This window comes from Camelus dromedarius, chromosome 5 (assembly GCF_036321535.1).
Source record: "Camelus dromedarius isolate mCamDro1 chromosome 5, mCamDro1.pat, whole genome shotgun sequence".
NCBI classification, from domain to species: domain Eukaryota; kingdom Metazoa; phylum Chordata; class Mammalia; order Artiodactyla; family Camelidae; genus Camelus; species Camelus dromedarius.
The window spans coordinates 90,383,605-90,667,410 of record NC_087440.1 but is presented as its reverse complement, the minus strand read 5'-3'; the positions used below and the strand labels follow the sequence as shown (position 1 = coordinate 90,667,410).

General features: G+C 46.7%; 2 protein-coding genes, 5 long non-coding RNA genes, 51 other non-coding genes and 11 pseudogenes across 67 annotated transcripts; 1 reads left to right on the top strand and 68 right to left on the bottom strand.

Annotated features, from left to right (window-relative positions):
* Positions 1-26,441: 26,441 nt before the first annotated feature.
* On the bottom strand, positions 26,442-32,425 carry LOC116153620 (uncharacterized). 2 transcript variants are annotated; one of them, XR_004137511.2, is made up of 4 exons: positions 30,767-32,425; positions 28,550-28,872; positions 27,977-28,161; positions 26,442-26,908 (listed from the first exon to the last, which is right to left on the bottom strand). It is a non-coding gene; the product is annotated as an uncharacterized LOC116153620 (long non-coding RNA). The 2 variants fall into 2 exon arrangements; XR_004137510.2 differs by lacking the exon at positions 30,767-32,425 and having other exon boundaries at positions 28,550-30,573.
* Positions 32,426-45,061: 12,636 nt separating this feature from the next.
* Positions 45,062-52,757, bottom strand: LOC135321349 (uncharacterized). Of its 2 annotated transcripts, none has more exons than XR_010381090.1 (3): positions 49,156-52,757; positions 48,668-49,070; positions 45,062-48,578 (listed from the first exon to the last, which is right to left on the bottom strand). It is a non-coding gene; the product is annotated as an uncharacterized LOC135321349 (long non-coding RNA). The 2 variants fall into 2 exon arrangements; XR_010381091.1 differs by having other exon boundaries at positions 45,062-49,070; positions 49,156-49,873; positions 50,133-52,757.
* Positions 52,758-52,892: 135 nt separating this feature from the next.
* Positions 52,893-57,330, bottom strand: LOC135321348 (uncharacterized). Its single transcript, XR_010381089.1, has 3 exons — positions 54,880-57,330; positions 54,283-54,703; positions 52,893-54,190 (listed from the first exon to the last, which is right to left on the bottom strand). It is a non-coding gene; the product is annotated as an uncharacterized LOC135321348 (long non-coding RNA).
* Positions 57,331-66,813: 9,483 nt separating this feature from the next.
* LOC116153619 (uncharacterized) lies at positions 66,814-203,059 on the bottom strand. 2 transcript variants are annotated; one of them, XM_064486257.1, is made up of 64 exons: positions 200,807-203,059; positions 192,885-192,973; positions 189,142-189,225; positions 187,334-187,438; positions 177,745-177,833; positions 175,747-175,838; positions 173,943-174,019; positions 171,919-172,005; positions 169,536-169,588; positions 164,603-164,687; positions 163,729-163,813; positions 162,753-162,828; positions 160,102-160,175; positions 159,517-159,587; positions 158,813-158,868; positions 158,008-158,091; positions 157,029-157,107; positions 155,077-155,162; positions 151,684-151,758; positions 146,532-149,898; positions 145,891-145,968; positions 143,917-144,003; positions 142,981-143,066; positions 140,111-140,196; positions 139,215-139,301; positions 138,608-138,671; positions 137,639-137,708; positions 132,407-135,087; positions 131,780-131,872; positions 131,149-131,220; positions 128,638-130,304; positions 125,736-125,809; positions 123,829-123,914; positions 122,930-123,016; positions 121,329-122,374; positions 120,428-120,484; positions 119,802-119,878; positions 117,841-118,938; positions 116,876-116,973; positions 115,947-116,032; positions 113,096-115,126; positions 112,023-112,116; positions 110,314-111,442; positions 108,944-109,028; positions 108,110-108,203; positions 107,505-107,582; positions 106,458-106,529; positions 105,824-105,913; positions 105,246-105,327; positions 102,457-104,402; positions 101,506-101,586; positions 100,670-100,756; positions 98,750-98,834; positions 96,469-96,562; positions 95,886-95,937; positions 95,149-95,252; positions 91,032-91,153; positions 89,262-89,402; positions 87,465-87,525; positions 86,771-86,967; positions 85,133-85,222; positions 68,619-68,692; positions 67,870-68,190; positions 66,814-67,027 (listed from the first exon to the last, which is right to left on the bottom strand). In XM_064486257.1, exons 56-60 carry the CDS (start codon positions 95,153-95,155, stop codon positions 86,960-86,962), a joined length of 339 nt encoding a protein of 112 aa, XP_064342327.1. In that variant the 5' UTR covers positions 95,156-95,252; positions 95,886-95,937; positions 96,469-96,562; positions 98,750-98,834; positions 100,670-100,756; positions 101,506-101,586; positions 102,457-104,402; positions 105,246-105,327; positions 105,824-105,913; positions 106,458-106,529; positions 107,505-107,582; positions 108,110-108,203; positions 108,944-109,028; positions 110,314-111,442; positions 112,023-112,116; positions 113,096-115,126; positions 115,947-116,032; positions 116,876-116,973; positions 117,841-118,938; positions 119,802-119,878; positions 120,428-120,484; positions 121,329-122,374; positions 122,930-123,016; positions 123,829-123,914; positions 125,736-125,809; positions 128,638-130,304; positions 131,149-131,220; positions 131,780-131,872; positions 132,407-135,087; positions 137,639-137,708; positions 138,608-138,671; positions 139,215-139,301; positions 140,111-140,196; positions 142,981-143,066; positions 143,917-144,003; positions 145,891-145,968; positions 146,532-149,898; positions 151,684-151,758; positions 155,077-155,162; positions 157,029-157,107; positions 158,008-158,091; positions 158,813-158,868; positions 159,517-159,587; positions 160,102-160,175; positions 162,753-162,828; positions 163,729-163,813; positions 164,603-164,687; positions 169,536-169,588; positions 171,919-172,005; positions 173,943-174,019; positions 175,747-175,838; positions 177,745-177,833; positions 187,334-187,438; positions 189,142-189,225; positions 192,885-192,973; positions 200,807-203,059; the 3' UTR covers positions 66,814-67,027; positions 67,870-68,190; positions 68,619-68,692; positions 85,133-85,222; positions 86,771-86,959. The 2 variants fall into 2 exon arrangements, 1 of the variants encoding a protein (XP_064342327.1); XR_010381088.1 differs by lacking the exons at positions 66,814-67,027; positions 67,870-68,190; positions 68,619-68,692; ... (16 more) ...; positions 108,110-108,203; positions 108,944-109,028 and adding an exon at positions 109,828-110,154.
* Positions 94,688-94,761, bottom strand: LOC116153730 (small nucleolar RNA SNORD113/SNORD114 family). Its single transcript, XR_004137613.1, has one exon. It is a non-coding gene; the product is annotated as a small nucleolar RNA SNORD113/SNORD114 family (small nucleolar RNA).
* LOC116153751 (small nucleolar RNA SNORA79) lies at positions 95,660-95,805 on the bottom strand. Its single transcript, XR_004137633.1, has one exon. It is a non-coding gene; the product is annotated as a small nucleolar RNA SNORA79 (small nucleolar RNA).
* LOC116153700 (small nucleolar RNA SNORD113/SNORD114 family) lies at positions 98,351-98,422 on the bottom strand. Its single transcript, XR_004137590.1, has one exon. It is a non-coding gene; the product is annotated as a small nucleolar RNA SNORD113/SNORD114 family (small nucleolar RNA).
* Positions 99,316-99,390, bottom strand: LOC116153714 (small nucleolar RNA SNORD113/SNORD114 family). Its single transcript, XR_004137598.1, has one exon. It is a non-coding gene; the product is annotated as a small nucleolar RNA SNORD113/SNORD114 family (small nucleolar RNA).
* On the bottom strand, positions 100,268-100,338 carry LOC116153731 (small nucleolar RNA SNORD113/SNORD114 family). Its single transcript, XR_004137614.1, has one exon. It is a non-coding gene; the product is annotated as a small nucleolar RNA SNORD113/SNORD114 family (small nucleolar RNA).
* Positions 101,110-101,181, bottom strand: LOC116153690 (small nucleolar RNA SNORD113/SNORD114 family). Its single transcript, XR_004137584.1, has one exon. It is a non-coding gene; the product is annotated as a small nucleolar RNA SNORD113/SNORD114 family (small nucleolar RNA).
* LOC116153708 (small nucleolar RNA SNORD113/SNORD114 family) lies at positions 102,058-102,133 on the bottom strand (annotated as a pseudogene).
* LOC116153723 (small nucleolar RNA SNORD113/SNORD114 family) lies at positions 102,987-103,059 on the bottom strand. The gene has a single exon (XR_004137606.1). It is a non-coding gene; the product is annotated as a small nucleolar RNA SNORD113/SNORD114 family (small nucleolar RNA).
* On the bottom strand, positions 103,927-103,999 carry LOC116153688 (small nucleolar RNA SNORD113/SNORD114 family). The gene has a single exon (XR_004137582.1). It is a non-coding gene; the product is annotated as a small nucleolar RNA SNORD113/SNORD114 family (small nucleolar RNA).
* On the bottom strand, positions 104,870-104,942 carry LOC116153729 (small nucleolar RNA SNORD113/SNORD114 family). Its single transcript, XR_004137612.1, has one exon. It is a non-coding gene; the product is annotated as a small nucleolar RNA SNORD113/SNORD114 family (small nucleolar RNA).
* LOC116153712 (small nucleolar RNA SNORD113/SNORD114 family) lies at positions 105,406-105,486 on the bottom strand (annotated as a pseudogene).
* On the bottom strand, positions 106,036-106,107 carry LOC116153671 (small nucleolar RNA SNORD113/SNORD114 family). The gene has a single exon (XR_004137564.1). It is a non-coding gene; the product is annotated as a small nucleolar RNA SNORD113/SNORD114 family (small nucleolar RNA).
* On the bottom strand, positions 107,730-107,810 carry LOC116153703 (small nucleolar RNA SNORD113/SNORD114 family; annotated as a pseudogene).
* On the bottom strand, positions 108,654-108,725 carry LOC116153709 (small nucleolar RNA SNORD113/SNORD114 family). Its single transcript, XR_004137595.1, has one exon. It is a non-coding gene; the product is annotated as a small nucleolar RNA SNORD113/SNORD114 family (small nucleolar RNA).
* LOC116153676 (small nucleolar RNA SNORD113/SNORD114 family) lies at positions 109,899-109,970 on the bottom strand. Its single transcript, XR_004137569.1, has one exon. It is a non-coding gene; the product is annotated as a small nucleolar RNA SNORD113/SNORD114 family (small nucleolar RNA).
* On the bottom strand, positions 111,590-111,670 carry LOC116153698 (small nucleolar RNA SNORD113/SNORD114 family; annotated as a pseudogene).
* LOC116153684 (small nucleolar RNA SNORD113/SNORD114 family) lies at positions 112,678-112,749 on the bottom strand. The gene has a single exon (XR_004137578.1). It is a non-coding gene; the product is annotated as a small nucleolar RNA SNORD113/SNORD114 family (small nucleolar RNA).
* Positions 113,672-113,746, bottom strand: LOC116153678 (small nucleolar RNA SNORD113/SNORD114 family). The gene has a single exon (XR_004137571.1). It is a non-coding gene; the product is annotated as a small nucleolar RNA SNORD113/SNORD114 family (small nucleolar RNA).
* Positions 114,649-114,722, bottom strand: LOC116153726 (small nucleolar RNA SNORD113/SNORD114 family). Its single transcript, XR_004137609.1, has one exon. It is a non-coding gene; the product is annotated as a small nucleolar RNA SNORD113/SNORD114 family (small nucleolar RNA).
* Positions 115,536-115,610, bottom strand: LOC116153682 (small nucleolar RNA SNORD113/SNORD114 family). The gene has a single exon (XR_004137575.1). It is a non-coding gene; the product is annotated as a small nucleolar RNA SNORD113/SNORD114 family (small nucleolar RNA).
* LOC116153687 (small nucleolar RNA SNORD113/SNORD114 family) lies at positions 116,463-116,532 on the bottom strand. Its single transcript, XR_004137581.1, has one exon. It is a non-coding gene; the product is annotated as a small nucleolar RNA SNORD113/SNORD114 family (small nucleolar RNA).
* Positions 118,421-118,492, bottom strand: LOC116153669 (small nucleolar RNA SNORD113/SNORD114 family). Its single transcript, XR_004137562.1, has one exon. It is a non-coding gene; the product is annotated as a small nucleolar RNA SNORD113/SNORD114 family (small nucleolar RNA).
* LOC116153681 (small nucleolar RNA SNORD113/SNORD114 family) lies at positions 120,024-120,098 on the bottom strand. The gene has a single exon (XR_004137574.1). It is a non-coding gene; the product is annotated as a small nucleolar RNA SNORD113/SNORD114 family (small nucleolar RNA).
* LOC116153677 (small nucleolar RNA SNORD113/SNORD114 family) lies at positions 120,911-120,982 on the bottom strand. Its single transcript, XR_004137570.1, has one exon. It is a non-coding gene; the product is annotated as a small nucleolar RNA SNORD113/SNORD114 family (small nucleolar RNA).
* Positions 122,522-122,602, bottom strand: LOC116153693 (small nucleolar RNA SNORD113/SNORD114 family; annotated as a pseudogene).
* LOC116153689 (small nucleolar RNA SNORD113/SNORD114 family) lies at positions 123,428-123,499 on the bottom strand. The gene has a single exon (XR_004137583.1). It is a non-coding gene; the product is annotated as a small nucleolar RNA SNORD113/SNORD114 family (small nucleolar RNA).
* LOC116153719 (small nucleolar RNA SNORD113/SNORD114 family) lies at positions 127,264-127,334 on the bottom strand. The gene has a single exon (XR_004137603.1). It is a non-coding gene; the product is annotated as a small nucleolar RNA SNORD113/SNORD114 family (small nucleolar RNA).
* On the bottom strand, positions 128,860-128,934 carry LOC116153692 (small nucleolar RNA SNORD113/SNORD114 family). Its single transcript, XR_004137586.1, has one exon. It is a non-coding gene; the product is annotated as a small nucleolar RNA SNORD113/SNORD114 family (small nucleolar RNA).
* Positions 129,785-129,856, bottom strand: LOC116153718 (small nucleolar RNA SNORD113/SNORD114 family). Its single transcript, XR_004137602.2, has one exon. It is a non-coding gene; the product is annotated as a small nucleolar RNA SNORD113/SNORD114 family (small nucleolar RNA).
* Positions 131,368-131,448, bottom strand: LOC116153705 (small nucleolar RNA SNORD113/SNORD114 family; annotated as a pseudogene).
* Positions 131,993-132,064, bottom strand: LOC116153670 (small nucleolar RNA SNORD113/SNORD114 family). Its single transcript, XR_004137563.1, has one exon. It is a non-coding gene; the product is annotated as a small nucleolar RNA SNORD113/SNORD114 family (small nucleolar RNA).
* On the bottom strand, positions 133,657-133,737 carry LOC116153697 (small nucleolar RNA SNORD113/SNORD114 family; annotated as a pseudogene).
* LOC116153727 (small nucleolar RNA SNORD113/SNORD114 family) lies at positions 134,617-134,687 on the bottom strand. Its single transcript, XR_004137610.2, has one exon. It is a non-coding gene; the product is annotated as a small nucleolar RNA SNORD113/SNORD114 family (small nucleolar RNA).
* LOC116153720 (small nucleolar RNA SNORD113/SNORD114 family) lies at positions 137,224-137,294 on the bottom strand. The gene has a single exon (XR_004137604.1). It is a non-coding gene; the product is annotated as a small nucleolar RNA SNORD113/SNORD114 family (small nucleolar RNA).
* Positions 138,201-138,275, bottom strand: LOC116153704 (small nucleolar RNA SNORD113/SNORD114 family). Its single transcript, XR_004137593.1, has one exon. It is a non-coding gene; the product is annotated as a small nucleolar RNA SNORD113/SNORD114 family (small nucleolar RNA).
* On the bottom strand, positions 138,816-138,890 carry LOC116153685 (small nucleolar RNA SNORD113/SNORD114 family). Its single transcript, XR_004137579.1, has one exon. It is a non-coding gene; the product is annotated as a small nucleolar RNA SNORD113/SNORD114 family (small nucleolar RNA).
* LOC116153679 (small nucleolar RNA SNORD113/SNORD114 family) lies at positions 139,712-139,783 on the bottom strand. Its single transcript, XR_004137572.1, has one exon. It is a non-coding gene; the product is annotated as a small nucleolar RNA SNORD113/SNORD114 family (small nucleolar RNA).
* LOC116153717 (small nucleolar RNA SNORD113/SNORD114 family) lies at positions 140,689-140,761 on the bottom strand. The gene has a single exon (XR_004137601.1). It is a non-coding gene; the product is annotated as a small nucleolar RNA SNORD113/SNORD114 family (small nucleolar RNA).
* On the bottom strand, positions 143,534-143,605 carry LOC116153683 (small nucleolar RNA SNORD113/SNORD114 family). Its single transcript, XR_004137577.1, has one exon. It is a non-coding gene; the product is annotated as a small nucleolar RNA SNORD113/SNORD114 family (small nucleolar RNA).
* On the bottom strand, positions 146,116-146,196 carry LOC116153696 (small nucleolar RNA SNORD113/SNORD114 family; annotated as a pseudogene).
* Positions 146,747-146,813, bottom strand: LOC116153722 (small nucleolar RNA SNORD113/SNORD114 family; annotated as a pseudogene).
* LOC116153694 (small nucleolar RNA SNORD113/SNORD114 family) lies at positions 148,284-148,354 on the bottom strand. Its single transcript, XR_004137587.1, has one exon. It is a non-coding gene; the product is annotated as a small nucleolar RNA SNORD113/SNORD114 family (small nucleolar RNA).
* LOC116153701 (small nucleolar RNA SNORD113/SNORD114 family) lies at positions 149,257-149,328 on the bottom strand. Its single transcript, XR_004137591.1, has one exon. It is a non-coding gene; the product is annotated as a small nucleolar RNA SNORD113/SNORD114 family (small nucleolar RNA).
* LOC116153721 (small nucleolar RNA SNORD113/SNORD114 family) lies at positions 150,191-150,264 on the bottom strand. Its single transcript, XR_004137605.1, has one exon. It is a non-coding gene; the product is annotated as a small nucleolar RNA SNORD113/SNORD114 family (small nucleolar RNA).
* LOC116153716 (small nucleolar RNA SNORD113/SNORD114 family) lies at positions 155,660-155,730 on the bottom strand. The gene has a single exon (XR_004137600.1). It is a non-coding gene; the product is annotated as a small nucleolar RNA SNORD113/SNORD114 family (small nucleolar RNA).
* On the bottom strand, positions 156,629-156,702 carry LOC116153695 (small nucleolar RNA SNORD113/SNORD114 family). Its single transcript, XR_004137588.1, has one exon. It is a non-coding gene; the product is annotated as a small nucleolar RNA SNORD113/SNORD114 family (small nucleolar RNA).
* On the bottom strand, positions 157,581-157,656 carry LOC116153710 (small nucleolar RNA SNORD113/SNORD114 family; annotated as a pseudogene).
* Positions 158,581-158,655, bottom strand: LOC116153699 (small nucleolar RNA SNORD113/SNORD114 family). Its single transcript, XR_004137589.1, has one exon. It is a non-coding gene; the product is annotated as a small nucleolar RNA SNORD113/SNORD114 family (small nucleolar RNA).
* LOC116153673 (small nucleolar RNA SNORD113/SNORD114 family) lies at positions 159,109-159,183 on the bottom strand. Its single transcript, XR_004137566.1, has one exon. It is a non-coding gene; the product is annotated as a small nucleolar RNA SNORD113/SNORD114 family (small nucleolar RNA).
* On the bottom strand, positions 160,643-160,717 carry LOC116153672 (small nucleolar RNA SNORD113/SNORD114 family). The gene has a single exon (XR_004137565.1). It is a non-coding gene; the product is annotated as a small nucleolar RNA SNORD113/SNORD114 family (small nucleolar RNA).
* Positions 161,614-161,688, bottom strand: LOC116153674 (small nucleolar RNA SNORD113/SNORD114 family). Its single transcript, XR_004137567.1, has one exon. It is a non-coding gene; the product is annotated as a small nucleolar RNA SNORD113/SNORD114 family (small nucleolar RNA).
* Positions 162,341-162,406, bottom strand: LOC116153706 (small nucleolar RNA SNORD113/SNORD114 family; annotated as a pseudogene).
* Positions 163,323-163,397, bottom strand: LOC116153686 (small nucleolar RNA SNORD113/SNORD114 family). The gene has a single exon (XR_004137580.1). It is a non-coding gene; the product is annotated as a small nucleolar RNA SNORD113/SNORD114 family (small nucleolar RNA).
* Positions 164,607-164,678, bottom strand: LOC116153675 (small nucleolar RNA SNORD113/SNORD114 family). The gene has a single exon (XR_004137568.1). It is a non-coding gene; the product is annotated as a small nucleolar RNA SNORD113/SNORD114 family (small nucleolar RNA).
* Positions 166,335-166,407, bottom strand: LOC116153711 (small nucleolar RNA SNORD113/SNORD114 family). The gene has a single exon (XR_004137596.1). It is a non-coding gene; the product is annotated as a small nucleolar RNA SNORD113/SNORD114 family (small nucleolar RNA).
* On the bottom strand, positions 171,171-171,245 carry LOC116153707 (small nucleolar RNA SNORD113/SNORD114 family). Its single transcript, XR_004137594.1, has one exon. It is a non-coding gene; the product is annotated as a small nucleolar RNA SNORD113/SNORD114 family (small nucleolar RNA).
* On the bottom strand, positions 173,255-173,329 carry LOC116153725 (small nucleolar RNA SNORD113/SNORD114 family). The gene has a single exon (XR_004137608.2). It is a non-coding gene; the product is annotated as a small nucleolar RNA SNORD113/SNORD114 family (small nucleolar RNA).
* LOC116153715 (small nucleolar RNA SNORD113/SNORD114 family) lies at positions 177,080-177,151 on the bottom strand. Its single transcript, XR_004137599.1, has one exon. It is a non-coding gene; the product is annotated as a small nucleolar RNA SNORD113/SNORD114 family (small nucleolar RNA).
* LOC116153728 (small nucleolar RNA SNORD113/SNORD114 family) lies at positions 181,542-181,613 on the bottom strand. The gene has a single exon (XR_004137611.1). It is a non-coding gene; the product is annotated as a small nucleolar RNA SNORD113/SNORD114 family (small nucleolar RNA).
* On the bottom strand, positions 190,587-190,658 carry LOC116153733 (small nucleolar RNA SNORD113/SNORD114 family). Its single transcript, XR_004137616.1, has one exon. It is a non-coding gene; the product is annotated as a small nucleolar RNA SNORD113/SNORD114 family (small nucleolar RNA).
* LOC116153732 (small nucleolar RNA SNORD113/SNORD114 family) lies at positions 194,230-194,301 on the bottom strand. The gene has a single exon (XR_004137615.1). It is a non-coding gene; the product is annotated as a small nucleolar RNA SNORD113/SNORD114 family (small nucleolar RNA).
* A 70-nt stretch (positions 203,060-203,129) lies between the features above and the next one.
* On the bottom strand, positions 203,130-227,283 carry LOC105095304 (uncharacterized). Its single transcript, XR_004137508.2, has 9 exons — positions 227,202-227,283; positions 222,972-223,088; positions 218,538-218,608; positions 218,249-218,436; positions 217,605-217,671; positions 214,594-214,706; positions 207,596-207,661; positions 206,760-206,831; positions 203,130-203,875 (listed from the first exon to the last, which is right to left on the bottom strand). It is a non-coding gene; the product is annotated as an uncharacterized LOC105095304 (long non-coding RNA).
* LOC116153755 (small nucleolar RNA SNORD112) lies at positions 215,685-215,761 on the bottom strand. The gene has a single exon (XR_004137637.1). It is a non-coding gene; the product is annotated as a small nucleolar RNA SNORD112 (small nucleolar RNA).
* On the top strand, positions 227,247-233,218 carry RTL1 (retrotransposon Gag like 1). Its single transcript, XM_010988278.3, has 2 exons — positions 227,247-227,322; positions 227,995-233,218. Exon 2 carries the CDS (start codon positions 228,080-228,082, stop codon positions 232,268-232,270), a length of 4,191 nt encoding a protein of 1,396 aa, XP_010986580.2. The 5' UTR covers positions 227,247-227,322; positions 227,995-228,079; the 3' UTR covers positions 232,271-233,218.
* Positions 233,219-247,179: 13,961 nt separating this feature from the next.
* LOC105096044 (uncharacterized) lies at positions 247,180-281,765 on the bottom strand. Of its 7 annotated transcripts, XR_004137503.2 has the most exons (8): positions 281,678-281,765; positions 279,138-279,216; positions 278,167-278,893; positions 277,464-277,532; positions 276,425-276,538; positions 271,873-272,013; positions 262,818-262,893; positions 251,087-262,494 (listed from the first exon to the last, which is right to left on the bottom strand). It is a non-coding gene; the product is annotated as an uncharacterized LOC105096044 (long non-coding RNA). The 7 variants fall into 7 exon arrangements; XR_010381085.1 differs by lacking the exon at positions 251,087-262,494 and adding an exon at positions 247,180-247,550 and having other exon boundaries at positions 276,425-277,532; XR_010381087.1 differs by having other exon boundaries at positions 248,897-254,895; positions 276,425-277,532.
* Between the last annotated feature and the right edge of the window lie 2,041 nt (positions 281,766-283,806).

The following is a 283,806-nucleotide window of genomic DNA, read 5'->3' as shown; positions in this document are numbered from 1 at the left end:
TTGTGCGCAACCTCAGAGGCCCCGAGCCCCCAGCCCCCGAGCCCCCCGCCCCCCCAGCCTCTTGACTGTTGCTATTTGAAAGCATCTTGGTCCCGGCCAGAGAGAGGGGAGCCTGGGGGCCTGGGAGATGAAAGGGGCCAGCCCCCCACAGGCCTGCCCTCGCCGGGGGCAACAAAACCCTCCTTGTGGCCCTGCCAGTTCCAGGCACCGAGGGGGCACCGGGCCAGGCTGGGGACGTGATGGCCCCCCTCCCTGGGGTGAGATGGGGTCACTGCCACCCGCTCGCAAGGCCCTGGGCCTCCACGGTCAGCCTGGGATATTGGATCCAGGCTGAAGCCCCCAAAGTTCCCACTGCCCGGGAAAGGGGCAAACTTGCCCTGCTTCTCTTGGGGACGCATCCGCCAGGAACCAGCCGGCCTGGCCATCGAGGGAGGAGCTTGGAGGAGATGGCCTCTTCCAGCAGGCCACCGCGGCTGGTGATTCTAATGACAGCAGAGTGAGCCAGCCGCCTCAAAGGGCCCTTTCTGGGCCCGCCAAGAGCGCGTCCATAGCCATCCAGCAGCTGGCCTGGGCAATGCAGGTGGCACAAAGCATCGCTGCCTGTCCCTTGACAGCCTGTGTCCCGCAGGCCTGGGTGCCAGCACCTGCACCCCACTGTCCCAGATCCTGCCAGGGCTGCCCCCTGGCGTCCCAGCCTCTCAGCCACTCCCGTCACTTTCTCTGAGATCCACACCAAGGTACCAGCCAGGTCAATGCTAACTGAGGGCCCCAAAGTCTCTTTGTCTTTGCCTTTCTCTGTGTGTCTCTGACTTTCTATGTGTCTCTGTCTGTCTCCGTGCCTCTGCCTGTCTTCTCTAAATCATCAGTTCCCAAAATGGTCCCTGGCACCAGAACCACCAGCATCATCTGAGAACCTCTTAGAAATGCTGATTCTCAGGCTGCGCCCCAGACCTGCTGCAGCGGGAAGCAAAGGGGGAGCCACCCCACAACTCCCAAGAAAGGGCTGACGCCTGGGGGCTCAGCGCCCTAGCTCCAGCCCTGGGCCTCAGCAAGCCTCTCAGCTTCTCCTCGTCCTCATCCGAGAAACAGGTGCTGGGCCTGGAGCCTCCCTCACAGCCCTGAGCACTCAGCCCCTGGCCCGAGTCCTCCTGCCCACCCCAAGGGGGGCCTGTGCCTCCAGCGCCCCCACCATCACCAGGCCTCGTCATCCCGGTCCGGTACCCACAGCGCTGTTGTGAGGCCCATCCAGGTCCTCCCAGGCCACGTCCTACTGGACGCCGCACCCCAGGGGACAGCTGACTGTCTTCTCCTGCCGGAGAAGCACCTTCCTCGCTCCGCTGTTCTGTCCCCCCAGCGTTGTCCACCCCGTCAGTTCCCCTTTTGCCATGATCCCCAGGGAGATGGCCATGTGGCTTTCTGAAAATACCTTGACCTCTCCCAGCTCTACAGTGCTCCCCGACCCTCAGGGCCCTCCCAGCCTTTGCTCAGGTGTGGGGTGGGCACAGCAGGGGCATCAGACCTTGGAGCGATTGGCGGTCCCTTGAGGCTTCCCGGGATCAGCTGCCACCATGTGGACCCTAGCCCACTCCCAAAGTTCATACTGGGTGAAGCCTGGCTCCATCTTTGAGCCTCAGTTACTTTATCTGTTAAACGGGCTCCAGTGTCAGCCTGTCTCCTGGTTTACAAGGACGAAGTGAGACGGGGCACATGAGCTGCTCAGGTCGAGCAGCTGCCTGGCACGCGGTCTTCCCCTCGCCCCTCTTCCCTGGGCCTTCGAATACCAAGAGGGAGGGCGGCGCCAGCAGGGACAGCTCTCCTGGGAGCCTGCACCGCATCCCCAGGAGTGCCCGGCCTGCGTTAGCTTCAGGTGTGCAGCAAAGTGCTTCAGTCATACAGGTATCTACACATAGCTGTTCTTTTTCAGTTCTTTCCATTAAGATAGTTACAAAATATTGAATCTAGTTCCCTGTGCTCTACAGTAGGACCTTGTTGTTTATCTATTTTATGTATAGTAGTGTGTCTCTGTTAATCCCAAACCCTTAATTTATTCCCCTCCCCCACCGCCCAGTATTCTTTTCTTCCTGGATAATTGATGCCTCTGGGGTCACTGCCCCCTGGGCAAGCGTGACGCTGATGCTGGCAGGTCAGCCCTGCAGCCCCTGAGCCTGCTGCTGCCCCAGGCAGACCCATCTCGGCTCTGGAGAAGCCCTGGGCCACAGCGGCCTGGGGCCTGGGGGAAGGGGCAGCAAACGGAGGAGTGAGAGGCCGTGTCTACCTGTGTAGCAGATTTTGGGGTGAAACTGCCCTCTCCTCTTTCTCAGCAAAGGGGGCGCCTGGACAGACGTGCGGCCGTGAGCCAGAAATCAGCCGCTCCCCAAATCAGCTCAGGGAGAAGAACATCCTGAAATCTGCGAGGATCGCCGCAGGTTCTGCTGGGCGCGGGGGGTGGGGGGGGTGGGGGCTGGAGCCAGGCTTCTCCCGAGCTGCGGTGCGGTGGTGAGGGGGCAGTGGCGTCATCCCCAGAGCTGTGGGACGATGATCTCCGCGTGCCCGCACGCAGCCTGAGTGGGGACAAGGGACAGGGGACAGGGGACGGGAGATGGGCGCCGTGCTGCTGAGCCGGGCAGGCCCCGCCGTGCGGGTAGAAGCTGGGCGGGGGGAGGGCTGCAGAGGTGGGGGCACACCGGGCGGTGGGGGAAGCAGGGGTGAAGACGCACAGGTGTGGCTGAGCCTGGGGCTTCAGGGAGCCGCAGGGCGTGGGCCAGAGACAGGCCTGTGGTCCGAAGTCCCGCAGGGAGGGCCCCATTGGCCTTGGCATCCGCCCCAGCTCAGCTGGCCCGGGGGCACTCAGAGCTCGCAACCTCTCCTCCCCTCCTCCACTTTCCATATCACTCTGTCCAGAGGAAGCAGCCCTGAATAACCCATGGCAGGCCCCCCTGGCAGCTGGGACTCCAGGGAGAGTCACTGGGCCGTAGGACAGAGCTGTCCGGGGGCGTTGGGCCAGAAGCCCAGGACACTGTGGGTGGGGGCAGTGATTGGGATTCCAGAGCTGGAGCAAGTCATCCCACCTGAGGTCATTGACCCCACCTGGCCATGGCCCAAGTCCCCACAAGCCACCTCCTAGTGTGTCCGGACCACAGGGGAGACACTGTGCCTGCTCACAGCCCAGGGCCCATCTGGGTGCCTGAACCCTCCAGAACACATTACTTAGGCGGGTCTCAGTAGTCCTTATGCCACGGCTGAGGCTGCCCCTCCAGCCCCAGCCCCTGCTCCAGAACTGCTCCCCTCTGGGGCCCCCTGATCTCCCCAGGGGTTCTTGAAACCCTCACCGTGTAGGAGAGGGCTCAGGGCTGAGTCAGGGAAAGCAGGGTCCGGAGCTTAGTTGTGCCTCTTTCCAGGCTAGCGTCTTGAGCAGTCTCTGTTTTCCCATCTGTACAATGGGTTGAGCCAATTACAGGACTGTTGGTGGGCAGCATCCTTAGTGAAGGGCCACCAGCCTCATGGGAGGCAGGCATCTGTGCTCAGCTTTTCTTCGAAGCCAGTCTCATCTCTCCCTGTCTCCAGGTCCTCGACAGCCAGCATGGGCCAGTGCCCAAATGCCCTTAAAAAAATAATCCAAACTCACTCCCTAACATCTATAAACCCATGTATATTTCATGGGAAGTTGAATCCGGGTGTTTCTGATTCATTTACAGCGCATTTGGGAGTGAATGGCTGTTCATCAAGGGGGAACTTGGATCCAAACACTCTGAGGTCCCAAATGCCCCAAGGCTGAGTCTCACCTTCCTGCAAGGACAGCTCCAGGCTGGCAGGAAGCCCCCCTGTGGAGGGAGGGGGCAGCAAGAGGCTGCGTGGAAACCACAGACCCCAAGGGGTCAGATTCCTGGCTCACTCAGAGCCTCCAGTCCCCAGTCTGGGCCACCGTGCCTCACAGGCACGGTTCTCCATGCCTGGGCAGGGCTGGCAGGTGTGGCCCCTCACAGGTGGGGAGGACCGCATCCCAGGGGGAGGCCTCTGCCTGGGCAAAAGCCGGGAGGGGGTAGTGCTCCTGGGTGTGCCGGCCTGTGGGGGTCTGCCGGGGCTGCCACAGCAGAGCACCGCACGCCAGGGGGCTCACACAACAGGAAGTGATGGCTTCACAGTTCCCGGGGCTAGGAGCAGGACCAAGGTGGCAGCAGTGTTCCCTTCTGAGGGCTGGGAGCACGGCTCTCTCCCAGACCTCTCCCCTACTTCTGGCAGTTTGCTGGCCGTCTTGGGTGTCCTTTGGTGCGTAGACGCATCCCCTTGGACTTGCCTTCATCTTTGCATGGTGTTCTCCTGTGTACATCCTTGGTGTCCAAATTTCCTCTTCTTTAAGGAGGTCAGTCCCACAGGGCCAGGGCTTGCCCTCAGTTGGATCACCACGGTGAAAGCTTGTCCCCAAATAAAGCCACATCCTGAGGAATCAGGGGGTAGGATTCCCAAGTATTTTTTGGGGGGAGGGGGCACGATTCAGCCCATAATGCTCCCCACAGATGGGATGACCCAGAGTCTGGGTCTGAGTCTGGGATGCCATAGCCCAGGGGGGCGCCCAGCGCAGGCCAGTGCCCACAGGTGTGCCATGGGCCACAATGAATTCACAGCAGCAGGGGCGGGGCAGCAGCAGAAGGCCGAGTGGGGCTGGGAGCCAGGGATGGCCCTGAAATAAGGGTCCCTCAGAGAAGCCAGGCCGGGGCCAGTGAGGAGCTCAGTTCCATGTACGTGGGGGCTGCATGCTGCGTGGTCAGCCCAGGGTGGAGTTCTGGCTCCCCACTCACTGCCCCCTGAGACCTCAGGCTTCTTAACAGCTTGAGCCTCAGTTTGCCAATCAGAGAAGTGGTGTGGTAACCGCTGCTTATTTGGTATACAGGGGCCCCAGGACTGAACTTGGGCAGGAGGGCCCGTCTGGGGCCTTCAGTGCAGTCTTGGGCCCTGGACAGCCCTTTAAGTCACCCAGTCAGACACAGGACTGGAAGAAGGAAAACACAGCCCGCGTGCACCGAGGAAGATGGACGAGGGGAGATTTCAAGACGATAAAATTGTTGAGTTTCCCTGATTCCCCTCATGTGTGCTCCCTAACTTCTCTGCCATGACCTCCTCGCTCTCAGTACTGTTTCAGTGGTGGAGAGTGACTTTCAGGTCCTGCTTCCCAGAACCACCCCCCATCACACCCACTAAGTGTCTGCGGTGAGGTGGGGGCCAGAGAGGCAAGAACACAGGACAGCAGCACCCGCTCTCCCGGGGGCTCCAGCCCAGGGCCCTCCCTGGGAATGGAGGAAGCGTCCTCCCAGGCTCGGAGGAAGGAGAAGCGGCTCGTGTGAGGCATGGGCGAGCGCTCTCCCACAAAGGCCCAGGGGGCCCGGGAGGACCGCGCCCTGCGCCCCGCCAGCCTGCCCGGCCCGGGCCGCCCGCCGAGCCTGGCACTGCTGACCCAGCAGACTCTGGGCAGGGCTTCCAGCCCAAAGGCCACGGCCTGCTGGCCACAGAGGCCGGGGGGTGGCCAGGCTGGGCCACCCCTGGCTGTAAACACTTCCTACCAGCAGGAGTGGAAGGAGGCTCCTGTTCCCTGAGTCCCCATCTCTGTTTCCAAGTGGCCGTTGAGGAATCTGGCCGCAGGGGTGGGGAGCCCCCCGCCGGGCGGGACACGCCGTTCAAGCCCTGGCGCCCGGCTCCCCCGACCTCACTGCTGGGTGACGCCGCCTTGGTTATTTCCAGTATTTTGCAAGAGTCGATGTTTATGTGATGTGTTACCGCTGGCAATTTGCTCGTGGTTTCCGATGGATGCCAAACAAGTCTCGGAAGGCCGTCGTTCTGAAAACATGTGCGGGGTGCCAGGGCCAGGCCTCCCACCTTCAGGGCTGGGCCTGAGATCGGGTCTTGGTGTCCACACTGCCTCTGGGGAACCACTCGAGCCTGAGAGCCATGTGCTACAGGAATGGTCCCCTCTGTCCCCCAGCCCAGGACCCGCTAGGGGCCTTCATCCCAGGAGCTGGGCTAGCTTTGCAGAGGCCAACCCGGGGAGGGGGCTCTGCCCTCAGGGCTCCCCACCACCTCCCTGCTGGGTGACGAGGAACCTGTGGGCTCTGGCCAAGTTGTCACTTTCCTGCCTGTCCCTCCCCGCAGTCCCTCTTCCTACCTGTAGCTTCAGAGTGCACTTAGGGCTTGAGCCAAGGGCCCCAAATTTCTTCCTTTCATGCCCCTAGCCCCCATGGTCTTAACCATCTCGATGGGCCCAACAGCTCCTCTCCGTTCCCTGGACCAAGTCACCTCTATCTCCACCTGACGAGGCAGGAGCCTCTGCCTGGTCTCTCTGCTGCCCTTCACCCCCAACACCCTCAATGCCATCCAGGGCGGACTCCAGGTGGGAAAGCCAGACCATGTCACGGCCCGCGGCTCCCAGTTCCTCTCTCAGCCTTGCCTGCCTCTCCAGCCACAGCTGATGAGCAATATTCCTCCGTCCTGAAATGCCCCAGGGCCCTGGACCAAGGATGCTTGCTTGTCCAGCCAGCTCAGCCTTTTGGCATGGTCCCTGGAGGGGGCAGGTGAGTGCCAGGTCCCCTGAAAATCCCTCTCAGTTCCTGCTGTGAGTCCACCAGGCCAGGGACCAACCATGCCCCTCCCATGCTGACCACTGGCCCTAATGGCCTTCCGGAGCCCAGGACATCCCCATGCTGTACAGGGGGCAGGGCTGCCTGACTCCCACTGCCACATCGGGGGTCTGTCCGCTGTTCCTTGGCAGGTGAGACCCTGGGAAAAGGAGCCCTCCCCCCCACCCCCTGCCCTGTGCCCCAGCCTGGGACAGAGAGGCTCCGGGGAGGGGCTGGTCTGGGAGAGTGTCCTGGGCAGAGTAAGGCGCTGCACCCCCACCGTCCTTCTGGGCCTCAGTCTCTGCATGCTGTGCTTTCCAGATGAGTCAGATGGTCACCAGTTTCCACACGTCATCCTGACAAGTCTTGGGCCCAGCGTTGGCCTGCAAATGTCTACGATAAATGGCCTTGACTTCATGTTGAGCCTCAAGCACCTGCCTCCCTGAAGCCCGAGCGCCTGTCCTTGCAGGTGCATCCCAGCTCCTCACCTGGACCATGAGGCGTCACGGCTCCGCGCCTTCACACCCGATCCCCCTCCTGCTGGGATGCCGGGGCTCCACTCTGGGGTCTGTGAAGCCTCTGGGACTCGGGCTGCCCCTCCCCCGGCATCTTTCCCCTAGGCCCTCTCCCTCTCTCCCCACTTCCCCCCGCACCTGCCAAGATTACCTGTTCCCTCCCGCCCCCAGCCTTCTTATGCCGAGAGCCAGGCCCAGAGGGGCGGCAGCAGGCCGAAGAGGGGCGGTGGACAGTGGCCCTTCACCGAGAGGGAGAGTAAAGAGGCGTCGGGCAGATACTGACGTGCCGGTGGGTCCCTCCCCCCAATCTCGAGCAAAAGCCCAGCTCAAGGGCATCATGTGGAGCCATGGTTACCAGCACAGACTCAGGCCCATCAGAGGATCTGGGGCTGGTCCAGCCTCCGCCAGTGGCCAGCTGGGCCACCTGGGAAATGCCAGCGAAGCCCTCTGCCCAGCTAGGGTGAGGATCAGTGAAGACATCCCCTGGCTCGAGGCGTCCTGTACATCAGCATCGCTGTCGCTGCTGTGTCTTCACTGCGGGTATGGGACCAAGGAGTGTATGTGCAGCCCCTAGTCCTATCATCCTGGTGGCCCAGCACGGCAGTGGGGCGGGAGGGCCTTCCAATCCTGCCTTTCGCTCCGGAAGAAGGAGCCCTGGGTGAATCCCAACCCCACGGATTCAAACCCTTGTGTACTCACTCCCTGCTGCTGCCACAACCAATGACCATGGATTCAGCATCTTCAACAACACGCAGATTTTATCTGACACTTCTGGAGGTCAGAGGCTCAAAATGGTACTCACTGGCTGACAATCAAGGCATTCCTTCTGGGGGCTCTGGGGTAGAATTTGGTTTTTTGCCTTTTCCAGCTCTAGAGGCTGCCTACACTCCTTGGATCAGGGCCCCTTCCTCCATCTTCAGAGCCAGAAGCATGGCGTTTTCCAGTCTCTCCACATTTGGCTCTTCTTCCATTGTCTTTTCTCCTTCCCCCTTTTCCATCTCTGACCCTCGTGCTTCATTCTTATGGAGATACTTACATCCATGCTGGGCCCATGCAGGTAATCTGGGATCATCTCCTCATCATCACGGCAAAACCCTTTTGCCGTGTAAAGAAACGTGCTTTTAGATGCTAGGGATTAGGCCGTGGACACCTTGAGGGTAACTGTTTGGCCACACCCATGGGTTCTCAGGTCCCAGCTGTGCTGATCACAGCCTCTCACACTGCACCCTCAGATACCCCAGGTTAGACTGGGTCAGGACCCTTGGGACCCCTGTTACTCACTCAGGTCTCTCTCACCCTCTCTGGGCTGGAAAGCTGTATCCCCATAGGTGAGCTCTGGAGCCCAAAGTTAGCTGGAAGTTAGTTAGTTAGGAAGGAAATGATAAATATCAGAGCAGAAATCAATGAAATAGAAGGAAAAAAACAAAGAAAAGATCAACAAATGAAGAGCTGATTTTTAAAATACAAATAAAAATAACGAATGTTTAGCTAAACTAAGAAGAAAAAGAGAGGAGACTCAAATAAATAAAATCGGAAATGAAGGAGAAGTCATCACAACTGACACCAGAGGAATACAAAGGATCGCAGAGATTATGTGCATTCTATACATGTCGTCTCTTTGCAGATGGCAGGATATTATACGTGCAAAACTCTGAAGGCTCCATAAAAAAACTTTGTACTAATAAATGAATTCAATAAAGTTGCAGGATATAAAATCAATACACAAAAATCTGTTGCATATCTATACACTAATAACAAATGATCAGAAAGACAAATTAAGAAAACAATCCCATTTCCAGTTGCACCAAAAAGAATACAATACCTGGGAATAAATTTAACCCTGGAAGTGAAAGATCTGTGTACTGAAAAGTATGAGACATCTATGAAAGAAGTCGAAGAAGACAAAAATAAATGGAAACCTATCCTGTGGTGCTGGATTGGAAGAATCAATATTGTTAAATATCCACATTGTCCAAAGCCATCTATAGATTCAGTGCAATTTCCATCAAAATTCCACTGAAATTTTTACAAAATCCTAAAATTTACACAGAACCACCAAAAAACACCCCAAATAGCCAAACGCAACCTGGAGAAAGAAGGACAAAGCTCGCGGCCTCACACTTGCTGGTTTCACACTACAGCACAAAACGACAGTAACTGAAACAGTAGAGGATTGGCATGAAAACAAACACAGAGCATAGCACCCATTTATGATGCAAACTCTCACCACAGTGGGCACAGACGGAACACATTCCAACATCATAAAAGCCATATATGACCAACCTACAGCCAGCGAGCGCTCAACGGTGAAAACCTCAAAAGCTTCCCACTAAAATCTGGGACAAGACAAGGCTGCCCACTCTCACCACTCCTATTCAACATAGTCTTGGAAGTCCTAGCCACAGCAATCAGGCAAGAGAGAGAAGTGAAAGGGATCCAAATTGGAAAAGAAGAGGAAAAGTGTCACTCTATGCAGATGACACGATACTATATATTGAAAACCCTAAAAGGTCCACACAAAAACTACTAGAAATAATCAAAGCATTCAGCAAGGTAGCAGGTTACAAGATTAATGTTCAAAAATCAGTTGCATTTCTTTACACTAATGATGAATCAACAGAAAAAGAAAGCAAAGAAACAATCCCCTTTAAAATAGCACCCAAAGTAATAAAATACCCAGGAAAAAATCTAACCAAGGAGGTGAAAGGCTTATACACGGATAACTATAAAACACTGATTAAAGAAATTAAAGAAGACTTTAAAAAATGGAAAGATATCCCATGCTCCTGGATTGGAAGAATCAATATTGTTAAAATGGTCACACTGCCCAAGGCAATCTACAGATTGAATGCAATCCCTATCAAATTACCCAGGACATATTACACAGAACTAGAACAAATCACAATAAAATTTATATGGAACCACAAAAGACCTAGAATTGCCAAAGCATTACTGAAGAAAAAGAAAGAGGCTGGAGGAATAACTCTCCCAGACTTCAGACAATACTACAGAGCTATGGTAATCAAAACAGCATGGTATTGGTACAAAAACAGACATATGGACCAATGGAACAGAATAGAGAGGCCAGAAATGAAGCCACAAACTTTTGGTCAACTCATCTTCGACAAAGGAGGCAAGAATATACAATGGAATAAAGACAGTCTCTTCAGCAAATGGTGTTGGGAAAACTGGACAGCAGCATGTAAATCAATGAAGCTAGAACACTCCCTTACACCATACACAAAAGTAAACTCAAATGGATCAAAGAAAAAAAATGGGTCAAAGACTTAAACATAAGACAGGATAAAATAAACCTCCTAGAAGAAAATATAGGCAAAACATTATCTGACATACATCTCAAAAATGTTCTCCTAGAACAGTCTACTCAAGCAATAGAAATAAAAGCAAGAATAAACAAATGGGAACTAATGAAACTTACAAACTTCTGCACAGCAAAGGAAACCATAAGTAAAGTAAAATGACGACCTATGAAATGGGAGAAAATTTTTACAAATGAAACTGACAAAGGCTAGATCTCCAGAATATATAAGCAGCTCATATGACTTAATAAGAAAGAAACAAACAACCCCATCCAAAAATGGGCAGAAGACCTAAACAAGCAATTCTCCAAGGAAGAAATACAAATGATCAATAGGCACATGCAAAAATGCTCAATATCACTAATTATCAGAGAAATGCAAATCAAAACTACAAGGAGGTATCACCTCACACCAGTCAGAATGGCCATCATTCAAAAGTCCACAAATGACAAATGCTGGAGAGGCTGTGGAGAAAAGGGAACCCTCCTACACTGCTGGTAGGAATGCAGATTGGTGCAGCCACTGTGGAAAACAGTATAGAGATTCCTCAAAAGACTAGGAATGGACTTACCATATGACCCAGGAATCCCGCTCCTGGGCATATATCCAGAAGGAACTCTACTTCAAAATGACACCTGCACCCCAATGTTCACAGCAGCACTATTTACAATAGCCAAGACATGGAAACAGCCTAAATGTCCAACAACAGATGAATGGATAAAGAAGATGTGGTATATTTATACAATGGAATACTACTCAGCCATAAAAACCGACAACATAACACCATTTGCAGCAACATGGATGCTCCTGGAGAATATCATTCTAAGTGAAGTAAGCCAGAAAGAGAAAGAAAAATGCCATATGAGATCACTCATATGTGGAATTAAAAAAAAATTGAACATAAATACAAAACAGAAACAGACTCATAGACATAGAATACAAACTTGGGGTTGCCAAGGGGGAGGAGGTGGGAAGGGACAGACTGGGAGTTCAAAATTTGTAGATACTGACAGGCATATGTAGAATAGATAAACATGATTATACTGTGTAGCACAGGGAAATATATACAAGATCTTGTGGTAGCTCACAGAGAAAAAAAAGGTGACGATGAATATATGTATGTTCATGTATAACTGAAAAATTGTGCTCTACACTGGAATTTGACACGACATTGTAAAATGATTATAACTCAATAAAAAAAGGTTAAAATTTTTTTAAAAAATGTAAAACAACAACAACAAAAAACCAACAAGAAAGAACCAGACCAAAAAAAAAAAAAAAAAAAAAACCAAACACATAGATAAATGGAATAGAATAGAGAATCCAGAAATAGGCCCAAATATATGTGATCAATTAATTTATGACAAAGGAGCCAAGACTACACAACGGGGAAAGGAGAGTCTCTTCAATAAACGGTGCTGGGAAAAGCTGGACAGCCACATGCAAAAGAGTACAACTCAACCAGTATCTTACAACAGACACTAAAATTAACTCAAATTGGACTAAAGATCTGAATGTTAAGACCTGCAATCATCAAATTTCTGGAAGAAAATAGAACCAGTGACTCCTTGACATGGACTTGGTGATGATTTTTAAAAATCATGCCAAAAGCAAAAGCAAGAAAAGCAAAAATAAACAGGTGGGACTACATCAAACTAAAAAGCTCCTTCACAGTAAAGGCAACCATGCACAGAATGAGAAAGCAACCTACTGAACGGAGGAAATATTTGGAAACCATATATCTGATAAAGGGTTAATATCCAAAATATATGAAGAATTCATATAACCCAATAGCCAAAATACAAATAACCTGATCCAAAAATAGGCAGAGGACCTGAATACACGTTTTTCCCGAAGAAGACTCAGAGATGACCGACAGGCACGTGAAAAAAGTGCTCGACGTCACTCTTCATCTAGGACTTGTAAATCAAAACCACTGTGAGGTATCGCCTCATACCTGTTAGGATGGTTAGTATCAAAAGACAAGAGACAAGTCTTGGCAAGGATGTGAAGGGAATCCTTGTGCACTGTTGGTGAGAATTTATTTTTTTATTTTTTATCATAGTATAGTTGATTTACAATGTTGTGTTAGTTTCCAATGTACAGCAAAGTGATTTGATTATACATATACACATATGTGTATTTTTCAGACTATTTTCCATTATAGGTTATTATAAGATAGTAAGTGTAGTTCCTTGTGCTATACACTAGGTCCTTGTTTATCTATTTTATATATAGTGATGTATCTATTTCAATCCACACTCCTAATTTATCCTTCCCCAACTCTTTCCCCTTTGGTAACAGTAAGTTTCTTTTCTATGTCTGTGAATCTATCTCTGGTTTGTAAATAAGTTCATTTGTACCATGTCTTTTAGATTCCACGTATAAGAGAAGTCATAGGATGTTTTTTCTGTCTGACTTACTTCACTTAATATGATAATTTCTCCATCCATCCATGTTGCTGCAAATGGCATTATTTCATTCTTATTTGTGGCTAAGTAATATTTCATTGTATATGTATACCACACTTTCTTTATCTATTCGTCTGTCGATGGACATTTGGGCTGCTTCCACGTCTCGGCTGTTGTGAATAGTGCTGCTGTGAATACCGGGGTGCAGGTGTCTTTTTGAATTGGAGTTTCCTCCAGATATACGCCTAGGAATGGTATTGTTGGATCTATTGTAACTCTGTTTTTTTGTTTTTTAAGGACCCTCCATACTGTTCTCCATAGTGGCTGCACCAATTTCCATTCCCACCAACAGTGTAGGAGGAGTCTCTTTTTCTCCACAACCTCTCCAGCATTTATTATTTGTAGACTTTTTAATGATGGTCACTCTCATCGGTGTGAGGTGATACCTCACTGTAGTTATGATTTGCATTTCTCTAATAGCTAGCAATGCTGAACATAGATTAAAGACCTAAACGTAACACAAGACACCCTAAAACATAGGCAAGATGCTCTTTGACATAAATCACAGCAATATTTTTTTGATCCTTCTCCTAGAGTAATGGAAATAAAAGCAAAAATGAGCAAATAGGACCTGATTAACTTACAAGCTTTTGCACAGCAAAGGAAGCCATAAACAAAATGAAAACACAACCTATGGAATGGAAGAAAATATTTGCAAATGATGAGACTGAAAAAGAATTAATTTCCAAAATAGGCAAACAGCTCATAAAGCTTAATATCAAAAAACAAACAACACAATCAAACAATGGACAGAAGACTTAAACAGTCATTTCTCCAAAGAAGACAGACAGATGGCCAAGAGGTATATGAAAAGGTGAACAGCCACTATAGAAAACAGTACGGAGGTGCCTCAAAATTAAAAATAGAACTGTCATATGAGCCAGCAGTCCCACTTACTAACATTTATCCAAAGAAAATAAAAACATTAGCTAGAAAGGTTACCTATACCCCTATGTTCATCCCATCTTATTCACAAATAGCCAAGATACGGAAACAGCCCTAGTGTCCATCTGTGGATGAAGCATTAAATAAACTCCCGTGGTCAGCCCGGAAGATTTTATTAAGGCTAGAATTAGGGTTAGGTTAGGGTTCATATATATACGGAATATCATTTCACCATAGAAAAGAATGAAACCTTGCCATTTGCCGCAACATGCATAAACCAGGACAGTGTTCTGCTAAGTGAAATAAGTCTGACAGAGAAAGACAAATACCTTATGATATCTTTCATAGGTGAAATCTAAAAACAAAACCAAAATAGAGACAGAGAAAAGGTTGGTGGGTAAAAGAAATGGGTGAATGGGGTCCAAAGTTTAAATTTTTTTTTTCATTTTAAAGAGAAAACCATTTTAATCCCCATTTTGTTGATAAAGAAAATGAGAATGCAAACCCAACAGAATCTCTCACCAGAGCTCAAGCCATTAGCAGTAATGCTGGACCGCTTCTCCAGTCCTAGAGGAACTCGGCAGAAGCTGTGGAAGGCAGCAAGGTGGGCTTCACAAAGGAGGAGCATCTGGAGGGTATGGGAAGGTCAAGACAGACAAAGATCAAAGGAAGGGTATTCCATACACAGAGAAGGAGTGACACGAGCAAGCCATGAAGTGAAAACATAGACCCTGAGCAGGTATTTAAGAGCTGGCAAGCATTTGAGAGTTGGAGCCATAAGGTTGCCAGGAGACTACAGAATGAGACGAGAATAAAGGTCAACGTCAACACAGCCCCTACTTGTAAGGAGTAGGAAGAGGAGACGGAAAAATAGTCAGAGAAGAAAAACAGGAAAATAAGCGACCCCCTTGTCCATTTTTCATTATAAATCTTACCTTTTTGAAGAGTGATTGTACCTCCATCTCTTTGTTAGACTCAGAGCTTCCCAACAGCAAAGGATACATTTTCTCCGCCTTTATCCCTAACATACAGCATGACCCCTCACAAAGGCGCCCACCGCGGACTTGCTGACTGACTAAATGAATGAATTAATGAAAAATAACACATGTTCTTCCTAGTAGTACCTAAGGAATTAAAATTTACCAGAAGCTTGTAGAAGTATAACGTCTGCGTTAAAAACAAAAACAGAAACCGCCTGTGCATAACTGTGCACCAGCTCGCTGCGTAACCGAGCAGCAGTGGGCGAGCTCCCGGAAGTACAAACCCGACGAGGTCTAAGCCGTGAAGAAACAGGAAACCCGAATAGACCTACAGCTGACAGGGTGGCTGAATCCGCAACCAGACCTTCCCGACAAAGAAAAGCCCAGAACCAGGTGACTTCCCTGGCGACGTCCATCAGGCGTTTAAACAATCAGGGCCAGTCCTTCTCAAGTCTCTCCAAAAACTGAAGAGGAGGGAGTTTTCCCAAAATAATTTTATGAGGCCAAAATTATCCTGATATCAGAGCCAGATAAGGACACTGCAAGGAAAGAAAATTGCAGGCCAATATCTCTGATGAACATATATGCAAAAGTCTTCCACAAAATACTAGCAAACTGGATTCAACAGCACATCAGAAAGACCACACACCATGATCAAGCGGGATGCGTCCCTAGGATGCAATGATGGTTCAACATATTCAGATTAATAAACGCGATGTACTACGTCAAGAGAATAAAGGCTAAAACCATATGATCACCTCAATAGATGCAGAAAAAGCACCTGACAAAATTCAACATTCTTTTATGACAAAAACTCTCAACAAACTCGGTATAGAAGGATTGTATCTGAGCATAATAGAGGCCACACATGACAAGCCATGGCGAACATCCTACTCAGTGGTGAAAGCTACAAGTTCTCCCTCCAAGATCAGAAACAGCACAACAATGCCCACTCTCATTACTTCTATCCAGTATAGTACTAGAAACCCTCCCCAGAATAATCAGACGAGAAAAGGAAGTAAAAGAGATCTGAATCACAAAGGAAGAAGTGAACTCACCTGTTTACAGATGATGTGACCTTACGTATAGAACACCCTAAGGGCTCCACCAAAAACTGCTAGAATGAATTCAATAAATTGATAGAATACAAAATCAACATTGAAAATCAATCGTGTTTTTATACACTAACAACAAACTATCTGAAAGAAAAATTAAGAAACCAGTCTTATTACAATACCATCAAAACCATCTAAAAAGTTAGGAATAAATTTAACCGAGGAGGTGAAACACCTGTACACTGACATCTATAAAATGTCAGTGAAAGAGACTGAAGCAGATACAAATGAATGGAAAGCTGTCCCACAGCGTTGGATTGGAAGAATTAACATTGTTAAACGTCCCTGCTACCCAGAACCATCTATAGAATCAATGGAACCCCTGTCCGAATTCCAATGGCGTTTTTCACAGAAAAAGAAAAAAATCCTAATACTCACATGGGACCACGAAAGACCCCAAAATAGCGACCTTGAGAAAGAAAGACAAAGCTGGAGCCATCATGCAAATTTATTTCAAACTATATGACAAAGGTATAGTAATCAAAACAGTGGCACCAGCATAAAACCAGGCACACTGACCAATGGAGCAGAATGGAGAGTCCAGAAATAAACCCATGCATATTCAGTCAACTCATCTTTGACAAAGACACCAAAAACACACAGTGGGGAAAGGACAGACTCTTCAGTAAGTGGGGTTGGGAAAACTGAGTAACCACACGCAGAAGAATGAAACTGTACGAAACTGGAAAAATGAAATAACAAAAATTAATTCAAGATAGATCAAAGACTTAAATGTAAGGCCTGTAACCAGAAGTCCTAGAAGAAAACTCAGGAGGAAAGCTCCTTGACATTGGTCTTGCCAGTGATTTCCTGGACGTGACCCCAAAATCACAGGCAATAAAAGCAAAAATAAATAAGTGGGCCTATTTCAAACCAAAAAGCTTCTGAACAGCAAAGGAAACAATTGACAAATTGAAAAAGCCACCTATGGAATGGGGGAAAATATCTGCAAACTGTGGATCTGATAAGGGGGTAATACCCAAAATATACAAGGAACTCACACAACTCAATAGCCAAAAAACAAACAGTCTGATCAAAAAATGGGCAGAGGACCTGAATAGACATTCTTCCAAAGAAGACATACAGATGGCCAATGGGTACATGAAAAGATGCTCAACATCACTAAGCATCAGGGAAATGGAAATCAAAACCACCAGGAGATAACACATTTCACCTGTCAGGATGGCCACTGTCAAACCCACGAGAATTAGCAAGTGCTGGGGAGGAGGTGGAGAAGGGGGAACTCGTGTGCCCTGCTGGTGGGGATGTAAATTGGTGCCACCACTGTGGAAGACAGTCTGGGGTTCCTCAGACAGTAAAAATAGAACTACTGCATGATCCAGCAACTCCACTTGTAGGTGTTTATCCAAACAAAATAAAACACTAACTGAAAAAGGTATCTGCAGCCCACGTTCATTGCAACATTACACACCGTGGTCAAGATATGGAAACAACCTAGGTGCCCATCGATGGAGGAATGGGTAAAAGAAGATGTGGTTTGTATGTATAATGGAATATTATGCAGCCGTAAAAGAGAATGAAATTCTGCCATATGGGACAACATGAATGAGCTTGGAGGATATTATGCTAAGTGAAATGAGTTGGACAAAGAAAGAAAGACAATTACTCTCATCTGGTATCACTTATATGTGGAATCCGAAAAAAAAAAGAAAGAAAAAGAAAAAAGCAAAGATCAAGTCCATAGGAACTGAGAGTAGAATGGTAGTTACCAGGGTTCAGGAAGGGAAGAGGTTGGTTAAAAGGTGCAAACTTCCAGTTATAAGGTGAATAAAGCGAGAAAGTTCTGAGCTCTAATGCACAGCCTGATGACTGTAGTTAAATATAACGTGCGTGCTTGAAAGTTACTGGGAGAGTAGATCTTAAGCGTTCTCATGACACATGAAAAAGTAACTGTCAGGTGATGGATGTATTAAATAGCTTGATTATGGTAATCGTTTCATAATGTAAAGGTATATCAAATCATTGCATTGTGCAGTTGAAATGTGTACAGTTTTGCCAATTACACCTCAGTAAAGCTCGGGAGAGAAAAGAAAGAAATTCTAACCTAGGAGCCGGAGCTTGGAATCGTGCCCTGCAGGGACGCGCGTTCTTACCCTTCCCTGCCTGGCTGAGCCCGGCCTCGCTCCTTCCCAGAGAAGAAGAGACCAGAGCGGGCCCTGCCTGCCGGAAGCGGGCCCCACGCTCCCAGCTGGGCGGTGTTAGTCTCCTGCTGGACGTAAACCATCTCCCAGACACCAGCCTCACCCTAGGCTCCTCTGGGACCATGGATGAGACAAAGCAAGGCCGCTTCCTAACTTCAGCTCAGCACAGACAGAAACAAGGTCTCTGCATCACCCCCCGAACACCACACAGCCCCCAGCTTGACTAGAATGAGTGACAGCTGAGCCTGTACCGAGCGCCGCCTCCTCGTTCCAGCCTGCAGAGGAGGTTTATTGAGAAGCCTGATCATGGAAAATCCCGCTTTCTGATAGAATCCAATCAATCTAGAGTGAATCCCTGCTTCCTTAGACCCTCCCCAAGCCCCTCAACCAAGCCACGTCAGAAAGTACACATTCCAGCACCTTCTCAGAGAGACGCCCCCGGGCTCCCCACGGTGTGTGCTCTTCTCCAGTGCAACGTGGAATACGCCTACCTGTTCACCTGCGGGTGGGATCCCGCTGGCCTTGGGCTGAGGGCACAGACACAGCTGTGTGTCACCTGCTGGGCTCACCTGGAAGTTAGAGGAATAAAGGTGAGCATTCAGGGACGCGAGGCCAGTGGAGCACCAGGCTCTCCACCGCCAGCAGGGACGCCCTTGGCTGACCCTGGCCGTCCATCCCTCCCGCAGGAAGAGCCTTAGGCAGGCAGCTCGTGGTGCCCTCACCTGCTGTCAGGAATACAAGGGGGTGAGCGTCCAGGACAGAGGACCCGCCCACCAAGGAGCCCAGTGCGCAGCCACCTTGCCCACCTTTCCTCCCGAGTTTCAGAAGCACCTTCCCCAGGGGCCCCCAGAGCTTGACGGTGCTAGGTAGGGGAGGAGGAGTCCTCCAGAGATATTTGGGACCTAAGGGTAAGAGGGTAGGCTTGGTGGCTCTTGGGGACAGCCAGCCATCCCAGGGTGCTCGGTGCCAAGTTGCCACTCTTACTCCCTGGACCCAGAGGTCTGAATTTTGCAGCCTCTCTTTGACAGTCTGTTGGTCCAGGCTCACAGCTCACCATGTTGTCCCGCAGGCTTCCTGGAAGGGGCTGGAAGGAGGGGGCTCTACTGGGTGACATAGGAGAGGAGGACGGGGTAGCAGGAGAGAGGAGGAGGCCCCCATGTGAAAGCCTCACTGGGGCTAGGAGGTGGGTCTCTGTGGGAGCATCTGCCCCTTCATGGCCTGGCTGGGTGTTCTAGAAAGTGTGAGAAGAATCCAGCGGCTCAGCTGGGGTCCACAACGGGCCCTGTGGGCTTTGACCATCATGGCGGCCGACGGAGCAGAGAGCATGTTTGCGTGGGCCCCGATGTGTGGACTCGGTAGGAATGCCCACTGTCTGCCTGTTTCATTCTACCACCTGGAAATTAAAGGCTCAGAGAGGCCTGGGCCCACCCAGGGTCACACAGCAGATTTTCAGAGGAACCAGAGGCAGCTCAGGTCTTCCCCCTCCACCCAGGGGCTTTCTACAGGTATGGGGGCTCTGGACGCCCCAACCCAGGCCTGGAGCTGACCTCCTGTGGGGGCTATTTGGAGTCTTCCCCACTTTTCCCACACCACAACCCCCGAGGCTGGGTTTTATCTTTTCCACGGCTGAGCAGGGGTCAGCCAGCTGCAGCCCCGCCCCCAGGGCAGCCCCCTCCCCCACAGGCTGGTGTCTGGCAGCTCCTGAAGTAACCCCAGCACCAGCCCCAGGCAGCCCTCCTCCCCACCTCCGGGGTGGGGGTCTGGGCTCAGACAGATTGATCACCCCTCCCCCAAGCAGTTCTTATCTGCTTGCTGCCACGTTTTCACAAGTCCCCAAGCCCAGGGAGGCCCCTAATTGTGAGTGACAATGGCGCACAGTCCCCCAGTGGCAGCACCCCCCACCCACCGCAAGGTCGAGCTCTCTCACAAGCCCCTCATTGTCTACCACCCTCTACCCTACCAGACCCCCGCCTCTTGCCTTCATCCTGCCCCGCTGTCCCCTGTGCTAGGCGAGGTCTGCCCTGCGTCCCTCGCCCACCCCCCCAGCTCAGGCCACCACTTGCCACCCCCCACCCTCACTAGGCAAGTGGAGCTCTGCGGCCCCCCACCCCAGCCCCTCCCCACCCCAGCCCTGCTCGGCGCTGGCCAGGGTTGTGCTCTGCAGCCCCCACCCCCACAGACCCTCGCTATCCCCCCTCGGGTCCCCCAGTTCCGCAGCAGCCCCCTGCCCCCGCCCCCGCGGGCCAGGACGCCGGGAGCCGGGTGATGCGTCAGTTGGTGACTCAGACCTAGCGCACTTCATTTATTCAATAGCTCTGGGCCTGAAAAACACCGGCTAAATTGCATCCCATTTTCCCCAAGCCCATTAGCAACCAGCAGCCTCATTCTCAGTAATTCCGCTGAACCACCCTGGCTGGCCGGGAGGGGGCTTTGTTCCAAAGCCGCCCCCACCTCCCCCTAGAAGAGCATCAACTTTTCTTTGTCGAGTCGGTAAAACGGGCTTAGTCACGGCTCAAAGGGCAGGTCCCCCTGGGCTCCAGACCCCTCCCCCTGCCCATGAGCCCTGTTCTGGTCTTTTCTCTGCCTTTCCTGGCTTTACCTCTCTGTGCACTTCTGGCACCCCTCAAACTCTGCCTCCCTGGGTCCCCCAGTTGGCTTTCTCCCAGGGGTCTCCCCAGCCTAGCAGACCTGGCCACCAGCTACCCCAGTACAAGGATGTCAGTTGGGACAGTGACAGCCAGCACCTGCCTTTCCCGAGGGTTTGCCATCAGGGGCTGTGCCTGCCCCCCACCTCCGGCCCCGCACTAACGTCCCCACTTCTGCCTTCCCATGGGGACCCCAGCTAGGAGTAGCAGCCGCCCTTCACCTGCTGGCACTGGACCTCAGCAGACGGCTTCCTGGGCCTGAGCTGGCTTTTCTCCCAGCTGACAAGGGGAAAGGCAGTGTTAAAAGCAGCCGGAAGGGAGGCAGGGGCGCTCCTGGAGTTGAGAGCTAGAGAGGTGCTTTGTAGCCGGGCATCCTCCGGGGCCTGGGACGGTCCCCTGGGGTCACGGGTTCATGCCTCCGTGCTGAGGGGATGAGCCAGGGGTCTTTCTCCCTGACCCTGAGGCGGGCACCCAGTCCAGTTAGCTGCCCCAGGCCTCCTGGAGTCCCACACTTTTGTCTCTTTGCCTTGCACTTGGTTGAAAGAGACTGGGTACCACTGAGTCTCCGTCCAGGGCATGAGTGTTCAGAAACTATAGTTAAGTGGAACCTATATGCATGAAATATTAATCCACACTAATGGTTATTGTCTTGTTATAGGTCATAAAGTGCCAGGGAGCTTGGAAAGGCCAGTGAGCCCCCAGCTGAGACTCCTTTTGCTGCAAACAAGGTACTCAGAACTGCGGGGAAGGGTGATGTGGGAGGCACCGGGCAGCTGCCGAATTTCAGGCTAGGAGAGCTACCAGAGAGCCACTCCGCTGTGCACAGTGAGGCGGGGCAGCTGGAAACCCAGGGCTGTTGGGGTCTGGGGGACTGATGCAGTGACCCGACCCCCCCCCCCCTCCCGGAGAGGGGTCTGCACCATCTCTTTACCACAAGTTTAGGGAAGAGGAGGCCTTAGTAAAGGCCAGGACCACCCACCCATGCCCCTTCATGTGTACCAAGCAGCCAGCAGCCCCCGTCCTCCTGGACCTGCCGCAGGAAAAGGTCGGCACTTGGAGGGAGATGCCAGAGGGAAGATGGCAGCAGGCAGGGCACAAATGGCAGCACTGCCGGCCCAGCAACGACTCCGCAGGCAGGGGCCTCGGCCCCACTTCCTGGGGACAGAGAGACCCCTGCGCCCTGCAATGGCCCGGGGCCCCTCTGCGGGCTCTGCCCGCATCTCTTCCCTGTATGGGAGAGGCCGGGGCACAGCGGCCATGCCACAAGCTCACGTGGTCTGTTCCACGCTCCCAGCAGGAGTGGGGAGGGGGTGGGAGAAGCAGCGAAGGCTGGCAGAGAGACCTCAGGGTGACAGAGCACCAGCTCTCCACACGGCGCCAGGCGTGGTCGCAGGGCTCTCTCCAAAATACCCAGGTCCTGCAATAAGGAAATGGAAGCTCAGAGGGTTTGAGTGACTCCCTCAAGGCCACACAGCAAGTCCGTAGCAGAGCCGGGCTGGTTTCTCAGGTGTGCGAGCCTGTGGTGCTTGCATAGCCGATGACACATTTCCCCCATCCCTAGCTTCAGGGTTAAGGCCTCCTAGGTGCCGAGTGAGGCATCTTCAGTGCATCAGCCTCTTGCTCGCCCCACGCGCCAGCCCCCCATCCCTGTCCGGAGGGCCGGACATGTACTTATATTCTGGGAAACAAACTCTCCTTCTGTGAGAAAATGTGATGGTGTTCTTGGGCAGCGCGTGACCTCAGCCCTGCTCTGTCAGAGGTGCCACCCGTCAGAGGGGGGTGCGTGGCTGCGGAACAGTCCTCAGAGCAGACACAGTGCCCCCCTGCCCCAGGAAGCAAATGAGCAGGCCATTAGGGGCACTGGGTGTTAGTGGGAGCAACTGCCCACCGTGAGAAGAGGGGGCTGATCACCAGGAGGTCAGAGTAGGGTCAGCTTCATTAGTGACCGGGAGAGGATGCCAGAGTCCTTTGAGCTCCACAGCATCAGACAGAGTGACCCAGGGACAGCGCACAGGCTGTCAGTTACTGTAGTCTCAGAAAGAACCAGTGAGAAACCATACTTCAGAGAAGGCCAGGTCCACTCTGACCCCAGACTTTTCTTCTAGACCAGATTCTGATCCAGTACTCACCTACCACCAATGCCCACCGCTCCTCGCCATCTCTTCAGCTTCCTGACTCCCTTGACCCCTTGGCACCCCATCCAGTGTCCCTGACCTTGGCAAACACCCAGAAAGCTCCTTCATCCTCAGGTTCATATCTGCATGTTTGAACGTGCACATGGGGTGTACATGCACAGTGTACGCGGTCATTTTTACACGTGCACACACACATTCCTCAACTCTCTGACAGTCCATGCAGAGGTCATGTGAATCAAGGGACAGTGGGGAAACAGAAGACAGCTGCCTGGGGAAGGGGGGCGTGTGTCACAAGGCCCTTTGCTGAGGTTTGGGGCTGCCAGCTCAGATGTCCCCACTGTACCCAGAACAGGCCTAAGTCACACCACTGGCCAGCATTGCCTGGCCCTGTCTGCCCTGACCCTGACCCCAAGCTCATTTGCATGAGATGTATCCGAGGGTCCCTGAGCTCAGGACTCCTCCCAGGTGCCAGGCCCTAGGCTTTCTGGCTTTGTCCTCCAGCACCTAACTCCATGCCCCTGACTTGAATTTCTATCTCTGGACCCTCCCATCCAAACATCTGGCCTACCTCTCCCCACCTCCAGCCCCCACAGCCCAGAAGCCAGGGCAGGAGGGTCCCCAGGAGGACAGGGTCAGGTCTGGAGGCTGCTGAGAAGCTAACCTCTGCAAGAATTGTATTGTGACCCTGTGCTCCAGGGACCAAAGTTGTCAGTGACTGTGGCAAAGGAACAAATAAACAGTGTGGAACCACAAAAACGGGGACACCTTAGAGACCTCGCAGGGTCTCAGAGACGATGGGCAGTGAGTCGTCTCACAGCTAATGTTCACCTCCTTGCACGGATTAACTCCTGTAATTCTCACTGCAGCCCCATTCGACAGATTGGAAGCCTGAGACCCACAAAGATGAAGTAGCACCCGCAATGTTGTACTGGGATGAGAACTCGAGTCAGGGTGCAGAGCCTGTGCCCTAGGGTACTTGCCACACTGCCCTTGAATGGCTATGCTCTGCATTCTAGGGGACCGGCAGACCCCTCTGAGGCCCCAGCATCCCCGACAGGACAAGAGTCCCATGGAGGGGCAGCATGCTCAGAGACAAGGGCTGCAGGAAGGGATGGTGAAGGTTGTGTGCAGTGGGGATGAGGGGAGGCCTGTGGCCGGATGGAAGCTGCGAGAGCAATGAGGCCTGATGCTCAGATTCCCATTGTTCCTTCTAGGGAGCTGCAACTCCCCCGGGTAACTCCTAGAAACTTCCATGTATAGTTCTGGCTTGACGATGCATGGGTAGGGAAGAGCCAGGGGACACAGAGCAGAGGGAGGTGAGGAAGGGGGCTCTGGGAGGGGGTGAGGAGCCCTGGGAAGGGAGCGGATGTGAGTCCCGCCCTGCTCCACCCCCCTGGGAGGAGAACTGCGGAGGGGCTGGGCTCCCTTGGATGATGGCAGGGAGCAAAGATAGCGGTGGGGTGTTTTGATGGTTGAGGGTTCAGTGGCCCAGGAGCCTGGAGGGCTCGACACACAAGGTGATTGCACAGGAAGGGACTTCAGGGTCACATATGCTGATTCAATTACACCCATTTTACAGATGAGGAGACTGAGTCCCGGTGAAGGCAAGTGGTTTCCCAGGAGCTGGGATCTGACAAGATCTGCATCCGGATTTGTGCTGTTCACCAGGACCTTCTCCCATGGTCTTGGATGCAGCAGTCTACTCCTGCCTGGCACACAGTAGGTGCACAGTTGGAGAGAGTGGCTGTTGTAGCATTACTGGAACAAAGGGCCAGCTCCAGAGGGATCATGATAAGGAAGGAAGGATGGGCTTGGGTCATGGTAGGAAAAGTACCTGCCCTGAGATTTTCCCCATGAAGCCAGCCCCTTGGCACATCTGTCTGGAGTCTGTACACAAAGTGCGGAAATGAGAATGAGAGGTGGGCTTACAGGGTGAGCCAGGCTGGCTTGTGGGACTGGGAAGGTGGCTGGCTTTGGGGACCACCCTGTCCATACCTCTACAACCACCACCTCCTCTAGGAGGTGACCTGAGCAGGCCACAGACCCCCCACACAACAGAGCTGCTCACACGTGCAGCCTTCTCCCCGGACGTGGAGCCGAGGAGGGGAGTGGGGGGCATGGGGCTCTTGAAAGTCTTGCCCTGGGTCTGGGACCCTCTGCACCCTCATGACCTGCTACAACACTGCTTGGGACCTGAATGGGGCTCTGAACGTAATGGGCTCTGTTGCTCATGGTTTTGTTTGGGGGTGCCTTCAGAAGCTGGGGGGCAGATCGAGAGGGCACGGCCCCTGGATGCTGGAGCCAGCCACGAGGGGTGGTCTGGACCATCAGGAGTGGGTAGTCTCTGGGCTGCAGGTATGGTGTGACTTCAGGATCTGTGGGGACCCTAAGCAGCCATGGGTCAGCAGAAGGGAGCCCCCACTTGAATGAGAACCTGACCTGGGCAGCACTTTGTTCATACTCGAAACCCATTTCATTCTCATCTCATGGGTACTGTGCCCATTTTGTAGATGAGGAAACTGAGGCTCAGGGTCAATAAGTGACAGAAGCTGGATTCACGTCTCAGTCCTCGTCTACATCCACCAGACCCCGTTCTACCAGGTTTTTCATTTACAGGAGTAGCCCGCTCCCCACTGCACCCCCTAGCAGGCATATACCAGTTTTACACCCCCAGCTCGGGCTGGAAAGACAAGCTTATGCCTCTTTCCCAGACTCAGAGTCACTTTCAAGAGAAGGCGTCTCAAAAGGTAGGGTTTGCCCACACCAAGGGGCTCTGGAGAGACGCCCAAGGGGAGGGCTGGCGGTCTGGGGGTCAGCTGAGTGGCTGGGCTCACCCAAGGGTCTGTGATGGGGGAGATCACTGACACTAGTCAGAGCCACCTTCTGGCCATGGATGGAGGGGGCCAAGAAACAAGCCCTGTTTCCTCCTTCATCAGATGGAGACCGTCCATCTGGAGGGATGCAGCGGGGTGCAGAGGGGCTGGAGCAGGCGCCCCCGACCCCAAACCATGGCAAGACGGTGGCTGCCTGCCTTTCCTTTGCTGCAGAGCCAAGGAGGAAGCCAAGCTGGTGCCCCCTCCCCCTGCCCAGCCAGCCCAGACAGAGGCGGTGGGCAGAGCGCGGGCGAGAGGCTCTGGGGAAAACAGCATGAGTCACCCGCCGGCCAGAGCGTGTCCTTCCCGGCTGAGAACCGGCGGTGGCAGGTTTCTTAGGTAATTATGTAATTTATGAGGCTCCCGCTCGGGGCTGCGTCTGAGTCAGCCCGGCTGTGTCGTGACCAGGCGGAGGCTGGCAGAGCGAGGCGTGGGCACCGGCTCTGCCCCTGGGCCCCGGCCGCTCTGCCCCTCACAGGGACCGGCAGCTGGGGCTGGGGGGCATCTCAGACCTCAGACGGCCCTGGCTCTCAGCCGGACATGTGAGCTCAAAGGCAGGGGAGTGGGTCCTGAGCAAGCCCCTGGCTGGTCTGCAGGAAGATGCTCCCTGCGCAGTGCTCCTTGGGCAAAGGCCAGGGGCTCGATGTGGGCAGCCCTCCCAGAGGCAGATAGCCTTTGTTTTTAAACCTTGCACTTAACAAACATCATCTCTAAACACACAGACACACAAAAGTATTAAGATTTTTATGATGTGTTTTTATTACTCAAATGGCCTGACAACATTCTAAGTGTTTGAAAAGGAAGAGCAGGACATCCTACGTCCTTCTAACCGGCGTTTTCACCTCCCCAGCTCCACCATCTGGGGTCATTAGCTTTGAGTTTCTCTCACTCAGGACTTCTGTCAGAGCCCCCCCAGTCCTCCCCACAGTCCACACGAAGGCTGGTGTGGTTCTGCTGCAGGATTTGCCCGCCGGTCCTCAGTCAGGGTCTTTCAAACGGTTGGGAGGGGGCAGGGTGCAGGGGTCTCCTCTCCACTTCCCTGGCGAGGCAGGTGAGGGAGCCGTGCGTCCGTCTGCTGGGCCATGGGTGCCCTTGGCCTTCTCTAACAGCGGGGCCCACGGTGCAGGGGACTGGATCAGGAGAGGAAAGGGCTGAGACTCCAAGGCGGTTTCAGAGAAAGCAGAGCAAAGGCAGGCTGGCCACTGAGGGGAGGCAAGACAGAAGGGAGTCAGGAGGGAGGACCCAGAGCCCCCTCCACAAGCCCAGTGTTGTCCTGGGGTCCCCAACAGCGCCCACGATTCTGAATCCCTAGGCCCAGCTGGCACAGGGGTCTGCCCCCTCCTTCCCTCTGCCTCCGTTTCCTGCCCTGGGCACCCTCCACCCCAGACAGAAAGTAGATAGAGACACTGGCCTGTCAGGGTGTTGGACCCACCTGCCCGCCTTTCCTTCCATCGTTTCCTCTCCCAACCAGGCCCCCTCCCCACTCAAGCCCCCCTCTATTTTTCCTGGCTGAAACCTGCCACAGACACCACCACACCCAGAAGGAGATAAATAAATAAAAGGAAAACAACGTCAACTGTGAAAGGCAGTCCAAAGCTGCATGTTTCCCGGCCTGAGTTAATTACACTTGGAATTGGCATGTTTACTGATCGGGGATTTCACGTTAACAGAGACGCCCCCCTCCCCAACTGTTTGTACAGTAAAACTCAGCAGGCTGGCGGGCTCCCCCAGGCCTTGGCAGGCCCCGCCGCTCCCCTGCCAATGAGCGAGTATAACAGAAACGTCTATTTTTGAGTGTGAGAGAAAACGCAGCTCTCACAGATGGTGGGACGCAGCATCCTGGACGGTTTCCCACACCCCAGCTCTGTGCACCTTCTCAGCAGTGTCCTGCCCCGGGGCAGACAGAGACCCTGGGAGCAGAGATCAGCAGGACCCCAGCGAGGGCCCAGCCGTCCTAGCCTCCCTCGCGCTCACCGCAGCACTGCCCTGTGGCATCACTCCCTTCTCCACAGCCAGATGGGCGCAGCTGGCCTCTCCTTGGAGCAAGGCTGCGGGCGGGTGTAGAGGGAGCTCTGAGCAGGAGTCAGGAGGCCCTGTTTCATTCACTCACTCAACAAACTGTTTGAAGCCCAGGGGAGCTACACTGGGGAAAGTGGCTCCTATCCTCGTAACAGGCGTGGGCTTCCCTAGACCCTGTGTGCCCTGGACAAACCCCTCCTCTGCTCCAGGCCCAGATGGGACAACTAGTGGTCCTTCCAATGGGCACTTACCAGACCCAAGGAAGGCTGCCAGGGTTGGGCCAGGCTCACCAGCTCAAAGGCCACATCTCTCCAGGCTAAGCGGTCGGTGCATATGCCTCTGGCCCAGTCCTTGACTCCTGGCTGGGGTCAACACAAGGCTCTGCCTGTGGGATGTCCATGCACTGGGCACCTGCCGAGTGTCCAGTACAACCTGCCTGCAAAGGAAAGACAAGGCCAATAAGCATCATACGGTGCCTTCCCTAGTACCAGGCAGAGGGGCCCCACAGTGACTACACCAGACATAGCCCCTGCCCCCGTGGAGCCTGCAGGCTGAGCAAGGAGGTATCTGTAGGTCAAAGGATCAGAGGACTGATATCTGACTGCCAGTTGAGATTTGGTGTGGAGGGGTCTCAGGGAGGGCTTCCTGTAGGCAGTGGCATTGGAGCAGTGCTCTGGAAGATAAAAAGGGGCAGCCATTCCAGGTACAGGTACAGCTACAGACTCGTAGGTATGAAAACAATTGCACCAAGGGCACCAGGTAGGCTCTGGGATGTGCGCCTGCTTCCTCAGGGTCCCTTCCCACCCACCCCCGCCGGTGCTCACCTCGCCAGGTGGGCGGTGTGGCTGCACATACATGAGCTCCCCTCCGGCGCCACCACAGGGAAAATGCGAAAATGATGAATGAGGCTCCATCAAGCCCTTGCTTCCTGGCCCTCAAGTCTGTCCCGCAGTGACAAACGGCTCCCCTGCCTCTGCAGGGTCTTTTCAGAGGCCTCAACTGCAGAGACTTGGCGGCGCTTGGTGGAGATTTATGTCCATCTTCTCCAGATTCTTCTTAGTTTCTCTGCTGCTTTATTTCCTCAAAGAGCACGCTTTTATTTATTCATTCCACAAATGTCCTCCCAGTGCCTCCTGTTAGCTCCCTCCTGGCAACAGAGACCTGATTCAGTACACTCCCACGCTAAGCACAAACACCTACTTTGTGCTGGTGTCTGTGGCCGGCTTTGATTCGGGCATTAGCTGAGCACCTATTATGAGCTGGCACTGCAGGGTGAAGGCCCTGGCTTCTAGAGCTCAGCAGCAGTGTGGCGACGTCACCCCCGCCTTGAGAACTGACGTACTGAGTCCTGCTTGGCATTCCCGCAGCCCTGGGGTGCTGGGTCACCCCCATTGCTACCAAGAAGGAGGCTGCTGATTTGCCAGAGGTGGGTCTCACTCCAAAGTATGAGATAACCCTTGGGAAAAAATCTGGCAAAGCGTTCTACTCCCTTGGACCTTGGTTCTCTTACCTGTATGAAGGTGTGAGTAGAGGGGCGGGACAGGAGGGGAATAAACTCAGGGGTCCCACTCAGCACTGAGATTTAGGGGGTCTTTGCATCCTCAAGGACCCGTGAGGACTGATCTCTGTGGGGTCCCCAGGACCGTTCCAGCCACTGACTCTGTGCTGGGTGGTACAAGCGAGGGCAGGGGAGAGAAGAGGGCTGGGGAGCCGGGGGGAGGTAAGGGAGGGATGCCAGGCCCGCCCTGCAGAGGTCTGAGCTCCCTTGCTCGCCAGCTGCCCTAACCAGCTCTGCACCCACCAAGGGGGTGAATAAAGCCCTCAACTGCACTCAAATATGGCAGCAAAAGATCTGGGACAGCGTGGGCTTTTTGGTATCTAGCTCTCCAAGGGGCCTCAGGACTGTACCCAGCTGAGAGCACTCTGCTCCGTGAGTGATGGTGCCAAACTGGAGGCACCAGGTGGGTGCAGGGAAAAACCATGAAAAGGATGGCAAGCTAAGTGTTGGGAAAAGTGAGCCGACCTCATCGTGCAAAGAGAATCTGGGGGCTGACTGGATGGATCTGCCACCTTCTAGGACTCAAAGGACTCTTCCTGAAGCCCGGTTGCCCGCAGAAGTTGGAGTGATTAAGACCAAGCAGCCTGGAGCCAGACCCACTACTGCCCCATTGCCCAGCTGGGTGACCTTGGACCAGTCACACAACCTCTCTGTGCCCCATTCCTTCATCTGTACAACAGACCCTGCCTCCCCACCAGGGCTGAAGAGGAGCAGTGAGTAAACACCCAAGAGTGGAAATGAGCCCAGAGCAAAGCAGAAGCCCATTAGGGCAACTCATTTCTCTTACCTGCCCTGGAAAATGGTCAGGTAATGGGAACAGGGTCCAGTTTGTACAACAACTTCCCAATTTTAAAAATGGCTCTTTAGAATCATCTCCAGGAGTGGAGACAGGGCCCTTGCCCAGGCAGATGCCAGAAAACGGCATGCATCCCCGAATTTGGACCTGGGACTGGGTTTACTTATGTGTACCTAAGCGATGGCCCTGAGTCACTGACCCTCTGGTTCGGTTCAGGGGTCCATGGTGACGTCCTGGCCGCTGTGGGGACTGCCATTTTCATTCTGCTTGTCAGATGAAAAAAGGCCCTTTGTTTATTTTCTCTTTTCCTCAAACAATACATAAACCAGTAATTTGGCTTTTAATGAAATCCTGCACAGAGCAGCAGGGGGCCACCATCTCTGGGTCTGGAATGAGTTGGGAACGTGCACGCTGCCCAGTGCCTGGGACCCTGAGCTGACGTTTTGTCTCATGCATAATTCTCAAGTGGTGAAGACGCAGCCGGTGCGCCTCGTGCGCGGTGGTGCGGGGGGCGGGGGGCTGGGGCGCCCGCGCCCGTTGGTGCTGTGCCGCGGCGTGGGCATGGTTACATTGGAGTTATTAAATAAGGCTAATGTCGCCTCCCACCCCCCACACACACATTTAATGTATTCCAAAGATGTGTGGATGCATTAACAACAATTTTCATCTCCAAATGTCCCCATTTACCGAGTTCCATGCATAAAAGATCAGCCCTGACACCACGATCCAGCCTGTTGCAGATGGAGTTCCCCAGAGCACCGGGCTCTGAGCGCTGTAGAGTTTGCTGGAAGGTGGGCAAGGTGGGCGGCACTCAATTGCTGCCTGAGGGGTTATACTGGGTCTTGTCACTCCTTTCTGGGCCCTTGGGCCCCCTGAAAAGTGGAGAGAAGAGCCGAGACCCAGCAGCAAACCTCAGACTCTCAAATGACATCCTGAAAGGGGCAGAAAAAGATAAAAAATCAAACAGCTTTTAACAAATGTGAAGAAATTCTGAAAACCGATTACCATATTCATGTGCTCATCACCACATCTTCTTGAGTGCCTCCTTTGTGCTTGGCACTTTCCTGGGAACTAACCTGATAAGGTCCCTGCCCTTAGGGAGTCCATTAGTCAATCAACAAACACTTGCCATTCCTCTACTATGGGCCTGGTCTGGATCCCAGGGCTGGGGACATAGCAGAGAACAAGATGGAAAAAAATTCCTACCCAGAGAAATCTTAAAGAGTCTAAGGGGGAGAGAGAAAGTAAATATTAACATCAGATAATTCTGGATAAGCTAGGAAGAAAATGGTAACAGTACGACTCAGAGAAGGTAGCTGGGAAGAGATGGGGCACTAGGCTAGATGACCAGGGACAGCCTTGTTGAGCAAGGACCATTTTATCCCCTCCAGAATCCCAAACTCCTGCTCCAGTCAAGGGACAACTATTGGTGGGAGTGGGAAGAGGGGACAGTGAGGAGACCCTGAATGGGGGGTGGGGGTGAGGGCTGAGGACAGGCTGCACAGAGGAGGCTGCCCAGGACTCAGCTCCCGGCAGACAGATGGATGGACGCAAAGGGGGATATACTGTGAAGTGTTGTAGGCAGGGAGCCGCAGGGAATGAAGCTGGCTAGTCTGGGGACCTTGCGACACTAGTTGCTATTTTGTAGCTGAGCACAAGGGCAGGGTGCCATAGGAGGGGCCCTGGGCAGGGCAGAGAGAGCGAGACTTGTCCCTGGCAGGAGGAGGAGGGCCTGGACCAGAAAGGGTGGTCCCTCTGGCAGAGCTGTGGTTGAGGGTCTGGAAAGGAGAGATGGGGACAGCAGCAGAAAGAAGAGTATCTGCAGAACTTGGGGACCAGAGGCTCCACTGGCATGGTCACTGGTGGTCTCTCTGGAGCCAGGGCACCCTCCCCCAAGCTGGACACAGAGAAGCCACAGGCGTGAAGAGGAGCCCGTGAGGGAAAGACATGCACGAAACTGAGACTTCCAAGGCACGGAGATCGATTACGACACAAGCGCCACGCAAGCCCAGCTCAGAAAGAGCTTCCTGCAGCCCAGGAGAAAATTAACAAATACCAAACAGCCCTAGGTCATCCTTTGGAGGCGCTCTTGGAGTTCACTTTTCCAGGGGTCCTGGACCCTGCCCATGCCCTGGGCGATCCTGCCGTGGTCTGGGCAGGGCCGGGGTGGTGCCAACGTGACAGGAGAATCCGCAGGTAAGGGCTTAGCCCAGCACCTCGGTAGCAGGGCCGTCGGGAACCACTGATGCACGGAACCGCGGGCCTGCTCCGTGGTGCTTTTGGGAGCCATCCAGAACTGATGCAGCTGGAAAGTCAGTAGGCCTGTGGCACGGGTCCTACACCAAGTCCACGGGTCAACTCGCGGGGAGGCTCCTGCCGCCCAGAGTCGGCACCCCGAGCAGAAGTCGTCCAAGGCGGGATTCGATACCGGAAAGAGGTTGACTGTATAATATTCATCGTATAGAAAGTGAACACCTCACAGGCAACCTATCTCAGGTACCACTGAGCCGGCTGACTGCAGAAGGCGGCTTCTTCCTCAGACGCCCCTCCCCGGCCCCGCCCCGCCCCGCGGCCCCGCCCCTGGCCCGCCCCACAGCCATGCCCCTGGCCCCGCCCCGCGACCCCTGCGGACTCAGTGGGCCCGCCGTCCTCCCTGGGCACTGGACACTGGACACTGGACACTGGGGAGCGTGCGGGAAGCATGCAAGGCGGGATTTGATACTGAAGAGAGGCCGACCGTGTATTGTGCGTCATGAAGAAAGCGAACGGGCCACGGGCAGCCTCTCCTCAAGCACCACAGGGAGCAGCACGCACAGCAGGCAGGCCTTCGGGCTCTTCCCCGACGGGGGGTCATTTCCCCTCCCCTCCCCCCTCCCCCCGCAGGATCTCCGGGCATTGGGGTGGGAGGGAAGGCAGCCGAGACACACCTTCAGGCACAGGCCATGCACAAGGTCAGCCCTCGGCGGGACATCCTGCAGACGGGCAGGTGCCCGCCTAGCGGGGGGGCCTCCAGGGAGCCCTCCGACTCCCTGGCACTGGGCATGGACAACAGACTGAGCTCAGACCACTCATCCCACACTGAGGGACTGCTGATGACTGGCCTCCCAGTGGAACCCCCGCCTCTTCCTCAAAGGCAATGTGCCCTCCAGAAAGTTCTTCCAGGATGGATGAGACGTTGAGGGTCAGCGGAGAGGATGACAAGTGTCACACGTGGAGCCCATGCATTCACGTACCCTGGAGGGGGCCGGCCTCGGGCCTGGCCCTGCCCACAAGTGGTAGGTGGTATTGAAAACAGGCCATCTGTGTTATATTCGTCATTAATAAAGCGAACTCATCACAGACAACCTCTCCTCAAGTACCTAGCGGGGCGCCTACTCCGAGGACCACAGTCGTGCATCAACACAGGTCACCTCCGGGAGCCGTCCTGAGGATGGATCAGATACCACAGGTGAGAGGCCGCAAGCGCAGGCAGCGCATGCCCCGACCCCCGTCCCGCCCCCCCCGCCCCGCCCCGCCTTGGGGACCAGGCCTCCATCCGGGCACCCCACCCGGCCAGTGACAGGAGAGCCCCCACCCCACTGCCGTCCCCAGTCCCCCCACCCCAACAAGTCCTTCGTCTCCAAGAGGTCCTCCAAGGTGACATTTGATACTGAGAAAAGATCAACCATGTATTATTCGAAGTCAATAAAGCGAATATAACACGGTCGATCTCCCTTCAGGTACCAGGAGAGGTGCGGAGCTGAGGAGCCAGCGCCTTGCCCGCGGGCCCCGCAGGCTGCAGCGGGCACGGACGGCTAGTGGACCAGGTGAAGTGCATTAGAAACAATTACTTTCCAACTGGTCGACCATCCATCCTGCACCCCAGAGCGGTGCTGATACCGACGTCCTTCCCGGGGTGCCTCGGCCTCCGAGATGGCCTCTCTGGTGGAATTTGATACCGAAAAGGGGTTCACCGAGCAACATTCGTCGTCCAGATGCAAAGTTGCTCGGGTAACCTCTCCCCGTGTACCATGGAGAGGCTCGGACGCTTGGGCTAAGGCAGATGCTTCAAGGTGGCCGTGCTTCCGGAAGACCCTCCCCCAGGGCAGCTTGAATGCCAGACATTCAGGGATGTCACCCTCGACAGGGATCCCCCCCACCCCCTAGTCAGCCAATGTCCCATCACCTCCCTGCAGTGAGCCAAATCTAGAGACCATTCCCAGAAGTTAAGCGCGAGACCTAGGTGAGATCTTATACTGCAGAGAGATGCCCACGCTTGGGCACAGTGCCCCGGATAGCTGCCCGCCCGCGGGAGTCCATGGACATCCGCAGTGCCCCCTTCCCCCAACTGTCCTATCCGTGGGCCATCTGATAGCAGACGGAGCTGACTCTGACGCAGAGTCGATGAAGGCGAGGTCAACCCTTCATCCTCTGACCCCAGAGAGGGCGACTCCAGGCCCCCCTGAACCCCACACAGGCCCAGGCCTCCCTCTAGAAGATGAGCCTTTGGAGGGAGCTCAGTGAGGTGCTGTGCGTGTGCATGATGCCGACGCCCACAGCTGCGCTCTCCGAGGTCCCACCAACACCGCCTCTGGCCCCACGTGGGCGTCGCCACCCCAGCATTCTTCGACGGGCGATTTATCAGGAAGAGACTGGTTGACCGTTTGATTAGCCTCATACACAAAGCCAAGTGGAACACCAAAAATAAAGGAGTGGGGGGAAGGGGAAGAAAAAAAGCAAATGAATGGCAGATGACCTCTTTTCCAAAAAAAAAAAAAAAAAAAGGCAAAACAGCCCTGGTGTCAGAACACCAGCCTTGCTCAGAATTGCACATGTGACCAGAAGAGGCCCCAAATAATGGACCGGCCAGTGAGGGCTGGGGAGCAGGCGACATGCCACAAGCAGATTCTGCGTCCACCATTTTGTGAACCTGGGCGCGGGACCGACAACAGAATCCTTTCCCTGACGTTGGCATGAGTTTAGAAAGGCCTGGGGGTCTCGTTACAGTCAGAGCAAGAGGCCAGCCACCTACGGTCGGTCCTGAAGAGAGAAAACGTAATATGGACCGCTTCCCTTCAGGAACCATGGATTCTGACCTCCGGTTCTGAGACATTCCCAGAGCTGGCACGGCCTCCCAGAAGTGCTCATGAGAACGGGCTGGACAGTGACACCAGGGGGCCAGATGACATACATCATCAGTCTGTTCAGGGCAGGTCCTGGGGCTGCACCTATGCACCTAACCTTGAGACGGCGCCGGCTGCCTGCCACCTCCTGAGGGTTACATGGCTTCTGGAAATCCTCCAGGGCGGGGTGGATCTGGAAAGAGACCCATCATGCAGGGTTGGTCATAAATCAAACACACCAGCAAAGGACAAGCTCTTTTCACATCCCAGGTAGTGGTTTTGATCCCAGAAGCACCACCTCCAGGAGCACCTCATAAACAAGGCCCAGCCAACCTCCATGACCGAGTGACGTCTAGCCCCGACGAGGTGCACGTGTACGGGGCCAGCAGGGAGCCCTGCCGGTGCCAGCACTGGGAGCTGGGGCTGTCTCAGCCTCCGTGCTACTCAGTGATACTACTGGAGATGACTGTCCTGAAAGACCAGACCCTGCTGACCAAGGAGCCTCTGCCTCACTTCCAGGGTCAGCCTGCCACCCAGAGCCCCACAAGGGGACAGGAGACCAAGAGGGGGCACTGAGTGATGCACGGCACCAGGATGGCACCTGCTCTGGTGACAGCATGCACCTGGTTTGCCAGCATGTCACCCCTAAAGTCAGCACGTCCCTCTGGAAAGCTCTCTGGGAAGATTTGGGAAAGAGAAGGCCAGCGTGCTTTGACACCATCTTCCTACTGACCCATTGGCTCCACTCCGAACACACATGAATTTTAAAACTTAATGAGAATTGCATCAACATTGATTTTCATAAAAATGTGTTTTTCAGGGTGAATTCCATTAAACTAATCCAATTCCCTGCTTAGCTTTCCTGGCTGCGCCATTGAGCTGTTTTCATTTCTTTTATTTCCCTTGTTATTTTCTCCAAATCATTTTCATTAGGATCAATTCTTTTCCATTTAAAAATCTGAATGAAGATTTGATTCCTCAACACCGTCTGTCTCCATCAGATCTCACTGTCTGGAGCGGCTGCCACTGTCAATTTCATCCCACGGCCGCCATGTCTACAGTGTTCTCTTTCCCCAGGTCAAATGTGGCAGCTGACACGTTGTCAAGAAAATTGGATTCTCCTGCCAATTTGTAGTCAGTGGAACACGCTTTGCTTTGCTCTGTGCCATTTCAGTTGTTTTTTGTTTTATTTTGCGTTGATTATTTTTACTGCTCTTATTTAATACAGATGGGATGGATCACTGATAGCCTGTCTTCACTGGATAACCCACAAGGATATTGAGAACACTGTTGGGCAGGGGGATGGGAAGATGGAGAGACAGGGGTAAACAAAGAGAGAATGAGAAACTGCAGCCTTTCAAACAGTCGAGGGCAAACTCTTTCCTTCTCCGCAAGGTCAGAGGACCTTCAGGGAAAAAGTGGTAGAGGCAGAATGCCTTTGGAATCAATGGTCAAACGGAAAGGTGACTGAAGAGGGTCCAAGGTCAGAACTAAAGCAGCTCAGCACGGACACCTGCCTTCAAGTGCCCAGGTGACCCACATCACAAATCGAGCTGGGGTTCTCTGCTCAGCATCCATCCTCGTCCACTGGAGAGGTGTAGACACCCACAGCTACGCCATCCGGTCTTGATCATGGGAGAGGCGTAGACCCTGAGCTTGCCACTGGGTCCCGGAAGCCATCCCAGGCAGGATTTGATACTCAAACAAAAGTTGCCTTTGTGTGATTCAACATAAATAAAGCGAATTCACCAAGGGCAACCTCTGCTCAAGGCTCAAACGTCAGCAGGGCAAGAGCACGGACAAGATGCCTCTTCACCAAAGGCGGCATTACCTCCAGGATCTAGCTGCGCATGTGGCCCTGGGCGGGGGCAGGGGTGCTGACGCCAACTCCTGTCTCTGGAGAGGCTGGCACTACATCCAAGGAGCCCCTTGTGTGTGATTGGAACACGTTCTTTTTCGTAAGGGAGGGAATCATGCGCCAGCTCGAGTGGCACCCGGGATTGTCCCCTGAGCTGGCCAGACGTGGCTGGTTGGGTGGGGTCACGAGCACACACATCACAAGTCAAGTTCATGCTTAGGGCAGCGAATGCTCCCTTACCCTGGAGGCGTGCAGACACTGAGGTCCCATCCCAAGGCGGGTGTCTCCTCCGGGGAGTCCCTGAGCTGGATTCAGCGCAGAGAAGGGAGCGGCCGTTAACGTAAGTGTTCTGACCACAGCAGTGTCCACCAGCTCCAAGCCTGCGGGGTCCCTGACCTGAAGACCAGTGACTCCTCTTCCGAGGTGGGGGGGTCTGCGTCATCGGGAAGACACAGCTGGTCCTTCATTCACTCTTCCTGCCAGGAGGCCTCAAAGAGGGCATTCGATAAAGAAAGGATGTCACCAGCCTCTATTCATTCAGCATCTCATCCACCTGCATAGCTAGGGACACAGTAGGCAGACCAGACAAAGACTCTGCCCCAAGGGATCTCACAGTCTAGTGGAGGGGAGCGAGCAAGGAGGGTCTGTGATGTGACAGCAATGTCGTAACATCACCAGTCGCCTCAAAAGCCGATGCATTTCTGCTTCACTATGTGCCTGATTCTGTCCAAACGCTTGGCATGTTACTGAGTTTTTAGACCTACCCTGAGTCAGCATTAACCCCATTTTAAGGACGAATAAACTGAGGCACAGAGAGGTGGCAGGTTAAGTCACCTGCCCAAGGTCACACAGCTAGCAGACATAATGTAATAATAAAAGCCATCACCATGGAAACCTGTCTTCAAAGACCATAGATTCTCCCTGCCGAGGAAACCCTCTCCCCACCCCACAATGCACCACTGCCTCCCCTTTGCTGGCTTTCATTCCCAGAGGTCACCCTGAGGTGGTAACACACACATAAGTGTGTGCCTTCCATTTGACCAGGCTGTTGGGATGGCACAGACGTCCCTGACTACACTTCAGTAACCACATACATGCGAAAAAAAAGTCCCTTCCCCTACAAAGTGCCTCATACCCAAGAGGACTCCTCCTTAAGCAGAGGCCGGCCGGCACGCTTCCTCCCCAGTGGGTCTTCAAGGAAGGGAGGAAAACGACGGTCACCTAAAAGGTCAGCATTGCCCCCGGGAGCTCTGGGCCGGGCGGCGCGGGCCACATACCAAGCACTTACAATCCATTTCCTTACCCTGGATGGGCGCCGGCCAAGACCTTCCCTTGTGACGTTTTCCCAAGAAGAATTTAGTACTGAAAGGAGATTGGCCATGTAATACTCATCATAAATAAAATGAACACACCATGGACAACCTCCATTCAAGTACCTGACCAGGGTGCTGGCTTCTGGCGTGTCCCAGACATCAGGCCTAGGGACGGATGGGATACCGAGAGTGAAGGTGCTGGCAACACACACAGGCAGTGAAACAAGTGTGGACCCTGGTGTCCCTTCCAGGAAGCCATTCAAGAGGGACACGCTGCAACCAAGAGGAACAGGGCATCGTGTTCTACACAAAGAGAGCGCCGCCGGGATGACCTCCCGTCAAACATGTCGTGGATCTACAATGAAAGGACTGCCTCTTCAGGGAGGCTGGCATCACGGGCCAGTGGTACCCCTCGAGGTGGCTGACACACGGAGGTGAGTGAACATAGGTGACACACACATGGGGAGGCATGCACATGCTCAGCTCAGCCATCCGTCCAGGTGTGCATTCAATGACTGGCTCCTGGGTGCTGTAGGGCCAGATCTGATACCTAAAAAAAGGTCAACCATGTATGATTCGTCCAAAAAATCAAGCGAATGCACCATGGGAGACCTCTCTTCAAGTACCACCAAGTAGCTCTGGTAAGAAAAGCCCCACTTCTTCCTTCACGTCGGCACCGCCTCCAGGAACCTTCCCGTGGATGGTCACACGCGGAGGGTGAGGACACGACACAGAGCATCAGGAAGACGAGTGCTCTGCCGTCCAGCTTGGTCCACAGTCCCCCCACTCACCCCGCAAAGGAGCCGACACCAAGGTTCTGCCCTGAAGTGGGCCTCCGCCCCAGGAAGTCCCCTTCATCTCCCAAGGTGGGATTTGGTACTGAAAAATAGGTGAACCGTGTATGATTCATTACAAACAAAGCGAAGGCTACACGGATAACCTATCTTCAAGTCCCCTAGATGAGCACTGACCAGGTGCCAGTGCCTCGTCTTCAAAGCTGCCTCCTCCCGGAAGTCTCCCTAAGGACAGAAGGAACACTGAGTGTTAGCAGACTGACAGAGAGGGCTGAGAGTGAAAGTACATACCTAGCAAGTTCAACCATCCCATCCTAGACCCTCAAGCAGCCTAATGTCAACGCCTTTGCCTGCTTGGCAGAATATCTAAGAAGCACTTCCAAGGAGGTTCCATGTGGAGAGGTCAAATGCGTAAGAATTCGTTATTTATCATAGCAGGGAACATTTCTTCATTTCATATTAGCAGCAAAGCTAATGGCAGTGATCCTTTCCTCACTTATGTCTTGTGTCCAGGAAACGCTCTGAAGCTGGAGTTCACTCTAAAGCTGGCTTTGCAATACTGCTCATAAAGAAAATGCCAGCAGGGAACTGAAACTTCATTATCTCATGGTGTGGCACTGACCTCAGAACTGTGGCTTCATCTCCAAAGGTAGGCATAACATCCAAGAAGTCTCCCTAAGGATAAATTGCACACTTTGGGTTAGTAGTCCAGTAGACATATGCTTAAAATAAATTCTCCATTGTTAAAAAAATTTACATACCTAGCAAATGGTACCAACTCCACGCCTGTCCCAGAAGGAGACACAACAATGAGGCATCCTGCCAAGATGGGAGATGACACTGAGAAGGCGGAATGTGGGTACGATTCATGTTAAAGAGACAAATGCAGAATGCAGACGACAATGGAGAGTCTTCCATACAAAGATGGCAGCGTGGGGCCAGGTCACAGGTTTTTTTCTCCTCCAGTATCTTATGAAATAATAAATGACCATTTAAGCCAAGCCAAGACCAACACACAGAAATAATAGAAGAAGACATTCTTGGAATGAAAGAACAACTAACTTGAGTGATCAAGATGGGATAATATGATTCAGAAAAACGGATAAAGAAAAGCAATGACTGAGCCAGATCCTGGTAAAGAGCTACCAGAGAACCCCCTCCTCCACAAACACAGGGAAGCCAGGGACGAACTGCAACCACAGCCAGAATCGGCTGATAAACAAACACATGGCTGCAGGGAATGAAAGAAAGGAAGACCCTTGGCTGCCAACGAAGAGAGAATTGAACTCATGGCAACAAGTTTGCCAGCGGCCACCAGGGGACATAAGGGATGCTGAACTAGAGACTTTGAGAGTCTGTGGCCTCAATGTCTAAACAGGAACAGGAGATGTGACATTGGGCCCAAGAGAGGTGGGAAACTGGAAAGGACAGAACGGGAAAACTCTATATGGGCCCAGAGAAATGACAAGAGCGTTTGTTTCTGCCCAGGATGTCGGTAGATGAGTTCCCCTGGGAGAAACCAAGCTCCAGGATGCGGTGAGGATTAATACTTGTCAAAAGGCATAAGAATCCTTAGGCCAACAGACGAATAGGAGAGCTGGTCCCGACGGATGAAAGCCTTGGGGCGCCAGACAGAACCACATGTGGAACCGCATGTTGCGAAGGGAACAGCAGAACACCAACCCTTCAGCCCTCGCTGGTGATACCCTCACAATGAAGGTGACAAACCCCATGAAGGGAAGCACCATCGTGAGCCAAAAGACTCAGTCAGGATTAGCTCGTATGCCCCCAGAACTGAGGGAAACTAGCAATGAGTACCATTAAAGTGACTCATTAAAAAGAACTGGAAATCATACAGCCAAATAAAAGAGTACAAAAAACAATAGGCAGATGAGGAGGCGTGCAAGAGCACTGCTCAGATGTTCTCAGAGATCGAAGATCTCAAGGAATACAGTGCCCCAAATCTTTCCAACAAGGTCTGTGGCGGTCCACTAGACGATGGAGTCCAGCTAAGTGAGAGGCATGTGGATGAGCCACATCAAACAGCTGATGAAACATTCAACGCAGGAGACAATGGAGCCGCAGCTACAAAGTCCTAGGGGGGAAAAAGCAGGCTGAGAATTTTATACCTAGCTAAGCTGTCTCGTGTTTAAAAACAAGAGGCAGGTAGTCCCACAGGTACAAGCGTCCATGAGCCATTCTTGAAGAAACAATTATAAAATCATTCTGCTGAGATATGAATTAACATGGAAAGCTCAGGAACAGAGACAGTTTAGTTTAACGGGGAAAAAAAACCAACCTAGCAGTCAGTAACGGATCCATTTAAATATCCACCTGTGATGAATCGCCTGCAAGACTTGTGGTTATAGACCAAAATGCAAGTATTTATAATGAAAAAATTGTATTGTACAGTAGAACTAAGAAACAGGCAGGAGGTGGCGCTGATTTCCTTATCTCTCAGAACCTCACGTGAAATGAAAACAGGTTAAGATACGTAATGATCCCAACCACCTCGTGTTTTACACAATAATTTTTCTTAATTTGACAGGAGTCTTTTAAGAAATAGTACTTCTTGCAGAAGAGCAGAAAACAGCTATCCGTTCTTCCCAGGCTTCTTCAGCTCACTCTTCACGTTACATTCAAATAAAACTACAGTTAACATTTTTAACAAAAAGATTAAGTACAACGTGATCCCACGTTTGTAAAATATCTGTCTCACTCTGTCTCTCTACCTTTCTACTTGGATATATGCTCAGACACTTATTTGGAAATTTCTGAAACCCTGATGGGTATTTCTGGGTGCTCAGAGACTGGGTAATTGTTTCCCCTTTTATTTACATTTTCTTATATTGCTTGAATTTTTATCGTACGTGTGTGTCATTTTTATAAATTTGGTAATAAAGTAAAATAATTATTTTTCTTTACAAGAAAAAGAGAAATCGAAAATAGAACTGCCCTCTGTCTTCCAACTTGGTAGGGCTTCCAGGCTGACAGATGCGGTGAGTCCCCCATTCACTTGGCCCAGAAGAGAAGCTGAAACCGTTGCCCCTTCCCTGACTGCCAGCATGTTCACGAAGCCCTCCCTCCAAGCTAGGAGATAATGCTGATGGAGAAGTGAACTGTCTATTTTTTTTTTTGAGAAAAACAAAAACCCCAGTTGCAACATAGACACCCCTATTTCCCCAGTCACTTAGGGTCTTAAACCTAAATCATATGCTTCCTCCCCCAGACTGGCAAGGTCTTCCGTGAACAGAGTGAACAGGTGCCAGTGGCACCTGTCCGTGAGTTCCAGGGCCAACCACAGATTCAAATCCATTGGCCTGGAACCAACATGGGCGTGTCTTCCCCGAAATCCCCATCAGCTCCAAGAAGACGCCTGGTGAGATGTGATACCGAAAAGAGATCGACCGTGTATTGGGCATCATTAAATAATGCGAACTCACCACGGACAACCTCCCTCCGAGTACCATGCGGTGGCACCGCTCGTGGTTTCCCTGCATCCGCAGTCTGGGCAGCTTGAGAGTGGCCTCTGAGGTGGACGGGACACTGAGGATGAGTGGACTGACTGCATCAGTCCCCATGTCAAACCCATGCTCCCTGGTTCACCAACCCAGAACAGCGCGGACAGGAATGCCACTTCCTGCACGAGGCTGGCCATGCAAGCACCGCTCGCTAACGCAAGGGAGTCGGCCACACTGAGTCATCATACACAAAGCAAAGAGCTCTTGACAGACCACACGTTTGCAGGTAAAGCACTCGCTCCTGGGTAAACCTGGGCTCACCCTGGAGGAGTTCCCTGGAGGCTGTGAGGCGGAGGTGGGTTAGTAAACCAGGGGTCATACGGGTCCCGCCTACTGTTCTTTCCTACATCCCACGAGCTGACTGATAAGAGAGGCTTCTAGATGCCCCTTCTAGGTTGGATTCCATAGTTAAAAAGAAAAAATAAATAGAAAAGGAAAGCTAGCCACATGTATTTCAGTGTTAATGTTTTAAAGCCGGGGCGCTCTGACAGCCGCTCTCGCGTGCCCTGCGGTTGGCAGTGTGCCAGGAGGTCGCCTTAGGCTCGGCTTGGACCCCGGGGTTAGTGCGTCAGTAACAAGCATCCTCAGGAAAGTGCTGGCTGTGGGCTCAGCCGTCCAGGCACCTACCTTGGCAGCAGCATCAGCCCAGGAAGCCCTCCGAGGCAGAATTTGACACTAAAAGAGAGGAGAGCCGTGTATGACTCGCTTTGATGAATCGAATTCATCACGGCCAGCCTCTCTCCAAGCACCATAAGCGAACACTTGTGGGAAGTCCACTGCCTGTCCTGCGAGGCGGCCGCCCTGTAAGAAGGGGTGGGGCAATACTGGGTAGTGGGCCGAGTGACATACTAGCGCGTTCACTGCATGCTCACCCGAGACGCACTTACCCCAAGCGGGCGGGCGGGTCCCGCCGGCCCTCCTGGGTCAGGAGGGGTGCCATCCTAGAGCCTTCGTCGCGTGGCGCATCGTGGCGCCCCTCGGGCCCTACGGCAGAGCGGCCCTGCCCCGAGGACCGTGGCCGCTTCCCAAGGCGGGAATCCTCTCCATGGACCCTCCTGTGGAGAGACGGATGCGGGGGGTTAGAGGACGGGGGGCCGTGTCTGATCAGTAAGCACCTACTCAGCGACCAGGCACACCCCTTGGAGGGGAGCTGGCCCTCTGGCTTCAGGTTCCTCCCTGGAAGGCAACGACCTGTCTCAGGAACACTTCAAGGAGGCTGCGGTAGTGAGAAGGGTGGACCGCCCGACGATGAGTCATCACATTTTAAGCAAACACGCCCCACTCCGCCCCCCCCCCGCCCCCAACTGTCCGCATCCACAGAGCGGCCGCCGCCCCAAGTCCACTGCCGCCTCCCAAAGTTGGCAGGACTGCTTCCAAGTCTTCCGGGCAGGTGGGGTGGGTGCTGAGGGTTGGTGACTAGGTGGCCCATAGGGTGAACAGAGTGCTTGCCCCTCTGGTCAACCTGTCACACACCCTGGATGGTGCTGACACCAGCATCTCTTCCGGAAGTTGGTCTCTGTCCAAAGTCTTGTCAGGTGACCCTGGTGACAGAACCACAGCCATTCCCCAGAGGTGGCGTGGCCCACAGGAAGGCCTCCTCCAGGAGGAGGGTGCTCAGGTCAGTGGACCGGATGACTTACAGCTAGGTCAAGCCCGTGGCCCTGGCCAGCCACCCTTCTCGTCTTCTCCACGTGGCTCTGAACACAAAGACTTCTTCCCTGAAGCTGCCATTGTGTCTGGGAAGTGCTTAGAGGCAGTATTTGGTACTGAAAAAATTGTTGTCCGTGAATGATTCGTCATAAGTAAAGCGAATCCACCACGAACAACTTCTCTTCAAGTACCACAGACAAGCAGAGACAAGACAGACAGGGGGTCCTCTTCCACTTGGCCGACGGCTGCGGTCTCCTCCCGCCTCCGTCCTGTGGGCAGATTGGACACCGAGCATTAGTGAGATGGACGTGTGTCCTGAGAACATGCTGGAATGTGGGGGACTGTCCACTCACCTCCCCTGGAGTGGTGCTGACACAGAGCCCCTTTCCTGGAGATGCAATTGCATTCCTGAGTCCTCAGGGCCAGGGATTAGGAACAGGAAGAGGGGGCCACGTGCTGCACATCACAAGATGAACTCGTCACAGGTCAGGAACTCTCCATGTGTGCATGGACCCCAAGGTTTCTGAGCGGGGACCTCAGACTTCCCGACGGGGCACACTTGCACCTCCATCAGGCACAGTGAGGCACTGGCCAAGCGCCTCTGTGACTGGTGGGATCCACCAGACCCGGGGTACTCACGGAGAGTCAGCCCAGCCCAGGCCCTCAGGGTGATCTGAGGGAGGCTCCCCCAAACCCTTCACAATCCCGGGAGACCCCAATCCCTCCCCACCCTCTCCTTTTCACCACCCATCTCCCATGGGGAAGCCCCCAAGAAAGCAATTCCAAGAAGGGTGGCATCACAAGTCACTCACCCACCTTCTCCCCTACAACCTCAGACCAGCAGGACCACATTCCACTTCCCGCATTCACCACTGGAAGGCTCTGAGCCTCACACCCCAAGGCTCAATGTCAGAGCCCATCCCCCACCCTGCCTCCGTGCCGCACAGCCCCTCCACGGCACATCTGGCCCAGGGCCGTCACCATGTGCTCCACCTTCCACCCCCGGAGGGACGGCTGTCCTCTCATTTCCTGCACCAAAGCCTGGCAGAGGGTAGACGGCGTCCCTGCTCATCGCTCCAGACCGTTTTCCCTCTCTTTTCCTTTCAAAATGTCAGTTCTTTCCAGCATATTCATCAGACCTCACTGCCCACTCCCTGGTCACGGCCACCTTGGTCCTCCCTGACAGCTCTGGGTCACCATCTTCCTCCTGGAACATCTCCTGCTTTCCACCTTGGCAATGACCACTTATCAACACTGGACCCAGCTCCCCCACGTAGGCTTGGGGACGGCCTCACCTCCAGTTACATCTGCCTGCATCCTACCTGGCCCTTCAGCCCCACGGTCACGGCCTCAGCTTGGATCTTGGCAATACTGGTCATGACACCTTCTCCCAAAGTTCGACTCTCTAGAATCCCCACTCAGCGATGATCACACCTGCAGAACCTCTGGTTCAGCGCCTGCCCCACCTTCTCCCTCCTGACCCGGGCCAGGCTCATCCAGTCCAGCCCTGGATGGGTGCTGCCTCCACCTTTGGGACATCCCACGTGCTCCGTGGCTCCTGCCTCTGCGGGGGCCCCCATCCTAGCCTGAGCTCCCTACATCTATGCAACAGCCCCCACGCGGGCTCTTGATTGTCACCCTTGTGCTCAGAGAGAGACCTCTTCAACACAGGCCCCGCCTCCCTCCCTCCGAATAAAGTCCGCGTGCGCCCCACCTCTGAGGGGGCCTCTCTCACCCCGTAGCTCAGTCCACACCCGCAGAGCTTCTCGCTTTTTCTCAAGGACGCCAGGTGGCTTTCGTGTGCCACACCCCCCTGAAACGCTCCAGCTGACCCAGCCCCCACGTGGCTCCCATGTCCCCTTCCCAGAGGGACCTTTCCAGGCCCGCGCTGAACAGAAGCGCCCGCTCTGCGGGGGCGTCTTCCTCACACGCTGCTCTGCTGTCCTGCGCTTCAGAGTGCCTAACAGTGGGCCAGACTGTTTCACGGTTTGGTTTTCTTATCCATCTCTCCCACCAGATTGTCAAGTCTACGTGGGCAAGGACTTGACCTTGCTCACTGCTCCATCCTCAGTTTAGAGGAAACAGCTAAGGTCTAGAAGCATCTAGAACATAGTACACACTCGATCATTGTTTGTGAAATGACTGAGTCACTCCTCGTTGATTGATCAATTCAGGGACAGTTCATTAGCAGTGTGGTCACACCAGTAACAAGATGATCTGATAATGTCAAGAAAGAGCCCTGTTGAAAGAGCATCAGGTGCAAAGCAGTTGTTCCTTCCCCACAGCAGTTCTCAAAGCGGCCGGGTCTTGCGGGGCCAGGTCTTGCGGGGCCGGGAGCCAAGTGAGGCTCGTCAGAGACACAGAGTAGACTCTGCTCCGCTAAAACTCTCCATGCACCCTGGGAAGATGCGATGCCCACAGGTCTCCCTGAGGTTGGCAGTGCTTCCAGAAAGCCTTCCTGGGCAAGAGTGGACAAGCAGAAAGTCCTTCCTGGAGCAAATGCAGTAGGGACGACCAACTCGGTGTCGGCCGGCATCGCCACTGGGCCCTCGCATTCGCACGCTCTCCGGGGCTCCTTCTTCGAAAGGAGGGGCTTCACTCGCAACGGGCAGCGGGCAGTCTGTGTGCGCGGGGCTCTCACTGGTCAGCCCCTCAGGACGGTGTGAGGCAGATACCGGCATTCCTTCCAGAAGATCCCAGCCCTCCTGGGCAATCACCTTCCACATAGATCAGCTTCTAGTCATGGGTGCCACCAGGGAGTGCCATGTGTCACGAAGGACGCGTGTGCGCTGGGCTCTGCCTTCCACGTACATACCTTGGGTGGGTACACAAACCAAGACCTCCTCTCTGAAGGCTGGACGCTGCCCAGGATGCCCTCCACAGCAGTATTTGATACTGAAAAACTGGATGTCCCTGTATGATTCGTCATAAATACAGCGAACACAGCAGGGATAACCGCTCTTCAAGTACCGAAGGCTTATGCTGAGGAACCAAGTCTTCACCAGAGCCGGCCTTGCCTCCAGCTAGTCCTGCTGAGGACGAACTGGGGACTGAGGGTTAGGAGAATTGGACGTTGCCCGTTGTAGATAAAGCCCACTGGCCAACCACGTGTGTCAGTGCTCTCTGGCCAACCATGCATTCCTTCCCCTGGGAAGCGGCTGATGCCAACAGGTCTTCCCAGGAAGCTTCTGAGGCACGATCAAGACTTAAAAACACAAACTTTCCCTTCTATGACTCAGCATAAATAGAGCCAACCCGGCAAGAAGGTCTTTTGAAGGGCCAGGTACTAGCCTGGACAAGGAATCACCGCCTCTTCTCCCGGAGTCTGTCCTGAGAAGTCACTGGATAGGCAGGGACTGTGGATCAGTTGACATACATCATTGATAAAATGTATGTTCTCTGATCAACCATCCATTCCCCTATCATGGGCCACACCCTGTCCTCTGGTTAGAGTTCCAGTTGGAGTGCATCTCCATGTGGGAGTTTGTCCTGCAAAACAGCGGCTCTGATGTGATCAGCTGCAAACACAGTGAAGCCCCAATAGCCAGCCCTGACACGCTCAGCCTGGGAAGCTAAGCATTCAAGGCCTCGATGCCACTGCTGGGGACCCTGTGGCTTCACCCTCACTGAGCACAGGCTCTGAGATGCGCCATTCTCTCAAGCACTAGGGAAGGCCATTCCTCCTGAAGGTGGGATGATGCCCAGGAAGAATGCACTACGGCACTGCGTCTGTAACAGAGCAAGAGCGGCAGAGGCACCCCGCCATGGATGGTGCCTTTGGGTGGGGCAGAGCAGATGCTGATGGTCACGGGTCACACCAGCCCTCCCTAGACTTTGGATGGACACAGAGAGCAGTAACCTTTCCCTGGAAGAGAGCTGCCTTCTTCCCCAGGCGGTCCTCATGGGCAGAAGAAGAGCAGGAGCTGAATGACCAGTGATACAGCCATACATACAGCATCCCCGGACCGAACCTCTCTCTTCGAGGGAGAGAGATGGGGCGGACCTGGTCCCCAAAGTCCCTACAGACGACTGATTGTGTTCTGAGGGCCCGGGGATCCTCACACGCTGACCCTCTCCCCGTGGACCCAGTGAGGGGGGCACAGAACCCTGCCCTGAAGGCGGGACACCTCCTCTCAGTCTTCCACGGTGCCAGAACATCCACCACACGGTTACGAAGAGCATCCCCAAGACCTCACGTGCCAACGCCGACAAGCACACCTGCGTCCCGTCTCCAAAGCTCGGGTCACTTCTGCGCAATCACCTGAGGACGGAGGAAATTCCCGTGTTGGTGGACCAGGGGCACGTCCACCGATCTAGTGCATGCCCAGGGCCCACTGTGCAGTCACATACCTGTGGACAGGGCTCTTACTGTGAAGCTGGCGTCCCCAACAGGCGTCTGTCCTGAACTGATTCTACAAAAGGACTCGTCTGCTGGGCTTGTCACCACAAAGAGAACAGAGCCACGAAGATGGGGAGCCGCGGGGCTTTGCAGCCACCCCCAGGTGTCAACATGGAGAGGATCCTGGAAGGGGCAGGGCCCAGGGGCGCCACCCTTCACCAAGCTTGGGATCCTGTCCCCGTAACCAGGGGTGATCCCAAAGCCAGCTCTGCGCGGGAGGCGCTGTCGGGTGTAGAGGCTGAGCAGTCTTCCTTACGAGCGAGGGAGGGAATGCGGGTCGGGGCCAGTCTCTTCAAGGGCCCGGTGGTGGGACAGGAAACCCCACTGGCTCTGCTGGCAGAACCTTGTGGAAACCTATGGGAAGAAGTGGACCCGGGGGGTCAGTGACCCCGGAGACAAACAGGGAGGCAGAGCAGAAATCAGAGTGCCTTTCACCCACCTGGGAAGATGGTGGCTCTGTGCCCGGGGAGCTGCCCCCGATGGGGCTTGACCCTCGGAAGTAGATTGTCCTCAGAGAAGTCTTTGTGAAGGAAGTGATCTCTCCTCGAGTGTCCCACAGGGCGGAAACCACATTCTCCCCACCAGGCTGGAGCCACCCTGCAAAGGACTGGGACTGGAGGACCAGAGCCAGGAGAGCTCCAGCCCCGGGGTGGGGCTCACCCGTCAGGCCCCACTGACTGGCCGGCCATGCAGTGATGTGGACTCAGAAAGTTCCAACCACAGATCCGCAAAGCACCACCCCCCAACCCCACATCACACCCGCACTCCAAGGCAGGCCGGACGGAACAGGGCGGAGAGGGGGGCGGCTTTGTACAAATCATCCAAACACATCCAGGTCACTGCAAAACCACAGCAAAGCAGCACCGGGCCCCTCCCACCACCAGCCGGGCCCCGGGCTCCCAGCTCACACAAGGCACACGCTCTCACGTCTCCTGTGCGGGCGGCCCTCCGAGGCAGAGTTTGATATTCAAAAAGAGGTTAACCATGTATTATTCATGATGAACGAAGCGAACATGACACGGATAACCTCTCCTCAAATATCCCTGAATAGTTCTGAAACGAAAACCACGGCCTCTTCCCCACCGTCGTCTTTGCCTCCGGAAGCTTCTTCCCCGCATGAGCTGAATCTCAGGGCCAGGGAGCCAGGTACCCACATCCTGCGAAGAGAGCCCACGTGCCAGCATCAGTCGTCCGTTCCCATACCCTGGGCCCCGGGCCTTGGCTTGGCCCCGACCCCAAAGTCCAAACACCCAGACTGGAACCGCCGTGCACAGAAAGCCTCCCAGAACAGATGCAACCCCCCCCACACACACACCAAAGCCTCCTCCGGGCATTCCTAGGAGGTGGGGTCTGATGGCTGGAAGAGGCCAACAGATAAATTTGTGTTACAGGTAAGCACAGCCGTCATGATAATACCTTTTTTGATAAAACAGAGTGCATCACAGGTCCCCGAGACAGGGGCTCCCCAAAAGATGGCCTCAGTTCCAGGAACACTGCTTCGGACTGACTGGAAATGGAGGATCACAGATGCGATGGCTCCAGCTGTTGACCCGGCACCTGGCAACTCAGTCTTGCACGGGGCTGACACAGGTGGCCTCTCCCTGATGCAGGCCTTGTATCTGGAAAGCCCTCGGAGGCAGGATTTGATTATAAGGGAGAGTGATCCCATGACGTTTATGCATAAGCGAGCTCATCGCAGAAAACCATTGTTCACGAACTGAAAAGCAGGGTGTCGGTTTGGGAAGTGTTCTTGTGATGGGCGGCATGTGGAAGAGGGGGAGCAGGGGACACACATCACAAATCAAGCACACCATCTCCAGCCCCAAACTGTTTTGAGCGTTGTCCACCGGCCAGTAGCATTAGCATCACTTGGGAACTTGCTAAAAATGCAGAATCTTGGTCCCTGAATCAGAATCTGCCTTTTAACAAGATCCCTAGGTGATGAAAATCTTAGAAGCATGTTAAAGTTTGAGAAACACTGCTTTAGCCAACAATTCATACACAGACACACACACACGCACACACAGACATACACATCCACGCACACACGCGTGCACGCACCAACCCAGAGATGCCGTTGACCCCAGTGTCTGATTCCCAGGGTCTGTGTTCCATGTGAGAGTCTCTATGATGAAATGAGTCCAAAAGAAGCGTGTTACCGTGCCGTGTCCATCAGGAATACAAGAAATAGTCAACAGACAGCTCCTCAGAGGGACCAAACGGTAGTGGCTGCAGGAAATGGACTGTGCTTTCCTTAATTTTGCATCTCCTCAAGGAAGTCTTCCATGCTCAGAATTTACGCCAAAGATCAGGGGGTGTGGGACCCAGATGCCCCAGTCCACTGTCTAGCCGCCCAGAGACACTTGACAATAGCATCTCCAAGGAGCTCCTCGTGGCTGAGATTCACTAACAAGAAGAGAAAGACGGACAAGTAACAAACGAGCTCTTCCAAACAGCTCTGAGCACCGGAATTGTGTCCCCTCCCAAGGCTGGGATTCGCTCAGGGAAGTCACACTGACGGCTTGCATCCTGAGGTCACTGAATTAGTTCTTACAGCCCTTCACTTGCGCTCCGTGGTGCGGCAGGCGCCCAGGTCCTCTTGCTGAAGTAGGCACCATGCTTGAGGAAGCTTGTGAAGTGAATCTGGATACTGAAACAGTGGTTGTCTGGGATGAATCACCATAAGTAGAGAGGCCATACTACGGACAGCTGTTCTTTACACACCACAAGGCTGTGCCCTCCAGAAGAGCGTGGCGTCTTCTCCAAGTCAGCGTCCCTTCCAGAAAGTTCTCCACAGGCAGTCTGAACAAGGCAGGTTAGCGGGTCAGCGTCACACAGCGAGATTCAGCCACATGCTCGGGGGTCAGGCATGTCCTCGGGCAGGGGAAGGGGAACCGATACCAATGACCTGACCCTAAAGTTGGCTTCCTGTCCAAGCAGCACCTTCAAGGAACAGGATTCGATGAGCCTTGAATGCTGGGTCACCCACAGAGCACACTCGTGACCAATGCAGGTTAGTGGCAGCACCAGGGAGCCCACTGGCCCCTTGCCAAGCTTGGCCCCGCCTCCAGGGCCCCGAGGCTAGCGCTCTGGTGTCCGCGCCACGGCCAGGCGCGAGCCCCAGGAGGGGCGACACACGCGTCTCTTTACAGAGTTTGTCATGGGGTCCAAGAAGGCCGACGAGCCAGGATTTGATACTCAAAAAGAAACTGTCCTTGTATGATGCATCACAAAGAAAGCGAACACACCAAGGATAATTTCTCCTCGAGTATGAAACAGCAGCGTGGCAGGAACACCGGCACCTCCAGGTCTCTGGCTCAAGGTTGCACAGTGACTACAACTCAGCAAAGCCAGGTGCACGCACACGCACCACGCATGTGTGCACACACACCACGTGCACACTCACCACGTGCACAGCAGACACAACGCATGCATCACGGACGACGTGTCTCTGAGCACCAGGGAGGCAGCACGGCGCTACCCCTCGCTCTGCTCGGCGACCTCGCCCGAGGGTCCCGCAGAGGGCGGACGGCTGCTGAGGCCAGGAATCCGAGGACTGTCCCCCTTACCCAGAGCAAACAAATGCTCTCAGTGGCCCCGCTGTCATGGGCCTCCTGCCCCCACTGCACTTGGCCTCGTTTCCGAAAGCCATCACGGGAAGGCTGTCCTGCTGATCTTCAAGAGCCTCGCCACCCCCTGGGAACCCCAGCGCCAGCTCTGGGCTTGGTAATCCACTCACATACCTGAGGGAGGGTTTGCCGCCCACACCCCAACATAGCTCCAAAACACCAAGGAGAGAGTTTAACAAGACCGCCATTACAACAGTCCCCTAGCACAGAGCATCCCGGCTACGACCTGGGAGGGGCCGAGCGCCAGGCTCTGCTCTAAGCCACGTACAAGTCTCAAGTCCTCCAGCCCCCAGCAGCCCTCTGGTCCCCAGTCCGCGCGAGAGCCCGCGGGCACCGCACGGCGAAATCCTTGCCCGAGGGGGCGGGTCAGTCAGCGTCAGAGGCGGGGCCCAAGCGCAGGAAGCCGGACTCCACGGTCTGCGCTCTTGATACTGAAAAAGTGGATGACCCTGTACGATTCGACACGAGCAAAACGAACAGGACAGGGATAACCACTCTCCAAGTACCAAAGGTTAGCACGGAAAAAGCCGCTGCCTTGGAGGGACGGGGCAGGTCTTCAAGGCGCAGTCCTGCAGACGAATTAGACGCTGAGGGTTAGTGGATCAGTCCACCTGCGCCGCGTAGACACGTGCAGTGATGGTGTAACCGCCGCCCACACCCACCCCGACATAGGGGTCTCCAGACCCAGACCGCACACACGGTGCATGCCTCCTGACGGCCCCCCGCCCCGCCGCAGAAACGGGAGAGGTGCTGTTCCCAGGACCACCGCCTTCTCTCAAGTCAGCCGTGCACCCGAGAAGGCACCTCTGCAAAGTGGTAACCCTGAAGCAACATGCCACATACCAATGGACACACACGGTCATGCACACACATACCGAATCCCTTGCGTGGACTGGGTCCAAGGTTTGATACTCACAGAGAGCTTGCCCTTGTATATTCTATGCCAAAAAACCGAATATACAAAGGGCAACCTCGCTTTAAGTACCAAACAATAGCATTGGGCAGGTCCATCGCTACCGCTCACAGAGCTGGCCTTGTCTCCCGGGAAGCATCCTAGGGGGTGGGAGATGCAGGATCGGCAGACCAGGGGGCAAACACTTCCTGCCAGGTGTGTGCCCACCCGCCTGCTCTCCATCCCACGGAGCCCAAGGAGGGACGGAAGCCAGTGCTCCTTCACTAAAATCGGCATCATTTCCAGGAATCACTCCCAATTAGGATCTGTTCCTGAAAAGGAGCTCGACCCCATGGCCTTCAAGGGCACGCCCAGCACTCAGCTTCTCACTTTCTGCAGAACAACCCTGGGGGTGGACCCACATGGGCACCTCCTCCAGGAAGTCCTCCTGGTAATGCACAGAGGGAAGGGGACTGGATGAATTTTCATCGCAGATAAAGCAAATGCCCTGTGGTCACCATCCCACCATTCCTCCCACAGGGGCATAGCTGTCAACGTCCGGCCCCAGCACCAGCCTCCTCCCTACCCCCAGGAAGCCATGCTAGGAAAGAGTTCATACTGAAAAGGAGTCAAACTCCATGGACCACCCAGGAACGGAGACAGCAGACCCACGACCAGTTCCCTGTGGCGGCCTCTGCCCTCAAGAGGGCCCCTGTGAAGAAGCAGAAACTAGAGGCCACAGGTGAGCAGGTGACCTAACTCACCCCCCAGGTGAGGTGCTCACCTCTCCCAGACGACAGTTGCTCTCCTCCGGGGGGCTGCTGCAATACCCCTTCCCTGATGCTGGCCTCAGGGCCAGAGGACCCCACGGCGGTCAGGCTGTGCGAGGCGGATGGTCACACAGCCCAAGAAATGTCCTCACACAGAACAAAAGGCGTCTTCTTCCAGCCGTCCTAGAGATGAACGGAATGCAGGAAGGTCAGAGGACCAGAGGACGAACGCTGAGACAGGAATACTTCCCTCTGACCTTCCCGCATCCACGTACCTGGCCCGGGGTGACGACTCCCGGGCCTCCTTCCCAGAGCCGTGCGGTTCTCGTGGAGGACGCCGTCCAGGCAAGACTCGAACCGCAAATCACAGAGAGAATAGTTCTTACAGATTCGTCTCAGGGACCCTGAGCAGGAGAGTGTTCTCCCAAACACCGGAGAGGAGCACTGTCAGGCAAAGCTCAGCCTCTTCTCCAAAGTGGATGCTACCTCCAGGAAGCCCTCCAGGGTGGACTCGCAGGGGTTGGTCCATCTGACTTAGAACCATCACAAACACAGAGCTCTGTGGTCCACCTTCCCTCATCCGTCACCCTTGTAAGGGTCTGACATCAGGGTCTCTCTCCTGAGTTTGACGCTGTCCTGGGAAGCCTCCTGGGTATGACTTGGTGGTGACAAAGGGCAGGTCCACATACGAATCACCTTTGAAAAAGCAAATCACCACCACAGTCAGTGTGGACAACAGACAGCACACACAAAAGCCGCCCCTGCCCCCGGCCCTGCCGGCACGGCCTGGCCTCTGGGCTGTCCCCCAGAGGAGGACCAGGGCCTGCATTACAGCTGAAGCCCACGCTGGGGCCTGGGAGGCTAGGACATACCTGAGAGGGGCTGACAACAGCATCACTGTCCCGAAGACGGAGCTGAGTCCAAGTGCCTTCCCGGTCAGAGTTTGATACGCAAATAAGAGTCTCCCCCTGTATATTCGCCATTAATAAAGTGAACATACAAAGGGTATCCTCTCTTCAAGTACCAAAGAGCAGCTTCAGGGAGCACCACGCCGCATCTTCCCCAGAGGGGGCTCGCCTCCTGCCGGGCCTGAGACCAAGGGGGAGGGGCCGGTGACAACACTGACCCTGCACACGGCGCCCCGGCCCGCACTGGGCTGGGCTTCCCAGCATCTCTCCAAGACAGGACTGTCTCCCAGACATACAAAGTAAATGTCCAATGCTGACAACCCTTCCTGGCCTGCAAAACCACTGCCTCTGCCCAAAGCCTCTCCCTCCAGGAAGTCCCCCTGGTGACACAGTGGCTGCTGGGAGTTAGAAGACACAAGAGCATGCATTGTTAAAGAAAAACAGCATAAGCGAAAACCAACACACTCTGGATCCACTGCCCGCTCACAATTTGCATAGCAGTGTTAAGACGAATGTCCTTTCTCCCGAACTTGGCATTCTGTCCAGAAGACCACCGAGCTGGTACTCAAAAGCACTCATCTAGAGCAAAGTTCACCAAAGGAAAGTGGAATCCCCACGGGCCAGCTCTCATCAAACAGATCATGGCATCAGTAGCCCCGGGCCCTCCCGTCACTGTTGGCAACGAGACCAAGGGGAGGCCCGTGGGCCGAGAACCAGGGCTTACAGTCCCAGGGCAAGTGCCATAAAAACACGGCGCCCTGGGGCCACCCCGGTCCCTTACTTCCCTTCTCTCAAGTGGATGTTACAGCCCAGAAGCCAGCCCAAGGATGCCCTGGGGATGGAGGCCTGGGACCCCAACACATCCAGGACAAACTAGACACTGACTTGCTGTTGACCCTTCTTTCTCATATCTGGGACGTACGCTGACCGTGAGGTCTCCTCCCTGGGCCTGGCACCCCGTCTGGGAAGATGTGCCAGAGTAGCAGCTCGGGGACACTTCGTCATCAAGTTAAGCATCAACGTTCTCCACACAACAGCAGCTTGGAAAAGGAAACACTGCCCTCGCCAAAGTCAGCATCTCGTCCCGAAAGTTCTCTGAAGGATGCAGGGGATGAGGAGGGCGAGAGGCCAGGTCACAAACAGTAAGAGAGAGCTACGTGCCCCACGGTCAACCATGTGCTTGCCTACCCCATGGCAGTCCTGGCCTCTGATGCTCCCTGAAGTCCGCCTTGTTTTCCAGATGCTTTCCCAGGCGGGATTTGCTCCTTGGAGAGAGCCCGCCCTTATCCATGCGTTACAAATGATGCAAACACAGGCAGGGAAATCTCTCTTCAAGTAGCAAACAACCCCACTGGTGGGAGAGCCACTCTCACGGGGACAAAGTTGGCCTCAGCTCCAGGAGCAAGCCTAAGATAAACAGATCCGATACGCGGGGTTAGCGGGCAAGTGACGCACCGCTGCGTGCGGAGTTCGCACCCGTGGGTGGATCACACATCTCTTCCTTCCGCATCCCAGGGAGCAGTCCCCCGACCAGTGCCCCTTCCTAAAACTGACCGCCTGCCCAGGCATCCTCTAAGATGACTGCAGAGGGCATTCTGGAAAATGCGTTATCAACATGGCGAGCACACGGAGAACAGGAGTCACTCAAGGCCAATGACGTAACCTGAGACCACAACCTCGTAACCACACAGCACAGGCCGAGCGCAAGTCAGCCAGACTCATCCCCTGCAAAGCGCGAGCTCTGTCACTGTCTGTCCCTGCTCCCTCTCTTCTTTGATGGTGACGTCCCATCCTCGGAGGTTTCCAAGCAGCATTTGATACTGAAAACGTGGATTTTCCTCTATGATTAATCGTAAATAATGTACTCATAGAAGGAGAATCTACCTTTTAAATACCAAAGAAGGATTCTGTCCAGGAGAACTCGAACCTGCGCATGAGTCACCAAAAATGAAAGTCACGTAGGACAGACACACCTCCACAGATATGCAGACAACAGACCCACAACGTGGTCTTCACTGAGAGGGCTGCTTGGCCAGACGTGGCTCTCAAGTGTGGGTGAGCTCCAGGCCTCCGTCCTTCATTAAGACACGGCATGTGGTCCACCCAACATGCACTCACCTGCCCGGGCCCCGGGGCCCAGGGGTGGGGCTAGCCCTACAGTCTCTCCCCAAAATACTTCCCAAGCAGCATTTGATACTGAAAACATGGATTTTCCTCTATGATTATCTCTGAATCACGTAAACATAGAAGGAATATCCACCTTTTAAATACCAAAGAAAGTCTGAATTCTGGAAAGGACAAAACTACCCACAATTCACCAAACACGGAAGCAAGACAGCAGAGCCAGCGGCGCCCACTCCCGGGCGCCACTGTGACCACACGGCCCAGCCTCCCGGCCCGGCCGGCTCCTCAGCGGGAGAGGGGCCGCTGAGGGAGATGCGCGGCAGGGCTGCGGCGGGAATGAAGCTCGTGTCCTGCGGCCCCCGCGCCCGGGGCTCGGCCCGCCTCGCTCCCTAGACCACGGGGTCAGTCCCCAGAAGGCTTCCTGGGCAGCATTTGATACTGAAAATGCGGATTCTCCTCTGTGATTAGCTAGCAAGCATGTAACCACAGAAGGAAAATCTACCTTTTGAATACCAAAGGTGGACCCGACGCACAGTGCGTCGGAAACGAGTCCCTCCACACAGCACAAAGCCCTGCGGAGCTGCCCCGGAGACACTGCGACGTCGGACCCCAGCCTCCGCCCTGAGTCGGCAGCTCGGTGGGAGGGTCTCCCCAAGATGGGGTGAGGGGCGGTCCACAGACATATGGCACAAAGGGGGCACATGAGCTGGGGTCCACCGTCTTCCACTTACCCTGGAGGGGCTTCCCCCCACCTGGCTCCCCGGACGGTGGTTTCAGTCCAGGAATGTTTCCAAGCAGCATTTGATACTGAAAACGTGGAATTTCCTCTATGTTTAACCATAAATGACATAAACATAGAAGGAATATCCACCTTTTAAATACCAAAGAAGGATTTAGTCCCGGAAAGCATGAACCTGAACACAATCCGTCAGAAATACTGGTAACACAGGACAGGCGCCCTGAGCGTGGGCCTCCGGTGGGGTGGGGGCGGGGGGCGGCGGGGACTGTCAGCTCCAGGAGGACACCTGTCCCCTCACCAAGGGAGATGTGGGCTGGGATCACCTTCCCTTCTCTCCCTGTGTGTGTGTGTGTGTGTGTGTGTGTGTGTGTGTGTATGTGTGTGTATGTGTCTGTGTATGTGTGTGTGTGTGTGTGTTGGCGGTGGGGTGTTAATCTTTCTCTGTCTTCCCAGTAGGGGATTTTGTGTTCAGAGATGTTTTAAAAGCAACTTTAGATACTGAAAATGTGGATTTTCCTCTATGATTAACCATAAATCCTGTAAACATAGAAGGAATATCCACCTTTTGAATATCTAAACACTGAGCAGCCGTGGGGAGCCCAAGCCAGAACACGACTCAGCAAGAATCAAAGCCACTCAGGGCAGTCGAGCCCTGTCTAAGTCCCATGAAGGAACCCTGACGTCACATCCCGGCCTTGTTGGGTCCAGATGATGGACCGGATTCAAAGGCACACGGTTTGGGGTCTGTCTGCAGTCACTCCCCTGCTCAGGGGAACCCTCATGTCTCCTCCCCACTGGGGATTTCATGGCCAGGAGTACTTCCAAAGCAGAATCTGATTCTGGAGAAGTGGATGTACTTCAAAACTTCACCATAAATAAAGCAAGTGCAGCAGGAATAGTCACCCTTGAAGTTACACAAATGCCACAGACAGAGAGAAAACTCTGTGAAGTTCCTAAATCAACGGCAAGTCTGTGAAGCCCTCCTGAAGCACCGATGGCACAGGGCACAGAAAAGTGTGCAGGACAGTCAAGCATCCTTTCACATACCTTGGAGGGATGAAGACATCAAAGAACCTTCCAGAGAATGAGACTTGTGTTTGGAAGGTCTCAACAGGCAGGAATCAATGAGTCTGATGCGATTGGCTGTTGGGATATATGAGACAACAGATCACAAACAATATTCCTTCAAACACAATGAGGGGCAGAAAGGCAGGATGTTCACCAGCAGCACCCCCCCACCACCACTAAAAACTACACAACCTCCAGAAAAGTCATTTTTCAGGTGGATGGGGGGTGCGCTTACTGAAATAGGTGCTGTGAGTCCCTGCTAAGGCGTGCCTCCAAAGCAAACAGTGACTCAGCAATAATCCTGACTCAGCCCCTGATCTGCAAGGTTGCCACCACCTCCAGGAGGTCCTCCTAAACACAGATTCAACACTGAAGACAAATGGGCCCAGCAGCATTCTTCAGAAACAAGGCATATGTCCTGTGGCCCACCCTCCACCCACAGCCCACAAAGAGGCACCAACACCAATCCTGCTTTTCTGAAGCTGGAATTGATTCAAAAAAGCCTTATCCTGCAAGAGCAATGGCTGTCACAAGGGTGGAGTCAAGCACCCCTCCTAGAGATGAATGGACCCCAAGGGGAGTGGACCAGGTCACCCTGTCTCCTACAGAGCCAGAGCCCCTGCCCCACAGCCACAGCTCAGCAAGGAAGCTACCCTGACCCCCCAGTTCCCCCAAGCACAATCTGTCATAAATAAAGCAAACACACTGGGCCCAGTGTTTCTCACGTACCAGTGGGAGCAGTGCCACGCCCCCCAGGTTGGTATTTTCCCCATGAAGCCTTGCCCCTAAGAAATGAGACGTGGCTGGTTTGGGGATCAGAGGGTCTAAGCCTGTGGCCAGCATCATTCACGTACCCATGAGTCGTTCTTACAAGCATGGCCATGAATGAGGGGAGTATGCTAGCAAGGAAAAAGTCCCAGCTGGGTTTCCAATTTTAATTGAAATGCGGGCAGCCAGGCAAGTTCTGGCACAGACGTAGTGACTAGCAAGGAACTCCTCTTCAGGGATCCCGGGAGAGCAACGTCAACCTGCCTGTTGTCTCTTCCAAGAAGCTGGCATCACTCTGTGTCCTGCTAAGGCCAAATGGCAAGCTCAGGCACCAGGGCCAGGGAGCTGGTAACTGTGTCTGCTCACTGCCTGCATCACCCCCTTTCTTCCCCCACTGCCCACATTTCCTCCTGGACCGGCCTTCCCGGACAGCTCTTCCTGAATAAACCACCTGCCCACAAACTTTGAGGAACCCCTTCCAAGTCTAAGACAAAAGTATGTCTTAACAAGAGCAGTCTGGCCTCCAGGGAAACCATAGAAAGATAAATCAGAGACAAGTAGACAAGATGTAGGGACATTTGAAAAATGTATAAAGTCTTAGAGTCTCTGTAACTTTCCCCAAAAGAACATTTTCCCTTTAAAAAGTTACTATTAAAATGAAGTTATTAAAATAAAAAGTGATTAAAAATAAATATTAATAAAATCAAATTATTATTAAAATAAAATATTTAAGTAAGTTATGTACTAAAACATTGGTACACCTGCCGATGCATACTCATAAAAACTCCCACAATCATTGCACATTTATCATAATTTGTTCAGTGTGTATCCATGTCTTATCTACTCTTTTAGAGGTTAAGCTGTGGAAGCCAAGGGCTGGGAGAGCGTACATTCCAGGATTCTTCTAAAAATCTGAAAACCTTGTTAAACATGTTTTTGTTCACATTTATTTGTCAATTTAAAAAAAAAATTGGCATTATACAACCTAACTTTTCACATTTAGAGATTTAGCTTAAGAAACAGGATTATGTGGTAATTCATTCAATAAATTCTCCATTCTCCAAACAAAAAATAAACAAAGGAAAACACTCGCCATCTGGCTAGCCATCTGTTCACACTGCCTCGGAGAGGGGCTCACGCACACACACGCTCCGCGCCCGAACCTGACACCGCACGCAGAGAGTCCTTCAAGAAGGCATTTGATGATGAAAAGAGATCAACCGTGCAATATCTGCCACAAATAAAGCAAATACATCACGGACAACCTCCTTTCGAACATCTCAGACCAGTTTCTGCGACACGCTTCTCCTCCAGCCGCCACGCGTCCTCCTGCAAAGGAAACGGATGGTGAGCGTTAAGGGATGGAGAACAGCCACCATCAGAGGCGCGACGCTCCCTGGGAGCCTTCTTTGGACGTGCCTGGGTGTGCAGGTGACTGTGGTCCTCCCTGACGTCAGCAGCATGACGCTGATGGCCTCCAAGGTGGGAACGGAGGCTCGGTTCTGAAAGAGAACCGTACCTTTCACGTCTCCCCGGGCATAAGACTAAGGCGTCACTGGACTATAGTCCTGCCCCTTCCACAGGCAATGCAGAACTGGAACCCCCTCCAGGAAGTCCTCCGGGGCTGGGGTGATGCTGAGGCTCCGTGGCCAGGTGGCAGGTGCCTGACACAGGATGCACGGCCTCTCTCTAGGAACCTCAGGGAGGCGCCCCGTCGTCTAAAAGGAGCAGTACTTGACTGAGCGATGCAGGTAAGCCGTGCGGACCCTCATCTCGGAAAGCCATTCTCGATGGACCTCACGTGGTGGCTGCTTCTTCTCCGAAGGTGTTTTTGTCTCCAGGAAGGTCTCTGAAGGGCGAGGATGGCCGGGGGCAGGAGCCAGCCACTACGCAGGCGTTCACTGAGGCCAGCACAGCCCGCACGCTGCAGTCGGGGCTGCCGTCAGCATCTCTTCCCGGAAGTCAGTGCTGGGCTCCGGAGATGGGGTATGATACTCAAATAGAAGTGCACCCGTATTTTTCGTCATAAATAAAGCGAAGAAACACGGATAACCTCTTTTCTAGTACCAAAATGCAGCGCCGGGAGCAACCCCACGGCCTCTGGTCCTGGCCGGCGGAGCTCCGCACACCTCCTAGGGAAGAGAGACGCTGCCGTTAGCGATGGGGCGACCAGGGTGTTCTTCGCATGTTCTCTAGACGGCAAGGGCCACTCACCCTGCAGAGCTGCCGACGCCATGGAGCCCCAGCTCTCACAGCCTCTCCTCCAGGTCGGGATTGATACTGAAAAGAGGTCGGCCAAGAATGATTTGTCATAAATAAAACGAATCCACCCGGGAAAACCTCTCCTCGAGTACCACAGAACGGAACCGTCCACGGGGCCCAAAGCACCTCCAGCGGGAAGATGGCCTCAGGATGGACGGGACGGGGAGGGCGGAGACGGGACAGCGGAGTCTTTCATGAGTCACATCCACTCACTGATCCGGACCGGCAGCTGACACCAGCGTCCCTTCTCTGTCGATGGCATCCGGACATGTGTCCCTCCGGGGCAGGACTGGACCCTGGGAAGAGGCAAGCTGAGTGGGATCAGTCCCAATGCGTGACTGCCCCAGGAAAAGCCCTCTCCCAGAACCTAGGGGACCCTCCACCACAGCTGCTGTCCTCTGTCACTTCTACCACGGATGTGAGGGTGACAGTGCGCCAGGAGACAACCAGAGACGACACCCACGCGCCTGGCAGCCAAGCTGCTGCTTAGCCATATTTGGGGGGGGGGGGTACTGCTCTCACCTGAACTCCTTTCAAATGTGGGGGAAATTCTTTACTACAGGTCATAGAAACGTGTCTCCCCAGACTCCCTTGCAGGGGGAGTGGGCATGGGACCCAGGTCTCGCCCCCAACGCTTGCCCTCAGAGGTGGGCATTGCCTGAGGTTGGACTGATGGCTGGACCCCAAGTGTCCCCGAGCCTGCCAGCACACAGTTGACAAGGGACACTGCCCCACGTACGTACCAAGAGAGGCAGTGATGCCCAGGCCCCTTCCCCAAACTTCCACTGGGGCCAGGGAGCTCTGGGAGGTGAGATTTGATGCCGGAAAAGAAGTGCACCATGTTTGTTTCGTCACGTATCAAGCGAAAATAACATGGGCGACTTCTTTTCAGGTACCAGAGATCAGCACTGACGGCCAGGCGACGGCAGCTGCTCGCCGCCAGCCAGCCCACCTGGGTGGGAGGGACACTGAGCCTCAGGGCACGGTGCTGAGGCCGCGGCAAGCACCAAATGTGAAGTGTGAGCTCGAAAGCAGCAGGCATCTGCTGACCCTGGAGGAGGTGGGCGGCCGCTCTTTGCCTGCAGCCTCCTGTCCGGGACGCCCTCGCAGGCGAGGCTGACATGGCGCAGAGATGGATCCTGTGGGCATTGTCAGGACGAAGCTGACCGATCCCAGACTCCCTCTGCTTCTGGATTCTGGGAAGTGCTCATGGGCAGAATTCAATAATCAGGGCAGACGTGTTCTGGAATGTTTGCTATCAACTCCACAAATGCTCATGGAGAGCATCATTTCAGAGAAAATGGGATGGACAGCCTTGGACACTGAAATAAAATCTCCTCTGTGAGTCAGCGGTTCTGGTAAGGCCTCCTCTTGAGACGGGAAACAGAGAGCACTGAATTACGTGAAACCGGCCAACAAAGCAGCACCCAGGCTCTGTGGCCCCATCCACTTGCGTGCCTTGCGTAGTTCCGGCCCCAGCACCCCCTCCTCACGGCACTCCTGACTCCTTCGAGGCGTGGTGTGGTTCTAAGTCGCTGGTAGTTTGGGATGACTCGTGACAAATACAGCAAGCCTGTCACAGAGCCAGAGAGCAGCAGCAACGAGGAGCGATCTCTTCTCCAAAGTCAGCATCGTTTCCGGGAAGTCCTCCCAGGGGCAGGGTCTCAGAGGAAATGAGGCAGGGCAGATGCTCTAGGGTCCATTGTCCTTCAGGTCTCCTGGAGAGGGGCCCACGCCAATGGCTCTTCCCTGGACATAAAGCACATTCATTAGGTATTATTTATGATTCGTAACTTAAACCACAAGGACAACATTTTTGAAGAACACTGTAAATCCACAATAAAAAGTCACCTTTCACCAAAAACCTGTGTTAGGATACTGAGGACAGCTCACTGAAGAGACATATCACTGAAAAAAAATGCAGGTTTCCCAGTTACCACAGCGGTATGGTATCATCTGTCCATGGCCCAAGTAAGATAAAACCCAACTCAAACTGGCTTGAACAATAAAGGGATTTATAAGCTTTATATAACTGTTAGACTTATACAACTGAAAAATGCAGAAGCAGGGTAAGCTTCAGGTAGGGTTTGATCCAGGGGCTCACACAGTATCACCCAGGTCCTTTCTATTCCCCAATATCACTTTCATGGGACAGGCTTCCCCTAGTGGGTCTGTATCTCCCACACACATAGCCCCAGGCACTCTCTTTTCTTGGTCTTTAAATAGTTGTGGGAGCTTCAAGGCTGAAGGGAACACAGATAGTCTATTGGGGCAGCTCTCAGGGAAAGGGAGAAGTATTTCCTTTCCCAGACGCCTCAGCAAACATCTCCTTGCATCTCATTGGCTCAGAGATAAAAGAGACATCTAAACCCTCAGCTGGTGTGTGTGTGTGTGTGTGTGTGTGTGAGAAGGGTGGGGGGGAGCTCAACACAACCTAAGCCACGTGGCAGAAAGAGGGGAGCATTCATGAGAGAAATCAGGGGAAACTGGGGATGCAGGGTGGCAACAAGCTTGCCCAAAGTCCACTACAAGTGCCAACATGCCTTCCTTAAAGTTGGCGCCAGAACCAAGATGTCCTTGAGGCCGAATTGGATACTGAAAAAGAAGTGCACCGCGAATGTTTCGTCACAAATACAGCGAAAAAGACACGGGCAACTTCTCCCTAAGTACCGCACGTCAGGGCCTTCGAGCAGCTCCGCTTCTCCACGGTGGCGTCACGGTGGTGGACTTCCTGAGGGCCACAGGGTCCTGTTCCTGCACCAGGCAACACGTCTTCACGAAACGAGTACCAGAGGGACGTTTCACGATTGCCAAAGCACAGCAGCTGGCTGGTGGACAACACCGCAAATGAAACGCAATGACCTCGGCCCTGACAGTGTCACCGTGGCTGACCAGCCCTAGCATACAGAAGTGCTCCCATGGTGGACAGGACACTGAAGGCTAATGATTCAGTGAGGAATAATGAATGGAACTCAAGTCTTTGGTGACCCGTGTGGACGACTGACTCAGTGGCTCCGCATCTTCACCACAGCCTCCTTGTCAGTGGCGGGTACCTCCCACCCCCTGTCTTTGGCCTTGGCCGCATGACTTGCCAGTGAGATGTGCCAGTTCCAGGTTTCAGTGTTAAGCAGCCTCTGGGTTTCCACTTACTTTCCTGTGCCCCAGCCATCACTGTGAGACCACCATGCTGGCCAGTCCGAGAGGAGGGTGCTGGATACGAAGTCCCACCTTCACCCCCAGAGAAGACCTCATCTCCGGAAGTCGTCCTAGATGTGGAGGGGATACCAGGCATTAGTGAACCAGGAGACACGTGTGCTAAGCAGGATGTGTGTGAAACGCCTACACCCACACCTTCACTGATGGTGAGTCCAGCGCCCCCTCCCTGAAGCTGGTATCACTCCCAGAATGCATCTTCAGCAGGATCAGACACCGCCCAGCATCCAGCCCGTGGGTCTTCCCAAGTCAGGCAAAGTTGGCCAACAGACACAGAGACGAGTGAGGACAACAAAGCCTCCTTCCCCAAGGAATGATCATGGACTTGAAACCCGCCCACGGAGAGGCTGGATTCTAAGTGGGAATGACCCAGAAGGGGCACATCAAAGCCACTCTGCAAGGACACTGAGGACCAGCCCCCACCCACTCACTCACCAGGAGTGGTGCAGATACCAGTGGCCTTGCCTGGAATCCGGCTTCACATCCAGGAAACCCTCCAGGCAGTATTTACTACTGAAAAGAGATGGGCCATGTGACATTCATCTTCTACATCACAAGGTCACCAGACAGTCTGTCTCCAGATCCCACAGAATAGTTGACGTCACAGCCACAGAAGCACCACTGCGCACGCACGCACACACACACACACACCCCTTCCTGAGGATAGTTAGACCCCTGAACCAGGCAATACACACATCCTGCAACCAACTTGTGCAGCGGGGTGGGCATTCCCCTGGTAGAGGCCCTGATACCCAGGCCACTTCCTTAGCATTTTCTGTGCAGGCTAACCGTTTCCCTGAGAAGGATTCGACACTGAAAGAGAGTATTCACGGACAATTGCTTCTATTCATTTTTAAAAGGCAGGAGGGGGAGCCCCAAAGAGGGTGACCCCTCTTTAAATGCTGCAGATCCACCCTGGCCCCAAATCCTCCTATGTCTTCTCCACAGCCGCCACGTGCACCGGGACGTCACCCCGCAGGTGGACCGGGTGCTGATGGATAGTCAAACGGGTGACCTACATCATAAACCAAGTGCACGTCACCGGTCTGCCATCCCCTCAGCTACCCTGGCGAGCGGCTGCTGTGTCCAGAAAGCCATCGGAGCAGGGCCTCACGAGGAAGTTACCACCCACCATGAGCCATCAGCCAGGTGCCAACCACAAGGAGCAACCTCCCTCCACCGCAGGAAGACGGGCCTTTCTCCAAACTCAGCTTCCCTTCCAAGGAGCTGTCCACGGAGGGCTGGACCCTGGTACCCATCCTCCACCCCACCCCGGGACGCGCGACACACAGTCCGCCTTCCTTGAGCTGGCCACGTCCCTTCCCTGAAGGCCGCATCAGGAACGGGAAGTGCCTCCAGGGCAGGAATTGATACTAAAAAAGAGGTTTCCCGTGTATGTTTCATCATAAATAAAGAGAAGACAACACGGACAACCTCTCCTTCGAGTATCGAAGATTAGCACGGATCAAACACCAAAACGAAACCAGAAACCAAAACCAAAACCGCCGAATCTTCACCGATGTCGGTGTCCCCTCCAGGGAATTCTCACAAGTCCACCTGGCCCTGGGCAGACCAGACACACATGGCATTTGCGAGTGGACAGTCTGAATCAGTGTCCTGGAGCGGTTTCTGGAGGTCAGCCAAGACACTTTTTTAAGACTTGATACTGAAAAGAGGTCACTGTGAAATGTTTTTCACCAACACAGAGAACACTCAGTGTGTAACCTCTCTCCAGGCGCTGGGGCTTTCCTGATGTGGAACCACAGTCTCCTTCTGGAAGTCCATCAGGCCTCAGGAAGTGTCCCAGCAATGCTGTGCATCCCCAGGTCAGTGCCTCAGGAGAGAGTTCACGGATCTGTGGTCTGCACTGGACTGCCACCCAGGCCCCCGCATGGAATTGGCCGTGGGTCCAAGCAGTCTTCCAGGCAAGAGGTGGTTCTGAAAACAGATGTAGGTGTCAGGTTAGTTGTGCATAAAGTAAGTGCCCTCTACAACCTCCCGCCGAGGTGGGGCAGGGAAAGCTGGGAAGAGGGCCAGGCCTCCATCCTCCAGATGAAAACTGCTGAATGCCTTCCACTGCCTTCCATTTAATTCAGTAGAATTAAGGAATAAAAACAATTTTCATTTCCTGAAGCCAGTTTGCCAAACGTTTGTGCCAAATCTGGCTTGGCTTTTCTGTTTTGCTGCAAAGCTCCTTTGACCCTAATTTTGTCACTGTCAGAGGAATACTGGTATCTCCAGCCTCTTTTTCATTTCCGTGGGGAAGGAGGCCAACCCCGGCAGCACTGGAGAGATAGGTGTCAAACGTCAAAGGAAAGAAAACTCCAGGTTTTCTCCTAAGCTGGCCTCTAGAGCAGGGGACAACGAGAGTCACTGGGCCATGCGGCTTCCCTACACCCTTATGATCTATCTTTTGACCCCTGCTTACCTACCAGAGCGCCCAGCGGTCTGCATGAACACAGCAGTCACTGGCCCCGGGGACATCAGAGGTGATGGCACCTCCCCGCCATCCCATTTCCTCGCCTTTCTCTCTCTTTTCGCTCAGGGCTCTTTGGGTGGAAGGAATGATGTCTGGGCCTCAGTTAAAATGAAAGAACAGTTGTGTCGGTCATGGCTGCCACCCTTTCTGCTCTGGCTCTAATCAAATCAAGTGGGAATGAAGTGGGAAGACCTCGTCCTTCTTAAGAACCTGATGCCCCTTCCCCAAATGCCACGGGAAAGCCCAGAACCCAGCGTCATAGCCAACTCCCGTCAAAACAAGTGCACTGCCAACGACCTACCTCTGTGCCCTCACTTTAGGGCCAGCAAGAACCACTTCCTTTCCCAATGGTTGTCGTCGCCTCCAGGAAGTCCTCCTGAAAAGGATGGGCAAGCAGCATCAGTATCAGACACAACAGGCACAAGGGAAGCAAGCGTCTCGGCCACTCACCCTGGACCAGCGCTGACAACTTCCGTCTCATCCAGGGAGTCTTCCAAGCTGGTATCTGACACTGAAGAGGGGTCAGTGTGAACCATTTGTCATAAAAGAATCAAACACACGAAGGAGATCTCTCCGTGAGGAGTGCAGAGAAGCTCCGCCTACAGAAACACGCCATCGCCTCCTGAAGGATGAATTAGATACAATGGTCAGTGGACCAGGGGTGTCCCCAGTAAAGCACGTGGCCTGTGGCAAGCTATCTGCTCATTTCTCCCGGACCCAGGGTGATGACAAAGTCCTCTCCCCTAAATTGGCATAATATCAAACATTCCCTCAGATTTAAAACAGTTCAGCCTAGAATTCCGGTTGGAAATAAACTGGTCCTACCCCAGACCAATTCTAGGGACCCCCCGCAAAGCCCCATCTTGATCTCAGAACAAGCTTTTCTTCCCAAAGATGTCATTATGTCCAGAACAGCTTTTCAGAATAAACCAGGGGCTGGGGGGCAGTGGTCCAGGCCACCTACATTGTCTGCTCAGTGCATGTTCTCCATGCAATAGGCATTCACCAACATGGGTTACTCCAAGATAGATGCAACCACAGATAGCCCACCTGCGTGTTCTGGGCATGGAGCTGTCATGGGGACCACTGTCTTCCTCCAGGTGGGCATCACCTTGGAAGTACTCCTAAGAATGGATAAGATACTGATGATTAGTGGAAGAGATGATGAAAGTCAGAAACACGGGTCAGGCTTTGTGGTCAACCAGTTACTCATGTCCACAGCACCCCTTTCCTGAGGCTGAGATCTGGACCAGAAGGCCTCCAAGGTGGAATCTGATACTGGAAAACAGGTTAACCAGGTGTGTTTCATCCTCATTGAAGAAACAGAGACCTAGAAAACCTCTCTTCAGGTACCACCAATTACACTGATAGGAACACCACTGATGCTTCCTCAGACTTGACATCCAGTCCTGGAAGTCCTGTTTACACGGATTGGACACGGGCGGTTAGGAGAGCAGGTGACATCAATCATCAGTGTTAGGCACAGGCTTTGTGGCCACTTATTTCTGTCCACTGGACGGGAGCTGACAGTAACGCCTTTCCCTGAAGCTGAGGTCTGGACCAGAAGGCCTTCAAGATGGGATTTGATACTGGAAAAGAGGTTAACCAGGTGTGTTTCATCCTCATTAAAGAAACAGAAACCCAGAAAACCTCTCTTCAGGTACCACGGAGTAAGACTGACAAAAACACCAGTGATTCTTCCCCAGACTTGACATTCAGTCCTGAAGTCCTGTTAATATGGAATTGGACACCGTGCATTAGTCGCTTTGCTGGTGGAAGCCATTAGTTGAATGCATGCTGTCCGTTAACCATCCGTCCAAGTACCCCAGTGGGGCAGACCCCGGTGGCTTCCTGATCTTCCTGAATATGGCACCATGGCCAGAGGGTAGTGATACTACAGCAACCCTGCTCAGAAGAGCTGTCACATTTTTGGTTAACCCCCAGGGCAAACTCTTCTCGGCTACCACAGAGGCAGAGATGCCCCCAAGCCAAGGCAGGCTCCCCCGAAGACCCTCCCAAGGACTCCCTGGGTACTGAGGTGTGTGGGGCCTGGGGACCTGGTCATAAAGAAAGTGCAAATACGCTGGTCAGCTGATCACTTGAGTACGTTGGGGTGGTGCAGACAGCATGCCCCTTCCCCTGAATTTGGATGGCCTCAGATCTGGGAAGCCCTCCAAAGAAAGAGGTCCTACTGAAAACAGGTCTAAGTGTGCCGCACCCCGCACAGGTGCAGCGAGCGCCTCGTGGACGCTCCCTCCTCCACGGCTGGCGGAGCCCCGCTGGCTCTGCTTTAGCGTTTCCTCTCCCAGAGTTGGCATTTCTTCCGGGAGGTCTCCAAGGGGGGATTAGATACTGAGGGTTAGTGGACCAGGTCACAAACGGCACAAATAAAGCGTGTGCTCTCTGGTCAACCATCTCATGTACCCAGGCATGTGCTGACGCCACTCCCCTCATCCGCCAGCTAGCCCTGCCCTTGAAGCCGCCGAGCCAGGGCGCTCTGCTGAGAAGGGCTGCCACCCGTGGGCGATCGTCACACACAGAGGCAAACGCATCACGAACAAACCTCGCTGAGTGGCACTGAGTGTAGACCTAGCGTCCCCCCGCCCCCAGTTGAGGTTAGCTCCAGGAAAGCTGGCAAGGCGGGATTAGATACTGCAAAGAGGTCGACCGTGTAATGTGCGCCATAAATGAAGCGAACGCGCCACGGACCACCTCTCTCCAAGTACCCGGCAGCAGTGCTGACACCAGGGCAGCAGCTCTTCCTCAAAGCGGCGTCACCTCCTGGGCGTCTTCCAAGGTGAGGTGTGATATCGAGAAGAAGTAGACCATGTGTCCTACGTCGCAAATAAAGCGTGCACACCATGGTCAACCGCATCCACGAATACCAGGAAGTGACACTGGCCCCGCCTCTCTTCCCTTAACTTGGGGTCACCTCGAGGGAGCCCTTGCAAGATGCCTCGTGAATTACCAGCCAACGGCAAATGTGGCAATAACTAAAAACCCATGCCCAGAGCCGCTGCCACCGCCAGGATGCCCGGGAAGTCTGGGACTGAGTGGTGACCATCGGTTGGAGGAACGAGTGGTCAGAAAGAAAGCACGTGATCTGTGCTGGATGGCGCCGACCACGTGGGCCCTGCTCTCAAGTTGGCATGGCCTCCAGGATGTCCCCTCAGGCTGACTGATGCTGAGAATTAGTGGACCATGTGACATACGTCATAAACAACACGTACGTTTTATGGTCGACCATCTCTCCACACACTGTGGGATGGTGCTGAGGCCAGACCAATGTGTCTCCCACGAAGTTGGCTCTGCCTCTGGGAAGCCCTCTGCGACTGAATTTGATATTGAGAAGACGTGGACCATATTACATACGACACAGAGCCAGCGCATGTTCTATGGTCAACCATCTTTTCAGGTACCGTGGAAAGGGCTGATGTCAGAACCGGCGTCTCTTTCCGCTCGTTAGCATCGCCTTCAGGAAGCCCTCGAGGCTGGATGCATTACTGAGAAGAGGCCACCAAGCACCGTCTGCTACAGGCGCAGCGGACGCAGCAGAGAAACCCCTCAAGGACCCGGAGTGGAGATGATGCCGGAACGAGCGCTAGGCCTGATACTCAGTATTGCCTACAAGAAGCCCCCCAAGGTGCTTCTGCTGTTATGAAAAGGTGGCCCAAGGGACATGCGTTGTCAGTAAGACGTGCGCAGCGTGGTCAGCCTCTACTGAACATCTCTGAGCAGTCCCGGGGCCAGAATGGGTACTGGGTCTCCAGGGGCTGACGCGACCTCCCCAGAGACCTCGAAGGCTGGATTCTACACTGGAAAGAAGTAGACCACATTACAGACGCTGTTAATAAAACACATGCAGCGCGGCTGAGCCCTTTCCAGGTACCGTGAGGTCGTCGCGGACGCCAGGACCAGTGCTCCGACTCGGCCCTCAGGCTGGCAGCCTGCAGCAAGCTCCCCGAGGCTGGGCTGGAGCTGGAGGGACGTGGGCCGGGAACGTGCAGCGCCCGTGCGTGCACCCGGCGGGGCCAATCAGATCTTCGTGGGGGAGCAACGCTGAGTCCAGAGCCAGGGCGTCTTCCCCGAGAAGACTAAACTTGATATGGAAAAAAGATAGACTGCACACGCCCCGGCAATGAAAAAGGCGAGTCAGTGTGTCTTCAGGTACCCGGAGCGGCACCGGCCCGGGCGCGCCCGACCTGCCTCCGCGCAGGCGCGCGGTCCCGAGGCCACCCAAGGATAGCCTAGAGGATGGCGAGCGCGAGAACGTGTGACGTCGCTCCTTCGTGAACGCTGGCGGCGCTGACCGCCATTCTTCACGTATTCCGAGGGGAGGGGCCGAGGGGAAGCAGGACACCTTCCTAGAGGTGGTCTCTGTCCTAGGGCTGCCCTCGGAGGCGGCACCGGACACTGAGGAGAAGACCGTGCTGCAAGCACTAACAGATTAAGTACACATGTCACAGTCTACCACTCTGCCAAGTCCCACGGAGCGGGGAGGATGCTGAGGCCGGCGTCGCTTCCGTGACTTCAGGCTCTCTCCAGGATGGTTTGGATGGCTGGGCTGGATACCAAGAAGCGGTTTACCGTCCCACATACATACTCAAAATGTATGTGGGACGGTAAACCATTTCTTCAAGCACCGCACGGTGATGGCAGGGGTGGCCGGAGGAGGCTCGCGTCCGCCGAGCTGGCGCGGGGGCCTCTTCGAGGGTGTATTTGACGCTGAGAAGCAGCAGGTCATGGCGGACACTGACAAGAGCGGTGCAGTCGGCCTTGTCATGGAATGCCACAGAGCAGCACTGGTCCCAGAAAGAGAGTCAAGGCCTCCTCCCCAGAGGTGGCGAGACTTCCCGAGGCAGGACTTGGCATAGGAGTGAGAGTGTGTCATTTCTCGTCATGCAGAAAAGAACATGCCACACAGAAAACCATCTCTTCAAGGGTCACGGAGAGGCCTGGCGCTGGGTCCAAGGGCACCTCCCCGAAGACGGCGTCGTTTCCAGGAGCCTCGAGGATGGATTTGATACTGAGGGTTAGTGGACCGTGTTACATACGTCACAGATAAAGCGTACGCTATACGGTCTACTATCTCTCCAAGTACCACACAGGGACGCCGAGGACAGAGGCTGAGGACGCGTCCAGAGAGCCTTCCCGAGCTGGGGGAAATCAGAGGGCAGGTCGGGCACAATACATGCATCATGCGACAAAGCACACACAGGCTAGGAGTCTTGTCTCCACTGTCAGGAGCTGCCGTGGCCGCTGGAACTAGTGGCTTATCCTCAAAGCCAGCAACTCCTCCAGGAAGCCCTCCAAGGCTGCGAGTCCCACTGAGCAGAAGTGGACGAGGTTCTGGATCTCATCGCTCCAGAAATACTGATTAAGTGCCTACTGGGTGCCGGGCACCACGCTGGCTCTGAGGGAACGGGCAGGTGGGCACAGCAGGAGAGGGGCACGGCATGTGGTTGACAGAGCAGGTGAGGGGGGAGTAGTGAGCAAAATGAGGAATACAGGATGGCCTGTGTGCGGCCCAAACAGAACACCTGTCTAGCGGACCAACAGGCCAAGCAAACAGTCTCAGGGCATGTGAAGCCCAGGTCGTGAGCCTCTTTTGAGCATAAAAAAAAATATTATGCCACAAGGAAGGACTGACGGCCATCTCTGCCTCGACTCCAGGGGCATTTCCAGGAGGTCCTCTGAGGCCGGATGGGATCTGAGCAGTAACCACCAATTGCCATCTTCGTAAACAAAGCAGCTGTCATTTTGGTCAATGGACTCCCTAAGGTCAGAAGCTCCACCTCACCCCCCATCTTGGCATGGCCTCCAGGAAACCTCTGAGACCGCGTGTAACATCGGTCAGAGTGGACATTCGGACAGGCACAGGCACTGCGACACGGGAGGGACCTCTTTCGCACCACAGAGCGTGACAGAGGCTGACCTGGCGGGTCTCCCTGAAGGTAGCGTCGGTGCCATGAAGCCCTCCAGAGCTGGCCGGGCTACTAGGAGGCGGTGGACCGCGTCACACAGGTCCTTTTGCGTGCATATGCCACACGGCAAACCATCTCTTCAAGTACCACGGCTGAGGCTGGAGCTGGCGTCTCCCTCAGGTTGCACTGCCTCCAGAAAAGCCCCCAGTGGGTGCATTTAATAGGCCTGGTTGCAAGATTCGAGCATCAAACACGGGCCACAGGAATGACCACAGAGCAGGGCCGGAGCTAAACCCAGTGTTCTCTTCCCTCACGTCGGCAACACCTCCGGGGTGCCCTCCGAGGATGGATTGGATACTGAGAGTTAGTGGACCATGTTACATAGGTCAAAAATCATAAAGCCTACGTTCCATAGTCTACCATCTCTTCAGGAACCATGGAGTGGTGCTGACCCCAGGACCAGGGCTTGTCCCTGAAGTTGGTGTTGCTTCCAGGCTTCCAGGAAGCCTTCTGAGGCCTGATTTGGCAACGGGAAGCAGGCACATGGTGAGCATCAACTGAGCCCCTCAAGTGTTGGGGGGCAGCTCTGATAGGGAAGACGCACCTCCACCCTGAAGCAGCATCTCCCCTAGGAAGGCCATGCCCCCTCGGAAAGGTCGAGAAGAGGCAAACCATGCTACACTGACCATGCTCTGGCCATTCCATAGTCAACTATCCCTCAGTCATGCTGAAGGCCAGTGGTTTGCTCTGCATGGCAGACTGGGAAGCTCATATGTGAAAGGGGGACCCTCAACTTCTGGGTGACGACCAGCCCAGGCTCACCCAAGCTCTGCCAGCCCTCACCACATACCACACTCGCCTTGGATACTCCAGCCACAGAGCTGAGTGGGCGGTGGCCTCTTCCAGATCATGCTCAACACCCACCTCCTCCCAGAGGTCTCCCTTGGGTCTCTCCATCCTCTCTTGTAGCTCAATGGTCAATACCAGGCCCCAGCCCACGAATGGCAGCCATAGCCACAAGGTTGGTCAGTCTCCAAGGAAAGGGCAAAGATGGGACCCCGGGCACCACGATGAGGGCACGGCTGTCCTCCAGCCTTCAAGCCCACGGCAGGGCAGTCAGCCCCCTGCTCACTATCTGGCTGTTGAGGACCAGACTCCTCAGAACAGCATTCAAGGCTTCTTCAGCCTTCGTCCCCAAACTCTTCCCTGCTCCCTGAGCCCTGGCACTGCCTCTGCCAACTCAAGCCTTTGCATCTCCCCTGACCCTCCACAGCACCCTCCCTGTGTCCTTCCTCCATCTCCATCACATCTTCCATCTTGTCACGCATAGAAATATGCCCGTATTTATCAAAAACTCATGAGAAGCTGGAGCTGGAGTTGTGAATAAACATGGTCTCTGTCCTGCTGTAGCTTCCAGCTTAGCAGGGGAGACTCACATTATTGTAGTACATTGATTTCAAAATGGAAAGGGGCCAAAGTGCTGGGAAGGAGCAGGGAAGAAGATCTGACCAATCCGGGGGGAGCTTCTCAGAAGAAGTGTACAGTGAAAGATGAAGGATGAGACTAAGCTGGGAAGAGAGGGGCCAAGAGAAGACAAGGCAGGGTTGAAGCAGAGGAATGGATGGAACATGGACTGGAGTTAGCATGAAACACATGGAGCAAAGACCAGATGGAGCATGGACCAGACAGATGGCTCATGGACGAGATGGCACATGGACCAGATAGAAGGCTCATGGGCCAGACAGGTGGAGCATAGTCTGGATGGCACATGGTCTGGATACAGCATGGTAACCAAAAAAGCATCTACATGAATGGAACACGCAGAGCCAGAAATGTGCCAGAAATGACGCTGAGGAGCTGGGTGGGGACTAGATCATTCAGAAACTTACAGCAAAGGTTAAAGATGACAGATTTTATCCTCAAGCTGAGGGAATAAAGGACTTGAGCTCCCTGTTTTTATAAGGTATCTCTTGCGGATGTGAAAAGAAACTGTTGGGGGTAAAAGTGAGGACAGGGAGAAAGAGTACAGGAGTCCGCAAAGGGAGAGCAACACCCCGGACAGTGTAGGAACCATGGAAATGGGAAAAAGTGAACATGCTTGGGATTAGTTACGAAGCTGATCATGGGAGACTTGGGAAGGTCTCAGATGTGGGTTAGAAGTGGGAAGCAAGAAGAAAATGTCAAGGCTCCTTGTGATGGAAGCCAGGAGAGAGCGGCACCACCCTCTCAGCTGGGGACCAGCAGACGAGGAACGAGCCTTGTTGTGGGGGCAGGAGCTCTGTTTTGAGTGCACCGAGTTGGAAGTGCTGGTGAGAAATGCTAGCAAGTGGATGGAGGGCACTGGTGATCCTGACGAAGGCACTTTCAGTGGAGCAGTCGGGTCAGAAGTCAAACAGAAATGAGATACCAAGAAAGGTGGTCGCTAGACGGAGGAGGTGGAAGCCTGACATTTTTCTGATTCAAAGGACCACGTCTGGGTAAGAGCCAACGGGGAGGCTCCGGGACAGGGGAGCTGACAAGGGCGATGTGACTCCTTAGAAGCTGGAGGGATGGGTCCGAAGCCCAGGTGGCGGGTTCAACTGGGTCAGCGGCAGGTCACTTCCACCACTGGCCACAGGGAGACAGAAGCAAAGGGGCAGGGACACTGGTGGGAAGCTGCAGGGGTCCGTTTTGATGGCTTTTGTTTTCTCTGTGTCCGTGATGGGAGAAGTCACCCCCGTCTCCCCGTGGTGTGGGAACTCCTCTGAGGTGGGAAGAGGGTCACTGGCCTTAACCTGGCATCCCCAGTGCCCAGCACCGGGTAGTCCACAGAGCAGTCAGCAGAGAAAGAATGGACAACTCTCAGTGACAGAGATGGACCCCGAAAGTACCCTTGTCCTCCTGGATAAAGTGACACGTGTCCCCACACTAGCCCTCTGGATCTCTAGAGAAGCAGGTGAGCCCAACTTTCCCAGCCAGCCTCCCTAGACGCGGACACCCAGCCTGATGTGAACATCTCCTGACTCCAGATCGCTGGTGGCCCTTCTTACTTCCCCAGGCCCCAGGCATTGCTCCAATCCCTCACCTGTCCACCTGCCCAGCCATTCGTCCAACTGCACATTGTTACCCACCCATCCATTTGCCACTCTTTCTCACAAACTCCTTCATGCACACATTTACCCCTCCGCCACTCACCCTCGTGCTGAGTCACCCACTCAACCTCTCAGACACTCAGCCGTGAACACACACGTGCTAGCAGGAGTTCCGGGCCGAGGGGGAGGCTGCCGGGGGGCGACACTCAGTGTCCCTGCCTCCCAGGAGCTCTCAGTCTAGATGGGAGAAAGACAGACACCACCCACACACGGATATGTGATCATGCATGTGTACTGCGTGGTGAGTTTCAGGCTTCCACGATCTATAGTCCAGAAACGGTACGGGGTTTGCTGCTGTAGAGGGGACCTGCCCACGGGAAGCAGAGGGGCAAGTTGTTCCTCCCAAAGACGAGCACGCGGGGGCAGGGAAGGTGAGTAGAGGAGACACAGTAAAACCCACTCATGTCTTAGTATTTGGGAGGGTATACGCAGGAGGTGTGAGCAGAAACAGATACATCCTCAACTTAATAATTACACAGAGAGGGGAGGGCATAGCTCAGTGGCAGAGTGAGTGCACAGCATGCAGGAGGTCCTGAGTTCAATCCCCAGTCCTTCCATTAAAATAAATAAATAAATAAATAAGCCAAATTACTTCACCTCCCCCTAAAAAACAAAAAAATTACACAGAGGGCAAAGTGAGGAGAACACTATTTCACTTTTTTTTTTACCATAGTGAAATACAAATATAAGCTTTTTTATTTTTACTTAGACATAAGCACTAACAGACTTAGAAATTAGTTGTATATGTTCTGAATCATCAGAGAAATTTTTAAAAAAAATATATAGTCTATATAATATAATAAAAGATAGCAGTAAAGAAAAAATGATGAAAAAATAAAACAAGCATTAAGTGCAATTTTTTAAAGTTCAAACAAGATAATCCAGTGGGAGTGGGGAGAGATAAATGGGTTATACATCCTTAAAAGGGGGAGTTTTCAATGCAAGTCAAAATCCTCAAATCCAGCCATGTGGTATCTACTTGAGGCACACTTTAAATAAATTAACTCAAAAAAACTCGAATCCCAGGGATGGACACCGATAACTAGGACTCAGTCTTCATGTGTCTGACTCTCAGGCAGCCCACACAATCACGCACTGACATCTCAGAGACCACGGAATTTACACAGCAGCCATCTGCCAGCAATCAGCTCCCTATCAACGGTATCCCCAGTCTTGCATACACAGCAATTTGTTCCATTTGTTTGCTCAATTGCTTAAAGATCTCAGTGCAGAGTCCTTCAAAGGGTATTCGGAGAGGCACCCCTGTCACTGCTGGGATGGTGCCCACAGCTCAAGGTCTCCACCCAGCTCCACACAGGGCAGCGTTGATTTGATCTATTTTTCTTATTGGGCTTCTGGGTAATATTTGGTCTGAATAAAAGGGCTTGGCTGCATTTGAAAGCAGTATTTAATTACATTTTGCTCTTATTGTTTTATAAAAATAAGCAGAAAGCGGAAAAATAAAATTGCTGATACCTGTGGTTAAGAGCATAGATCTCGTATACACTTAAGAAATTAAGACAAAGATGGAAGTCATTAGGTGAACCCAATGTGGCCAATCCTTGGCCTCAATAATTTAATTCAAGGCAGTCAGCTATGTGTTTGGAAAGAACAAAATTAAAGAACCACCATGGAATGCTAGAAATTGCCTGGAAAGGTACAGAATGTTGAGCTCTCGAGGAGCAGAATTCTTTGGAACATGCAAGTCTCAGGTTCAACTTTCAAACAAGACTCTGCCTTAAATAGAGACTTCCAGAAACAATTATATGAGAAGCAGGGCTACGTAACTCAGGAACATAAGTGAAAATGAAGCAGAGGTGCTCCTGCAGTTTCAAGCACCCAAGAGCAAAGTCATTAAACAGGTCGATGAAAACCACCTCTGAAGCCACAGTGATGACAGGACATTGACGAACGTTGACATTAGGAACAAAACAGCATCAAAAATGGGGCAACAGGTGGAAAAACAGTTTCCGTGTCCCTCTCAGTCCTAAAGACATCAAATAGGCAAAAAGTAAATGACAAACATGCCTCAAATCTAGAGGCCAGCAACACCGTACTTAGGAGAAAATGAGAAATAAAAAATGCTTACTTCACCAATATTTGTTTACACCACCCAGAAAGCCCTAACCAATATAACAAAACAAAAATTAGATTAATGCTATGAATTATTAGAATGAGATTTAAATTACGGTTATTTATAGATTGCTTAATTCTTTACCAAGAATATCCAAAAGAATCAACTAAAAAGCTAGTGAAATGAAATAACTTTACATTGAAATATGTATCCTAAAAGCAGGATGTACACCTTACTTTTAACAGTCCATGAAACATTTACAAAAGTGTTTATATACGGCACAAAGAAGACACCCATAAATTCCCCATACAAACCTACTTTGGTTTGTATGGACACATTTTCTAGCCACAATGAACTATGACCACAATTGAATAAAAAAGTACAAGCAGCAACACATGGCCCAAATAAATGAGAAATTAATTAAGAATAAGCTCTACTTTTGCACATTTAATTCAGTCATTTCTTCTAAGAGCAAGAAGAAATGGAAAGCATAATTACAAATATTTAAAAATGTTGAAAAGACAACATATTAAAGCTTCCGACATGCAGTCAAAATTGCAACCAGAGGCAAATTCATACCATGAAATATTTTCATTATTAAAGAAGAATAGCATAAAAGGCACAGGGACAGATCCAGGAAACAAGCTCAAGGAAAAAAGAAGGAAGGAATCAATAAAGATAAAGGCAAATATTGCTGAGTTTGAACACACACACACAGTTGCATTGATAAATTATTCTAAGAACTCATTCTTTGAAAAACCTCTAAGATAGACACTCCTCTAACTCATATAATGAAAAAGAGATAAAGTACACATTCACAAAATTAAGAATGAAAAAGATGACATAAGCATAGAAATAGATAAACTTTTATTATAAAAATACTATTTATAACTCTATGCTAAGAAATATTTAAATCTCAGAAAAATAAATTATCTTCTAGGATTAACATTAGCTTAAAGAATCACTGAGCACTCACTATGTGACAAACACAGTGCAAGGTACTCTATCTCTTTAGTCCTCACAGTGGCCCTGTTAGCTACAGGCTCTCATTTAACCATTTAACAAGTGAGGAAACCAAGAATTAGGGAGAAGATACAGTTTTCCTGATGTCACATGAGAAATGACAGAGCAAGAATTTGAACCCAAGTTGTATGATTCCAGAGCCTGCACATTTAAACACTGAGCTATATTAGAAAAAGAAGCAAACATTCTAAAGATGTAGAAAATCTAAGGAATCCAATAAATACAGAAGAAATAGGAAAAATTGCCAAAGAATTATCCCATGAAAGTTATATGATTGAGTTCATTCAGGCTTTCACGGAATAGGTCACTTAAATGATGTATATATGGTACAGAATATAGAAAAAAGATGGAATGTTCCCTAATTCATTTTACAAAGCCAGTGTATCTTTGATACCAAATAAACAAAAAAAATGAATTTGAGAAGTCCTAAATGAAATACTAGAGAAGCAAATCAGGTAGTATATTAAAAGAACAATATACCATAACCAGATAGAAGTTGATCCAAAAATGTTTCAAAATTATGAAACATTATTATAATTCATTGCATCAATAGGTCAACAGAGAAAAACAATACATATATCTCCATATATATCAAAAAAGCATTTCATAAAATTCTAATTCCATTCCTGATTTTAATCATATATGAAGTAGAAACAAATATTTCATTAGCATTATAAAAAACACACAGCCTAAAAAATTTAACTGTTATCATACTTAACATGAGCCAGAAATGAGACAAAGATTTATGTTATCAACACTTTAATGTTTTGGAAGATCTAGCCAACACTATAAGACAAGAAAGAGAAATAGAAGAGAGAAAATATTTTTAAAATTTGCTATAATTAGATGGATTATAATAGATATGAATCACTTTTTACCCAGAAATTCCAAAACATTCAGCTAAAACTTGTAGAACATATGAGAAGATTCAATGAGACAACCAATAACAATAAAAATATAATCTCTTCTCTACAGACCAGTAGTAACCAGTTAGAAAATACAAGAGGAAACATTCACAATAGAAGCAATACTTAATTCCTTGAAATAAATTTAATGACAAATTGTGAATTTGTCAAATTTGACAAATTGTGAATATATGTAAACTGTAAAATATGCAAAGCCAAGTATCAAAAAAAAATCCATTCTCTTTCATTAACAATTTAAAAAATTCCACAGAAAATCTATAAAGAATGTTTTTAATTTCACCACATCACTAAAATTCACCTGGAAGAATAAACAGTAAGACTAATCAAGAAAATCTTGAAAAATAAGAATAAAAGAAGACTATTGCTAATAATAATACATATTATAACAATACAGTGTATTACAACAAAGCAATACTAACGTAAGAATGGACAGATTAATGGCACAACAGAAAGCCACAACGAGAATCAAAAACTACAAAAGTATCTAGCATGTGGTAAACACGGAAATGGGGCATATAATTGTTTCTCACAATAATTAAAGGATTAAAGATTGAATATAAAGATGAAATCATGAAAGAACTAGCAAAACACGAAAGTGATTGTATGAGCTCGGAGTGGGAAAGGTCTTTCAAAAAATTAGTGATAGATTTTTAGAACATAAATTTTTTAATAAAAAATTTAAAAGCTCCATGAACAAAATGGAATGATGAATGAAAAACGGTAAAAAACACTGATAATATATGGGAAAAGAGTTACTATTCTTATTTTGAAAGGCCTTATAAAATAAAAATTTTAAATACACCAATAGAGAAAAATAGGTAAATGATTTTCAGTTCAATATGGGAGGTTGAATATAGATGTTCACCTGCCCTCTCTCTTGAAACTGTGCTACATGAAAGTGAAGAGATTTTCATTTTGAGCACAAGTGCACAGGGACACAGATGAGAGGAGGAGAGTGGTAGCTGACTCAGAGCTGGGGTTCCTAAGCTGGCAGTGAGGAAAGCTGGAATACAGCCCACCGTCTTCCACGGAACCACAGAAGTCTCAGGAGTTGACAGCACCAGGTGCCGCCAGGAAACCGGGGCCTGCATGAGGTAAATCAGCTAAACGTCTGTCAAAGACAGGTCCCAAAGCCTTCACCCTAGAGCCGCAGAGCCGCCCTAACCCTGAGAGGGGACTGGAAACGTGCTACATGGAGAAAGCAGAGCAGAGTCGACTGGGACAGAGATACAGGCTCAGCTGAGGGCAAGAGTTCTAAATTTAAAAGATGAAGAAGGCACGTGTTACAAGCTGGCTGTTGAGGCCAGCCCACCTCCCTCCACAAACCTCCCAGAGCACTGGAAGCTAGTAATACCCTAGGCTAGAAACTGAGAAACCATCTTTGGAGCATCTGAGCAGTCTAAAAGGAAAAGATTTTAAAATGCTAAAACCTGGGGTTCCCCAGTGGAAAGACCAGTTAGCGCATTCGACAGTAATGCCTGTAGCTCCCAAGGTCCAACCACATACTGAGATCTTCCAAGCAGCTCATTGGTGTATTTGCTCATGTGCATTATACACATATATCTCAGTATCGTCTGTATATGCATCATCTCTATCCATGTATCTTTATGAACACAAAATTGAGGAAAGCACCTAACATAGAAGTTACAGACACCAACACTTGGAAGGAAAAAAAAGCTTGGAGACTCTGTAAGAGAAAGAAAATTTCAGAAAACCTATTATTAATATTATCAAGAATATCAAAGAAGCAACTACATCCATGAAACAAAATGTTATAAAATAATACTTAGGGTATAACAAAAAATCTTGAAAATCAGAGATTGCAGAAGTGAAAATGCTTAAAAGAGGAAGACAGTGAAACCTCTCAGGAAGAGAACAAGGAAACTAAGAGATGAAAATCAGAGGGAAAATATGTGAGTATTAGAGAAGCATTCAAAGAGATCAACATACAAACAAGGCAAGTTCTAGAAAGAGAAAACACATGGGAGGACACGAACCAAGGAATTGTTCAGGAAACATTTCCACAGCTGAAGGACCCAAGATTTCAGATCAAAAGGGCCTTGCAAAATGGATGAACATAGATCCAAATCCAGACACATACACATAAAATTTAAAGTACAGAAGACAACAAGAAAACACTACAATTTCTAGAAAGGGAGAGGAGGAGGTAGATCACATACAAGGGATGAGGAATCACAAAGTTTTCAGACTTCTCATCAACTATGCTAGAATTTAGAAGACAATTATTTATGCTTCCAAATCTCGGGGTGCAGGGCAGAAAAGATTACCAACTAGAATTCTATACCCAGCCAAACTATCAATGCCAGTGAGGACTAGACATTTTTCCTTCTCATATGTGAAAGGTTTCCAAAAATTTGCCTTCCATGAATCCTTTCTCAGGAAACTTCTAGAGGATGCACTTTAGCAAAACAAGGAAACAAACAAAAAAAGAGGGTAACGCAGGATTTACAAAATCAGGGATCCAACCAAAGATGAGATGGTTAAGGAAATCCCCAGGAAAAGAATGAGAAGGAGATCCTAAGATAAGGGCAGGAAGCCCAATGATCAACCAATCCAGGCAAGAAGGCTCCAGGAAGAGTTTTCCTCAGAAAGATAAAACACATTAAATAAAAACAAGAAACACTAATATGTCTGAACGTATTGAGAGGCTTTGGATAAATCTTTGATAAATTCATTAAAAACTAACACACCTATCAAAGAGAGAAGAAAAAAAGAAACAAACAACAAGACAGTTACTAACTCCAGAGAAAAAAGAAGGTTGTAAGGAGAAGTAAATAATCATATGCTGTTGTTCAGCAGTCAAGGGTGTTAACACTGTTACAATAATGTAAACACTGAATATTGATCAAACCAAAACTGTGAACTACATATACTGAAAGGATGAGATACAGGACTACTCTTGTGTGTGCTGAGGCCAAGGGCACTTGTGGAAGAAAGTTAAATCTTCCTCTTCTGTGGTTGAAAAGGCAAGATAATGCCTAAGCTAAAAATGTTTTGAGAACTAGAGAAATAAGAATGTTACTTAGAAGAATGGATATAAGTGTCAAAAGAATCAGTTAAAAGAATTAAAAGCTATTGTTTCTGTGGAGCAGAATATAGGGTTGGAGCAGGGAAGGCTGGAAGACCTGAGGCTCCTACCGAATCTTGTAAAACTATTTGACTTTTAAAATGAGGCATAGGCATGGCTTTGACAAAAATAAAATTAAATGAAAAATGGGAAGAACCCGAACTGGCAACTCAGATACAAAGAACCAGTAAAGGCACAGTGGGGAAGCTCTTATCACGGGTACTAAGAACTGGAAGTGAAAAGAATGAAATAGCATGTGTTGACAAATTGGAAAATGTTTAAAACCCTGATAATTCCCAGAGAAACAGTCACCTCTTAAACTAATTCTGAGAACGTAAGTTGGTGCAAAGTCTAAGTAAGGGAGGGGAATGTGGCCATGCAACGCTCACATCTTTTGACACGACCATTCCACTCTTAGAAGGCACTGCAGGAAACAAATCAGAGACAAATGTGAAGATGGAGTGACAAAGTTGCTCACCCCAACTTACACCATCCAACTTTTAAAAATTATCTAAACATCTGGCAAGAGTGGATCATTTTAATCAGCGATGATATAGTCACTCCCTAGGACACGATGTAACCATTAAAAAAAAATCACAGGGCAGGAAATTACTTGATGACAGGACAACGCTCAAGGTGTGGAGTTAGGTGAAAACTTAGGATGAGTGTGATGAACCCAACTGAACATAACGTACACACATGCACCCACCCACACACACACACACACACACTCACACACTCACACTCACGCAATTCATAGGCAAAAACAAAAGACCAGAGGCTGGTTACCAAAATGTTGGCAGGGGTCATCTCTGAGTGGTGAGACCAGGGTTGATTCCTATTCGTCCTTTTGTTCTTTTTTTTTTTTTTTTAGCATTTTCACAAACTTCTACTATAAACATGTATTTCTTTTTTTAAGAATTCTTACATTCAATAAATTGTAATTAGTTTAGTATCTTTTATGGGAAAACCTCACACGCTCCCCCTCATTCATTCCCCATTACAGAAGGGAGTTAACCAAAAGCAATTATCTGCATAATCTGTAAAAGAGACTCCCTGGGGACAGGGGTGTGAAGGTTACTTGTCCCAACTGGAGCCACCAAAAAGGGCTCTGGTGTCTGGTCGGCTGTCTGGGCCCAAGCCCCCGCTGACCTCACCTCCCTGCCCTGGGCAACTTCTGAGGGCCTTCACCAGCCAGTCCTGCCCTCCACTCAGAGAAGCAGCTGCCAGAAACGGCCCAGCCTCTGCCTGACAATGCTCCAGCTGGATTCGGGCCCCCGAGGCCTTCACACAGCCCTTCTCTGATCACCTGTTGTCTTTGCATTATCTCCACCAAGCCTGGCCCTGAGTCCCAGGCACAGATGCTTTTAGAGTGTAATCAGAAAAAGCCGGACTCACCCAGCGAAGCAAGTCTCCATCCATCAGAGGTGTCCCCAGGAAGCCTTCTGCTCAAGCAACCACACTTCCATGGGCTCTGGGCGGGACGACCTTCCAAGACAAGAGGGCTGAGTCACAAAACCAAATCCAACCGTGTGAGCGCATGGCTGCCGCGGTGGAGGGGTGGTTGGGGAGTGGTGAGGCCAGCACTGGGGACGTGGAGCTGGCGCAGGGCCAGCCCCCACCCTCAGGACGCGCAGGATCCAAAGTGAAATGAACAGCTACGGAACTGAACACGGGAGTTCCGCCAGGGGCAGGCCCGGGTGGAGGTGACAGGAGGTGCGAGCTGGGCAAGGGCAAGAAACTCAGGCTGCGACAGGCTGGAGGGGAGGAAGGAGAGGGTGGCCTTGGTTTTGGCCTGCCGGGATACTCATCAAAATAAGGAGCACAGCGGGCCTGTGGCTTGGCCTCTCGGATCAGTGCCCTCAGATTTCTGCCCACGTTACTGCTATTGTCAGTGTTACCGGTGTCTATTGGACCCAGGGACACACAGAACTGGGCAGATTACAGTCTTTCTTCTAGGACACCAGTCATCACCAGTCCATGATTGCTCTTTATTTTATTCCCTTTATTCGACTTTTTCAGGATTTAATGCTCATTCATAAACCCACCAGAGCTCCAACCCAGAGCTAGGACACTAAGGGTCGTTTGCAGCCCCCACCACACTCATCAGAGCCTCGGTTTCCTTCCCTGCAAGGGGGGCTGCTAATGCACCCCCCACTGCACTTGGGGCTTCGGTGAAGTGGAAGACGCAGCAGCACCCCCTGACTCTGCCAGCCCGGGGGAGGGCGGCTCCCGGGGGGCCGTGCAGAGATGGCCGGGGGTCCACAAAGGGCCTCTCCCTTCCTCGCTTCCCCAACACCTGCCCAGTACTTTCTAGCTCACCAAACTCCTTTCCCCCGTGCCCACTGAACCCCAGAGAGTGCCGCCATGGGGTGAGCCTCACCCTCCAGCCCACCCTAGCTCTCACAGCCCCCACACCGGGCACCAGCGCAGTCCCTGAAAAGGGGTGTCAAGGAGAAAGAGCCTGCGAGGAGAAGCTGGGAGCTCCACAAAGTGAGGGACTCGGATCCAAGGGTCCTGGTGGCCCCCACGCTCCCTTTCCTCTGAGACTCTGAAAGGAATGCGTCTCCTTTGGTGACCTTCCCACCCTTCAAGTGCAGCTTCCCCAAGCCCGATGAGTGCCCACCAGCTGGATAAACAGCCGAGCGAAGGAATGTGGGCCCACGGCTCACTGGGGTACAAAATATTTGGATATGTGACCTGTAGAGCAGTGGGAGTTTTGAGGGGGAGATGGAGGAGGGACAGTGAAGAGAGGGGTTGGGGGGCGGTGCGTGGGGGCGGTGCATGGGGGCGGTGCATGGGGGCGGGCAGATGCCCAGACTTGCAGAAAAGCAGCAGGGGGACCTCAGGGGCAGAGGGAGCTGGACGAATGGCCTTTGAGAAGTCTGAACTCAGACCCGGGGTCCTCAGAGAACCCCACAGGACGGTGCGTAAGTAAACGAGGCCAGGAGCCCAGTGGGCCCCGGGGGGCAGTAGAGGCGAGGGGACAGCTGAGGAGAAGGAGACTGTGTCGGGGACACGTGTGCCCAGGCCCACCTTCATCCCCTCCGGGCAGCCGCTAGCGGCTGCTGCTGCTGCTCCCGGGGACGGCTGCTGGGGCTGCGGTCCAGCTGCCGCCAGAACAGCGGGACTTTCACTTTAGCACGTTGAAAAGACACTGTTGGTAGAAGAACCTCAATCTGAGGGGAAGGAAGACAAAGCCAGCCCCTAAATGACGAGCGAGGATCAAGGGCCTGGAAGGACAGAAAAGAGGAGGGTCAGAACCGCAGGGAAACCAGGAGACATGTCTCCTCTCTCCCCGACGGGCAGAATGGGAGGCAGAGATAGGTTTCCTCATCCTGTTCCGTGTCTGTGGATGGGGAGACTGAGGCCAAGCTGGGCGGTCACCGGCTCCAGCTGAGTCTCAGATGGAGGGAGGAAGAAACCATCACCCTCTGGGAGGTCCCTGGGGGAGACCGAGGATCCCCCACGAGCCTGGGCGGCCAGTGGAGGGAAGACGTGGGGACCGGAAGGCAAGCAGGCAGACTCCTGTGCTGGAGAGCTGGCTGCACCTCTGAGGCTCGGGAAGGGCAGGGACAGGAGAAGAAAACATGACCCAGATGGGGCCCTGCCCCACGGTGACCGGAGCTGCACACACAGGCCACACGCTCACTGTTAGTGCATAGCTCGTGGCACTTCCAGATTTTTGCAGAGTAAATGAATTAAATTTACTTTCGTTTTTTTTACTTACGAGGCGGGTGAAACTTGGAGCATCCCGGTGACTTCTCCAAAGGTACAGACTGCTGTCCTTCCTGGCAGAGAAAAGAAAAAAGAGGTCAAAAGACAATCAGAGACAACAGAATCACCTGTCCTCGGGGTGAGTGTCCGCTCACTGAGGACAGCAGGGCCAGCGGGACAGCGGTCACCGGCTTGCACACTGAGCACTGGTCTCCAGGGCTTTCTGCCCCTATGCCTGCCCTCCCGCCTCAACCAGCCACCGCTTCTGGGGGCCTGGAGCCCAGCCTCAGCCTTCGCTCTGTGTCAGCAGCCCACTGAGAAGCGCTGGGAAAGCACAGGACACAGAGTCAGGGCTGCCCGCCCCAGGCCTCAGCACCCTTGTCTCCACAATGATGAACTGGTGTCACTCACCTCCAGACGAAACAGGGAGACATATTGTGCACAATATAACATTATTCTTTTTCCTCAACGTCTGGACCCACCGGGCTCTGGTCCCCGGGGAAGGGGGAGCCTTTGATGGCTGTGGTCCCCTGAGCAGGGCTGCATGGTCCCTGGGCCTGCCCTAAGCATCTCTGTCCTCCAGGCCCCAGTCCCTCTCGCACTCACACACTTGTCTCATTGATCTCAGTATCAGCTCAAAACTCCCTTCTGGCTTTGGGAGGCTTTGAGGCCTCCGCTGAAAGCTGGACAGAAGAACTGAAGAGGGCGACCTAGCTTGCTCAAGTTTCATAAGAGAAGCAGAACCAAACCGCGGAATTCGGTCTCGCAAAGCCTCAGCCTACTCAGTGACAGCTGAAGGTTTGTTTTCCATCTTCCCTTCCCTTCATCGGGAGGAGGCCCCAGCGACCCCCACAAACCAGACTTGGCTCTGGCCAGGGGCCACAGGGTTTCAAATTTTGAAACAGACCTTTTGCAAACCGTTCCGTTTCAAGCCCTGGTCTGATTGCCCACATCCTGTCAAACTTCTGGGGGAGTGAGATTTATTTAAGAAAGGAACATGCCATTGAGGAAAAACATGCTCCATCCTGGGCAATTTCAAGGATTAAGGTTACACATCTCTTAATGAGTCGCAGGCGGAAGGCAACGCGGAGTTGGCTGGAGTGGGTGGACCAGCCTCAGTAACGAGGAGGTGCCAGTCCTCAGCGCCAAGGACCCCAGTTCCCTGCCAGGGATGTAATCTGTCCCCCGGTATGGCCTGACAATCACTCTTTTGTGCATTCATCCAATTTTTCATTCAACCAGCATTCTGAGGAATCAGCCACTGCACACAGGGTTTATACCGGACAGTGAGGGGGTCTGAGGCACCCTAGATGGAGCACCCCCAGCCAGGAAGCTCCAGGTCTGGTTGGGAAGGCAGAAGCCTGAACAGGTCATGGCCAAGCAACAGGGCAGGTTTGTGAACAGAGGTCGAGCTCAAGGCCATGTCACAGTTCTGAGTGTGAGGTGACTCGTGCCACCTGGGGGGGCAGGACAAACTCCCCAGTGACTGAGCACCATGAGAAGATGGTCAGAGGGTGAGCTGGTGCAAATGCCCAGAGACACAGGCGCACGCAGACTCGGGGTGGGGGGTCTGCTGGGCGGCGCACGAGGCCACGGAGCAGGTGATGGGAGGTGTGGCTGGAGGCCAAGTCACGAAGGTCCTTGAACGAGAAGCCAAGGAGCTTGACTTCACCCTGGGACTTTGAGGACTCACGAGCAAGCTCCAGGGGGCCAGGGACACTTCCTCATGCATTCTAGAGGTGAGCAAATTGGAAGAGGGGCAAGAAGACCCGTTTGGAGGCTCATGGCAGCCCAGGAAGCATGGACCAACCTGGTAGTGATGGAGACGAGAAGGTAGGCTCCTGGGCTCCCTGGAGGGGTGCTGAAGGGCAGGCCTGGCAGCAGAGGCGGAGGGAGGGAGGGAGGCGTCGGGGATGGTGACCGAAGGCACGCACGCACAGGTGCTGGGCTCCTGCGGACCACAAGAGCGACGTTAGCGACAGACGGTCTCTCGGGAAGCCACCTTGACAAACCCAGGAGGAAGTGTGGTGGAGGGAGAGACAAGGTCGTGCATCCGCCCTCCCACCCACGACTGCCATCTGGCAGCACAGCGAGGAGAAATACTTTAAAGCAGACGGGGGACGTCAAACCCTGACCCTCCACAGAGTCTTCCTTAACAAGCATGATGCTCGAGTGAATGCAGTGGGCGGCTGGCTGGTCCCACCTGCCCAAGAAATGGCCAGGCGGCAGCTGCACTAGCTCCCACGTCCATTTGTCTCTGTTTTCTCCAAGGATGTCCAAAGAACCCACTGACCTGACTGACCCCAGGGAGCCAAAGCCATCGACCAGCCCCCACCAAGGCTATGGCCTTGTTCTTCGTTCAGTATCCCCCGCCCCTCAGCCGCCAAAACATGGGAGAGAAGCAGGGGGGGTTTCTTATGAGGGTCAAGAGCAGCCCCATTGGCAGGTTAGCAAGTTCCCGGGCACCTGTGTAGTTAAGCAATTTTGCCACGCGTCTTTGTTTGAAATCTAGCTCCCACCCCAGACTTGAAGCTCCACCGGGGCAGAGATGGGACGCATCTTATTTCTTGCTATTTATCACCCAGCCTCTGGCATCATAGAAGGGGCTTGATTTTTTTTTTTAATAAATGAAAGAATGAATGATTAATTTACCCAGTCTCTCCCGATGCCTAGACCTTCTGGAGGGCTATCATGACACAAAAATAAAAGACCCCACACTCAAGAAGTTCGTACCCCTTTGGGAGAAATTGGTAGCTAGTAATTAATGATGTGGTATGGATTCTGTCAGTGGTCTGAACGAAGGATGGACACATAAGAAAGGTCAAATTTGGACAAAGGGATGTGGAAGACAAAGGAGAGGGCAGGGGATTACGGGAGGGTGACAGGCAGGCCACATCTGTACTAGGCTTGGCACAAAGCTTAGTAACCTGCGGCAAGCACCAGATGAAAGTCAACCGTTGGATGCTACAAGGTTAGGACACCTCATTTGCCCAGGGTTCTGGGGAAATGTGAGACCTTGGTTCCTCTGTCTACACACACTTGCCAATCAAATCTTGGATTCCAGCCAAAAGCCATCCATGCTGAGCCTGCTGCCTGTCCTCAGCATTTAGAGGCCCACTTGCTCCCAGCGCGGCCCAAACCCCTCTCAGGAGAGACTGGAGTTCGCCCAGATGTGAGAGAGTCAAGCCAGGAGGCTAACAAAGATCAGAGCCTCAGCCATCCACAGTTCAGAAGGGGGGAGTTCTACCTGATTCAGTACAAAGCAGAAAGACTGATGGTTTGAGCTGACACCAAGTCCTTGTGAAAGCGATGACTATCTTCCAAGCTAGATGACCAAGTACTGTCACCAATTTCAACAGAAAGATGCAAGACCCGGTGTGGGAGACGGAATCCAAGGTCAGGAGCCGGCCAGGACAGGAGAGGGAGGGGGGCGGTCATGTCAGGCGAACAGCAGACGCTGGTCAAATAATTGCTGAAGGGAGGGAGAGATGGCAGAGAGGAAGGACAGAGGGAGGGAGGCAAGGAGGGACGATGGGTCTTGGCAAATGCCCCGAATGGTGCAGAAGTGTTGCCAACTCACGTTTCTGGCTGTCTGTCCCCGGAAGAAGGGTATGTTATGCTGCCTTAGAGGTGCGTGGGCTGGGCTGGCCTGTCCCATCCAAACTGGCATTCTTCCGGAACTCAGTTGAACTCTCCATTCTTCTGGAATGGGGGGATTTGGGTATCCATTTGGGAGCCTTTAAATAAATGAAGTTGAAACCATTCGTTTCAGCTCCACCAGGTCATGTTTGAGGCATCTACTCCCTTCCAGGCACCACACTACGTACGCGGCAGGCATTAGGTCATGGAAGGGCCTTATAATTATAAGGTCTCATCAGACAAGGTGCATCCTCACACCGATTCAGCCAGGCAGGTACCAGTTACCCTCCTCTAAGAGGTGACGCTGAGGCTGGAGGCCCAGAGGTGTGTCCAGTCTAACCCAAAGTCCCACAGTTAGAATCGGGAGGAACTTGGTTTGCTTGGAAAGGCAATGCGTGGGCCCACTCACTGGAGGCATAAAAACAAGCCTGGGTTATTTTCGATCTCTTGTCTTGGCAGAGGCAAGGGTAGCTTTCGGGAAGACCCAGGGCTTCCATTCCACCATTCCAAGCCAACATTGCCCAAGGGTGGGCCAGTGTCCAGGGCAGTCAGAACTGCCAGTATTCTGTCTCACTGTCTGGCACTGGACACAGGAAGCTGGACTTAGGGGAGAACCCAGACTTGTATGGGAGGATGCCGCAGGCCATCTGACACAACTCCCCGCAGAACAGCCCCCGGACCATTCTGAGAAGGGCTATCCTGGCTCCACAAAAGCACATGTATTTTTAGCTATTGGTTCATTCATTCAGCAATAAATTACTGGGTGCCTCCTAGGCTCAGGCTGGGATACAGAGAAGAATTTGACCCAGTTCCTGGCTCTCAGGGCAGATCAGTTTAATGATGACATGTAAACAAGTGTCCAGGACAGAGTAGGGTGGGTGCTCTGTGAGGAGTTTATAACGGGCTGTGGCGCTGGGGTGTGGCTAACTCACTGTGGTGGTGTGGTCGGGGAAGGAAGCCAGTGTGACCTCACCCACTCATTACCTCCCACGTGGAGCACTGACCTCACACATTTATTGACTCATTCACTTGTTCACTCATTCATTCACAAAGCGCTTAATTTACTCTTGGATGGCATGCCCATTCACCAACTCATCTACTCACTCAATAATTATTCTTTTATTCGACAACTCTAATGTATTCATTCCTCCAGCCATTTGCCTATTCATCCCCTCATTAATTTCTCTCATGCATTGACTTATTTATTTACTCATTAGTTAAATTATTCAACTTTGTCCTCTTTTCATTGACTTATTTATGCACTCACTCATTTTCTGACTGGTTGATCAATTAATTCATTTGGTCCCTCATTGACCCTCACCGATGGATTCACACGCTGACACCCTGGCTCATTCCTTCCCTCATTACTAATTAACTCCCATGAAGCCATTCACTCATTAACTCATTCAGGAGTCTACTCATGAACTCCCTCATCCAGCTGCGCACTCATCTTGCACTCACCGGCACGTTGACCGCCGAGTCTTTCAATCATTCACTCGGCAACTTACTCGCCACTCACCATCCACCCCTTGACATTTCCACTTACACATGGACTCATCCACTCATTCGTCCGCCATACATTCCTGCACTTACGTATTTAGTTACTCGACACATTATCAGTTTGTTCGCTCATTTGCACACTCCTTCACACTTTCTCATTTTTTTGCATTTCTTTATTTACTGAAAGACTGATTCCTTCACTAACTCACTGCTTCATTCTTTCAGTCTTTATTTCATTCATCCATTATTCAATGACTCATTTGACAAACATGTGTCACATGCGCTCCATGCGCTCCATGCGCTGGCCACAGTGGGCAGAGCAGTGCAAGAGGAGTATTACTCCTAACCTCCTGGACCTCATGGCCTAGGGAGGGGTCGTTGGCTCAGGCATCAGCTCTTTTATAAAGCATCTGGTGTTTAAGACTGAGCCGAGGGCCTGCTTCTTGTGCTTCTGAAAGCACTTCTACTTGCCCTAGTCTATTGAATTATTACATTTATAAGTAGGTCTCTTCCTAATCCCAAAGAGCTTCTTGATGGCTGGGACAAGATGAGATTTAGATAGGAACGCCATGCCCAACACAGAGCCTGGCATGGCTTGGGATCAATACTTGTTGAGCTGAAATTAATACCTTGATACCAGTTATCAATTAAGCACTCTCTCGGAAACAAAATGCCAGAAAAGTTTTAAATATGGGCTATCGGGGCTTCCTGCCATCCCCTCCAAATAGATCAGGTCATTAGTATCTGTGCCTGCAACAGGGGAAAGAAAGAACCCAGGTAAGCAGCAAGCAAAAATACCCAAATTATCTCAGCACAACATGCAGAGTACTGATCCATACTCCATACTATTAAAACAAATATTTTTTTTATTTCATAAATGTCAGTGGTACAGAATTGTAATAATCATAATCATTGTTTCAAAACACATTTTCATCACTGGTCCATGATTTGATCTCTTCTGATTTAATTTCCCACAGATTGGTTTATTAAACTATAATACTTATAATAATAATTAACACCCATGAACCCACCAAAATAAGAGAACAAAAATGATGAATATTCTCACATCTATGTCTGTCTTCATTATACACAGAGGTTAACAGATTAAATCTTTTTTGGTTAAATGGATCTCAGGCAAAATTGGGTTGATCACAATTCTCATTTCATAAAATTTTATCTCTGGAATTCTCTTGGTCATTTTAATCCTCTTTATATATTGATTTTTCCTTAGTTATTAATTTAGTCAGGTACTCATTTTCAAAAAGAAAGTTGACAGCAAAGAATCAACTTCCAAACAAGAGGAAAAACTTTAATTATTAAGCCTCTCTATATACTTCTTAAACAGAATGGTAAAAATAGGTAACCTGACTAAATTCTTGTTTCATTTTTTTTAATGGAAATCTATCTTTTCTCAGTTTTGCAAAATGAATTTACCACAATCCCTATCAAATTCTTACCATTGGTCCTTGCATAATCTTCTTTAATTTATTATTGCATTTAGCCATCTGTTCTTTTTAAATAATATAGTCATCATCCATAAACAAAAGGACCAAACCAAGAATAAAAACTTACCCTGATCTGTACTCTCCTCGACCATATAGTTAACAGTCAAGATCTTCATCATTAATGATTGAACCAACCAAGGTACAGCCATTCCAGGGTACAAAACAGATGTAAAAAAGAATGAAATACATTCATCACTGGTTCATATTTTGCACTCATTCATTTAGTTAAACATTTAGTTAATCCTATTTTTTTTTTCTTCATGAATCAAGCATCTAGTAACTCACTTCAGCTAAGAGCAGACATTGACTATTAAATACCTCTCTCTAGCTACTGCTTATACAAAGTGGGAACAATTTTATGTACATGTTTTCTTAAAGGACCGAGGTATTTCAGAATTGAAGTAATTCCTCATTCTAGAACACATCCTCAAAACCGGTCCGTGTCTGGTCCTCTCTTTTCTTTTGAATGTTTGTTTGTTTGTTTGTTTGTTTATTCACTAATAACGTAAAATCAATATCTATGAACCCTGTCAATCCTCAAACTTTCCTGAGATCATTCCCCAAAAAGTCATGCACTAATTCTCCTTTTGCCATGGACCTCAGTGGTTCAAAAAATGATTGATCATAATTTTTATTCAGATGCATTCCATTTACATCATTGGTCCAGGTGTGGCCCTTCTGCATTTAATTTGAACACTTTTTAGATGTTGCAATTAACAACCATGAACCCACCATCCTACTCAACAGCTGGAATACTGACTCCCTAAATGAGTAACAGCTTAGAACTTATTTAAGAGAGAGAAGTGTAAATAATCAATGGGAAAAACATAAAATGGGACATTTAAGTTTGGAAATGAATAGAGAAAGTTAGGTGTCTTTTTCTTCTTGTACCTCGTGTGTGCTAAACTGCATTACTCATCAACTTGGTTCATAACACATGCTTATCATAGGTCAATGCACGGCATTTAAATTTTTAATTACATTTATTATTTTTATAACGATATAATGGAAGCCCATGAGCGAACCACCCGAACCAAGAACATTATTACTCACGTGGCATGATACATTCCTTCCCCACAGAGATAAGGCCAAGATCTTCACGACTGGAGAACAATTTCAGTAACTACCATGCATCCATCCTGTGGGATGCAGAGATGCTGGCAAATGAAAAGGCCAGGATTTGGGTTTTAATTTAGTGAACATGAGGTAACCATGACAAAAGTTAATTATAAACAATGATTCATGCCAGATTCTTTTTTTATGTCGCATTCTTATCTCTGGCTCCATTACTAAAATGGAACCAGAGATAAGAATGAATTTTATTCATTTAAATAATATAATAAGCACCCTTAAATGAACTATCCAACATAGGAAGAACTGTGAGTCTTGCAGACAAGAGGCTATGAGTCCCTGACCCACAGAACTAAGAGGTTAGAACTTCTTTTTTTCAAAGGGTGTGTGTTGTGCTGAATCAGATTCACCTTGAACCTCAATTTATGACACAATCTCATCATTGGTCCTTATGTGGCCTGCTTTGATTATACCCCATACTTTTTTATTTTTCAATTGTTCGACCTGCAAAAATCAGAAGTCACTATCAGACAGGCAAGCTGTCCGCATGGTGCTCTGAGTGAAAACAGATCTGCTTGCTGTGTGATGGACTAAAATCCCACTACCTAGGGTTACAAGTAGTGAGACGAACAGCCATCAAATACAGTCCATACCTCCTAATCACACATGAGAAACCTAAACAGACCACCCAGCCAGGGCAGAACTTGCCCGTTACTCACATTGAGCCACACAGGTCTCGATCGTCACAGAACGATTACGCTCACGTCCGTTCTGTGAAGTAAAAAGCAGAGAGCAAAAACATAAATAAATAAAAATTTTTAAATGGAGGGGGAAATGAATATGCATTCTTTTATAAGTTCAAAAATTGTAAATAAAATATGAGAGAGTTATCTTTTGGGGAAAAAGGGGAACTGTACAAAATTCTCTTCATGGATTCATGTTTTCCCCCTTGATTTGCTTGCTATTTAGTTAACTAATTAACTCATGTAATTATTTACTTCCGTTTCTCTTAATAAAACAAACAAATTAGAACTCACCGGTGGTCTAGAGTAAGAACACTGACTATGACTATTCTGTGTCTAAATGACCCCAAAGAGGTAACATCTCTGGTTTGTTTACTTATTAATGAACCTCACTGTTCTGGTATGATATTAAAAAACATGTGATTTTACCCTGACTGGTCATCCCTAATCCTCGGTGGGGAGTGCATTCTAATCCTCGGTCTTTTAAAATATTGTGTACAGATGTAGCCATTTATCCATTTTTTGTAATACAGTGGACACCCATGAGTGAACTACCCACCTAGGGAAGAGAACTGTGTGCACCACTGACGTAAGCCTGCAGGCTTCTTGCCCGGAGACTCCCCAGCCACCACCTTCAGCAATGAGGAGTCAGTCTGGGGAGTAGAAGGCAAGTGGTAAAAAGAATGAAACATCCTAGATTTCAACTCTGCTTTAATACTCCAACAGGTGCAGGGGGAGCAGGTTTTGATTAATCTTAAACTTGGGACCATGCCACTTGCTACGACTCGCAAAAACACCCCTCTTTATCTAATTAATTCAATGATCAGTTTTACGTAGAACAATGGACACCTCTGAATCCTCCACCTGAATCAAGAACCAGAGCTGTCTTTGAGGCACATCCGTCTCAATGCTCCCCCCAGACATACACTCGCCTACATCTTTAAGCCTAACTTGTGCAGAATTAGAGTCATCTAAATGCTTGTTCCAAGGCAATTTCATACCAACAAACAATGCTTAACTCTACTTTATTTATTAATTAATTCATAAATTAATTGGGAACATTATTCATTTCTTTAAAAAAAATGGAAAAATGTTTAAAGCCTCAGAAACCCAGAAGAGAAATGCTACTGTGTGTATCTATGTTCTCCCAAACTTGCAGGAGCCACAACTTTTGTCTTAAGAGGGACATCATCTGAGAGGAACTGGTTAAATCATAATTATTTCAAGACACACTCATTACTGGCCCATGTTTTGTCCCTTTGAGCTACTGATTGCTATTAACTTATTCATTTATTCACTGTAATGATAAAATTGCACACACTCAATGCAACAGCACGGAATAATAGTAACACATGCGCAGTCGGCTGCTCATTACCAATGCGATAACAGACTAAGGAACTCGGTAATGGAATTTAGTGAACACAACAGCTCTCGGTGCATGACGAATTTTTATCACTGGCCTTCTTTAATTTAAATAGTGCTTAATCTTTTATTTAATTTTATAAACATTTTTCCTATTTGGTCATAAAACAAAAACAACCTGTACACCAAAGACAGCCCAGAATGTGAATGCTGACAGTTCAGACATCTGCCTACACGTGCTGCATTCTGAGAGATAAGGAAAACATGAATCCCAGCTCCACAGAAATGATCCGTTCTGACACCTGTTCCATTGCATAAGCTATAGCTTCTCCAGGCACGGCCATCTCTTACTCACTTATTCCTATTTCTTAAACTTTCATGCATTAATTTGCTTAGAATAATATGATCATTATCCTCGTTCCACAAAAGCACAAAAACAGGATAACTGAATGTTCGTAACAACTGTCTAGAGGATCTTTCCCAACTCCACACACATACTATTCATCATCCTTGACTCCACCAGTCATCATCAAAAGTCCAAGCACGTGAATCTTTTTCTTCATCTATACTTTGCCCACTGATTTATTTATCATTTTACTACTTACTAATACGGAAATATACATGAATCAGAAAAAACCTAGAACCAGAGCCTCGATACCCCTAATGGCTATCTATAAAATCTTTTCCCAGACACTAGATGTTTCTCGATTTGACCTCAGTGTTTCACACACGTAGGCCTCAACATAACATTTTCCAACAGTCCCATGTTTGTTATTGGACTGTGGTTACCCTTCTTCGATTACATTTCTCACTTCTTAATAATGCACTGTCCAGCCTTAGACCACCCAAACCAAGACAAGAACTCCAGCTATCGCTCACACTGTCTCCACGCTCCTAAGACACCACTGAACTTGACGCCATGGCAGAGTGCAAACATGAGCGCAGGACTGACCATTCTGAGGAGTGCAAAAAAAAAAAACAACAGAAAATAAAATTTGAGATCTCCTACGCATTGGTCATTTGCAGCCCACCTTTTGTTCACTCAGGTAACATTTATTACTTTATGGTATTGTTTCCTGCTGCACCTCAGAGTTGTAGACACATACTCATCGTACACGACTCACACGCCACCAGCAGTCGTCACTGATCCAATAATGCCTCTCTTTTTCTTCACTCATTTCGATTTTTTATTGATCAAATCACTAATTCACTAATAATAATTTTTAATCATTATGATTCACAAAAACCCAAGAAGAGTTTTTATGTACCTATTCTGCACATAGGATAATTCTCAGAATAAATTTCTTCCATTAATTATCCTCAGTTTTACATCTATTCAATAATATAATGGATCACATCTCCTATTGATTGCTAGTCTACAGTTGGCCATCTTTGATTATTTTTTACACTTTTAAATAATATTTTAAATACTCTTAAACAAACCACCCATCAAGATAAGAACTTGGACTATTACTCACATTGGTCTTCACACCCCTAACACATAGACGCAACCAGAGAGCTCCTGAGCAGGGAGGAATGCTGAATCAGCCCAAGTGCACCATTCTGAAGAGCACAAAGGAGAACAAGAAACCAAAAGCTAAAAAATCAGCCATCGATCCTTGATTTCTGCATTTCAGTTACTCGTGGAGGTATTAATTTTTCCTAAATATACTTTTTTCCCTTAACAAAATGAATCACCTCAAATCTGGAACTTATCCAGTAGGAAAAAAACCGATTCTTACTAATGTCTATATGATTCTAAACCAAAGCGGTAACATTCTTGAATCATTTATTTCTTAATGAACATCAATGCTTTCAGTTTTTATTAGTAATACTTTTTGCCTCACTGCATATGTTCATGCTGCAAATTGCTTCACCCTCCTCTTCCTTATCTATTTAGTTGTATTTAATGGTTCTCTCATTGATTCACTAATAATAGTAAATCTTTTAATCTATGAATCTAAAATAAGAACATGATATTTGTACATTGCTGACATTTGTCTGTAGGATCGTTTCAAACAGAGAGAGCAGACTAGGTCTTGGGTTGAACTTCAGAGTCCCACACACACAGTACTCGTCATCAGTGATTCATATGCCACCAGTCAGGATTACTGGTCCATTATTAGACCCTCATTTGTTTTACATTTATATTGACTAAATCATTAATTCATAGATATTGACAAAAGTCACATTATTTAGGAAAACACAAGAACAAGATCCTTAAATATTCCTGAAGTCTGTCTATAGAATCTTTTCCCGTATACACTGTATTTTCTTCTCTAAGAGCCTTCAATGTTGATTAATCAATAGGATGTTTCCTATTATATCCATTATTGGGCCATGGATAATTTCTGATTATGTTTAGTACTTTTTAATAACGCCACGAATACTATTAAACAAAGGACTGAAATCAAGATATTATCTTTGTCTACCATTACACACCTTATTCTCTTTCCTGACACAAAGGCAACATAACCTTGATCATGACAGGAGCTAAGATCAGCTCAGTGCATCCATTCTGAAGAGCACCACCAGGCATAATGATAAAAAAAAGTTTAGACATTCTCTTCTCTCCATTTATTCACAATTTCCATCCTCCACGTACATAGTCATTTAAGTGTTTATTACTTTATGGTAATTTTTCTTTTTCTCCCGATACAATAGACATCAAACTTGCAACTGACTCAGGACAATAACTGACTATGACCTACCACTGTCAATATCATCCTTAGTTCAAGACATAATATGTTTGGTCCCTCTATTATGTATTCCAGTATACATTAACACTCATTTTCCTGACTATATATTTTATTAATGAACAATGCTTCACCCTCTTCATCTTTATTCATTTACACACTTGCTAATTTAGTCTGCCATTGATTGTCTTATATTATTAAAATTCATGAGCAAAAAGACCAAGAAAAAGATCACTGTGAAATTCCAAAATCTATCTATAGTCACTTATAATATGGCAGATGGACTGGAGTCCTCTTGTGTTAGACTCAGTCCTAGACACACAGAATTCAGCATATATGACTGAGTGCCATCAGTCGTCATCATTAGACTATAATTGGCTGTCTTTCTCTTCATTCTCATCTATATTTGTTTATTAATTCATTAATAAGGAAAATACATGTAAGTTACAAAAAACAAAACTGAGATTCTGAAGATCCTGTAACATCTGCCTGTAGAATCATTCATTTCAATCATCTCTTTCATTTAACTGAACTCAGTGTTCCAGGTATGAATTAATCAATGTAATGCTTCATATCAGCCCAATATTAAACATCAGTATGGTCGGTCTTCTTTGATAATATTCAATACTTTTTAATAATACAGTGAATAGTTGTTTTTAAAAAACCTCTCAAACCAAGTCAAGTACTTTGACTATTACTCACATTGTTCTCCATACTCTTAATACAAAGATGCAACCATACAGCTTTTGACCTTCAAAGAATCCTTACACAAGCTCGTGTGTGTCCATTCTGAGGAGTAAAGAGGAGAGCCAATGATAAAAAAAAAAAAGGGACACGTTCTATCCATTGATCCATAGATTATATCATCCATTTATAAAGTCATTCTGGTATTTATCAATATAGGTTAATATATTTTTCTTAATAAATCAAATTGTCAAACTTGAAACTAACTCAGCAATAGCTGACTATTCCTTACAGGCGCTATAACAGCCCTTCATCAAAGACAAAACACGCTGGGCAAAATGTGCATGATAAACTTACCGTCCATTCCAAGTCATATAACATTATTTTTCCGTGTACATTCCTGACATCAGTTTAAGGGGTCGATTCAGACAGAGACAACGAACTAGATTTCTTTCATGGTGGACGTCAGAGTTCCAGACGCATCTTCACCACATGTGACTCATACACCCTCACTGCTCATCATTCATCCAATACTGCCCTTCTTTTTCTCATTCATTTCTATAGGTTTGCTGATTAAATAATTACTCCACCAATAATAATTTTTAAATGTTATGATTCACAAAAACTCAGGAATACTTCTTATGTCCCGAATTTATACATAGAATCATTCTCACAACACTGTATCTCTCATTATCTTCAGTTTTTTTTATATACATTAATCAATATAATGGTAACAATATCCCATATTTATCACTGAGGTAGAGTTGCACTCTTTAGACATATTTTCCACTTTTACATGAATAACTTAAAAAAAAACAAGCTGAAACCAAGAAAGTAATTTCACTATTACTCACATTAATCTCTGTCTTCCTATTATATACAGGCAACCACAGGCCTCACGACCACTGAAGATGCTAAAATCAACGCCAGTGCATCTGTTCGGAGAACGGCACAGAGCAGATGGTAAAAAAATTGATACCTAATCACTATTGATCCTTGCTTTCCATATTTTATTAACTCAGTATTTAGGTTATGTATTGCTTTCCCTAGATATGTATATTTTAAATCTTAACAAAAGGAAAAACTCAATCTTGAGATTGAACCAGAAAAATAAAAACATTTCCTTATTAGTGTCTTTATGGTCCTCAGCCACAGAGGCAGACTCTTCACCCGTTCATTTCTTACTAGGCATTAATGTTTTCACCTTTATTCGTAACACCTTTGACACTGCTTCTCCTTATTCTTTTTACGTCTTCATTTATATTGTCTAATGATTCTATCATGATTCTATTAATAATGACAAATCTAAGGCTATGAAATCAGTACAAGAATATGATATTTCTATACGTCTGACATTTCTTTATAGAAATAGTTTCAACAAAGGAGTAGGCTAATTTTGTTTCGCATTGGACCTCCGAGTTTCGGACACATATTTTTTCATCATCTATGACTCCTATGTCATTAGTCATCATTACTGGTCCAAGATTTGGCCTATTCTCCTTTGTATGTTTGTACTGATTAAATTATGAATTCATTGATAAGGATAAAAATAATACATGGTTCATAAAAACTCTAGAACAAGATTCTAGAATTTCCCTAACATCGGTTTACAGACTCATTTCCCACACAGACTATACCTTTCTTATTAAGAGACCTCAGTTCTGCACATTATCAACTAATCAACATAATGTTTCCTATCCTATTCATCATTAGGCCATGGTAAACTTTTAAATTAATGTAATATTTTTTAATAATACTGTAAATACCCTTAAACATATGACCAGGACAACCTTGACCGTTCTCACCTTGGTCTCCTTCCACACCAGGAGGCAGCAGGACACTCTTGATGACAATAGAAGCTGCAACCAGCTCCAGCGTCTGTCCTGAAGCATACCACGCAGACAACGGGATAAAGATGTTGAGGCTGCCTCTCCACTGACTGAAAGTTTCCACAATTCATTTGCATAGTCATTTATTAATTTCGGGTAATATTTATTTTTTCTTAATAAATCAGATGTCAAAGTTGTACCTGAATCAGTAAACAACTATCATCACTATCACTGTCACTCAAAGACGTACACACTCAATCACTTTTATTTTCCACTCCAATTTATATCACCCTATTTCTCTGTTATATACTTTAACAATGAACAGTGTTTCCTCTCTTCATGTTTACTCGCCCACACATTTGGTTACCAATCCTGCTGCTGTGTTTTTTATATTACTACTACTAGATACTCCCGTACACAAAGACTGAGGACGTGATCCTCATTTGTGCCTGGCATCTCCCTATAGGACCACTCCCAACAAGGGCACGTACTAGATTTCTTTTCTGCTGGACCTCAGAACCCCAGACCTGTGGGGCTCATCACCCAAGACTCACACCACGAGCCGTCATCATTTACCCAGATTTGGCCTTTCTGACCTTCGTTCATCTCTACATGTCTTATTAATTCATCAGTTCACTAATAATAAAATAAATGCTTCATGGTCACAAAAACTTGAAACAAACAAGGTCTTTGGCACTTTCATTTGTCTATAAAACTACTTCCCATGGAACATACTTACCTGTTATTCACTGACCCCAGAGTCTCCTGTAGAGATTAATCCACATAATGCCTCATATTAACCTTACTTGTACTGTGTGGCCATGGTTGACAGTCATGAATTACATTTCATATGTTTTTGGAATACAGTGAAAAACTTATAAAAATAAAACCAGAAAACCAAGGAAAGAACTTAGACTATTACTCACATTGCTCTCCAAGCTCTTAGCACAGAGGCAGCCACAGGGGAAAGCTTAGATCAGCCCAATGGGACAATTCTAAGGAGTATGAGCCAAAGTAGAAGAAAAAGGAAAAGTTACTTTCATTAGTCCTTGAATTCCACTTTCATTTAGTCGGTCAATTATGTAGGGAGTGAACTGGGATAATTTATATTTTTTTCTCCTGAGTGAACGAGTAATACTGATCTTGACATTAACAGAGAACATAAATTTTCTAGTTATCAAAAGTTATATCATCAATAGTCAAAGAATAACCTCCTTGGACCATATATTTCCTAACAGCTATTTGTTTTCAATATATATTAATAATCTTTCTTACCTAACGATGTATTTCTATAATTGGACAAAGTTTCACCACCTTCATCTTTATTATTTGCTATTGCATTGATCCAATTATAAAAATAAACAGAACATCAAGATCCTTGTATACTCCTGATGTGTGTCTAAAAGATCACCTGAAAGAGGGACAACGGGCCAGAATCCATTTGCACTGGACCTCAGAGTTCCAGACACGTATTCATCGTATACGACTCATAACGCACCGAGCAGTCATCATCGATCCAATGCTGTGCCTAGTCTCTTCATTCACTTCTACAGTGTTTACTGACAAATTTATTAATTGACTAATAATAACTTTAAAATCCAATTATTCACAAAAAGCCAGGAAAGCTCTGAAATCCCTATTCTGTGTACAGAATTACTTTCACATCAATGTATTTCCTCATATTCTTTGTTTTAATGTTTCATATCCACTCAGTATTCATCACTAGTCTAGAGGTGGCCATTCCTCTTATATACAGGACTTTTTAACAACACAGTAAATACCCCACCAAGAGAATCACTGAAATCCATGCGAGACTTTAACCATCACTCACATTGGTCCCTGTGCTCCTAACACGGAGTGCTCCTGACTCACAGAGTTTGCAGCCACGGTATACTGCTTAAATCAGCTTGAGTGTGTCCATTCTGAGAAGTACAAAGCACATTTTTCTTAAAAAGTTAAATTCTCATCTCCATTTATTCTTCGTTTCCACATTTCATTTACTCACTCATTTAGCTATTTATAAATTATTCATACTGTAGACATTCTTATCTTACCAAAATGAACAACAACTCACTTGAGACAGACCCACAACAATACAACTACTCTTAATCATCTATATTTATATGATTCTTAGTCAAAGAGCCAATTTTGATCCATTTACTCCTTTATTGAGTTGCAGTATTTTCCATTATTAATACTATTTCTGGCCTGGCCACAAGTTTATAGAGAGAAAATGTTTCACCCCTTTTTCTTTACCTATTATTTATGTTTATTTAATGTTCTATAATTAATCCATAATAATCTAAACCTATAAGCCAAATACCTATATTTGGTATATCTTAACATTTCTCTATAGGATCAAATAAAAGAAATAACACTAGGCAGTATGTTGGATCACAGTATCAGACGTACGTTATTCATCATCCACGACTTACCTGCAACCAGTCATTATTACTGATCCATGATTAGCATTCTTTCTTTTCATTCTCATAAACATTTGTTTGTTGATTAATTCATTAATAAATGCATGTAAATAAAATATTTAAAGATCCTTAATATGTATCTCTAAAATCTTTTCCACAAAAACTAACTTTTTCCAAAACTGACCTCGAAGGTACATTTATAGATTAATAAATTGAATATTTCACATGAATTTAATAGTTAATTTTGGCATTTTTTTCTTCTTTGATTATATTTAATGTTTAAAAAATACAGTAAATACCTCTAAACAAACCACCCAAACTAAAACGTTGACTTTTACTCACATGGTCTCCATATTTGCACACACAGATGCAGCCAGAGGTCATGACCATGGAAGATGTTTAAATCATATCAAGCGCATCCAATCTGAAGAGCATAAAGCACAGCAGACAACAGTAGAGTGAGACACTCTTTGCTTGAAGAGAGAGAAGACACTCTTTTGGACTGGACCTCAGCGTTCCAGACACAGACACCTATTACTTGTCATCGATGACTCATACGCCGGTAGGAATCATCATCGATCCAGGAAAGAGCATGGTCTCCTCACTTGTCCCATAGGCTGAACTGATCGATTAATTAATAGATTCACTCACTAGAATGGATAACTCAATGATTCACCAATCCCAAGAAGGCACTGGCATCCCCAGTACATCTCTGGGACCGTTCCCACATCATTAGATGTATCAGATCTCTGGTCCCTGACTCCCTTGGGCTGTACTCCAGAGATTGCTTCCTATTTGTCTCTTTATTGTCAATAGCATGAAAGAGGCCTTCTTGCATTACACTCCAAGCACTTTGGAAATGGAGTCGATGTCCCTGGGTGCCCCACCCAGACCAAGATCAGTAGGCTGATTGCGCTCACGCGAGTCTGCCGGCTCCTCAACCGCAGGTGCAGCCCTAGGCTGATCCAGGAGGACTCCTTCATTCAGGTCCAGTGTGGCCATTCTGAGGGCTAGAAAGCCAAGCAGATGACAAAAAAGGTCAAACCAAGACCAAAATTAGCCCCTCCTTCATCCCTGACATCTGTCTGCAAGTTGCCTTCTCACATGGAGAATGGCCTGGATTCCTGTTCTGTTGGACCTCAGACTTCCAGTCATGTATTCATCGTACACAACTCATACGCCACCAGTAGTCATCATTGATCCAGTATTGTCTCACATTTTTCTGCATTGCTTTCTGCACGATGCCTTGACTGCTTCACTAATTCACTGATCATCATGGACACCCCCCCCAGGATCCACAAAACCCGGGAAGAGTCATGAGACCCCTCCTCTGTCAAGAGATCACTCCTTCATCCATGAAAATCATTTTTCATATCATGATGCTGATTTTCATCTATGTATCAATCAATTCATATTTCTTAAAATCCTGTGTTTATCACTGAGCTACACTGTGCCTTCTGTGATTCTAGATGGAAATTTCAATTAATCCACAGCATACATAAGCATGCACAAAAATTCATCCCTGCCAAAAGCAGAAACTTGACTCGTACTCACAGGGGTCCCTGGGCCTCCAAAATAGACAGACGCAATCATAAGGCCCACCATGGAGGAAGGAGGCTTCATCACCTTGAACGCGCCCGTTTGGAGGGGCACACAGCAGTCAGTGAGGGAAAAAAAGAAAAAGGAAGGAGAATTCATCGTCATTCATTCTTCTTCCACCCTTTCACCTACTCAGCACTTACAAATTTATAACATTTTCATAATGGAGGGATTGTTTTTTCTCTAAATGAGCAAACGAAAGAACAACAAGCATAGCAACAGCAAAAAAAAAAAAAAAAAAAAAAAAAAAATCCTCTAACTTCAGAAGGAGCCTGAACAGCTGAAACCATCATTATTCACGTCTGGTCATGCTCGGCCAAAGAGCTGATGCCCTTGACCCAAATCATTGATCCTGGGCATCAGCGGGGGCCATCTGTGTTCATCTTTCCCGCCTCGCCATGGATGCTGACGGGTAGACAATGATTTACCTTTCCTTCGTTACCTACTACTGACCTGGCCTCACTACTGCTTCTCTCATGGATCCACTGAGATTAGTAAAATCAAGACCTGTTGATCCGAAATGCGAACGGGATCGCTATACACTCCTGACATCTCTCCGTGGGATCACACAAGACACGGAAGCAAGGGAGTGTCTATGTGGCTGGACTCAGGGTTCCAGACACACTGTTCACTGGCCGTGGCACATCGGCCCACCACCACGGGTTCATTGGGGCCCATTTTGACTTCTTTCCTTGGTACAGTTGGATCCATTTAGTCATTACTTCCTTGACAATCATCAGACAAACACATGTCTATCCAAAACCCGAAAGCAAGACTCTGCAATATCCCACACTCCTCTCCAATCATTACCAGAATTGCTGGCATCTCTATTCTGAATGAGTAGCCATGTTCTCTGGCACCTCCTTCTCAACATAAGGTTTCCCAGCACACTCATCAGTGGGACAGAAGCACCCTTGGATTGTACTCCTCATTGGGAAAAACACTATGGAAACCCTCGAACAAACCACCCCGACCAAGACAGGCCCTTGCACCCCTCCTCACCTTGGTCTCCGACCTCTGACCCCAGGACCCTTAGAACCTTGATCACAGTGGAGGATGACATCACCTTCAGCTGTGATTCTGCAAAGTACCAAACAGACAAGGGGACAGAAAGATTGAGACTTTCTCTCTCCATGGATGCATAGTGTTTGGTGATGGGGTCTTTCATTCGTTCCATGACAGGAAAGAATGAAAAGGCATGAAGAGAAAGGAGACGTGTCTTTCGGACTGGACCTCAGCGTTCCAGACACAGACACGTATTATTCGTCATCGATGACTCATACGCTGGTAGGGATCATCATCGATCCAGGAAAGACCACGGTCTCCTCACTCGTCCCATACGCTGAACTGATCAATGCACAGATTCACTCATTCTAATTTTAAAACTCTTATTATTCAAAAAACCCCAACAAGGCTGTGCTGTCCCCAGCATGTAATTATCCTCAGTTTTTCATATATGTATTAATCATAATAAGACTTCATATTAATCCCATAATTGCTGCTAGGATACAGTTCACCTTCTTTTATTATCTTTCACATTCATTAATACAGTGAAAACCCTGGAATAAAACACTAGAACCAAGACAAGAACTTTGATTATTACTTACCAGTTTCACACTCCTGTAGCAGAAATGCAACTTCAGAGCTCATGAGCAAGGAGGAATCCTTGCATCAGGTCCAGTGTGTCCATTCTAAGTGGTCCTAGGCCGAGCAGACGATAAAATAAAGTGAGACATTCCCTCCTTTGACTGTTGCTTCTTGCCTTTCGTCTACAGGACATTCCGGCAATCACTAATTTCCTGTTAACTTTTTTCTCTTAAGAAAACAGAACCACTTTGATCTTGCAACTGACCTGGAGTATGAACACTGGCTGCGACTGTACTATCATGCTTGTCCATCCAACAGTCACATACCATTTATTTCTAATCGGGCTTCATGGCTTTCATAATCTATCAAGAGTACTTCTTGCCTCATCACATATTTTTATAATTGGACAATGCTTCACTCCATTCCTCTTTACTTATTTATAGAGTCTCTCATTTATCCAATTATAATAATAGGACGAAAATGCATGAACATAAAGGCCAATATTCCTGACATGTGTCTACGGGATCCTTGCAAGGAACAGGAGGGGACGAGAGTTCTTTTCTGTGGGACATCAGAGTTCCAGGTCCGTATTCATCATGTGAGACTCATACGTGACCAGTGGTCATCACTGAGCCAACACTGTCCCTTTTTGTCCACATTAACTCCACTTATTGAATAAATTATTAATTCATTAATAGCAATTTCTAAGCACTATGAAAAACAAAATCCCAGAAGAGCCTTTATATCCCTAAGCTGTACGTAGATTATGCTCACATCAGTGAATCTCTCTCACTAATTGTTTAATTGCCTTAAAAAAACATTTAACCAGAAAAATAATTTCAACTGTTACTCACATTAATCTCCATCTTCCTACTATGCAGCGGCAACCACAGACCTGGAACCCACAGAAGATGCTATATCAGCGGGAATGTGTGCTTTCTGAGGAGTACAGAGCAGAGCAAGTGATAAAAAATTTGAGACCTAATTACCATTGATCCTTCTTGTTCATGTCTCATAGATTCAGAATTAAGCTTTTTTCTTTTATTTTAATATATATATATATTTATTCTAACTTAATTAAAAACTCAATCTTGAGACTCATCCAGAACAATACAATTGATTCTTACTAATCAACATCCATCGGATTCTACCTGAAGAGGTGATACCCTGATTCATTTATTTCTTAACAGGCATTAGTGTTTTCAGCTTCATTAATAACATCTTTTGCCTCACCACATATGTTCACAATTAGACAATACATCACCTTATTCTTTTTCATTTTATATTTGTTTACTACTTCTATCATTATTCCATTAGTAATAATGCATCCACATCTAAATCAGTGCAAAAATATGACCTTTGTATTGATTTGTATTGTGCCGGACATCTCTCTGTGGAAACAACTCATGTACAAAAGGAATAGCATTCAGGAGGAGGGTACAGCTCAGTGGCAGAGGGCATGCCTAGCATGCATGGGGTCCTGGGCTCAATCCCCAGGACCTCTCTATTAAAAACAAATTAATAGTTTGTAAAAACCCTAATTGCCTCCTCTTCCCCACCAAAAAACAAAGCAAATCCAAAAAAAACCAAAAAACAAAAAACAAAATACCATTTCTTGCCTAATCCAGTATTTGTACAACTGGACAATATTTCACTTCTTTCATATTAATTTCTTTGTATATTTATTTATTATTTCACTGATCCAACTATAAAAACAGAAAAAAATGCATGAACAATAAAATCAAAACCAAGATTCCTGACATCTGTTTATAGGATCAAACAAGGGAAATGGACCAGAATAATTTTCCATTGGACCTCAGACTTCCAGTCATGTATTCACCGTACACGACTCATACGCCACCAGTAGTCATCATGGATCCAGTATTGTACCTCTTTTTCTTCATTCCTTTCTGCACAATGTCTTGATTACTTCACTAATTCCCTGATCATCAGGAATAATTCCAGGATCCACAAAACCCAAGGAGACTCATGAGATTCCTCCTCTGTCAAGAGATGACTCCCCGTCCATGGATCACGTTTTTCAAATCAGTATGCTGATTTTCATCTATGCATCAAAAAATTCATGTTTCCTAAGATTCTATGTTTATCACTGAGCTACACTGTGACTTCTGTGATTCTATACAGAAATTTCAAATAACACACTATATATAAGCATGCACAAAACACTTTCCTGGCCAAGAGCAAACACTTTACTGGTACTCACACGGGTCCCTTAGCCTCCAAAAGAGACAGACGCAATCAGAAGGCCCACTTCCGTGGGAGGAGGCTTCATCACCTCGAATGCGCCCATTTGGAGGGGTACACAGCAGTCAGTGAGGGGAAAAAAAGAAAAAGGAAGAAGAATTCATTGTCATTCATTCTTCTTCCACCCTTTCACCTACTCAGCACTTACAAATTTATAACATTTTCATAATGGAGGGATTGTTTTTTCTCTAAATGAGCAAACAAAAGAACAACAAGCATAGCAACAGCAAAAAAAAAAAAAAAAAAAAAAAAAAATCCTCTAACTAACTTCAGAAGGAGCCCGAACAGCTGAAACCATCATTATTCACGACTGTTCGTTCTCGGCCAAAGAGCTGATGCCCTTGACCCAAATCATTGATCCTGGGCATCAGCAGGGGCCATCTGTGTTCATCTTTCCCGCCTCGCCATGGATGCTGACGGGTAGACAATGATTTACCTTTCCTTCGTTACCTATTACTGACCTGGCCTCACTACTGCTTCTCTCATGGATCCACTGAGATTAGTAAAATCAAGACCTATTGACCCGAAATACGAACAGGATCGCTATACACTCCTGACATCTCTCCGTGGGATCACACAAGACACGGAAGCAAGGGAGTGTCTATGTGGCTGGACTCAGGGTTCCAGACACACTGTTCACTGGCCGTGGCACATCGGCCCACCACCACGGGTTCACTGGGGCCCATTTTGACTTCTTTCCTTGGTACAGTTGGATCCATTTAGTCATTACTTCCTTGACAATCATCAGACAAACACATGTCTATCCAAAACCCGAAAGCAAGACTCTGCAATATCCCACACTCCTCTCCAATCATTACCAGAATTGCTGGCATCTCTATTCTGAATGAGTAGCCATGTTCTCTGGCACCTCCTTCTCAACATAAGGTTTCCCAGCACACTCATCAGTGGGACAGAAGCACCCTTGGATTGTACTCCTCATTGGGAAAAACACTATGGAAACCCTCGAACACACCACCCCAACCAAGACAGGCCCTTGCACCCCTCCTCACCTTGGTCTCCGACCTCTGACCCCAGGACCCTTAGAACCTTGATCACAGTGGAGGATGACATCACCTTCAGCTGTGATTCTGCAAAGTACCAAACAGACAAGGGGACAGAAAGATTGAGACTTTCTCTCTCCATGGATGCATAGTGTTTGGTGATGGAGTCTTTCATTCGTTCCATGGCAGGAAAGAACGAAAAGGCATGAAGAGAAAGGAGACGTGTCTTTTGGACTGGACCTCAGCGTTCCAGACACAGACACGTATTATTCGTCATCGATGACTCATACGCCGGTAGGGATCATCATCGATCCAGGAAAGACCACGGTCTCCTCACTCGTCCCATACGCTGAACTGATCAATGCACAGATTCACTCATTAGAATGGATAACTGAATGGTTCACCACCCCAAGAAGGCACTGGGATCCCCAAGAAGGCACTAGGATCCCCAGTATGTCTCTGGGACCGTTCCCACATCAATATATATGTCAAATCTCTGGTCCCTGACTCCCTTGGGCTGTACTCCAGAGATTGCTTCCTATTTGTCTTGTTATTGTCTATAGGATAAAAGTGGCCTTCTTGCATTATACTCTAAGCACTTTGGAAATGGAGTCCATGTGCCTAGGCGCCCCACCCAAACCAAGATCAGAGGACTGACTGTGCTCACACGGGTCTGCTGGCTCCTCAACTGCAGACGCATAGATGACACCATGGATCTCCTGGTCACAGTGGAATGTGTAAATCAGATGAATGCAACCATTCTAAGCATACAAGACAGAACAGATGACACAAAAGGTTGAGATACTAAGTTTACTGGTCCTTGCACTCCAACTTTAATTTGGTCAGTCATTTATATAAGCAATGAACTAAAATAACATATATTTTATTTTTAAGTAAATATTATCAACCTTGCAGCTGACAGACAACATGAACATTATTACTTAGCAATATCTATGTCACTCTTACTCAAAGAACACCTTTATAGCATATATTTTCCAATAAGTATTTTTTTTTCACAATATACTGAGAATATCTCTTATCTAACCAGGTATTTTTACAATTGGATAATATTTCACCTCCTTCATATTTATTTGTTTACTGATTAATTCTTTGATCCAATTATTAAAAAAATAGACTGTATGAACATAAAGACAAAAAACAAGATTATAGATTACATATTTATTTTTAGATTCTCTCACTTATCCAAATATAATAATAGAATGAGAAAGTGTCAACATGACTAAAGACAAGGTCCTCACATATCCTGACATCTGTCCACAGAACACCATCAAGCAACAGCAGTGGACGACCATTCTTTTCTGTTGGACCTCAGAGTTCCACACACATATTTATTGCGTACGACTCATATGCCACCAGTGGTCATCACTGATCCAATATGGTCCTTCTTTTTCTGCATTCCTTTCTATTTGTTGACCAAATCATTAATTCATTAATAATAACTTCTAACAAAAACCCTAGAAGAGCCTTTACATTCCTTATCTATATATAGAATCATTCTCCCATCACTATATCTCTTTCCTTAATTATCTTAAATGTCATGTATGTTGTAATCAATGAAATTGATGTGATATATATGAATATAATGCTCCATATTAAATTCAGCAGTTACCACTGGGCTGTAATTGGCCACCTTTGACTCTATACGGCACTTTTTAAAAACATACTGACTATCCTAGAAACCCTGCTGAAACCAAGGAAAGAAATTTGACTCTTCCTCACATGGGCGTCCATGCTCCTCGCGTGGACGTGCAGTCGTGGAGCTCGTCATCGCAGAATAGTGTTGTGTCAGCTCGAACGCATCCATTCTGACAAGTACGGGCACAAATGACAATTAAACAAAAATTAAGGCCTTGTCTCCACTGATCTTTGCTTTCCACATTTTCTTCACTCATTTATTTGGGTATTTATAAATTTTTCATGATGTAAATACATTTTTCTCTTAATCAAAGGAACAACCTCAAACTTGAGACTGAGCCAGAAAAAATAAATTAACTCATATTTTCCTGTGTCTATATGATCCTTAGCCAAGGAAGTGACACCCTTGTTCCACTGCTTTCTTATGGGCATCAGTGTTTTCAGTTTTATCAATATTCTTGCCTCACCATTTGAGTCTATGTTTGGATGTTTCACTCCTTTCTCTTTACCTATTATTTGTGTTTCCTTAATGGTTCTACCATTGATTCATTAATAATAACACATCCAAATAGGAATTCATAATAAGAACGTGACCCTTGTGTATTCCTAACATCTGTCTACAAGAGCAAACCAAAGAGAAGGCATAGACTATTTCTTGTGATGGACCTCAGATATCCAGACATGTGTCATTCATCGTCCATGACTTATCCACCACCAGTTGTCATCATTGGTCCATTAGAGGCCCACTTTTCTTCATTCATTCTATCCATTAAGTCATTGGTTCATTTAAAATAATATTATTTACAAAAACTGAAGGATAAGGTGCTTGAATATCCTTAACTTCTACTATAGAGTCATTGCAAATATAGGTTATACGTCTTTCATTAATCACTCTTGTTTTATAATTACATGAAGATTTTATGGATTACCTTTAAACTGTTAAGGGTGTCATGAATCAATGTTACACATTAAATTAATAAATATATATCATATTTATCACTGGGCCATAGTTAAATTTTTTACTACATTTACTACTTTTTAAAAATACCACAAATAAGCTTGAAAATACCACAAAATTTTTGAACATTACTCACCTTGGTCTCCTTCCTAACACAAAGGGAACATGACAATCTTGACTACAACAGAAGATGAAATCAGCTTGAGTGTCCATTCTGAGGAGTACCAGGCAGAGAAGATGATAAAAAGGTTGAGACATTCTCTCCACCGATCCATTTAGTCCACCATCCATGCACATGGTCTTTTAGGCATTTATTAACTTATTAGAATATTTATTTTTTTCTTAAAAATAAACTTCAAACTTTCATCTGAATCAAGCAGAACTGACTACGACATGTCAATGTCTACATCAATCTTAGTCAAAGACACAACACATTCGATCCTTTTATATTCATTATAATGTACATTCATATACTTTAACCTTACTACATATTTATCAAAGAAATATACTTCAGTCTATTCACCTTTATTCATTTATACATGGTGTATTCTACCATTACTATTTTTATAAATTGTTAATACTCGTGAGCACAAAAACCTAAAACAAAATCTTCCTGTATTATTGACGTCTGCATATAGGATCCCTGCGCATGAGAGAAATGGACTAGGTCACTTTTGCACTGGCCCTCAGAGTTCCAAGCCAATAATACTCATCACGTGTGACTCACAGGGCACCAGTTATCACAGATGTCCATGATGGGCTCTTATTCTTTTCATTCTCCTAAATATTTATTTATTGATTAGTTAAGAAATACACAAAAGTAAAAAAATAAGAATACAGTCCTTCAACAGTCCTGACATCTATTTTTACAATATTACACAGAGACTGTCTTTCATTAATTGACCTATGTATTAAATTTACGGATTAGTCAACATCATGCTTCATATCAATCCAATATTAAACACTGACATATTTTGCCTTGTTTGATTACATTTAATGTCTTTGAATAATGAAGCAAGTAGCCTAAACAAACCACTCAAACTAAGACAAGAACTTTGGCTATTACTCACATCGGGCTCCATGCTCCTACCACGTAGATGCAACCAGAGAGCTGGTGATCTTGGAAGAATGTTACAATCAGTTCAAGTGCATCTATTCTGGGGGGTACAGAGCAGAGCAGATGATAAAAAAGTAAGATATTCCTCCACTGATCCTTGCTCTGCATCTTTCATTGAGGCTATCATTATTTATAGTATGTTACATTTTCTCTTAAGAAACAAACGTCTTTGACCTTCCCACAGATTTAGAACATAAACAATGCCTATCATTTATCTTGTCTATATCATCTTAGCCAAAGAAGTTAGTCATGTTCCATTCATGTCTCTTTGGACTTCAGTGTTGTCAAATTACATTAATTAGCATTTCTTGCCTCAAACATAATTTTAAATTGGACAACGCTTCTACAACTCAGCTTTCTTTTCTTCTATACCTCCTCATTGATATTTCGTTGATCCAATTATAGTAAAGAATGAAAACACATGAAGAGAAAGAAGACCTGTCTTTCGGTTGGACCTCAGAGTTCCAGACACATGTTATTCGTCATCGATGACTCATACGCTGGCATAGGTCATCACTGATCCAGAAAAGACCACTTTCTCTTCATTCATCCCATATTATTTATTGATGAATTCATTAATACACTAATTATAATTTTGAAACTCTATGATTCACTAAACACCAAGAAAGCATTGTTATCCTTAATATGTATCTAGAATCATTCTCACATCAATGTATCTCAATCATTAATTATCCTGCTCTTCGTAAATCCTTCAATCTTTGTAAACCTTTCAATTAATCCTATATTCGTCACTGAGACACACTGGACTTCTTTAAGAACTTTTCACATATTTTCTTAATACAGTGACTACGCTTGAACGAACCACCCAAATCAAGACAAGAGTTTTGATTATTGCTCACATGGGTCTCCCGGCTCCTAAAGCAGGGATGTAATCTTGAGGCTCACGATGGAGGGAAGATCCTGAACCAGGTCCAGTGGGTCCATTCTGAGGAGCACAGGGCAGAGCAGACGATGAACATGGTTAAGACACTCTCTCCACTGGTCCTTGCACTTAACCTGCATCTAATCAGTCCTAAGGCAATCATATACTTGGTGTAAAAATTTTATTCTCTTAAGCAAATGAACACGTTTGAGCTTGCTGATGACCTAGAACCTGAAAATTACCTATGACTTTTACTCCCTTAGCCACACAGGTAACGGTCATATAGTAGTCACTTATTTATATAATTGGACAATGCTTTTCTCATTCATCTTTACTTATTTATCTATTTCTTTACAGAGTCTCTCATTTATGCAGTTATGATAATAAATGAAAATGCATGAACATGAAGACCAAATACAAGATCTTAGTAATTTCTGGACATCTCTCTATAGGATGCCTTCAAATAGTGGAAATAGACTAGATTAATTTCATATTGGACCTCAGTCACAGACACGTATTCATCGTAAATGACTCATACGCGACCAGTAGTCATCATCGATCCAATACTGTCCCTCTTCGTCTGCACGTATTTCTAATTGTCTGTTGATTAAATCAATAATTCCCTAATGATTTTTAAGCAGTAAAATTAAAATGAAAAACACAAGAGCCTTTATGCCCTAAAATTGTATAGAGAAATATTCTTACATCAATATATCTCTTCCATTATTTAAACTCAGTTTTCTATATATGCATTACTCAATACAATTTTTCATATGTCCCTTATTTAACAATGAGATACAGCTGGCGTCTTTACTTATGTTCCACACTTTTTAATAATACAGTGAATAATCTTTACAATAAAACCAACATACTGAAACCAAGAAAAGAACTTCAACTCTTACTCACATTAATCTCCCAGCTCCCATTAGGAAGTGGCAACCACACAGCTTATGACCATGGAAAATGTTCATATCATCTCAATTGTTTTCATTCTAAAGAATATACTAAAAAAAAACAGATGTGGTCAATTTCCATTGATCCTGTTTATGGCATTTCAATTACTCAGCATTTAGGTATTTATTATTTTTCTTAATATATAATTCTATTTTATTTTTCTCTTAATCAATCAAATGTCAAACACACAACTAATTCAGTCAGTAACTAACCTATCACTATCTTTATCACTCTTACTTGAAGACATATACACTTGAATCACTTTTCCCCATTCCAACGTATGTTAATATTTTTGCTATACATTTTAACAATGAATACTTCACCCCTTTTTATTACATTCAGTTATATATTTCTTTTTAGTCCCATCATTGATTCCTTACAATAATATTTTTAAATGAGCAGGTACACAAAGACCAGGAACATTGTTCTGGTACATGCCTGGTAACACTATAGGATTACTTCGAATGGAGGCAAAAGACAAGATTTCTCCTGTGTTTGACTTTAGACCATCATTTATCTAGATTTGGCCTTAATTACCTTCATTGATATCTACATTTTTATTGAATAATTCATCAACAACAATAAAATAAATACCTCAGGATCACAAATCTCAAGAAAAGTTCCCTGAATACCTCTAATGTTTGTCTACAAAATTAGTTTTCACTGAGAATATGTATTTTTCATTAATGGATTTCAATACTTCCTATACAAACTTATAATATATAATGTTTCCTCTTAACCCCATTTTTACAATTTTCAAAGTTTGATGATTATTACATTTCACACTTTTAAAGTTTTTATTTTAATTGAAGTATAGTTGATTTACAATATTGTGTTAGTTTCTGGTATATTTCACACCTTTTAATAATGCAATTATTAAACATAAAACCAAGAAAAGAATTTTGAATATTACTCACACTGATCTCCATGCTTTTAAACCTCAGATGCAACCACAGAGATTTTGCCATGATGAAATGCTTCCATCAGTGGAATGCAAGCATTTTAAGGGGTGTAAGGCAGAACAAATGATAAAAAAGATTGAGACAATATGCTTATTGGTCCTTGTATTCCATCATTAATTTAGTCAGTCAATTATTAAGCAGCAAATAGAGTAATGTATATTTTATTTGTTCCTGAGTAAATGAACTTTATCAATCTAGCCACTAATGGACAACACGAACATTGACTATTACTTGTCAATAACTCTCTCATCTTTAGTCAAAGAATGACGCCCTCATCATATATATTCCCTAACAAATGTCAGTGTTTTCAATGCAAATTAAGACTATTCCTTAGCTGGCCGCACATTTTTATAATCGAACAATATTTAACTGCTTTCATCTTTATTTTAGTTTATTATTTATTGATCCATGTATAAAAAGTCAAAGAAAAGGAATAAACATAACTACCAAAAACAAAGTATATAAATCCTTGTATAATCCTGGCATGTATCTATAAAATCACCTCAACAAGACAATGAGCCAGATTCCATTTCTGTTGGACCTCAGAGTTCCAGACACATATTCATCGTGAATGACTCATACGCCACCAGTGGTCATCATCGATCCAATACTGTCCCTCTTTTTCAGCATTCAATTCTACAGTCTACTAACAAATTCTTTATTTCACCTATAATAATTTTGAAAATCTAGTGTTCATAAGAACCAATGAAGAGTCATACTACTATTCTATAAAAAGTTCATTCACATGTCAGTATCTTTTTAAAATTATAATGCTGTTTTTCATCTATGCATTATTAATATAATGTTTCATCAAACTCAGTATTTATCACTGAACTACAACTGTCCTTCTATGATTCCATATGGAACTTTCAAATAACACACTGAACGCACACACACACACATACACACACACACAAAATCACCCAAAACTAAGATAAAAAATTTGAATGTTTACTCACCTTGGTCTCTGCTTCTGACACAGATGCAATCAGAAGGTGCACCTCCAGGAACAAGGCTTAATCAGCTCGAATGTGTCCAGTTTGAGGAGTAAAGCTTAGTCAATGAGGGAAAAAAAGAGAAAATTTAAGGCAATTGATTCTTACTTTATATATTTCATTTAGTCATTTAGGAATTTACATGGAGTTTTTTTTCTCTTAACAGGAAAACTAATCTCAAACATGAGAATGATCCAGGATAACAAAATTGACTCAGTAATTCACACCTATATGATCTTTGGTCGAGAGTGACACCTTTGATTCATCTATTTTATAATGGGCTTTAGTGTTGGAAATTTTTATTAGTATTTCATGCCTCAGCCTATGTCTTCACAAACAACAATTTATCTTTTCTTCTTAAGCTATTATTTGTATATCTTTAACGGTTCTATCACCGATGATAATAATTTTAAATCTAATCTAAGAAATCGACCTTTATACATTCCTAACACCTGTCTATAGGATGAAATAAACAAAGAAATAGACTCGTCCACTAACCATCAGTGGTTCATCTGAGGCCCAGGTTACTTCATTCTTTTATATATTTCTTTTAATTAATCATAACTTCATTGATAAAATAAAATAAATACATAATTATCAAAACCCAAAGAACAAGACATTTGAATATTCCTAACTTGTCTCTACCTACTCATTATGAAAATAAATTATGATTCTATCTCTTTCATTAGTAGATATCAATGTTGTACACTATCAATTAATCACCGTAAGGTTTCATGTCATATTTACCATTGAGCCATGGTAAACTTTTTGATTATATTTATTACTATTAAAATATATTATAATACATTATAATATATTTTACTATATATATTAGTATAGTATAATATTCATTAATAATACTTATTCCTTTTCATAAAAACCTTAAATGAGACAAACCAAGACACTCTGAGCACTACTCACTTTGTTCTCTGTCCTGTAAGCATAGGACATGGTAACCTTGTTCGCAACGGAGGCTGACATAACCTTGAGCTCCTCTTCTGCAAAGTACCAAACAGAAAAGGTGATAAAGAGATTGAGATTTTTTCTTTTTATTGATCCACATATGTGCTTATTCATTCTTTCATTAGTTCAATTATAATAAAGAATGAAAATGCATGAAGAGAAAGAAGACCTGTCTTTCGGTTGGACCTCAGAGTTCCAGACACATGTTATTCGTCATCGATGACTCATACGCTGGCATAGGTCATCACTGATCCAGAAAAGACCACTTTCTCATCATTCATCCCATATTATTTATTGATGAATTCATTAATACACTAAAAACAATTTTAAAACTGTATGATTCACAAAACCCCAAGAGGTCACTGCTATACCTAATATGTATCTAGAATCATTCTCAAATCAAAGTACCTCTGTCATTAATTATCCCACTTTTCATAAATGCTTTAATCATTGTAATACTTCCCATTAATCCCATATTGGTCACCAGGACACAGTTTGGCTTATTTTTCACACAATTTCTTAATATAGTGAAAACCCTTCAACAAAACACCCAAATCAAAGGATGAACTTCGATTATTACTTACAGTGGCCTCTGGGCTCCTGAAAAGGGAAGATCCTGAACCAGGTCCAGTGGGTCCATTCTGAGGAGCACAGGGCAAAGCACATGATGAACAGGGTTGAGACATTCTGTCCGCTGGTCCTTGCATTTAACCTTTTATTTAATCAGTCCTTAAGCAATCATTAATTGGGCGTAAATATTTTTTTCTCTTAGGAAATGAGCACGTTTGATAGTGCCACTAGCCTAGCATCTGAACATTATCCGTGTCTTTTACTCCCCTGGCTACACAGGTGACAGTCATAACATTCATATCTTTATACAACTGAACAGCGCTTCACTCATTCATCTTTACTTATTTACCTATTTATTCATAGATCTCATTTATTCAATTATAATAATAGATGAAAATGCATGACAAAAAAGAGCAAATACAAGATAATATATTCTTGACATTTGTCTATTGGATGTCTTCAAATAATGGAAATGACTAGTTTAATTTTGTTTGCCGTTGGACCTCAGAGTTGCAGACAAGTATTCATCGCAAACGACTCATACGCCACCAGCAGTCATCATCGATCCAATATTGTCCCTTTTTTTCTTCATTCATCTGCACGTTTATTGACTAACTCATTAATTTGCTACTAATAATTTACTAAAATTATTATTTGCGAAACTCAAGAAGATTTATGATATCCCTATTCTGAAAGTAGTTCATTTTCACATCAATGTATCTCTTTTTTGAATTATAATGCTGTTGCTCGTCTATGCATTAATCAGTACAATGTTTCATAAAATTCTACATTTATCACTGAGTTACAGTTTGCCTTCTGCGATTCTACACGAAATGTTCAAATAATATAATGAATATAAATGCACACACACAAAAAAACAACGAAACTAGGACAAGAAATTTGACTATTACTCACATTGGTCTCTGTGATTCTAGCAAAAAGATTCAATCACAAGGCACAACACTGTGGAATAATACTTAATCAGCTCACATGTGTCCACGTTAAGAATTATAAAGCACAGTTGATGACAAAAAGGTAAAAGGGAAGAAAAATGTATCACCATTGATTGTTGATTTCCACTTTTCATTTATCTCATTTAAGAATTTATAACTTTCATATTGTAGAGATTGTTCTCTTCATAGAAAGAATGACCTCAAACTCAAGATTACTCAGAACAATAAAACTGAAACCTAATTGATCATGTCCATCTGATATCTGTCTAAAGAGGGGACACCTTTGATCGGTGTATTTCATGATGGGCATCAGAGTTGGCAACTTTTAATTAATATTTCTTGCCTCACCATAGATGTTCATAATTACACAATAATTTATCTATTCTTCTAATCTATTATTTGTATATCTTTAATGGTGCTATCATTGATCTAGTAATGATTTCAAATCTTAGTTTAAGAATGTAAACTTTCTACATTCCTAACTTCTATCCATAGAATAAAATAAACTAAGAAACAGAGTACTTACTGTATTGGACCTCAGGGTTCGAGATACTTATTATTCAGTCATACCTGCTAATAATCATTGGCTCATTTAAGGCCCACTTTTACTTCTTCCTTTTATATATTTGCATCAATTAAATTATTACTTCATTGATAATAATAAAGTAAATATGTGATTAAGAAAAGCCAAAGCACAAGACACTTGAGTATTCCTAGCTTCTCTGTACTCATTACCAAAACAGACTACATCGCTTTCGTTACTAAATATCAGTGTTATTGACTATTAATTAATCAACATAAGGTATCGTATCACATTTAGCTTTGGGGCATAGCTAACCTTTCAACTGTATTTATCACTTTCTAATAATAAATACTATGAGAACCTTTAAACAAATGATCCAAACCAAGACAAGCCCTTCGATCACTCCTCACCTTGGTCTCCGTCCAAGAATGAGACCCTTAGAACCCTGACCACAGTGGAGGATGACATCACCTTCAGCTTTGACTCTGCAAAGTACCAAACAGACAAGGGGATAGAAAGATTGAGACTTTCTCTCTCCTTGGATCCACAGTATTTGGTGATGGAATCTTTCATTCTTTCCATGATAGGAAAGAATGAAAATGCATGAAGAGAAAGAAAATATGTCTTTTGGATTGGACCTCAGCGTTCCAGACACACACATGTATTATTCATCATCAGTGACTCACACGACGGCAGGGATCATCACTGATCCAAAAAAGACTACTTTCTCTTCATTTCTCTATATTGTTGATTCGTTAATTCATTAATTCACAAATCACAATTTTAAAACTATGTGATTCACAAAACCCCACGAAGGCATTATTATCTCAATTATGTACATAAAACCACTCTCACTACACTGTATTTCCGTCAATAATTAGCCTGCTGTTTATAAATCCTTCAATCAATTTAATTTTTCTATTAGTCCCATGTTTGTCACTAGGACACAGTTGGGCTTGAGTAGTTTTCATACTTTTTAGTAATATACTTAATACCCTTAAACAAAACATCCAGATCAGGAAAAAATCTTCATTACTCACCGTGGCCTCTGGGTTCCTAAAACACTGAGGAAACCCTAAGGCTCCGAGTCGAGCGAAGATCCTGAAATGCGGTCCAATGGGTCCATTCTGAGAGCACAGGGCAGAGCAGATGATGAAGATGGTTAAGACACTCTCTCCACTGGTCCTTACATTTAACCTTTTATTTAATCAGGCAATCATTAACTTTATGTAAATATTTTTCTCTTAAGAAAATGAACAAATTTGATCTTGCCACTGACCCAGAATCAGAACATGTTCCATAACCTTTACTCTTTAATCACATAGGGAACAGTCATAATATTCACATATTGTTTAATAAATGGACAATGCTTCACTCATTCATCTTATTGAAATATTTATAGATTCTCTCATTTAGCCAATTATAATAATAGATGAAAATGCATGAACATTAAGACCAAATACAAGAATTTAGTATATCCTTGGAATCTGTCCAAAGGATGTCCTCAAATACTGGAAGTGAACAAGGTTAATGTTACATCGGACCTCAGAGTTGCAGACACGTATTCATCGTACACAACTCGTACTCGAACAGTGGTCATCATCGATCCAATACTGTCCCTCTTTTTCTACATATATTTCTGTTTTTTACGGATAAATCTGTAATCGACTAATAATTTTCAACAATCCAATTTGAAAAAGCAAAGGAGGGCCCTCGTGTCCTGAATCTTTATAGAGAATTATTCTTACATCAATTAATCTTTCTTTCTTTAAACTCAATTTTCTGTATATACATTAATCAATACAATTTTTCATATATCCCATATTTAGCAATGAGATACAACTGCCTTCACTACTTACACTCCACACCTTTTAATAATACAGCAAATAACCTTTGAAAACATGCTGAAATCAAGGAAAGAATTACTTCTCTTACTCACAATTAGTCTCCCAGCTTCTCTAAGGAGTGGAAACCACTCAGTTTGTGACCATGGGAGATGCTTAAATCATCTCAAGAGTTTTCATTCTGAAGAGTATAGAGAGGAACAGACGAATTTCTTAAAAACTGAGGGAAATTCCCATTGATCCTGCTTACTGCTTTTCATTTACTCAGTATTTAGGTATTTATTATTTTTCTTAATATATAATTTTTACCTTAACAAACAAAAAAAACCCCCTCAATCTTTAAACCTACCTTGAATAATCATATTTACTCTTACTTATACATTGATCAAAGACTTGATTTCATGATCTATTTATCTCTTAATGGTCATCAGTCTTTCTTATTTTATTAATGATATCCTTCGTCCCACCTTATATGTTTATAGATGGGCAACACTTCAGCACCATCTTGTAATATACTTCTTTATATTTGTTTAATGGTTCTATCGTTATTCCAAAAATAAAACCTTATCTACATCAGTGAAATCAATACAAGATATGATGCTTTTCTAGTCCTCACATCTCTCCACAGAAGCAACTCCCCCTGAGGGAACAGGCTGGTTCTGTTCGGTGCTGGACCTCCAAGATCCCAACTGGGGTCTTCATCATCCGTGACTCTCCCCTCACCAGCTGTTCTCATTAGTTCATACTTGAATCTGCATTTCTTCCTTTGTTTCTACACTTGCCTCAATCAAATTATTCATTCATTCACAATAATAAAGTGATTCACAAAAAACCAACAACTGAAGACACACAGATGGCCAACAGACACATGGAAAGGTGCTCAACATCACTAATCCGAGAAATGCAAATCAAACCATGAGAGGCATCACCTCACGCCTGTTAGACTTGCTATTATCAAAAAGACAAGAAACCACTTTTGGCGAGGATGTGGAGAAAAGGAAATCTATATACGTTGTTGGTGGAAAATGTAAATTGGTCCAACCACTATAGAAAACAGCACAGAGGGTCCTCAAAAAATTAAAACTGAACTGACATGGGACCCAGCAATTCCACTGCTGGGTATTTACCCAAAGAAAATGAAAACTCTAAATCAAAATGCTACCTGCATCCCAATGTTCACTACAGCGTTATGTACAACAGCCAAGACATGGTAACAACTTGGTAATCCATGGTGTCCACTGGTGGATGAATGGATAAAGAAAAGGTGGTCTATTTCTACAATGGAATATTATCAGCCATTAAAAAGGGGGATATCTGGCCATTTGTGACAACATGGATGGAACTGTAGGGTATTCTGCTAAGTGAAATGTCAAACAAGAAAGGTAAATACTGTATTATCTCACTTATGTGGAATTTACAAAAAAAAAGAGAAAAGACAGAAAAACAGAGATGGAGAGGGATAAGGGAAGGAAGGAAGAAAAGGAAAGATGGAGGGGAAAAGGAAGAAAGAAAGGCAGTCAGAGCTCTTAGCTGCAGAAAACAGATTTTGGTTGCCAGAGGTGGGGTCTATGGGGTGGACAGTTGAGTTAAGAGGATCAAAAGGTACTAATTTCCAGTAATAAAATAAGTAAGCCATGGGGATATAGTGTCCAGAATGGTGACTGTGGTTAAGGCTGTACTGCATATTTAAAAGTTGGTAAGAGAGTAAATCTTTAAAAGTTCTCATCACAAGAAAAAAATATTTGTTACTATCTAAGATGACAGATGTCAAAAGTCTTACTGAGGTGAGAGTCATGTTGAATCATTATGGTAAACACATGAAGCTGATATAACACAAAGTCTTCAATCTTGCACATTATTGATTTAAGCAGCATAATGCTTCATTTCATATTTATCATTGTGCCATGGTTAACTTTAACATTACTTAATACCTTTTAACAATGGAGTAAATATTCTTAAACAAGGGGCCCATTCCAAGACAACCACTTCGTCCATTACTCACCTGGTCTCTCCAGACACAAAAGGTATGTGACACTCCTCAGATGAAAGAACTTTAAATCACCTCAAGTATAAAATCTAAAGGGTACCAAGCAGAGAGACGGTCAAGGTACTGAGATACCCTCTCTGTCGATGCACATTAAACCATTCATTTTCCCAGTCATTCAGACGTTTACTAATTCATTGTACCACTTCTTTCTCTCTCTTAATAAATCAAATGTCAAACACGTAACTAATTCAGTCAGTAACTAACTTATCACTGTCCATATCACTCTTACTCAAAGACATATGCACTTGAAGCTTTTGCTTTTCATTCCAACATTTTTTTATTCCAATATTTTTGTTATGTAATTTAACAATGAATGCTTCATCTATTTTAGTTACATTCAGTTATATATTTCTTTTTCATCCTGTCATTGATTCTTTATAATAATATTTTTAAGTTACCAGGTACACGAAGACCAAATACACTGCTCTCCTACACAGCTGATACCTCTGTGGGATCACTTCACTCCTACAGAGCCTATAAAGCTACCTGTAGGGTAGGAAAAGATGACTGAAGGGATGAGATTTCTCTTGTGTTTGACCACAGACCATCATTTATCCAGGTCTGGCCCTCATTATCTGAATTGATATCTACGTTTTAATTGATAAATTCATCACGTCATTACTGACAATAAAATAAATGCCTCGGGAATCACAAAACCCAAAAAAAAGCTCCTTGAATATCTCAATTGTTTATCTACAGAATTATCTCTCACTTTAAATATATATCTTTCATTAACTGATTTCAATATTTCCTATGCTTCCTCCTAACCCCATTTTTACTGTTTTCATAGTTTGATGATCAGGGTATTTCACACTTTTTAATAATGCAGTGAAAACCTTTTTAAAAATCACACAACCTAGAAAAGAATTTTGAATATTACTCACACTAGTCTCCACGCTTTTAAACCACAGGCGCAACTACAGAGCTTGTCACAATACTAGAATGCTAACATCAGCCGAATGAAACCATTCTAAGGAATCCAAGGCAGAGCAAATAATAAAAACAGATTGAGACATTATGCTCACTGGCCCTTTCATGCCACCGTTAATTTAGGTGCTTATTTATTAAGCAGCGAACTGAAATAATATATATTTTATTTTCTCTTAAGTAAATGAACACTATCAATCTTGCCACTGATAGACAAAATGAACACTATTACTTATCAGTAACTCTCTCATCCTTAGTCGAAGAATGACACCCTTGTCCTATGTATTCCCTGACAGATGTAAGTGTTTTCAAGATATGTTAAGACTATTCCTTGCCTACCCACAAATTTGTATAATTCTACAATATTTCACTGCCTTCACCTTTATTTATTGGTGTGTTAGTTTATTGATTATTTCATTGATCAAATTATAAAAAATGAAAAGAAAAAGCATGAACATAACAAACAAAAACAAAATACATATATCTCCTTGGTGTACTCCTGACATGTACCTATGAAATCACCTCAAACAAGACAATGGACCAGATTCTACTTCTGTTCAACCTCAGAGTTCCAGACACGTATTGAACATACACAGCTAATACACCACAGTAGGCATCATCGATCCAATATTGTCCCTCATTTCCTTCATTCATTTCTACACTTTTATTGACTAACTCAGTAATTCACTAATAATTTGAAACTCTATTGTTCACAAACCCAAGAAGAGTCATGATACCTGCACTCTGTACATAGACCATTCACACATCAATGTATCTCCTTGAAAATTATGATGCTGTGTTTCATCTATGCATTAATCAATATAATGTTTCATAAAATTGAATATTTATCACTGAGCTACAGTTATCCTCTGGGATTCCATAGGAAATTTTCAAATACTACCCTGAACACACAAACAAAATAAAATCACAGCAACTAAGAAAAGAAACTGGACTGTTATTATCTATTATTATTATTGTGTTTCTAAGACAGAGATGCAATCATAAGGCACACCTTCATGGAATGATTCTTAATCAGCTCAGATGTGTCCATTTTGGGCATTACAAAGCACAGATGATGAAAAAGAAAAAGAAAATTTACCCCATTGTCTCCTACTTTCTAACTTTCATTTACTCAGTCATTGGAAATTTATAACTTTTGCACCACATAAAGACTTTTTTTCTTAAAGAAAGAACAGCCTCAAAATTGAGAATGACCAAGAATAATTAATTGGATCTTTATTTTTCATATCTATATAATCCTTTACCAAAGAGGTAACATCCTTGATGAATTTCATACTGGGCATCAGTGTTTGCAATTTTTATTACCTTCTTGCTAACCATAGATGTTCATAGGTAGACAACAATTTGCCTTTTCCTTTTCCTGTTATTTATGTATCATTAATGGTTCTATCATTCATCCATAAATGATATTAAATATAAATTTACTAACTCAAAATAAAAGAATGATCTCTATACATTCCTAATATCTCTATACAGAATCAAATAAAGAGAATAGAGTATATACCGTGTTGGACCTCGGGGTTACAGACAAATTATTCAGCCCCCAAGACTCATGTTCTAAAAATCATTAGTTCATTTGAGTCCAAATAAAGTTCATTCATTTATATACTTGTATCAATTAAATCATTACTTTATTGATAATAATAACATAAATACATGATTAACAAAAATCAAAGAACAAGACACTGACTATGCCAAACTTCTCCCTAATCATTACCAAAACTGATGGTATCTCTTTCATGAATCAACATCAAACTTCTCTGTCACCACTTACTCAACATAAGGTTTCCTATCATACTCATCAGTGGGGCATAATTGCCCTTTTGCTTGTTTTCTTTATTTTAAAAATACTTTGAAAACCCATGAACACATGACCCAAACCAAGACAAACACTTGGACCACTCCTCACCTTGGTCTCTGACCTCTGACCCCAAGACCCTCAGAACCTTGATCACAGTGGAGGATGACATCACCTTCAGCTTCGATTCTGCAAAGTACCAAACAGACAAGGGGATAGAAAGATTGAGACTTCCTCTCTCCAAGGATCCATATATTGGCTTATTGATTCTTTCCTTGGTTCAGTTATAATAAAGGATGAAAATGCATGAAGAGAAAGAACACAATTCTGTAGTTGGACCTCAGGGTTCCAGACACGAATTATTTGTCATCGATGACTCATACGCTGGCATAGGTCATCATCGATCCAGAAAAGACTACCTGCTCTTCATTCATCCCATATTATTTATTGATTAATTTATTAATACACTAATTACAATTTTAAAACTGTATGATTCACAGAACCCCAAGAAGCCACTGTTATCCCTAATACATATCTCGACTCATTCTCACATCATGTGTCTCTGTCATTAATTATCCCACTTTTCATAAATGCTTTAACCATTGTAATGCTTCCCATTAATTTCATATTTATCACTGGGACACAGTTTGACTTCTTTTGAGTATTTTTCGTACATTTTCTTAATGCAATGAATACCCTTCAACAAATCACCCAAACCAAGACAAGAACTTCGATTATTGCTCACATTGGCCTCTGGGCTCCTAAAACAGAGACGTAATCCAAAGGTTCACGATCAAGAAAAGATCCTGAAATGAAGTCCAGCATGCATTCTGAGGCATATACAGGGCAGAAAAGATGGTAAAAATGGTTGAGATATTTTCTCCCCTGAACCTTGTATTTAACCTTTTATTTAAGCAGCTCCTAGGTAATAGTTAATTTGGTGTAATATAATTTTTCTCCTAAAAAAATGAACAAGAGTGATCTTGCCACTGACTCAGAATGTGAACATTAGCCATGACTTTTACTCTTTTAGCAACACAGGTAATATATACCATGTCGTGGTTTATATAATTACACAGTGCTTCACTCATTCATCTTAACTTATTTACATATTGATTTATAGAGTCTATCATTCATCCAATTACATTAACAAGTGAATATGCATAACAATAAAGGCTGAATACAAATCTTAGTATATTCCTGATATCTGTCTTTAGGATGCCTTTAAATAATGGGAAGAGACTAGATTAATTTTATAATGGATCTCCAAGCTCGAGACACATATTCATCGTATACGACTCACACGCGACCAGCAGTCACCATCAATCCAATACTGTCCCTCATTTGCTTCATTCATTTCTACGTTGTTGATTCATGAATTCTTTATTGCACTAGTAACAATTTTAGAATCCTACCATTCACAAAACCCAAGCAGAATCATGATATCCCTATTCTGTAAATAGATCATTCTCATGTCTATGTATCTCTTTGTAAAATTGTGATGCTATTTTACAAATATGCATTCATCAATTAATATTTGATAAACTATCACTAAATTACAGTTTTCCTTCTGTGATTCTATATGAATGTTCAAATAATACACTGACTACAACAAACACAAACAAATATCACCAAATCCAAGATAAGAAAATTGACGATTGTTCACATTGGTCTCTGTGCTTCTTCTAACACAAAGGCGCAATTACCAGGTGCACCACCATGGAAAAACATTTAATCAGCTGGAATGTGTCAAGTTGGAGGAGTACAAAGCACAGCAACTGAGGGGAATAAAAGAGAAAGGAAAACTCACCCCTACTGATTCTTGCTTTCTACATTTCATTTACTCAGTCATTACAACGTTTTCATGTGTAGAGAGAACAAACTCAAACTTCAAAATGACCCAGAAGAATTAATGGAGTCTTAATTATCGTTGTTCACATGATTCTTGGCCAATAAGGGACATCTCTGATTCATTTATTGCATAATGGGCATCAGTGTTGACAATTTTTATTAGTACTTTTTATCTGATCATAGAAATACATAGGTAGATAATGATTTATCTTTTCTTCAATGTTTATTATTTACATATGTTTAATGGTTCGTTCATTGGCCCATTAATAGTATTAAATCTAAATTTAAAAACCAAAACAAGAATCTGATCTTTATATATTTCTAACATCTGTCCATAGGATCAAAAAAGAGAACAGAGAGTATATATTATGTTGTTGCTCAGGGTTCTGGACACACTAGTCACTGTCGATAACTAATTAGGTAATCATCATTGAGTTCACCTTTAGCTAACTCATTTATATAGTTGTATCAATTAAGTCATTATTTTATTGATGATAATAATAACATAAATACATGGTTAACAAAAAACAAAAAGCAAGACACTGACTATCCCAAATTTCTCTCTAATCATTACCAAAATAGATCATATGTCTCTTAAAAATAAATATCAATGTTGTTGATTATCAATTAATCAAAATAAAGTTTCATATCATATTTATCTTTAGGCCATAGTTAAAATCTTTTTTATTAAATTTATTACTTTTTAATAATATGATGAAAACCCTTAAACATATGTTCCAAACGAAGACAAAACTTTTGGCCATGACTCACCTTGGTCTCTGTCACAAAACAACATGGTAACCTGGATCACAATGAAGGGTGAAATCACCACGAGCTCCTACTCTGTAAAATACCAAACAGAGAAGGTGACAAAAAGATTGAGACTTTCTCTCTCTATGGATCCATAGTGTTTGGTGATGGAGTCTTTCATTCGTTCCATGGCAGGAAAGAATGAAAAGCCATAAAGAGAACAGAGACGTGTCTTTTGGATTGGACCTCAGCGTTCCAGACACAGACACATACTATTCGTCATCGACGACTCATACGCCGGTAGGGATCATCATCGATCCAGGAAAGATGGTCTTCTCACTCGTCCCATATGCTGAACTGATCAATTAACTAATAGATTCACTCACTAGAATGGATAACTCAATGATTCACCACCCCAAGAAGGCACTGGCATCCCCAAACTTCTCTGGGACCGTTCCCCCATCATATATATTTCAAATCTCTTCTCCCTGTCTCCCTTGGGCTGTAATCCAGACAATGCTTCCTTTTTGTCTCCTTATTGTCAATAGCATAAAAGTGGCCTTCTTGCATTACACTCCAAGCACTTTGGAGATGGAGTCCATGTCCCTGGGTGACCCACCCAGACCAAGATCAGAGGACTGACTGTGCTCACACGGGTCTGCTGGCTCCTCAACCGCAGATGCAACCTTAGGCTGCTGATCCAGGAGGACTCCTTCATTCAGGTCCAGTGTGGCCATTCTGGGGGCTAGGAAGCCAAGCAGATGACAAAAATATCAAACCAAGACCAAAAATTAGCCCCTTTCATGCCTGACATCTGTCTGCAAGATGCCTTCTCGCATGGAGAACGGCCTGGGTTCCTGTTCTGTTGGACCTCAGACTTCCAGTCATGTATTCATCGTACACAACTCATACGCCACCAGTAGTCATCATTGATCCAATATTCTCCCTCTTTTTCTGCATTCCTTTCAACACGATGTCTTGACAGATTCACTAATTCACTGATCACCATGGACACCCCCAGGATCCACAAAACCCAAGGAGAGACATGAGACCTCTCATCTGTCAAGAGATCACTCCCCCATTCATGGATCTCATTTTTCAAATCATGAGGCTGATTTTCATTTATGCATCAATCAATTCATGTGTCCTAAAATTCTGTTTATCAATGAGCTACACTGTGCCTTCTGTGATACTATACAGAAATTTCAACTAACACACTGCAAATAAGCATGCACAAAATGTCATCCTAGCCAACAGCAGAAACTTGGCTCATACTCACTTTGGTCTCTAGGCCTCCAAACGAGACAGACGCAATCATAAGGCCCACCACGGAGGAAGGAGGCTCCATCGCCTCGAATGCGCCCATTTGGAGGGGCACACAGCAGTCAGTGAGGGAAAAAAAGAAAGAGAAAGGAGAATTCATCGTCATTCATTCTTCTCCCGGCCTTTCACCTACTCAGCACTTACAAATTTATAACATTTTCATAACGGAGGGATTTTTTTTCCTCTAAACACAAACAAAAGAACAAGAAGCACAACAACAGAAAAAAAAATCCTCCAAATTCAGAAGGAGCCCGAACAGCTGAAACCATCATTATTCACGACTGTTCGTTCTCGGCCAAAGAGCTGATGCCCTTGACCCAAATCATTGATCCTGGGCATCAGTGGGGGCCATCTGTGTTCATCTTTCCCGCCTCGCCATGGATGCTGACGGGTAGACAATGATTTACCTTTCCTTCGTTACCTACTACTGACCTGGCCTCACTACTGCTTCTCTCATGGATCCACTGAGATTAGTAAAATCAAGACCTGTTGATCCGAAATGCGAACGGGATCGCTATACACTCCTGACATCTCTCCGTGGGATCACACAAGACACGGAAGCAAAGAAGTGTCTATGTGGCTGGACTCAGGGTTCCAGACACACTGTTCACTGGCCGTGGCACATCGGCCCACCACCACGGGTTCACTGGGGCCCATTTTGACTTCTTTCCTTGGTACAGTCGGATCCATTTAGTCATTACTTCCTTGACAATCATCAGACAAACACATGTCTATCCAAAACCCGAAAGCAAGACTCTGCAATATCCCACACTCCTCTCCAATCATTACCAGAATTGCTGGCATCTCTATTCTGAATGAGTAGCCATGTTCTCTGGCACCTCCTTCTCAACATAAGGTTTCCCAGCACACTCATCAGTGGGACAGAAGCACCCTTGGATTGTACTCCTCATTGGGAAAAACACTATGGAAACCCTCGAACAAACCACCCCAACCAAGACAGGCCCTTGCACCCCTCCTCACCTTGGTCTCCGACCTCTGACCCCAGGACCCTTAGAACCTTGATCACAGTGGAGGACGACATCACCTTCAGCTGTGATTCTGCAAAGTACCAAACAGACAAGGGGACAGAAAGATTGAGACTTTCTCTCTCCATGGATGCATAGTGTTTGGTGATGGAGTCTTTCATTCGTTCCATGGCAGGAAAGAACGAAAAGGCATGAAGAGAAAGGAGACGTGTCTTTTGGACTGGACCTCAGCGTTCCAGACACAGACACGTATTATTCGTCATCGATGACTCATACGCCGGTAGGGATCATCATCGATCCAGGAAAGACTACGGTCTCCTCGCTCGTCCCATACACTGAACTGATTAATTCACCGATTCACTAATTGTAATTTTAAAACTATATGATTCGCACAACCCAAGAAGACCTTGATATCCTCAGTGTGTCTCTACAACCATTCTCACATCATTATATCCTTCATTATCACTTTTTCACGAACGTATTAATATAATGCTTCATATTCGTCACTTAATTATCAATAGCATTAAAATGGCCTTCTTTATATTTCCAATATTTTGTTCACGCAGTAAATGCCCTTAAACAAACCACACAAACCAAGATTAGAAGTCTGCGCTCACACTGGTCTACTGGCTCCTCAACCACAGATGTAACCCTAGGCTGGTGATCAAGGAAGAACCCTTCATTCAGGTCCAGTGCATCCATTCTGAGGGATATAAAGAACAGTAGATGAGAAAAATGGTTGTGACAGTCTCCGCATTGGCCTTGCTTTGACGTTCACATAGTTATTTAGGCCATCATTAATTTAGTGTATATATTTAGTCTGTTAAAAAAAGGAACAAATCTGAGCTTGTCAATGATCCAGAATATGAACATGGTCTATACCTTATCCTGTCTACGTCATCCTTCCCCTATGTAATAACATTCATTACCTTTCACTTCTAATTGAACTTCAGGGTTTCTGTGATATATTAATATTATTTCTAGCCTCATGTATTTCTGTAATTGGACAATATTTTACTCTATTCATTTTTACTTTTAACTATTTATTTATAGATCTCACATCTTCCAGTTATAATCATAGATTGATAATACATGAAACAAAGACCAAAAATAAGCCCCTCATCCCTAATCTGCCTAGAGGATCACGTCAATCAGGACAAAGGGAGCCACTCTATTTGCACTGGACCTCAGCGTCCCGGACAGGGATTAATCCTGTAGGTCCCATATGTCACAGCAGTCATCATTGCTCCAACATCGTTCCCCTTTCCCTACCCACATTTCTACTTTTTCGATTAAATCAAAACTCACTAACAATGTCAGCAGTACAGCACAAAAAAAGAAACCCAAGAAGAGTATTGATGTACACAGAATTTTTCTTACTTGAATATCTCTCTCTCATTAATACTCTCAGTTTTCCATATGTGCATCAATCAACATAATGGTCTATCCATACTGAACACTGAGCTACACCTGCCTTCTCTACTTACCTTCCACACACTTCGTAAAAATATAGTGAAATCCCTTCAAAGAAAAAAGCAACTGAGAAAAGAATTTCAACTGTTACTCACATTAATCCCCATTCTTCTATCAACACAGGCAAGCACAGAGCACGTGTCCACGGAAACACTGAATCGTCTCTAGGGCACTCATCCTGAGCAGGACAGAACACAGCAGATGATAAAAAAGACTGAGACCTCATCACCATTGATCCTTGTTTCCCACATTGCATTTACTCAGTATTCAGGTATTTTTTTCTTCCTCTCTATGATTTTTATCTTGTGAAAATAAAAAATTCAGTCTTCAGCCTGTAACAGAACAATGAAACTGACTCTTACATAAGCATGTCTATAGAGCATGGGAAAGTGGTGACTATCATCCATTTATTTGACAACAGTGTTTTCAATTTCTATTAACTATAGCTTCTGATTTAATGCAATCCCTATCAAATTACCCAGGACATGTTTCACACAACGAGAACAAATCATAAAATTTATATGGAACCACAAAAGACCTAGAATTGCCAAAGCATTACTGAAGAGAAAGAAAGAGGCTGGAGGAATAACTCTCCCAGACTTCAGACAATACTATAGAGCTACAGTCATCAAGACAGCATGGTGTTGGCGCAAAAACTGACATATAGACCAATGGAACAGAATAGAGAGCCCAGAAATGAAGCCACAAACTTTTGGTCAACCCATCTTTGACAAAGGAGGCAAGAATATACAATGGAATAAAGACAGTCTCTTCAGCAAATGGTGTTGGGAAAACTGGACAGCAGCATGTAAAGCAATGAAGCTAGAACACTCCCTTATACCACACACAAAAATACTCAAAATGGATCATAGACTTAAACATAAGACAAGATACAATAAACCTCCTAGAAGAAAATATAGGCAAAACATTATCTGACATACATTTCAAAAATGTTCTCCTAGAACAGTCTACTCAGCCATAGAAATAAAAGCAAGAATAAACAAATGGGACCTAATGAAACGTACAAGCTTCTGCACAGCAAAGGAAATCATAAGAAAAACAAAAAGACAACCTATGTCTGGGAGAAAATTTTTGCAAATGAAACCGACAAAGGCTTGATCGCCAGAATATATAAGCAGCTCATACAACTTAGTAAGAAACACCAAACAACCCAATCCAAAAATGGGCAAAAGACCTAAACAAGCAATTCTCCAAGGAAGACATACAGATGATCAATAGGCACATGAAAAAATGCTCAATATCACTAACTATCAGAGAAATGTAAATCAAAACTACAATTAGGTATCACACCTCACACCAGTCAGAATGGCCATCATTCAAAAGTCCACAAATGACAAATGCTGGAGAGGCTGTGGAGAAAGGGGAGCCCTCCTACACTGCTGGTGGGAATGCAGTTTGGTGCAGCCACTGTGGAAAACAGTATGGAGATTCCTCAAAAGACTAGGAATAGACTTACCATATGACCCAGGAATCCCACTCCTGGGCATATATCCAGAAGGAACCCTACTTCAAAATGACACCTGCACCCCAATGTTCACAGCAGCACTATTTACAATAGCCAAGACATGGAAACAGCCTAAATGTCCATCAACAGATGACTGGATAAAGAAGATGTGGTATATTTATACAATGGAATACCACTCAGCCATAAATCGACAACATAATGCCATTTACAGCAACATGGATGTTCCTAGAGAATGTCATTCTACGTGAAGTAAGCCAGAAAGAGAAAGAAAAATACCATATTAAGACTGCTCATATGTGGAATCTAGAAAAAAAAAAGCATAAATACAAAACAGAAATAGACTCATAGACATAGAATACAAACTTGTGGTTGCCAAGGGGGTGGAGGGTGGGAAGGGATAGATGGGATTTCAAAATTGTAGGACAGATAAACAAGATTATACTGTATAGCACAGGGAAATATACACAAGATCTTATGGTAGCTCACAGAGAAAAAAATGTGACAATGAATATATATATATGTTCATGTATAACTGAAAAATTGTGCTGTACACTGGAACTTGACACAATATTGTAAAATGATTATAAATCAATAAAAATGTTAAAAAAAAAACTATAGCTTCTGCTTCACCAAATATGTTCATAATGGACAGGCTTCACCCTATTTTGCCATATGTATTTAAAAATATTTGCTTGAATCTTCAATGATAGATCCATTAATAGTAACAAATCTAAGTCTATGAAATCTATACCAAATATAATTTTTGTATTCCTGGGTCACTCTCTAGAATCAGTTGCAACAGAGGGAATAGGCCACTTATGTTCTGTGCTGGACCTCAGATTTCAGACATGTTTTCATCGTCCAGGACTCCTCCCGTCACGATCATCATCATTGGTCCAGGGCTGAGTCTCTTTTCTTTGTTTCTTTCTATTTCTTTGTTTACTAATTCAGTACATCACTAATAATAATTTAAAAGCCCTACTATTCACAAAAACAAAGAAGATTCATGTTATCTCTCTTCCATATAGGAATCATTCTCGCTCAATTTATCTTTTTTAAATTTTTTTTTCCAAGTACACACTAATCAATTAATGTGTCAGAAATTTCTATATTTATCACTGAGCTACAGTTCTCTTTCTGTGGCTCTCTGTGGCTTGTTCAAATTGTACACTGAGCACACACACACACATACACACACATACACACACCCCAAAAATAGACAAGAAATTTAACTATTACCCACATTGTTCTCAGTGCCTCTAAAAGACAGATGCAGTCATAGGGTTCACCTTCATGAAACGAGGCTTAATCAACTCGAATGAGTCCATTTTGAAAGGTATAAAACAGTAAATGGGGAAAAAAAAGAAAGGAAAATTTATTGCCATTGATTCCTATTTTCTATATTTCATTGACCCAGGTCATTTAGGAATTTGTAATTTTTTCATAATATAGTTATTGTTTTCTGTTAACAGAAAGAAAAACCTCTAACTTGAGATTGACTCAGAAAAAATAACTCCTACTTATTCATATCTTTATGATTTTTGGCCAAAGAGCTGATACCCTTCATCCATTTATTTCATAACGGGCATAAGTGTTGGCAGTTCTTATTAATGTTTCTTGCTTCACCATATATGTTCATAATGTCATGACAATTTACCTTTTTATATTTATTATTTATTTATCTTTAATGGTCCTATCATTCATCTATTAATAATTTTAAATCTCAGTCTAAAAACTTGAACTTCATACATTCTTACTATCTGTCCATAGGACTGAATAAATGGAGAAATAGACTGTGTATTGTGTTGGACCTCAAGGTTCTAGAAACTTATTATTCATCGTCCATGACTCATCCACCACCAGACCTAATCATTGGTTCATTTGAGGATGAATTTTACTACACTGATTTATTTGTATCAATTAAATCATTACCTCACTGATAATAATAAAGTAAATACATGGTTAACGAAAACCAAAAAGGAAGACACTTGAGTATCCCTAACTTGTCTGAACTCATTCCTGAAAGAGGTTATAGCTTTCTCATTAGTAAGTATCAATGCTATACTTTATCAATTAATCAACATGAGGTTTCATATCATATTTATCTTTGGGCCATAGCTAACCTTTGGATTATATGTATTACTTTTAATAATACTATGAGAACCCATAAATAAATGACAAAACCAAGACAAGAGCTTTGGCCATTACTCACCTTGCTGTCTGCCCTACAACAACCTTGATCACAGTGGACGATCAAATCACCTTCAGCTTCGATTCTAAAAATTACCAAACACACAAGAGGATAAAGAGATTGAGACTTTTCTCTTCATTGATGCACATATTTGCTTATTCATGCTTTGACTGGTTCAATTATAGTAAAGAATGAAAATGCATGAAGAGAAAGAAGACCTGTCTTTCGGTTGGACCTCAGAGTTCCAGACACATGTTATTCGTCATCGATGACTCATACGCTGGCATATATCATCATCGATCCAGAAAAGACTACCTTCTCTTCATACATCCCATATTATTTATCCATTAATTTATTAATTCACTAATTATAATTTTAAAACTCTATGATTCACAAAACCCCAAGAAAGCACTGTTATCCCTAATATGTAGAATCATCACACCAGTTATCTCTGTCATTAATTATTCCACTTTTCATAAATGCTTTAATCACTGTCATCCTTCTTATTAACCCCGTATTGGTCACAAGTAAACAGCTGGACTTCTCTGAGTATTTGTCTTATTTTTTATTAATACAGTGAACACTCTGAAACAAACCACCCAAACAGAGACAAGAAGTTATTGCTCACACAGTTCTGCCGGTTCCTAAAACAGAGACGCAATCCTTAGGCTCACGATCATGGAAATGTCCTGAAATTAGGTCCAGTGGGTCCATTCTGAGGAGTACAGGGCAGAGCACATGATAGAAATGGTTGAGACACTCTCTCCACTGATCCTTACATTTAACTTTTCATTTAATCAGTCCTTAGAAGATCATGTATCTGGTGTAATTATTTTCCTCTCTTAAGAAAATAAACAAGTGTGATCTTGCCACTGATGTCCATCTGAACATCACTTAAGACTTTTATTACCTTAGCCACCCAGGTAACAGTCATGTAAGTCATATATTTTATGTAATTGGATAACGCTTCACTCATCCACCTTTACTTAATTCTCTCATTTATCCAGTTAAAATAATAAATGAAAATGCATGAACATGAAGTCCAAATGCAAGACCTTAGTATATTTGTGACTTTTCTCTGTAGGATGCCTTCAAATACTGGAAAGGAACTAGATTAGTTTTATATTGGACCTCAGAGTTTCACACATGTAGTCACCGTATTTGACTCATACGCGACCAGTAGTCATCATCGATCCAATATTGTCCCTCTTTTTCAACATACATTTTATTTGTCTATTGATTAAATGTATAATTCAATAATAATGTTTAAGCAGTAAAATTAAACAAAAAATAAGAGCCTTTATGTCCAGAATCCACAGAGAATTATTCTCACATCAATATATTTCTTTTATTAATGAAACTAAGTTTTCCGCACACGTGTTAATCAATACAGTTTTCATATATCCACATTCAGGAATGAGATACACCTGCTGCCGTCACTTACATTCCACACTTTTTAATAATATAGAAGACAATCTTGAAAAACATCCTTAAACCAAGAAATGAACTTCAACTATTACTCACATTAATCCCTCAACGTTGATTAAGAAGTGGTAACCATACAGTTTGTGACTGTGGGAGATGCTTAAATCATCTCAAGTGTTTTCATGCTGGAGAGTATAGAGAGAAACAGATTATTTTTTTTTTAAATGAGGTCAAATCCCCATTGAGCCCGCTTACAACACTTCAGTGATTCTGAATTTAGGTATTTATGCTTTTTCTGAACATATAATTTTTATCTTAACAAACAAAAAAAACTCAATATTGAGACTGACCCTGGAGACTCAAATTAACTCCCATTTATCCATGTTCATATATGCTGATCAAGGGGATGATTTCTTGATCTAGTTATTTCTTAATGGTCATCAATATTTTTAATATTTATAAATAATATCTTTAGCCTCACTACATATGTTCATAGATGGACAATGCTTCATCCTTCTCTTTTTACTACACTATTTATATTTACTTAAAGGTTCTATCATTATACCATAAATAATAAATCTTGTATAAAATCAATACAAGAGTATGATATTTTTCTATTCCTCACATTTCTCTATAGAAACAATTCTAACCAAGGGAACAGACTAGTTATGTCCATGTTGGACTTCAGAGTTTAGACACCTGTTGTCATCATCCACGACTCCTCAGTCACCAGTCATTACCATTAGTCTATATTAGACTCTCTCCTTCTTCCTTAGTTTCCACGTATGTATCAAATTATTGGTTTATTCATAATAATAAAAATAATACATGGTTCACAAAAACCCAAGAACAGAAGACTTATGGATGGTGAACAGGTACATGTAAAGGTGCTCAACATCACTCATCATCAGGGAAATGTACATCAAAACCACAAGAGACATCACTTCATTTCTCTTAGAATAGCTAGTATCGAATGACAAGAAATACCAAGTGTAGGGGAGGATGTGGAGAAAAGGGAGTCTATGTACAATGTTGTAGGAAATGTAAATTGGTGACACCATGATAGAAAACAATGTGGAGAGTCCTCAAAAAATTAGAAATGAAATGGTATATGATCCAACAATTCCACTTCCCGGTATTTAAAAAAACAATGAAGACACTGATGCAGAGTGATATATGCACCCAGTGTCCACTGCAACATTATTTACAATAGCCAATATATATTAACAACTGAAGTATCCACTGATGGATGAATAAAGAAAAGGCAGTATATTTCTACAATGGAATATTACTCAGCCATTAAAAAGGAAATATAGCCATTTGTGACAACATGGATGGGCCTTGAGGGCATTTTGCTAAGTGAACTAGTCAGACAAGAAAGGTACATACTGTATGATTTCACTTATGTGGAATCTAAAAGACAGAAAGAAAGAAAGGAAAAAGGAAAGAAAGAGGAGAGAAGAAAAGAAGAGAGAGAAAGGAAAGAAGGAAGGAGAAAAGAGAAGGAGAGAGAAGAGGAGAGAAGAAAAACAGAGCTCTTAGATCCGGAGAACAGACTGATGGTGGCCAGAGGTGGGAGGGGGGCATGGACAAAATGGGCAAAAGGGATCAAAAGTCATTCATTTCCTGTTATAAAATAAAGAAGTTGTGGGGATGTTAAGCACAACATGATAATACAGTTACTACTGTATTGCCTATCTAAAAGCTGGTAAGTGTGAATCTTAAAAGTTCTTATCACAAGGAAAAAAATGAAGCTAAATTGATTAGAGAGGTTAATTAGACTAAATTGTAGTGATCTTTAGGCAATATACAGATATATCCAAACACACACAAACCTATTTTATATAGTCCTCAATTCTGCACATTACCGATTAATCAGCATTATGGTTCATTTCATCTTTCACACTGGGCCATTGTTAACTTCTTGATTATTTAATGCTCTTTAACAATGTAGTAAATATTCCTAAACAAATGACCCATTCCAAGACAATCATTTTACCATTACGTGCCAGGTCCCTTCCCAGACACAGAGGTGACGTAACAGGCCTGACATGGCACAAGTCTAAAGCAGCTCAAGCATCACATTCTGAAGACGACCAGGCAGAGAGATGATGCACTGACATGCTCTCTCCATTGAGATGTATGTGAAACCACTTGTTTGCATAGTTATTAAGGCCTTTACTAAATTATGGTAATACTTTTTCTCTTTCTTCTAGCAAAGCAAACATCAAACTTGTAGCTGACTAAATCCATCAGAGGTAGGAGCTACTATTATTCTTGCCATATGTATCACCTGTTCCTCACAGACATATAAAGTGATCGTTTTATTTTCCATTCCTATTTACGTCATCATATGTCTTTGCGATATATTTCAACAATGAATAGTGTTTCTCTTATTCATATTTATTCATTTATATATTTCTTTAATTGTTCTGACATTGATTTTTGATAATAATGATTGAGGCATTCCTATACACAAAGGCTAAGAGCAAGATCCTTGTATGCGCACGATGTCTCTCAATAGGAGCACTTGAAACTGAAGGCAAATACTAGATTTCCTTTATATTTGACCTCAGAACTCCAGACGCATATATTCACCATCTGTCTCATAGCACAAATTAAAATTATTAACCCATATTTGGCCCTCATTACCTTCATTCATGTCTACATTTTAATCGATTCATAAATTCTTTAATGATAATAAAATCAGTACATGGGGAATAACACTACCTAGAAAAGATCTCGACCATCTCTAAAATTTCTCTATAGGATTGCTTCTCACTGAGTAGATGTATTTCATTACTAGACTTGAACATTTCATATACAGATCAATTAAAGTAATGCTTTTTCTTATCCTAACTTTTACTGAATTGAAGTTTGATGATGACTATATTTCACAATTTTACTACTGCAGTGAAAACCTTTTTAAAACCCACAAAATGAAGAAAAGAATTGTGATGACTACTCACCCTTGTCTCCACGCTTCTAAATCACAGATGAACCCACAGAGCTCATGACCATATTGGAACGCTTCCATCATCGGAATGCAATCATTCTAAGGAGTACGAAGCAGAGCAGATAAAATATTGAGACATGCTCATCAGTGCTTGGATTTCATTGCTCACTTAGGCAGTTAATTACTAAGCCATGAATGGCAACAATGTATATTTTATTTTCTAAAGTAAACAAGGAATATGGATCTAGCCACATGCAGACAGCATGGACATTGTCTGCTACGTATCAATAGCTACATCAGCCTTAGTCAACCAGAACCACACATTCCATGACAGAGGTCACTATTTCACTGCACATTAAAGCTACTTCTTACAACACAGTACAGTGTTTATGAATGGACTGTATTTCATTGCCATCTCCTTTTTTTTATTGTTTATTTAATTGATATAATTATAAAAATAAAAGAAAATGCAAGAACATAGAGACCCTTCAAAAAAGTTCCCTGTATGTTACTGACATATCTATGAAATCATATAAAAAAGGACAGTGAACTAGATCCCATTTCTGTTGGATCTCAGAGTTCCAGACACGTATTCATCGCATACAACTCATACGCCACGGGTAGTCATCATCAATCCAACACCGTCCCTCTTTTTTCCTCATTCATTTCTATGTTACTTACTAATTTAGTAATTCACTAATAAAAATTTACAGAAATACTGTCCACAAAACTAAGAAGAGACATCACATCCTTAATCTGTAGTTTATGCATTTCTATATATCTTTTTTAATTATGTTGCTACCTCATTGATGCATTAATCAATTAATGTTTCATAGAAATCAATATTAATCACTGAGCTAAAGTTTCCTCTGTGTTCCTATATGGAACAACACACTAAATTCACACAAACACACAAAATATCTCCTAGCCAAGACACGAAATTACTCACATTACAGAGAAGTAATCATAAGACTCCCAGAGATGGCACAATAATTAATCAGCATGAATGCCTCCATTTGCAGAGGAAGAATACAAGCTCAACGGTGAAAGGAAAGGAAGAAACATTTATCACTATGGATTCTACTTTCTACGTTTAATATACCAAATCATAGGAATTTATGACATTTTCATAATGTAGAGAATTTTTGCTATGTATCAAAAGACCTCCAGGGTGATTATAACCTAGAAAAGTACACTTGATCTTAATTATGCAAATCTATGCAATTCTGGGACAAAGAGTTAACACTCTCGATCCATTTATTCCATGATGACCTCCAGTGTTCACAAGTTTTATAAATATTTCAGGCCTCATCATAGATTTTCATTCATAGACAAGAGTTTACTTTAACATCTGAATACACTACTATATATATTTAATGGTTCTATCAGATATATTAATAATAACAAATTTAAATTGATTAAACATAAATAAGAGCATGACTAGGTTTCAAATATATGGCCATAAAATCAAACAAACTTAAAAAACAGAATATGAATTATTTTGGTTCTGAGAACTACAAAACTTTATAATTCATTATTCCTGACAGATCAACAACTTATTTGATTCTATAGATACACATATATAACATTCATATAAAATCTTATGTAAATTAAATCAATCACTAATTCACTGTGATCATGGACACTCCCAATATCTAGAAAACCCAGGACATTAATGATATCTCTACTACGTCACATTGACGTTCAACGTTATTAAAATAATGATGCTGTCCATTATCTATGCATGATCCAATCACTCTCTCAAAATTCTTTATTTATCATTGAGCTACACGTGACCTTCTGAGATTCTACATGGAACTTTGAAGTAACACACTACATACAATGAATGTGAACAAAAAAACCTGGCAAACAAAACAGAAATTTGAATAGTAATATCAGGACATTTTGTGCCTATAAATGACAGACTCAGTCCTCGATCTGTCTCCAAAGAGGGAGGCTCCATCACCTCGAATGCGCCCATTTGGAGGGGCACACAGCAGTCAGTGAGGGAAAAAAAGAAAGAGAAAGGAGAATTCATCGTCATTCATTCTTCTCCCGCCCTTTCACCTACTCAGCACTTACAAATTTATAACATTTTCATAATGGAGGGATTTTTTTTCCTCTAAACACAAAGAAAAGAACAAGAAGCACAACAACAGAAAAAAAAAAAAATCCTCTAACTTCAGAAGGAGCCTGAACAGCTGAAACCATCATTATTCACGTCTGGTCATTCTCGGCCAAAGAGCTGATGCCCTTGACCCAAATCATTGATCCTGGGCATCAGCGGGGGCCATCTGTGTTCATCTTTCCCGCCTCGCCATGGATGCTGACGGGTAGACAATGATTTACCTTTCCTTCGTTACCTACTACTGACCTGGCCTCACTACTGCTTCTCTCATGGATCCACTGAGATTAGTAAAATCAAGACCTGTTGATCCGAAATGCGAACGGGATCGCTATACACTCCTGACATCTGTCCGTGGGATCACACAAGACACGGAAGCAAGGGAGTGTCTATGTGGCTGGACTCAGGGTTCCAGACACACTGTTCACTGGCCGTGGCACATCGGCCCACCACCACGGGTTCATTGGGGCCCATTTTGACTTCTTTCCTTGGTACAGTTGGATCCATTTAGTCATTACTTCCTTGACAATCATCAGACAAACACATGTCTATCCAAAACCCGAAAGCAAGACTCTGCAATATCCCACACTCCTCTCCAATCATTACCAGAATTGCTGGCATCTCTATTCTGAATGAGTAGCCATGTTCTCTGGCACCTCCTTCTCAACATAAGGTTTCCCAGCACACTCATCAGTGGGACAGAAGCACCCTTGGATTGTACTCCTCATTGGGAAAAACACTATGGAAACCCTCGAACAAACCACCCCAACCAAGACAGGCCCTTGCACCCCTCCTCACCTTGGTCTCCGACCTCTGACCCCAGGACCCTTAGAACCTTGATCACAGTGGAGGACGACATCACCTTCAGCTGTGATTCTGCAAAGTACCAAACAGACAAGGGGACAGAAAGATTGAGACTTTCTCTCCCCTTGGATCCATAGTGTTTGGTGATGGATACTTTCATTCGTTCCATGACAGGAAAGAACAAAAAGGCATGAAGAGAAAGGAGACGTGTCTTTCGGACTGGACCTCAGCGTTCCAGACACAGACACGTATTATTCGTCATCGATGACTCATACGCCGGTAGGGATCATCATCGATCCAGGAAAGACCACGGTCTCCTCACTCGTCCCATACGCTGAACTGATCAATTAATTAATAGATTCACTCACTAGAATGGATAACTCAATGATTCACCAACCCCAAGAAGGCACTGGGATCCCCAAATGTCTCTGGGACCGTTCCCCCATCATATATATTTCAAATCTCTTCTCCCTGTCTCCCTTGGGCTGTAATCCAGACAATGCTTCCTTTTTGTCTCCTTATTGTCAATAGCATAAAAGTGGCCTTCTTGCATTACACTCCAAGCACTTTGGAGATAGAGTCCATGTCCCTGGGCGCCCCACCCAGACCAAGATCAGAGGACTGACTGTGCTCACCCGGGTCTGCTGGCTCCTCAACTGCAGGCAGAGCCCTAAGCTGCTGATCCAGGAGGACTCCTTCATTCAGGTCCAGTGTGGCCATTCTGGGGGCTAGGAAGCCAAGCAGATGACAAAAAGGTTAAACCAAGACCAAAAATTAGCCTCTCTTTCATGCCCGACATCTGTCTGCAAGATGCCTTCTCGCACGGAGAATGGCCTGGGTTCATGCTCTGTTGGACCTCAGACTTCCAGTCATGTATTCACCGTACACAACGCACACGTCACCAGTGGTCAGATGCTAAACCACCTCTAGGGTCTTCATTTTGAGGAGACAGTTTCAGAAGCTTTTAAGAAAACTGAGACCTAATCGCCCCTCATCTTCTTTTTCTGCATTTTCTTTACTCAGTATTTAGGTGTTTATTTTTCCCTTGAGCATTTGTCTTTCTCTTATTAAAGTAAGAAACTCAATCTTTAATCTGAGGCAGAATAGTTAAACTGCCTCTTACATAGGCATATCTGTATAACCTTGTTCAATGAGGTTACCTTCCTCCATTTATTTAATGAGCATCAGATTTTTCAATTTGTATTAACAATATCATTTCCCTCACCAAATATGTTCCCCTTTTTTGCACAATGCTTCACCCTTTTCTCCTTAATATATCTATTTATATTTGATTAATGGTTTCATCATAAATCCATTAATAAGAAATCTATGAAATGAATGAAAGAACATGATCCTTTTATATTCATGACATCTCTCTTTAGAAATAATTTAACAGAGTGAATAGACCACTTATGTTCTGTATTAGACCTCGGATTTCAGACATGTTTTCATCGTTGAGGCCTCTTCATTCGTCTATGATTGAATCTTTTTCCATTCATTTCTACATTTGTATTGATTAGAACTTTAGTTAATTGGTGATAATGAACATAATACATCATTTGCAAAATATGTCAAGAATAAAATTCTTGAATAGCCCTAACATCAGTTTGCAAAATTGTTTCCCATTAAGACTCCTTCTCTTCCATTGATCTACCTCAATTCTGAACATGATCAATTAATCCAAATAATGATTCTTATCACATTTATTATGAAAAACTTTTTGATTCATTTAATAGTTTTTATAATACCATGAGTACACTCAACAAATCGCCCAAACCAAGACAACAACCATCACCATTGTTCCCCTCGGTTTTTTTCCTGCCACAGAGGCAGCGTATAAGTCTTGACCACGGCAGAAGCTGAAGTTGCTGGAACAAACATTCTGATGAATAACAAGCAGACAAGGTGATAAAAAAAAAATCTTGCGAGAGTCTTTCCATTGATCCACACAGTCCACTATTCATTTCCATAAAAAGCTTAAGGATTTTTTAAGTTACGGTAATATTTGTTTCTTTTTCCTTTAATAAATCAAATGTCTAAGTTGTGACTAATTCAGTCAGTAACAATGATCACTTCCTATGTCTTTCTGAGCCAAAGAGGTGACATCGTTACACCACTTCTCTCCTAATGGATATCAGTCTTTTCAACATACATCAATGTGTTAACATATTATAGCAATTTTTGCCTACTCATTTAATTTTTTATAATTGGACAAGGCTTATATTCCTCTTCTATTTAATTTACACATTTAAATATTGATTATTTCATTGATCCAATTATAAAAATAGAAAAAGTGCATGGTTAATGACCAAAACCAAGATCTTTGTTCCTGACCTCTGCCTACAGGATCACTTCAACTGGGGACAATGGACTAGACTCCATTCGCATTGTACCTCAGAGTTCCAGACATGTATTCGTTGTATATGACTCATAAGCCACCAGTATCAACACTGATCCATTATCATTCCTCATTGGCTTATATTTCTACATCATGTATTGGTCAGTTCACAATTCAGTAGTTATAATTTTAAAAACAATTATTTGTTGAAACCACCAAAGAGATTAGAAGTCTCTAATAGATTTTTGGAATCATTCTCATGTCAATACCTCTTTCATTAATTCTTCTCAACCTTCATTATATCAATTAATCCTATAATGCTTCTATTAATCCCATATTTCATTGCAGGCTATTTGGTTTTCACTGATAACATTTCACAGTTTACAATAATATAGTCAATACCCTTAAAGAATACATTAAAACTAAGACCAAACGTTGACCATTACTCACATGGTCTCCATGATCCTACCACATGACTGCAACCAGAGAACTAACAACCATGGATGAATCCTTAAATCAGCTTGAGTGCATTCAATTTAAGGAGTACAAAGCAGAAAAGATGATTTTAAAAATCAGGTTTTATCTGCATTCATCCTTGTTTTCCACATTTCATTTACTCATTTAATCTTTCATTAATTTTCATATAGTACAATGATTTTTATCTTAACAGAAAAAAAACCTTAAACTTGAGACAGACCCAGAAAAATAATGCTGACTCTACTTGTCATTGTCTATATGATGCTTTAAGCAAAAAGGCAATATGCTTATTCATGTATTGCTTAATGAGCATGAATATTTTCAATTATATTAATAATTTATCTTGCCTTACCACATATGTTCATCATTGGAAAATGCTTCATTTTCTCCTTTACTTATCTCTCTTTAATGGTTCTAGCTATGATCCATTAATAATAATAAATTTAAATCTATGAATCCAAAATAAGACCATGACCTTTGTGTATTTTTGACATTTGTCTCTACGATCATTTCCAAAAGAAGGATTGAACTAATTATGTTGTGTGTTGGATCTCAGAGTTTCAGACATTTATTTTCATCATCCAAGACACATGTCACCAGTTGTCATCACTGGCCCATGTTTGAGTCTCATTTTCTTCATTCCTGTCTGTATTTGCATAGATTAAATTATTAATTCTTGATAATAATAAAATAATTACATGATTCACAAAACTACCCAAGAGCAAGATCCTTGACTATCCCTACATCCTGTCTGTACAACCGTTTCCCACGTGGACTGTAGCTCTTCTGTTATTCAGCCTCAGTGTTACACATTGTTGACTGATCAATGTTCACATCATAATTATATTGGACAATGGTTAACTTTTGATTAAATTAATAATTTTTAATAATACCACGTCTACTCTTGGAGGAGGGGATAGCTCGGTGGTAGAGTGCCTGCCTAGCACGCACCAGGTCCTGAGTTCATTCCCCAGTGCCTTTACTTAAAAAGTAAGTAAGTAAATGAACTTGACTACCTCCTTCCCTAAGAAGTGCCACTGCCACTACTGATGCTGATCCCACGCCTAGTCCTACATGAAGACCCAAACCGAGACAAGGGATTTGACCGCCACCCACCTTAGTCTCCTTCCTGACGGAAGTAATAGGACAATTCTGACGACGGCAGAACCTGAAATCAGCTCCAGCATCTATTCAGAAGTGTACAAAGCAGAGAAGGTAATAAAAGGACTGACACATTCTTGCCAGTAAGCCATACGTTCTATCATTCATATATGCAGTAATTTAAGTATTTATTAAATAGTAACATTTATTTATTTTTCTCTTAATAAATCAAATGTCAACCCTACTCTGTTATTGGTTCTTTTACAACAAAAGTAAAAAAAAAATCTATAGCCACCAGTCCAAGAAAAAGATTCTTGTATATTCCTGAAAAATGTCTCCAGGAACGCTTCCAACAGGGTGAATTTGCTAGATTTTGTGTCGGACCTGAGAGTTTCGGCCACCTATTATTCACTGTTTGTGACTCATACACACCAGTCTTCATCATCAGCCCTTGTTTTGCCCTCTTTTTCTTCATATATTTTCTAATAACTCAAACTAATAACAAAATTAATTCATATGAATATAGATCTCTTTCTCACAGAGACTACATCTCCTTCTCTATTTGATCTCAATGTTTAATAAGTCAATTAATCAACAGCATGCTTCACACCAACACCAGCCATAGTTATTATTCATTATTAGGCTAGGGTTGGCCTTACGTCACTGTATTTCATAAATCTTTAAACAGCGAATACCCTTAGGTGCCTCGACACAAGAAATTAAACTGTGACTCACATGGGTCCCCATGTATAGATGTAACCAGAAACCTTCTAATCAAGAGGATCATAGCAGAACCTTGATCAGCCGTAAGCAGCCACCGCAAGGAGTACAAAGCATAGCAGATGATAAAAAGATTGAGACATTATCTGCGCTAACAAGCTTCCACCTTCATTTTCTTAGTCATTAAAATATTTACTAATTGATGTTAATAATTATTTGTCTCATCTAAAAAAGGCAACATGGAATGCTCCTCTGATCCAGAGCAGTAACACTGACTATTTATTATCTTTGCCTATGATAGTCAGCCAAAGACGGGATACCTTTGATCCAATTATTTCTTAACGGACACTTGTATTTCCAAACTAAATTAATAGGATTTCTTGTCTCATCTCACATAATTGGACAATACTTCACCATTTTCATCTTTATTTACTTCAATAATTGTATAATTTTTTTGTAATAATGCCATCAAAATTCATGAACCACAAAAGACCCAGAACAACATCTCTGTGCACTCCTATGCTGTTTAGAGGATCACTTCCAACAGAGACAGCAGACTAGGTCTCTTTCTGTGTAACACCTCAGAGCCAGACACGTCTTATCCATCACCCAGGATGCATACCCCACCAGCTGTCCCGTATTGTTCCAGGATTTGCCCTCTTCTTCCTCACTCATTTGCACACTTGCTGATTTTCAGTTTTTTAATTGACTAATAATAATAAAATAAATTTAAATTAATCACAAAAACTCAAAAACAAGAAACTCAAGTATCTCTAACATGTGCAAATAGAGTACTTTCCCTCAGCAACTGTACTGTCATTAATCAATCATAGTGTCACATATTCATTAAGGAACGCACGTCACATGTGAATCCCATAGTGGGCCATGGCTAACTTTGCTTAGATTGTACTTAACAAAACAATGAACATTCTGAAACAAGCCACCCACACCAAGCTAAGAGCAGGTGTAAACCATTTTTTTTAATAATGGACCTCAGTGGATCGTAGATGTTTTGATCATAAATTAATAGTTCAGAATGCATTCCATTTCCATCATTGGTCCATGGTTGGCTTTTCTTCATATAATTTGTACATTATTTCTACATACAATATAAACCCATCATCAGAATTAAAACACTAACTAGTACTTACATCTCCTGTGTGTGCTCCCTCCTCACAATGAAAATAGTTTACATCTTTCTCAGTTAAGGAATGTTTAGGGAAAACCTAAAACAGAAATTTAAAGAGCTATACCAATGAGTGACATGGACTCACCCTGTTTTTAAAATCATCCCAAGTGATCACGTTAATCGTAAACAAATGTATCATAAACTTTGGTTCTTCATCATTAGTACAGGCCTCTCCTTATCTGATTCTGCTCATTATCTACTCAATTTCAACAGATATGCCTAAACACAGAGGCAACCTAGAGATCTCAGTCTTCTTGGAATGTTTAAATCAGCTCAGGTGCATGCATTTTGAAGAATATAAAGATGATGTGAAAAGAATAAGACATTTTCTCCATTGAACCATGCTTTGCCCCTTTCATTGACTTAGACTCTAAGATATTTATTAATTAATGTATTTGTTATTTGTTTTAAAAAAAAAATAAGCAACTTGGAGCTCACCACTGACAAACAAACCACTCACACAGAACAAAAATCAATATTGTTACATATATTTGACTATATCACTGGTTCTCAAAATGCTGTTTCTTAATACGCAGCATTAGAACTTGGGAATGTATCCAAAATGCAGATCAGCAGATCCCACATCAATCTGACTAAATCAGAAATGCTGAGAGTGGGCCCAGGAATTTGTAGTTTAACAAGCCCTCCAGGTGAGTCTGATACTCAAGTTGGAGAGCACTCTGTGTTAACCTAACCCAGAGAGGTGACACCCTGTACGTATTGGTGCTTCAGAGTTACAAGAACTAGAATGTCTTAATTAATCCCGCTTTACTCTCTTATCTATCCATCATCTATTTATCTATCTATCTGTCTGTCTATCTATCATCTATCTCATTAATTCTTTAATTTATTCCCTTAGAATAAAGCAGTGAGTCTCCAGGATCCACTTAAGCCCCATAATTAGGTTCTTGAAAATTACTGAAATCTAGCTATAGACTCATTCCCACGGCTGGAATATACCAACTCTCCTTCTGAAGTGAACTTCAGTGATGCAGATATGAATTCATTACAGCACACATTCAGAATGCGTTCCTTTCACGTCATGGGTCCCTGCCTAAATCCTGTTCACCTAACGTCTACGTTCTTTAAAAATAGAAGAAAGAAAAACCATGGGCCCACCATCCACTCCACTCCATAGCCAAACACTAAATATCTTACATTTTCCGGTGGGTTGCTTCACTGAATTAATAGTGTGGATCTTTGCCACAGAGAAATGTTTATCATCTGTGGGGCAACCCTAAGACGGCACGCTAAGTAGCGGTGAAGCAAAGTGTAAACTCCTCAAACTTGAACAGTGTGCTGAAAACGATTACTTTCTAAAACTTGCTATATACCATTTCTTCTTCCTATTACCTACATTTGGTCTTCTCTGAATTTATTTACATCTGTACCTACATATCAATAGCTTTAATTTTCCTTCATCTATTTGTTAATTTATGAAATAATTTGACAAACCATTCGTACTTTAAACAAAACAAAAACTGTTAAACTTCCCAGAAACCCAGAAGACAAGGGCTATTGCATAGGTCTGTCTAACCCCCCGTAATCAAACTAGCCAGAGCTAGAGTTTTTTCTCAAGAGGGACACAATGGGCAGAGAACCAATGAATCAGGTTTCACCACATCCTCATCACTGGCCAGGTGCTTGTCCCGTTTTTATCTTATTAAGTGATTAACTTATAAAGTTATAACCAGTATCTTTCTATACAAACTCAAGATAGGAACACTGATTAAAAGTAACTGTGTCCAGGCCCTCACTATCCCAACTGTCAGGGAAATATATGCTTTTTTCCAACTTTATTGAGGAATAATTGAGAAATGCAGTTGTAAGTATTTAAAGGTACACGATATGAAGATTTGATTGACATATACATTGTGGAATGATTCTTACCAATGGAACTGTGAAGCCAATGGCTTGATCACGACACATCATATGACACATCTGTTTTCTTCTTTTTACCTTCCCTGTTGTTCTTTCTTTTTTTATTGAAATATAGTTGGTTTACAACATTGTGCTAATTTCTGGTGTACAGTATAGTGTTTTAGTGATATATATATATATATATATATATATATATATATATATTCCTTTTCATATTCTTTTTCATCATAGGTTATTACAAGATATAAATATAGTTCATTGTTTATTTTATATAGTAGTTAGTATTTGCAAAATCCTGAACTCCCAATGTATCCCTCTATACCAGCCCCACCCTGGCCCCCTGGTAACCATGAGTTTGTTTTCTGTCTGTGAGTCTGTTTCTGTTTTGTAAATAAGTTCATGTATGTTATTTTTTTAGACTCCACATATAAGTGATACCATATGGTATTTTTCTTTCTCTTTCTGTCTTACTTGTCATGTGACACATTGTTGTCACTGGTTCATGCTCAGCCCTCTTTAATGCAGTTAGCTGATTAAATTATGTGAAAATTCCCCCCACCCGCGTTTCTTAATTAATTTTAAAAAATGCCTGCAGCCCAAAGATAACAGAAAACACAAACATCAACAACAACATTCGGCTCCCCCGATGTCCCTTATGCTACAGTGTAAAAGCCTCTCTATATTTTCAATGGACTCCAGTTCCTCAGAAACAGATTGGTGACAATGTTTGTTCCATCACACATGCTATAGTTATTCCAGATTTGGCCCTAATTTTCCTTCATTTATTCATACATTTGTTTAGTTATTATTATATTGATTAACTTTTAATAAGCGATTAATATATATGACACTCAAAAGCCCAAAAATGAGTTCCTCGAATATCCTTCACAACTCTTTATAAGATCATTTATATCAAAAGAATAGACTAGATTTCTTTTTGCTTTGGACCTCAGAGTAGGTTCCAGATAAGCATTACTCATCCTTAATTCATACACCACCAGTCCTAAATATTACACCAGACTTCCCCCTTTTTGAATTATAATTTTGTTTAGAGATAATCATTAATTCACTAATAATATATACTGATGAAATTGTAAAGTAGTTTCAATATCGCTAACACCTGTATGCAGAAGCCTTTTCTAGCTCTCTCTTGTTAATCGACCTGGTGTTGAATGTATGGATTGGTTAACATAATTGCTTCATTTTAACATTTTACCTATTTTATCTTTAGTCCAAGGTTGCCATGGATTAATCCCTAACATGAGTCTATAGAATTATTTCCCTCAGCAATCCACCGCTTTCATTAATTGACCTCAGTGATTCTGTTGGGATTGACAAACATAATGCTTCGTGTTAATGGCATCTGGGGGCCATGGTTGGTATTCATTGATTATACTTCACATTTTTCAATAATACAGTAAATACCCTTAAATAAACCACCCAAACTGAGGCAAGAACTTTGACTATTACTTACGTTGGTCTCCATGCTTTAAGGCACAGATGCAACCATAGAACTTGTGATCATGGAAGAATTCTTCAGTTAGCTTGCATGGGTCCATTCTGAGGAGTACAGAGCAGAACAGATGATTTTAAAAAGGTTGAGACCTAATCTCCACTGGTCCTTGTGTTCCACCTTTGATTTAGTCAGTCATTTAGAGAATTAGCTATTTGGGAAAATGTTTATTTAACTTCTCCCAAGTAAACACACAATAACAACCCTGCCACTGGCACAGAATATGAACACTGTCTGTTAACTGACACCGCCTATAAAATCCTTAGCCAGAGGTAACACCCTTGCACCACTTGTTTCCTGATAGATTGGTGTATTTTTAATATACATAAATGGTATTTCTTGTCCTCCTACACATTTTTATAATTGGACTTGCTTCATGACCTTCATTTTTATTTATTTGTGTATTTGTTTATTGATTATATCATTGCCCCAATTATAAAACTAGAGAATGCATGAATGTAAACCAAAAATGTGATTCTTATATACTCATGACATCTGTCTATAGAACACTTCACACAGGACAACGACCAAGATTTCTTCCGTTCTGAACCTCTGAGTTGCAGATACATATTCATCTATCCAGTTCATGGGCCACCAGCAGTCATCATCGATCCTGTCGTCCCTCCTTATCTTCAATTATTTCTACATTGTCTATTAATTCATTCATTAATTCAATAATAATATTTTTAACCCTATTATTCACAAAAATCCAAGAGCTTTGATATACCTAATCTGCATATATGATCATTCTCAGATCAATATATCTTTCTCCTTAATTATCCTTTTTTGTCCTATATAGAACTTTTCAATACACTCAATCCCATAGTTATATAATCACGGGCTATCTGATTATATTTCACACTTTACAATGGTACAGTGAGTATTCTTTTTCAAAAAATCACTAGAATCAGACAAGAATTTTGACTATTACTCACATTGGTCTCTACGCTTCTAACACACACAGGTGCAACCATAGAGCTTGTACCCATGGAAGAGGCTTAAATCAGCTCAGATGTGTCCATTCTGAGGTGTACAGAGCAGAGCAGATGATGAAGATAATTGAGACCTTATTACCATTGATCCCTGCTTTCTAGCTGTCATTTACTCAGTCATTTAGGCACTCATACATTTTTCATGGCATAGTTGATTTCTCTCAGAAAAGACAACAATCTCAAACCTGAAACTGACCTAGTAAATAAAACTGACTCTTGTTTATCAGAGTCTAAATGATTCTTAGCCAAAGAGGTAACACCCTTGATTCATTTATTCCATAGGAGGCATCAATGTCTTAGTTCATTTTTATTAGTAATATTTCTTGTCTCACCACATATGTTCATAGTTGGAAAATGCTTAACATTATTCTTTATATAATTACTTTTATTCTATCATTGATCCATTAGTAATAATAAACCTAAATCTATGGACTCAAAATAAGAATATGAGTTTTGTGTATTTCTGACATCTGTCTACAGGATCACTTCCAACAGAGAGATTCAACTAGTTATGTTCTGTCTTAGACCTCACAGTTTCAGACACATAGTGTCCATTGTTCACAACTCAATGCCACCAGTTGTCACCATTGGTCTAGTTTGAGCCCCTTTTTCTTCATTCATTTCTACATCTGTACCAAATAAATCAAATTAACTCATTAATAATAATATAATAAACACACAACAACAAGATATTTGAATATCTTGAAATGCTATAGTCATTTCCTTTGTAGACTTCACCTCGGTGATTAATGAACTTCAGTGTTGATTAATCAACATATTTCATTATCGATTAATCAAGCTCATACTTCATATTATTTTTATATTTAGACATATTTTTATTCTATTTATTACTTTTTAATAATACTGTGAAACCCTTAAACAAATGTCTCAAACAAAGACAAGAATTTTGCCATTACTCACCATTGTCGCATTCATGACATAAAGGCAACATGACGACCTTCATCACAGCAGATGCGGAAATCAGCTTGGAGGATCCACTCTGCACAGAATCAAGAGAGAAGATGATAAAAAGATTAAGACATTCTCTCCATTGATTCATTGTTTCCACCCTTCTATAGACATAGTCCTGATATTTACTGATTAATAGTAATATTTATATATTTTTCTTCTTAACACATTAAGCATCAAAGTTGTAAGGACTCAGAGCAGAAACTATTACTTATCATTCTCTGTATCACCCTTAGTCAAAGATGTAATAACACACCTGCTCCATTTAAGATCGATTTCAATTTGTCTTAGTATTATTTTCTTTGCTATACATTTTAAGAATAAACAATAGTTCAGTCTCTACATCTTTACTTACACGATTGTTTTATTTATTCTGCCATTTATTCTTTTAGTTAAGATTGTAAAACTCATGAACATAAATACCAAGAACAAGATCCTTCTACATTCCTGACATCTGTCTACAGAACCACTTTAAACAAAGGGAATGGGCTAGCGTTCCCTGTGTTGGACCTCAGAGCGCCAGACACACAAGTATTCACTGTATGTGACTCACAGGCCACCAGTAGTCACCATCGCTCTAGGGTTGGGGCGCTTCCTTCATTCTCATCTATATTTATTTACTGATCAATTTATCAATTCACTAACAATAATAATAATAAAATAAGTATCTGTGAGTCACAAATACTCAAGAACAAGATCCTTAATACCCCTAATATCTATCTATAGAATCATTAGACTCATTGAATATACTCTTTCATTTAAATCATCTTCATTGATGCAAATACCTATTAATCAACATAGCACTTCATGTCAATTATATATTTCTGCATAGAGCATGACTAGCCTTCTTTCCATATATTTAATGTCATTTTTTATTATTACAGTGAATACTCTAAACCCAAACCAAGGGAAGGATTTGACAATTACTTACATGGTCCACGTGTACTTACACACAGGACAACCAGTGTCGCTCCTGACCGCGGTCAAACACGTAACCAGTTCAGACGCGTCCGTTCTGAGGAACACAAAACAGAGCAGGTGACAACAAGATTGAGAGCCACTCGACTACCACGTGCATGTCACCTTTCATGTAGTCAGTCACTTAGGAAGACAGTACGTTGGGGTCATATTTATTAATTTTTTTCTTTACAAATCAAACAATATCCCCCCGACACTACCACAAAATACGAACGTTGACTGTTATTCCTGGTTTATATCATTCTCAGTCAGCAAGGTCAGACATTTGAACCGTTTACATTTTTTAATTTACCTCAGTATTTTCAATCAACGTCAGTTTTTATTGTCTCACCACATTTATGAAGAGCGAACACGCTTCACCCTCTTCATCTTATTTACACTTGTACGTTGATTATTTCTTTGAGCCATTTTTTAACAGTGAAATCAAAATTCATAAAGACAAACCAAGAAAATTGTTTTATTACTTTTCTAATATTTGCCTATAACATCAGATCAATTAGAAGTGACACACTATATTTCCTTTTTATTGGACCTCAGAGTTTCAGACACACAGTATTCATCGTCCATGCCTCATATACCATCAGTCATCGTCACTGGGCCGTCTATAGGCCTCTTTTCCTCCATTTCCATCTGCATGAGTCCACTGATTAATTCATTAACTGACTGATATTAATTATATTTCACACTTTGACAACACAATGAATACTTGAGTGAAAAAAAGCTCTTAAAGACATGAATTTGCTCATTGTATTACTCACATTGGTCTATAGAGCACGTGAACTGGAGATGTTCAGTCCACTAGCGTGTGTCCATTCTGAGGCGTCCAGGGCAGAGCAGATGATTAAAAAAAAAAATTTGAGATTTTTTTCTACATGGGTCCTTGTTTGCTACATTTTTGTTTCCTCAGTCATAAAAGTATTCATTATTTTTAATAATTTATATACATATATGAGCATAAATATAAATATAATGATATGATCCTTAGAAGGAGGACCAGAAAATCTGTCCATAGGACCACTTCAGACAGAGGCAACAGACTGTGTTTCTTTTCTTATTGGACCTCAGAGTTTCAGACACAAAGTAGTCATCGTCCATGACTCATACTCCACCAACGGTCATCATTGGTCCATATCTGAGCCTCTTTTTCTTCATTTGCATGCATATTACTTCATTAATACATTCCTTAATTCAATCATCTTCATCTTTAAAACTCTATGATTCACAAAAACTCAAAAATAAGAACAATGAGTATTCTCTGCATCTGTCCATAGGATCAAGTACACCTCTGTCACTAATTATCATCAATATTTCATATATACATTAGTAAATATAATTCTTCACATCCTTTATTTACCATTTTCCATGGTCGGTGTTTTAGATCATATTTTACAAATTTAACAGGTGCAGTGAGTACCCTTAAAAAAAAACCTTCTTAACTACAAGAACTTTAACCTTTACTCACATTCATCTATGTGCTCTAAACACACAGAGGAGTCCAAGGAAAATGCTTCAATCAGCTTGAATGTGTCAATTCTGAAAAGTACAAAACAAAGAAGATAACTAAACATTTAAATCTTTCTTTTCCCATTTGTCTTTGTTTTTGTCATTTCATTTTTCCATTTATTCAGATATTTGTTAATTTTTCAGAGCATATATATATACGATACAAAAATATATCACAAAATTAACATCCTCTACTTGAGACAGACCAAGGCTAATAAACCTCAGTATTACTTTTCAGTGTCAGTGCCTATATGATCCTTAGAAAAAGAGATAACACCATTGGTCCATTCATTTCTTCATATGTTATCAGCTTCTTCAGTTTATAGTAATAGTATTTCTTGCCTCACCGCGTATATTCATAGGTGGAAAAGGCTTCTTCCTCATTTTTATTTACTTGTATTTTGTTTATTAATAGGGTTTCATATCATATTTATCATTGGGCCATAGTTAACTTTATATTATGTTTAATACTTTTTAATAATCCTCAATGAATGCCTTCAGACAAATGACCCACTCTAAGAGGAAAACCTTGACCGTTACTCACTTGGCCCCTTTCTGACAGAAGTAACATGACAATCTTGATCACGGTGGATGCTGAAATCAGCTGAGGCATCAATTCTGAATCACACAAAGCAGAGAAGGTGATAAAAAGTTTGAGACATTCTATCCATGATCCATACTTTCCACCATTCATAGATATAATCATTTAGGTATTTATTAATTTATGGTAATATTTATTTGTTTTTTCCCTTAATAAATCAAACATCAACCTTGCAACAGACTCAGATCAATAGCTATTACTTACCACTGTCTATATCATCCTTACTTGAAAATGTATAATGCATTGATCTCTTAATTATCCATTCTAACAAATATATTCGCTTTACTACTTATTTAATCAATGAACAATACATAGCCCTCCTATTTTTACTCATTTATAGATTTATTTATTCTGCCACTAACATTTTTATAATAATATTTTTAAAAATTCATAAGCCACAAAGAGTAAAACAAGATCCTTATGCTTTCCTGACATCTGTCTATCAGAACACTTCCAACAGAGTGAATGGACTAGAATTCTTTTGCTGGACCTCAGAGTTTCAGACACATAGTATTCATCGTATATGACTCATATGCCATCAGTCATCATCATCGGTCCAAGGTTCAGCCTCTTCCTCTTTATTCTCAACCACATTTGTTTACTGATTAATGTATTAATTCATTAATAATAACGAAATAAATTATCTGTGAATCAAAAACTCAAGGACAAGATCCCTATGTATCCTTTAACTTTTGCCTACAGAATCTTTTGCCTCATTGAATATACTTATTTCAATAATCGCCCTCATCACGGCAAATACTGATTCATCAACAACATTTTTCATGTCAATTCCATATTTATCATTGATCCCTGTTTGGCCTTCTTTGAACATATTTTAACAATTTTTAATATTCCACTGAATTTACTCTACAAACCACCTACACCAAGAGAGGACTCTCTCACTCCCATTGGTCTGCATGCTCTCACACGCAGGCGCCCCTGATCATAGTCAAATGCTTGCACAGGTTCAGGCATAGCCATTCTGGGGCATACAAAGCAGGACAGAGAATCACAACATTGAGAGACTCTGTATTGACCCACACTCCACCTTCATTTAGTCAGTCATTGAGAACATAGTAAATTTGAGTTATATTTATTATTATTCTCTAAAAAAATTAACAACATCAAACCTGACACTACCATAGAGTAAGAACTTTGACCGTTGCTCATGGTCTGTATCATTCTCAGCCACAGAAGTTAGACATTTGAACCATTTACAGCTCTTAATGAGCTTCAGTATGTTTTAATCAATGTTAACAGTTTTTATTGTCTCACCACATTTATGAAGAGTCTTCTTCTTAACTTGTTTATACTTATACATTATTTCTTTAAGCCATTTTTAACAGTAAAGTCAAAATTCAGAAAGACAAACCAAAAAAGCTGTCCTTTTACTTTCCTAATATTTGTCTATAACATCAGATCAACTGGAGGCAATAGATTATATTTCCTTTTTTATGGGACCTCAGAGTTTCAGACACATAGTATTCATCATCTATGACTCATATGCCATCAGTCATCATCACTGGTCCATATATAGGCCTCTTTTTCTTCTCATCTGCGTAAGTGCATTGATTAATTCTTATTACTAATATTAATTACATTTCATACTTTTAACAATACAGTGAATATCTGAGAGAGAGAAAAAGCTCTCAAAGACATGAATTTGCTCACTGTATTATCAGTCACATCGATCACGTGACCAGGCAAGATGCTTAAATCCACTACTGTGCATCCATTCTGAGAAGTACAGAGCAGAGATGACAGGAAAAATTGAGACCTTCTCTAAATTGGTCCTTGTTTTTCTCATTTCATTTACTCAGTCACAAAGATATTTATTATTTTTCACAATTTATACACATATAAGCATAAATATAAATATAAAGATACAATCTTTAGAAAAAGAGATAACTACACTGGTCCATTTATTTCACAAGATGCATCAGTTTCTTCCATTTATATTAATAGTGTTTCTTGCTTCACCACATATACCCATAGTTAATAAGGTTTCATTCACCTTTTTATTTAGTTATATTTCATTTATTGGTTCTATCATTAATCCATTTATTTGGAAAATATAGAAATTCATGAATCCCAAATTAGAAGAACAATATCTTTATATATTCTTAACATCAAGCCATAGGATGATTTACAAGGGAGGAAACAGACTGGATTTTGTTATGTGCTGGACCTCAGGCTTCCACACACATAGTATTCATCATATACGCCACCAGTAGGCATCACTGGTCCAGGTTTGGGCCATTTTTTCCTCATCCCACCTACTTCTGTTTAGTGATTAATTCATCAATTTACTAATAGTAATTAAATAAATATCTCTGAATCACAAAAGAACAAAGACAAGAGCCTTTGGTTTCTTTACCATTTGTCTTTAGAACAATTGCCTAATTGAATACACGTCTTTCATTAATCACCCTCACTATTCCAAACATAGATTAATCAACATAATGTTTCATGCATTTTCAATTTAATCTCTGAAACATGGTTAGTATTTTTCTTATATTGAATATTTTTTGAATATTTCAGAGTACCCTAAAAAAAACACCCAAAGTAAGATGAGAACATTGACTATTACTTACATTGGTTTCCATGTATAGGAAATTTCAGAGATTGCTGACCAAAGCATATGCTTAAATCAGATTGATTGGGCCCATTCTAAAAAACAAAAAGCAGAGCAGATGATAATGCGATTGAGATATTTTCCCTCTTGATTCTTGTGAATTTACACTTCATTATTCAGAATTATCTCACATATTAATTGGGAGTAATATACAACTTTTTCCTAAGAAAACAAACAAAATTGGACTTTGTACTAAGCCAGAACAAGAATATTGGCCATTACTTATATTACCTATAACAGTCTTAGCTAGAACACCCCTTAACCAGTTATTTCTTAACTGACTCAGTGTTTCAGTATTGATTAGTATTATCTCTTGCCTTACTACATTTCTTCCTAATTGGACGATGCCTCACCCTACTCATCTTTATTTACGTACAACTGTACATTGATTCATTTATTGGTTTATTTATTATAATGGGATGAAAATCCATAAACACAAAGACCCCAACAAGATCCATACTAAATAAGTCCTAACTCTGTCTTTAGGATCATTTCTGACAGAGGCAATAAGCTAGATTTCTTTTTAATGCTGTACCTCAGAATTCTAGACACGGAGAATTCATCATCCATGACTCATACGACACCAGTTGTCATCATTGCTCCAGAATTGGCTCTCTTCTTCTAAATTAATTTCTACACTTGTTTATTGATTAATCCATTTCACTGATAATTAAATAAATGACTACAAATCACAAACACTTAAGAACACAATCTTTAAGTTCCTTAATAGCTATCTATAGAATCATTTACCACAATGATTATACCTCTTCCATTAATCATTCTTAATTTTGCAAATGTTGATGAATCAACATAATGTTCATGGCATTGTCACATTTATCGCTGAGCCAGGGTTGATCTTCCTAGATTCTTTAACAATACAGTGAATAGCCTTTAAAAACTACTGAAATCAAGATGAAGATTTTGAGTCTACTCACACCGGTCTCTATGTTCCTAACACGCAGAGGCAACCAGAGAGCACATGACTCTAGAAGATGCTTAAATCGATGGGGAACATCCATTCTGAGGGTGAAAAGCAGAACAAATGATAAAAAGGTTGAAGTATTCTTTCCATTTATCCTTGCTTTCCTCCTTTCATTTTATTAGTCATATTAGTATGTATTAAATTTTGTTACTCTTTTTCTTCAGAAAACATACAACATTGAACTAGACATTGACCAAACAAAAGCATGGGCCATTATTTATAGTGTACATAACATCCTTAGCCAAAGAGGTAATACCTTTAAGGCATTTACTTCTTAATGGACGTTGGCATTTTTAATATGCATGAAGAGCATTTCTAGTAATATATTTTCATAATTGGGCAATGCTTCACCCTCTTTATTCATATACAGTAGACCCCTAAACAACATGGGTTTGAACTACAAGGGTCCATTTATACACAAATTTTTTTCAATAAATATAGTACCTGTATTTCCATTTTAAGGATCCTTAAATTAATGAAGTGTGGAAAAAAGTTTGTGTTCGATTAGAGACCACATCATGTGGAATCAAAAGAACCAGGGCTTGTGTCCTGATTCTATCCAAACTGGTATCAACTTCCTGTCCTTGGGTGAGTCATTTGTCAGTTCCTTTGTTTTTTGGGCAGAGATAGGCGTACAAGGATTTTTGACTACATGGGGTTACCATTGTTCAAGGATCACCTATATTGATTGATTAATTTTTCACTGATCCACCTACAATAATAGAATCAAATTCCATAAACACAAAAACTAACAGTATATTCTTGAATATTCCCAACATCTGTCCATAGGACAATTTCTAACAGATGGTATAGACTAGATTTCTTACTGGGTTGGACCTCAGAGTTCCAGACAAGTATTCATCATCCATGACTCATACTCCACCAGTCTTCATCATTAGTCCAGGATTGGTCCTTATAAAGAAAACCATATCTTTATAGACGGAGTTTTAAATCAACTGTGACTGAAAACTAAAACTGAATAACACATTGTACATTAATTAATTGATTGATTAATTGAATAATTAAATGTCAAAACAAATAAAATGGTCTTTTTCTCCTTAATTGACCACAGATGTGTTGAATTGGTCCACACATGACCTCTATGAATTTAATTTGTATATGTAGTCATTTATTCCCCTTCAATAATGGAGTTAACACCCATGACAAACCACCAAACCAGAAGCAATTACTTTGACTGTTATTTACATAACTTTCAACAGTTCTTAATTAAATCATTGTGCATCCATTCTGTAGAGTACAAAGCAAATATTAACAGACAGATTAGATTAGATAGATAGATAGATAGATAGATAGATAGATAGATAGATAGATAGTAGATAGATATGTAGGTAGACAGGACAGCCTATATTCAGATTTTTTTCTAGTTGAGTTCAAGTAAATGATTAGGAACAAACCTTAGTGCTTATTGTATATTAAAACTCTGAATGGCAGATTGATTGACTGATTGAATCCAGTATTAAATTTAATTAATACAATGAAAATCTTTGAAACCAACACTAGACAAAAAAATAAGAACATGACTATTACACGTATCTGTTTATCTGCCCCCTACCCAGTCAGGTAAGAGCTATAGCTTCTTTCTAAATGAATCTTGCTTGGAAAGAATTCGGTTAATCTGAATCTTAGATTCGAACACATTCTCAAGCAATTAGCCATGCTTCTTCCATCTTTATGTATGTATGTATGTATATAGTTATACATGGAGTCATTTTCTCTTCTATTTTTTTAAGGAAATTGCACCAACAAGCCGGTAAGAGAAATCCTATCTAAATACATTAACCATTCCAAAAATTAAGAACCTATCTCTGTTTCCTTTATCTGGAGAGCAATCATGTTCCTTGTTTCAGAAACACGTGGTCCTCATTGGTTCATGCTTTGCCTTCTTTCAAGTAACTAATTAAAACACTAACTTTTTCTTTTATTCGTTTATAATATTAATATTTGTGACTCCACAGAAACATGACAATATTAATGCCTGCCCATGTGCTCACTGGGCACAGGAAAAAAGATCAGACAATTTTTCTTGTTTTTTTTAATTAAAAAATAGTGAAGATCATTAGATTAATCATAACTGGTCCTGTGACACATTCTCAGTACAGGTCCGTGTACAAGCCCTCTCTTAATTATGTAGTTATTTAATCAATAGTTAATTTAAGTAAATGTTTTGCCTTTCTCTTAATAAAACAAAAAACCAACAACCCAACCCAGAAAAACAACATGAGCTTTTATATCCATTTATCTAAATGCTCTTAGCCAGAAGGGTCAGCTTTAATCAATTTATTTTACTGGAAGTCAGTGCTTCAGAAATGTATTAATAACGATTTTTATATTACATATATTACATTACATTCCCCTATATTTGGACGAAGAATAAACCATTTTGTCTTTATTCATTTATATTTTGATTTATTCATGCATTGATTTACTGAAAACACAATACTCAGAAACCCAAGCCCAAAAACAAACTCTTGAATATTTTTAAGTTCTAAAACAAGCTGATTTCCCAGAGATCTAAAAAGAGGGGTGAATCTCTTTGTAATGGACCTCAGAGTTACAGGGTTTAATCATAGTCCTCGATTTCAGACACCCCAGGGTACTCATCATCGATCCAGGCTAAGCAATCTTTTTGTCCACTGATACTTTTGTTTAGTGACCCATTCATTGACCCACTAACAGTAATAACATCAATATCCATGAATTAAAAAAAAAAAAATAAGAACAAGATCCTTGGATATGATCAAGATCTGTCTATAATCTCTTTTCCATAAACTAGACCTTCTCTTAGTAGATGAGATCTCCTTTTGCAGTGGCCCTCAGAGAGAATGTATGGATCAATGTATGGATCACAATGCAACTCTATTCCATCTTCCTAAAGGGGCGAGGAGCTGTTGCATAGGGCTGTGCACAATGATGTGAATATGCTGTGACCACGCTCTCCAACACAACGGCCACTCGCCACAGGTAGCTACGAAGTCCCTGAAATGTGGCTAGGGCAACTGAGGAACTGAATTTCAAACTCCGTTAACGTTCATTATTTTAAATTTAAATGGCCAAACATGACTGGGGCAACCACATGGGCAGCGGAGCCCTAGATGTAGTACCAGATAAATGTGTAAATCAAAGGCCGAGCAAAAATTAGGGGGATTATGAATCAGCCTTGAAAATGAATAAAATGTCTTCTGTCTTATTTTTAACACAATTATACTGAATTGTATTCCCATAATCTTTGATTCCTGACACATTCATATCATTGGTCTATGGATAGCCTCATCTAAACTATTCAATGAACACAAATGAGAAATTAAGCCCAAGATCTTTTGACAAGATCTTCTGACTTTTTTTTTTTTTTTTTTTTTGCTTTGGTCATTAGGACCTTTACCCACAAAGGTAACAGCCAAGATCTTCCTCAGAACAGACATTAAATCAGCCACAGTCTTCATTCTGTGGAGTCAAATGCCAATATTCAAAAGGATGAACAGTCCAAATTTAGACTGCTTTAAAGGACAGTAGTCTTGTGGTACTAGGTTAAGCACGAATTTGATTCAGGTCTCACTTTCGTCACTGACCCAGGAAAACACTTCTTTTTATCACTTGACTTATCCATTAATTTTCAATAATCCAATGAACACTGTTGAGTTCATCACTCAAAAATAAGAACTAAGACTATTGCTCATATCTGCCTATAGACCCCCTACCCACATAGGCAAGAGCCTAGATAATAATTTTTTTAAGGGACTCAATTTATATAGAAACTGACGAAATTAAAATTTGTGATTCAAAGCATAGTATCACCAAAGTCTAAGCCTGACTCTACTCATATATTAATTCAATTGTTCATTATTTTATTTATTCATTTATGGCATTATTCATGGATTATTTGCTCGTACATTCAAATACACACACACACAATGATAAACCCACGAACAACCCGGATTAGAAATGCCCTGGGTGCCCAAGCATTTATATGATTACACCTAACGTAGGAAGAGAGGATCAGTACTATGAAGATGAATCATTATTCCTGCTTCTTACTGGGCCATATTTGCCCCCTTTTATTTTATTTATTTTAAAGAATATCTAACACAGTATATATATTTACTTTTTTTTTCTCTCTCTTTTTTCTTTATGGGGGCGTAGGTAATTGGAGTTATTTATTCGTATTTGAAGGAGGTGCTGGGGATTGAACCCACGACCTCGTCGTGCATGCTAAGCATGCGCTCTACCTCTTGAGCTATACCCTCCCTCCCTTGCCCTCTTTTAAACTATTGACTGTGATTATGACTTATCTATTCATATGTAAAATACATCAATTACGTAACATTAGGCGGAAACTTGAATGATATTTATTGTCTCCATATGTCTATTACATTATCCACAGAGATTTAAGAATCAGATGTTTTTTATTGTTCAATATTTTATTTATTATTATATTATTTTGTTATTTTTTGATGAGGGTAGGTAATTAGGTTTATTTATTTTTAATGGAGGTACTGGGGATTGAACCAGGACCTCGTGCATGCTAAGCATGTGCTCTATCACTTGAGCTATACCCTCTCCCCTGCTTTGTATTGTTTTTAATAAAATTCAGTGAACAACGTTAGATTAATAATAACTTTTCATAAGGCAACTTCTCAAGATGAACTACACTTATTCATTTTTCAATTAAATAATTATTTAATTAGAATTTATTTATGTAATCTGTCCCTTCTCTAAATAAAAATAACCACCAGCAAACAAGTACCTACATCAAACAGTACTGACTCTTACATACATCTGTCTACACACTCCTTCCAAAAAGGGGCAACAGCCTTTATGAGTATATTGTGCTGGAATTCAGTGCTATAGAAACGTATAGTAATCTATGTTTCATTACATACTCTCACAATTGGTCTATGCCAAGCTTTCTTTATATTTAGCCATTTTTACATTTATTCATGCTTTGATTTACTTATAAAATCAATCTGTACCCCTGAAGTGTGTAGGCCTGTGATCAAAATACCTGAATATTCTGAACTTCTGCTGTAAACTGATTTCCATAAAGAAAAAAAAGGGAGGCCACTTTTTAACAATGGACCTCATTGTTACAGACCTCATTGATTCAGACACCCTCCAACCTCATCATTGGTCCAGGCTTGGCATTCTTTTTCTTCATTAATTTATACCTTCATTTTCCCATGAATCACATATTCCCCAGAACAGGATCCTTAATATAATTAGGCTATCTGTCTCCAGACTGAATTCTGAAGGAGCTTTCAGACTAGATCTAAGTGTAACCTGGCTGGGTATCAGTATCAACACAAAAGATGACCCATGATTGGGCCATATTCATTTAATTTGTCCAAGTTTACACATGGCTTAGTGAATGTCTAAACACCACACTGGGATCCTACATCTCAAATTCACACAATATGTTCCACCTTTTAAGAGCTTCCTCTAAACCCGTTAACAGCCTGGATTTCTACCAATATAGAAATGCTTAAACCAACTGTGGTGCGGAAGTAACAAGGAATAGCAAACAGTTCTGAAAATTAATTAAATGCCTTCCATCTTTTTTTTTTTAATGAATCTGAGATGTGCTGAAATATGCTAGTTCTACTCCTTGACCCATAAGAGTATTGGTACATATTTAATGTTCTTGGGTTTTTTGTTTATAGATATAGCCTTTTGTCTTAGTGAACTACCTCAGTGATCACACATAAATAAACCATACAAACCAAGAACATTAACTTTGGTACTCACATTGCTCCTGACTCATAAAAGTAACAGCCAAGATCTTCATCATTGGACGATGACTGAATCCAATGTGGAGTGTTCATTCAGAAGGAAGAGACAGATTTTCAAAAGAATGAAAAGTGTAAATTTAGAATTTCTAAAAATAGAAGTCAGTTTCACATTACTAGATTAATCTTAAGCATCAGTCTGCGTCCCATTTTCATCATCAATTCAACAGTGGTATCCTTTTCATCTATTGACCTAATTTTTAGTGTCAAATAAAATAATGAAGACCATTCTATCTTTTATATGAAGACTTTTTAATTAATCATGCAATATAAGAGGAAATATAACTATTATTAATATTTGTCTACATATTGCTACCAAATAGCAAAAGACCAGATAATTTTTTAATTGGGGAAACTTGTGCCAAATGTGATGAATTTAAATTCTTGTTTCACAAGACAATCTGACCAATGGGCCATATTGTATATTTTAACTCATGCGTTTATTAATTTATTTACTCATTTACTTAGTAACTCTAAGGACAATTTAATTACCTACTCTTTTTTTTTCTAAAGAAACTACAAAACGATTGAGCCATCTGCTACTCACTACTAAACACTATCGCAGGCAACTTTCCTCACTAATGGAATTTTCTGCAGTCATGGAAATATTCTATTGGCACTGCCCAAAATGGTAGCCAGTGGCAACATATGGCTTGAAATATGGCTAGTGTTACCAAGGAACTAAATTTTATTTTTAACTATTTGAATGTGATAGCAGGATATGTTTAGAGAGTGGAGTCTGCATGATCCTCCCCGAAAGAAGCGGGGGCCTGGGTCTTTGCACTGAAGTGGATGTCAAGGGAGTAAAACCGGACTGATCACACTTCAGATATTTCATGTGCTCCTCACTGGCCAATGGTTTATACTCGTCTAAATAATAGATTGAGACATGAAATTACTTTTTTAGTCACTTGTAATAATAGTACCAATATTGATGAGCCCAAAGGGCACTTGATAAAAATGCTGAGAGACACTAAATCTATCCATTTACTTATTACTCACAAAAATCATAAATAAAATGCATTTGCTTTTTCAAGATAAAAATAAACACAAGTGGATTCATAATTATTACATTCACAATACTCATGCTGAGGCTTTTTCTATGTTTCAACTATCCAATCATTTGTATTTTATTTTTCATTGTTGATTATATCAAATTACTATATATTAAAATATTCATGCTAATGTGTTTATCACGGTGTATTATATTATTACAGAATATATTAATTATATTAAGTATTATTATGCAATTATATAAATGTTTTTAAAATAAGACATACAACCAGAAACTCACCACCAACCGAGAATGACACTGATGCTCATATATATCTGCCCACATGCTCCTAAAGGAGGAGCAGCCTTAGTTGATTTTATTTGAACTCCAAATTTCAGAAATGTATTAATAATAAGTCTTGGTTCATTAGCTCCTTTCATAACTGGATAAGGTGTAGCCATCCTCTTTATGTATACTTTATTTATTCATGCATTGATTTACTTATAATAATACAATCCATATTCATGAACAACAAAAGGTCAAGAACACAATGCTTGAATATTCCTAACTTCCTCTGTAAGCACATTTCCCAAAGACGTGATGGACCTCAGAGTTACAGACTGGGTTTAATCAAAATATTATTCAGATGCCCCACGCATACTCATCATCGATCCAGACTTGGTACTCTGTGCCTTTGTCTAATATGTTGTTCTTGACTTATTCATTGATTCATTAATAATAACACAGTCCATGTCCATGAATTAGGAAAATAAAACCAAGATCCTTGAAGATATGACTCTGTCTGTGGACGTTCACTGCCTACAGAGCTAGAGAAGTAGCTCTCTTTGTGCAATGCACCTCAGCATTGCAAATATGAATTAATCCATTTCCTTGCTTCATATCTATTCCATGTTAGTCATTCATCCATGCTCTGGCTGCTTCTATTTAATATCCATGCTTTAAAGATAGTACAACGAACATCCATTTTATATCACAACTAAGAAAAAGGCAAAATTTTCCAATTTCTTACACTCTCCTCCTCATAAGCTCAGACTATAACAATATCAATAGAGGTGTGTTCAGATCCACTGTGGTACAAAAATTAAATGAAATATTAAAATTCACTGCAAATGACTGAAATGCCTTTGATCATTTTTGCCCTAATAAATTCTGTCATGCTGAAATGGATTAATCATAATTGGGAATTCCTAACCCCTTTTAATCATTGGCCAATGCATGAGCACCTTTGAATTACTTATGTAGGCAGTCATTTATTCCTTCCAAACATCTCAGTGAATACCCATGACCAAGCCCCGAAGCAAGAACACGAACTTTGATGATCACTTACATTGATCTCTTCTCTCTTCATCCAAAGATGTAAAAGTCAAGATCTCCATCATGAGCTAATAATCAAATCTGGTAGAGTGTGTTCATTCTGGGGAGCAAGAAGCAAATTCGAACAAGAATCAATCTACATTTAGCCATTTTAAATAATCAATAATCAGGTAGTCATAATCCCTGGTTTGCATCCTATTCTCAACATCTGGAAAGAGAGAGAGAACTTGTGCAATTTCTTTTAAATTTTAAATAATATAATGAACACCATTGAGTCTAGCAGTAAACATAAAAAATTATAATTATTAGGAATATGTCACTCTATTTACTACCCACAAAGGTAAGAGCCCAAATCGTCTTTTTCGTTGAACATTTGTGTGGAATTGGATACATGGGGGATTCAACTGATGGCACAATCTGACCAATGGTCTAAGTCTGGCACTACTCACTGTATTCATTAATTCACTTACTAATTGTTTTATCTATTACTTACAGGATAATAAGACCATCCCTTTATTTTTCTAAAAATAATTCCAAAAAGTTTAAGCAACCACCAAAACAGAAATGAAACACTATTATCTATGTGCACCACTGGAAAGGCCTCGAACTCTATCATCTCATGAGTACCGATTGGGTAAAACATGATGAATCATGATCTTTACATCCAATTGCATGCTTCCCATCGATGCATTTTTGACTGACTTTTTAGAAAAACTGATTGAGATATAAATGTATACATTTGTTCCCTTATAATTATGCTCCAATACATGTGATTCACTCACATGGGATAAGTACCTTGAATAATATTTATATTCGTTCTCATGTCATTACCTAAAAGAATAGAAACTGATTCCTTTAATGTTTGTTTGCTTACATACACTTGCATAAAAAGACTGAATTAATCACAAATGTGGTTGTATAAAAGAGTCTCATCATTGTTCCATGCTCTCCCTCTCAATTACAGAGTTTATTCAATCAACTATTTATGTAAATGTATTTCTCTTTCCTTAATAAAATGATCGATTGGCAACCCGCCTCAGCACAAAACAAAAACATTGAGTCTGTGTGCGGATGACCATATGTTCCTTGCAGAAGTGATGAGAGCCTTGACTATTCATTTATTGGGACTAAGAATCTCAAAATTGTTTTAATAATTATCCGTATTTCATTCCCTGCCTTAGAAAATATTGCACATACATCTCTCTTATGCTTTATTCATTGATATATTTCTTTATTCATAGGCTAATTTTATGATAATAATGCAATTGGTACCCCAAACCACAAAAGCCTGAGAATAAGGCATTGTAGGCTCGTTTCCCACAAAGAGAATAATGAGATGTCTCTTTGTTATGGACTTCAGATTTGCAGATGGGTTTAATCAAAATTCTTGTTTCAGAAACCCCATGACATTCATCACTGGTCTATGCTAGGAAATTTTCTTTTCACTTATTGATTAATTTTCTGATTCACAAATAATAATAATACAAGCACAAAATTCCAAAAACAAGATCCTTGAAATTTAAGCTCTTGTCCTATAGAGCTAATTAAAGAGATTTCTTTTGTAATGGAACACAAAGCTGCACATGTGGATGGGTTAATACCCCTGCTTTGTATACAACCCACATTCAGCACTGCTTCCTGGGTGGTCCTCTTCTATTTAATTCATCTATATGTCAGAGATGGCTCAATGAAAGATAATGAAACCACCATTTGCAATCACCTCTGGGCTGCCCCCAAGAGCTATCAGCCCCTCTACCCATAGGCCGATAGTTAAATCAACCATGGTAGAAAATACAGAATAATATTAAACTGCTCTGAGAATAAATTAAGTAACTTCTATCCTCTTTTAAAATTACCTGAGTTGTGCAGATTTAGATTAAACATAATTCTTACTTTATAACACATTCCCATCATTGGTCCCTACTTGAAGTGTCTCATATATTCCATGTATGCAGTACGCAATTATTACTTTGAAATTCTTCAGCTAATACTCATGAATAAACTATTCAAACAAAGAATGTGAACCAAGGGACTTACTTTTATTAGTCTTTATGCTGCTTGCTCACGATAACAATTCTTTATTAAGTGATTAAATCAGCTGTCCTGTGTTCACTCTGGGGAGGAAAAAAGTAGATTTAGACTAGATTTCGATTTTTTAATAGCTGTTAGCCAAGCAGAACTAAAAAAACAATAAACTTTGTCTCAAAAATGTAATTTGTTACTAATGTAGTATTGAATTCTGAGTTATAAATAATATAAGAAACACAATTAAGCCTACCACCTGGCAGAAGACTAGGGCTCATAACGATTACAAATTCCACCTCTATTAACGGCTACTAAGTATATGGTTATTTAATGGATTACTGACTGAGGCAAACACTTTTCCTTCTCTTAATTTAAAAAAAAAAACCCAGCAAACCACAAAAACTCAAAACGTTGCCTCTTTGACCAGCGATACTATTATGTTCCATGTTAAAGAGGGCTGCAGACTAAACCTGCTCATTTTTACCTCAGGACCGTATTAATATTAACACTGATTCTGAATGACACAAACGAACTTATTTACAAAACAAAAACAGACTCACATAGAAAACAAAATTGTGGTTACCAGGGGGACATGGTGGGGGGAGAGGGAGGCATAAATTAGGAGTTTGGGATTTCCAGACACTAACTACTATATATAAAATAGATAAACAGCAAGGTCTTCCTGTACAGCACAGGGAACTATATTCAATAGCTTCTGATAGCCTATAATAAAAAAGACTATGAAAAGGAATATACATACATATATATGTATGTATGCATAACTGAATCACTATGCTGTACACCAGAAATTAACATAACATTGTAAACTGACTATACTTCAATTTAAAATACTAATTTTATTGCACTCTACTAATTGTTCATGAGTAGGTCTCTCAGTTCTCCAGATACATATTTCTTTCTTTATTCATGCATTGATTCACCTGAAATAATACCATCCACATCCATGAACCACAGAAGCCTAGGAACAAGCGTATTGAATTTTCCCGACCTCTACTACTAATTTCAACAGAGACTACTGACTGGTTCTCTTTTCCATAATGGACCTCAGAGTTAAGAGGGCTTCATCAAAGTTACTAAGATACCTCCATCAATACTCATCTAATCCAGGCATGGCTTTCTATTTCTTTACCCATTTATGCCTCCTTGAAATGATTTATTCATGCATGGATTCACGGGAAATAATTCTACAACTGACAACCTTTGGTGACACAAAACTGAGAACAAAAGCTTCAAATACAATCAAGATCTGTTCATTGCCCCTGTTCACACAGAGCCAACAGACTCAATCACCTTTCACCATGAAGCTCTGTTTTACACGTAGGATTAATCAGCGCACTTGCTTCACATCAGCCCCTTACTTGTGATCGGTGTTCACCGGCTCCTCTTTCACTTGACTTGTCCTTTTTTAAAGCTGGTGTAATTGACCACCATAGACCTATCATCTTAGCCCACAATTGACAAAAATGACATCTGCCATCTTCCAAAGTCTCCAAGAGTCAACAACTGAGATCTCTATCAGTGAAGAAACGTATTAAGCAAAGGTGGCTAGAGTACTAAACAGGAAGGTAAACCGCTCTGAAAATACGTGAAATGCCTCCATCACTTTAGGAATGGTCCCTAGCTGGGCTGAGTTGAATTAATCGTAAGTTTTAGTTCATGACACATTTCAATCATGGGCTCATAATTGGCATTACTGAATTTCATATATTATTTAACAATTGTATCAAAATAATTCAGTGGGGTTCCTTGCATAACCCCTGCCTAAGCTTAGACACCAACAGTGATATTTCCTTACTTCAGTCTTTATAAAGCTCCTTAGTCCCAGACATAATAGCCAGGGTCTTCACCAGTAAAGAATGATTAAATCAGCTGTGGGGTGTTCACTCTCTAAAGGAAAAAAAAGGTCTATTATTCAAAAGAATAAAGATAGTTAGCTTTTTAGAACTGAAATTTGTCAGGAAGACTAGATTAACCATAAATCCTACCCCACATCACATTCTCATCATTTTCCTAAGAATGGCACTCTTATTTATTTACTTAAATTTTACTATTAAATAATATGAATACCATTGAATTCACTGCCCAAAACAAAATAAAAAAAACTATAATTTGAGACATCTGAGTTTACTTGCTACCCACATAGAGAGAGCCAAGGTCCTCGTCTTACGGGACTTATTCGTGCAGAATTAGACATGTTTGTTTCATGGTACGGTCTCATCAGTCCTCCACTGTATGGATTTGTGGATTCATTCACTTACTGATTTATTTTTATTATTCAAGAAATAATAATACCATTTCCTCACTTTCCTAAAGACAACTCAAAATGGTTAAACATCAAACCAGAACCAAATTGCTGGAACTTGGGAAGGTTCAGGTGTAACTTTCAAAAATAAAAGAGATTAGAATTTTTCCTCAAACATCTCCCTCGGAAAACAAGATGAATCAGTAGCCTCGTATCAAAACATTGTTTCCAATTCGTCTGTGGTTTGCTGACTTTTTAAAAATATACTCAGACATAAAATTATACTTTCTTCCCCTTATACAAACATATCAGTACCTGTGATCTTATCCACGAGACAAAAACACTGAACAAAATTTATGTCAATCAACAGTCATTGCTATTGAGAATAAAAGACTTGCTTCTTTTTTGTTTTAATAAAAATCAGTGAAGAAAAGATTGGCTCCATTAGAAGTGTCATAGTGTCACATTCTCATCCTTGGTCTCTGTTTGGCTCTGTTATGTGGTGATTTGAACAACTATTTGCATGAGTAAATGTATTTCCATTTCCTTAACAACAGCCCGTCAGCAACCCACCACCCACACAGAACAAAAACTGACTGTTACATGCAAATGACCATACACTCCACTCCAAAGGAGTAAAATCCTCTACTATTAATTTATTGGGAGTCAGAGTCTCAGTTAGATCCGAATAATCCATGTTTCATTACATTCCCTAATAACAGGTACATGACTTACTCTCTTTCCTTCATTCATTGAAACACTTTATTTACTTATGGGCCAACTTTATAATAAAGATACAGGCCATCCCCAGCCACCACAAAAGTGCAACTACAAGGTACCATGCACTCATTTCCCAGAGGGGATAATTTTACTACGTGTCTCTGTAATGGACCTCAGAATTCCATACGGGTTTCATCAAAACTCCTTCAGATACCCCATGGTACTCATCATCGATCCAGACACGTTTTTCTTCCTTTGTACCTTTATTCATTTACTTATTAATTGACCCATGAATAACAATACAATCCTAAAATTCCAGGAACAAGGTCTCCTTTTATAATGGACCTCAGAGAACATGTGTGATTAGTTAACATCCAAATGTCATACCCAATCCACATTCACCACTGGTCCTTCTGTGGCTTTCTTTCATTTAATTTGCCCACGTTTTAAAGATGGTTCAATGAAAAGTGTTAAAACCACCTTCTTTAATCACTTCTCTAACACAGTATCTTCCATATGCTGTGGGCTGCCGCACAAACAGTTATCAGCCAGAATTAAACCAATTTGGAAATGTTTAAGTCATTTGCAGTGGAAAATAAAACGCAACATTAAATAGTCCTAAAAATGAATGGAATGACTGCCATCTTTTTTTAATCATGTCAGTTGTGCTGAACTAGATTAAGCACAATTTTTGATTTATAACATATTCCCATCATTGGTCCATATTTTGTATAATTATTTCCTTTATACACATTGATTCTTCTGAAATACTACTAAATACTTGTGAACAAGTCATCCTAACCAAGGATGGGGACTTCAAGGCTTACTTACGTATTTGTCTCTATGTTTTTAACCCACAGAGCTAACTGCCAAGGTTTTGTTTCTTAGAAAATGAGTAAGTGTGCTGTCCTGTGGTAATTCTGCAGAGGAAAAGGGAGAATTAAACTCAATTTTAAACATATGTTAATTATGTGGAAATAGGTAGCTATAAACATCGATCCTTTTTAATTAATCCAGTATTTTAATTTTACTTTTAGATAATGTAATAGCCACTGTTGAATCCACCACATAAGAATGATATTTATCAAAGTATCTTTATATTTTAACAGTTTTAACAGAATAAAAGATAATTTTAATGGATGCTACTTTTGCAGAATTGGATAGATTTAAATCCTTATTAGGCTACACTTAAACCCAATAAAGGGTTAATATGCAACATACACAAACACCTTATACAACTCAACATCAAAAAAACGAACAACCTGATTAAAAACTGGGCAGAAGAACTAAATCGGCATTTTTCCAAAGAGGAAATGCGGATGGCCAACAGGAACATGAAAAGGTGCTCAACATCACTAATTATCAGGGAAATGCAAATCAAAACCACAATGACTGGAATTCAAAAAGATCCATGCACCCCAGTGTTCACAGCAGCATTATTTTCAATAGGCAAGATATGGAAGCAACTGAAATATCCATCAACAGATGAACAGATAAAAAAGATGTGATACACACACACACACACACACACACACACACACAGATACACAATGGAATACTACTCAGCCATTAAAAAGAATGAAATTTTGCCATGTGCAGCAACATGAATGGATATGAAGGGCATTATACTAAGTGAAATAAGTCAGAAAGAAAGATAAAGACTGTATATCATTTATATGTGGAATCTGCAAAATACAACAAACTAGTGACTATAACAAAAAAGAAGAAGACACAAATACAGAGAACAAACTTGTGGTTACCAGTGGAAAGAGGAAAGGGGGAGGGGCAATATGGGGGAGGGGATTAAGAGGTACAATCTACTAGGATATGTTGTATGACGTGGAGAATATAGCAAATAATTTATAATAACTATATATGGAGTATAACCTTTAAGAACTGTGGTTCATTATAGTGTACATATGTAATTTATGTATTATACATCAACAACACTTCAATTAAAAAAGAAGAGCACACATAATCCTGTAAAAAAAAACCCTTTTTCCATTCTCAGTAATGACTCACACTTGATTCTATTTCACTTGTTCATTTATACATTCACTTGTTCACTTAATTACTCATATGAAAAAAGTCAAAATGGTAAACCAGCCAGTCATACAGAACAGAAATACTATTATATGCAGTGAACTATATGTCCCTTATCAAAAATGAGAATAGAGTAGGAATTTTTTCTTTCTATAATCATTAGCAAAAACTCAAATTAATAATTTTCATTGTCTCATAAAACATGGTCTCCAATGATCTGCACTTTCCCTTATTTTAAAGAACAAAGATGGGATTTTATACATTCATTCAGTTATAATACAACCATACCTGTGAGTGCAAAGACAATAGAAATAAATCCTGAATGATACAAACATCTGTCCTAGTCACAGCCATAACTGATTGGATCATGTTTGGTTTATTAATAAAACTTAACAAATACAACCCAATCAATCCTAATCTTTCTTATATGAAATATTGTCCACATGTGTCCATAACTGCTTGTCATTCAATGAGACAATCAATTATCCATTCATATTAATGTTTCCTATTTCAGAAACAAAACAAAACAAACAAACAAAAAACACCAGCAAAAACAGTGCTTAGAGGGAAATTTATAGCATTGAATGCATACGGGAAGGGTTAAACTGGGAGTCTGAGATTTGCAGCTACTGATTGGTATTTATAAAACAGATAAACAAGTTTATACTGTACAGCACAGGGAAGTATATTCAATATCTTGTAGTAGCTTATGGTGAAAAACAACATGAAAATGAATACATGTATGTGCATGTATGACTGAAGCACTGTGCTGTACACCAGAAATTGATACAACATTGTAAACTGATTATACCTCAATTAAAAATACTAAAAAATTTTTAAATGAAGAACTGAGTATTTGTTGACAGGTGAATGGCTAAATAAATTGTGGTATATATACAGTGGAATATTATTCAGACTTATAAAAGGAGATCTTGTCCTTTGCAACAACATGGAGGACACAATGCTAAGTGAAATAAGTCAGACAAAGAAAAATGCTGATCTCGCATGTGGAATCTAAAAAAAGTTGAATTCACAGAAGCAGAGTCTAGGAAAGTGGTTACCAGGAGCAGGGAGGAAATAGAAAAATGTTGGTCAAAAGTACAAAATTTTTGTTATGTAAGATGGATAAGTTCTAGAAATCTAACGTGCAACATGGTAACTGTAGTTAATAATATCATATTGTATGCTGGAAATTTGCTAAGAGAGTAGACTTCGGGTACTCAAATTACAAAAATCAAAAAGCGGGAAAGATGAACATGGATGCAAAGAAATTTTCAAGAGAACAAAATATAAGCCACAGACTAAGAAAAAAAGTACTTGCAAAAGACATGTCTGATAAATGACTGTTATCCAAAACAAAGACTCCTTAAAATCAACATTAAGAAAATAACTTGATTAAAAAATGAGTCAAAGACCTTAACAGGGAAATGAGGGAAATGCAAATTAAAACAATGAAATACCACTACACACCTTTTAGAATAGGTGTTGGGCAGCTTCTGACAAAACTAAACCTATTCTTACCATATGATACAGAAATTGCACTCCTTGGTATTTACTCAAAGGAGCTGAAAACTTATGTCCATACAAAAACCTGCACATGGATGTTTACAGCTGCTTTATTCATAATTGTGAAAACTTGGAAGCAATTAAGACATCTTTCAATAGGTGAATGGATAAATGAACCGAGTTACATCCAAACAATGGAAGATTATTCAGTACAAAAAGAAATGAGCTATCAAAGCCATGAAAGGGCATGAGGAATTTTAAATATATAACTAAGTTAAAAAAAAAAAAAGACAATACGAAATGGCCACATATTGTATAATTACAACCCTATTAGATTCTGAAAAAGGCAAAACTAGAGTGACAGTAAATGGAGAGGTTGCCAGAGGTTAGAGGGAAGAGAGGGGACAGGACAGGATTTTAGGGCAGTAAAATATCCTGTATGATACAATAATGGTGGATATATGTCATTATACACGTGTCCGAAGCCACTGAATTTACAACCAAGAGTGAACCCTGATGTCAACTTTGGGTGATAATGATGTGTCAGTGAAGAGTTATCAGTTATAATAAATGTACCTCTCTAGTGTGTGATGGAGGATATATGTGTGTAGAGCCAGGGGGATTACGGGAAATCTCTGTATGATCCGCTCAATTTTGCCATGAACCTAAAACTGCCCCCCAAAGATAAAGACTTTAAGAAAAGGAGGAACATCTTAAAAAAAAAAAATCTGCTACCCATCAACTACAACGTTGATCCTTACATACAATTGTGTTTTATGTTCCTCACCCAAAAAGTGTAAGAGCCTTGATCTGTTTAATTTTATCAGCCTTGATCTATTTATATTAACTCAGCACTTCCAAATTGTATTATCTTGTTCCTTATTTAATTATATACTCTCATAATTGGTCCATTCAAGGCCTTCCTTGTCTTCATTTACATATTTTATTCACACACTGATTTACTTAAAATATAATCTATACTCAAGAATCTCAACAGACCAAGAACAAGAACTGACACTTCCTCACTTCTGCTATACGATCACTTCCCACAGAGATAATAGGGTAATTTTCTTTTTCTAATAGATCTCAGAGCTATAAGGCTTAATCAAAATTCCAGATTCAGACACCCCAGGATACTCATCATTGGTCTATGCTTGGCATTCTTTTTCTTCATTCATCTGCAGCTTTATTTATTGGTTCATTCATTGATTCACTAACAATAACAAAATCAACACAGAAAAATTCCAAAATTAAGAACCTTGAAATTGCCAAGGTCAACAAATGAATCTCAGTGTCACACACAGGGATTCAATAACTTCCTTGCTTCTTAGAAATCCTGTACTTGTTACTGATCCATGCTTACTCCTTTTCATTTAATCTGTCCCTAGTTTAAATATGGTGCAACAAATGACCATGAACCCATCATCTTATCCCACACCAGGAACCCTGACAATATTAACCATCTTCTTATGTGCTCCCGTTAAAGAGTCAACAGCCTAGGTCACTTGAGGAAATCTAAATTAGCCGTGGTGCAAAAACTAAAGTGGAAGAGTAATTAACTCTGAAAGTGACAAAAATGTCCTCCGTCTTATTTCCTTTAACAGCCAAACTAGTGTTGAATTGGAGTTACCTAATTTTGGGGGTTTTTTTTTCATAATACACTTCTATCATTGGTCAATGCATGGTGCTTTTTATTTACTTCTCTAAAATAAACATGAACAAAGCCCCCAAATCAAGAACATGAACTTTGATTATTACTTAGATCTGTTTCAAGACTTTTTACCCACAGAAAGGACAGCCAAGATTTGCACCAACAGAGAATAATTAAGTCAAGTGTAGCTGATCCACTGTGCTAAATAAAGCATATTTTTAAAAAGAATCTGAGTTTACATTTAGATTTTTTTAAGGAATATTAGTAAGCCTGTATCAGATCCGTCATAAACTTTGATTCACACCACATCTTAATCAATGGCCCAAGAATGGCCTAGCACATCACTTACTGACTTACCTAACACTCAACTCAAGAAGATAAAACAACTATTACAAGTAGCCCTCAATGCCCTCTCTCCCAACGTGGTAAACATCCACAACATTCTCCCTAAAAACAGATGTCACGTGTGCAGGATTGGATGAATTTAAATACTTTTTCATGGCGTATTTCCACAACAGTCCATGCTAGCCCCTCCTTTATGTATTTATTTATTCATTCATTGTTTTATTTATTCATTTACTTTTGTACTCATGAGTATAATGAGTATCTGTTTTTCCAGAGTAAACATAATGTGGCTGAGCCACCAACAACTCAAATTGTGACACAATTATAGCAACCATACGCACGAACCTGAGCTAAAGCGGGAAGAGCCCAGTTTGTTTGTTTCTTTGAGTGTCAGTAAAGTGCAACAGGACAAATGAGTCGCGTTGTTTTTTTTATTACATGTTTCTCATTGGTCCATGCTTTACCCGCCATGGTTCTCAACGGGGGCAGTACTGCCCCCAGAGGACATTTGCCAATGCCGAGATATTTCTGATTGTCACACCTGGGAGGGAGAGGTCAATGTTGGCATCTGGTTAGCAGAAGTCAGCGAAGTTCCTAAGCACCCTACAATATACAGGACAGTCTCCCACAACAATGAGTTATCCAGCCCCAAACATCAACAGTGCAAGGTTGAGAAACCTTGCTTTACTGTCTTCAGAATAATTGGTTGAAAGATGGACGTCTTCACACATTCACTCCTAGTATCATCAACACCCAAGAACAAAAAACTGGATCAGAAACGTGAATGGTATTAAGAGCTGTTCACATGCTCATTACTCCCAGGCGTAACCAACTAGATCGTGTTTCCTCATTTTCAATAAGCAGCCAGCACTTCCCAAATCGTGCAGAATAACAACATTGATTTCGAGGTGCTTATCTCTATTTGCAACTACCAAATAGGTATTCGACTTAATCGATTCATGTTGGAACCGAGTGCTTCAGAAATGTATTGATAGTAATAAAGACATTACACACTCTCATAATTGGGCCACATAGGGCTGTCCTTGTCTTCATTTATATATATATATATATATATATATATTTATTTATTTATTTATTTATTCAATTATTAATTCACTTACAGTAATACAATCCAAATCAATGGAACTTAATACCCTAAACACAAAACCCTGACTACTACTAACTTCTTGCTGTAAGTGACTTTACTAAGTAGGCATTAACTAGGTCTCAAGATTTATAGGCTTTAATCAAAATCATTGTTTCAGACACCACAGGTAATCACTGGTTCAAACTTGGCACCTTCTCCATTCATGCATACCTTTGTTTACTGATTTTATCATTAAGTCATTCACAACAATAAAGTCAATATATAAAAATCAGAAAACCTAAAACAATCTTAGAATATTACTAAGCTGTATTTATAGGTTTGTGTTTCCATAAAACTGTAAGAGATGACATCTTTTTGGCAGCAGATCTGAGATTTACACATACAGGTTATCAGCTCCCTTGCTTTACATCAATCCCATATTTATACTTTGTCCGTGCTTGCCCTTCTTTTATTTAATTTTTGCATGTTTTAAAGACTGTCCATGTGGTAACTAGCCTCCAAGATGGCACCCATTGATCCATGACTCCTGGTATTCATGGCTGTGTAGTCTCCACCCCTATTAAATCATGTCTGGCCTCTATGATCAATAGAATACAGGGGAAGCGATGATGAATGACTTCTGAGTCTAAGTGATAAATACACTGAGGTTTGTATTAAAAACTCTTCTCTCTCAGACTGATTGCTCTAGAGGAAGTCAGCTGTCATGCTGTAAGTATACTCAAGCAGTTCTGAGGAGAGGTCCGTGTAGGGAGAAATTCTGGCCTCCCAACAACAACTAGCACCAACTTTCTTGCCATGGGAGGGAGCCATGGAAACACAGCCTCCAGCCCAAGCCTTCATATGACTGCAACTTTACCTGACATCTTGACGGAAACCTCACAGGAGACTCTAAGCCAAAACTGCCCTCCCAGCCTCTCCTGGATTCCTGCCCCATAGAAACTGTGACAGGAACAAATATTTATTGTTGCTTTAAGCCACTAAGCTGTAGGGTAGTTTGTTACACAGTGATAAATAACTAATACAATACAATGATCAACAAACCACCATCATCTCTCACAATGAGGACATCAATATTATCATCTCTCTTCCTACCTACTCCCCATCCAAGAAGTTATGACCTAGATCTCTATCACTGAGGAAAGGTTTAATTTAACCATGGGACAAAATAAAGTATACTATTAAAAACTCTGAAGATGAATAAAAGCCCTCCATCTTTTTAATGAACTTCAGTTGCCCATAATTGGATTAATTGTATAATTTGGTTAATTACCATTATTGGTGTCCCTGCATGGCATCCTTTGATTTTTATTTATGTATTTATTATTTATTCCTCTGACATAATGCGATGATGAACAAATCACCTTCACCAAGGACATGAATTTTCACTCTTATCAACCACATTCTCTAGGATCTTACCAACAGAGGTAAAGACTAAAATCTCTATTACTATTAATTAATTAAATCAGCTATAATGCTTTCATTCTGTGAAGTAAAATGCACATTTTATAGAGTTAGGAACAGCATAAATTTAACTTTTTAATGAACTGGAGTCATGAGGTACTAGATTAATCATAAACCTTGGTTACAATCACATTCTCATTGTTGACTTTTTATATATTGACTTGTTTACTGCTTAATTTTTAAGTAATGTAGCGAATTCTGTTAAATCTACCACCTAACATAAAAATAGTTAATGTAACTAGTACTACTATATCTATAAACTCCCCAACCGCATAGTTCACAGCCTCACTTACCTTTTTTTAAGGGACCATATTCATGCATTGCTTAGAGTGTACCATGAAATATTGGTCCAAGATTTACCCTAATTTATACACTTAGTGACTCACTCATGCTTATCTTGCATTGACCTACTCTAAGAATAATTTGATCATTTATTCATATTTTAAAGAAAAAGAGTAAAACCTACCAGTATCCAAACTGAAATACCATTTCATGCAACGGCTGATATGCACTTTGTCCAAAGTGGGGTATGTCTAGATTTCTTTTATTTCCATCTAAAATAATTTAATCATCGTTTCGTGATACCTACTCCTCACCAACCCATGTTCTACCTTCTTTTAAATAATTGACCAAAATATGAACTCACTCGTTTATTAAATTTTTTAAAGATTTTATTGATTATTTCTTTTGGAGGGGAGGAGGTAATTAGCTTTTTATTTATTTATTTTTAATGGAGGTGCTGGGGATTGAACTCAGGACCTCGTGCATGCTAAGCAGATGCTCTACCACTGAGCTATACCTTCCCTCACTCACTCATTAACTTTTAACAATTCATCCAAAATGAACGCAAGCCAAGGCCCTGGACAAGAACACTGACAAATACAAATGTTTCCATACGCTCACTGTCCACAGATATAACCTGTTAGATCCTTTTTTGTTTTACAAATAACAGTCAGTGAACAGAATTGATTTGATCATACACTCTATCATATTCTCGATATTAGTCCATGCTTGACCTTTTTCCAATTAGGCACTTAAACAATTATTTTTAATTTAAATGATTTGTTCCTTTTCTAAATAAATCAACAACCAACTACTCAACACAAATCCAAAACAACAACATGCACTCTCCTGGGACAGAATTAGTTTTTCCTCCATGGAAAACAGTTAAGAGAGACTTGATCTATTTCGGTTATGACACTCTGTGCTTCAGGAAATAATGCATTTAATAATAATCCTTGTTTCACTGCAAATTTGCATCATTGGTCACCATTCATTTACGCTTCTTTATCCTTGCATTGCTTCACTTAAGATACATTTTACAGACATTAAGAACTAAAGCTCAAGGATCACATCTTTGACTACTGACTTTTGCTGTAAGCCCTTCTTCCACAAAGGAAGTAAACAGATTTTTTCTTTCTAATGAATCTCAAAGTTACAGAGCTTAATCAAAATCTTTGATTCCTACATCTCAGAATACTTAGCATTGGTCAATACTGAGCATCTTCTTCCTTTATTTAGATTTCGTTTAATTGCTTTATTCCTTGATTCACTCATAATAATAATAATACAATCAATTTTCATGAATCCAAAAGCCCAAGAACAACATCCTTGAATATCACTAATAACTGTCTATATGCCCATTTCCCACAGTGCTAATAGACAAGGACTTTTTTTGCAACATATATGTGCTTTTTGCACATATAAATTAATCAGCATCCTTGCTTCATATCAGTTCCAGTGGTCCATGCCTGACGCTTTTTCATTTAAACACTATGCAATGAAGGGGAATGGTATAGCTCAGTGGTAGAGTATGGGCTCAACATGCATGAGGTCCTGGTTCAATCCCCAGTACTGTCATCTACAAATATATAAATAAACCTAATTACTTCTCCCAAAAATTAAAAAAAAATTTTTTTTAGTTTTAAAGATGATGCAATGAATAACCAAGGTGCCCACAACCTTACTCCACAACTGAAACACCAGAAATTTTGTCCATCTTCTTATGTGCTCCTCCCTCAAAAATTTAATAGCCTAAATCTTTATTAATGGAAGAGTGCTTAAATGAATTGCAATGCAAACATAAAACACCACAATGTGAAGCTCTAGAAATGAAGAAACACCTGCATCTTTTTCTTTATTGGACTTTAGGAGTGCTAAATCAAATTAATCGTAAATCCCACTTCTGGTCCCCGGTGGTGTTATTTCGTTTTCTTTATTAATATACCCATTTGCTCCTTTGAAAAATTTAAGCAACATCCATAAACCAACCTCCCAACCCCAAGAATATAAACTCTGTTACTTACACCACTCATTTCTCTCCTTACCCACAGAGTTTGTAAACGCCAGGATCTTTAGCATTTGATAATGATTAGATGATATGTAGTATGTTCATTTGGTGAAAATGCAGACTTTCAAAAGAAAAAGCCTAGAGTTAGACGTTTTTAATGGAAGTCAGTCTTGCAGTATTAGATTAATTATAAACTTGGGTCATTTAATAATCTCATTATTGCCCAAGGATGGCACTCCTTATTTATTGACTCATTTAATTTTTATTTTTAAATAATATAATGAAAACCAACATGAGAATAAGAACGCTTATCTATCATAAATATGTGTCTATTTACTCTCTATCCATAAATTTAATAGCTTGTTTATTGTTTTTAATGGATCTCAACTTGTGCAAAATTGGAGAAATATAAATTTTTGTTTTGCAGCATATGCTCACCAATTCGCACAAATTTTCCTGATTTATATGTCTAGTGACTCATTTATTTATTCATGTGTATAATTAGGCATAAAATAAGTTAAGCATTTACACATCTTTCTAAAGAATTCCTCCATGTAAATTTTTCTGTGTACTTCAGCCAGTGGGAGGAGTCTCGAGTTCTCTTTCTTTATCTGGACAACATTTAGGTGTATCAGGAGTAATCGTTATCTTTGGTTCATAACACATGTTCCTCATTGGCCCTTCTTTGGGCTTCTTTTGAATAATTAAAAACGTTAAACACATTCCTTCATTCCCTTATAACTTCATATCAGCATCAGTAAAAACTGAGACAGTGAACAGGAGCACTGAAACATACTCTGCTTAATGGTCATGGCCCATGGACTTAACTGACTAAATCCTCTCTTGATTTTTTAAAACATAAAACTCAGTTTAAAACAATCATAACTCTGATCATATGACACATTCTCAATATTGATTCATATTTGGCCCTGTCTCAAAAAAGCAGTTACTTAAGCAGCTTTAAGCAGCTATTTATGTAAACTATTTTTGTCCCTTTCCTAATTAAAACAATCAACTAAGCAACAGAAGCATCAACCTGAATTCTTAGGTATCTCTGTCTATACTGTCCTCATGGAAGGGTTAAGAGCTTTGAACTATTTCTCTACAGAACCCAGGGTTCCAAACAAGCACTAACGTGTAGTCCTCCTATTCCTCATTCATTTACATGTTTCTTTATCCATTCATGAGTTCACTCCCCAAAGCATTTACCTTATGCCTTTTTTCAGTGGGCCACAGATTTTGAGGCAGGAATTAATTACAATGTTGGATTGATTGCTATCCAACCCCCACCCTAGGAGTGTTTACTGGTCCGAGCTCTTCAATCTTTTCCTTCAGTCCTTTATCCCTCGGTTTATTGATTCAGTCATTCATCTAACATGAACACAATCAGTACTTATAAATTATAAAATCTTGAAAATAAAATCCTTGAATGTTATTGACATCTATCTCCATGCTCATTTCCTACAGAGCTAGTAACAGTAGGCCTCCCTTTCAATGACCTTCTGTGTGGCACACACGTGCTCCCGCTCACAGATCTTTTGAGGGGAAAAATGTCAAAATCAACTGTCATGTAAATATAAAAGAGAACAGCAAACATCTCTGAAAAGGCGTGAAACATATTCCACCTTTTTTTAGAAGTCATCAGCTGTGCAGAACTGAATTAAACATCATTATCTGTGCTGCGTAGGCTATTCCTGTCCCTGGGAAGGTACAGCACTCTTTATTTTTGTACTTTTTGTAGCTATTCATTACTTGGAAATATTCCAGTGAACACCCATGAACAAATTCCCCTAACCCAGAACATAAACTTTGAATGTTACTCACCTTGGTATTTATGCTTCTTAGTCAGAGAGGTGTCAGCCAAACTCTTCACCTTTAGAGGATGAAAGCAGCTATGGTGTGTTAATTCTGAGGGGAAAACCAGGCCTTAAAATTCAGTATTAAATTTCAGTATGTTTAGAGGATACTAATTGTGGAGTTCTCGATTAGACCTAAAACTTCTTTCATTTCATTGGCCCAAGACTATCGCTATTTTTTATTTACTCAAGTATTTAATTTTAAGTTTAAGCAATATAACGAACACCACTGAATCCACTACCTAACCCACAAGTCAGAACTTCACCTTCACATAGGTAAAATTAGGTCATCCTTTTTTAATGGCTCTTTCTTGTGCAAACTGATAAATTTTTATTCTTGTTCCATGGCCATGCTTGACTCTGCTTTATGTATTCATTCACTCATTCATTCATTTAAATCACCCATGGAATCAGTTCACCAGTTGTTCATTATATAAAGAAAAGGGAAAGCACTAAAATGGGCAGTAATCAAGAAACAAAATACTGTTACGTGCGTCTGTCTATGTGCACATTATGCAAAACAGAAAAGCCTTGCTTTTTTTAAAGTATGGAAACCAACTGTGTAAAACAGAATAATCATTGTCCTTATTTCATAATAAAGCTCCTCATTGGTATGTGGTAAGCATCTTTTAAGTAAAATATTCTATTAAGTAAAAATCTATTAATTCATTCACTAATAACAAAATATAATTATAATATGTTATCATTATAATTATAACTCACTGGACAAAACTTTTTCAATAATATTAACATGTGATCATATCCTCACAGTAAACCATCTTAAATTCATCATAACTCTTGTTAGAGGACATATTCTCATCATTGGTCCATGACTGTTCTTTTTTTCAATTAGATGTCTAATTATTTGTGCAAACATTTTGCCCTTTTCTTAATAAAATAAATAATCAGCAACCCACCATCAGTCCGTAATAACAACATTGGTTCATGGGCATACCTGTCTATTTGCTCTCTGCTGAAAGAGGTAAAACCTTGATATATTTATTTTCCTAGACCTTAGTGCTTCAGAAATATCTGAAAACATACTCTCATAATTGAACAGTGGCTTTCCTTGTCTTCATCCATTTGTTCACGTCTTTCTTTAATCATGCATTATTTCAGGGAGGGTATAGCTCAAGTGGTAGGGCGCATGCTTAGCATGCACTATATCCTGGGTTCGATCCCCAGTACCTCCTCTAAAATAAACAAACAAACCTAATTATCCCCTCCTCCCCTTAAAAAAAAAAAAAAGAAAAACTTAAAAAAACAAACCCCCCCAATCATGCATTATTTCATTTACAAAAATAAAAAAATCCATACACAAGGAACATACAGCCTAAAAACAGGATACTGAATATTCCCTTCTCATGCCGCACGCACCTTTCCCAGAGAGGGAATAACTCGATCTCTTCTTATAATGACCTTAAAGCTATAGAGTTTAATCAGAATCCTTAATTCAGACACCCTAGGAGAGTCATCATTGATCCAGACTTGGCATTTTTTGGGGGCTTCTTCATTCATATCTTCCTTTCTGGACCACGTTTATTTGCATAAATTATAATCTCATCAATACCCATGAATCATAAATGCCAAGAACAAGATGAATGATTGTTGCTAAGTCATTAGAGAATGATTGAGTTGACTGTGGTGTGTTCATGCAATAAAGAAAAAGCCAATTCTTAACAGTCTATATTAGATGTTTTTAAATGGATGTGAGTTCTGCACTGCCAGATTAATCATAAATTTGGATCATATCACATTCTCATTACTGGTGCAAAAACTGCACTCCTTTTTATTTATCAATTTATTTTTAAGCTATATAGTAATAAGCATCATAGAATTCAATACCCAACTCAGGAATAAGACTTTTAACTACTGCAGGTGCATGGATGTTTACTCCTTACTCTTGCAGGGAAAACAATTAATACCTTACCAATCGTTTTCATGAATTTTACTTGTGCAGAATTGGGTAGCTTTAAAATGTAGTATCGTGACACATTCTCACCAATAATTCTAGCTTTACCTTACTTTATGACTTCACAGATTCTTTCATTTATTTACTTAATTTTCAGTGGAACAATCTCATCATCCATTTACTTTTCTAAATATATACGTAATTTATAATAAATATATAAAATATATTGCTCAAATATTAAATATAATAATATAATACCTTATAAAATATTTACTATAAATATAAACTATAATAAAATTATGTGTATAAAGTAATAAAGTCTCCAAATGAAACCCAGAACTGAAATACTATTATGACATGCACATGTCTCTATGTACTTAATCCAAGTGGGGAGAAATTAGGTTCCATTTTTTTTCATATGTACATCAGCAGGAGAGAGCAGGATTACTCATTAACCTTATTTCACATCACATGCTCCATACTGTCCATAGTTTGCCCTCCTTTAAATAATCATTTGAGGTAAAATCATATGTATTCAATAACTTACAACAATATATAATTACCTGAGAATCTACACACCTTATACTTACTTGAACATAAAAATGCTAATAATTGCCCATAGGCTCATTACCCACAAAGATAAATGACCATATCAACCTATGATCAACACAGAATGGCAACATGGACACTTGGATGCATCAGTCTGTGTGCTCTGATGAGTCTAGAATTCCTACTGTGCTTCAAAGGGGGTAATAGCTTTCACCTATGCACTACATCGGAACTCTGTTACATAAATATATCACTAACAATACCTGTTTCATGACACTCTCATGAATCACCCATGGATGACCCTTCTGTCTTCATTCGCTTACACATTTATTCATTCATGTATCCATTGATTCACTTACATCTATCCATATATTCCACACCCAGGAACCACTGAGACCCAAGAACACATCCCCAGGTGGCTTGGACTTCTGCTCTGAACTCTACTCCTTTAGAGGGAAAAACTACGTCTCTTTCTAATAGACCTCAGCGTTAGGGTTTAATCAAAGGGCTTGATTCATATACCCCAGAACTCACATCACTGATCCAAGCTCAACACTCTTTTTCTTCATTGATTTATTTATACATATTGTATGGATTGTTTTGTATTATTTACTGATTATTTCATTCATGGTTTCATTGATTAAGAAAAATAATAATTTCAATGAATCATAAAAACCCAAGAGCGAGATCTTTGAATACTGCAGAGAACTGTTTGAAGCTGTTTATTTCCGACAGAGCTGGCAAATGAGATCTCTTTTTAATTAGATCTCAGAGTTTCACATATAGATTAATCCCTAACCTTGCTTTATACCCATCCCATGTGTTTCACCACTCTCTGCTTGCTCATCTTTAATTTCCTCATATTTTAAAAATAATACAATGAACCTACCATCTTACCCCACAACTAGAACACTGACAATACTTTCTATCTTCCTACGTCCTCTGTCTTCAATGACTTAACATCCTAGATCATTATCAATAAATATTCCTAAGATATGGTGCAAAATAAAATGAAATATTAAGCAACTGTGAAAAGGAATGCAAAACCCTCCAACTTTGTTTTTAATGGCACTCAGTTGTACTAAAATAGATTAATCTTAATCCATGGTTCATTACACATACTCAGTAGTGGTCCACACATGGCAGCCTTTGATGTTATTTATGTTTGCAGTAACCACTCATTCCTTTGAAATCATTCCATGGACCACATGAATAATCTCGAAACCAAGAACACAAATTCCGTTACTTACATGACGCCCTTAGCTCTTCATCCACAGAAGTGACAGCCAAGATCTTCATCATTGGCAATCACTGGCAAATCAGATTGGATATACTGAGTCTGTGGAGTAAAAAATAGATTTTAGAAAATTGAAAAGGTAATGTAGATTTAGTTTTTTTTAAGGGACTTTAGTCTTGCTGTACCAGATTTATCATAAAACCATGTTTTCATCACAGCTATGGGCCTCTTTTTATTTTCTTTAATTACTCGTGTATGTAATATAATGACAACTGCTAAATCCACGTCCTAGTGGAAGATTCAAGAACAATGCCTACTCCAAATTCGTTCTATTAAACCCCACCCACATAGGTAAGAGTCCAGATGACCTTCTTTAATGGGTCTTCTTGATTAGAATAAGGTAAACATACATCGTTTCTTGAGATATTCTCTCCAGTGATTCATGCTTGACCCTACTTTATGAATGTATTAGTTTATTTGTTTTTTATTTATTTATTTATTCAGGGACTAACTTGTTCATACTTTTATTTTTTCAAAGCAAAGGCAAAATGGCTTAAAACACTATTATAGGTAACGACCTCTATGCTCTTTACCCAGAGAGGGCAAAGCCCAATCTCCTTTTATGTATATCCGTATAAGGATATCGGAAGAGTACAGTGAGATTAATAAACCATTTTTAATGATCTAATATCCTCACTGGTCCATTTTTGTGCTTTTAAGTAATCTCTTCGCTCATTGACTTGCAGTAGTATTATCGATACTAGTGAACCTACGTACCCCCAGCAAGAATCCTGAACAACACTGACATCTGCCCATAAACTTAATATCCACAGAATGACAACTAAGTATGTTTTTCAAAAATGATACTGATTGAGAAGAACTGATTTAATCATAACTCCTGTCGTATAATGGACTTTTAATACTGACCCAGGCTTAGCCTTTTTTAATTAAGTAGTTCTGTAATTAATTGTCATGTTTCCATTTTTCCCCTTTCTTAATAGGATTCTTAAGAAAATTAACAACCACTGATCCTGGAACAACATGACTCTTAGGTATAGCTTGCCCATATGCTCCTGATCGACATGGTAAAAGCCTTGGACCCCTCACTTACTGGAACTCAACTCCTCAGAAATGTTTAAAAATATTTTCTATCTCATTACATACTCTCATTGTTGGTGGTTATCTAACCCTTTTTGTCTTCACTCATTAATATGTTTCTTTATTTACTCATGCACTGATTCACTAATAAAAGGGTCAATACCTAAGATCTACCAAAGCCAAAAGGCAAGATGCCTGTATCCCTAACTTCAGCTATAAGCTCATGTCCCACCAATGCAGGAAATTAAGTTTGTTTTTATATCGACCTCTCAATTACACGGTTTAATCAAAATCCTTGGTTCAGACACCTCAGAGTACTCATCATTGATCTAGGCTTGGGGCTTTGTTCTTTATTCATTGATACATTTGTTTATTAATTCATTCATTGATTGACTATAATTATATAATCAATATCCATTAATCACAACAAAGAAAGAATAAGATCTAAGAATACTACCCACTTCTGTTTGTTGCTACTTTCCCCCAGAACTAGTACACTGTGTCTGCAGTGGGCCCCACTGCTGCACAGGCGGAACAGTCAAGGTCTGCCTGCGAGCCCACGCGCGCCGTGGCCAAGCCTGGTGCTCTTTCCTTACTGTTTCATTAATTTATTCAAATTTTAAATATGAAACAAAAATCCAGGAACATCTCATTTCACTTCACTAACAATTTTCCATCTTTCTTTGTGTTTTACCTCTCAACAGATTAGAAATCTAAATCTTTATCACTGGTAGAATATGTAAATCAACAGTGGTTAAAAATAAAATGAAATATTAAATCAACTGTAAAATGAACAAAGCACTCTCTTTTATCTTTTCTTAATGGATCTCACTTGTTCAAAGTTGGATGAATCTAAAATTTGTTTCATGGCACATTTCACTAGTGCTTATTCTTGACCCTTTTTATGTATTTGTTTATTCGATTATATATTGTTTAATTTGATTAATCATGGATTAATTTAATTCTATATATATATTTTAGAAGACAATTTAGCAAGAGTAAATATAAGCTCACACAACTCACTCAATATCAAAAACAAACAACCTAATCAAAAAATGGGCAGAAGACCTGGACAGACATTTTTCCAAAGAACAAATACAAATGTCTTACAGGCACATGGAAGGATATTCATCATTGCTAATTATTAGAGAAATGCAAATCAAAACAACAATGAGACATCACATCACACCTGTCAGAATGGCTATCATCAAAAAAGTTTACAAATAACGAACGCTGCAGATGATGTGGTGGGAATGCAAATTGGTGCAGCCACTATGGAAAACAGTACAGAAGTTCCTTAAAAACTGAAAAAAGAACTATCATAACCTCCAGTAATTTCACTCCTGGGTATATATCCAGAAAAACAAAAACACTATTTTAAAAAATTGGAGGGGAGGGTATAGCTCAAGTGGTACAGTGAATGCTTATCATGCATGAGGCTCTGGGTTCAATCCTCAGAACCTCCTCCAAAAATAAATAAACCTAATTATCTACCCCCCTGACCAAAATAAAATAATACAATAATAAATAAAATATTTTAAATATATACATACACCCCAGTATTTATAGCAGCACTATTTACAATAGCCAAGACACAGAAGCAACCCAAGTGCCCATCAACAGATAAACGCATAAAGAAAATGTGATATGTGTGTGTGTGTATACATATACACACACAGTGGTATATAGTGGAATATTACTCAGCCATAAAAAACAATGAAATAATGCCATTTGTAGCAATGTGGATGGACCTCGAAAATGTTATGCTTAATGAAATAAGTCAGAGAAAGACAAATACTAGCCAAGACATGGAAACAGACTAAATGTCCATCAACAGATGACTGGATAAAGAAGATGTGGTATATTTATACAATGGAATACCACTCAGCCATAAAAGCTGACAACATAATGCCATTTGCAGCAACATGGATGTTTCTGGAGAATGTCATTCTAAGTGAAGTAAGCCAGAATGAAAAAGAAAAATACCATATGAGATTGCTCATATGTGGAATCTAAAAAAAAAAAAAAAAAAAAAAAAAAAAACAAAACAAATACAAAACAGAAACAGACTCATAGACATAGAATACAAACTTGTGGTTGCCAAGGGGGCGGGGGTTGGGAATGGATAGACTGGGATTTCAAAATGTAGAATAGATAAACAAGATTATATTGTATAGCACAGGAAAATATATACAAGATCTTATGGTAGCTCACAGAGAAAAAAATGTGACAATGAATATATATATATGTTCATGTATAACTGAAAAATTGTGCTCTACACTGGAATTTGACACAACATTGTAAAATGATTATAAATCAATAAGAGATGTTTTAAAAAATGTCAATTTATTAAAATAATCTTGAAAAAACAAACAAAAAAAGACAAATACTACATATCACTTATATGTGGAATCTAAAAAATAATACAAATGAATGTATGTACAAAACGGAAACAGACTCATAGGCACAGGAAACAAACTTGTGGTTCCCAAAGGAGAGAGCGAGGAGGAAAGACACGTTAGGGGCATGGGATTAACAGACACAAACTACTATTTATAAAATAGGGAAACAACAAGGATATACTGTATAGTACAGGGAATTATAGTCATTATCTTGTAATAACTTATAATGGAGTATAATCTACAAAAACCCTAAATCACTAGCTGTATACCTGAAAATGACATAATATTTTAAATCAACTATACTTCAACTTTAAAGAAAGAGTAAATTCACAAATTTATAATATTCATTTAAGGTTAAACAAATAGGCTGGAGCTTAGTCCTCATATGCTTTCTATGGACACCAGCAATGAAGAATGGATTTATCCTAATATTTGCTTTATAACTTAAAAGTAAAGAGCGAAGTCCTTCATCAGTACAGAACGGCGCGTCAGCTCTAGTGCACGCATAATGCCGAACAGAAATCAGGTATGCAAAAGAGGGAACCACAGTAGGTTTAAACATTTTAAATGAATGTTAGTTGTGAAATTAACCATAGTCCTTGACACTGTTATTTCAATGAACACCAGTGAGTTGATCACCTCCAAGAAGAATACAAATGGTGGCCATTACCAACATGCCTTCATTCTCCCTCCTAGACGGTGACAGCTCCCGGCAGGAGAGCACACGTCACGGGCCCAGCAGGGCCCAGAGCTGCAAGGGAGCGGACTGCTGTGCTTCCCCTTCTCTCCCTCTGCGAGTGGGAGGGGTCCCAACACAGTATGTTTACCATGTAGGGGCAGATAACTCACCTCTAGTTTCTAAGTCCCTGAATAAAGAAGAGTCACATCCAAACCAGAAGTGAACCATAATGCTCTGGACTGTGAAGGGAAGCACTGGTTTTATAGACTTCTGGGATGTTTGGAAGAGAGCATGGCTGTATTTCATGTAAGAACACGAAGTACCTATTTCTGAACAATTGGGAGAAATGTGCGAGGTTATGTCATTTTTCAGCACATAGTCCCTCTCCCTTCCCTGTCCTCTGTGGGAAGCATAGCCTTCCCCACACCACCGGTGTTGTGCCGTCTGACCTGCACTGCACAACGACGTGGGAACAGATGTGACTTAAACCACGTCCAAACAGAGGCTTTAAATGTGCTTGGGGGCTGGGGTTTCCTGGCCTCTGGAACTCCAAGCTTTCCCTGTAAGAAGAGCATGTTCCAGACCTTACAACTCCTTTATCTGGGGGCCTTGAACAAGGAGGCAAGGTGGGCAGACGTGAACCCAACCCACAGCCTGAGCACAGCTGCTGTAAGAAACCCACAGACCCATAGGTGAGAAATAAATATTGTTTTGTTGTAGCCATTGCTGTTTGGAAGCCACTGAAATTGTGGGTTACATTTTATGCAGCAGGGGAAGGGTATAGCTCAGTGGTAGAGCGCACGCCCAGCAGGCATGAGGTCCTGGGTTCAATCCCCAGTGCCTCCATTTAATAAACAAACAAACAAACATAATTCTCCCCCCAAAAAACAAATCTACTTGTTAAGTAGCACTGTCACAGTAATGACTAATTCATACATTTCCTTCCTCTAATTTTTAAGAATTTATTCATTTATTGTCTTTTTCATAATACAGTCAATGAAATCACCATGAATGTACTATCAAGCCTAAGAAAAACTGTAAATTTTATCCATATAAATGTATGGATATATAGTATGTATGGATATAAATGATAGCTAGATTTTGCTAATTCTTACCCATAAATAGAGAGAACCAAAAGACCTCTATAAAATAAGCTTCACTTGTACAAAAATGTATTACTACGGGGGGAAGGGTGTACCTCAGTGGTAGAGTGCACGCTTAACATGCACGAGGTCCAAGGTTCAATCCCCAGTGCCTCCTCTAAAGAAACAAATAAATCGACCTACCTCCCCCCCCAAAATAAAAAATAAATAAAATTTTTTTAATGTATTAATACAAATATTTGGTTCATGATACACTTTTTTGATTGGTCCCTCTTAGTCCTGTTAACTATATTGACAATTAGTGGCATCTGTCTATGTGTTACTCACTAACGAATGTAAGAGACCTCTTATTTATGGACCAGACTTGTGGTGACTTGTATTAATCACAAACCTTGGTACATGCCATGTTATCACCCTTGCATGTACTCTCTACTATGTATTATTCAATTTTTGAAGTAAATAATATGAGTATCTGCAAATCCTCCATTCAACACAAAATTATAACTCTGAAAATAAATTTTTCATCCTCTCCCACCAAAATACATAGGTCTTCAACATTAGAGAAACGTTCGCATAAACTATGAGGCACACATTCACAAAATAATACTAAATAGTCGATAAGATAAATGAATAATCCTAGGTCTATTTTTCATGAACCAAAGACTTTTTTGCCAGTGAATCTCAGTTGTGCAGAACTGGATTCATTATAATCTTTTTCTCATGGTACATACTCATCTCTGGCCCATAATTAACCCTCTTTTATTAATTTATGTGTTTAATTATTCATATCTAATGTTCAAGAAACTCTCATTAACCAACTATCCAACGCAACTAATAGAGGAAGCATTATCCACATATGACTATTTAAATTTAAATTAATAGAAATAAATTAAAGTTGAAAATTCGGTTCCTCATGCACAGCGTCCACATTTCAAGTGCTCAGTAGTCGCACGTAGCTAGTGGCTGCCATATTGAACAGAACAAATTACAGACCACGTCCGTCATTGCAGAAATCTGTAATGCACAGTGCTAGCATATGCTCTTTACCCTTAGGTAACTGTCTAGAACTGTTTCTAATGAAACTAAATTGGATTAATCATAATTCTTGATCATCGGCCTATGCCGATTCTCTCTTGCGTGATTTCATCACTTCAGAGAGATTTTAATAAGCAACCATAAATCCAATCTCTTACCCCACAGGTAGAACACTGGCATTATCTTCCATATCTCTTTGTGCTTCTTGCCCACAGAGCCTAGATCTTTATCCATGAAGGAATATTTAATAGACTGTGTACAACTACACCATGAAATACAAAACAGCTGGAAAAGAGTGAAATAGGCTAGGTTGTTTTTAAGCCAGTCAGGAGCATGGGACTCAACTAACCATAATCCTTTCATCCTTGGGCCATTTCATCGCTAGTCTAGGTTTTGTCTCTTCTTGCATTTTATACCCTGACGTAAGCATTTTTTTAGTGCTGAAATCAACACCCAACACACCACAATGCAAAAACAAGCCTATTTACTCTGTAATCAACACATACTTTAAATGGACCTTGGAGGTACAGAATTACTACAATATTAAATTTGGATTATGATACTATCATCATTGGCCCATTTTTGCCCTCTCTTGTTTTGTTTATTAATTTGTTCATTCATTCATATATTTACTTGTAAACACCCTTGAACAACCTTCCAGCCAAAGATTTAAGAACATCAGCTATTACCTTTTCTTTACCTTATCCACCCAAAGAAGAGTCAAAGTTCTTATAAACACAGCACGATTAAATAAAAGATGATGTGTCCATTTTGTGAAACAGAAAGCAACTGTTTAAAAAAATGCACGGTCTGGATCGCTTTTAACAGCTCTCAGTAGTGTGGAACTGGATTCATCAGCCTTGGTTTGTGAAGCATTATCCTCATTGGTCTGTGCTCGGCCCTGTTTAATTGTATTTACCCCTTTAAGAAATCATAAAAGAATACCCATGAATCTTACCCAACATATTAAAAAACTACCAATTCCTTATGTTTCTATGTGCACGTCTCTCACTGAATTCACAGCCTAAATTTCATCAATAGAAAACTGTTTATACAAACCATGCAGTATAAATCAATAGTAGATGCCATTAAAATAAAATAAATAGGGTAGATATTTTTGTTTTAATGTCCCTCAAATTTGCAGAACTGTGTAATCATAAATCTTGGATCATGATACATCATCTTCATTAGTCCATGCTTGACCTTGACCTTCTTTGATTTTATTTATTTTGTTATTTTATCCATTTCTTTTTAATAAATCAATAAACATACATGAACTCACCATTCACCCTAAGTACCAATTATATTTATGTAAACATATATATAATAAATGTAAAATGTCATTACATATATATGAATGTCAAATTAATATAATGATTCTTATATAATTGTTTTTATTTGCAGATTCCCTACACAGAGAACAGGCCCGTTACATTATTTTTTAATTTAGCAACAGTTAAGTCAAATGAGATTCATCAGCCTTGGTTCATGACACAGCCCCATCACTGGTCTGTGCTTGGCCATCTTGGATTTTATTTGTGCCCATTCATGTTTAATAACGCAAAACACACCCATCAACCAGCCACCCAACCATAAAACAACACTAACCATCACTCACATTGGTGGTCCGTGGCTCATTTCTCACAGAGGTTACAGCCAAGATCTTCATCAACACAGTGTCATTAGACCCACTCCGGGGCCTCCATTCTGTAGAACACAAGGCAGACATTTAAAAAGATGAAACAACCAGGATATTTCCTAATGGCCGTTGGGTGAACCACACAGGATTAATCACAAGCTTTGGCTCATGGCGGTCTCACCACTGGCTCAAGCATAGCTCCCACTGTATACATTTTTTCATTTAATAATTTTATTTATTACAATAAACATGCATGAATTCACCACCCTCATCCAAAACAAGAATAGTAACTATTCCAAGCATTGCTCTCCATGCTTCTTTACAGAAGAACCAGCCCAGACTTCTTCCTAATGGGCTCAGATACACAAAACTGAAGCAATAATAATCTTTGATTCCAGATATAATCTCACTGTTGTTTCCTACTTGTCCTTTTTATTGCTTTTACTTATTTTTTTAAATACAGTAAACAGAGGACCTCAGCACTAACCCACAACAAAAATATCGATCAGTACATATATACCGAAGTTTCTTAACCAGAGGTGAGAGCTCTTGTTTTGTCATTTTAAATAGTCCGCAATTGGAGGGAGGTTATAGCTCAAGTGGGAGGGTGCATGTTTAGCATCCACGAGGTCCAGGGTTCAATCCCCAGTTCCTCTTCTAAGAAAATAATAGATAAACCTAACTACCTCCCCCCTCCAAAAAAAGTTTCTTTAAATAGGCCATAGTTATACATAGGTAGACCTACATTAACCCATAACTTATAAAACGCTATTTTGGTGGCCCACTCCTCGTCCTCTCTCATTCTGTCACGTGTTGCATTTACTCATCTAGCTCACTTCTGACTCCACAGCAAAAACACATCGTTCTGCCCAGGACCCCCAGCCCCAACAGCCTGGAACTTACTGAAGTTTATTTTGCTATTTTTAATAACTCTCGTGGGTGGACCTGGATTACTCCTGGCACTTGTTTAAAGACACATCCCCATCCCTGATGCATGTCTGGCACACTTTAACTTTCCTTGTGCATTCATTCATTTTCAGCAACTCAGTGAACAACCGTGACCCCCCGCTTCTACCTGTCTGCAGTTTCCTTCCCCACGGCCAAGATCTTCTCCGGCAGGGGACCCCCAGTGTGCCCCTTCTATGGAACACAAAGCCCCACTGAAAGGAAGAAAGTAACCCAGAACGTTCTGGCGATGTTAATGTCAGGTTAGCCGACCCAGATTGATCATACTCTTTAGTCCCAAACACATTCTCACAATTGCTCTACTCAAGGCCATTATTACATTATTGCTTTATTCTGTTATTATTTTTAATAATAAAATTAAGAACCACAAACCACTATGGTCTCCTTTTCCATGTCCCCGGGTGATGGAGAATCAATCACAACCTTTGGCTCCTGACAGGGTCTCATCGCTGCGGCAGCCGGCTTCTCTCCTTTCACTGGCTGTTAGAAGCGGTGTGGTAACCCCGCGGCCCCCACCTGCATTCCTCCCTCTGCTCCCCTCGCTGCCCTCTAGCAGAAGCAATCACTTCCAAATCTCCCTCTGTCCCTTCCCCTTCTACACGTATAAAATGTTTATCACATATATATTCTTAAAAAAATATTTTCCACAGTTCCGCGGCTGGTGGGCCTCTGCAGGGCCTCTGTCGAGGGGGCAGAATTAAACACGAATGATTGACTTCAGAGCACACCCACCGGCGGGGGGTGGGGGCAGTAGGACTCCAACCCAGATCCTTGAACTCTACTGTGTTTCCCTGTGCGCAGTCACGAGGCACCGTGGCCCGATGGTCAGGGCACACGTGCTGGCACCACATGGCCTGCCTCCAAATCCAGCCTCAAATCCTGACTAGCTGGGCCGCATCAGGAACGTGAACTAACCTCTCTGTGCCTGTCTTCCCACCTGTAAGATGGTCACAGCACTAGTCCCTGAGCATAATTAGCTATTATTTCCATGCCAAAGCCCAGCCAGGTAAAGCCCCTCCCCGCCCTGGCTCTGAGCCCCTCACCCAGATCTTTCTTCCCTCTGCAGCAGCGCCCGAGCTCTGGTGCTAGACAGACAGACAGACCAGGTTCCACCCCAGCAGGCACTCGTGAGCGGTGTAACTGCAGAGACGTGACCTGGCTTCTCTGTCTTGTGCCCCGACTTGTGCGATTTGTCGACTGAGGCCAGCAACACCCTCGTGGGTCCAACGTTGAGGATGCGTTTTGCAGCTCCCACCCTGCGCTCACCCGGCCCCTCCCCTCTCCTCCCCCGTGCCACCCACCCCATGGGTCCAACAGCAACCCCCCCGCCGTCTGACTAGAGAAATGAATGATCTCCACACTCAGGCCAAGGGAGTCGGGAAGGAGGGGCACTGGGCAGGAAACTGCTGGGATCTACTCCTTTTTGGGGACCTGGCATCAAAGCTTAAGCAAGTGCCCTGGAAAACAGAAATCCGGCAAGGGGCGCACTCGGGAAAACTGAAGTCCAGTTCAGGAAACGGGGCTGCCTTCTGGGGGAGTCTGTGCCCTGAGATCCTTGACGTTCAAACTGTTCCCCAGAAGCCAGAAAGGCCTCTAGCGTGACCCTGATGGGGAAGACACAGACAGCTGCCTTCCTACCCTCCCAGACTGGCCTGCTAGGTGCCCAGCATGCGGCTTCAGAGCAACTCTGAGACACGAAAAATAAAAATGAAGTTTAAAACATGCATATACTATAAAGATGTGTATATAGGGTAATATATCCACAAACAGACCCATGTGGAGACTCACAGAAGGGAGTCACGGAAAGACCACTAGGCTGGGGACCCCCTCCCAGGCCCCTGCCTTCGCCTTCACCCCACGGCGGGGCCCAGGGCCAGTCCCTCCCCATGCTGAGCCTCAGGGGGCAGGAACCTTGTTAGTCTCCCCTCCCTCCCAGGTGGTATGAAAATGAAAAGCATAAAGTTTGAGTGCAGGTTCCCTCAAAGCAGCAGAGGCTCATTAATGCTGTACCTCCTGTACACAGCACGTCGCGTCCACAGCATGCCTGAGCATACATTATCTCCTTTGATCCGCACCACAGTCCTGTGAATAAGACATAATAATCATAATTAGCCAATATTTATTGAATGAGTGCTCTCCACCAGTCACTATGCTGTCTGCTTTGCGTGCACTGACTGTCCTCTGGGGCGGGGACAAACCGACTGCATCTCTCTCTTTTTTTCCCCTCAAAATAGTTCTGAGCATGCATTTTGTGCCAGGCACTGGTCTAAGTGCCAGAGGAGACAGCAATGAACAAAACAGACAAAACCTGAGAGCCAACATCCTTCCGGGCGGAGACAGAAACAGGCAACATTCAAAACAAGTAAGTACAACACGCGGGGTACAAGCCGGTGATGCGGGCCTGGAGAGAATGAGGCAGGAAGGGGCTGACAGACAACGAGAGAGCTTCCCTGAAAGGGTGACACTGGAGCAGAGACACAGCCCCACTTCACACATGAGGAAACTGGGTCTCAGAGAAGGTAAGTGACTTGTAAGCGGTCACACTGCTAGGAAGACGCTGAGCTGGGTGGCAAACGTGGGAAGGCTGGCTCCACTGTCTCTCACCCACTTGGCCCCAGTGCCTCATTTTTGTAGCAGTTCTTGCTCTCTGATACCCTGCTGCCAGCCTACGAGGTGAGTGTGTGAATGAATGCACGTGTGGGCGAACCGGAGGGCTTGTCTGACCCCCCACACAAGCAGTCCCAGGGGCACAGGGCGCCCTCGGGTGTGCCAGCAGTTCTCGATGAATAAGCAGACTGTCTTTCTTGGAAGAGACGCGGTGGTGACAGTTCCTGCAGGACTTGCACAGATTCTGGGATCAGGTCATGCTGGGTCATAGCATGCACCCAACATGGCCCATCAAGTTGGCACAGATGTTAAGCCCATCTCCTGCCACTTGGCTTCCAGGGCATCCAGATGCATCCCCCTCCCCGGTGCCACCCCAACACACAGCCACACGCCACCGAGGCTTAGGTTGCAAATGCTCTGCCCAGGAACGAGAGGAGGAGACCCGATCCTCATGCCCCACACGGTGTGAGACTCAGCTGGAACAACCCTTTGTTCCAACTGGCCACCCTCAGAAGACCAAACAGGAAACATGTCTAATGTGGCTATTTTCTAGTCTCCACCCCCCACCCCAGAAAAAACAGGTAGGGAAAGAAATTTGGCGACAGCATATGTGGGAACTCGGGAAGCTTGCTTGCTGCTTCCAGAGGCCATGAGTTGAACCAAGAGACTTTTAATTGTTCATCTTGCCCTTCACCTACTCAGCTTCTTCTCAGCTCTCATACAACCTCCCTAAAAACTCTCAACACCCTCAAGAAAGTCCCTCTGGGGGAGTCCCTCCTTGTCCAGGGATTAATCGTTCCTAGGATGGATTATGTCCATTTGGTGCATATAACTCTTGTTTCCATGAACTAAAATCTTCTGGTCTTAAATTTATACTTGTTTTTCTATTTCACTGACTCCCTCTCAAGGGCAAACTCATACACCTCTATGAACACCTATTCAGCTACCTGTAAAATGTGGGTAACGACTCTTACCAATCAGAGATATTAAATCCCATCTCCATGAAAACAGTTAAAACAATTATAATTTTAATTAAAATGAAATATTTATTGTATCCTTCCAATATGGGAAACTTGGACTTAAACACTTTAAGTGTTTGACTCATTTAATCCTCAAGTACGCATTCATAAAGTACTGTCGGTGTCCCCATATTACAGCTGAGGAAACTGAGGCACAGGAGTTAAATACTCTGTCTGAACTCACAAAACTAGTGAATGGGATTGAAATCTGAGCATCTGGCATGTGTGTAACAGGGCTTAGCCCATAAGCAGATTATCAAAACATATCTGCTGAATTTAAGCCAGGTCTTCAGGAAGGCTTGCTGATTTGCCCCTCGGCCCTCTGTCTGATTCCCTCTCTCCTTGCCTTGCACGCCTTCAGGCTCTAGAGTCTACATGTGCTTCTCTTCGCATTCAGACATAATCTGAGCTCCCAGAGACTTAACATAACTTGATAATTGTACAGCAGGATGTCAGTGATACATTTGACCCCTGCATGTGTGATAGTCACAAATAGGATAAACTAGAGAAAGTGTTACTTGAGAAATAATTTGAAGTCTGGGGGTAAGAAAGCCAGCTCCCTGACGGGCCAGGAGGGTGAGTCTGACCTGGATGAACCAACCCTGAGGACCACAGACTTTTTCATGCATGATCATAGAGAAAATGAAGCAGGACAAGGGTGTAGGTTTGAAAGAAAAGCAGACTAGGGTTCAAATCCTGGCTCTCTATTTGCTCCCTCCAGGATTTGGGGCAAGTCACTTACCACTTCTAAACTAGTTTCCTTTTATCTTAATTGAGGATGGACTGCTATCACGGAGGGTGGTTGTGATGATTTAGAGGACAGAAAACTTTGCCAAGGGACCAGAAAATGACTGAGCATGCCGTTAGGCTTAGGGATTAGTCATCTAGGAGAGTCAGTGGAAAGGAGGCCGTCTGTTTCTCGGTGCAGCGTGAAAGCAGCTGACACCTAGAGTTGCTACTGAGCAGCTCTAACACCAGAGGTAGGACTTGGTCCCTACGAGCCGGTGGCCCACCTGTTGTCCCAGAGCCACCTGAGCAGGTGAGTACGCTCAGAGACAGGACCGAAGGCAGGAGTTTCACCAGCAAGCTCCACTTAGAGGAAACCTCTCTTCACAAACCAAGTGAGCCTCCAACCTCGGTGAGAAACTGCCTGTTCTCTCTCATTCACCCATCCATCCACCCTCCGCACTTTAATTCACTCACCCATCTCAGCAGCCTTCATCAGGCAGCTGGCCTCTCTCTCTCTACAGCTGCATCTTGATGCAGGCATCCATCCAGCCAGCCAGCAGACTTAAAAACCATCCTTCCACCTCCCCACCATGCAGAAGAAACACACAAACCTGGGTTGGAATCCTGGGTCCTGCTTCTTACCCGATCTTGGATCAGTCACTGAACTCTCAAAGTTCTCTCAACTGAAAAATGAAGGGAAATCAGATGTAGCTGGGGCGAGGATGTAAAGAAAGCGTGGACATACCAGTGCCTGACCTGAGCGAATGATTGAGATGTTCGTTCCCCTTGTGTCTGTGGTCAGGCTGGGATTTACACAGGGAGAAAACCTCTGTATCTTGCCTGATATACTGAGAAAAGCTTTTTAGAAATTATCTGCAATGGCGTGCAACCCCCTGGGGCACCAGGGGCTGGGCAGGGGCCAGAGAGTTTGGGGTAGTGGGCCCTCCTGGACTCACAGCACAGAGAGCGCCACCTAGTGGACTGGCAACAGGCGGGTTCCCCAGCGGGTCCCAGGTTGCAGGAGCTGCTGTCTACTGTAGGGCAGCTGAGTTGCGAGCCAGCTGGGAGGTCCCAGCCCCCTGGACTGCAGGCTGCCCAGTTGGGATGTGGTGCACGTACTGTCTTAATCACTCAGGGGGCCTGGACTGCCAGGAGCTCTTTGTTTTGTGGATGATTGCCAACTCTGATTTGCCTACCCCAGCCCAAGTCCCCTTTAGGAGTTTCCCAGAAGAAAGAATAATTCTAGCAGCTACTGTTTGCTAAGTGTCTGTTGTGTATTAGATACAGGGCTGGGGGCTTCAAGTAATCATCTCTGATCCTCTAAACAGCCCTAGAAGAGACCCAGAATTTGCCCCTTTTTCGGTGAGAAAACTGAGGTTTGCTGAGCTTGGGTTACTCACTCAAGGTGAGGGTAGAGATTTAAACCCCTGAATTTGTAGCTACTCACCTTCTACCAACCCATCGCCCCTTGAAAGTGCAGGAAAGAATTTGGACACTGACTTGAGCAAGCCAACTGTAAAAGAAATTTATGAGTCAACCGGGGATATCTGAATGCTGAAGAGCTGTTGAATGACATTAAGAAAATGCTGTTAATTTTTTAACTGTGATAATGGCATTTTGTTTTCAAAACAGAAAAGAGTCCTTTTTTAGAGACACACACTGAAAAATGCTGGAGGAAAGGATATAGTGTCTGGAATTCGCTGCAAAGGAGTGTGGGGTTGGTGGGGGGCGTGGGGAAGACAAGATGGTGTTTAGATGGACCACGAGGGCCTGGGAGTTGATGGTGGCAACAATATGCAAATTGTGTACACTGCGATGAAAATCTGTCTGTTTTTCTCCACTTCTGTGTTGTTTAAAAATTCTTGTAATTAAAGGTTTTTAAAATCAACAGGAGATGAGTAGGTGGGAGAGGGAGAGCCATTTAAAAGGGCAAAGGGGCCCAGGGTCTAAGGTAAATCTCGGAGAGCATCAGGGAGCCGATTCACAGAAAACAAACTCCTCCAAGTGGAGAAGGGACAGGAGAGGGGCTGGGGTCGGTGGCAGCAAGCCACTCTAAGCTGGGTGGATGAGGCAGAAAGTCGAAGGGTGTGGGGCACTGCAGAGCGATACACCTCCTGCGCCCCCCAGACCCTCCAGTCCCCTCCCAGGCCCTCTGGTCTCCCTCGGATCTCCCTTTCTCCCCCGTGGCCCTCCTGTCTCCCCCAGGCACCACTGCCCCTTCCCTGGCTGCTCTGCCCCCCTCCCCAGGCCCTCCTGACCCCATGCAACCTCTTCTGGCTCAAAAAGGTCCTGCAGAAACCTCCCTGCTCCAAGGGGGAGCTGACCACCTGATGCGTCCTTCCCAGGACCAGCTTAGCCTGGCTGGGGAGAATCCAGCTGTCTAGCTTGTCAAATGCTTTTTTTTTCCTGGCTGTTTTGGGGAAGACAAGAGTTGGCGCTTTTTGCCCTAAAACCCTGTGCCAAGCTGTCCTCAGCACCCTCAGCCCCTCTCTTCCCAACCTCAGCCTCCCTCTTTTCTGTCAGTCACATCACTGCAAACTCACTCACACTCGACCCCGAGGCCCACGGCCATCTCCCCGGGCCCCTGGCTCCCCCATCCACCGCTCCCTTTCTGGCCCCTCTGCAGCTGCCAGACCCTCTGCACAGTCGGCTTCCTGGGCGCCTCTCCACCCTCTGCCCCGCCTGGAAGCGCTCCCTGCCTCTGCCTTCCCTTCCCACTTTGGAGAGCCGGCCACGGCCACCGGACCTCCCGCCGCAGCCTGCTGCATTGCAGCGCGGCCCTCCGTGAGGGAGGGGTGCAGCCGCAGTCACCCCAAGGCCGGAAAGGCCCGCTCCCGGCCACCCCCAGCCCAGGGCAGGGCCTGGCTCCCTTCCGCATCTGCCACAATGAAAATCAAAAATGCCACAGCAAATGCCAAATCGCTGGTCCCCACAGACTGTCTCCCCCTCCTCACTTTCCGGGCTCAAAAATGTGGCCCAGGCAGCCCCCTTGTGGCACTTGGGGGCGCCACAGACGCTTGGCTGGTGTCTGAAGAATTCAGACTGTCTGATTCCACTGCACCGTGAGTTGGCACAAATCTGAAGTGGCCCAACTGCTACCCGCTGCGGACCTCCGCTCGGCAGCCTGTCTGCGTGGGGGACACCGCTCCCCTCTCCCTTCTCCCGCCCGCGTCCCTCCCTGTGGCTCCCTCCCTCCCGGAACTGGAACTCTCCTGTTGAGCAGGGCTCTGACAAGCTGACAGGTGTCTGGTGACTGTAATAGCGGCAGGGCTGGGGGGAGGTGTGGGAATGGGAGCCTTTCCCGCGATGGTGTTTGGTTTCCGTCTCACGCAGATGGGGAAACCGAGGTGCATGGAGGCCCAGCATCCTAGTCAGAGGCAGAGAAGGGGCTGGGGCCCCTGCCCTCAAGAGTGGGTTCTACCCTGGGCCTTTTCCTGAGGTGAGGGGCTGCCCCCTCTCAGCCATCAAGCCCTACTCCCTGCCAAAGCTCATCCTCTCCAGGAGCGAGCCCTGTGGGTCCCCCGGATGTGCTCCCTCCTCTCCAACTCACAGTCCACACAGACAAGCCCCAGCCCCTCCCGTCTCCATCTGCAATCTGCCTGGAGGTGGGCAGGGCCCTCTCTCGTCAGGTTAATAATGCCATTTTCATAAGCCTCTGCCCATAGGTGCTACCACCTAATTTTGAATCTGCCCTTCAAACGGATTGGGCCACAAAGGAGCTGGGATCTCAAGCACTGCTGGGAGGTGCTTATAGCTAATCAATCCATCCCCTGCCCACCCACACCCCCCAGCTCTCAGCAGAGCCTCGCTGAACAGCCTCAGATGGACTGGGGTTCCATCCGAGCCCAGCCTCACACCAGCTGAGACGGTGAGTACAGGACTTCACCTTTCCCTGCCTCAGTTTCTCCATCAAACAAATGGGGATTTTTGAGGCTGGTGCCCAGAGTTACTGCCAGGATGAGTCCTAGGCAGACAGCCCAGCTCAGGGCTGGTCCCCTAGCAGACAGGGCCCCGGGAATCTCAACCGCCACCATCTCCCCCATGATTACTTATTTACCGTGACTTATGCCCCATCTCTTTTCCCCACTAGACTGAGCTTTGAGGACAAGAAGCCGCTCCGTATTGCCCCGTGTCCACCCTTCCATCCAGGTCTGGGCCCGGGAAGGTAGGTGCCTTGCGCTGGCTCGGGGAGTAAGTGCCTGGAAGGATGCTCACACTCCGAGTGCCTGGATTCCACTGAGCTGCTCTCCTCCAGACGCCCCCTATCTGAGCTGGCCCTTCTAGGGGAGGAAAAAACATTCCTTGTTTCCCTTACCCCAGGGTCCCCTTGTGCTGTTATTTACAACACAAATTCTTGCTCTATTAGAGGCAGATGTGGGCTAGCATGTCATTTCTGAAGTCTTCTGCATCTACTGTGAGCTCACAGGCCATGGGCTTCCTCTGGCTGACTTGATTTGTGCCACGAAGCCGGCAGAGGGGACTCTGCCTGGTGAGGTTCCTGTTTGTATTCAAAGCAGGGTCTCTGAAAGCCAGGCTGTTTTCTTTCCTGTGACACTTGCCACACATGGGCGTCCCTCCCTGGGCCTCCCGTGTACCCCACAAGCAGTTACGAAGTGTCTGCTGTGTGTAGGGGGCCACTCTTATCTCGTTGAGTCTCCCAGCAAGCCGGTGAGGGGGGCCCTGTCATCTCCATCGCACGGAGGAAAACCCGAGGCTCTGGAAAGTAAAGGGAACTGCGTGGTCTCGCAGCTAGAGAGCGGGGAGGGGAGCCGGGGAGCCCCCAGCCCCGCCGCGGGCGCCTGCTGCCGCCACCGCCGCTGCCAGGAGCTGACCAAGGCCGGCCCGGCCGTCAGCAGCTCCTGCGGAAAAGGCAGGGGGTTTGCACTGAGATCGTTCGCCCAGGCAACTGGCAAAGGGGCCGTAAAAAACCAAGAGGGCTTGAAAGCCGCTTAACAGATAGCTACAGAGCAGCTGGACCTGGGAGGGCAGACCCGCGCCCCCCCCTGGGCTCTCTGCAGAACAGCAGGGCAAAGGGCTCCATCCCGGATCCGGGCGAGCAGGGGCAGAGGTGCTGGGACAGGTGTAGACGGCCGGGATGGGACAGTGACGGGCACTCCGAAGCTGAGCCCACAGATGATGGGGGGCTTGCCATTCAGCACGGAAAAGAGCACTAAGAATGAGCCTGCTGCCTGCAAAGAGCTGAGGGCAGAGGGGGCGAGGGGGCTGCGTCGGAGCCGCGGAGGCAGATGCAGAAAGCAGGGCGGGCTCAGCAAAGCAGCTCGGTGTACGAGCCCTGAGCGGGCTGCTCAGGGAGAGAGGGAGCTCCCTGTTACAGGAGGCATCCGAGCAGAGAGAGGCAGGCCGTTCCTTGGCCAGGAGGCTGCAGCGCGGCTCCCTGCCCGGGCTGGCAGCCCGCACGTCTAGGCCTTTGAGAAGCTCCTGCAGCGCTAAGTCCCGAGCAGAGCTGGCCGCGGAGGAGGCAGGCTGGGGTCAGAGCAAGGATGCGCAGACTTTCCCATGTACCTTGCCCTGAGCTCAATGGCAAAGGCACGGAGATGGCCGGTGGAGCACAACTGTCACAATGAGGCAGTGAGGGAGAGGAGCGGAGAAGGGGGTGAGTGCCGGGGCCAGCGGGGGGAGGTGGGGGGCTGTCCTGCAGCCGACTCCCCATCTCAAGGGCTGGGCCACCTGGAGTGGCCAAGTGCCTGCCCCGGCTACCATGCCCAGAAAGGCTGTCCTGGGTCCTCTCTGGGGCAACAGGGTGGCGCAGAGGGTGGGGGCCAGCCTTCCTGGGGGTGGGGGGGGGACCGAAGGAGGGGGGTCTGGTGAGTCGAGGGGCTGACCCGGTCGTGGGAAAAGCAAGGCCCTTTTCTGGAGGCTGGGCCGCAGCCATGGATTCGGCCGGCCACTGGCCCGTGACTTGGATGCTCTGGGGACCGGTGAAAGCCCCTCACCCAGCGGTGGGGCTGAGGGGCCTGCCTGCTGATGAGCGCGGCCCACGCTGGCGTCGGGCACGGGCCCTCCAGGCCCATTCACGGGTCTCAGTTCCCAGGAACTCTGGGTGGATGGGGCCTTTATCAGGGGACCCCCGCTAGACAAGGCTCTGTTTCGCAGTTTCTAAAGGAGTTTTCTTGTCTTTGTTCCCAGTGCAGGCACTGAGTGTGTGTGTGTGTCTGTGTGTGTGTGCACGAGCGTGCACACGTGTGAGTGCGTGTGTTTGTGTGAGAGAGAGAGAGACGGGCTGGCTGAGGGACCAGCCTGGGTTCCTTGTCTGAAACGACCAGGCTGCCCTCGCCCACCTTGGGGCAGGGACGCCCCTCCATGGAGCAGAAAGATTCAGGGAAGGCAAAGGCGCCCAGGGACGCAGGGATGGAGCCCCTTGTCACCAATGCCTAACTGTCCGGCTCCTGACAGCCCTCTGCCAGGGCGCTGTCTGTCAGCCTTGGGGTCCCGACAGCTGCTCCGGCCCGCCGTGGGGGGGCAGCATCGTGTTGCAGGTGGAGAGTGTGGGCTGGCTCCCCGCAGACAGACAGACAGACTGCCCCGACCACCCTGCTCAGGAGCCGCAAGCAGCCCAGGGAGACACTATTTGCTTTCTCAGAGCCTCGGCGGGGGTTTGTGTTGTTTTCCGTCGCTGCTGTTGTTTTAATCAATTAAAAGGTTGCTTTGAAACTGTGGGTTTGAAAACCTTTGGTAAAGTATTTACACATGCGTCATGGCCTCTGCGGCATTACGGGGGGTGGGGGGGCGCAGGTTGCGGCACAAGAAATCACGCACATACGAAATTTTGCAAATAAAGGTTTCTGGTCGGGGGGGTCTCAGGAAAGGGTTTAAAATAGCTTTGGTGTGGATGTGAAAAGGCACCTACCCCAATCTCTAACCCAGCCTCCGAGCCCCTGTGGGGCAGGTCGACTGGGGAGGGGGCTCGCACTAACAGTTCCTTTTGCCCCAGACACAGAGCCCGGCTCCCTCCGTGCGCGAGGAAGTTAGGGGCAGAGGCGCGGGCAGCTCCAAAAACAACACAGAGAAACAGCCCCCGCTGTGAGACGTGTGTCTGACCAAGCCCAAGCTCCAGGGTAAATAAACCGAAAATCTAGGAGAGAGGAGTCTTTGTGCCTGGGGGCCAAGGAAGTTCACTTTTGTGTAAAAGGCAAGTCATGCTCCCACTAGGTGAGGCTGCACCGATGCACAAAAACCTCATTTAGGCTGGGCCCGGCCCAGGGAGCAGTTTCTGTGAAATTTAGGAGAAGGCAGGCTTAGCCAGAAGTTTTTCCAGGAATTATTAACCTCTGGGGACTGTAACCACTGTTCCTTCCGAGCCGCCCTTGCCAAAGCCTATAAAATACGAGCCTAAAAAATCTGCCTGACAGCAGTCTGACATTTTATATATATTTATAAAAAAAGTAAAATAAAATAAACTATCGCCAAACTTTTTAGGAGAAACCAATTAAAACCAATGGAGGCAGCCCCTTCCCCAGCCCCGCCTGGGTCTGAGAAAAGGCCTGCATTTCCCCTTGGGGCGGGAGGATAAAGCTTTTACTCCCTGCTCGCTTTCCCTCTGGCCTTTCTGTCTTCCCCTGTGAGTCTGGCTGCTCTGAAAAGGAGCTGCCTGTGTCTCGGGAGGGAGGGTCAAGCACTTCGGATGGGATGGGAGGGAAAGGCTGATGACTGTTGCCAGGTACTGCGGGCCGGCTACTGTGCAGGGCGATTTACCGGCGCGGTTGTCTCCCTCAGCCTCTCAGCACCCTGTGTGGGAGATTACGATTTCTTCTTTTACTATCAGGAAACTGAGGCACAGAAATTCTTGGGAACTTGCCCAAGACATGCAGCTGTGTGTCTGCCTGTAGCTCAGCTACGTTCAAGATGGCCGGCCTCTCGGGGAGCCTCCTACCCCCCACCCCCACCCCAGGGAAAGACAGGGGCTAAACCCTTGAACACGCTGGTGTTTTTGTTTCCCCCGATGAGCAGGTGAAGTCCTCTGCCCTGCGGGAGATGCAGATTTGGCATCTCGGCCCCTCGACCCAAAGCCTGTGCTCTTTCTGGAACGTGATCATGTCCCAAAGGTGGAAGCACCACTCTCAGCCCTGTCCTCTCCCCAGAGTGCCTCCATCACCCCAGCTGGTGGCCCTGCTGTCACACACTAGGTCACTCCTCCTTCCCATGTTCCAAGGCCAGGCCCATTTCCCTGTGGCAAAGAGCAGGCCACAAAAGACACAATCAACCGTTTCCAGGATATAATCAGGCCCTGAAAACCCATCATTGGCACTCCAACCCTGAGAAGTACCACCCCGACCCCTGCACCCCGGGACTCAGGGGTTCCAGGGCCTGGGGGAAGCTGGTGTGTGCACCCAGGAGGGCAGGTCAGAGCATCTTGGGGCAGTGGGGGGATGCCAGCCTGGCGCCCTGGGTGTGCATTTGAGGTCTGACAGCATCCTGAGGACTCACCCAGGGCTGCAGAGCACACAGCTCAGTCCTCAGTTGTTGCCATCGGCCCAGGGGATAAGAGGCGGTTTTCAGTTCCAGGAAGTCAGATCCAGGCAACACTGGAGCCGAGGACACTGGAGAGACACCAAGGAAAAGGGGTGATTAACATGTGGCCAGTTTCATGAATTCTAGAAAAATGCAAAACGCTCTCCTAGACGAGGCAAACGTGGCAATGAGGCATCACAATTCCCCAGGATATGCTTCGCTGGACTCTTGCATGAGGTTTTCCGTGGGGGGTGCCTTTAACTTTAGGATCACCGCAGGAACATTTTGAGCCTGGTTTTAAGGGCACGCGCAGAGAGGAGGGTAAAAGGCAGGGCCCGCAGGGAGGAGCGGGGAGTGTCGAGGCTGCAGGGTGCCTCGCTGGGAAATGTGTTTTTGCGTGGGGAGGGGGCATGAGGCTGGGGAGCTCCAGCCAGACCCTGAAGGGTCTTACATGCCAGGCTAAGACTCTTGGACCATGTCCCAGAAACTCCAGGAAGTCAGATGAAGGATTTAAAGCAAGACAGTGACAAGGTCAAAATGGCATTTTAGAAAGATCACTCGGTGAAAATAAACTTTGCTACAAAGTTTAATCCAGCTATCCCACCTCTACGAAGTTAGGGCTAAAAGAACAGTAGGGGATGTGTTTACAGATTTAAGCTACAAGAACGCTCATTGCAGGGTCTTTAGCAGTAACAAAAAAAAAAAAAAAAAAAAAGAGGGACCGGCTTAGATCCTTTTTAGCTGGCGTCTGTTCAACAGAATCCTATCAATTAAAACTGCGGTTCGTGACATGCTCTCCTCCTTTATCTGTGCCAGGACCACTTTTATTTTATGTATCATCTTTATTTACTTTCTTAAAAAATATAACGAGCACCCACAAACTGGTGACTCTCCCCGATGACTAGGACTTCGACCAAAGCGTCTGTGCACACACTCTCCTCCCCCAGCGGACGTACAGCTGCGATTTTCAACAATAGAGGAGGCTCTAATCAACAATGCTGCAAACACACCCCGGAATATTAAGCAGCTCTTAAAAAGAATGAAACAGCCGAGACCTATTGTCTTTTAATGGACCTCAGTATTTTGCGCAGAACTGGATTAATCATGATCCTTTGTTCATAAACACTTTCTCATCATTGGTCCACGCATGTCCCTCTTTTCTTTTGCTAATTTATGCATTCATATATTCATCTGCAATAATGTCATAAACACTTGTGAGCCCACTCCTCAAATCCAGACCTTAGCAATTACTGACACCTGCCCCCACCAGCCAGCCCGATGGGTAAAGACCCAGGGCTTTCATGACAGCGGCGAGGTGGTTCACTCAACTCCGGTGTCCACAGATCACGGGACACTAAGATGCTGTTGTAAGAAATGGTGTTGATCTTTACGATCTCCTGGCAGATTCCTGAGTGAAGAAAAGTAGTCTCCACAGAAGGAAATGTGCGCTGATACAGCTCACGTACAGAATAAACAGGATCGCGTACTTGAGAGGTCTCTTTAGATACGTGTGCAGATGCACAGAAAATAACGGGAAACAGACCCCTGCCTCCGATGACAGCCGTCCGGGGGGGGGGGGGGGCGGGGCAGCTGGGGCCGAGGGGCTGAAGACGGCCTCAGCTTTCACCTGCGGCACTGGCTTTTGGTCACGAGTGTATTAATTATCAACGCATTTCTTGCACAATTAAACATGTTGTGTGTGGGGTTTGGTTTTGTTTGGGTTTTCGTTTGTTTCTGGGGTTTTTTAGCTTTTAGCTTTTTTTTTTCACACACACAAAAGGAAGAGAGCATTTTGGCTGATGGATCAGGAGTGGATTCCTATTCCCCCCCAAAACATGCTGTGCAGACAGGGGGGATTTCCTTTATCCCAGAGATCATTCTTTTTTTTTAATTTTCTATGTTCTAAAGCTGGAGTCCCGGGCCTCCGAGCGACGTGTCAGCGACATTAGGCCAGCAGGTGCGCGCCAGTCCGCTGTGACTTCACCTCCCCGTGGGCCCTAAATCCCCCCAAGAGCCGCCGGGCGGTGTCTGCAGTGCACCCATCGGGAGCACTTTCCTTTTCGGTCTTCAAGAGGCCCGAAAGCTAATGCCCTGGCCCATTCTCTCCGGGATTAGCTAACTGGAATGAGGACTCTGGGGGAATGTGACACGAGATAGTCCCAGGTGAAGGGGACACAGGAGCCTCTAGGGAACAACAGCCCCACAGAGAGGCAGCCCCGCTGCATTTCTGACAGCTCCACTCCCCTGCGGACCCCACAGCTGCCATATGTCCCCCCAGTTCTAACCCACAGGGAGTGCAGCTGACCTGTCAGCTCCACAAGAATGGGGAGCAACCTTGTAGGTCCCTGCCTGCCCCCCTTCCTGTCTAGGGTAGCACATTGCACCCTGACTTCCCATCAGAACCCGTTCTCTGCCCAAGCACAACAACACCTGCTTGCACACTAAGGTTTACACCCATCCTCAGGCTACCCCAGCTGTCTCAGGCCGTCAGAATCCCTGAACAGGCACGGGGCTTACTACGCATCACGAAGACCCTTTATCCACAGATCAAAACATCCAGGCTCAGCGATCCCCAGAACACAAAACTCAGACAACTTTAAACCCAGGTCAGTCTGAAGCCTCGTTCGGTTTTGTCCTGGCCTCCATGTGAACAGATCACCTGATCAGTTAGGTGCTTACAGTACCCCCCCCCCCCACTGAGCTAACACAGGCACAGCTTTCTAGAACTTCTCCCCCCTCTGCCAGGCAGACACGGATTTTCAACCATGACTTCTTGTGGAAGAAATGTGAACACAGGTTAGCGAGTCCCCCACCAGCATAACCAGCTCTTAATCACCTCTCCCGCACGCAAGGCTCTGATGTCTACTACGCGGCATTTTATTCCGGGCTACGTTTGGTCCTGGTGAATACTTAGAGGCGTCTGTCATAGTTTTTCAGGTACAAAATATTTTTATGGTAAATAAAATTAAATGCAGTTCCTGAGTTACCTGCATCCGTGTCTGGGCCAGGCTGATTCCACAGAAAAACATTCATTCCTCCAGAAGGCAACAAATCCTGCAGGGACAAGAAAAGGTCACAGGACTGACTTAAGAAAAGGCCTCCTGGACCCAGGGCTGACCCGCCCGCCCTGTGCCCCTTGTCCTCCTTCTGGGTTCTACACAAATGAGACGGGCTTTCAAAGGGACAGTGAAGGAGCAGCTTCACCTAAAGTAAGAACGATGTGTACAGGGGTTGGGAACCTACCACACACCAGGCATTTTATATTCCACTTCATTAAAGGTATATCAAGGCAACGCTTGAAGGTGGGTGTTCCCTTCCTACAGGACTCGGGGAGGGGGGACGTGCAGTCACTTGTCCAAGGCCACCCCTCCTCCTAGGGGATCCTGCCCTCTCTGCCCCTCAGCAGACCCCTGGAGTCCCCAGCACAGATGCCCAAGTTGTGGACACCCTTTGTATTACGGTGAGAGATTTTAACACCTCCCCGGGTGATGTATAACAGAAAGACACAAGTAACAGGGTTTACCTGGATTTTTAAATTACATTCCATCCTAAGACTGTGTAACCCTTTCACTCCTTGAGGGCCCCACCTCCCTGAAGAGGCTGTCCGTGTAACCGAGCAAGGCGTGCGCACCTGGTTTGCTGTGAGGTCCGCCTAGGAGGGCCTCATGCTCCTCTGGGCAGGGCTGCCATCCTGAGGGGGCAGGGCTGCCATCCCGAGGGGCCAGGGCTGCCATCCTGAGGGGCCAGGGCTGGACCATGCCCTGCCTCATGGACCCACTGACTCACTGCCCATCGTTGGGGGGCAGTGAGCCTCAGCAGCTACGGGACAAAAGGCTCAAGTTAGTTCCATCCTGAGGAGTCTACACATTTACAAATTGTACAAATGTAAAAATCAGGGGGAAAAGAATCCTTTTACAGACCTTGTCATTCAATCCTGAGCTGGGCATCTGCTCTCTTCCCGGAGAAAGCCAGCATGTCACCTCTCTGCCACCTGGGTGGGGAGAAAGCAAATGTCCAGCAGTTCCCCAGCCAAAGTGCAGCCCACCTCCCCGAGCCACTGCTCCTCACCTGCTGCCAACAGCCCTACTGTGTGCTGCGGGGGAGGGTGAAAGGAAGGATTAGCTGGTGCAGACAGATACCAGGGGCAGGACAGAACACTACGGGGGTCCCCGTGGACACGGTCCTGGGTGAGGGAGGGACCCTCTCATGTGCATTTACAGGAGGGCAAACTGGGGGTCCAGAAAGAAGGGAGGGCTTGCCCAGAGCTCGGGAGCCAAGAGCAAAGGCAGGACGTGTGTGCACCTCAGCGGGGTTCCCGTACCAGCCCTGAGGTCTCGGTCAGCCCCACTCAGAGAAGTGAGATCGGCCCCCTGGGGTTTGCAGTTTGTCCCTGGACCTCAGGGTCCTCTTCTGCAAAACGGGGAGGGATAATTTAAATCACACCTTCACAAGGTGTTACGAGATTAAAAGCATTTAACAGTGCCCAGCACATAGTCAGTACTCAAGGAATGTCATGGAGGGACCCAAATGTAGTGATGCGGCAACTGTGTCCCCTGACCTGACGTAGTCCCGTGAGAAAAGCGGGACAGCGGCAGCGAGGGCACTGTGGTTCCTATGGAAACTGTGCAAAGTGCATGCATGTCCCAAACCCAGGCTTCCGTACCTAAAGAAATCCATGTATCTAATAACTTTCTAGAAAGAAGCCAAGTTCCAGTCGACGGGACAAGAACAGAGCCACTGAACACTTACATCAAAGGTAAGACTTGGGGTGCGGGGGTCCCATGCTGATCTCCCCCGCCTCCGGGGGGCCTGGTGGGTGGGGTGGGACCCTGGGCAATTAACTGGGTAGGGCCGGTGCTTGGGTTCAAAGGTTAAAGGGTGAGTTTGTCTGCAAGAAACAAACTGTGACTTGGAGGACCCAAAAGCTCTGTTCAAACACTGGAGTAACTAAATTAGCAGGTCCTGGGCCAGCTGTCCTGTCCCTCTGCCAACAACCAAATTAGCCAAAATGAGTTGGAAAGGACCACATGAGATTTCCAAGGAGATGGAGGACAGACTGAGGCCCCCCATTTCTCTGATCTGGCCTCCTGTCCGGCCACAAAGCTGACCACCTGGGTGCCAGGAAATGACATCCCTCAGGGCCCCTCAGGGTCCCCAGATGGCCACAGCCCACCCCACTCGGGGCATGTGCTCCAGCCCCCTCCCATCCACCAGAGGCGGGAGGAGAGCCCAAACCCGGCTTTGAGCACTGCCTCTGCCTCGTCCTGAGCTGGGCTGTCTGAATCTCAGCTCAGCGCTGTCAGATGGGAAACACTCCCCACCCCGTCCGGAGCAGAGTCAGAACTAGGGGCTCAGTGCCTAGGGTCGTGCCTGTCACACTCAGGAAACATCCATTTGCATAAATGAGTGCTAATTACTCCTGCACCTGCACGCCCCACCCCCACGAGCTCAGTCACCAAGGCTGATGGCGGCGCTGCTCAGTGGTTCTGGGTCCAGAGCCATCACCACCGCTAATGACAGCTCCTGGGCCAGGCGCCTCACCCTCCAGACTCTGGTTCACTCGCAAGGCCGGCCGGGCGTCGTCCCTCACAGGGTTAATGCGGAAATTAAAGTTGACACCATGCATGAAAATGCTGACCATTACAATTATAGCTGGTGTTCTAAAAGCAATCATCCTAAGAGCCCTAATGATGATAACTGGCCCTTACTGGCTGGTAGCATTTCAGAGTTTACAAAGGGCTTGCCGGGCCCACCTCCCCCGGAAGGCGGTGCTCCTCCCTTTATGTAAATGGGGAGACCTGAAGCCAGCCCCTGCCTCCCACTCCATCCCTAAACGCCCATGCATCAAGTCCCCATCCTCCACCGCCAGGACCCCCATGCTCCTAGGCCTGCTGCAACAGCACGCCAGGCTCAGGGGGAGCCTCCCAGCGACGTGAAAGACTCCACTGAGACCCAGCCCCCCAGCCCAGCTGTCAAACCTGGACCAACACTAGAAGAAGCCACTCAGCCTGTGCTCCCAGCGGTGGAAGCAGCACCAGAAATGCCCGCCCTGCCCCAGTTTCTCAGAGCAGCTGATGGCTCTGAGCCCCACCTGTGCAGCCAGCCCCCAGCCAACCCCCTCCCCTCAACCCTGTTCCCCGGGGTTACCCCTCGGGAACCTCTCAGGACCCCAGAGCTACAGGAACAAAGGGAGAAAACCACAACCCAAGCCTCTGGCCGCTGGGGAAACTGCGGGCCCAGGAGAAGAAGGTCATGCTGAAAGTCAGCGTGGGTCCAGGGCTGGCAGCTGGGGTGGGTTCCTCCCGGGCCCGCTTGCCCTGAAAGGCAACAGCAGCCTCGGAAGCAGCGGGTTGGCCCGGCGGGTTGGGCAGCCCAAAGGAGGAGGCCAGCCCAGCTGCGACCCCGCCCCCAGCCCCCCCCACAGGCTGCACGCTCCCCCTCCCGGGGTTATTCCGGGCAGAGGGATCCAGCTGCCCCTGGAGCCGCCAGTCAAGCAGTGGAGGGACCTGCACTGGGTGGATGGGGCACCGGTGGGTTTGGGGCACGGCCCTTCACCTCGATGGCTTGGGGAAGCGAGGGGCAGCGGGGACCCTCTCCAGGAGGCCCCCACCCAGCCCAGGCTGGAGCTGGAGGAAAAGTCCTTGGGACAGCCCCAGCTCTGCCGTCACTCGCTGTGTCCTGAGGCACAGTGTCCCTCTTCTAGACATTCAGTGTCCCCAGTGTTGCCCAGGGCCTGACATTTCAGGACCTCTGTCCAGGGCCCAGGGGAAGAAAGGGGAGTAACCAAGACTAGCTGCTCTGGGTCAGGATGAGAGGGTCTCCCATCTGTAAGGCCCAAGGGGTCTTCAGCGGAAGTCAGGGGGCTAAGTGGCAAGACAGGGGCCCGGGAAGGAGGGACCCTCAACTTGAGCTGTGTAGGCCAGCGGCCCCTGAAGGTCCCACGGTCCCCTGGGACCCAGGACCCAACCTCAGCTCCTCAGGGGACCCTCAGGTACCATCACCTTCCTCATCTGCTTCCAATTAGCAGCTGAATGAGAAAGACCACGCCACAGAGCCACAGCAGGAGAACCGAGGGCCCCTAGCCTCAGCCTGCCAAGGGTATGTCTTAACCTTGACATTTGTTTAACAACATAACGAACAACAGCCTGTGGCCCTCCCGGTGTCCCTGTGTGTCTATGGTGATGCTCTGCTCCATCCGTGCCACCAGCAGGACCGGGGCAGTGTGAGGAGTTCACAGGGGACACTCACTTCCAGGTCACTTAGCCCTTAAAACTGATGGCTGTGTCCCTCAAATCCAAGGGGTTCTGAGCACAGCCCAGAGGCAGCGTGAGGCAAACGGGGGTCTTCACCTGATGTTAGCTAGCCCTGGTGCCCATCCTGATGGCCAGAAAGCCAGAGGACTCAGGTGTGATGGCCAGCGGCAGAGACGCCAGAAAAAGAGGACATGGAACAGAGAAGCCTCATCTCCCCTCCTTCCCCCTCCGTCCTCACATCTCCTCTTTCTGGCTGACTCCATCTCCCTCCTCAGCAACTCAGGTCCCCCACCCTCCTCCCCTGGCCTCACCTCTCCCCTAATTCCTCCACCCCCGCCCCCTGCCCCAGGCTCCACTCTGCTCCTAAATATCCTCTCAGCTCCTCTTCCAAGCTCTATTTTTAAAATCAGATCTCCTTTACTGTACAAGTGAGCTGACAGGGGGAGGTATTCGCTGAGGGACTGCCCCCCCCCGGCCCCCTCCATACCCAGCCCTTCATAGACACACGCTGGCAGCCCTAACCCAATGGGCCACTTGCTCAGAGGCAAGCAGGGAGCTGACCTGACCGAGAAGGCTCCGGGCACTGACGGTGGTGAGGCTGGGCTGTCCGTCTGCGAGCGTCAGGGTGGGAAGAGGGTCCAAATCAAAGACCCCAAACCAAGAGCACTAAATCCTAGACTGGGTGGTTTTTTTGTTTTTATTTTGTTTTTTGTTCTGTTTCTGTGAGGCAGGAATTTCTAAGTCAGTAGAAGTTTCTTAAAGATATTGTCGTGAGGCTTAAGGCTTCGACATATACCCAGCTGCACCTGTAGAACCGAGGGCACCTTTGGAGGCCCAGAGATGAGGCAGGGGCAGCCTCCGGGCTGCCTGGGGCAGCGGTGCGCGGGCCTCTGGAGATCAGGAGTCAGAAGGAAGCCCACAGTGGCTGTCTAGAGCAGTACACTGGGGGGGGGGGGCACCTGCTCTTGTGAATGGTGGCCCCAAGGATGCCAAAGTCCTTGCAAAGGGGCAGACAGCTCCGCCCAGTGGAACCTCAAAGGAAATGCTCACTAGGGGAAGAGGGAGACCCCTGTTCTTTCTTCCCCAAAACCCTGAGCTCACCTCCAATTGCGTATTGAACACGAGCGTGTGGTCCTCATCTCTTTGTTGGTGACGTTCTGCAGGGCAAGGCTGCTTCCCTCCATTTCTTCACCTCGGGGGTCTAGCACAGTGCCTGGCCTGGAAAAAAGAATCAGGATATGCATTATGAATTAAGGAATCATAGGTAGAGAGACGCGTTTAAAAAAAAATCAAAAGACTTAGGACACTAAAATCAACATGTGTTTGGGAGCGCAAGAAGAAACCTAGTCTTTTAGGAGTCAGGTGTGAGTGGAATAAGAAACTGAAGCTACGAATTGCAGATGGTGAAACATTTTGGTTTCGTGCAAATTTAGGCTTTATATCCTAAGTAATGAAAAGCAATGTAAAGATTTTTCACTATAACAAACACTTGGCCCAATTTTCATTTCATGCTCAGGCAACTGGATTTTATGGGATGGGCATGAAATGGGAAGGGTTTGAAATTGAGGATCCCATGATTAATCTGGGTGCGCGGTTGAGATACGGAGACATTTCGTTAGTGATGAAAATACATTAAAAAGATTTTAAGTGGGGGTTTCATGGATAGATTGGGGGTTTGAGGGAAGAAATCTGGATTTTGTTTTGAGGGATGTTTTATCATCATGCTAAGGAGTTTGGATTCTTGCCAGTGGGTTGTAAGAAATGTGATGGTGAGATTTTTGCTTGTGGGAGTTAAGTCTGCCAAACATGAAAAAATATATTTTAAGGCTTTGGATTTTGTTACAGGCGATGGGGAAACATTGGAAAATTGTACACAGAAAAGTAACAGCCACACGTTTAAGTAGCATGCTAAAACATTTGGATTTTATGTGTGGAGGGTGTGCCAAGGTCTGACTTTCAGAGCATACCAAGGAGAGTTGATCGATGTTGTCAACAAAGTTGAAAGACTGATCAGAGGAGTTACATGAGCAACAATGGGAATATGCAAAGAAATGTGGAATTTATTTTGAGGCTCCAACATGATTAGATTTTTGTACATGCCTCAGAATTTGATGTTAGCCAATAAAAAGTTCTAAGAGAGTGATCCAGTGAGATCTGTTGTATTTGATAAAGAGTACACTGTGAAATTACAAAGTAAAATTCACCTTTAATGCTAAGATTTTGGATTTTTATTCCATAATTCCACAATCAGGAGACATTGTAAGGTTTTAAAGGTAGAATGACAAGTTCAAATTTATAGACTGTGCTAAGAAGTGTGAATTTTATTTTAAGGGATGTCAAGATCGAATTTTTATATCATGCTAGTAAGCTTGGATTTGAGCCAATAAAAGGTTTCAAAGAAAGACAGGGTGAGATTTGGGGATTTTTTTATAGACCAGCCTGAAGATAAATCACATGGCAAAACATTGCATTTTACGATGAGTAGCTGGGACTTTATGTTACAGGCAATGAAGAAATCTTGAAAAGTTTTAAATTAGGGGGTTACATGATCGAACATACGCATTTCAGCAGAGCTACGAGAGTGGATTTTTATGGTAAAGATAATATGATCAGATTTTTATAACGTGCCAAAGAGATGTGATTTTATGTGAGAGGTGAAGGCATTCAAGCGTTTCATTTAGGAGAGGGATATGATTTCATTTCTGAACCCTCATGCAGAGGCATTTGGATTTTAGCCAGTAAAGGGTTTTAAGGAGTGACTGATGAGAGTTTTGTCTCCAGGGGAATTAGCTGGTAAAACATATTTTATGCTAAGGTGTCTGGATTTGATGAACCAGATAATGAAGGTGCATCAACAGCTCAGAGGAGGTACCTGTTGGCACAGGTGCATCCTGTTGGTAATTTACACTGAGAAACTGGACCATTTATAGTAAGCAATATAGAGGCGGGGCAGGTCTTACACAGAGGTTATAGGATTGAATTTACATAGCAGCCTAAGAACTTTGGACATTCTTTTGAGGAACAACAAGATCACATTTTTGTGCCGTGCTAAGGAATTTGGATTTCAGCCATGAAGAGATTTTAAGAGAGTGATGGGGCAAAATTTCTGTTTGATAAAAGCAATCTGCAGAGAAATTATGTGTGTATTTTATTCAAAGGAGTTTAGATCCTATCTCATAGGTGACTAGAGATATTATAAGAATTTAAACAGATGTTACAAGACCAAATTCATGCATCTTTCAAGGAAGTATGACCTTTTTATGATATGGTCAAATTTTGATACCATGCCTAATTAGAGGTTTAGAATTAAGCCAGTAACGAGTTTAAGAAGTGACCTGGTGAGATTTGGGCTTTTATATCCATCAGTTTGCAGGTAAATCACATGGTAAAAATTTTTATATTATGCTAAGTGAGTGGAACTTTATATTATAGGAAACTTTTATAGAAAACTTATTCTAAGTTTTACATAGAGAAGTTATGGATAACTTTTATGTATCTTGCTAAAAGTTTAAACTCTGATGTTAGGAATAATAAGATCAGGTTTTCACAACCTGCCAAGGATATTAGATTTGAGGTTGAAGTCGGGAAAGTTTAATCAGGTACATCACCAAATTTATAAATATATTAAGAGTGTAGACTTTATATTAAGAAGGGGATAATCTAGTTTTTAAATTATCTTTCTAAGGAGTTCATATTTTAGCTAATAAAAAGTTTTACAAAATATACTGCTATTCTGTATTTTAAATTTTACCCAATTTAAATTTTTAAATTTTAAATTTTAACTAATTAACATAGTAGAGTGCGTGCTTAGCATGCACGAGGTCCTGGGTTCAGTCCCCAGTACCTCCATTAAAAAAATAAAATAAAATTCAAATTTTATCCAATTTAAATTTTTTATTTTAAAAGTTAGCCAATAAAGGGTTGTAGGGTGTTAAAAGACATACTGAGATTTCAAATTTAAATTTTTAGCCAATTTAAAATTTTATCCAATAAAGGGTTTAAGGGTTTTAAGAGAGATATTGAATTTTATACTTTAAATTTTAGCCAATTTTAAAATTCAAATTTTGACCAATTTAATTTTTTAACTTTTAAATTCAAATTTTAGCCAATTTAAATTTTTTATTTTAAACATTAGACAATAAGGGGTTGTAAGGGTTTTAAAAGACAAACTGAGATTTCATATTTAAAATTTTTGTCAATAAAGGGTTTTAAGTGTTGTAAGAGATATCCTGATATTTTACGTTTTAAATTCTAGCCAACTTAAATTTTAAATTTTTAAATTTTAGCCAATAAAGGGTTTTAAGGGCTGGAAGGGACGCACTGAGATTTTTATTTCTAATAGATGAGTCTGCAGATGAATTACTTTGCCAAATTTTGCATTTCAGTTAGAGACTTGGAATTTCACAATAATAATAATAATACATACCTTATAGGACTTTTATGAAAAGGATATGAGTTAATTTATGCAATGTGCCATCTATGTAATTCTTACAATGAAGATGATGATAACGATGAGTATTTTTCCTAATTTGTACAACATGCTAAAAAATGTAATCTCTACCCTGAAGGATGACATGATGAGAATTTTCTATTATTCCAAGGCCTTAAATTTTAGCCGGAAAATGATTTTGGTGAGTTTATGTGTCAGGAATTTTTATGCTAACAGGTTTGGATTTAATATTATAGACAGCAAATAAACAGCCAAAGGTTTTAATCAGAGGGACTGCAGGATCAAATTTAACTGTCATGCTAACAAGAATGTATTTAATTTTGAGAAACAGCAGATCAGAATTTTGTACCGTGTTGGAAAGCCTGGATTTTAGCCAATGAGGAGTTTTACACATTTTCTTTTTTTTTCCATAGATCAGCCCTGTGGCTAACAAGAAACCTGAGAAGTAACAGAAAGCGCTCAAGGCACAAAGAGCAGTAACTGTAGAGCTAATTAATTGGATCGCCAGAATTCAGTTCGCTCTGCCCCAGCAGAGCAGTGTGCAAAATACTCCAACCAAAACATCTCTGTAGATTCACCCTTGACCCACTAAAACCACCCATGACTAGAGTTTCAAAAACCCATCCCAAGTTATCTCACACCCTCCCCGCACCCCCACCCATTACTGAATATCCCAGCTCAACCTCATCCAACAGCAACAGAGGAGAGGTGTCTGCTGGAGCAGAGATCAGCCCCGCGTGGTGAGACTGGAGGGGCGTGCAAATCTGTTTGCTCGTGTGGAATTGAGGCCACATGTTTGAAGCTCCTAAGTCCCCACAGACAAGGAGGGCAATCTCAAGAAAGTGGCGATTTTAGGAGGGGCGTGGGAATGATGCGCAGACCTTCTTGACAGCCCAGAGCTGGGGAGAACACAGCACTGGAAGTTGGTGAAAGAGAGGAAGAAAAATCGGCAAAAATTCCAACGTAGAATCAAGTCACAAAGGCACAAGGCTCTGGCACACAGTAGGTGTTTTATAAACGATTCTAGGGGGAAAAAAAGAATAGCCAGAATCCAGATCACTCCATCCACCTACCCCCAATTTCTGCTTTGAATCTGGGGGAGGAAGTAAGAGCTATTCTGGGCAGCTGACCCAGCTGAGGGACAGCAGCCAAGTGCCCGTGTTCTACTCTTGCTCTGAACTTGTTAAACAGTAGGCATGTCTGCTACGGCTTCCCGCCTCACAGCCGAGGATGCCCAGCCTGCCAAGGGCACGGCTTTGGACGGCACTGGGAGGTGACCTCTGTGACTTCCGGGTGACCAAAAATGGGAAGGGAGACTGAACAGGTGCCTGTGCCAGGGTTGACATGAAGCGGCCAGCACGCCCTGCCAGGTGTCTGCCTGCCACGGCGGCCGCTCTGGGCCCATCGCTCCACAGAATTTATGGGCTGTGAATTTCTCCCAGCCGACGGGGAAGCAGGCAGGCCAGACAGGCAGAGAAAGCTGGGGGAGCAGGCGGGAGGGTCGGGTGGACAGATTTTTCTCTCCCTGGGAGGCCCACGTTGGACACAGGGAGGCTTTCCCCAACTTCCCTGTGTTCTGATGAGCTGGGCATCTGATTTGTCCTGGAGACCCTGACCCTGACCTCGTGAGACCCTAAACCACTGCTTTTACTCCCACCCCCTCCCCACCCCCAGGTTCTGACCTCTGCCATCCCAGTTGCTGACCAGACACGTCCCAACCTTACCCGTCTTCAGAGAACACTCCTTTCCATTCGACGGAATGATAGAACCCTCTGAAGACTCATTTGAGACGATGATGGAGCGTAAGAATCCATCATCAAAACAAATGGAGTCCTCCGAGGGCTCATCCAATACCACCGTGGAGACACCAGGCGGCGGAGCACTGGAGGCGGTGGGGCTGGCCAGCGGCCCCGCCCAGGAAGCGGAAGAAGAGCTGCCCATTGACCTCCTCCAAGACATGGAGGAGCCATCCAGTGGCCCACATAGGGAAATAAAGGATCCACCCAATGACCTACTCCAAGACCTGGAGGAGTCACTCGAGGGTTCACATCTGGAAGTGGGGGGTCCTTTCGGTGAGGCACCTGGTAGAATGGGAGAAGCATCAGTCAACCCATGGGGGGACCAGGAAGAGAAAGATGACGACACTGACCTGGCAGGGTCAGGAGAAGAGGAGCAGCCAGAGGAGCAGACGGAGAGCTCGATGGCGGAAATCATGGCCATGGTGAGGTCCATCATCTCTCTGCACTTCCGGATGCAGGACCTCCGAGAGCAGCAGAGGGTGGCGGAGGAGATCCTGACGGAGGGCATCAGCGCTGGCCAACTGCCAATCCCAACCAAGTTCTCGGGCGATCGCCGAGAATACCACGAATTCATCGTGCTCTGCCAACTGATCTTACAGAGCTACCCAAGAACGTTCTACAGCGACCGCCTGCGAGTGGGGTACATCATCTGCCATCTCTCAGGCATGGCCTTGGAATGGGCCAGAAACCTGGTGCAGGCGGGGAGCCCCCTGATCAACGACTTCCCGGCCTTCCTGGAGGCCATGTCAGATATGTTCGAGTACCGCCAGGCCCAGCGCGTGGCACAAGAGGCCATGCTGAGCATCAGGCAGGGGGACCGCACCGCCGTCCAATACATCAACGAGTTCCGCGGCCTGGTACCCACCTTGGGCTGGCCAGACGAGGTGCTGCAGGCCCACCTGTGTCAGGGGCTCAAGGAGGAGATCAGGCACTATCTGTTCCGCGTCCCTCAGCCAGATTCGCTGGAGAGCCTGATCGTGCTGGTCCTGCAAATAGAAGAGAAGCTGGCGGAGAGAAGGGCGATGCTGCGGCTGCCCCCGGAGGCCCGCCCGCGGAACCTGACCTGGATCGACTCACCTGCCCCGGAGAGGTGGATGGTGAGCAGCTGGCTGCCTCGCGAGGTCCACCCCACCATCGACCGCGACCACCTCTTCCTGCTGCTCATGGTCAGAGTCAACCCCTACCACAGCGTGGCGGTCCAGGCCCTGGTGGACTCAGGGGCGGGCGCCAACCTCATGGACGCGCGGTTCGCCCAAGAGCACTACGTGGAACTCTATGAGAAGCCCTGCCCACAGCCGGCCCAGCCCGTGGGCGGCTCACTGGTCGGCGACGAGCCTGTCTGGCTGCACACCGAGCCCCTGGTGTGCGTCCACCAGGACCACCAGGAGGCCCTCGAATTCGACGTCGTTCCTTCGCCCAACTTCTCTGTGATACTAGGCATCAACTGGCTCCGAGTCCACACCCCCGAGGTCGACTGGGCCAAAGGCCGCTGCACCTTCCACTCGCCCTACTGCCTGAAGAACTGCCTCCGCCCGCCCCCGCCGTGCTCCGCGCTGGGGAGACATGCCGTCAGCCCGCTGCCCGGCTTGCCGCCGCTCTACTCCGACCTGGCCGACGTGTTCAACCCGAAGGAAGCGGACGATGAGACTTCCGACCAGCCAAGCTCAGACGGATCCGATGATCTTTCTGAATCAGAGCCCTCTGAGCTTCAGCAGGCTGGAGACAGTGATCACAGCGAGACCTTTCAGGAGTGTCCCTCTGCTGCGCCGTGGGAACCCGTGGGTGCCGGGAGGCAAGGAGCCAGGCTGCGGGATGAGTACTGGGACCCGCAGGACATGCTGACCAGCAGGCAGGACTACATACAGACGATTCCAGAGCTATTCGACCAGCTACACGGAGCCACGTGGTTCACGAAGCTGGAACTGCGTGGGACCATCGTGGACGAAAGCATGAACTTACACCAAGCAGAAGACGTGTGGAAAGCGGCATTCGGGCTGGAGCTCCAAGACATGACGAGCTACCAGCCCTTTCTGATCTGCGCAGACCCCATCATTCCCCAGAGCGTGATTCACTTCATCCTGAAGGACATGCTAGGTTACTTTGTGCTGTCCTACGGGCAGGACGTCCTAGTCTACTCAATGAGCCAGGAGGAGCACCTGCAGCACGTCCGCCAAGTCCTGGTCCGCTTCCGGTATCACCACGTGTACTGCTCCCTGGACAGGAGCCAGTTCCACCGACACACTGCCGAGTTCCTGGGGTTCGTCCTGACGCCCAAAGGGGTGCAACTAAACAAGAGTATTGTGACCACTGTCACGGGCTACCCTGTCCCTGGCTCTAAGAAGTCCCTGCGACACCTAATGGAATTCGCCTTGCCGTACCGGCACTTCGTGGACCGTTTCGCCGTCATCACAGAGCCGCTGCTGCGCCAGCTGCTGCCCGACCAACCGTTCCACTGGGGAGACGAGGAGCAGGAGGCCTTCAAGCGTCTGAAGCAGGCTTTCCGCAAGGCGCCCCTCCTCCACCACCCCAAGCCCCAGAACCCGTTCTACTTGGAAGCAGGCGTCACCCAGAAGTCTCTGCACGCCTCCCTGATCCAAGTAGATGACCAAACCGGCAAGAGAGTCTCCTGCGCCTTCTACTCGCGCAACATCTCCCCTCTCGAGGTCGAGTCCTCGCAAGTGGAGATGAAGATCCTTCCGATTCGGGCTGCCTTCCTGGTGTGGTGCCGCTACCTGGAGAACACCGAGAAGCCCGTCGTGGTCCTTCTCAGCGCGGAGGACCTCGCCTCTCTGAACAACGACGGGCTCACCGTGCTTCTCCCCGGGCACTGGGTCTTCTTCTTCTCCCACTTCAACTTCGATGTCATGCAGCGGCCGGGAGCCACTGGCGGCCGCCCCCGGCCGCCCGGACGGAACCGCCGCCAGAGGGCTTTCCAGCGCCACACTGCCACGTGGCCAGCCATGCTTTTCACTACTGGAGGGTCCCCCGGGGACCTATCCCCAGAATCCGGGGAAGAAGAGGAGAATGAAGGTGCGCCTCCCCAGGACAAGTCAAACAGGCAGAACCTCCAGCAAGAGCTTCTGGCTCTGATACCAGCGGACCAAATACTCAACAGCTTCCTTGCGCACTTCAGCATGGCCCAGATCAGGGCGGTCATCCTGCATTTCTTCCGAGGCCTCCTGTTCTGGAAGAACACCCTGGCCGTGGCCGCCCTCCTCGTGCTGCTGCAGATCAGGCGGCCCCTCGCACTGCTGCCCGCGCCCACCCTGGATGTGGCCCGGCCACCACCAAGGCGCTCCCTGTGCCTCATCCTGGACTTGTCCCTCATCACCGACAGCGGCCTCGCCACCGCCATGGTCCAGCTGCTCACCCAGATGCCCCTGCTCGTGGGCGCCAACGCCATCCCGGCCGAGGAGCTGGCCCAGCTTTTCCTGGACCCTGACCAGTGGCAGCACCACGCCCTGCTCCCCCAGACCACCCGGGGCCTGCCATTCATACTCTGGTTCTGGCTGATGCTATGTGAGTTCTTTGGGGTCAGGGTCATCCCCGGCGAGGGGACCCGCCCACGCCAGAACCACCCCCTGGAGCTGCACGTCGTGGAGGATGAGGATGTCGTCTTGCGAGAAGCCCTGCAAGACGACCTGCAACGTTACCGTCAGTGTGGCCTGCATGACGGCCTGCAAGACACCTCGCAGGACGAGCAGAACGACGTGCAGGAGGCCCTGAGCCCCGCCCCGTGCATCCACACCGACATGGCCATCACCCTCCGGCCCTGCCGGCACCTCCCCACTGACCCTGACGTCCTCAGCCTCCTGAGCGACACCCTGCTCTACATGCGCAGCGCCCAAGGCCAGTCCATCCTTATCAACCGGGAGCTGGTGGCCAGGACCCTGAGCCGCTTCCTGACCGTCATCTACATCCAGGTCCCACCCGCCACCAGCTGGGCGAGCCCACCCAGGGAAGAAGCCACCCTGGAGGAGCTGCCCAGCAACGTGGACGACGTGGACGACACGGATGACGTGGACGACGTGGACGACACAGATGACGTGGACGATGTGGACGAGGAGGACGATGTGGACGACGAGGACGACGTGGACGATGTGGATGACTGTGACTACGACAATGGTGACGAAGACTCGGACTTCGACTAAAAACACCTCCGCTCCTGGAGCCGCCGCCCCTGGACCCTCCTTCCGGGCTTCCCGCGCCTCAGCCTGCTTCGCTCAGACCCTGCGCCCCCTTCCTGCCACTCCTGATCCAGGGGGAACCACTTGAGAAGGGCAAGCAACGTCTTCAACTCATCAGCCAGCAGCAGCATCTGCGCCAATGGACTATCCAGCCACAGAGACCCAGAGCAGGCTCAGGGTCCACAATCCCATCTTAACTCTCCAGGTGCCATGTCCGGAACTGGGAGTGAGATCGGTGAGAGGAGGGAGCAGTGATGAGCAAGGAATGACCCCATGACCCCAGGCCAGGTGAGGAATCAGCACAGCAGACCCAGCCAAGCAAGCAGATGCCAGGGACCCGCCCCCGCCCCCACCCCCGGAGTGACGAGTGGCCACCTTGGGCCACTCTGGGACACTGATCTCGGGTGCTCCACTGACTTCTACCTCCACCACCGGTGCTCCTGCTTCCCTGGGCCTGACCCCCGCCCCCCGCATCTCCTGGTGTGCTGTGGTGCCTCCCTCATCCCCATCTCCCTGCAAAGCAGCGCCCCCTACTGTCTGGCCCAGCTCCCTCAATGCTGACCCTGCCTGACCCTGAGCTCTGGCTCTTACCTGGGTGGAGCTGCACCACGGAAGGTCCCAACACACCAGTGCTTACTGGACTCAGGAGTCCCCATGACTCCTGGGACCCTGAGGAAGTGAGCTCACTTGGCGGGGCTCCCTCCTCCCAACACTGACAGCACAGGGGCCCAGAGGCCCACCACCAGGGGAGGGGGCTCCGAGAGAGACTGAGGAAGGCCCAGGACCCTCAGCGGACTGTGCTGAGTAGCTGCCAGCGCTCCTGCCAGACCACTGCTCTCTGCCACAGGACAGAGACCCTTCTCCCCTTTCCCACCGCCTCACCTTTTTCCACCCCCAAAATAAAGCAGAAAAAAAGAGTATCTGACTTTGTGGTTTGTTCTTGGGGTGGGGGGAGACAGGATGGAGGAGGAGCAAAGGGAGTGGGGGCAGGGTGGGGGGCTGGGCTCTCCCCTGAAACAAGCCCACCAGGTGCCTGGCACACAATCTGGAGGATGTGGGGGACACCGGGAGCTGCTGCTTTTCTAGGGTCCAGGGCAGGGGCCCCAGAAATCCAAGTCCCACCTCTTCCCACACAAGGACAGAGGTGTGGGCAGGCTGTGGTCAGCCTCCCTAACTCGGGAGGTCTATGAACCAAGGAAACCCAGTTTCAAGCAATCTTCCCACCACCATCCCTAGAGGAGGATGCCAAGGTCACACTGCCCTAAAAGTGGCAGAATGGCTGTTCTGAGGGTGTGCTGCCCTGGGAAGGGGAAGGGGGTCCCCAAGAAGTGAGGACAGCAGGGAGGGGGGCACTCACTCACACACTCACTAGGGGTTCAGTATCCCCGAGCCCAGCACACACTGCACAAGGGCCCCTCTGCCCGGCCTCAGTGCCCAGCCAGCCAGCAGCAGCCTCTGATCCCCCAGAGCACACCTGCCCCCACCCCTTCACTCTGGGACCAGTCCTTATGTGACCTGGAACTTCAGCTCAGGACGGGGGTCTGACGCGGAGATGCGTGCACACGTCCCTCTTGGCACAGACTCTACCCCTGATGGCAGCACCAAGAGATCACGGTCAGGATCCCAGGTTCAAAGCCAGGGGCTCAGCTATACCTCTGGGCTTTTCTCCACCCCATCGGGCCCCCGGCTGGCTAGCCATGCACCCTCTTCCTCATCTGTTGCCTGGAACCATCGGAGGCGCTGTGAGAAACCAAAGGGTCAGGAAGGAAGTTGCTAACAGCCAGCCCTTGGAGCTCCTGCCCTCCGGCGCCACCCGTGCATGGACTTTTGCCACCTATTCCAGACAAACTTGGTGTAACCAAGGCCCAAAGAGGGCCAGTGCCCTGATGGTGGCCAAGAAGGAGTTGAGAACACAGCCAGGACTGGAGTCCTCCCTGGTGGCTTCTGCCCTCCCACCCTGGGCCCCTCTACCCCTGCCATTCCCACCCCACACACCTACTGGGGCCACCAGATGCAGGAACGACCCCACAAAGAGCCATCATCACAGTGGCCCCAGGAGCCAAGGGCTCCACAAATGTCTGTCCACCCCTGACAGCAGCCCCAAGAACCCATGGGCAGGCCCCATGGGTCAAGGTCAGGACCCCAGTGTCCCCTTTAGTGGCCCTGAGCCTAACTTGCCGGGTAACCCTGGCCAGTAGTTGTCCAGTCCTCTGGCCTGTTCTCCCATCATCAAATGGGGGATGTGGGAGGAGGGGAAGAGAATGTCAGGGGCAACAAGACACAATCTCCAGGGGCCTCTGATTCCTGAAATCCCCTCTGTTCCCAGGTGACTGCCATCTTCTGGGGGCTCCTGAACCCCTTGGCGTGAACTCCCTTGGGGGCAGAGCCTGGAGTCAGGGTGGGGATGCCACTCCCAGCACTGGGCCCCTTTCTCAGGCCGACCCAGAAGCCCCTAGGGGCTGAACGTCCAGGGCAAACCCAGACACCTGCCTGGAAGGGGCATGAGAGGACGATCCCTGTGTCCTAATAGCCCAGGACCCACCAGGAGTACTGTCCTCTCCACAAGGCCTGTGCAGATGAAGGGCCAATGGGGTGACTTCTTGGCTCAGGTCAAACAGAATCCATCACCAAACAACCAGCCCTGCCCTACACCGGGGAGTCCAGACGTCCAGCCAGGGGCACATGCTTATTCACGGTGACACGCGCACACAGTTTGACCAACGGGGCAGCCAGCACAAAGGGCTGGTGCAGCAGACGCTGTCTGGGCACAGCAGGCAGCGGTGTCCCGGCCTCATGTGGTCCCCCGTCCCAATCCAGCCAGAATGGGCTTTACCCCCATTTCCAGAGAAGAGATGCAGCCCCCAGGCCAAGGAGGAGAACTATGGCCAAGGCAAAGCACTGGGGGATGGGGTCCCCACCTTCCTAGAAGGAGGGTTTGAAGAACACAACACAAACCTGTTTTCTCCTGAAAGGAAGAAAAGAAAGTTAGCCTCAAACGACCAGCGAGGTTACAGGTGATGGCGTCGTAAGCCCCACAACACAGGCAGAGTCTCAGGACGAGAGCCAGGACAACTGTCCTGCCCGGGGCCTCCCTCCTCCTTCACCAAGACCACGGGCATCCGGCAAGCTCCGGCAGTGCCAGGGACTCAGGAGACCCCAAGTTCGGCCCAGGCGAGGCTGGCAACCCTCCAGTACCTCCCTTCCCCTCCCAGCCCACCCCCACATGCCCAGGGGCTCCAGGCTCCAGGCCTGGTGCACACGGGCAGGTTCACACACTCCCCAGACCGCTCACGGCTACTCACCACTCAGGTCTGGATTTGCCCTTCCCTCCTGCAGGCAGCCGCAGGTCCAGTTAGGGGCCCCTGACACAAGCCCCCACATTCGGGGGTGTGATAGGAGCTCTGCCAAAGGCTGAAGTCCCCTCCCTGCCCCCAAAGTAAGAAAGGGGATGGCAGCAGAGCCCACCTCCACACACTGTGCCCACTCGGCCTGTCCACCAGGCGTCACATACCCCGCTCCTTAGAGCCGTTCCTTGTATTGCACAGCATCCTCGAGCAGGAGCAAGGCCTCCTCTTGGCCAATATCCAGGCCTTTCGTGGTAAGACCTCCATTTCCCACAGATCACATCTCGCTCCAACACACTCCCACCACTCCCTGCAGGCGCCCCGCCTTTGTTCAAGCTGTCCCCCTCCCCAAGTCAGGAAGGCCCCCTGAACTCCAGCAAGGACCTCCTCCTGACCTAGAGGGGGGAAGGTGTGAAGGTGGAGGAGGGAGGGCAGGCTGGGGAGGAGGGCGAGGAAGAAGGAGGAGAGGAAGGCAGAAGATGGGAGGTAAGGCGCCTCCTGTCCCCTCTGGTGGCTCCACCCCGTCCCCACACCCCACGCTGGTGCGGGCAAGGCTGGTTAGTGGGGTAAGACTCCAGCAGCCCAGGAGCTCGGCCTGGCCGCCTCCCCCCAGGCCCGGGGCCTGCGTCAGTGCGGGACACTGAAGGCAGCAGCCAGGGCCCGGGGCGCTGGTGGAGGCACGGGCTCGGACAGGGGTGGGGGGGCTTCTGCCGCCAGCGCCGGCTGAGGGGGGCGGCACCCAGGGTTAGGGACCTTGGGGAGCCAGGAGCAACTCCAGACCAGGTTTAAGGAGAGAGTAAGCAGCCGCCTGTGAGGGGCCTCAGCCTCCTGGTCATGAAAGAGTCCTGGGCAGAGGCGAAGGCCCCTCAAGGAGACCCTCCTCCAGCGGTGGTGGGAAGGGTCAGCCCCGCTCTGTCCAAGCCCCGCCCCCCGCGGACAAGCGCATGGCCTCTCTGACGTCCGCCTGTCTGTCCCCAGTGCTGGGCCCTCTCAGAGGGCTCCCCACAGCCCCTTCGGGGGGAGAAGCCCCAGGGCCGAGCAGGCTCCACCTCCGGCCTGGGCCCACCCCTGGGGTTGTCCCACTGGGGACACCGCCTCCTTCTCCAAGGAGGGGCCTCAGAGAAGGCCCTGCCCCAGGCCTTGCGCTGGGGTTGAGGGGGAGTCTTGGACCCGAGAGAAGAGCGAGGCAGGAAGAGGCTGCGGAGGGCAGCCTGGGCTGCCAGGAGGGTCCCGGGGGGATGTGCTGCCCGAGGTTGAGGGGGAGGAAGAAGGGTGTCGTACACAGGAGCCAGGTAACTAACTGGTCAACCCCTGCGTGATACCATGCTCCCCTGGGGAGGGGGACAGGTAAACGTGGGCCTCAGTGTGACACACGGTTTGGGAGGGGGCTCCAGGTGACACATCTGTGGGGGAGGGACTCTATCTGATACATGAGGAGGGGAAGGGCTCAAAGGACACAGGAGGGAGGCACAAGCTCTGTGTGACAAATGGGAGGGAAGAGCTTCAGTGTGACAGAGTGGGGGGACTTGGTGTGACACAGGTGGCATGGGGGCTCCATGTGACACAGGTGTGGAGAAGGGGCTCAGTGTACCCCACAGGTTGGGGAGGGGCTCAGAGTGACAAGGCCACTGTGTGGCACAGGTATGGTGGCTCTGAGTGATATGAGTGGGGGTGGGATTCCATGTGACACAAGGGGGACTCAGTGTGATGCAGGAGTGGGGGAGGCGCTGAGTATGACCCGCGGGGCAGGGACCAGCTGCACGGGCAAGCAGGGAGGCTTCCGCAGGGCACACGGTGAGGGCTCGGGCTGTGCTGCGAGTTGGGGAGGGAGGACTCGGTGTGACACTTGAGAGGGCAGGGACTCAAAGACCCAAGAGTGGGAGGACCAGTGTGACACATGAATGGGGGAGGGATTCAGTATAACCCGGGGCGGGGATGGCCTCCACTTCACATGAATGAGTGAGGGGCTGAGGGCGACACATGGGGGAGGGGCTTGCTAATGGGTGGAAGGTCACTCCATGTGACACATGAGTGAAGGAAGGGGCTCATGGTGACACATAATTAGAGAAGGGACTCAGTGTGACACAGTGTTCCAGGGGCTCAGTGTGACACACAGGTGGGGAGGGACTTGGTGTGACAGGTGTGAGGGAGTTGAGTGTGACACACATGTGCAGCAGGGCTCTACTGACACGTGTGGAGAAGAGACCGAGGTGACCCCCAGGAGGGAGGAAAAGCTCAGTGTGACAGCTGGGGGGGACGCACTGTCATATGCGAGTTGGAAAGTGTCTGTGTGACTCAGGGAAGGACTCAGTGTGACACGTGTGGAGGAGGGACTCCATGTGACAAAGGAGGAGGGGGCTCACTATCTACCCAGGTGGGTCACAAGCTGTGTGACACACAACTGGGGGAAGAGGCTCAGGGTGACATGTGGGTCAGGGAGAGCTCAGTATGACACACTGAATGGAGAAAACATCCCTGCCACTCAGGCACAGTAAAGCGCTTCCTGACACATGATGGGGAAAGGAATCCATAACAAGCATGACTGGGGGGTGGCTAGTGTGATCATAAATGGGGGGCTCAGAGTGACACCTGGAGGAGGGGCCCAGTGTGACTCCTGAGTGGAGGAGGGGCCGAGTGTGACACCTGAGTGGAGGAGGGGCTCAGTGTGACACCTGAGAGGAGGAGGGGCCGAGTGTGACACCTGAGAGGAGGAGGGGCCGAGTGTGACACCTGAGTGGAGGAGGGGCCGAGTGTGACACCTGAGAGGAGGAGGGGCCGAGTGTGACACCTGAGTGGAGGAGGGGCCGAGTGTGACACCTGAGTGGAGGAGGGGCTGAGTGTGACACCGGAATGGAGGAGGGGCCCAGTGTGACTCCTGAGTGGAGGAGGGGCCCAGTGTGACACCTGAGAGGAGGAGGGGCCGAGTGTGACACCTGAGAGGAGGAGGGGCCGAGTGTGACACCTGAGTGGAGGAGGGGCCGAGTGTGACACCTGAGAGGAGGAGGGGCCGAGTGTGACACCTGAGAGGAGGAGGGGCCGAGTGTGACACCTGAGAGGAGGAGGGGCTCAGTGTGACTCCTGAGTGGAGGAGGGGCCCAGTGTGACACCTGAGAGGAGGAGGGGCCGAGTGTGACACCTGAGAGGAGGAGGGGCCGAGTGTGACACCTGAGTGGAGGAGGGGCCGAGTGTGACACCTGAGAGGAGGAGGGGCCGAGTGTGACACCTGAGTGGAGGAGGGGCCGAGTGTGACACCTAAATGGAGGAGGGGCTCAGTGTGACTCCCGAGTGGAGGAGGGGCCCAGTGTGACACCTGAGAGGAGGAGGGGCCGAGTGTGACACCTGAGAGGAGGAGGGGCCGAGTGTGACACCTGAGTGGAGGAGGGGCCGAGTGTGACACCTGAGAGGAGGAGGGGCTGAGTGTGACACCTGAGTGGAGGAGGGGAGTCTAAATGACCCAACGGGACACCTAAAACAGGGCTCTGTGACACATGAGTGCAGAGGAGCAGAGCTGTTGCATAAACCTCACTGTGGTTTTTTACCCTCAATCTTTCTGAGATAACGGGCATCCTCGGGTGGATGTGGGACCCCCATGGGACCACCTCATCCCTACAGACTCCCAGGCAGCTTTTACACATGCCACACCCATTGTAATTCAGATTCCAACCCTCGTAGGCAATTTAACAATCCTGAAACTACAGAAGTTCATTCACCAAAGGGAGAAATTCTGAATCAGTAACCCTAAGACCTCTGAAGACGCCCGAGATCCTCTTTAACTGCGTCCAGGCCAATCCTTGAAGAGGACCTTTAAGATATCTGCTCCACCATCACACCCCAGCAGCCCGTTCCCCTCCCCCGGAACATCCACAGGGTCTCCTGGACACTAGAGGGTCCCCGATTCTGGCTCTCCAAGACCCGCAACCTTCCCCATTGGATATTTGACTTGACAAAGCAAAGACATTACAGTCAATACACAAAGCAATTCCAACCCTTGACCTCCGTCTTTTGAGAGAACAGAAGTACATTGGAACAGCCCAAAGCAGGAGGATGCAGCTCAGAATTTTACAATGGAATAAACTTGACTTTACAAGAAATTCACTGCCTTGTCCACCATTTTCTAATTTTATCCCAGAACCATAACACGTCATCACAGACTGGGCCTGCCCCTCATCCATCCCCGAGACTCCCTCTCCTCCAAGGTGGTCTAACACTGCCTTGAAACCACTTCAGCGCTGAGGAATGAGAAGGGCAGGTCCTCCTCTCCCCTCCAGCTTCCCATCTCTCATGTCATTCATTCATTCACTTCAACTTCAGTAGAAAGAGCACAAAATTTGGTCCCCAACCCTCCTCCCTCTGAGGTCTGACGTGTGACCCTCAGGGAACCGGTCTGAGCATCGGTTTTACCCTATAAAAAGGGAAGGATGTGACCAACATCAAAGAATCTGGGCAGGACTGGGTGATCAGCAGCAGAGGGGACAGTGAGGAGGCTGACCCAGAGAACGGGGTGCAGAGTGCAAGTAATCAAGGCTCCCGAGGGCAGGACCCATGCCCGGGGCCTGGGAGCAAGGACCCCCCGGGCAGACTGGGAGGGCCTTGGCTCCTGGTGCTGTTTCTCAGATGCAGACCACCAGCGGGGAAGTAAGGGGGCACAGGTGGGCTCTCCATCCATCCTGCTCAGCTCACCTGGGCTGAGCCTTCCTGCCCCCGCCCACACACAGTCAGACCTGCCCTTCTCTGCACTCCATCCCCGAGCCGCCTGGGCCCAGGCCCCCTGCCCTCCGCCGGCTCCCATGCGTCTTCCGAGGTGTGCGCTCCCAAGGGCCACGTCCATTTACTTGATGCCTGGCACAGGGCCTGGCACACAGTAGACCTTCACCGAATGTGCAAACGAATGAATGAAAGCCTACCATGTACAAGGCCCTGGGGGCCAGAGTGAGCCCCGAAGCGAGGATGATGGAGGTGAGGCGGATGATGAATGGGTGATGGCCGGGTCCGCAGGGATGGAGATGAGATGCTGTGCTCAGGTGAGAGGCCAGGTGGAGGTGATGGGAGCCCGAGAACACCGGCCCACAGGGAAGGATGGGCCGGGTCCTGGGACCCAGAGTTGCAGGTGACAGTGAAGCAGAGAGGGGATGATGGAGCCCATGGTGACAGACATGCGTGAGATGGACCCCAAAGACTAAAGGAGGGGGAGGAGGAACCTAGGACCCACAAGCTGGGCCCAGAAATGTCTAAGGCTCGAGATGGGACACGGATCAAGAGCCTTGGCCGTCACAGCCCAGCCCAGATCCCGCTCATCACCCCTGTCCACTTGCATCAACAGAATCCCCATCATGTGCGAAGTTCTGAGAACAATTGGTAAGCCGAGAACTTTGCCAGCGAGGAACAATGGACACCTGCCAACATTTTTGTTTGCATAACCCATTGAGAAATTTTGAAAAGCCACCTAACCCTGCCTTCTCCGGCCCACTTTTAAATTGGTAAGGAAGCTTTCACGCCCAGCTTAGGGCTGCGGCATGTCACATAACATATACATAACATGTATATACACATCTGTCAGCAGCTCGGGGCTGTGGACGGAGCTCATGCGTTACGTCCACTCTCAACCCGGCTGGCAAACCAATCGGACAAGACAGACTTTTTCATTAGAAAAAGCCTGTCATTTTTAGCATTTTTCAACCCAAATCAACGTGTGTCTAGGCGTCATGAAGACAAACAAGGCCCCTCTGGATTCTGAATCTCAGGCAGACGCGCCCCCCGGGATGATGAGGGGGCGGGGCACCGTGGGACCGGCAGGAACTGACCTGGACCGCGCAGCATCTGTGCTGAGTGCTGTTAGGGGCGCAGGCGTCCTCTGGGTCCGAGACTCTGTCGAGGGTGCAGTGCAGCAGCCGAGGTCTGGGAGGTCCTGTCTGGTCCAGAGGTCCCAGCCAGCGCCAGCTGGGGGCAGATGCCCCAGGCAGTGGCCAGGGAGGCTGGGCCAGGACCCAGCGTACCTTGTTCACCCGTGAGGTGGCTGAATGTGTACTGTAAGCTGCCGGGGAGCTGGGGTCTAGGGGGAGCTGATCAGAGCCCCACACAAGCGGGGAGGAGCTGGGGAGTTGAGGGAAGGGAAGGCTCCGCTCCAGGACACCTGGGTAAACAGGGCAGAGCTGGGGGGCCGGGGTGTCAGGAGCTTAGAGGGCAAGATTTCCTGACCTGTGGCAGCGCTGCCAAGGCAAGGCAATGCGGGCAGGGGGCAGACAGCGGGGGTGAGGGGTGAGGGCCGAGGCCACCACTCTTCTGCCGGCTGATGCAGAATTGGACACGCAGATGGTCTGGGGGACAAAGCTACAGCGGGCATGTGGTAGGGGTGACTGAGGGGCAGGGGTCTGGAATCCACACTCAGGACATCTGGGGTTGGAAGACACCCACTGTCTCTCACCTCCAGCCACTCTCCACCCTCTGTCTCTCTCTCACAGGCACGCACACACAAGCCCAGACCCGCATGCACACGCACGCACGCCCATGCGCACACACACCCAGGCACACAGGAACATGCACACACAGGCAGGCCCAGGCTCACATTCACATCACCCCTGACCCCAGCCAGGGATCCCCTGCACACGGAGCCCTCCCCAGGCTGGGACAACACCTGAGCCTCATCTGATGCGGGGGTCTGTGCAGGAGCTGGGGTGAGGGGTGCAGACTCCTCGCTGGACCAGGGGTCCCAGCTTGCAGAAACCCTCCGGAAGCAGTTCGCTCACAGAGCACAGGAGCATAGGCTGCGGGGGGAGGGGGGTCTGGCTAAGGCCTGGCCCTTTGGGGTCACAGTCAATTCTAAGTGAAAGGAGGCAAGTTCCAGCCAGGGTAATTAATCCCAAACGGCCACGCAGGGGTTCCTAGCAGTGCGACCCTCTGATTTCTGGGCACTGAGACCCCAGCCATGGCATCACAGGAAAGGTGGCCCCATCACCCTATGGACGAGTGAGTATCCCATCTCTGAGCCTTGGCGCGGGGGTCCCATGAGCACCCAGCCCCACACAGGCACACATCCGTCCACTCCTTCCACCATCAGCCAACACCAGGCAAACAGATAAAGTGCTTTGTGAAGTGCAGGTATATAGGTAACGATCCACAACACCCTGCCAGCCCCCACCCGCCCCCACCCCACCCACCCTCGGGCAACTCAGTGACCCGGGGAGCTCTGCCCGCGGAGGCCCCTCCGCTGCAAGAAGGCAGTTCCAGGCCTGCGGGCTGTCTAGGAAACACACAGCTATCAAATTCACCTAATAAATGTCTCCCTGGGGTAGGGGTTCCCCCTCCTTCGCTGACTAATCGAGTAACATTTGGCTTGAATTTGGCCTGACTCTCTAGACCAGTTGGCTGCTCGCTGTCCTGCCCCCCACTGTCCTGCCCAAGCGTCCTCAACCCGCCTCCACCCACGGGTGGGCCCGGCCTCCACAGAGGGCGTTTGCTGCTACGATGATGGCTGGGTGCACGGGCAGGGGTAGAGTCCCAACTGTCTCCTGAAAAATGCCAGGAAGGCACTGCCTCCTAACAGCCTGTGTATGAGACCCACCCCCCATGTGAAGGGAGCTTGAGAGAAAGCTTTCCGTGGGCCACCAGCCCCTGCCTCAATCCAGCCCCCAGCCCCAAACTGGGGGCCACCAGTGTGGATAAGAGGGGGAAGTTAAGCTCATCCCAGAGAGGATTGTAGCCTAAGGCCTCTTCCCTCCTCACTTCCTCTAAGAACTGAGCTGAGGGTGTCAAGGAAATCTAGGGCACAGCTCGAGCCCCTCCCAGGAAGGATGAAGGCCACCATCATCCTCTCCCTCAGGAATCACCTGCCTCCTTGCCGCTAATCTATTGTACCAGGTGGTCACTGCTCACAAAGCATGAGCGGGAACTCCCCCAAGAGAACGTCCCTCCAAAAAGCAGGAGGACAGAGTGAGTGATGGGGAAACCAGAGTTCCGCGGGAAGAGTCAGAGACAAACAGTGGCAGGGTCTGGCTCCCTAGATCCCGGGCAGGGGTCCTCTCATCCCATCACCCCCATACCCCCAGAGCAGCCTCACTCCCTCTGGTCTGGTCTTTCAGCATGGTGCTGGGGCTGGGCTCCTGGAGAACCATCAGTCCGTCTGCCCAAGGAGACTGGCACGCTGGTGCCAAGCCTTCCTACTTCTGCCCTCTTGATGGGTGTCTGCGGACAATCCACTCAGCCTTCCGGACTCTTCCTGAATCTCAGTAAAATCAGAGGCAGCCTGGGGTAGGGAAGCCCTCTCCAGAAATGGGTCTGGTCTTAGTGGACATCAAGTAACCAATCTTTCTCTTGGCCTCAGTCTTTCCATCTGTAAAATGGGAGCTGACTGGGAGACACCTTGGGCCATTTAGCCCTGACCAAGGGGAAGCCCTCTCCACTGAGACCACAAGCAGCAGCAACTGGAATTTGGTCTTCAGCACTGAATTAAATTCATCTCTTCCCCCAGAGTCTCAACACAATGCCTAGCACATTCCAGAAAATCTTAGAGTCCGACAGCCGCCCTGGGGAAGGCTGTATAATAATCTCTGGACTGTCTTAAATTAGGATGCTCTGCCTGATGATCTGGAAGCTCCGTCTGTCCTTATTTCCACTACTGCAGCTCTACTTTGAGCCTCACTCCCTGAAGCCGACAACTTAATGGGCTGATATCACATTTTCTTCACAAACATTACAAGCCCGCTGGCTCACCCGTTTTGCATTTGGCTTCAGAATTTGTTGTGGAGACTTCTAGGAAATCAGCAATGAGTGATTCTAATAATTGCTTGTTCTTGGAAATCTCCTAAAATAACTTGGCCAAATGAAGTGGGGTGGGGCAGGGCAGTCCCCTAAGACGCCATCTCTCTCCATTCCATCCCAGCTCTCAAGTTCCACTTACTCATAAAAGAAGTTTTTGTGTACATAGTTCCAAATTCAAGTGAATTTCCAGGAAATATCACCAAAATGAGGTTGGCATCGTTAGGGTGTGTTTAAGAACTCTTGCTAGCGGCTCCCTTTTCCTGCCAACTTCGAGTGCATAAAGTCAGTCGGTTTCTGGGATATATTATTGCAGCTATGTTTGAATGGCATAAATGACGATATCAGATTCTCAGAACCTCCCAGTCTAGTGATTTCAGCATCAGCTCATCCAGAATAACATCAGCATGCTCTCCTCCCAGAGTCGGCACTTCTCATCACTTCGACTGTATCTACCCACGATGTTCTTACGGTTTCTGAGCAAGTCAATGTTTTGGGCCTTATTTTATTCATTACCACCTCTCTCCAGTTTAGTGGGCAGTCTGGTGTCAACCGAGTTTCCGAAGGACCACAGCTACTGTCAAGGTGCTTGGGGCAGGCTCCCAGACCAAAATGCAGCTGCATGTGGGAAGCTGCCATCCTGCCCCTGTGTACAAGGGGGCCTCCTTTGCCGTCCATGCATCTTGGCATCCATCGTGATGGCCTGGCCTCATCTCAGTCCCAACCTCAATGAACTTCCGTTGCTGGAAAGAGGCAACCAGATCTGACCAGCCCCGAGGTCGCGGCTTCACGCCGGGAAGGCTAGTGGGCGTTTAGCACCTTCCCCTGGGAGAGGAGCTAAGCCGCAGAAATGAGCTTGGGTTACATTCCAGGGTCCAGCCAACTTGGCAGCCCCGTAGGTCAAGTCTGGTGTGCAGCCAGCCGGGAGTCCAGCACAACGAAAGGCAGAAAACGGCGCTTTGCTGCCGAGACACAGGCTCATGGGCAGGCTTCGTCGGCAGGGCCCACCCACCAACCACGACTTACACGGCCACACTCTTCCCAGCACTCCTCCTCCGCCTGGGAGTCCGGGCTCTGCAGTTCTCCTTTTGCACGTGGACCCCAGCTTCCTGCAGGGTTCAGATTCTGTCTCCAGTGTTGCTAGTGAGGAGTGCTGCAGGCCAGGGGTGGAGAGCAGGGCCTCCCCTGCCATCTCCAGTCACAGTTAGACCTCCTCGCCCAGACAAGACCACAGCCTGAGGCTTTCTCCCCAGTCCTGCATGTCAGAGTTTCAGAAGAGGCTGAAGCTGGGGTCTCAGCTCTGGACCATCAAGGAAACCCTCATCATGGACATCTGAGCCTCACTGGAGGCTGGAGCTGCCGTCTCAGCTCTGGACCATCAAAGAGGTCAATCATCATGGACATCTGAGCTTCATCGGAGGCCAGAGCTGGGGTCTCGTTCTAGAACATCAAGGAACCACTCATCATGGACAACTGAGCCTCGCTGGAGGCTGGAGCTGCGGTCTCAGCTCTGGAACATCAAGGGGATCTTCATTCTGAATGCACAAGCTTCGACAGAGGCTGGGGCTCTGCCCACCACGTGTAGGCCTCTCCTGGACTCTCAGCTCCCACATGGCTGGCTGGGCGTAGACTCACTAGGGTGGGCACATTCTGAAGGCCATCTTCTCACCTCAGTGCTGCTTGGACCATCCCTCAGCACCATCCACGTCTCCATCTCCGTGAAGGGCTAGGGTCATGTCTCCTTGACTGAGACGTGGCCATGGTCCCTGTTTCCAAAGTAGATCTTTCTCTCTGCAAAGGGGCCATGCTCAGCCCACACAGTCATGGCTGGACTTGCCTGTAGTTCTCTTGAGGCACCTCCCTGCAGGGAGGGGAGGAGGGTAGGAGGAAGAGGAAGGAGGGAGAAGCAGGGAGAAGGAAGAGGAAGGAGAAAGAGGAAAGGACGAGGAGGAGGTGATGGCAGTGGCGGTGGTGGTGGTGGCTCTGGCTTTGGCATTGATGGTGGCAGCAGCAGCGGTGGTGGCAATGGTGGTGGTGGTGGTGGTCAACCTCTCCTCTCCCACTGGTTGTGTGTCCAGCTTGTCTGCTCCAGCAAAACCAGGTGTGCTGACCCCAGGATTCCTCGTGGACTTTGGTCTGAAGCTCCCTTGCCCTTGCCCGTTTAGCCCCAGCCACATGCTGCTGGCCAACAACCTGACCTTCCTGAGCTGAGTCTTGGGGTGCAAAACGGGGCACCCCTGCCAGCGGGGCAGGGGCTGCATCTCAGGCTCTACCTCTGTGGCCCCCTCCAGGCCCTGCTCAGTAGCCACCTCGTGGAATGAGATGGTCCTGCCAAGCTGGACCAGTTGGCCATCCACTCACCGTTAGTTTAAGCATGACAAGTGCTCTACCCAGCCCTTGAGGAGGGGGCGGAAGAGTCGCAGCCTGGGGGCAGCCCCTTGGGGCTCCAGGGACCAGCTCAGACTTCCTTCACCTCCTGTCTACATTCCTTCTGGAAAGAAACTTTGCATCCTAAAACCATTAGAAGAAGGGGGACCAGCCCGGGTTAGTCCATTCAAACATGCCTCAGTCTCAGAATCCCACCAGGTTAGCTTTGCCTCCGGGCATCCCATCACCCTTGAGTGCCCGATGGGCAGGGTACAGGTGGCTTCCTGGGATTGGAGCTGGCGGCTCCCCTGTCCCCCCCATCACATGGCCCGAGGTGAGGGGAAGCCCCAGCCAGACAGCCTCCCAACATCCACCCCTCCTCAGATTAGTAGCACATCCATCACTGTTTTTGTTAAGGCAAGAAACACATTTATTGAGAGCACACAGGGTGTGCCAAGCCGCCGGGGGGGGGGGGGCACTTTCAAACCGCGTCACACTTTCCTCACAACAGCCCTGTGAGGTAGGTGTCCGAGCCCATTTCACAGATGCGGGCAGCGAGCCTCGGCGCCCCCCCAGTCTCAGGGTTCATGAGGGGTGGGTGGGGGTCAAGCCCGCGTGTCTGACACTCAGATCATTGAAGTCCATCAGTCAGAGGGCGAGCGGCCACTCAAGGGGAGGCGGGGAGGACACGCCCCTCCTTGCAGCGGGCAGCCCGCGTCCAGAGTCTCTGGGTCCAGCCTGTCCCGTGGGAACGTGTGCAGGTGTCCCCGTGGCTGTGGAGGCTGAGAGAGACACAGGTGCAGATGAAGGCCGCCCGCTCCCGGGCCCCCTGGCCGACAAGCGTTCTCATGCAGACAGGAAGCGGGCAGAGGAGGGACGCCCGCTCTGCCCAGGAGGCGGGCACGTGCGAACCCGGAGCGCCCGAGGCCAGGGCCCTGGCCCCCGCAGCCGTGGGGGCGAGGGGAGCACCCAGCCTCCACTCCTGCCCCTCTACCTGGCGCCCTTCAGCTCTGGGGTCCAGTGTACCACCCCTCCCTGGTCTCCTCCTCCTGCAGAGACTTTCAGAAGCACCAGTAACTTCTGGTGGATCCCACCTCACTAACCAGAATCTAAGTCTTGGCCTTTCTAGAAACCACCCCAGCTCTCCTGTCCAACCTATTACCAATGAAACCTGGGCGTGTTCTAGCACATCCACTTCCTCCTCCTCTGGGGGGTCTCTCAAAATTCTCCCTGATCCTCCCACTTCAGCCTCAACCCCTCCCCCTAAACCTGTTAACTCTCTGTATTTAAAAGCAAACACTTCCTTCCCTCACTGCCTCCCCAGAGCTGGCCGGGTGCTTCCCTGACATCCCCCACGCTGCCCAGCAGTCACTTGGATGCCACAGTTCCAGAAAGCACAGAGCTTCTGGAATAAATGCCCTCAGGTTGCTGGGAGCCACGGCCAACTGGGAGGGCAAGGGGTGAGTGCACCCGTGTGCCAGGTAACAACACCTTTATTTTCACATAAACAATCTCACTGACCCCAACAATAACCACGCCAGGTAAGGTGACTATTTCCAGCTTACAGCCGAGCAACCTCACCCAGGCCACACGCACATAAAGGCACCTGGACAGCCTCAAACCCAGACCTTGATTCTCGGAGTCAGCCTGTGGGGCGCAGCCAGGCACACAGCTGCCATCCCAAGTGGACAGTCATTGTGTACCCATTCTACAGGTGGGAAAACTAAGACTTGGGGTGGTTCAAGGAACCCACCCAAGGCCATTACCCTGGCAGATGGTGATGCCAGGACCAGAACTCAAGCGGGCAGAGCCGCACCCCTCCAGAGTCCCCCCTCCTCCAGAATCCCACCCCTCAGCCTGTGCCCAGGCACTGGTCTTTGGTGGGGGCAAGAGCAGGAGCAAAGAATCAAGGTCTGGGGTTCCATCCTCCCTCACTGACTCGGTGACCATGGCTGCATCCCAGACTGGGCATGTGCCTTACAGGTCAGTGCGGATTGTCACCAACGGTGAGGACAAAGACATCCCCATCCCCAGGGCAAGGGCTCCTGAGACCTAAGGCCAGGATCCCCTCCCACTGGGGGTCCAAATGTCACATTATCAAAATCACTTGGACCACAACACATATGAGTACATTTTAGCCCAATAAAGTTTTATTCTCAATATAAGTATTTCCATAAATATTCAGAAGACAGCTGTTCCCATCAGGAGAGGCCCTCCGGTGACTGCCCTCTGGGCTGCGTCCCCGGGGCGTGCCCCCCACCACAGGCAGAGACCCTCAGGATTTGCCCTGAGAGTCTTTGCCAAGAAAGCATACCCTTTCCTCTTAAAGAAACGCATGCAGATTCACCACGTACATCAGCCAACAGTCAATTCTCATCCATTAGAAACCCTGCCTTGTCCGTCAGTGAGCATCTATCAGGCACCTACTAGCACAGGCACAGGCTGCAAAGGGTCAGGAAAGGGCTGCACAGGCCTCCGAGTAAGAGAGGGGGTGCAAGGGCAGCTTGACCACAGCCTCACTGAGCCTCTGCTTTCTACCTGCCCTCCAGAGGCAGGCACCCAGCCCTGCCCCCATCAAGAGGATGAGGTCCTGAAAACACCGGGCACCTGAGACAGTCCCTCATCCCTGGGTGGCACAGAGGCCGGTCTTTGAGGAGCCTCAGGTCCATCAGGGAGCAGACCGCTACACACAGACTCTCAGTCCCCCAGGAGGAGGGCCCTACCGACCTGTCTGTACCATGGGGGCCTCTCAGGAGCACCGAGGCAAGGTCCCCCCTGCTTCGGACAAGTTCTCAAGGACATGAGGTGACCATGTGCAGACACCAAGGGTGACCCTTCAAAGGCTCCCTCAGCAAAGCCCACAGGAGTGTGGCATCAGGGAACCTGGCATGGTGTGGAAGCCACGAATGCGAGGAGTGGCCAGTTTAGCTCTAAGATGGGCCGGGGCCCAACCCCTCAAGGCTGCGGAAGGCAGAGGTCCGGGAGGCTTCCACAGGGGGAGGGGTTGGATGGGAGGGGTCCAGAGTGGGTCCCCAACTCAGGCCCACCTGGATCGGAATTTGAGGATGTTACAGCAGAATCCTGCTGCCCCACACACCTAAGACAGAGGTCGCACAGAGCCCCCAGTCCAAAATGGCCCCTGCAGGGACGTCCCCTGGGACTCCTGCCAGAGCAGGGGAAGTATCTAATTCTGTCAAGTTTCTAGGTCCAACTCAGACCCCACTGAGCCCTAGAGGAGCTTGCCCCCCACAGGAGCACTGCCAGGCGCGCGGTGGGGCCAGGGGCATGCTGGGACACCTTCGGGCTGGCGGAGACCAGCCGTGGGCGCCGGGAAGCCTTGTTTGGTTGAGCTGAAACAGCACCGGCTTTTCATTTACTGCTGTTCAGCCCTGGCTCTGAGAGCTAGCTGTCCCTGATCCTCAACTTGCTCATCTATAAAATGGGCCCACACTGCAATCAAGCAGGGAGCTTACAGGGCACAGTGTTTAATATCCAGGCCCATGGAGGGGGCTGAGGACTAATTTCGTGAACTTACTGCCAAGGAAAGATGGAAGAGGGTGTGAGGAAATTACAAGCCAGGCCTTGCCCCTAAAGGGCAGAAGAAGGAGTTTTAGTCCCCAAAGATGTTACCCCCAAAACACCCTCACACTCTCTAAACTGCCCCTCACTCTTCCTCCCTTGAAAATACCTTCAGGGCATCTGCAGAAGCCCCCTAGGCAGACTGGCATCACAGGCACGGCAAACCCAAAGCCGTCACCTTCAGCCTGCACGTGAGCAGCAGCCCGGGAGGGGAGGGCGGCGGAAGGGAGGCTCCGAGGCAGGTAGAAAGCATCACTCATTAACCAAACCGCTATTCACCCCGGCCCCACACCGCTGAATGCCTGCAGGTCGCCCACCTCTGCCTTACACATCCCACTGACTGCTGGAAATACAATCTTAGTGTAAGGTCAAGGCTGACTTTTTATTCACTTAGATCCAGCAAAGCCTTCCCTGTTCCTTTCGACACAGCCCCCAGCACACGACCCTTGCCAGCGAGAGCCAGCATTTCATTAGCACTGTTACAGTTCACCCAGGCCTTGGCCCTCACAACAACCCCGTGAGGTAAGCTTTCTGGTGACCCGGGCACGGCTTAGAGAAAAGGAGACCACGGGTCAGAGAGGAGGAAATGACTTGCCCAACATGACCCAGTGAGTTAAGCGCCCCCCGGATTCTAATTTCTAACACAAAACACTGACTTGTTCCTCGGACAGCTAAAGTTCCATCGAGTGTCACACGAGACAAGAGTCCTGCTTTTCACACAACACACGTCATACAGAAGTCCGTAAGACAGAGCACACCGATTGTTAACAGGTTAATTGGGAGCAGAAATACAATCCCTTAGTAAAGTTATAAGCAACCGCCGCTTGCATTTGATTACAGTTTTGTTATTTGACCGCCACCCATCCACCCATTCAACAGAAGTGGAAGGCGACCCCTACCACTGGCCTGGGGCTGTGTTAGGCACCCTGGCTGCTGGCATTTGTGCCCAAATGTTGTTACCTGGGAGAGGGGACCTGAGGGAGAGGCCGTGTGGTGTCTTTGGCAGCTGGGGCCTAATGTTGGGGGGAGGACACTGCTGGGAGGGTCTCTCCTAGAGCAGGCGCTGCCCACAGGCCAGACACAGTGGTAGGAAGGGCACAGCCGGGGCCTCCCCGCCGCCTGCGGGGGCGAGTCTGAACGCGCACCCCAGGGGGCCGGGGCGTTGCCCAGAGGGGTCACCATTCCCCTCACACGAAGGTTCCTGTCCAAAGGACTCCCATCGAACCTGAGAATGCCATACAAACACAGCATCCTATCCCACAACAGCCCCCTGCGTGTTTGGCAAAGTGATTTCCCACCAATCTGCCCAAATCAGGCTACCCCTCCTGGCCTTTCATCCCAACCCAGCACACCCCCGGGGGCAAGCGCACGCCCTTTCAGAATCACAGTTCAAAATGCTGGTTACATTGGTCCTCACAACAGCCCTGCGAGGTGGGTGCCGTGGTTCCGCCCAGAAGACAGGCTCAAGCTGTCATCGTAAACCACACACGTTTGTCCAGCTCCAGGGTCCTGGCTTTGTCCACTACGCCCACTTCCCGGTGCAACAAACAAAATACAGAATTCTAAGTAGAGCCCCCAAGACCCACACCTCGTCCCAAGCAGGTAGCAGTGAGCCAAGAGCGGGTCCCACCTGGCCTGGGACCTGCGTGGATGCTGGGGGCTGCTTCCAGGGTTTACCAAGCGTGCTACGCCTCGGATGCCCTCTTGCACCAGTGGACTGTTCTGTGCAGACCCCACAGGGGTCATGATCCTTGCCCTCCAAATGAGCAATCACCTCCCCCATTTTCTCTAAATAGAGCCCAGAATTAACGAAATCTCAAAGGGACAGGAATGACTCTAAGATCCGCTTTGTACAAGATCAAGGTGTTCTAATGACTTGAAAGCCGGCTCGCAGCCAGAATCAGCCGCTCATCTCGGACCCTCCAGCTCTCCTCCTGCCACTTGAGGCTACGGACTATGATTTCTGAACACCCAGGAACACAGCTGTCTGATTACTGATCAACCAAGTTCTACGAGGAACAAAGTTGGAGACAGGCGATCAGACGCCACAGAGCTCAGATCCAGGAGGCAGAGCTGCATCAAGGGTCCCGCCTCATCACCGACACACAAACACGCTCAGATGTGGGAGCGCATCCTCGTGAGCCCACTCCAGTATAGCACCAGCCGATTTTTTAAAATGTTTGCTGACCGTGACTGAATGAATGAAGGAATGAGAGAATGAAGGGATGAGTTTCAACCACTGCCATCTGGTGGAGGAAGCTGAAGGGCTGAGGCCAAAGCTCATGGCAGGGACCATGCACCGGGCAGGGTGGCCTGGGGGGGACATCTCCACTCACGGGCCAGGTGGGGTGGGGTGGAGTGGGAGGGTACCGCTCTCGGACCCCGGCCCTGGATCTGTCGCGATGTGAGATGCAGGGGAGAGCGCCGTGGGAGGGAAGCCGTGTGGGTGACGGTGGCGGATGAGATCCAGCTGGGATGTGCTCAGAGCAGTGACCCCGGAGGAAGAAGCCACAAAATAAGGGCGTTCACGTCATAACCACAGCCCATGGCGCTACACAGCCCGCCTGAAAGGAGAAGGTTTGCTTTCAGGAAAGGGAAAGGCCAAAGCACCAGGTCAAGAAATGTAGGCCGAATGCATGGATGGATGGACGGATCGGATTCAGGGACCAGATTAACGTGGGGAATCGTCGCTGGCCTCCCAAGCTCCGATGCCGCGGGAAACGTGTGGGGAAGTCTGATGCACACAAACAGCGCTCGGTGCTATAGTAGAGGGTCGGGGGAGACGCAGCCCACGGCTGAGAGCAGAGGGCATTCTGGAGAGCGGGGGCGAGGCCTCTTTGGGTAACGTGCCCTCCCAGATGACATGATGACCTTTGAGCTCTGACCAGCATTGGGGTGGACCATGAGAGGAAACCCAAGGAGAACCTGGGGTCCATCCTGCTCCTTGGATTACGGAACTGAACTGTCTCAGTTGAAGTAAAAACAAAGGAGGATTCACTATCAGCCCTGCCCCAGCATGTCCCATTAATCAGTTACACCCCAAAGACCACCGTGGAGACCCAGGGCACATCTGCTCACCCATCACAGGACACTGGGAGGGGAAGGGTAACAGATGGCCTCAGCTGACCCCCTGAAGGGTGGGAGATGGTGGTCTGGGGGCCTGTCTTCCTCTCGGTGAAATAGGGGAGTGGGCGGGACAGGTGGGAAGTCCCCCAGCTAACTGTACAAGATGCTGGCAAAGTTGTCTGGACCTGGGAGGATCAAAGAGCTATTCCTGCCCCACGAGTTACAGAGGCGAGGTTAGAAATTATAAATCCTAAATGCACAGGCCTACCCAGGAGATGATGTGGCCTTCCCTGTGGCTGGGCTGCCCAATGCAAGAGGTCATCCCACCACCCATTTCCCAGGAAGAAGCAAATCTCAAAGTCAAACAGACATGAAGGGCCATCTAGGCCAACCTCACCCCCACTATTTGAGTCTCCTTAAAACTACCTTCATCGAGTATCTGCCTGGACTGCCCCTTGAATGCCTCCAGTGATGAAGGGCTCACTACATCCCAAGGGCACTCATCCCATCCTTGCCCAGTGTCATCACAAAGCCATGACCAGTGGACTTGGACAAACAGTTCACAGAAGATGAAGTGCAATTTTTTAAACAAATACATATGAAAATGTTCACCCTTCATTAGTAATCAAAGCAATGCAAGTAAAAATGACAGAAAAACACTTCTTAACAGAGATAAACTAGCAATACCTTAACAAAATGCTAGTATATTGCCAGACCTTGTAAAATGCTGTTAGCCTTCTGACATTAGTCAATATTCATACAAAATGCCTGGCCTTTCATTCAAGAAACTCAACCTTAGGAAATTCATGTGTTCATTCACCAATCTATTTATTCACTCATCCTCCCATCCTCTCCTCCATCAGCCAATCAACCACTGACCACCTACTCTCATCTTCATCCATCCTCCCATCCTCTCCTCCATCAGCCAATCAACCACCGACCCACTCACTCTCATTTTCATCCTCCCATCCTCTCCTTCATTAGCCAATCAACCACTGATCACCCACTCTCATCTTCAACCACCATCCCATCCTCTCCTCCAACAGCCAACCAACCATTGACCCATTCACCCACCCACTCTCATCTTCATCCATCCTCCCATCCTCTTCCAATCAATCAGCCACTCACTCATTCACATCTTCATTCACCCTTCCATCCACTCCTGTAACATTTAGCATCTACAACATGTCAGGCATTAGAGGTACAAAGATCAATTCAACAAGCTTCTTGCCCTTAAGGGGCTCACAGCCTAGCAGGAGAAACTGATATACCATGAAGCAATGATCATTTCTAGGGGTGGGAAAATAATTCACAAGAATAAAAAAAAAAGTGGGTGTGCTAAGCCATTAGCTGTGGCATAATTTGTAACATTAAAAAAAAAGATGAATTATGCATAGCAATAGTAACAATAGCAGGTTGATGTTGTGAATGATTGACAGGGCGGCTCAACGAGACACCAGGCAGCCAGCAAGGTGATAAAGTCTACGGAAGAAAGAAAAATGTTGACGACAGAATATTAAATGGAAAAGGCCGGATGTAAAAAAAAAGGGTATGTGGTGAAGAATGGCAATTAGGTTTGAAAAAAATGGATGCTCTTTAAAAAAAAATTAGATGTCCATTTTAAAAACATGTGCCCATAAACAAGCATCTGAAGGGGAGAAAAAAAAAGATGAGTGACGTGTGAGGATGATGGGTGACCTCCTGCTCTAGGTCATGAACCATCCACACCATTTACATTACGATCACAAGGTGGCCCTTGGCCCACCTGCCCCAGAGGCTCAGCCTCCATCCTCTGCTCTCTGGAAGGCCGGCCCGAAGCCAAGCTTCCTGAAGAGGGAGGAGAGAGTCGCACAGAACCCAGGGAGACGTGTAGCTCAGAGTCGCCAGGGGCAGGATTTGTGCAAGGGGTGCATGCGGAGGTCAACACCAACAGACAAAATCTGCCCTTTTTTAAGAAAAGAAAAAAATAAAAGAAGAAACACACACTTGAGATAGGCCCTGGTCAGAGAGGAGCACTGAGACCCCATCTTGGACCTCGTGGGTCGAGCACAGACAGAACCAGGACAGGGGAGGGTGTGGAAAGTCAACCCCTGGCTTCTGCAGCCTGTCCTGAAACTCAGCATCCCAGAACTAGAGGCCCTCAGAATACCAGATCCCAAGCTCTTAGACCCCTGACCCAATGCCCTCCTGCCCTCCGCATGCCTAAAAAGACAGAACTCATCTGATCCCAGCCCACTGGCCCATTCCACCCATGGGGACCCTCTGACAGCCTCATGGACTTGGAGAGGAGGCTCCTCCAAAGGTTTGCCCCTGTTCCTCCGTACTTCCTCTGTGCACATGGCTGGGACCCTCCCTTCCCCATCTGACACCCAATCTTTCCTAAGTCTTCTTGACCCTCAACTGACTTTTAAAACAAGCGCACACAAGGGTTCTTCAAAAAGACCCTCCCAGTTTCTTCGTGTCCCAAGCCCCTCCTGTCTCCACCCTGGTCCACACGATGACTCCTGGGCTGCTTGGGGGGCTCTTTGGGGACCTCATCTGAGCAGCTGTCCCCAGGGGTAATCAGTGTGTCCCTAGGCTTCAGGCTGGCCGAGGCAGAGCCTGGAGTTCCCAGATTCCAAAAGAGGAAGAGAGCAGAGCCCTGAAGCCCCAGCGCCACATGAGGCCCACAAGGCGCTGCTCACGTGGCCCAGACACGTGGCGCTGGAGGCCGGGAAGGGTGGCTCCTGACACATGAATTCCACGTCCTCCATCTTCTAAATGCCGTTTTCACCCATTCAGGGCCCGCGCTCAAAGCGTGGAAGCTGCCCCTGGTCCCCCATCCCCCACTCCCTCTGCACCTCCTGTCTGCAAACCCTATAGCTTGGATCCCTGCGCCCCGGCGTCCCTGCCCTCAGAGCGCGCCTGGACCAGAGCTGCAGCCCCGCCTCGAGCCTGTGGCCAGCCACGCCCTGTTCCCACCAGGGACCCAAAGTCACTCCTAGTGTAACTCCCCTGCAATGAACTCCCTACTCCCCGCCCACCAGGCGAAACATTAGCCCCACCTGCACCCGACTCCCCGAGGCCTCCGTGCTCCCAGCCACGAGTCCTGGGTCCAGCCAAGCTGGCTCCTCCTGCTCAGGGCACTTGCTAGGAATTCAATTTTTTTTTTTCTTTTAATGTCCCAAACAGGAATTGAGAAGTTTGAGAGGGACTTCGGTCCTCATTTTTGTAGACAAACACAGGCACACAACACACAAGTGCACAAATCCTGTCCAATACAGAGAAAGGAGACTGCACAGAACCAGGGGGTCCCTGGGGTCGGAAACGCCAGTACAAACAGCCCCCGAGAGAGCAGGTCACGGGGAGAGGGCACAAGTTCAACAACACACAGTGCCGACGCGCTTTCCGCAGAGATACAGAGTACATTGGAAACAGCCGAGAAGACAGCGAGGCCTTGAAACGGGCTCTGGGGATGCCAGGGCAGGGGGGCCGGGAGCCCGGGACCACTTCTGCAAACCCAACCCAGGCTGAGATGCACCTGCCCCGGGCCCCCTGAGTTGAGTAGGGAAGGCAGCCCACGCCATAGAAGACCCAGCTGCAAGGCTCCCGGGCAGTTTCAGAAAGTTGCAGGAACAAGGTTTCTTTTCTGGTGATGTGGCCCTGCCTGCCCTTCCCCTGCGCAGCCCCTGGGAGTGAGTGGCCCCGCCCCCTGGACGGCGCAGCGGGGCGGGGCCCACGCACCACCCAGGGCCTCCTGCTCCCTTACCCTCTGCTGCCCCCTGGCGGGAAGAGCCTCCCTCGCAGGTGACCCACGCCCATGGAAGGGCCCAGACACCCAACTGGCCCAACATCTCTTGTTCGTGCAACCTTCCTCAGGGCCCAGGGCCTGAGCCCTCCCTCCTCCCCAGGGCTATGGACAGGGCACTGCCAACCGTTAGGACAGCATTTGCCCCCATGATCAGTCCAAGCGGGGAGCCGATGCCATTCCAAGTTTACGGATGGGGAGATTGATAATGAGAGTAATGATGTGAAATGGCCCCCACAGCCAGGAGGTGACAGTGGCGCTCCAAGGCAAGGGTCTTCCTGAGGCAGCTCCTCCCCGCTGGGAAAGTGCATGAAACAAGCACACAACATGCGAAGAGCCACCCCGCCCTGGTACCCACTTCATTCAGCTGGCTGGAACCCAGAGACCCCAAACAGGAAAGTTCCTCCACCCTCTCCCTTCTATTTCTCCTTCCTCCCTTCCTTCCCCTCCCTCTTCCTTCCAGTCGCTCATCCATTTCTTCCGCCATTCATTCATTCATTCAGATTTGATGCCTTTATTCACAGGCTTCGGTGGCACCATTCTAAATTAATGACAGCCCTTCATTCGTGGAGATCTCCATTCACCAGCCCCATTCAGTCATATGTTACATTTATTCCTTATTTCTTCCTTTTTATTCTCTTTCTCTCATTCTTCCTTATGTTCCCTCATTCTTATAAACTCAGGTGCACAGAAGGATGAGTCAGGACCCCACATGCGACATCCTGTCCCTGGTCCACGCAGCTCCACCTCTCGTTCATTCATTCACTCACGCACACATTGGCCTTTCTGTTCTTGCTTATTAGGAGTTTGGGTTTTTTGTTTTTTGGGGTTTTTTTTACTTATTATTCGTCCCCTGGGAAATAATTTTATTCGTTAAAACTCCATGGGCAAAATAACCATCATTGGCACACGTATTTATTTGCGTTTTCAATCTTTCTTCCGGGCATTTGGTCACCTTTTACATTTTGGTGTTTATTCTTTTATTCATGGACCTCAAGTGCCTATATTTGATTATATAAAGATAATAAAAGACTGGAAGATGCAGTCTTGTCTTTGGGCCGGATATTTCCTCTTTTTCATCTATTCCTGGAAAGGAGTGATGTATTATTCACCTACTTAAGGAGTATGGATGTAAATTAATTCTAATCCCTGTTTAGACAACCTCTCTCAACTAAGCATTGATCACTTGGGTTGTTTGTTTATCATCTTTCCTCTGCTCCCTTTTTTCCCCGTTCTCTCCACTTTCCCTTGCCCTAGAAGCAGGGGCTGGATGAGCTCATCAATCACAAGGATTAGTGCTGACCTCATCCCTGATCCTCAGAGCTCGCTAGTGCAGACACACCCACGGCATGAGTGTGCTTTCATTGGCTCCCCGCCCCACCCCCACCCCACGCCCTTTCTCTTCCACTTAGTCTCACGCTGCCTCTCCTCATCTCTTTCTTTGACTCTGACACTTCTCTTCCTTGCATCTTGCCTCTCTGAGGAACCTCAGGTGCCAGGAGTGAGATGAGTGACAATCCCATGGGCCACGAGCTCCTGGCCGCGCCAGGCATTTCCATTTCTAATTCAGTCGTTCCTGGGTCCGTTCATTCTTTCTGTCACTCTTTTATTTCGGTATTTATTCTTTTATTAATGGACCTCAGGTGCACAGAACTGGATTAACCACAATCTGTGGTTCCCGAGCCTCCTCAGCCCCTGTCCACGTGGGGCCCCTTCTGTTCGTTAATTCCTTGTACTGCTGGTTTGCTTCAGGATTTATTTAACTACCTCCGCAGCCCAGTTTTGAACCAGTCATAATTCCTGGCTCATGGCACCTCCTCATTTTTTTTGGTTCTAGCACGGTCCTCTCGCTCATAGATTTATGTATGTATTTATTTATTCATTCAATATGTTTTTATTGCTAATATCCATCTTGTCATAATTTTCGATGTCCCCGCCTTCCTCGCTCTTTTTTGCATTCTTTTCATCTCAGGAGCCTCAGGTGCAGACGTGAATTAATTAAAATCATCTTTGTCATTCATTCGTTCACACAACCATCCCCCTATTTACCCCATTTTTTTCCTTCGAGGTTTGTGTTTTCTTACTGATGAACCTCAGCTTTTACTATTTATTATATTTAATGAATAATATGTGTTTATTATCTTGAAGTTCTTATCCAGGAAGTGTCAATTCCTCCACGTGTCTATTTTAATTTCTTTTCCCACATCTTTCTTTCTCCCAGTCTTTCCTGCAATTTTTCAAACTCCTTTTCTTGCCTTCTCGTGGAATGCATGCATTTATTCCTTTAGGCTTTTATTTATCGTATTGTTTTTATTATTTATAAACTTCAGGACCAGATTTGAATTAATGTGGATGCTCTGTGCTAAACCCGTCCCCTCTCATAGACTTCATTGTCCGACCTACCTATTTATTATCTTCTTTTATTATCTTTTTACTCTTTTATTTTTATTTTTCCCCCATCTTAACTGTTTTTTTTTTTTTTCTTCCCTACCAGTCTTTGAATTTTTTTTTTTTCTTTACTGCCTTTCTTCCTCTTGGAGATCAGGCTTGGATGAACTCCAACCCTTCTGCAACCGCCACCTCCCTGGTCACTGCAAAGCTTTTTTCTCATTCATTCCTTCATTCATGCATTCATGCATTCATTCAGGCTGACTCTTTTCAGTCATTATTTTTACAATTCTAGATGGCAGGTGCACCTAATTGGATACGTGATCATCTATAGTCAGTAGGTCCTGACCTCCCTGGCCCCACCGAGGTCTTCCCTTAACGTGTTTCAGTTCTGAGCTGCCTCCTGGTTGGGTGGGCAGTGGCCCATCTCAGAAGCCCAGATGTGAATTCATCAGTGAACTTGCTTCAGGCCCCCTCTCATTCTTATTCCCAAAACAGCTCTCTCTTCTAAATGTATTTACCTGTCTGTTTGTTAACATATCACCTTTGTCCTCTTCTAATTTTTAATTTCTAATTGAATTTTTATTTTTTCATTTCTGCCCCATCTTCATTGTTTCTCTCTCCCTCTTCCTTTCTTGACTTCTCGTGTGCTTCGGAGCCCGGTGGGCACGGACAGCTGAGTCGGCGTGCCACCTGCAAACACTGCCCCCGCCTCCCCGGCACCTGCAGCTCCACGTCTCTGTCACGAACGCCTTCCTCCCTGCATTCACCCTTCCACACCATTCTCCCTTCCCGTTTTCTTCCCTTTTATGAGGTATTTACTCCTCCATCAATGGGAGTGATTACTCAGACCTGGACCCATTCTGACCCACAGCTTGTGCAGGTCCTTATTACCATTCCTCTCGTCACCCCTCCAGGACCTCCCCATTCATGCGTGGCCACTATCACCTCCTCACTCTTTCTTTCCCTCTTTCGTTGCAGCTTTCCATATCTCCTCCTTTCTCACTTTGTTCTCTTGTCTTCTTTCATTCCCCTGGCGCTTCGGTGCCCAGATGGGATTAATTACAAGCCTCCAACACGCTCATCAGGAATGCCTGAGGCCGCGCTCCTCCCCCCTCACTCCCTCCCATCTTTGTTTCTTCATTGCTTTTTCTTTTTTCTCTTTTGGTTTCTTTTTTCCTTCACCTTTGTTTCTTTAGATACTCCTTTACTTGTTTATTTAAAGACTTGCTATTTTTTGATAGAACTGCGGCTTTTAGAATCAGACTAACCAGAACCCTTGATACATGACAATTTATGACCCCTGCTCCCAGCACTGCCTTCTCTTTGATGTTGATCTATTCACCCATTAATGTAGTTCTGAACTTAACTGATGCCTTTACTTCCATATTTATTGATTTTTTTATTTAGATATTTTATTGTATTGTCTTTGTTTTTTTTTCATCCTTTCATGGAACAGACCTCAGTTCCCAGGACGAGATGACTCAAAACCCCTCCTGCCATGCTCCCACCTGAGTCCAGGTATGTCCATTACTCACTCATATTTCTTTTCAATTAAAGTTTTTTTAATTTTTTATTTTTTTGGCTTTCATTTTGGTATCTATTTATTTATGTGTGCCCAGAGTTCGACAACTTTCGGTTACAGTTAACTCTCATCTTTGGTCCCCTGGGTCCTCCTTTTTCATTCTACTCTTCTTTGAACTTCCTCTGTTGTTTCGTTTTCTCTGCTGGGAGCATGTATTTGGATCCATCCTAATGCCTGACTTCGAATAGCTGGACATGGTCCTCCTCACATAGCCTCTCATCCCGATTTTAAAAATCCTCTTTCTCCCTTTCATTTATCATTTTGCGTCATTCCACTTTCCTTCTCCCTTTCAATCGTCTGTTTCCTCCTGCCTCTCACATCTTTTTGCTTTGATGGGGCTCCGAACCTCACCCTCACCCTTGGATGCATTTTCACTTCTTATTCATTCTTCCTTTCATCTAGAGTTTATTCTTGTATGGACAAACTTTAGGTGCTATACATTTGAATTACTGAGTCAATGTTTTATTAGCTTTTGTAGTGGTCTCCTCTGCCTCCAACGGGATCTCGTTCGGGGCCCACTCTCTCCCTGGCTCACCTACTTTGCCTCTTATTTGGTTACGCATCCCTTCCTGTTTTCATGCATTCATTCATCCACTCACTTATTTGGGCCAGGTAACAGATGCCAGGGAAATGCCCTCCCAACCAGAAAAAGAGAACATTCCCAGTACTTGTGACCATCCAGCTGCCTCCCACCAAGTGAACCCCCAAGGTGCGCACAACCCACAGTCCTTAACGCATACGCATGGCAGACGCAGGCACAGGCACGGTACGTGTTAGTGCAGCCAGCACACACCCCCCCACCACCACCCAGGACTCACACCTAAATGGATGGGGCGGGGACAGATCTACCGTGAGGGCCAGATTCCCCAGGCTCCCCCTGGCGGGGCAGGCGCTTCCCCTGGACCCCTGTGAATGGCCATCCCCATAAGAGACCTGTTTCAAGACCCGAGAGCACACAGAGACACACACGGTGCACACAGTCTCCCCGGTGGGAAACGATGGACACAGAGTTCATCTTAAAATAGACGGCTTTGTCTGCAGCAATATAAAAATATTTTGGCCTTTCAAGGCAAATACAAAAGGAACAACCCCATTACCACTGCCGAGTGTCCCAGTCCCAAACAATAAAGAACTTGAAGAGGTTTAGCCGGAAACTTTGAAGACAGAAAATCTGTCCATTCTGTTTTCCAGACATTTCAAGGGGGTAAGCGAAGGTCACTGGCGCTCGAAGCCCGTTTGAGAGGCTGGTCCCTCGGCCCGCGTTCTTCTCCTTGGCCCTTTGAAGGGCCCCCCAGCTAGGCCACTTCCATCCTAGTCTGCCCTGCGGCACAAGAGCCAAAGGGAGACTCAGTAATGAAAGGGCCATTCATTTAGAGGAGTGAAAGAGAAGAATTTCTTTGGGGGTCCGGCACTTGAAGCCGCCTATAGAATTCTTTTGCCGCAGAGGAGACACAAGGAGGCTGAGGGTCCTGCCTCGGAGCACAGCCCCCCAGGGCGGCACTCACTGGGCCCGCTGGGCACCCATCTCCCTGTGAGCGGACCACTGACCAGTGCTGACCAGTCCCTCCCACAAGGCCGCTCTGGGTGGCACCCACCGCCCTTGGTGACCCACACAGATGCGCTCCCTACCCTCCAGCAACTTACGATTTTCGAGCTGGAGGCTGCTAGGGTCGCGTGTCTGAGGTCCCTTCCCATGGAGGATTCCAGGTGCTGTCTTCAGCTGGAATAAGAAAACATGGGGTCACTGAAATAGAATCTCACCCAACGGATGCAGAGACGCCCCAACTTCTAGCAAGCATGGGGCTGGTGACACCACCAAGCAGGTGTCTTTCCATTACATTCACTCGCTCACGGTCTCCCCTGCCAAGCTCCGCAGTCCAGCCTCAGTGGCACGCGGAGGGATGGGGCAGGTGTGGCGGCAGGGAACGTGGCCCCAACCCAAGAGCCCTTGGGTTGTTGGTGCTACCGCTGATGCTAAGTGCCACTGTATGGACCCCAAAGGTTTAGAGCATCTGCATGAACGACAGCTGAGCTGGGCACACCCAAAGGCTGGGGAGAAGGTTCCCTGGAAGGGCATTCCACCAGGAACGCAGGCCACTGTGGGGGCACAACCAAGCCATGTGAGCACGTGCTCAGGGTGGGGGTCCGCTGGGCAGCGGGCCCTGGATGAGACTAGAGAAGTGGACCGTGGACCACACTAGGGTTGTGGGGTCTTTAACGGGCAATGCGTCCTAAAACCCTGGGATGTGGAAGACCACACTGCCTGGACAGACATCTTCACTTTAAAAATTCCACAAACACTTTCATCAGCACCACAGAAAAGCCGTGACCAGGCACACCAAGCCTTTGATGTCAAGCATCTGCCTTAAAGTTAAACAAACAAACAAAAAGAGGTGAATAATGACAAACATGGCATCGTACGTCTGTCAAAACCCAGACTGTAGGGCGCAGGGCGGCCTCTCACAGCGTGGACGACAGACTCCAGCTCGTGGCTCCAGGTTGGCGCATCAGTTGTAACAACTCTGCCACATTCGTGCCAGGTGTTAACAACCGTGGAAATGGGGGTGGGGGTGGGGAGGGGAATTCTCTCTGCTTGCCACTTTTTCTGTAAATCTAAAACTTCTCAGGAAAGAAAGACTCTATTCATTACCAAAAACTGTTTTAGTGAGTTGATTTGAATACATGTTCCGAAGACGCTAGTGGAGGCAAGGAGGTGAGGCCGCAGGTGGCCAGTGGTGGCTGAGGTCTGATCGGCCCTGAGAGGTGGTAGGGCAGAGCCAGAGATTGGGGTGACATGACACGGGGCCCCCTGGCCTCCAAGGAACTGTCAAGGAACCCGGAGGAAGGGTTCCCACTGCCCTGTCTGACTGAAGCCATTTGGGCCCCCCAACCCCACTGTCATTGCCCCTCACTCCCAGTCATTCACTCCCTGGGGTGCCCAAGACCTGGCTAGGACGTAGGGGGCACACACCTTGCTTCCAACCCTCCTAAGGAGTCCTTCCCTGGCCTCGAGCTTCCCAAACACTGTTTTCCCCTGACTGGTTCATCTTATCACCAAGAAACAATGAGTCTTCAAAAAAATAACTGTCCATTCATTATTATATAGAAAATAGATAAACAAGGACCTCCTGCAGAGCACAGGGAACTAGACTCAACTGTTTGCAATGATTTGCATTGAGAAAGAATCTGAAAAGAAATATGTATCTGCATGTGTATGTATAACAGAACCGCTTTGCTGTCCACCTGAAACTAACACTGTAAGTCAACTACACGTCAATAAAAAATACAGTTTTTTTAGAAAGTAAGTGTTAATTAAGCAGTCATCAGCTCATGGGTGACCAAAGGTAGACTCTGGTTATCTGAGGGTTCTCTGGGTCCCTGGTGTGTGCTGGATGCCACCCAGACAGTCTCCAGTCCCCCGGGAGCCTGGGAGCACTTGTTGGGGGGGACCCCAGCAGCACCTGTGGGAAGGGGGCCCTTCTCATCATCACCTTGGTCCTAAGGTGACCGCAGGCCTCCAGACAGACCCTGCACACACAGCAAGACCACAGGCACTACCACTTCCCATGGGACCAAGAGCCGGGAAAGTGCTTTGGTGTGTCGTGCTGGCTTGGTTCTCTTCGGTGTCGTTAACAGGACCGGGGAGATCAGAAGCAGCTCGGGGCATCTGGGTTTTTTCCTGTTTCTGCCCCAGGGGACCCTCTGAACTCTCAGAGTTCCTGATTGTCCTTAATTAACTTCCGTGCAGGCCCCAGGCTGCTCTGTGAAGATGCAGCCCCGGAAAAGTCGTGCCCTGACTTCCAGGCCACATGTACCAGCCCTGGCTTGGCAGTGACGTACAAGTGCCACGGTGCCAGGCTGGAATCGTAACAGACAGAGAAGCTGCAGGGATGAGTCACTGTCTAGAACCAAAGGAAAGCACAGGGCGTCCTGATAGAGCCCAGGGAATAATCTCCTTGAGCGATTGATCAGAGAACCTCAGAAACTCGTGGACTGAGCGCACGCTCCACATACGAAGCATCAGTAGACACACCGAAAACATCCTCCGAGGCTTCACCAGGTTAGAACATCCTAGCCCTGCCTCTCAAGATTTTCAAAGTTCCTCTTTCCTAGAGGCAGACAGGATCTAATCGATCTGGCATGTCTTTGCTACAAATAACTGGTGGAGGTTAAGAGCAGGGAAAGATGTAACAGGCTGATTTTTAACAAAACGGTAATTCCCAGAAATAGAGCCTGGAGTTCATACAAACAGTCGTCAGCCTCAGATCTCAGGCTTCCTACCTGTTGAGTGAAGACCACCCTCTCAACTTCCCCCGACAAATGCAAGCTCTTAGCAGAGCAAATTTCCTGTACCTTTGTGAAGGCCGGGGACCAAGACATTACGGGCCCATTTATGAAAATGGGAGAGGTAATTGGGACATCTTTTGAAACCATGGTCCTGTCTCTGGCCGGCCCCCCATCAGCCCTCTAATTTCAGTCTGGCGGGCTGTGGGGATGTTTACATGTGCCTCTTCCTGGAATCTCACTCTTTGCTTCAGGAGTGGGCAATTAGAGAGAATTAAGGCCTATTTGGCGTATGTTTACCGTTAATGGCTAGAGTGGCAGAGGCAGCCTTGGGAAAGGCAGTCGGCTGGTCTAATTGAAGCTGGCAATTTTTCGATTCCTCATTTTAGCTCGCAGGTATTGTAGCAACCAAGGGCACGAAACAAAGGCCGTGGCCCAGCACAGTCATCACTGGGGGCAGGCCTGACCCAGCTCTGCGAGCTCTTTATTACCACACACGGCCGCACAAAAAGATAGCTAGAGATGTTTGCACAACTGAGTCCGAGACGGGCAGCCAGTGCTGCCCGGTGACTGATCGCTTTTCCGGAACTTGCCACCCTGGTGGCTTTTTCAGGAAGTTCTCAGCTGAGTGAGCCAGGGCGCCAACAGAGGTGTGGATGAGGGTCTCATGACAAAAGGCACAGGGCGAGCCACGGCGGATGCTGCCGCCAGCCACACCCGCCTGGGACTGCAGCCACAGGGCCAGGCTCATTATGCAGCCCAGAAAGGTGTTCCAGGCCTGGCCAGCCGCCCACCTGTTTGGAAGAATGTTCCATAAAATGCAATCCCTGCACCACAGCACGTGGGCGGCCCCTTGGAGCTGCTCTGAGGCCAGAGCTCTATCCTATCTGTGTTCTCAGAAAGCTGACCATAGGGACTGGCTCAAGACTGCTGCCCCACTGCACAGCCACCAGCAGCAGGCTTCACGTCCAGGGCCTGCCACCCCAGGCGAGGGGCCGGCTCCCTCGGGTCTCTGGTTTCCTAAAGTAGAGGGCATTGGAAAGCAGTAAAACAGTGATCTCCAGCTCTCCAACTCTAAAGACCCACCAAACAAACCATCCTCAAATGACCAGAGGCAGCTGGGAGGAACCCAGAGCCACAGGGCTCTCAGGTGACGTGATCCTGCACTCCCCCATTTCATAGATGGGAAAACCGAGGCCCAGAGGCTGGAGACAGGGGCCAAGGTCACACCCCTAGTGGGAGCTGAGCAGAGGCTGGAACCAGGTGTCCGGAAATCTGCTCCAGAGCTGCTGCCTTATCCTGTGCCCAGAGCACCTACCTTATCCTGTGCCCAGAGCACCGGATTCAACTCTGTCCTACGACTGACGAGGCCCGAGTGGCAGAGAGGATGCCCTGCTCCCAAGAAGGCCAGTGGAGCCCCAACCTGGGCACTGGAGGACATCCAAACTCTCCTCTGGTGAAACGGCCTTGCCTTTCTAGCACGGACACCCCATGCTTCTTCAGCCACACAGAGTGGAGAGCCCTGACGGACTGCGGCCTCATTTTACAGATGGGGAGACTGAGGCTCATAAGCCAGCAGTAGCAAAGGGACTGGCCAGGACGGGGTCCTGAGAGTCTCCATGGCAGGGACTGGGCCCCTGGTTCCTCCAGAGCGAGGTTAGCCTCAGGGCAGCCTGGGGCAGAGGTGGTGCAAACCGTTTTCCCTCCAATGCCAAGGGTCCCCTTGCTCAGGGCTGTGGGCCCTGCTGACTGGAAGCCCCTTCACCCTTTCTAACTGCAAACACCAGCCCCAAGGAGCTCTGAGCCCCCCGTCCCCCAGTTTCTTCTCCTGGTAGGAATGACTCTATCCCCCCCAACAGGACAGCCCAGAGAAGGGGCTGGGAGGGCGGGAGGAGCAGCTCAGCCACGGGCCCGGAGGGGCCGGCACAGCCATGCAGTCAGCCCTCGGCCCCTGCCTGTCCTCCCTCCCCAGCTTTCCGTCCTGGAGTTCTGTCTGCTTGGCCCCATTCTGTCTCTCTGGCTGCCTCTCGGGCACCAGGCCCGGTTTGATCAAATCCTGGTTTCCAGGCACAAGCTCCTCCGAGTCCTCCTCCTGAGAAACTTGCAAAAAGCAAGCCCTAGAACAGGGAGGCACGGGCATGTGCAGGGTCGCACCGACGGGGCAGCCGGGTAGACGCACATTGTGCGGCCTCTTGTCTGCGCCTCGGAGCTCCCGACACGCTCACAAGGGCGAGGGGCCCGCGTCAGCCCCCAGAGGGAACACACACACGCTCTGTTTCAGGGGAAGGTAATTGAGGTTTCCTTCTTTTCATGGGAAGAAAGGGCACCTTCTATTGAGAGCACGCATTCACAGAACCTGGGAAACGCGGCCCTCTCAATTATCCCCAGGTGGCTGTTCCCCGCGGGGGGCTCCCCCGCATTCCTTTCTGCCTGGGCCTTTGTTTCCATCTGAACCGCCCTGGGAGCTCCCAGGCTAAGAGTCTTCTCCATAAGCCCCCGCCAAAGACCCTATTCACTGCGCAGAGAGAAGCCAGGCAAGAGGTGGCGGGGAGCCCACCCCCCCACATAACTCCCAGGAAGGAGGACTTAAGAACTCTCCGTCTGGATTTTTTTTTAAGCCCAAAGAAATTGGAGAGCAATTAAGAGAGTCATGACTACACCCTCCACCACCCTCCTCTCCCTTAATTAATTCCTCTCTCACACAACACCCCCTCCCCACGTCCGGGCCTACCCCAGCCAAGCAAGCCTGCACCTGCTCTGTGCCCTGGTCCCTCATGACCACAGAGGCCCCAGGAGCAAAGGGGGCCCAGCAAATACAGATCTGTCCGGAGACCCCCTCACTGTTTGTTCCCTAAAGTGTGGCTAGTGATCCGTTTTCCACAGTGAAGACTGGGATTAGAGACCTAGTGTCTATAATTGGGAAGACACTAGAAATTCCGGGACGTATGGGCACCTCTCTGGCACCAGGCAGCTGCCTGGGCGCAGGTGAGGGGTCCCCCCACCTCTGCCGGATCCCGCTGAACCCGGGGCCCCTCCCGCTGGCACTGCTGTACGTGCTGCGGCAGGTGGACGAGGCCTGGGGGGCGCTCGCGGGGGCAGGCCCCCTCCCAGGGGGTTCCCAAGGGCACCCTCGTTCCCTCCTCTCCCGGCTCTGGAACACTGACTCATTCCAGGCCAAGGAGGGGGGCCCACATCAGCATCACCCCTTCCTTCCATCCCCTGCAAAGGGCCCCGCTTCCTAAAGCCACACTCAGGAAGCCGGGATTCGCTAGGGCCCACTGGAACTGGGCACCAGACTGACGGCCTTCCCTCCTTCCCTACCCAGACTCGTCTCCCCCTTTCAAAACTGGAACCCCATGCTTGAGAGGCCCCCATATGGAAAGATCCAACCCTTTTCCAGAATGTTCCATCTGCTCACGCTGGGAAAGGGAGGGAGACCAGGCTATACTTGCTTCTTCCTCCTTTTAGGACAGGGGACCGGGCACAGAGCCACAGAGGGAAAGGAGAATTAGTTCTTGGGACTTATTTGCAACCTGTTAAGCTCTAGTCTTCTAAAAAGAAAACGCTCCCAGTGCCCAGCCCCTTCCTGACCCAGCAGACAACGCCGGGTTCTGCACTATCCACTGCCCTTTAACCCTCTGGGGTCTTAATTTGCCTCCTTCCACACCCCCTTCTGTGTAAAGCCGCCTTTCTCTTTTCAAGGAAAAATTCATTAGCCAGCTCATTAAAGACGGGTGGGTTTTTTTTTTCTTTCTTTCTGGAGGTCAGAATGCTCATAAAAAACACATTTAAGTTACTTCATGTAAATGAATGAATAAGAAACACATGCATCCTGTAGCCCCTAAGTCTTGCCAGTTTTTGACATTATTTGGAGAAATGTGCTTGGAAATACATGTGGGGGGTTGAATCACAAGTCAGGAGTCACTAGGTCAGGGGCCCTGAAAGCCACAGTCAGCCCCACAGGCAACCTGCGGGGGGGAAGCGCGGGGGTGAGAGGGGTACTTTCTGCCTCTCTGGGAGCACAAGGGCTGGGCTCTGCCCTCAGCCCCCTTTCCCATCCACCCCAGGGGATGCAGGTGGGACCGGAGGGCCAGCTTTCAGGCCAGACCACCATCTCCTCCCTGACACCTGTGCCCCCCCGGAAGTGTTCAGCTAGGGTGAGCCACGGGGACATCCGCACAATGACAAAAGGCCAGAGAACCCCCTTCTGCCAAGAGGACGGGGTCCTGTTCTGCCTGTCTGGCCGGCCAGGGTCTCATTTCTCCCCCTTCCCACTCAGGGATGGGTCAATCCATCAAAAAAGAATTTTCCTGAAAATGATCGTTTCTTTCAACACTTAATGATAGCCTTTCTGCAATTCCTGGGGTGATCAGCTGCAAGGCTGATGGACGATGTTATGTTTCAACTTCTTTAATGGAGAATTTGACCTATTTTTCTCTTTTCTACTTAATGAGACGCAAAACGCAAAATATGTCTTTGCCTGAGACTAGGCGTCCACAAGTGTCTCTGAACTACAACACAGCCCGAAGACAGGCCATCCCAGATGCTGGTGGGGCGGTGCGGGGGGCTGGCAGAGTCTGGGGCTGGCTGGGGTCCTGCCACCTTGACTGTGCCCTCAGCTCAGCCTCCCTCGAGGGAGTCCTGAGACGTTCCCGGGGAAAGCGTCCAGGAGCCATGGGCATTTGGCTCAGACAAGCTCCGCAGAGCTTGCTGGAAAGCTCGGGACACGACACCCTGGAGCCCGCACCCTGCCCTCTGTGAAGCCCCCTCCCAGGCCTCTCTTCCACGTCACTGTGTTTGCAGGCGGCTCAGCAAATGCCAGCTGTGGGATAAATGTCACAGGGCAGAGCCTTTCCAGTGCTCCCTCCCTGAAGCCAGCCCCGGGCACACACTCCCCAGCTCTCTGCAGCCTGCCGGGCCCTCTGGGGAACCAAAGCAAGCAGATACAGGCCTCAGCCCCTGGGTTTGGATATGTCTGCCCCTCTCCGCCTGCTCCAGTGGGTTTTGTTGAAAATTAACATCCCCACTCCATTTCCAATGCAGGGGAGAAGGGCAGAGGTGCAGAAGAGCTGTCTCTGAAATCTGTTTGATGAAAGGACATTATGGAAGCTGCGTTGGAAACCCAAGACCCCCAGGGAACAAGGGGATCCATCTGCTCTGCCCACTGGGTGGCGGGCCCCACGCAGGCAGGTGCACCCAAAGGCAAGGCCCCCAGCTCTGGCCTGGAGCCCCATTCATCACCTCCCCTCTCACAGAGACGCCGTGCATGAGCATCAGGTGGGGGTGTTGGCATCGGAACCAGAACAGCGCAGGGCCCACTGGGGTGTAAACGTCTGGCGAGCTGAGTCAGCTTCGCCTCCACCTTCCAGGCCTCCATCTCCCGTCTAACTGCACTCGCTCATTCACCCCAGCAGCTACCCCGAAAGCCTCAGATACAGGGACGCCAGGCAGAGAGCCAGCCACACTCCACTCAGAGGCTGATTCTGAAAAGACCCCCGGGCTCCCCGACGAGTTTCAGGAGGGTCCCTGCCACGGCTCAGCCGCCGGAGCCCCAGGAGGGAGGTGCCCTCAGCAGGGCCTCCTCTCTCCCTGTCCACCCCGCTTAGCTGCCACATGGCCACCTCACTGCACGGGACCTGCCAGGGCACCCAACCGGACCCACTGGTCCTGAGGGAAAAGCTGGTCTGAGGCCCCGGACAGGCCCCAGCCCGGGGCCCCCGTGGCTGCATTAGCGCATCTGGAACAAGTGAAGCCCGGATAAACAGACGACAAGCCCTGGAGCGCCTGGGGCGGCGGGAAGGGCCTGCTTGCCTCTTCTCTACCATTACTGGTTTCATTTAGACAAACAGACGTTCCTGTCTCACTGCAATTTCAGGGGTGAGGTGGCGAGGCCAAGAGAAGAACTCACTCAAAAACCACGGTTTGATTAAAAGACATTATCAAAGTCTCATGTGTGAGAAACGAGCACCCTCACAGGGACCGACGTTACCACGGCTTATGGGGAGAAATGGTTTCCGAGCCACAAAGCAGACAGGCATGCCTATTTCCGCCTCTCTGAATGGACCCGCTCGCCGGGCTTCGGGCAGGTGCACGGTTATTCATGTCATCAACATGATGCGCAAAGCTTTTTGAGAACCTACTGTGTGCCTGGCTCGAGCTGGATCTCAGGGACCCCCAGACCTGAGGTGGACACTCCCCACTTACCATACTGGCCCACAGCATGCCTGCATCTGGGCTCCGGGTGGCAAGAGTCTCGGCTCCAGGAAGCTTCCAGAACCCCAGGCCCCACAGCTGGTGTAGAAGAGGATTCGCCCCTGGTAGTGACCTTTCCCAGGTTAAATATGTACATTCTTGAACAATAGATGTGAGCTGAACCTAATGAGATCATGGTGTCCCGAGAAAGCAAGAAACTCACCCCAAACCAGGAAGGTGTCTCGAGGTACAAGGTTGGGAATGAGGCGCCAGGTCCTGAAGGAGGTGGTCTGGGAGAATCTTCTGCCTCTTCCATCCAGCTCAGGTGACTGTCATCAACCGGTGTGTCAAGGACGGGCAGACCCTGGCGAGAGGCAGAGAGTTACGACGTCGGCAAGCCGAGCCCCCCAGAAACGCCAGACACACACCAAGGAAGCCCCGCAGCTCAGTCTCACCTGCGGCTTGGTGTTCGGTGGAGGGAGGTGGCCCGTGGGGACGGCAATGACAGGAAGAGGTACAAGGAGAAGCGACAGGCTGGGTGGCAGCCCCCAGACCAGCCATGAGGCCGGGGAAGGGGCAGGGCCTGGGACTCACAGGGACAGGACAGGGCAGCCGTCTGGGCAGGCCCAGTAGGACATGACGACAAGGGGCCTGGGGGAGTGAGAGGGACACAGGTCCAGCTGCAGCCCATAGCCACTCAGACTCTGGGAGGATAATGGGGGGAGTCGCATGCCAGCAGGGGCCTGTCCCCTGGGCACTGAAGACCCCCTGGAAACTAAGGGGGAGAGTCTCCTTGCGTTGGGGGCAAGGCAGGGCAAAAGTTAAGCAGGTGGGAGGGGGCGAGGCAGCAGGCAGGGCCAGGTAACCACAGGCGTGGGCCCAGCAGGGAAAATCAACCCGCAGGCAGAGGATTGGACAGCTGAGACCCAGAGGGTCACGAGCCCAGTGACTTGGGCACAGAGAACAGGGAAAGGGGTCAGGCCGGGCGAGCCGAGCTCTGGTGGGCAGTGGGCCTGGCCGCAGCAGTGGGGTGGGCCGGGGAGGAGCCGCCAGGTAGAGCAGAGCAGGCAGGCGGCCAGGCAGGGACAGCACCTGCCGCGCTCCCTGGAGGTTCCCAGCCATCCGTCCTTTGCATGGGCCAGAGCCCCCCAACCCCCACCAACAACCAGGGGCAAAGGAGCTGGATTTACCCCAGGGGAGGAAGGCACCACAGAGGGAGGGGTCCAGCTCGCGGACCCTGACTCAAGAGGGAGACCTGTGTGGCCAGAGCCCCAGGGGACATACAGTACAGCTGCTCCCATACCCCTACTTCAGCTCTGAACTTGAAGGCCGGGGGTCCAGAACAGCCAGCAGCATTCCGCTACAGGAGGGGCTGGGAGGCCAAGAGGGTGGGAGGGGCTGGCTTGGACCTGCAGCCAAGCCCCAGAGAAGGGAAGGTTGGAGACTTCCAGGGGGTTAAGTTAAAAGGGGGCCAACTGGCCGAACAGGGAAAGCAGGCCGCCCTGCGCACCCTCCTGCCTGCCTTCTCTGCAGAGCAGGAGTCCCTGCTCCAGGGCCCGGAGCCGCGAGGCTGCCAGCAGCCGAAGCAACCCCCGGCCCGCCCTCCTGGGGAGGCAGAGGCCGTCAAGGGACGCGCTAGTGGGGCCGGTGTCCAGCCCGGTGCTGGGCCATGGGCTTGCTCAGTAAGGATCAACTGTTGGCTGACTGGATGGACGCATGAGTGAACGAAGGGGTGAGACTGATAAGGCCCCCGGCTCAAATGGGGCTGGGGGTGGGGCGACGCCCACTCCTCCACCCTCCACCCAGTGGGCCTCAAACTCTTTGTCTGCCCAGCAACTCCCATCTGGCAGCTCGGGTGTGGCAGTCAAGTTCCTTCGTTGACTCACCTGTCCAAACAGACATCCCACATACTCTTACTGAACCCCACTCTGTGCCAAGCTGGTGCTGGGACACCCAGAGGAGGAGTGGGCCGGCCTAGGGCATCCCCAGAGGACCAGATCAGGAAATGGTGATGGAGGAGCCGGAGAGGAGAGGGGTGGAGAAGAGAGGCGTGGTAAAAGCAGAAAAAAATTCAGAAGAATTGTGGGTGAGGACACCTCTTGGCCTCATTAGTTTCCCATCTGCCACATCTTCATCTCCTGAGCCTCTGGGATGGACTTAATGACGGATACCAAGAGCAGCGGGTCCGGGAGTCAGGGGCCAACACGGAAGCCAGCAGGGACCTCGGCTGGGAGGGTGGAGCGCAGGGCTCTCGGGTGCACAGGCAACTGAGAGCTGCGTCTGTCCCAGGCCCAGAAGGGGTGTTGCAGACACAAGTACCCAAGTCAGAACAGGCCACCTTATACTCAAGAGAGCAATTAGCACAGACCCCTCTGCTGGTGGCCCCAGATCTTTAAAATTGCCTTCCACCCCCCTCCCCAGGCTCTCAAATGCTGGAATATGAATGACTGGGGCAGGTGTTTTAATTCTTGGTGTGTAATTGAGGGTGAGGAGGCTTATGGATTTTTTTTTCCATTTAAAATAAATCCTCTTTCAGCAACACCAGGAACTGCTCTGTTATTTTACTATCCAAATGCTGCATGGAGGAGGGGAGGCTTTTGTGGGATCCCCATTCTCAGAAGTGCCCACCCTCAGCCAGTCCCCAAGCCCAGGCCACATTTGGGTCACCTCCACCAAAACAGGTAGAGTCACCCCAACCGGCCACCTGGACATTTGTCAACATTTCACTCAGGGACTGGACGAGGGTTGGTTTGAAATTAACTTGGAAAGAGCATCTAGTTCTGAACTATGAATGCCACGAGCCAACAGATCAGTTAAGGGAAGGAATTTTCAACTAATAAGTTTTCAACTAACAAAGTTTTCTTGTTCCAAATGCCTCATTTCTCCCTTAGCTTTTTTTTCTTTTTTCTTTTTTCTTTTTCCCATTTGGTCAAAGGTCTGGCTAGAGTCTGGAGTTTAATTGGAGTGATCTAATCTTGATTGATCTGCCTTGGGGTAAGAAACGTCCAGAACTCAGGACACATGAGGGTAAGTTTCCAACTCAGGTGCACCTGCTCTAAAGACATTAATGGGCTCTGGGGAGTTCAAGGGTCTGGAAAGAAGGGGGAGACTCGGGCGGGTGCAGGACATATGGGAGCAGAGGACACTCAGAGGGCAAAAGGAGCGACTACAGGTTCTGGTGCTGGGTCTGAGCTGGCTGCGGGGGGGTCCTGACAAAGCACTGGTCCCCTGAACCTCACTAACCAGTACATGGGGGCCAAGTGTGAGCCTCAGACCATGCCCTTCCGCAGGGCGGGTGCCTCTGGGGTCCTAATCCCCACCCACTTCCTGACCTGGATGGGGCAGTCCATGGCTGCTGACTTGGTGATAATTCCAGAGTCTACACCTACGACTTGCCTTTTCCACCATTTGGGAATCTTACATGTTTAATCCTGCAAGTCCAATGCCAGCTAGAGTTGGACACCTACACCCCCACTGCTCTCCTTGGAGAAGGGACCCGGGAGGCCTGAACTGCCCTGGCCCGCGGCATCTGCGCGTCCGGTCGAACAAAAGAACCTTCTGCAAAAGCAGCGCTACCTGTGGCCCAGAGCTGCCTTCAGCCTTCAACCCCGCTCAGTGGACCACGCGCTGGGCCAGAGGCAGAGACTTAAATGGGGAGCAGACGAAACCTGGGCTCCAGCACCAAAATTAGAAGTGCGGCCTCAGACCCCGCCAGTTCACCTTATTATGATAATCAGTGTGTTTTTCCTTCTCAGACAAAGAAGGCTCCTTATGAGTCGAATATTGGAGTCCAGCAGCTACCTCATTAACGTCGCAGCCTCTTCCTTGACAAGGCCCAAGATTAGCCCTGTGTTCATTAAGGGAAAAGGGCAGAAAGTGGAATAAAAACTGAAAAACACAGCTGGGGGAGGGGGAGGGCTCTTTCTGTTGGCCATTCATTCATTGAAAAGACTCCGTGTACCTTCGGGATTTAATCACCAGCCAAGGGGGCTGAGGAGGGTTTAACCAGGATGCCGGAGGTGAAGAGGTTAAACCTGATAGAAGGAGTTAAAAACCCAAAATGGGGCAATTTGATTTGAAAGCTTCCTGGGATTTGTCACTGGGGTAATCAATTTAAAACCTTTTTCCTGTTTACTTTCTTTCCACCCAACCCAAGAAGGACCCTTTCTCTGGATGTGTTCTCGGCGGGTTTTAATATCTTCTAGGTCTCCCTTTCCTCCTTTTTTTGTCTTTGGTGCCCTTTTCTATTTTTTCTTCTTTCTCTCCTAACCCCGCCCCACTTCTTTTCTTCTCTCTTTGGTCCTCCTTCTGGGAACTTCACCCAGAAGAAAATCTGATGGTGACCTCAACTGTATTTTCTCATGAACGCTCATGACTTTTCACTTCCAGTCCCTCAGATAGTGTCTGGTTCTTACCTGCAAGACAGCCCACCTGACCTGCCAGGTAAAGAAAGACCCCTACTCTGCTACTGAGAAAAAGGTGGCTTGGAAAAACTGACCTACCCCCAGGCCTCAGCACCAGGTGGTTTAGACGCCAACCCAGGGCGAGACGCTAAGAGGCAGGTTCCAGAAGTTGAGCCATCTGGATAGTCAAGTTTCTAGGTGAAGCTAAGGAGAGAGGCCAGGAACAGGCGACTCTGTGAAGTCCATGGCTGGGAGGGGGGTGTCTGTCAATAGAAGTGAACCAGAGCCAGAAAGAATGTGCGAGAAAGACTGGACATGTGTCCGTATGTCCATGTGTCCGTGAGCCGGAAACATGGCCAGAAAAGTTATTACCTTAGTGAGAGTCGTTCGACGGAGTGGAAGAAGTCAGGAAGCAGTGGGTTGGAGAGGAAATTGGAGGTGAGGAAGGAAGACAGCAAGTGGAGACAGGCCTTTCGAGAAGCTTGGCTGTGAAAGGAAAGAGAGGGACTGTAGTGGCCAGAAAGGAGGACAGGAGGGACCCAGAGGCTCACAGCCGTGGGGAGAGCGGAGTTCAGAAGGAGGGGCCAGGGCGGGGGACTCCTCTCCCCTGACTATGTCAGAGGCCTGGGGCCCTCACCCGAAGGCCGCTTGATGGCCTCTGTTCCCCTAGGAGGCGCAGGCCAGCCCCGGGGCGGGACAGGGAGTTGTGAGGTTCAAATGAATTGACGGTTGCAAAAAAGGCCTTTGCAAATGGCAAAGGGAGACATAAATGTTCACTATAATTACTCCCTGGTAGCAGGACGCTCAATTTTGCAGCCCACTCAAATCTCACTGGGGCCTGGGTTTTCACTGACCATAAATTATGTGTCTTTACATTAAGGATGTAAAACCCACTGGTAAAAGCTCCTGCCAGCCTCTGGAAGACAAAAGGTCCCTCCTAATAGCCTGGATTAACTCACAGCAGCTCTCCGCCCACTTCATTTGTCACCTTCCAAGTCATCCTTCCACCTTCATTTGCCACATAATCCAATCAGCCCCTTTCAGAAGCCCAGGAGCTATTGTCTACACCAAGCCCAGCTTCTCTAAAGCGGCCCTGGGTTGTTTTTGTCTCATCCGGACAAAACTGGTTGGCTTAAAAGGGGACGAAAGAAAGTGCCGGTCAAACGAGGACCCCAATTAGCTTCCAAGAGACTGTTTTCATCATCTTTGTATCACAGACTAGGCCTGGTGTGCGGGGCATATTGTAGGTGTTCCAGAAAATGTTTGTTGAATTAATTCTGTTTTTATTTCTTCTGGAATTTATTTACTGAGCGCAAACACTCACAGCACCTAGTGGGTGCTAACTGTTCTTACGGAGGGGGGACAGGGCTGGGCATGTGACAATGAGGGACAGCCTCCCAGTGTTAAGTACCTCACAATTTCCACAGCAATTTACAAAGCACTTTCATAGTAGTTGCATCATTTGGTCTTCAAAAGCGCCCTGTGGGGTAGGTAAACGCGGGTGTTTTTTGTGTGCTGTTTTTTTCATTTTTAATCCCCATTTAGGCCATGAAAAGAACTGAGCCTTGGAGAAGTTAAGCGACTTATTTAAGGTCACACCGTTATTGAGAGGTGGGGCCAGCACATGGTACTGGCATTGGGGCCACCCAAGACCCCCAAGACCACCCCGGGCTGCTGGGATTTCAAACAGACTGTCCTATTGTCAAACGTTTGATTGGAAATCAAAGGGCTCTTAGTGTAACTCTGGGGCAGGGGGTGGTCAGGGGCAGCCACAAACAGCACCCAGGCTCCAACTCTGACCCCTTCTCTTGCCAGCAACGTGACAAAACGCTTACCCTCCTCCAGGCTCAGCGACCTCACTGTAAACGTGAATCCATCCTGTCCCCTGGAGGGGCACTCAGTTCAAATTCTTGCCCCCCCACCTTTTAAAATTACTTAAATCGATGCTGAATTCATTCGCATCTGTAAATGAGGTGGCCTTTCTCACATGCATGTCTGACATAGAAAAAAACATGTGCATAGAAGCTAGAAAGTGCTCTGGAAATGACCACGCACATGCACAGCGCATGTCCTTGCTCATGTCCACCTGACGCCCGTCCGGGTGGAGCCCCTACCTGGTGCAAGGAGAGCCCCGTGGACGGAGGCTGTCCAGGGTGCTGTGGGAGAATAGACAAGAGGCATAAGACAAGTGAGGGGGTGCGGGATGGATGGACCGACCAAACTTTTTCAACAAACATTTGCTGATGGCCTCCTCTATGCCCGGCCCTGCCCGAGGCTGCTTTCTCTCATTTAATACTCACAACACCCTGGGAGGTTGCTCTTCTGGTCCCCGTCCCCCAGAAAGGACAGGGAGATCTCAAAGGAGGTGGGGATGCCCTTGGCAGTTCAGTAGCATGGCGTCGGGGCTCATGCTCCTTCCAGAAGCCCACCTGGGCCTTGGAATTGCCAGTGAGATGCTGGTTGAGCCCTTGGCCCAGGTCCCCCTCCTGAGAAGTTCCCAAAGGGACCCCTCCATTCAGGACATCATATGGGTAACAACAGGGTGGATTTAGAGGACTGACACCTCCCTGGGGATGGAAACCCTCCAGGTCGCTGGCAGGTTAATACAAGCAGAGACTCATAGGAAAGTATTCAGAGCATCAAGGCAGAAACATAGCAAAGGTCAGGGGTTAATGCCCAATGCCCCCTCACTAGGGCATTGGTTTAAGCCTTTAGCCAAGAGGGACAGCTGGGTGATCAGTCCTGGTCCTCTTCATTCTTTGTTGTCCTGGTCCTGGGGGTCACTGCCCGTGGCTGCTTTGTATGTTGGTGGGATCCAGGAATCCATCCTCTTAGCATCCTCTGCAATTGACCAAAGGTTAGAGGACCCACTTAAAAGTCCAAGTCTAGGTATTAATTAAAATTTAAATGAATTAATTACAACTAAAACTAATTAGTTACAATTTTAAATTGCCTTCTAATTGCTAATGGGTTTGGGGGTGGTGCAAGGAGGGAGGCAGGGGTGGGGGTTCTGCCCGCCATGTTGTGGATTAATTGCCAGGAGGAGGGGCTGAGGTACCATAAGACGGAGATGAGCAGCAAGCACCTTGGCATCAGCTTGGCATCCAGAGGTGGTCTTTGAAGACAAGGAGGCAAACGGATGATGTCGTCCATGAGGAGAGACCCTACAGCATGGGAGGGGCCAGATTAGAGACCATCTTGATGACCTCTAACGGCCAGCAAAGGAACAGCAGAGAGAGGGAGGGGTAGCGGAGGGAAAGGCAGCTGGGTAGAGAAACAGGAGGAAGGAGGAGGGAGGGGTTAGGAGGGAAGAAAGAGAGGTGGGAGGAGAGAGAAGAGAGGAGGAAAATGGGAGGGGAAGGGGGGAAGAGGAGAAAAGGGAGAGGGAGGAGGCAGAGGAGCAGTGGGAGGGGGAGGAGGGAGAGAAGTGGGAGGGGGTAAGGAAGACTTGATTGACAGGGCGCAAGTGTTATCTGTGTGCGCATGCGCAACCAGAAGCGGGGTTTAGCGGGCCGACAGCCATTTGCAGGCACGGACCGCTAGGGGGCGCGCGGCCAGCACCCAGAACCCAAGAGCACAGCCACCTGCAGCGCGCGCGCAGGAGGAGCCTCCTGCGCCCCCGCCCGCGCCTGGCCCACAGCTGCTAGGGAAACAGCTGGCATAAAATGGGCGGGGGGGGGGGGCGCCCAACAGGTCTCAGGCTAGGAAAGGGGGCACAGTCCACCCCAGCCCATCACGCAGGACCGCTATGTCCCCTAAACGCCACGCCTGCTGCCACTAGCCAGAATCCACCTGTGGACATCAGGCAGCACCCCTGACACACACACGTCCTGGGGGCCTCCTATGCCCCCCAATTGTGAGGGGTCATCTTGCACAAGGAGACATTCGCCATAAGGGTCTTTCGAGAACACGACGCCACTTTTAATAGGTAAAAACATCGAAATCTTGGCTCCAACCTCCAGAAGACGCAATTTAACATAAGTTAATTAAAATTATAAAGGCCCAGTTCTCAATACACCATTTTCACTCACTTATGGTCTCTGGACACATGATACAAAACACAGTATCACCAGAAAATTATATAAAGGCGGGCAAAACCGTCCAAAATTATCCAGACCACCATCGAGCACCTCCCCGCCAATCTCGCCTCCCTTCTACGCCACAGCAAGAATTTCAAGACCCCCACACGATGGCGCCTAATTAGCCATTTTACAGCTTCTTCATCCTACTCAAATGAGCCATACCTTCCTAAGACCCTCAAAACCAACACCGACTGAAATAAACTAATCGCGTTCACGCTCTTCCACGACACCCTGTCACGCAACCAGTGGGACCACGGCATCTCTGCCCTGTGTGAATCCTGCAGCCGCTCCCCAGTGAACCTAGGGATCTTAAAACACTTCCCCCTTAGGTAAATGGATCCAGAACTCTTCAGTAAATCCCGCGCCCGACCCCCTCCAGCAGGAGAACAAAGGCCACCTCCCCTCCCCACCCCGCCCCCCAAAATTCCGCAGTGCCACCAGCGCCCTCTGGCGGCCAGCAAGAAAACCTTCCAGAAACCTGCCACGTAGCAACCAGCTCGCGCTCCCCCTCCCCAAGCCCGCTGGCCCACCATGGGGAGGGGGCGGTGTGGCGGGGGGTGCTTGATAGGGACAAAGGAAATGGCAAAGGGCGACTTTATCAAAAGTCAAAAGCCCACAATGTGCCAGAATCTTCCAGCAACCGTCACGCAAAACAAAAGACCCCTGACCCCCAATTCCCAGTGCTCAGCGCCCAGGGCCCCCCCAAAACCACCCCTTTTCTGTATTTCTCTCTCTCCTCTTGATCAGCCTCTGTCAGACCCAAGGACGCGGCCTTCTCTCCACCCCAACCCACCCCCTGCTTCTATTCAGCCCGCGCCCCCAATTACTTGACCCTCCCCCCAGCTGCCCTCTCTACGGAACTCATCCTAGGGGGCTTCTAGCAGGTTTGCACTTGGGCGCCATATCTCTCCACTATTTTAATAAACCAGATGACATCAGTTAGCAAATTTACTGTCTGAATTTTGACTGGAGATGGCTTTGCACTGACCTGTGTACTTGGATGCGGAATCCCTAGTGGATGAGAACCTCTACTCCTCACGCCTACGGTTATCAAGAACCTGGCCAAAAACTAGCGGGAAAATACGCCCAGGAAACTCTTATTTTCGGGTGCTTTTCCCTCCTAATTCGTGGGGCATGCAGAATGTATCGCCGCCATATCTCCCACCACTCGTCATTCTAAAGGTGGCTTCAAACACAGAAAACCTGGGGTTTGGACCCCAGTGACTGCAGCACACTGGACTGTGACAGGGGGTTGACCAGATTCCTCCCACTCAGCTTCATTTAAGCCCCTAGCACCCAGCCTACCCTCAAGGACTGGACTAGAAAGGGGCCCTGATTTCCCCCCAGGAAAATGTGCCTGGAGATTTTCCTTCCTGACAGAATTTCGTTGCCGACGCTCGGGGACCAGGAGAAGCGGCCGCCTCCAGGAGAAGGTCCCCGGCATCTATCTCTCGGCGTGTCCAGGAGGACAGAGCCCGACCCGGAAGCGGGTGTAGTCTTCCTTTTGCACATCCTTTCAGGTAAAGGATGGCCAACCACTCACCAGGTAGGGAGGTTCTCGCGTGGGCGCCCCGGCTCTCCGGAGGAGCTGCAGCCACGGCCAGCGGGCCACGGCTCGCTCCATCCCAGCTCTCCGCCGTCTGCGCTAGGGGCTGGCTGGGTGGGGTTTATATGGAGGCGCAGAAGGGGTGGTCTCTGACGTCAGCGCATTCTGCTGCAATGCGCTCATTTCTCCAAAAGTGATTGGCCGGAAAAATGAGCCCCCCAGATTCTATGACAAATTGCTCTAGCCGCACCCAGATTGCAGCAAAGAAGGGAGGAAAAAATTCTGCCGCAGTGCCCCTCGCCGCCATGACCAACACCCTGAGCTCGCTGGTGCTTTTTCCCTCCATGAGCCCCGCGCGCCCAGCAGGGAGATATCTGTACACAATTTGCGGGGAGAACTGGACAAGGGGTGGTTTTCCTCAGGCGGGCCGAGGGTAATGCTGGGGCGCTGGGGGCAGCAGATCACACACCTGGCTATTTCGGAATCTCTATCAGAGGATGTGGCTTAGGGAAAGAAAATGATGCTTTCCGCTTATTGTCCTGGAAAATAAAATGCCCCAGGCAAGATAACCGGTACCCAAATGTAAGTCAGGGGCTGTCGCCTCCTTGTAGTCCACCCGTTCATTTCCGATTGGGAGACTACGAGTCAGAAAAACCGGATTTTGAGTCCCGGGCTTTGCCGCTTACAACTTGCGTACCCAGAACCTTGCAATGCTCTTTCCTCTGCTAGGGGATTGGCGTCCTCCACGTTAACAAGGGGGTGCACCCCCAACAAGTGTTGAGATAATCTAGACACGAGCCGTGTCCCTACAGGGAAAGTACTTTTCGAGGAGGAGGACTGTGTCCCACAAGGAGATGTATAAGGTACCCCCCAAATTTGAGATGATTTCCCCACACGTACACTTTAGAAAGCTCTCCCCCCTCAACACACACACACCGTCCCGGGGAAACAGGCAGCGACACATGTTGCGGCAGAGCAGAGCTGCACGGCCTCGTGCTCCGGGACTTGGCACATGAGATTTAATCCTTAACAGGTGGCGCCTTCGGCAGCTCTGCCGGGCACTGAGTGGCAAAGCGGGCAGAACCGTCAATCAAATGTCCTCTCGCAAAGGTCAAAATGCTGTTGAAAGGGACTAAAGATCTATCTTAGGGCGACAGGTGGGTGGCAGCCGGGAGGGCAAGGATGAAGCGTCTGGTGACAGAAGAGAGGTGAGGATGAGTGATGGGTCCCAAAGGGGAAAGGCAGAGGGGCCCCGTGGGGAGTATCAAGTTAGAACAGCTCCCCCGCACTTCTTGGGGGACTTCAAAGTGGCTTCAGAGTGAGTCCCCCGTGCCCAGCGATCCTGTAGGTGGCTATAAGACAGTCGGGAGATTCCGGGGCTGTTAAGAAGGGACAGGGCTATTTGTAAGCCTATGGTAGCGACAGGGAGGTGAAAATGGACCATTAGGTCGCACCAGACACTAAGCGTTGGGCGGAGGAGCTCGTTTATAGATGAGCAGGCGCGCAACTGGAGAGATGAAGATAAAGTGGGCTTTGGGGGCCATGGCGGGGGGGGGGGTCTACCTTAAAGTGTCAGATAATGGGAATGGGGAAGAGAAGACCCCATTTACAGCCTTGGGAGCACGCAAGACGCCCCAGAGACTAGAGCCCCGGCAGCAGGACTTGCGAAACAGGCTCGCACCAACCGCAGATGTCAAGAAAGCGTCAAAAAATCATGGCTCCTAGCACCCTCGTCAACAGGAGAGCGTTTATTAGCCATGGTATTAATAGCTAGGAAACAGCCGGAGCCAGCGGGGACCAATCAGCGGCCAGGAGCCCCTGTCGTCAAGCCGGCTCGGCCAATCAGAGGCCAGCAGGCCCGGTTGCTAGCCTCTCGGGGGCAGAGGCGAGGGGTGAGCATTGTCGTGGGGGCGCCAGCTCGCCCTCCGCGCGTGGGAAGCCCGCGTGGGAGCCGAGGTGGCCACCAGAGAGCATCAGTAGTCACCCACTTGGCGTCCCTGGAGGTAGTCCTCGAGACCGTGCCTCCTGGCGTCACCCCTCCAGCCCCCAAAGGACATTAGCGATGCTCGGGGAGGAGTCCCAGGCTTCGGTTGGGGTGCCTCTGAGAGGCCCTGGGAAGAGAAACT

Bases quoted from the DNA above. Each gene is read 5' to 3' on its own strand.
- RTL1 (XM_010988278.3), top strand. From the start codon at position 228,080: ATGATAGAACCCTCTGAAGACTCATTTGAGACGATGATGGAGCGTAAG.
- LOC116153619 (XM_064486257.1), bottom strand. The intron at 89,403-91,031 runs GTGAGTTGGCAA...TGTGGTCCGCAG, and splicing joins GGGGACAGACAGCCAGAAAC to GAGCCCAGCACCTGTGCGTG. The intron at 87,526-89,261 runs GTTGGTCCATGC...TTTCTCTGCCAG, and splicing joins CTCGTCTCCATCACTACCAG to GAAGGACAGCAGTCTGTACC.